Genomic DNA, 288358 nt, shown 5'->3' with positions numbered 1-288358 from the left:
CTGACGATCGCGGGCATCTCCGTGCTCTGGGGCTCTAGCACTTGTAAAGCTTGGGAAGCCGGTGTGGTTTTCTAGGAAATGCGTTGTGCCTCGCCACCCCCCCCCCCCAACTCTCACCCCCCACCCCCGCCGCAAAAGGATGAAAAGCAACAAAGAGACTTGAGCTGACATCATTCCTTTCCTGAGAGTGTGCTTATTTTCGCTGTTCCTCTAAAGGTTAGACTTGGCTGTTGGGCATGGCAGAAAATAAAGCCATGGTATTCTGAGGATCTGGAACACATCAGAACTGAAATCAGCCAGGGAGATGGCTGGCTTTGATAACGGGAGCTGCGGCTCTGGCCTCACGCTTTCTGTTTTGGCTATTCTGGGTTCATATCTGATGTTCCTTCCTAAATAAATATGAGGATGAAAAAGGACCCAAGCCCCACCGGAAGTTTCCCCCACCGCTTGAAGCAGATCTGAGGAAGACACAAGCATCAAGATATTGCCATCAAGAATGGCATTTCACTGGGTTTCATTTTAAGGCAGGAAAAATAACAACAATAAAAATTGAGATTCAAAATGAAAGAAGAGAAGATATTCCGGGTAGGTAATGAAACGGGTTTTCTGTCTCAGTGCTGGGTCAATGATGGTGCCATCAGTTTGTAGCAGTGGCCTCCCCAGGTGCTCTTTGGGGACTCAAAAGAGAACAAGGGACCCATCTGCACCCGGGACCTGTCAGCTCTGCTCCTGGCCTTGCAGGAGGAAAGGGAGGCGGTAAGAAGGGAAGAATCACTGGGCTAGGACCTGGGAGAGGACAGGGGTCCAGGGACATCGGCTGGCATTTAGCATTGATTTCCCCTAGAAGTACTTGCCCATTTTTCCAGCCATTGCTGAAACTGAGTCCTGCTTTTGACCGAGAAAAAGGGCTAGAATCTAGGCTCCAACAATGGAGACTTCCTGATGGATGCCCTTTCTTGGTGAGGGCTTTAGAGTTCCATCCTAGGAGTCGGATAAGCTGGAGATACAGGAGGCCCTTGGAGGGCTCTGAATGGTATCAGTCTCTGAGATCAAATCAAGGAAATCTCAGATGGTTCGTGCCCTCCACCCTACTAAGATACAACCAATCTCTCTTGAGCTCGTAAATATGTCTGCAAACGATTTCGCAAATTCACAATAAAAAATAACCAGCACATGAACTGATAAGGCAACATGAATAAAAATGAAAATAAAAATAAAAATAAAAACAAGAGAAGCAGACCTATAGGATTCTAGAAATTATAGTTAACCAGACACAGACGTTGTAATTACAGTTTTCAAGGAGATAAACAAGACTGAGAATATCAACAGAGAATATGAACTATTTGAAAGAAAATTAAAATTACAGAATTAAAAACTGCAATAACTGAATTAAAAACTCAAAGAATGGGATTAACGTCAGATTAGATAAGTGGAGGAAGAATTAACAAATAACATGTTGCTAACAATAATAGATCCAGAATGAACCCACTGAGACAGAAGGATTTAAAAATACAGAAAAAAAGGGTAGGAAACATATAGGGTGATGGGTGAAGGTTTGGCAGTGTAACTGGAGTCTCAGAATGAGATTAGAAAAAAACTGGAGAGAAGAAATATTTGGATAAAACTGTCTAAAACTAAGAAAAGATATGAAGCCAAAAATTGAAGCCCTACCAATTCCAAATGAGAGGAAGGAAGGAAGGGAGGGAAGGACGAAAGAAGAAAAAGGAAAAAAAAATGCTTATTTGGATACATATTAGTAAAACTACTTTTAAAAAATACATAAAAATTAAAATCTTAAAATCAGTCTGAAAAGAAAGACAAATTATCTTTAAAGGAGCAACACTTAGACCGGTATGAAAAAGAAAAGGAAGACAGAAACAAAGGAAGGGAAGAAATGTCAACTATACCCATTGGAAGGATCCTTCAAGAAGGTGAGATAAAGGGGCACCTGGATGGATAAGTAGGTTAAGCCTCTGCCTTCAGCTCAGGTCATGATCTCAGGGTCCTGGAATCAAGCCCCACATCGGGCTCTCTGCTCCAGGGAGCCTGCTTCCCCCCCACACGCCCTCCCTCCTCCGCCTGCCTCTCTGCCTACTTGTGATCTCTGTCTGGCAAATAAATAAATAAAATCTTTAAAAAAAAAAAAAAGAAGAAGAAGAAGGGGAGATAAAGACATTTTCGTGCAAACAGAAGCAGAGAACCAATCACACACACTATGAGAAATACTAAGCAAGTCCTCCAGGCAGAAGAAAATGATCCCAGATAAAGTTCACCTTTGCAGGAAGAAAGGAAGCACACTGAAAAGGGTAAATCTGTGGGTAAATATGAGTAACTTTTGACTATTTATGAACCCAAAAAAGTTTTGTGGGGTAGAAAATAGAAAATTAAAATAGACAGCAATGATCACCTGTGAGTTGGAAAGTGTTACAAGGACCTTTTCTTGGCGTGCCTGGGTGGCTTAGTTGGTTAAACAGCGGCCTTTGGGGACGCCTGGGTGGCTCAGTTGGTTAGGCAGCTGCCTTCAGCTCAGGTCATGATCCCATCGTCGTGGGATCGAGTCCCACATCGGGCTCCTTGTTCTGTGGGGAGCCTGCTTCTCCCTCTGCCTCTGCCTGCCACTCTGTCTGCCTGTGCTCGCTCGCTCTCTCTCTCTCTGACAAATAAATAAATAAAATCTAAAAAAAAAAAAAAAAACAAAAAACAGCGGCCTTTGGCTCAGGTCATGATCCCAGAGTCCTGGGATCGAGTCCTACATCGGGCTCACTGCTCAGTGGGGAGCATGCTTCTCCCCTGCCTGCCACTCCCACTGCTTGTGCTTGCTCTCTCCTCTCATGTCAAATAAATAAATAAAATCTTAAAAAAAAAAAAAAAGGACCTTGTCTTATCCAAAGAGCACTAAAAGCACCAAATATTAATTAGGCTTTGAGAAGTCAAGGATTATGCTGTAAAACCTAAGAGAACCACCAAAATGATAATAAAAAGGATGAAACAAAGAATGTCACTGTCTGCACTTTAATAACAGCAGGATGTCTTCCGAGCATCTTCCCTAAGGAATTTTTCCGAAACCCTAGCAAAGGTCAATGTACAACTTGCTCACTGAAGTGATTATGATAAATGTTGGAATCAAACGTTCAGTGATCAAAGAATCTCTGTGACAGACAACAATACAGCCATTTAATGTGGTACCCTCAAATAATATTTAATGGCATTGAAGAGATGCTGTGTTCATAAGAAGTGGAAAGAGAAGAAATAAACATTGTCAGTAGAGCATGACTAAATTTAGTTTTTAAAGTACATATATAGGCAGAGAAGTTACCAACAAACAAACAAAAATATAGAGCATCCCTGGTGGTGAAATTACAACGGATTTTTACTTTCTTCTTCTTTTTAAAAAAAAATTGTATTTATTTATTTTATTTGAGAGAGAGAGAGAGCAAGCAGAGGGAGAATCTCAAGCAGACTCCAGGTGGAGCACGAGCCTGATGCAGGGCTCGATCTCACAACCACGAGGTCATGACCTGAGCCAAAATCAAGAATCAATCACTTAACCAACTGAGCCACTCAGACGCCCCTACTTTCTTCTTATTTTTCTTTTCTTTTTTGCTGATTTTCTATCATAAGTGTATGTTACTTTTATAATCATTTAGAAGTTCTTAACAAGCAATAAACTTATTGTTTTCTTTAAAAAATAAAAGATGTGGGGCACCTGGATGGCTGAATCAGTTAAGCATCTGCCTTCAGCGGGGTTCATGGTCTTAGGGTCCTGGGATCAAGCCCCACAAGGGCTCCCTCCTCTGCGGAGAGCCTGCCTCCCTGTCCCTCTGCCTGCTGCTGCCCCTGCTTGTGCTCTCTCTTTCCCTCTGTGTCAAATAAATAAAATCTTTTTAAAGAATTTTTAAAAAGGCATTAGGACATCTCTTCCTCTTAGACAAAAGGGAACTTGATCAGGATGTATGAAAATATAGCTCATTTCATTTTTTTAATCCTTTTGAATAAATTAGGAATATCTAGTATCAACTACAGCTTTTACCCAAGTAGGTCCATTTACATGTATATTTAATCAATTTAGTACATTCATTCAAAGCCTCAATCACCCTTTATACTATTTTTTTTTTGTTGCTTCTTATACTATAGGTGAACAGAGAAAAAATAAAATCATTATTTATTGGTATATTGGGATTCTGAGTGCTTATTTTTTCAAATCTCTGTTACTGCTATTAAAACATGGCTCATGAGATTTTTTTTTTTTTAATCTCAGCTGAGTTGAGCTCGGTCCACGGTAACCTCTGGAAAGGTGAAGTGCAGTCTTCCCTAAGCTCCCATCAATCATGCTCACAGGGAAAGATCTTGGAACTGTGAGCATGACTCACTGGGACCAGCCATCTGTGACCTGGACTGGTGTCCTTCATGGCTCGTGAAAACCAACAGTATGACATGAAGTCATTCTGGAAGAAGAAAGACAGCGTGTGCTGAAATCCTGGAATGGGGCCCAAACTGTAGAAGGGAACAGGCATCAGTCTGCTTTGGTGTTAATGTGTTCTCTTTTTTCCATCTCTGCTTCAAGTTCATGTCCAGGGCAGGTCACTGATGATTATAAGAGAGACGCCCTGGCAGGGCTTAGAATTTTTTTGAACTTCCTGGATTTTTTTTCCCCCTCAATTTCCCTATGCATAATTTTAAAAAAAGAAGAGGAAGGGGCGCCTGGGTGGCTCAGTGGGTTAAAGCCCCTGCCTTCGGCTCAGGTCATGATCCCAGAGTCCTGGGATCGAGCCCCGAGTCGGGCTCTCCGCTCAGCAGGGAGCCTGCTTCCTCCTCTCTCTCTCTCTCTCTTTCTGCCTGCCTCTCTGCCTACTTGTGATCTCTGTCAAATAAATAAATAAAATCTTTAAAAAAAAAAGAAGAGGAAGAAGAAGAACATTATCTGAAGTTAGATATGCAAATAAAATTGATTTAAAAGCAGTAAAAATCAGAACAGGCCAAGTAAGCATTCTTCTGTCCTCACATTTCCACATAGAGCCTGTGATTACTCACAGTGGCTTTCCTAGGTCACAGCACTCCTACCAGAATCAACTGGAGATCAAAGAGAGTGGGTGTTGTCAGCTACCTATTGGACAGACGGAGCAACACAACACAGCCAGGGTCAAGATCTCACACAAATGATCAAGTACACCCTGGGAGCCAGCTAAGAGACAAGCTCTGAAACCCCCAATTTTCACGGGCTCATTTCTCTACCTTCCAAGAAGGAATTCATAGGTAACCATGAAAACCTTTGCAAAAGAACTACAGATATTTCATTAAAAAGAAAATGCCCTACAGGTCCCAGCTTAAGCTTCAGCCGGGACTCGTGTGTCTTGAACTTGGATGCACGGTGCAAGCATTACAGATTATGGGCACCTGTGCCTACACACGCGCACACACAACATAGAGTAACAAAGAGAGAGGTTTTGGTTTTACCCTGTCTTGCCCCAGACCATCACACAGCTCTGGCACCAGGAGGGTCCCAGGAATTAAGGCCAGCGCCCAGAAAAAGACGTGGTGGTAACAGAGGAAGACCATAAAGCCCAGCAAAAATAGTATGACATCAGATGTGCCCAAGGGGCCACCACGTGCCGAGAACGGGGACAGTATCCAACCAGCAGCCTTACCCAAGGGCAAGTGAGGCATGCCCCAGAGAGAGCCTGAGATGCGAGGGGAGAACCTCGCACTGAAATGGAGGTCAGTCGGGGAGCAGAGGGGCAAGGGGGCACTGGTAGGAGACAATAAAAATTTGTGTTATGGCTCATAATGTGACCCCATTAGACACACAGGCTGGTGAAGCCCAGGGAAACGCGGTTGCCAAGACTGTATCTGAGGCTGTAATTATCAGCCCATTTATTTTCACCGGTGACAGGAGCAGAAGCACAGTAATTGGAGGAGAGTCGTGCAAAGACTCAGACAAATTGTGTCTCACTCTCCTCCATATTTTATAGGGAACGCTTACAACCAGATGAACTCTGGAACGGACTACGGCTCGTTACTTCTGACGGGTTGTGCCAGAAAACATGTATCGCCAAGTGATTCATCACCATTTAAACCCAGATCATAAATCTTTATTTTCCAAAAGCTGTGGGCTTTGGATTTGGGACGGGCCATAGTGTTTATTCTTTTTTTGTTGGCAGTCAGAAGAACAGCTTCTTGACTTCCTTCCCTATGGATTTTATGATTTCTCCAGGAACCACTTTGTACAGTTTCTTGGGACTTGTTTTCCACCCAACTTAAAAAAAAAAAATACAGTTGCTATAATCATGGAAAGATTTTTCACAAGTTGATTTTCAAAAACCTTTGGGGTGACTGTGTTGGCTTGACCCCTGCTATATAATACTGCATTGGTTCATCTATTATACAGAGTCAAAACCTGTGTCTAAGCCTGAAATAAACTTTCTGAAATTGGTAGGGAAGTGGAATTACTATTTTTAAACTCTTATTTTTTAAAGAAATTATTTTAGGACCATAAGTTATCCTAAGACCATAAAGGGAAAGAAATGAACTCTGACTTATCACTTACCAGCTTCCAGGCCCTTCATAGAAATGAAAGAAGCCTCATTTAATTCTCATGAAAACCTTGCCAAGTGGTCATTGTTACAGAAGCAGAGTTCTTTTCTCCATAGCTGGAGACTTATGGGGTTCTAGCATAATTTAAAGATTGAAACCAATCCAGTCCCAACTATTCCATGGAGACTTTGTTGATATGATGTCAGCTGGCCATCACAGAGATCGCACCATGGGTATCTACATCCATGTGGATGTCTGACCAAGACCTGTCCGTGAAAAAGCATTCTAGAACCATGCCCCCCTCCGCACACACACACCCCACCACCTCCACTACTCACTTCCAAACCAGTGGCAAAGCCCTATCAATTTTAATTCTAAAATATTCCTCAAATCTCTCCCTTCCCCCTGTTGCCATGACCAGACTCATGATTACCTGGATGTTCTCAAGAATGTATCCTACCTTCAGCTCTGTGTGGTGGGCCCATCTTCTCTCCTGTGGGAGCCAGCCTTCAAGATGGCATGCCAGTGATCCAGACCTCCGAGGATTCACACGCTTGTCAGACTCTTCCCCTGGGGAACTGGAACTGGTCCTGTGTGATCCATCGAATAAAGGAGGACTAACAATAACCTCTAAGACTGAGGTGTAAAATGCCTCATAACTTCTTCTACCTCATTTTCTTGATTTAAGTAAGAAGTTGGCCACTCTGAAGGAGCCGGTGATGGAGAGGGCACTTAGGGAGAGAGCCAATGAAGAGAGAAATGTCTGGATGATCACAGGTGCTCCAGTCATCCCTACTGATGCCCCAGATATTGTGGAGCACAAATGAGTTGTCTCGGCTGACCTGTGTCCAAATGGTAGATACCTGAGTGTCCCCCCAAATTCACAGGTTGAATCTCAAAATCCTGGTACCTCGGAATGTGCCCATATTTGGAGATAGGGCCTTTAAAGAGGTAAGGAAGCTAACAGGAGGACATTAGGGTGGGCCCTAATCCAATCTTACTGGTAATAAAAAGAGGAGATTATTTAATAAGAAGAGGAGATTAGGACACAGATGAGAAGGGGAAAGACCACAGGAGGACACAAGGACAGAGAGGACAGCGGGAGAAGGTGGCCATTGAAGAGCCATGGAGAGGAGCCTCAGGAATAACCAACCCTGCCTACACCTTGATCTTTGAGCCTCGAAAAAAGAAATTTCTTTGTTTAAGCCACCGGTCTGTGGTGCTTCCTTATGGTCACTTAGCACACCATTATGGTGGCAATAAATGGCTTAAGCTACTTAAGTTTTTGGTGTAATTTGCAACACAGCAATTATAACCAGAATACCCCAATCTCTCAGACACACTTATTTTTAAATCACTGGCCAAGGAGAGCCGCTACATCTCCCAAAGAAACGCATTCCATATAGAAAGAGATTGTAATGTTTTGAAACTGACGCTCTTCTTACTGAAGTTTAATTGTGGTTCTGCTGTAATCCCACAGAGGGGAGAGTACGGGGGTGCTTTTCCAGCACCTGCCAAACCCACAAACAGCACAGCCCAGAAGCAAGGGAAGCTGTGAGGGAGAATCCTGCCTTGGGATTCCAGCCTTCCAGGCTCCAGTAATATGGAGAAGTTAATTGCCAGGCTATAAAAGTGCAATGACTATTAGGTCCCTCAATGCGCTATCATCGATTAGCATCACGACAACGGCAGAATAGGGGAAACAAATGTGCTGTATAGCCGCCCAGCTGAAACTCTGCAAAAGGTTAAATGGATTCCATTTCAGAATCTGTGCACCTCATAGGAGGTTGGATGTGTTCACAAGATGCTGGGAAAATGCAGCTCGCTCTGGATCCAAGGTTGCGCACTGCCTCTCCCTCAATTAATCAGAAGGCAACTGTCAGGTTTTGAGCTTTCTTTCCCCAAAGTTTCAAGCCATTAGTGATTCACAGGTGTTCCTGCTCACTGATTTGGAAATCGAGGAGGCCCCTGAGTTGTGTTTCTGTGGGGACAATGAAAGCAGTAAGGAGTCAGCAAAAGAATTTCCTGAGTTCTTCCACTCCTGGAGGAGGGCCCAGAGTTGCCAATAACATGCGAAACACATTAACTTCCTCCCAGTTGTGGCCAGGTCACAGCCAGCTAAGAGGCTCTGCCAAAGCCCCAAGCAGAATTCCAGGGTGGCAAACTAACAGGTCTATTAATCGGACACATGGCTTTTGCAAGTGAGGTGTCGAAAATGTCTGTGGCCTCACCCTACCCCCATCCTTTGTAAATTCCTGGCAAAAGGGGGTTTGGCCTTATGGTTCTAAATTCCTCAGCTTTCTCTGGGTGTAGCCCATTCTGAAAGCAGTCAATAATTACTTTGGAACAGGTTAGACCTGGGGACGTACAGGCACATACTGGAGATACCACGGGTTCGGTTCCAGATTCCCTGCAATAAACCAAGTATCACAATAAAAGGAGTTCAGTGGAGTTTTTGTTTCTCACTGCATACAGTAGTTATGTTGATACTATCCTGTAGTTATGTGCATTAGTGTTGTATCTAACATGTGTATTATGTGCAATAGTGTTGTATCTAAAAGAACAGCATATGTACCTTAATTTAAAAAATATTGTTAAAAAATGTTAACCATCATCAAAGCTTCCAGCGAGTGGTCAGTAATCACTAATCATAGACCACCAGAACAAATGTAATAGTGAAAAGGTTGAAACACTGAGAATTATTAAAATGTGACTTACAGACACAAACTGAGCAAATGCTGGAAAATGACACCAATAAACTTGCTCAATGTAGGGCTGCCATGAACCTTCAACTTGTTAAAAAAAAACCAAAAACCCAAAAAACCGTATCTATGTTGGGGAGAAAGAATTCCTATCCCCTTCGTGGTCCTTCTAGCTGAACTAAGAATCAAACTGACATGAGATAGATTAGAAGGAGAAAATCAAAATCAAATTTAGTAACATACATACAAGGGAATCCACACAGATATGGAAATTCCAAAGACAATTAGGCAAAATAAAGTGTATGTGTCATCCTGAAGTAAAGGGAAGAGGGTGGGGGTCTGGGACTTCAGAGGAAGGAAATACAATTCATGGAAAGATGAAAAAGAGTAAATGTTTGGTAACGAAATGCTTGCTGGGCCACTCAGAAATCATGGGACAAAGAGAGGATTTTGACAATGCAGGTTCCTCTCTGGAACCTTAGGTTCACCATACTTGGTTCATATCATAATGTAGTGATCTGGGTGATAGCCCTCTTCCTGGAGGGGGTCCTCTAAATTGTTTTTAGGCAGTTACAGGGGAGGCAAAGAGCTTTCCCTGAATCTGTTCGATTTTGACTGCTTTGTAACTCAAAATAATGTTCCTGCCAAGGTGGCCCATCTTCTGGTGGCCTGCCCTTGCCCCTACCTCCATCTGCAGAGTGTAAAAAAATGAGTTATGCCTGGATGTAGAATTGCATAGATAAGCTGTATCATTTTCTACCACTTCCAACTCCATCTCAACTCTTCATCAGAAGAAAGATTGCTTTGACCAAGTATTTGCTGGTTGAAATTTCCTTTGCTATATACATTTTGTGCCAAGTCCAAAGCCACAGGATTTGGTAAAAGTCTTTAAGGACTTAGCCACTGGATATGGTTAGGTTAGTCACGGGATATTGTCTGGTCCTGAGTTGGGAAGGTGTCAGCTCAGGCAGCATTGAACATAGAACCAGAAAACAAAGGAACCAAGAATGGAGAACTTGGGATCACCCTTATGTCTGGTCAACCAGGGTCTCAGCCCTGGGTCTTGAGCTGGTCATTCTCTAGCTAGAGGCAGGAGTTCACAAGGCTGAGAGGATATCTGCCACCCTCAATAAGCAGAACTTACCCCCACCCTTCTTGACCCTAGAACTCCATGATCAGATTGCCCAGAGCCTCTGTCCAGGGCTGCTACTAACTTCTTCCCCAGTTCTGTGCTCTGTGGCCCATGCTGCCTGCATGCATCACTGGGGACACAAAGTGCCAAGGGGCAGGTGCTTACAGGGGAAGGGATGGAAGCTCCTCGTGATACAGATGGAGAAGGGGGCCTGCAGTGTTACAGTTGGGAGATTATACAAAATTAATCCTGATAAAGCTATATTGGCTTTACCAACAAGGAGGTTACAGAAAACCCTCTACCTTTCACTTCCTCTTCTTCACAACTCCGTCAGCACTGTGACAAAAAGCTGAAACTTAATTATCGTATTTCTTGAAAGTCGTCTTTCTATTATTTAGTAGCATAAGTTAAACTTAGTAACACAAGTTAAAATTTGTCTCTCATTTCAAAGCAGTGTTTACCCTTTCCATGTACTCCTCTACTGATTTCTTGTTATGAGTTATTGATCCTCAGTGGAAAGAAAAACGTGCCCACCTAGAGTCTCCCTGCAACACTTCTGGCTGCTTGTGAATAATGAAGGTTCTCCATGGCTGAGAGGAGCCTCGACCCTTGAGGTGTGAAGCCAGCCCTAGAAGAGGCACAGTCTGAGCTGTGAGACTGTGGTACTTGAGTTCATTCCCATATCCTTCATGAGTAAGAATCCTAACTTGGATATCGGGACCCACAAAAAGGAGCTCTCCCCACTCCCCCCACCAATGGCCTGGCCCATGTCACAAGCCTAAATCTAAATCAACCTGTTCTTATGGGAAACACCTGTCAAGGAAGCCTAACCCCAATCACAATCCTCTGACTCAGCTTTAGCTAGCTCACCTAACTATAGAAGTTAGGACTGGCTAGCCAGTCATGCCCTGTTTCCATGCTGCCTCCTCTAACCCTTTGTAAAACTTGTTCTTGCCCAGAATCCCTCAAGAAGCATGTTCCACTGTTTATGAGACACTGTACTCCCCCATCCATGGATTGTTTTCCCTTGAATAAAGGATATCAAATTCATTACTAATTGTTTTACTTTTATCATTGGACAGTTTTGGTGGCAAGATGGGACCCAGAAACACCTGTCAAAGGTCTGGAGGACCTCTCCTAGAACCAGGTGAAGGTATCTACAAAGCCCTTGTGATTCCCTGCCCTGCTCTCCAGGATCTCCCAAAGCTTCTCTCAGATCAAACTCTGTTTATTTTGTATTCTGAGCCCCTTGAGCTCGTCTTTATCCTTCCAGCTTCAGATTTTCCAGGTAAGACTTTGTGAACCACAACATTTGGGTTTGTGTCGAAGTTTATCTATAAGGTAAGTGCCTTCAGGGGTCCTGACAGATCTCAGAAACTGTGCACAGGCAGCCAAAAACTGTAACTCTAGTTAAAAGAGGGAGGATTATATCAACAAGGAAAATGATGGGTACCCTTCAGTCTAAGAAAACAAGATGGCAGCCAGCAGAAGACTCACTGGGCCTTGAGGTAAGTCCAGTCTAAATTCTACATAAATACAGAAGATAAATTTGGACTTTTTTTGATCACATCAAAAACTAAGCAGGCCTAAATCAGGACTATTAATACCCATTAGGAAATCTACCACTATAAAGAAATCCCGTGAAAGACATAATAGATCTGTTGCTCATGGGAGTCTGAGAGCTAAAGCTGCAAAGTTGGTGGGCACGGGTCAACCATTTAAAAGCTGTCAGAGTGCTCACCACCCAACTCTAAGGCTCCCATGCTCATGAAATGGATTAGATTGACAGTAGGTCACCCATTAATCTCAAGAAGATCTCTGTGCAACAAGATACACTGTAAAACATCACAAAATCTCTAACTCAAGGGCACATCTCATTACATATTAATTTGGCTCCAAGAAACGCAAAGCTTGGCTAAAGAAATGGGGATTCCTGGGTTTCAAAGAATTAAACTGTCCCTTTTGCACGCAACTGCTTATTTTGTGTCTAAGAGCTACAGTCCTGGAAGCTATAGATGTCTCCAAAAATGGCAAAATCTTACTAAGACAACCTAAAATTACAATGGCTACTACTGGGAATATTCCAATTAGACAAGATCATTCATTTAAGAAGTGCACTTGAAACCTATTGAATGGGAGAAAATATTTGCAAATCACATATCTGACAATAGTTAATATTCAAATATATAAAGAATTCATACCACTCAATATAAAAAACCCCAAATAATCCCATTAAAAATAGGAAGAGCATCTGAATAGAAGTTATTCCGAAAAAGGCATACGGATGGGCAGCAGGCACTTGAAAGGCTGCTCAACATCACTCATCATCAAGGAAATGCAAATCAAAGCCACAATGAGATATCACTTCACACTTATTAGTGGATATTATCAAAAAGACAAGAAAGAATGTTGGCAGGGATATAGAGAAAAGGAAACCCTTGTGCACTGTTGGTGGGAATGTAAATTGGTGCAGCCACATGGAAAACAGTATGGAGGTTCCTCAACAAATTAAAAATAGAATTACCATATGATCCATATGATGAGCAATTTCACGTCTGGGTATTTATCCAAAGAAAACAAAAACACTAAGTCAAAAAGATATATGTGCTCCCATAATCATTGCGGCGTTATTTATGATAGCTAAGACATGGAAATAACTTAGGTGTCCATCAATGGATAAGTGGGTAAAGAAAATGTGGCATATATGCACACTATTTTGAATATTATGTAATATATAAATAATATATCATCCAATATATATTGAATATTATTTAGCCATAAAAAGAGAATGAAATTTTGCCATTTGTGACAACGTGAATGGAAATTGAAGGCATTATGCTAAGTGACATAAGTCAGACAAAGACAAACCCCATATGATCTCACTTATATGTAAAATCTTTAAAAAAAGGAAACACAGCTCATAAATACAGAGAATGAACCAGTGGTTGCTAGACCAGGATCAGGGGTGAAACGGGAGGAGGGCGTCAAAAATTACAAACTTCCCACTTATAAAATAAGTGAGTGATGGGATGTAACTATAGTTAACTATATATAGTAACTATAGTTAATAATACTTCACTGCATATTTGAAAACTCCTAAGAGAGCACATCTTAAAAGTTCTCATTACAAAAGCAAAACGCTATAACTATGTGTGGCGACAGATGATAACTAGACTTACTGTGCTGATCAGTTTGCAGTATATACAAATATTGAATCACTAGGTTGTAAACCTAAAATTAATACAATATTATATGTCAGTTATACCCCAATTTAAAAAAGGGGCGGTGGTGATACTCAGACACCAGCTGTCTTGTGACAACTGCTGTTCTGAGTGGGTTGCAGTCAAAATACTGCTCATTTGTTTGTTTGTTTCCTACTTTATAGATTGACTCATTTCATGATAGTTTCTTACAATTTTCCTCCTGCTATTTTTCAAACAAAGATGAGAGATAAAATATTCTGTGAGACTTCTATTCTGCCTTTTCTGGCCTCTCTTCTCTTTACATTTGCTGAGTGAATTTGCATATTTGTCTTCTGTTTTGACACTGACATTATCCAGGTCCTCACCATTTTACATATTCACTTTCTTCACTAAAAGCTTTTTCTGCCTTTTTTTTTTCTTCAATAACACATTTAAATTACCCTAACTTGTTCTCTTAAATAATCCTGCTTAGTTTAAGGATGCTTTAAAATTAAGATAAAAAGTTTCTTTATAGTGGACTGAGAGAGAGAGAGAGAATGAATTAGAAAGTGGCCAGTGACTTAAAAAATGTATCCATCTTTTGCTGAAAGTAATAGAAATATAATAAAGCAGAAAGAGCCTTGGTTCCACAATGACTCTACAAGCCAACCCACACAAATAGCTCTCAAGTTATCTTTGCTTGGCGTAGAGCAATTTCCTAAGGGTCAGGAGACCCAGTTCTTAAATCTAACCTCATTGCTAACCTTTTAAGCCTTCTAACCTAGTTGACTGTATGGACTTAGGGAATCCATTGAACTGTCCTGGGCCTCGATTTCTCTATCTTTAAAAGGAGATGTTGGATAGAGACTAAAATCCTTCTCAGCTGCAAAATGCTAAATTAGGTCTTTACATTATTTTTGATGACCTGAAACATGACCTTGATAACATTTTTAATTTGATGGAAGAGTGTAAAATTTTTGGTGTTACTACTTTTGTACAGGGGGAGGGAGGAAGGGAATGGCTCCTTAAGTATTGTGAAAAAGTAAAAAAGTAATTGTTCCCAAATCAACAAACAGAATGGGGTACCTATTTTAATTGGCATGCAGAAGCCTCCAAAAGGCTTCAAAATTCCAAAATAGCATCATTGAAATACTCATTGCAAAAAGCTAACGAAAAATCAAAGACACAAAATGTACCTAAAACAAAAGACCATAAGGCTAACCTGACTCCCACTACTCACTCCCTTTTACCTACCTGAGTACTCAGGGACTACAAATCCTCTAACTGAACTGGGTCTTTCTACTCTGAAGAGATTGCGTGACTATTAACAAAAGTCTGCCAAGTTAGTGGTCTTACAGAAACCCCATATCTACCCTCAGTGGAGGGCCCCCATATGGGCCCCTCCCATACTGACCAGACTCCAAAGGATTCTCCTATAACTGCTACCATCTATTCCCTTCAACAGCCAAGGGGAAACTAAAATTAAAATTAATGGAAAACCTTGCCAAATTCTGGTAGACACAAGGGCTACACTCTCTGCTTTAAACCCCCCTCGCTTTGGACTCTGTAGGTGAGCAGACAAAGCGGGAGAATCACCAGACTCAGCTCTCCCACCAGGGACAACTCTTTCCTTCTTCTAAAAAAAAGTTTTCTTCATTTATTCATTCATTTGAGAGACAGAGAGAGAACACAAGGAGTGGGGGAGGCAGAGGCAGAAGCAGACTCCCCACTGAGCCGAGAGCCCAGATGTGGGACTTGATTCTAGGACCTGGAGATCCCCACCTGAGCTGAAGGCAGATGCCCAACCATCTGAGCCACCCAGATGACCCACAACTGTTGCCTTCTTATTTGTCTCAAGTGGTGTCCTGAGAACTTGGCTTGCAAACATCACACTGGGGGCTCTAAAAATATGGCCAGACAGAAATGTGGGTTGCACTCCAATTGTGGCTGGGGTCCTGTCCGTTTTTGCCGGTCCTCAGGGAAACTGTCTCAGTCTCACTTGTTTCAGGTGATCTTTGGCAGCGGCTCTGGATCTCGAGAGTGTACTATGTATTGCACCTTCTGTGGGAATAACAGGGAATAACAGCATCCAGGGGCTGTTCAATTCATTTTGTTGTTGTTGTTTTTGTTTTAAGATTTTATTTATTTATTTGATAGGGATCACAAGCAGGCAGAGAGGCAGGCAGAGAGAGAGGGAGGGAAGCAGGCTCCCTGCTGAGACTGATGCGGGGCTCGATCCCAGGACCCCAAGATCATGACCCAAGCTGAAGGCAGAGGCTTAACCCACTGAGCCACCCAGGTGCCCCGGGCTGTTCAATTCTGCCAGGAAAAGTGACTGCTTGTCTTGGGTGAAACCTGACAAGGTATTTGAAGGGATTTTTTAAAGCAGCTCTGTGGTCAGAAATTGGCGAAATTGAAAGCTGATAATCAGAGCCTGATAGGAACTTTTTTTTTTTTTATGTCTTCCTCCCTTAAGCCAAATGAAACTATGTACTCAGAAGGAAAAAAAAAAAAACATTCCAAAGACAAAGGCTCTAAATCTAGAACATAAGAATGTTTTGATTTCCATCTTACTTGAAGATCTTCTCCCTGAATAAAGATAAAAGAAGCAAACTGGAAAGAAAAAAAAAAGAAGAAGCAAACTGAAGATAACGTAGTTGGATGGGCGGCCAGTCTGTGAGGTCACTCAGGTTACAACCCAATTCTGAGAAATTAAAAAACAATCGACCTTATCTTATAAATTGAGCCTTTACAAGAACAGAAATTCAGCTCAAAAAGCAATTCAAAGCCCACTTATCCTTTTTGTCAATCCTAAAACCTCCCCAATTCATCTATAAAGGCTTGGAGGTATTATAAAATTCTGAATTTAAGAAATAAAATCCTTGTCCAAGGGACTTGCATTCTTTCCCTTTGAGATGTAAATGCTCTACCTAGTCTTCTCTCAGAATTGAAGGCCATCTCTTTGAAATGCAAACTTCAAGGAGGTAATTCTTATGAGAAGGAAAAAAGAGAGAAAAAAAGAAAAGGCAACTAGACAAATGAAAAATCTTCACAAAGATGAAGTCATCTGAGCAGGTGAGCTTAATTTATTTCATCTGCAAGAAACACAATTTGAATCCAACTGTTCTTTTATAAATTAGTGAGTTTTGTATTATTGTATTTGTCTAATGGCTAAATTTTTAAAAGAAAAGCTATCAGATCTGTATTTTATTTGTCTGTATGCTATATGTACGTGTGTGTGTTATAAATATGTGATTTTTCGGGGCACCTGAGTGGCTCAGTGGGTTAAAGCCTCTGCCTTCAGCTCAGGTCATGATCTCAGGGTCCCGGGTTTGAGCCCCATACCCCACATAGAGCTCTCTGCTCAGCAGGGAGCCTGCTTCCCTCTCTCTCTCTCTCTGCCTGCCTCTCTGCCAACTTGTGACCTCTCTCTTTGTCAAATAAATAAATAAAATCTTCCCCCCAAAATGTGATTTTTCTTCTACTTTAGTACCATCAAAATTATTTTGTAAATAATTCTATTCGATTAGCTTAAAGGAAATTAAGCATTTATATAAATCAAGTTTATATTCTCAGAAATTTAGAAACTAACAAAAATGTTGTTTAAGTTTTCATGATCTGGGGTACTCTTCAGTAAATAAAAGCTAGTTTGTTTGTTAATTTAATTAAAGCAGGCATGTCTTGGGGCACCTGGGTAGCTAAGTCAGGTAAGCCTCTGACTCTTTTTTTTTTTTTTTAAGATTTTATTTATTTATTTGACAGAGAAATAGCACAAGAAAGTAGAGCGGCAGGCAGAGGGAGAGAGAGAAGAGGCTCTCTGCTGAGCAGGGAGTCTGATGTGGGACTCGATACCAGGATCCTGAGATCATGACCTGAGCCAAAGGCAGCAGCTTAACCAACTGAGCCATCCAGGTGCTCCAAGCCTCTGACTCTTGATCTTAGCTCAGGTGTTGATCTCAGGGTTGTGAGTTCAAGCCTTGTATTGGGCTCCATGATGGGTGTGGAGCCTATTTTAAAAGAAACAAAAACAAAAACTCTTGATAGTGTTGGGTCCCCCAATAATGGGTCCGTGATTAAAGGAGCGAGACTGATATAAAGTGAAGATCAAGCAAAGCTTTATTTAGAGCCAAGCATCGAGAATCAACCTGACTGGCCAGGGCCGTCTCTTGCAAAGAGGCGACCTCTCTCTGTCTTACAGACTAGCTTTTAAGGGCAAAGGCCATGTGGTTGGGCCTGGCCACGCACAGGTGGACAATGAGATTGTAACACAGAGAAAGCTGCACAGTCCTGCTATGTCACACATAAGTGACCGATTGAATTACAATTTACCCTATAGTAGATATTTGAACCAGCCTATCACCTTGGTCAGAATTGGCGCCCAAAGGGCACCCAAAGGGCGGGGCCCATACTCCTTGGTAGCTAGGAAGACAGTATGAGCCCCCACTGATTGAATATCTCCACCTGGCCTGACCCACCCTTGTATTTGGGCTTTGTTACCTGGGACTGGTTTCCCGGACTTGTTTTTAAATAAGTTCCCTGAGTGGGAGGGGCAGGGTCAGTTTAAGTTTTACTGTATAAACAACAAAGTGGCTATTCAACCGAGGTGGGCCCGCTCTGGCTAAATTGGCCCTTACAATAGCTCTTTAGAGTTACCATTCTTAGATTTAATACTACAAAAAACTTTCATTCTACTTAGGTTTACTAACAGTCAAATAAGCTCATGTTACTTCTGTTACAAAATTTGTTGGCAAGAAAGATGACTTAAAATGTTTAGCTGTTTAAGGTCTCATGAGTAATCTAAACATAATTACTAAGAATAAGTAAATTAAATAGATGTAAATAAGATACAAGATTTATAAACTTTTCAAAAATAATTACACTCATGGCACGTCTACTTAAAAAATATGGTAAATTGAAACCTTAAAGTTATACTGAAATAAGTCAAATGAATACTCACTGAATATCTAGATCATTTTCAAATAAGAAAAAATACTGAAACACTAATTACTGAAATAGATTTGTTCACTTTTGGCTTCGTTTGACAGAGGAACTAAGGATATCTGAGTCTATTCATAAACATGTTTTATGCCACATTGAAAAATTCACTACAAGGAAGAATATTCTTCTAGAAATTACTACCTATATCTATATCTATATATGCCAATCCACAGAATTGTAGTTTAACAGTCCACAAGTGCTTATTTCTTGATTTTCACTGGAAATTAATTATTCTAAGGGTTAAACATTCTAATCAATGTATGTAATTAAATCTACTAGAAATAATGCAGTTAACAACCTTGTGAAGGAAAGTAAATGTATTTTTGGTAAGAAAAAGTATGACGTATGGGTATGCATTATTTTGTTAAGGAATAAAAAGGCCAATTTGTGCTAAAGTAAAATTATTGATCCAGAATGAGAAGGAGGGGATAAGACAAATTTGAATGGGTATAAAAAATATAATGAAGTATTTATGAGAAAAAAATCTTGGGAAATGAATTCTTTGTGTGGTTAAACTGGCTAAGATTAGAATGGATTTATTTAAGTGTTTTTTTTTAAATGAGTTTTTTTTTTTTTAAGATTTTATTTATTTATTTGACAGACAAGAGATCACAAGTAAGCAGAGAGGCAGGCAGAGGGAGAGGAGAAAGCAGGCTCCCCTCTGATCAGAGAGCCCGATGTGGGGCTTGATCCCAGGACCCTGGGATCATGACCGGAGCTGAAGGCAGAGGCTTTAACCCACTGAGCCACCCAGGCACCCGTTAGGTGAGTTTTAATATAAAAAGTACACTGGAACAAAATTAGGATTTGGTTTTCTCTCTGTTAAAAGGACAAAGTTTTCTTGGACTATTGGTCTGTTCTTCATAAGAAATTGTAAAAGTTTTTTTTTTTCTTTAAACTTTTGAGTAATCTACTTGGACAGCAAAGATTTTGTGTCTTACCAAAATAATTTGCTGTGCTTCCTGTTGTCTTTATCAAGTACGATTACTTAAGAAAACCTAGTCTTCTTCATATTAAAGGAGCTAAGTTTTGTTCATCACTATGTTACCTTCTGTATTTGCCTTTAACATCCCACATTGTCCCTTTGGTGAAATAGATAATTAAGTATTATTTCCTAATTATCTGTGATTTTACTTAGTCAAATGTTCAAACCTTTTGCCATTTTGACAAGTTCCCTAAACCAAACTCTAAATGGAGTCTTTTGATCTCAAAGTAACTTTGAGGTTTCCCAGAGAATCCCTGGAAAATCTCAAAGGATTTATCTCTCACCTTGTAAAGAAAAATGTTAAACTAATTTAACTAATAAGTAATTAGTTAAACTAATTTAACTAATTTAGCATATTTGGTATGCTGAATTATGTGGGTAGCATTGTCAAGTGAGAAATGATGATAAACCTTAGGTTACATGTGTTTGGATATATGTTACTAATATAGGTATTCCAAAAATTGGTTAAAGTCTAGAAATTTGTCAATACTCTTACTGTCCAACTATTTCCTGAAATTTTTATATGCCACAGAAATAACAACATTTCCTTAGCAAATGAACTGCGCAGATGTTTAACCTTGGGCATTTTTAAGTCTTTTGTCATTAATAGATAGTATTTTACTGTGGTACTTTTGCAAAAGTGAGAGTCACGGAAATCACCAAGAATTCCTGAGTGCAGACACCACTGCCAAATTACAAGACGGTGAAACTTAGATGCAGATTTCACAACAGAAGAAGGCTCCACATAACCTCCTGTTCAAACACTGGAGACCTCAAAATCAAGCTACTGGCACAGAAATCCACTGAAATCACAAACTAGACTGCTTCCACCCAAGACATTAGAACAAGAATCCTGGTCCCTTCCCTTCTCATCACAAAACCCCTTCTCCCCTTGGTATCTGCTTGGCCGTTCTTTCTCTTTCTACCACTTGAAAAAATTATGCTATCATCCACATTTCTGGAGTTCATGGAAATGGAGAAACCTATCTGATTGATGAGTTTCCCACCAGACAACCCGGTCAGTCCACAAGGTTGGGGACACTGTAGTTCTCCCAGTTACAAACTTTTCTCAGCTTTCCACTGCTTGATTGCCTTGTTCACATTAAGCCTTCTCCGTCTAGAATCAGACTCCCTAACCCTCAGCCTGCAAGTCAATGACCCTGCCTCTAGTTAAGAAACTCCAAACTTGAGTAACTTCCCAACCTTCCTCTGCAACAGAAAGAGAAATTGGTATAATATTCTCTTGTGGTTTCTAGACTCTTCAATCTGACTTGCCTCCAGGGCTATCATCTTTCCGGTTCAGAGCACTGGCTGGTCGCCATGCACTCCCCTGTTTCAACAGCCTCCACATGGGACATCACTTTTAGCAATGCCACGGTGCTCCTCCTAGGCTTTTCTTTACCCGTGGAGGACTAGCACCCCCTCACTGATGGGCAGTTCGATGTTCAAATAGATGAGAAATGGGTGGGAGCATCCCAGGCTCAAATGGGAATTGTCAGGAGGCATTCAGGATTCAAAATTCACTTGCTTTGGCAGATCCCTACCACCCTGGCTCGGAATAAGCATTCATTAGGCTATGATGAGGAACCTCTCCTTAACTCTTGAAAGTGTCACGGAATCTCCTGCTGCAGCCACTGGTGTCCAACAAAAATCATTACTTTCTCTGGCCAGGGTTGCTCATGGTAAGAGGAGAGCCTTTGACTCTCTTGTAGCTGGGCAAAGAGGTGTCTGTGCTGTGGCCAACATGACTTGCTGCGTTTAGATGAACGCTTCTGGGAAAGCTGAGAGCCTGCTAAATGAGATCACTGGACAGGCCACTTGGCTTACAAAAAGGGACTCCTTCAACGGGGCCTTTCTTTGATCTATTTGATTGAAGTTAGTTTGGGTCATGGGGATCGTGGCTCCCGACCATCCTCCAAACGTTGGATACTGTCCTGCTTATAGTCCATCTAATAGCCTTCCGGGAACTCTGTGTTCTCTCAAAAGGTTTAAATGCGTGTGTGCAGCTGCTGGTGACCAAACAAATGACCTCCCTTCACTCAGAATGCCAAAAACAAGATTAAAAAAAAAAAAAGGCCAACTAAGGGACCAAGACCCCGATATCCTAACCTAGGATCTCCAGTTGGAGATCCAATCTGACTCTAACATCAACAAAAAGCGAGAGTTCAGAATGGCAGAAATTTTGAATAATACTCTCAAAGGGGGGTGAGAGATAAAGTTAATTCGTATATTGGAACCCACAAAATGGAGGCTGCGCTGGTGGCCTGCCCCACATCACAAATCTAAACCCATGTCAGCCTGACTTTCAGGCAACAGCAGTCAAGGAAAGCTAACATACGCCGGTCACTGTCCTCCCTCAGAGCTCTAGCTCGCTCCCCCTACCCTAGAAAGCAGGACCTGCCAGCCCTAAAAGGAAATCCCTGACCCGTTTCCACGTTGCCTCTGCTAACATTATAAAACTTGTTCTTGCCCAGAATCCCATGGGAAGAGCGCACTCCTGCTTATGAGGTAAGCACCCCCACCCCTACCCCCATCCATGTGCTCCTTTGAGGAAAGACCTCCACGTCCTTGCTGAACTGTCCTAGCTTTGCCATTGCCATGCCGCTAGGAGGGACAGGGGAACACCATTCCTTGCTGATATTCCAGTATATACTAAGAATTCAGTATAAAACCAGCAACCAAACCCAGATTGCCTCCCAGATGGGGATGAGCTAAAAAGAGCTGAATAAAGTCCCATGGCTAATTCAAGAGCCAGATATAAATAGAATAAAATTAAACCGGGGCTAGAATTTGGGGGCAGAAAATAGTACTTTTCCTGTGGTTCTGCCAGAGCCTCGGCGATGCCGGCCTGATGTATAAGATCTAATTTGCGATGCCACAGAGAACTCGCAGGTTCAAATTTCCTTTGCTCCTCACTTTTTGTTCCAAACCAGAAGCCACCTAAACGGGCGACTGGCCTGCCAAGGGCCACTGGATGATATGGAGAGAGGGACCTCTAGTGTTAAGCTACTTTTCTGCCACCCAGCAGCAAGCACTCTTCTGTACTTATATATTTATCTCTTTATCTATGATTATCACAATACTGCTTCTCTGAGAAAGCCTGGATTTAAAGTTTAAAGTTAGTGTTTGTCTTCCGTTTCTGGAATAACTTTGAAAAATTTAATAATGACAGAATATAAGTGGTGAACACATAATATTAAGGAAAGCCTTGAGTAACCAAACAATAGGAAATCTATTTTACAGGTCTAGTAAATCTTCAGGCCCACAGCAGGTACTGAAAATAATTTTGAGAAGTCTGAGATACAAAAAGGCAACTAAAATTCCAGGAGTGAATAAGTACCAAATGAATAATGAAACATGAAGTGTATATCTTTCATTTATATACACACACGCACACACAAAATGTGTGGAATAAATTTTGGAATAAATCCCATGTTCCAGGCACTCAACGAGGCTCCAAACCACAGGGACGAAAGATGAAGTGTCTATCCTCAGGAGTCCACAGATAATCAGGGGAAGCAGACACATTACTACTAGAACTGAACAGTATTCAAAAATGCAGCACTTCTACCCAGGACTTCAAGATGGATAGGAGTTGGACGGGCCAGGGAAAGGGGGAAGGATACTCTGGCCCCGGGGGAGTGAAAGTCCTGAGCAGGCTGGATGGCGAAGGCATGGCTGTGCTCAGGTCTCCCTGACATCAGCCTTCCTGCAGAGCACGGTGGGAAGGAAGGTTGGCACCCAGAGGGCATCCCGCATCTCTGATGTGATACTGATTGTCATTCGTTGATTCATTCGACTACCTTGCTGAGAACCTTCTGCGATCAGGCACTGGGGCCTGCCCAGAGGTCTCCCAGATGAGCATGACATGGCCTGAACCCCTCAGAAACTCACAATCTAGTGGGAGAAGGGGACAGGAAAGCCACCACCCACTATTCCATGAAATGAATGCAACCAGACCAGAGATCGGGCACAACAGGAGCAGTGACTGGCTGGGTCTAAGCCAAGGATTCTGAGGAGGTCGCAATTGGGTTGCGCCTTAAAGATGAATGGCAGTGCCCGAAATGGACAAAGGCAGGGAGGGAGGTGGAGGGGGCCACTCTGGGGATGCCTGGTGTCTGCAAACACCATAGGGAAGCTTCCATCTGATCAGAGCCCCACTTAGGAGCCGGGGATCTCTCCTGAAGGCCAGTGAGAACTACGAATTTACAGGGGTACCAAGACAGAGGTCCCCATGGGGACATCTAGAGACCTTTCTTTCAGAACACTGGAGGACGGGGCAGGAAGTAACATGGTAAGATTTTCACTGTTTAAAAGCTGGAGATTGAATGACAGATGGATTGGAGGGACACATAACAGTCCAGTTTGTTTTGATCCCAATTACATTCTGTTGAGGGATTCTTGAACTCGATTTTGGGGAATTTGACTGGCAAGAGAAGCTCTCCAGTCAGTTTGGTTTGGGCTAAAATTTCTTCCCATTCTTCTCTGGAATTAATGACAATAGCAGTAATCACACCACTGCAATGATTTATTGCACATTTAGAATATGCAAGGCCTGGCGTTAAGAACCTTACCTGAGAACCCACAATACAGAGATTCCCCATTTCATAGGTCAAGAAACTGAGGTTTCCTGAAGCCAGGTAATCATAACACTAACAAGTAGGAGACCTTGAATGTTTTCGGACTCCCAAGCCCACATTTTTTTTTTTTTTTAAGATTTTATTTATTTATTTGACAGAGATCACAAGTAGACGGAGAGGCAGGCAGAGAGAAAGAGAGAGGGAAGCAGGCTTCTTGCTGAGCAGAGAGCCCGATGTGGGACTCGATCCCAGGACCCTGAGATCATGACCTGAGCCGAAGGCAGCGGCTTAACCCACTGAGCCACCCAGGCGCCCCCCAAGCCCACATTTGTAACCATACACAGTCTTCCCTTTTTTTTTCTTTAACCATTATTCAAGGTCCCTTGTAGCTGATGTACCCCTTTTGCTATAAAATTTATGCAGTTGTGTTATTTGCCTCAGATATTACTACTGGACACGGCGGGGGAGGATTCCAGCAGTATCTTTGTTGACAACATGTTGAATGTGGGTCTGGAAAGCTTGGAGTGCTAATGGTAGAGTGTTACCTGTCTGAAAACGCTGAGCGCAAACCAGAAGAACATTAGATGACAACTTTAAGGCTGAATGGGAGGCAAATCTGTATTGTGGGATTCCTTTCATTATCCTGGATTATATCCCTCCAGTTTAACATCACATCTGGTCTTGGTGCCAACCAGGGGCACTCAACCAAGAGGGAATTACAGAATGTTCCAATGAGAGATAGGATTCTCCTTTAACAGGGCTTTCATCAAAATGTACCCTTTGAGTTAGTCTTATTCTAGAGCTATATTGGGCTCCCACATGGCAGCTGGCATCAGAGATCGATAACATAGGCCGAAAGTCATTCTGGGAAGCAGGGCAGACTCTGGCTTCTCAACTTTAACCCAAGACTCTGAATGAACTAAAGGAAAAAGGAAGAATTCTGGGAACAGTCCTTAGCATCTTTATTACTTCTGTCCATCAGTACCAGCTTCACTTCACAATCAGAAGCCTTTCAATGGCTGCTCTGTGTCCTGAAATGCTGCCAGAGCTGAAGATGTCCAGGGCAATTCTGACAACATCCAAGTACTTTCATTGACTTCTGGAGGTAATGCAGAAGTCAATGGAAAAGTGGGAACTGGCTCTTGCCCTCCTTAGTAAGTGTTCCAGACAGAAGATCTTACAATGAGGTCAGAAAACAAAATTCTATTATCATGATATTCTACTACTTCCCGACAAAACCAATTTCTTCTTTATTCCTCCTCTGCCTCCTCGGCTCCCCCTTCCTTCCTCATAACAACTATTGTTCCTGGCTTATGTCTCTGTCCTGGAGGACTCTGCTACCTCCAGATTGCTAACGAGGTGGCTGATACCTGCTACGGCCTGACCTCAGTTCTGGAAAGCCAGCCGACCATGCGCACGATGCTCTGTCCTCCTCAGAACCTTCCTTCCTATGTTAACACTACTTGGTGCTTAAATTCTACATCTAGCAATTACTTTCCTCCTCGAGCAGTTGGTTTCCACTTGAACAGGCAGCTGGAGGTAGTCAAAGCATGACTTAAGTGATCGTTTACTATTGTAAAGCTCCCTTCATCCATAGGCTTACCATTAATCACACAGGAAAACAATAGAATGGTAAAGAGTGATTGCTGGTATTAATAAAATCATGTCAGCCAAGGACGGAACCAACCAAACAGAGCCACTGGGAACTGCTATACTGCCTTATTATCTCTGAGTGATTGTCCAGCTGGAAGAGCTGAGCCACGTGCTCACAAACAAAAGGTTACACTCCGAGGGACACCACGGACACCGAGCAGACCGGCAGCCGGGGTTAGACTTCTGACACGGTGACATCTCCAGGCTCTGTAACTCAACGTCACAGAGGGCTGTTTTGTTAACCTGAATGCCGATGTATTACTATGCAATGAAATGCAAGATAATTTTTTTTGAATCCAGAAATGAAAAACGACTGAAACTATAAGGCAAGCTGTTGTGTGAATCTGACATTACAGAAAGGGAAGTGAGGATTGGGGTTCAGCCAACCCAGCTGGACCGGTCGCCCTTCTCCACGATCACAGATCCTTATATTCACAAACACCGGCAGAGTATGTCTACGTGCCAGGCACGGTTCTAGCTGCTAAGGAGAGACGTGGGCAAAGTCCCTGTCCTTTTGGAGTTTCTACCTATTGAGTGGAAAGGCAAAAAGCAAACAGATGGATACATAATACGATATCTAGGATTGACAAGTGCTGAGAAATGAAGCAAAGAAGGAGAGAGAAGGTGAGGGTACTCAGGTACTGTCCCTCTGAGGAGGGGACATCTGCGTAGAGAACGGAGGGAAGAGGATGAAGGCTCTGTGAGCATCTGGGGGAAAGGCCAGCCCAGCAGTGGGAAGAGTCAGACAAAGGCCCTGGGGAAGCACATTTGGTGTGCTCAAAAGAATGGTTTTCCTTCTTAATAAACATCCTAACTGATTTGGTACCCCCAAGTGAGTGTTCTGACCCTCAAAGTAAGTAGAACACGCTTGTTATTACAAGGGTGCCATTTTGTAACAGCGACCTGCATCTTCAGGTTGCCATTCAGATGCCTTCCTCTCAAACTTCCACCGAAATCACCAAAGAATATAAAAATGCGCAAGGAAAAGACTGTTGGGAAATAGCAAAGAGGACCCTCAGCAGGCCCCTGAAAACCTTGGGAGCGCGGTGGACGGTGTGCAGTAGCTGGGGCGGGGTTGATGGAAAAACGGCCCGGGGAGAAGGGGAAGCACTTTCCCCCACGGCCCTGCAAAGCCCTCGAGCTCAGAGCTGCCTGGAGACAAGACTGTGCCAAAGGGACATTGAGAGGAGGAGAAACAGAAACAACCACTGCGACTGCACGGGGGCCGCATGTCCAGGGTCCTGCAAGGTGCAGAGCACAGTAAGGGGTTGGGAGACCGACTGCCTGACAGTCTCCCAATATCCGGGGGGGACCAGCGAGCCAGACAGTGTGATCCTCAAGGAGCCATGTGCCCCGAAGCTTGCAGAAGAGGGAAAGGTGACCAATAAAGCCTTTGCTTCTATGTTAACGCCTTCCCAATTTCCCACCAAGGGACCCCCCCCCCCCCCAACGCCCACCCCCGCCAAGCTGACGGGTGGCTGGGAAGGAATAAACCAAGTTTTGCAAACTCCCTTCCTTGGCTGTCCGTGAGCTTCCTCTGATAAAGGGGACTGTCCCCCAGAGCATCACCCGCCAGCCACCCACCCCACTCCAGGAGGCCCTAAAGTACGTCCCCTGTGGCACCTCCTCCCTCCCTCAGCACACTCAGAACGAGTCAGCCCCTGATCAGGGGAATGCGCCTTTGTTCTGCTAAGTGTCATGCTATTGCCAGCTCCGTTTATGTTTTATTTTTTAAAGATTTTCTAATTATCTGAGAGCGCGCACGCGAGAGGGCTCATAATGGGGGGGGAGGGGCAGAGGGAGAGGGAGAAGCAAGCCCCCCCAACTGAGCAAGGACCCTGATGCGGGGGCTCAATCCCAGGACCCTGCGATCATGACCTGAGCCAAAGACAGACGCTTAACTGACTGAGCCACCCGGGCGCCCCCATCTATGTTTTCTATTTACATTGCCCAGTGTTTTTCTTTTCCTTTCCTAACATATACTGGATTCATTAGGTTTTGTTTTGTTTTTTTTTACTTTGCTCTTTTCTGTACTCTTTTTGAAGTTCTACATTCTATTTCTATTCTACTGGTTTTACTTCAATTTTTAACTAACTCAGTGAAGCTACATTTTCCTAGCAACTTCAATAATTAAATAGTATTTATAACTTCTCCGAGTCAAACCAGAGGAGATGGTCACAACTTCTCATAACACCTCCTCTTCTTAATGGTCCCTGGCCCTTAGGGTTTGTTGGAATAATGTAGATTTTTAGTTTGAGGATTATAATTATTATTGGTAGGGCCTTTTTCATACTTCTTTTATCTTTTATTTCTAATAGACTTTCTTCTTTAGAGAAGTTTTAAGTTCACAGCAAAATTGAGGGTTAAGTACAGAGCTTTCCCATCTACCTCCTGACCCCCCACATGCCTCCCCTACTACCAACCCTCACCCCCCCCGAGTGGGACGTTTGTTACAACTGATGGACCCACACCGACACATCATTTGTTTACCTCAAGGTCACTCTTGGTGTTTTATACTCTGTGGATTTGGACAAATGCCTAACAACGTGGATCCACCATTGAGTGTCCTACAGAGTAATTTCACTGCTTTAAAAATCCTCTGTGCTCGGCCTGTTCATCCCTCCTGAACCCCTGCCAACCTCTGGCTGCAGCTACTGATCCTCTACTGTCTCCACAGTTTGCCTTTTCCAGAATGTGCTATGGTTGCAATGATCGAGTAGGTTGCCTTTTCAGATGGCTTCATAGCTCATTTCCTTTCAGCATTGCTTAATATTCCTCTGTGGGGATGCATCACAGATTACGGATCCATCCATTGGCCTCCTCAAGTCCTAGATGAGGATGCCAGCATGGCCAGGTGAGGGCGCTCTTCCGGGACGCAGACTTCTTGTTCTTTTCCCACGGCAGAAGAACATAGCGAGCTCCTGGGGTTCCTTCCTAAGCGCACTAGTCCCACCCACCAGTACTCCCAATGGCCCCACCTGCTCATCCCACTACGCTGGGCATTAGGATTCCACTGTATGAATCTGGGGGGATACAAATATTCAGACCACAACAGTCTTAAACCTCCCAACCACATTGAGAGCAATCCATTTAAATGTAACTTCAACTTTAATAGTTTCACTGCTCACTGTAGTATTTCTTTCCCTTTATTGAGTTTATTTACTTAATTCACAAATACCGAGCTAGTGCCAGGTACCTGGACTGCATGAAGATCTAGCGGTAACAAGGGGACAAAGTCTCCGTCTTCGGTGAAGCTTCCATCCCAATGACGGCTTTAAATTATCTTGAGGTTGGCTGCAGGATAGCCTTAAGTAAATCTGCATTTTCAGCTGCTCTTCCCAGATTGGTCCTCCGAGGCAAGGAAGCAAGGCTGTCTTGCACTCCTCCATGTCTGGGCTCCAGTGCCACGTTCTCAGGGAACACACACACCCACACCACTGAAAACGGCACCCCCTACCGACCTCACCCCTGTTGTACTCTCCTGCACAAGACATCTGACACTCAAAATATCTGATTTCCGCTAAGACAGCATGAATTTTAAGCCACGCCATGATGTCGACTTTCCAGCAAGTCACAGCCTTCCTGTGAGGGCAAACCTCTCAGGTTTCCTTCAGCAAGTCAGGGGTTTTAAGAGACTTTTTCTGCCTTCTGTTGAATTCCTTGGTATGTGATAGTTGATCCTTCTGCAAATAGAGCTCACTAGTTAAGACATGACACTGCTTCTCCTCCTCAGTTGGGGGTACCCCCCTCCTCTCCTGTGGTGTCAAAACTCTGCTGGTTGTTTATGAGGAAATATGGCATTGTGGTCCTTCCAGGAATGAATATTCGCTCCTTGGTTTCCACGTGTTTCTGGGGACACGATAACTTCTTATTTTAATGCTGTGTCATCATGGAATCTTTTTGGAAGACGTGCTGAACGGTCTACACGTACCCTCACCGTGTGTGACCGAACTGAAGTCGCAACAATACTAACAGCTCTCCTCAGGCTTGCAGACTCGTAGGCAACGACAAAAGAGTTAGCGGCCGCTGCCTAGGTGACAGATGTTCGAGCACGCCAGGGATCGCGGAAGGCTTCTCCACTTCAGAGTGGCTAAAGTGAAACATGGTCAGAGAAATGCCAAGCAGGAGAAGGACACAGTGTTGGTCTTGCTGGCCAAAGAGAGGGCTCCAGGTCCTATGAGTGGGTCCCCACCACACCACTGACGGCAAACAGGAAACGGGACCTCAGTGTTACAATCACAGGGAACTGACTCCTGCCAACATGAGCTTGGAAGACAAGAGCCCAGCCCAGCTGGCACCTTGACTTTGGCCTTGGGAGAGCTTTAAGCAGAGAACCCAGTCCAGCCCATCAGACTTCTGACCTAGAGAGCTGTGAGCTACGATGTGTGTGCTGTATGTGCGGTGGTTTTTGTTACACAGCACTAGAAAATGAATCCATCATCCATAGCAGGGAAGTGCTGAGGTCCTAGAATGTGAGCACATGCTCGGCGGTTACCAAGTAATACTGGCTGCTTTCCAAAATGTTGCAGCAATATCCACTCTCCAGGGTACAGCAGTTCTAGTTGCTCCATATTCCTGCCAAACATGGTATTGTCAGTCCTTTAAAACTCCAAATCTAGTGTGCATGTAATGGCATCACATTATGGTTTTAATTTGCATTTGACAATCACTAATGAGGCTGGCTGTCCTTCAGATGCTTTCTGGCCATGATCCTTCTTTTATGCTCTATTTGTTCACACTTTAATGCAATTCTCTGTTCAGTTCTTTGTCTTATCTTATTAATTGATAAAATTTCCTTATTGATTCTGGATGGGAGCCCTTTGTCAGTTATTATTTTGCTAATACCTTCCTTACAATTTTTGTCTTAAGAAATGCATCACTATTCCAAAGCCCTGAAAATACTACTTTCTAAATGCTTTCAACTTTTGCTTTCATGTTTAGGTTCTTTAATCCACCTGGAATTGATTTTTGTGAATGGAATGATGTAGAATCCAATTTCATTTTCCCACCTGGATAAATGATTGTTTCAGCAACATTTATTAAAATGTCAATCCTTCTTCCTCCAGATTTGTAATATCAGCTATGTTGTATAACCAATGACAATATCTGTGCAGATCTGGTTTTTGAATCCTATTGTGTTCTCTTGTTCTATTTTTTTTATTTCTACATCCATACCACACAATCTTAATTATTGCATTTGACTTTTGAACAATGCAGGGATTAGAGGCATGGTTGAAAATCCACGTATAACTCTTTCCCCGCCGAAACATCACTATTATAGCCTACTGTTGGCTGGAAGCCTTGATCAGTCAATCACATGATTAGTCAATTAACCCATATTTTGCAAGATATGTATTGTGTACTGTGTACTTTAATAAAGTCAACTAGAGAAAAAAATGCTATTAAGAAAATATTAGGTAGAGAAAATACATTTACAGTTCTGTACTGTATTTATTGAAAAAAATCCACATAGAAGTGAACCTGCACAGTTCAAACCTGTGTTGTTCAAGGGGTAGTTGTCTAGTTTATACTGTCTTGATATTTGGTAGGTCTAGCCTTCTTAGGCTGGTCTCTTCCCCTTGGTTATACTTGGTCCTTTATAATTCCATATAAATTTGGAATCTGCGTATTGAATTATACAAACACACACATGTTCTTGCACACACACACACACACACACACACACAAAACTACTGAGATTGCCTTGAGAATATAAATCAGTTTGGAAAGAGTACCTTCTAATACATGAGCATAGTATATTTCTCCATTGATGCAACTTCTTCCGTATTTTTCAATAAATACTTAGAATTTTTAAAATGTTTCTGCTATTCTAGGGGTGCCTGACTTTTGATCTCAGGGTTGTGAGTTCGTCCCCAGGTTGGGTGTTCAGATTACCATATATGTGTATATATATATATATATGTCAATCCTATTATATATATATATATGAATATATATTAATAAATATATTTATATATTTATGTATATGAACATATATAAATATATATTATATATTGCTATTCTAGATAGCAACTTTTTAGATGTATAAAATATCTATGTATTGCTATATATGTAGCGACATACATAATGCTATTTTAAATAGAAACATATATATATTATATTATATATATAGTGCTATTCTAAACAGAAACTTTTAAAAATTAACAAATTTTTTTTAGAGCAGTCTCAGGTTCACAGCAAAAATAAATAACATCTCTTTCATTTCATTTTCTAATTTTTTTTTGCCCGAATATAAAAATATAATGTTTTTGTATATTAATATTACATCTACAATTTTGACAACTTTTTATTAAATCTAGTAAACTTTTCATAGACTCTTTCAGATCCCCCCATACATACAATTCATAATTTCTGCAAATAATTATTTCATTTCTTCCTTTATTATCCTTATACTTCTATTTATTTTTCTTGCCTTACTGTACTTCCTAAGACCTCCACTACAAAGATGACTAAAGATTTTGACAGGCCTTTGATCATTACTTATCTCAAAAGAGATATTTTCATATTTTCACCATTAATAATGATTTCTGTGGCCAGATTTTTGTTCAGTTTGGTTTGGGGTTTTCTAATATATATTTTATCATGTTAAGAAAATTCTCTAAGGATGCAAAGGATTTTTTAAGATCATGAACAATGTTGAATTTTATTAAATATTTTCTCTACCCATTGAAATAATCATGATTTCTCTCCCTTGAGGTGATAATTTGGTAAATTACATTACCTAATATAAAAGTTTAACCAGTCTTGCATCTCCCCAAGGAAGAAACTTGGTTCTGACATCTTACCCTTTTGAATATTGCTGGAGTTAGTCTGCCAACACATTGTTAGAATTTTTGCATCCATGATCACAAGTATTACTGACCAGTAATTTTCCTACTAGCCCCTGTGCTGGTATCAACATTTTGGAGTCTTGTTAATTGAGTTGGAGAGTGTTTCCTCCTTTGTTGTGCTGAGGCATAGTTTCTGTAAAATTGGAATTATTTTTTTTAACTATCTGGTGAAACCTGCCATTAAAGCTATCTAGGTACTTTTACGATTCTTCGATCACTGTTCAGTGTTTTTAAAGTGTATAGTATTACTTAATAGTATTTTGGTCTTTTAATGTAATATTTTCCCCCACTTGCAAATTATTTCATATAAAGCAATTTTTATTAGCATCCAAAAGCAGAGTCAGAAGAAGGCCTTGAGCTTGATCATCTTTAAGTCAGGAATGGTTTGCACAGGAAGAGCAGAGGAGTCTCCCAGGTGAAAACAGAGGGAGGAATACAATCTTTCTTAGAGAACAAGAGACTTAGTTTCCCATGTTGCAGACTATGTTTATCTGTTTATCACTCCAAAGAAAAAAGATTTCAGGTTTCATTTACGTAATTCATCTTCCAAAAGGAGAAAACAGGCCACTGTAAGGAGCCATTTCTTTTGACTTATCTCTGGCAACGCCGTGCTCCTCCATTCTTCCCTGCATTTATAAGATTTTAAATTGCACGAGCAATTCACATTCATATTCTCTGCCTGCCCGCAATGTTCCAATGAGTTAGACCAGCTCTAATTTATAGGCAAGGAAACTGATCTCCCAAATCAATTAAGAAACTCTCAGTAATGAGCTGCAGAGCCAAGATCTGAAATCTAAAACTTGAGGACTGGAAGGGACTTCAGAAATAATTATGAGACTCCTTAGTTCTGCTGAGAAGGTTAATGAAATTCTGCCTTAGTGAGAGGCAGAGCCCCAGACAGAACCAAGTACCTGAAAACAAGATCAGGTCCCTTCTATTTCCTGCCAAGGTTCTCCCCAGTCGGAGTCACTATCACTGAAGTCACTTTCTTGAAGCTCTGCAGGGAAGGTCAGGCTCGCTTTTTTTTTTTTTTAAGATTTTATTTATTTATTTTATTTGAGAACGAGTGTATGGGGGAGGGGCAGAGAAAGAGAGAAAGAGAGAGAGAGAATCTGCAGCCAACTCTCTGCTGAATGCAGAGCCCAACATGGGGGCTCCATCTCAGGATCCTGAAATCAAGACCTGAGCTGAAACCAAGAGTCAGACACTTAACCGACTGAGCCCCCCAGCCTTGCTTGCTTTTGTGTCAAGTCTGTATAGGGACCATTTCAAATCTCTTTCTCAGGAAGTAATGGGACTATTTCCCCAAGTAGTAACCCCTGGTTAAAGGGTAGAAGTAATCCCTTGTTGGTATAGAAAGTGGGCTAAAATAAAAAAGACCATGCTCAGAAACAAATGAATATTATATATTCTAAATCCATTGGTATTTTATAAAGATATTTTCAGATCATCAGCAGACTCACGTTTCTGTGGCATTTCCCAGTTTATAGAACACATCCTCCTGTGCTGGTTCACCTTACTCCCATGCAGCAAAACTTCCTTGAGTTGGATTGCTGACGCTGTCTTCGAGATGCTCGCACTGGACAAGGGAAGCAAAACACAGGTACAACCTTTATGGTGCCAGAGCAGGAGCAGAGTGTGGCTGTTAGAGAGCCCAGTCATGGAGCAGTCAGCTGTCGTTTCATTAGGTGGCAGAAGGAAGGCATGTGCTTCACGTGTTGAGGGAGAGGACCGGCAGAGGCACAGAAACCGGAAGGAACAAGTTGGTGTGACACCGGCCTGGGCTCTATGGCAGGAGGAATTGGCTTTCACTCCCAGGGCTGCTGTTTAGTGGCTGTGGGACCTTAGGCATGTGCATTCCCTGCTCTCTGACTCAGTTTCCCTACAGGCGGAACAGGAGGTAATAATAAGGTTGCTGTGAAAGTTAGTGGATAAAAAAACTTAGCAGAACATGGGGTATGTGGTAAAGATCAGCTGCTGATATTCAGAAAGCCATCAACAGCCTATTGAAGCAGCCAGGTTGACTGGAGTCCAGCCTCCGTGATGGGCACATGGCACCTGATGATACAGTAGGCCCCTGATGGTTTCGCTTTCTGCAGCCTCTTCCGTACCTCAGGTCAAGGTGGCCAAAAGCAAATCCCCCCTTCTGACAATGCATCAGGCAATGTTTCAGCGCCTAGGACACTCACCTCATTCATGCCATCACAACTGGCCCTTTGGTCATCACACATACCACAAGAAGAAGGGTCAGCAGGCACAAGAGGATATTTTGAGAGAGACCCCATTCATATAACTTTGTTACAGTATATTGTTATAATTGTTGTATTTTGTTACTGGCTATTGTTGTTAACCGCTTACTGTGCCTGATTTGTGAATTAAACTTTATCACAGGTAGGTATGAGTTGGAAAAAACTGTGTGTACACACGCACGCACGCACGCACACACGCACGCACTCACGCCGGGCTCCCTGACTGCAGCGCCCCCACTTCCTCACTCACCTGGGGATCCAGAGCTGGAAGGCAGCCGCCCGCTCGGTGATTGGTGGCTGCATGAATGACTGGGTGGAGCTGTGACCCTCACAACTCAGGCAAGGGACGGTTTGCCCAGTTCCCGGATGAGGAAACCTGATCGTCAGGCGGCTCCGTGACCTGCCCACCGCCCCACAGGAAGAGGCAGCCCTGGAGTCAGAGAACCTGGCATAGCAAATGGGGGCAAGGGAGGTTTGGTTTACACTAGTTCACCTGGGACCAAGAACGAAAGATTAGGGTTCTGAGAAAAAAAATTCTAAATCCAACAGAGGAAACGATGATGATAATGACAATGTAATTAATGAATTACAATTCTAATTAAAAGTTTGAAAGTCCCCGCTAATGCCACTAGGTGGCAGCATCTCGCATCATTTCCAGGACGGTAATAGCAACAACTGCAGGCTCCCTGGAGGAGCTAAAGATTAAAATATCCTGACAGGGGCGCCTGGGTGGCTCAGTGGGTTAAAGCCTCTGCCTTGGGCTTGGGTCATGATCTCAGGGTCCTGGGATTGAGCCCCGCGTCGGGCTCTCTGTTTGGTTCCCCTCTCCCTCTGCCTGCCTCTCTGCCTACTTGTGATCTCTCTCCCCGTCAATTAAATAAATAAAATCTTTAAAAATAAAAAAATAATAATAAAATATCCTGACAAAAAGGAGCTAATCCCAGTTGCAGAAGCCTAATGTCACCAATATCCCTATTGCCAACCCCAGGCATGGAAAGGGGTTTCATTTGGCACACACCTGTGTGCGCATACACACACACACACACACACACACACACACACACACAGAGGACTTGGCTGCTGCCTTTTTGGTTCAGGGCATTTTGCTTTTATATAAACGTTCAGCTGCCTGGGTATCTCAGTCGGTTAAGCCTCTGCCTTTGGCTCAGGTCATGATCCCAGTGTCCTGAGATGGAGCCCCAGGTTGGGCTCCTTGCTCAGCGGGGTGTCAGCCTCTCCCTCTGCCCCTCCCCCTTCTTTGGAGCTCTCTCCTGTGCTCACAAGTAAATAAATAGTCTTTTAAAAAAAAGTGTGTAGTGAGCCTATAATTGTGTTCATGATGGTGACACAGACAAGACCATGCTGCTTCCTCGTGACACCTGAATTTGCAACTTGCTTCATACATAGAAAGTATGTATGTACTTTCATGGCCTCCTACACTTTCCACATCCACCTTGTCAAGGTCAACATGTGGGAGGCTCCTTGAGTGTGGGGGATGCTTGTTTACTGGCAGAGTCTTCCAAAGAGTATAAGCTCAAGAATGGGGACCCTGTTCTAGTCCCCTTTTATCTTCATGCTGACTGGCACACACAGTGGGTGCTCACCACGTTAGTCGACTCAAAAAAAAAGTGTGAGCACACAGTAGGGAGAGGACAGAGTGGGCTCAGGAAAGAATGAGTCTTCTTTGGATTCCCATCAATTTCACTGCCTGGGCTGACCACCCCTTCAACCCCACCATTCCCTCGCCCGGCATCTCCAGGGCTCTCTGGGAGAGCCTCTCACTGCTCAGGCACAGAATAGGGGGTGGGAGAGTTGTAAGCACCAGAGCGCAGGCGCAAAGCCACGGTGTCTGAAGAGAGATAGACGAAAATTAAACAGCACCACAGAAACAGCCAGCACAGCTTGGATAATAAATATGACACTGAAAGAAGCTCCAGATCTTGTGCAGGAAATAGAAACCATTATAGAAAATTAGGTAAGAAATATTGATTCATTAGAGGCTTGAGGTTCCAAGTTTGCAAAAAAAAAAAAAAAAAAAAAAAAAGTACTCGCCTGGCTACATAATGTGTGATCAGCAGTTACGATACCTCTTTGGTCTTGCTATGTAAGAACGAAGGACAGATTGAAGGGAGAGTCAGGAAAGAGAGTGGGAAGGACAATGAGTTGTATAGAGAAAGAAGGGAGGAGATTGATTTGTGAAGACTCAGAGCTTATCAATAAGGGTAAAACCATTAGCTTCCATTTGAGTTTATCCAAGTCTTGATTATAGATTCCATCCCCTTGTCTGAAAAATAGAATGTAGAAGAGCAAGGGAGACCACTGCAGTCCATCTGGAACCAGTCAGACCGCTGGTGGCCTTCCTGACGGCCCCATGTCTCCAGCAGGCTCTGTTGGCATGATGCACCCTGTGGATTCACTTGCACTTTCTGGGCTCCTGCTTCTCTGGGGGTGCTGCAGAGCACTCACCATGGCTGTCATTTCTATCCATTTGCGTGATTCTTTGAGAAACACTTAACCTCCTCACTAGATTTTAAGCTCCAAAAAGGCAGGGACCAAACATGATTTTGCTCAGCATTGTATCCCCAGCACTGAGCACTGTGATAAAAAGTGGACCAACAGCTCAGAGAGGAAATGCCCACTTGGCCAGAGCCCCATTCATGCCTGTGTACCCGCCCACTTCAGGAAGGAGGGGGGGGGGGACAAGCAAACCCCAACTCACCCACAGCCTAACCTGATGCACCCAGGAAGGTCTATGGAAATCAATAAGGACAGATGTTTCCTGACAACACTATGGTCATGGGGGTGGGGGGGTACCATGGGCTGATCACCATCTCCCCCACCCCACCCTGGCCACTCCCCCTCCAACACACAACGTCTCTCCCATTGCTGATCTCACAAAAAACAGGGGTTTCAAACTGTCCAGTCTTAGTTTTGGAAGAAAGAGTCTGTGAAGCAGAGAGGAAGATCAAGGATAAATAAGATCCACATTTAATTCCAAACATTATCCGAACTGTTAATTTCCACAGCCTCCCTCAGAGAACATTTATGAAACCATCTAACACAGCCCTGAAACCATTTGACTTAGTGTGTTTATTTTCTTTTCTTAATTTGCTCCTGTGGTTCGCATCTTGTAGGTGTCGATGTGGCATTTTGTTTAGTGCTTGTTATTATTTATTACGTCTTATGCGATGCCTTATCTCTGATTACAAACACCTCCAGGGCTGGAACCAGCTTCTCTCGAGGTAGCTGGTAAGCAGTTTTGGTAAGTAATTTTAGTTGATTGATCTGGCTGCTTTCTTTGGGAAACATGGAGATCGTTCGGGAAAGAAAGGGGGAATGAAAGAAAGAGACCCACAGAACAGCCCTCTCCAGATAACAAAGGCACCGAGTCATCAAATTGAAGCCCATTTATAGTAGCCAGAAAATCACCTTCACCTCATTTGAGTTTACGTGAATGTCCTTTTTAAGGCCATGGGATGGCTGTTACCTCCAGAGGAGTCTCCCTCTGAAGCTGATACTGGCTCGCAGTTCCTCGTGTGAGATTCTGGTTCTGTCGGTTAGCAGCACATGTTTTACTCATGCTACTTTCCTCCCCTGTTGGCACTCGGCTAACATACGGGGCAGGTATTTCCTGGAATCTCTCGAATGAATAGCCATCGGCAGATGACCAGAGAAGTACCCAGGGGAGAGCACCCTCAAGCCTCAAGGTGATTGTCCAGAGCGGGGAATGCTGTCACTTATGTTCTCCTGTGCTGGGGGCCCATTCTCACTCAGCCCCCCCTCTCTGCCAGCTCTATTAGGCCTCCATCAAAGGCCAAGAGTCATCATTCCTCGGTGCTTGGCTAGCTCCTTTTCCAAGCTAAATCTTAAGCATCATCCAGGAGCAGGGAGAAATGAAATATTCTTTAGCAATATGATGAAGGCCCCATCTGGAAGCAAGGAAGAAGGTGAACACAATTTTCGCCATCATCCGAGAGAGAACGTGTGCCAGGAAGACCATGACTGGTTCACCAGGATTTCCCCCAAGGTCCCGTGTGCACAGGGTGCCAAAAGTTCACCACTTAACTGCATTTCCTCACACTGCCAGGTACCTTGGCCTCGGCCAATAAAAATAATAGGAGGGGAAAATGTAGTTAGTCCTGTAACCACTTCACCTTAAATTCTGGCAGCAAGGCATAAATTTAAAGGGTGGGAGCCCAGGTCTAGGTCTCTGTGCCACCATTAACGCAGCCAACAGAGCGCTAAAATCTTCCTCACTGCCATTCTGGAGCCCAAGCTTCCCTTTATTCCTTCCCTGGACCCTTTTTCCTTTGACTGGGCATCAACTAGAAGTCTGTGTGCTTAAAATAATTGGATTCTTGACCGTTTCTTACAATGGACTCTCTTTTCCTCTGCTAGTTTGGAACCCTGAAATCATTCTGTTGTGATTTCTCACCATACCTGCACTCTACATGCAAATAATCATGAAATGAAAAGCGTTTAAATTCTGAGATAATTCTGTATGAAGCAGACATATTTTCCAACTTGTTTCTTTGCTTCTTATGTCCTTTTATTTTTTTAAAGATTTATTTATTTATCTCAGAGAGAGAGAGAGAGAGCGAGCACGAGCAGTAGGGGCAGAGGGAGAGGGAGACAGAATCTCAAGCAGACTCTGCACTGAGCTTGGAGCCCAGAGAAGGCTCAATCTCATAGCCCTGCGGTCACGGGCAATGTGACCTGAAACCAAAAGTTGGACACTTAACAGATTGCACCACCCAGGCGCCTCTGCTTCTTATGCCCTTTTATACTCTAGTGATTCATGAACACGTTCTTATTGTACAAAATTTTTAAATATAAAAATATACAGATAAAACATGGCAGCCCTCTTTTATTTCTGACCCCAATTCCCTTCCTTTCTCACTTTGACATGATCAATAAACTTCCAGTCCTATTTGTAAGCATTTATATAGCTATATGGCTATATATATATATATATTTTATTCTTTTCATGTCAATGAGATTATGCTATGTATTGTTCTGTAAGCTTGCTTCTTATATAACAGGTAATATAATAGTATATAATAGCAAATAGGGATGTGTTCTACTTAACTGAGGAAGCTACTATTACATAGTTGGGTTCTCCTGAGAAACGCTGAAGCTGTATCTTTGACCTATGACCTTTGTGCACATGGATATTCCCGAAGGCCAATTTCCTAGACATGTAATGGTGTGTTGCAGGATATGTGTGTGTTAAAAAGTTTTACTGATGTATTACTCACAAACCATAGAAGTTTTAGGTAGGTAGGTATTAGTATACTTTTATTAATATGATTATTAGTATAAAGAAATATGCCACCATCACCATGATTTTAAATAATTTCCATCACCCCCCAAAAGACACCTTATGCCCATTTGCAGTTGCTCCCCATTCCCATCCTAGCAGCCCCCTGCCCTAGGCAGCCACTACAGTACTTCACTTGTCTATTCTGGACATTGCATAAAAAATGCAACCATACACCTTGTCATCCTTGGTGTTTGCCTTTTTTCACTTAGCACAATGTTTCTAAGGTTTATCCATGTATCAGTACTGTGTTCCTTTTTCTTGCTCAATAGTATTCCACTGTAGGGCTACATCAACCAGTTGCTTATCCACCAACTGACTGATTAACATTTGGATCATTTCCACATTTTGGCCACTGTAAATAATGCTGCTGTGAACAGCTGTGTGCAAGACTTTGTTTTTTGGGGTATATACTTAGAAGTGGAACTGCTGAGTCATGATAGATCTATGTTTGAAATCCTAGGAAATTCCTAGACTTTTCCAAAGTGGCTGCACCATGTTATATTCTCACCAGTATCCTAGTCAACACCTATGTTTTTGATTATCTTCATTTCAGAGGGTGTGAAGGTATGTGTGTCTTAAAGTCGGCTTACCAATTTACACTCCCACCAAAGGTGTCTACTTAATGGTACCTATTTTCCACATCCTCACCAATAATAGCTATTATCATTCTATTTAAGTTGTGTTCTGTGACTATTTGTGATAAAATGTCTCATTTTAATTGCCTTTTGCTGACACTAGTGACACTGAGCATCTCTCCATACGTTAATGAGCCATTCATATTTCTTCTGTCAACTGCCTGTTACATAGTTGTTCATTTTTTTATTGGATTGACATTTGCAGACATTCTGTATGTAGACACGTAATAGACACGTATGTAATGTGTTATTCATTTGCTGCTGTACATGTAGTATATCTTAGTTACTTGCCTTTTGACCCTTAAAATTTTTTTTGTACAAAAATGTTTCATTTTCACTAGCTGTATTTGCCAGTCTTTTGATTATAGATTTTGGGTTAAATGTCTTGCTTAGGAAAGCCCCTCCTATTCCCAGAATTATAGTTTTATTTTTAAGTGAACACTTTAATAATTGGCAGTCAGTCTTAGAAAGACCTAGAAAGAAAGAAAAGACTTAGAAAAGTCTTTCTAAGACTTAGTCTTAGAAAGATATGGTGTTAGAAAGAGGAATACATATTTGTTTGGTTCTAATGGCCCCAAAACTTTTCACTGGATTGTTTATCTTTTCCTAACTGATTTGAAATAAGATTCTGCCTCAATCAAAAAGTAAATTTCAATATGTAAATAAGTCTCCTTCTGGGCTTTCTATTCTGTTCTATTGATCTATTTGTCTACTGTGGGCCAGTATCCACCCAGTTAAATTACTGTTGCTTAAAAGTGTGTTTTGATATATAGGCAGGCAAGTCCTTCCCTTTCATAATTCTTTTTTTAGAAAAGAGTTTTCTTTTTTTTTTTTTTTTTAGGTTTATTTATTTGAGAGAGAAAGAGAGAGAGAGAGAGAGCACATGAGCAGGTGGGGGGAAGGGGCAGAGGGCAGATGGAGAAGCTGACTCCCTCTGCACAGAGGGAGCACAGAGCCAGACTCAAGGCTCCATCTCAGGACCCTAGGATCATGACCTAAGACCAAGGCAGATGCTTAACCGACTTAGCCACCCAGGTGCCCCTCAACCCCCTGCTTCATAATTCTTAAAGGAAAATATGTCTGTAAATCTAAGTGTAATGGAAAGGTTTCCAGTTCAGTAAGACTCACCTAAAGGGTTAAAATGGAAAATCCAGGGTGACTTCATGTCCCCTAGATCTATCACTACTAAAAGTGCAGGAGCACTTTGTCCACTAACAACTCTCCTGTGCACCCCTCATGGCAAACAGTGGTCCCCATTTCTATTCTGCATCAAGAGGAACCAGGACTCCTTGAAAGGCAAGTATATGACTTATGTCAGGAAAAAAAAAATTAGGTTGATCTGAAACATCCTACTGTTTTAACAGAGTAAGGATACTTTCCTGTTAGAAGCAATATTTTTATAAAACTCAGAAGACATAGGAATAACCTTGAGGGGTTGCCACTCGCCAAGTTCTAAAATTCTGAGCATCCAAAAAAAAAGGAGATAAAAATTCTAAGAAGCTAAATCTACAAAAGGCCAGATTCATGATACCCAAAAGAGAAAAATGAATTTTAATACAAACTAAGGATGGATATGCTTAAAGAATTGTTTCTATATGAGAGTATTTTTGTTCTAAGAATACATAGTTTCATAAAGCATGGGCATGTGCTTATTTCTAGCTATCCATGCAGGAAGGAATAAATGAAGGAAACTCAAAAAAGTAGTACAAATAGAAAGAAGACTAATCGTCATTAGTGGTCATATGTCACATACAATAACCAAGTAGAAAAGGAGTCACTGATGAGACACAGTAACAAATTTAAATGGATAGAACAGTATGCCCAAGATAATAGCCAGATGTCTCAAAGAATTCGCCACACAGACTTGATGATTCTTTATAGACAAAAATCTCAACATGATCCTACCAATTAACCTCAGTATAATCCTACTGATCCTATAGGATATCGATAAGACATTTCTAATTTTCAATAATGCTAATAGACAAGATCAATGTATCATAAAGTTAGGACGAGTAAGGCAATCCTGGCCACGCAAAATTAAATACTTCATTTCTGGGAAAGACACCAAGTTCCAAAAAATTCCAGATATTAAAAATCCTATGACAAAGCAAGTATGAATTAATTATAAAATGACTTGAACCAAGGCCTGTGTGGCTCATGGTTGAATTGGCTTTACACTGTGTGGCCAGGCTCCTTGTCCTTAGCTGGTGCTCTCAGTTAGTCTGGAGAATTCCTTTTCTTTTTAAAGATTTTATTTTATTTTATTTGACAGAAAGACAGATCACAAGTAGGCAGAGAGGCAGGCAGAGAGAGAGAGGCGGAAGCAGGCTCCCTGCTGAGCAGAGAGCCCGATGCGATGCGGGGCTCGATCCCAGGACCCTGAGATCATGACCTGAGCCAAAGGCAGAGGCTTAACCCACTGAGCCACCCAGGCGCCCCTGGAGAATTCCTTTTCTTTTAGGCTTAATAAATACAGCCATAATAGTAGGAAAGTATTTTTAAAGTAAAAAATTTTAGGGCATTAAGCTCATAAGTTGACTTGTAAATAGGTTTATGTACATTATTTTTAATACTGTGTTAACAGTATTCAAGTATGGTGGCTAATTTTGTGTCAACCTGCCTGGGCCTCAGGGTACCCAGATTAAACATTATTTCTGGGTGTGTCCCTGAGAGTGTTTCCAGAGGAGACTGATGTTTGGATCAGAGGGGCCCAGTAGGCAGCCCGCCCCCCAACCAACCCATGGAGGGCCTGTGAGAACAGAACAAGAGGGGATGCAAAGAGGTTTCACTCCCTTTCTCTCCCTTTGCCTGACTTCCGAGCTGCAACAGGGTCACCTGCTCTCAGACTGTGCGTTACACCTTCAGATTCAAGCTTAATCACACCACTGGCTGGCTCTCCTGGTCTCCAGGATGCAAACAGCAGATGGTGGTATTCTCAGCCTCCATAATTGCGTGAGCCATTCCTCACGAGTCTAATCTACCTACCTACCAATCAATCATATCTTTCACTAACTCTTATTTCTTCTTGGCTCTGTTTCTTTTAGGGAACCCAAATTGACACATCCAGCATGGTTCGCATATTGTTTGAGTTTTGAAAGGTATAAAATAGGCATACTAAATCTGCAGTTCAAGAGATTTGAGGTTTAAATTCACAATCAATGCTTAAAATGTCCAAGAAAAACCTGTTTGCTTCTTTCCTTCCTTGATAATTCAGCCACAAAGCCTATAGGCAGGGCCAGAGTGGGGACGGTGCTGAGTGAAGGAACGAGTTAGATTAGGTATAGATTAGATATGGGGTGGGGTGGGGTGTGTGAATATGAGTAAGTACATGGAGGAGGTGTTCACTGCTAGAGAAAGAAGCTACACATATGGACAAGAGGAAAGCTAGAAGGTAGTACTAGGTTAGATTTGAGAGCATTAATATGAACTCATGATTTCCAATAACTGGAAACTTAAAATAAATATCAGTGCAGATGTGTAAATATATATTCACACTGACACACACAAATAGATCCTGGGGCCTGGGAGCAACAGCACCCAAGCAGCAATCATCACACTCTCAATAAATAACCAAGTGTCCTTTGTACTGGACTCTGGTTGGCAATTACCATCTTGCAGGATATCTAGAAACAAGTGGGAAGATGTTGAAAACATCCCTAGTTGATAGACTGCATCTTCTTAAGAGGAAACAAAAAGGAAGAAATTGTAATTGTGAGGCTACCTCATAAAGATTTTATTTACCCTAAGATCTTAGAAAGAAAACACTCCATTTCTCATTCTACTAGTAAATGTAAGCCTGCCAGTTTTATTCTAATACTTTTTGGCTGCCCTTGGCATTTCAAATGTTATCAAACACTTTAACTGCCCTTTTTTCAAATCTGTAACTCTTACTCTGAGAAACAAGAAAGCATAGAGTGGCTCTGGGAAATGGAGTAACAGCCTCAGAACTGGCCCCCTGGGAAACCGGCTGCTTGCACTCCAAGAATGAAGCTACGGCACAAATCGCTTTGGAGCCCATCTAGTGCACTGGTCTTTAGAGCCCACAGTATACCCTTAGAGGTGGGACAGCTACACTGCCCTGAGTAGATCTGATTTTCAAAATAGAGTCCAAAGACACTAGCAGTTAGGTCATCAAGGTGAGTAATTGATTGGGGCTGGAAAATAAAGGCACAAAGAGACCAGAATCTCCTACTATTTTAAATAGTAACAAAGTCATCAGTGTAGAGTTTCCCAAAGTAACTTTTTGAGGATAATGTAAATTAGCTGAAAAGCAGAATAATTTCCATGGTCCACATGTCAAATATGTCATATGTATGAGTTCACAGCATTAAGAAATAGCCCTTACCAACATATACCTCCACGGTCCTGCCAAGCCACCTAAAATTCAGAATACTTCGATCTGAAGGGCTGACCGCAGCTACTAATATACCACATTTTATACAAAAAGTAGCATGATCCCTTAGCATGAATTTGTTTGACACAGTGAACTGTCAGCCTGACTGACAAAAGGCTCCAGAGGACATAACTGATTTGGGGCAGGAGGGAGAGCGCTGTCAAGAGGACAGTCATCAAAGAGAGACCTAAAACCCCTTAAGCTGAACGCAGCACCCCCACCCTCAGTGCCAGACATCCATCTCCAACAGAAGAGACAAACACAGCTTCATGGTCCAAGCATGTGGTGATTTTTATTAAGAATAACTTTGGTTCTAAGAATTCCACCCTCAATTCTGTAATACTTTCCATTAAAAACAATTGTACAAGAGCAAATACAAAAAATATTAAATTATGAAAACAAATCCATTAAGGCTCCCTTTATATATATTATATACACTCAAACAAGTCAAGATTTTTCAGAGTAGAAGAATAAAGTCAACTGTTTGTTGTAGCTTAGAAAGCAACACTACTTTACTACCAGGAGACTATAAAACACTGAACTAGTTTAAGAAAACCATAAGAGTGGAAAAATGGAGCCACTTTGGTCAAAAAGTGGCTCAAAGCACAAAACTGCTTGTATGTTCACGAGTCCTAGGAGTTTGGACTGTCCAGTATGAATGTGTGGAGGAGACACGGGCACCCTCTGAAACTCAAGCTTGTGAGCCTAGCTGATCTGACAAATTCAGAGAGCTTCTCACCTGTACATACCACAGTTTGGTCATAAGACATCACTTCACACTATTTACAAGTCTTTTGGCCAGACTTTGTACTACTCACCACACATCACTGTGCAGACTGGTGAGTGAGACTGGGAGGGACATGTTTTTGTAATTCTTCTTCCCAGGGAGGAATGAATTCTGGGTAAGTTCTAGGAAGAGAATCGGTCCTGCTAAAGGGGCCTCTCAGGGCCCTTGAAGAATTTTATCAAGTGGCAGAATTGCTTCAAGGGCATAGGACTTAAGATCCAACATCCAGTTAGGTGAAAAGCTATGAGCCACTCCTGAATCTTCATTTTGCAAATCTCATCATCAGCCCAAATACACAAAGAAAGCACTCCAATCAACGTGTGATCAGAAAGGTACTTTGAAGATGATCATTTAGCATACTTTCTTCTCTCAAAGCTTAGAAGGATGGAAAAAAAAACAGTTACCACTCCATCCTCTGAAAGCAAACTATTAGAGAGCAACATTTTATCTTAAGCATCTCACGTTTTTCATTAATACTTACTGACGAGAAATCACCCACTTCAGGTGTAACCAACATGTCCTCTGACTAGCAGTATATTGTCATCGTGGTTACCTTTATCTTGTTCACAAGAGGGTTGAATATGAACCTGTCAGCTATGAAAACTAAAGCATTCCCACAGAAAAGCTAATTTCTACTATGCTTATTAGGATTAAAAGCTCGGGATCCAGTTTTAAAAGAAGTTTAAGATGACTCTTCACTGTAGAAATGATTGGCTGGATCATCTCAATGGATGTTACTGAATCCACATAAATTCCTCCAGATCACCCCAAGTAGAATATACCCCTGCCCATACCAGCAGTAATAAAATGCATTTTGCGTCAGGATTTTGCTGCTCGCCTGGGACTTCACTTGGAGTAGCAAGCTGGCTAGCATCCGGAAGCTGGGCAGCCTCTCCCCTCACCTCAGTGCTTCCTGAGAGGCATGATAGTAGTCATCACCGCCAACAGGGCAGTGGAACAATCTTTCTTCACAAGAAAAAAAAAAAAAAAAAAGGCAAAGCAATATGTAATCTTTAATCTGAAATTTTCAAAACTTGGATTTAATGATACTCAAAATGTACAAATGCTACCAACCTTCCACCTAGGCCTCCTGGAGACCAACCTACATTTGTTTCACATTAAAATACCCAAAGAACTCCTCCTCGCCCAGCTCCCAATGGGAGTGCCCCTCACACTGCTCTCAAAGATTTGCACCCTCTACTTTTGACACTGAAGTTGGGCAATATGGACTAGTTTTTCTTCTCCAACGAATTGGGAGACTGTTTCATATACAAGGACTAGCTCAGCAAGAAATTCAAAAGCGAAACAAAACAAAACGAAACAAAATTCTAACAGTTATCAAAGCAACAAGTGGATTTATATGATGTTCCTTCTCCGAACTGGAATGTCATCATGGAACATTCTAGTATCAGAGAATGCAAAGTAATTAAAATAAGATCAAGATGAACATTTATGTGTTTTTCTGTATCTTTTACATGTATTTGTTTCCATATTTTTATGAATTTTTTTCCATATTTTTAACCTTCTCACCCTATTTCTGAATCTGAATGTCAACAAGGGTAAAAACTGTGCTCAATATTAACACTCTCGGGTCTCAATATAACACAGGTCCAAGTGTAACGAAATGAGACAGCTCTGGAGTCTCAAAAGGGACTTTACACATGTTGGGTGTGACAGGTCAAATACCGTCCTATCTGATCTAAATTATCTAACAGAAAACTAAAGGAAAAAACAAAACATATTTTCTTTAGGTTTTAGAAGAAAAAAGGCTCTATGCCCCCATTAAACTTGGATTAGAAGGAAAAACCAAGTAGTGCAACTTTCTAGAATTTATTCCAGTGTCCTCTTTCTTTTTTGCCATTGTGGGGTTTTTGTTTTTGTTTAAGTCTTTGAACACAGGTTCACTCATCCCAACTTAAGTGCTGGTCAACATCCTTCGTTTGGTGAATAGGAATCGCGACGGTCACAGATCATTTATCCATCCAGATTGTAGGAAAACCAAAATCAAATCCTTCTTAAAATAACTGTTCTCTGCTGGCTGGGGTTCTTGCCAGGGGCTTCGGCCCTGAGATTAAGCGTTGAGGAGGCGCGTGCTCACCGCTTCCCCGCGTGATGGCCCAGGCGCGCCGTCTCCGTCGCCGGGGCCTACGACTCCTGCGCTTGGGCCACTTCTTGGCCTGTTCTCCTGAGATTGCCCTTAACCTTCACAAACTCTGGGGCATTTTCTTGTTCTTCTTGCAATTTCTGCTTCTCAAGTTCAAGCTAAATGAAATTCAGAAACAGGAGAATTATTTACATACTGAGAGCCTTTCCAAAATATTCCTTCACTTTCCAAAGTCCCTAACACCTTCTGTTTCCCAGTGGAAGACATTCTCTCCTGGTCTCCATCTTACGTGGATATACGCTCGTCTGCATACGGGCTCTGGGCTCATCCTGTGCAGGAGCAGCAACCCCCTGGTTGGTACTACCAGCAATACCAGAGACGACAAGAACCCGAAATCAAAGCTAAGCAAACAAGCTCCTGAGACCAGGGCACAGTCGGCTCTGTGCGCAGTTTCGGTGGAGTTGAATTTCACTCAATTGCTTGCACTCCCGACACTCTGCTGTGAGTTCAGGGATATTCCCCAGTTTGGGCTTTGCCTCCTGAATCTCTTCTAAGTCCTCAGTAGAATCCTTGTCTTTACTTTGAATGTATGTTAGCCCATTTGCTGACATTCTGTCTCATATTTTCCTTTTGTGCAATAAACATTTACATCTAATAGGTCTGGCAAATTCTGCTTGTTCCAACAGCCTTATTTCTCAGAACAGAAAAGATAACTTTTGAGATGAGTCAAACAGAGAAAGACAAATACTGCATGATCTCTCTCATATGTGGAATCTAAAAAAACCCCAAAATTATAAAAGCAGAGAGTAAAACGGTGGCTCCCATGGGCTGGGGAGATGGGAGAGATGCTATTTAAGGGTATGTACTTGCAGCCAGTAGATGCAGAAGTCCTGGAGACCCAACACACAGAACAGTGATTACAGTCAACAAAACTACTATGGACATCCAACTTGCTGAGCAACTAGATCTTCACTGTTCCCAGCACCAGGAGAAATGCAGCTCTGTGATATAACAGAAGTGCTAGCTAAGCCTCAGGGCCAAACATACCTCAGTAAAAAGGTACCAAGTCAACACGCTGTGTGCTTTAAATTTACACAATACCGAATGTCAGATTTATCTCAATAAAGGAAAAAAACAACTTTCATCCCCATCACTCTTACCTGCTCCAGCTTCTGTTGCCGTTTTAATAGCTCTATTTCCAAGTCAGATTTCTTCTTTTGTGCTTCTTCTTCTTTCTGCTTTATTACTTGATCTCGTTTTCTCTTTTCCATTACTTTCTGCAATTCTGGCTTATTTTGAGGGGCAAGACCCCTGCAAAAAAAATAAAGAAAGAACAAAATTACAAAGTCTTAATCTAAAAAAAAAGAAAAGAGAAGAAAACAAAGTTTTAATCCAATGGACACACCCTTCATAAACAGAAATTTAGTTTAAGGTATCAGCCACAGAAAACGAGCCTACTGAATTAGCATTATTGTGATGCCTACCACCAGTTAGTCAACACTGGTGGTACCAGAAATTCATGAGCATGAAAGAAAGGGCAAGAACAACTTCCAAGAGTAAGCAAAATCCACTCATTCAGTAAAAATGTATTGAGCACCTACTGTGTGCCAGATACTAGCCTATGCAAAGGTTAGTGAGAATGGTTTGGGATGGCGAAGGTTGGAAGAGCATGCTCATTCAGTGGGTATTATGATCACTCATGATGATGACGGAGATGGAGAATAAGATGGCGGAGATGGAGATGATGGAGAAGATGGAGATGACAGAGATGGAGGAGATGGTGATCATGGAGATGCCCAGAATATGAAGTGCCTCCACATGAAGTTTTAGGGAAAGCTTCCCAAGATGGAGCCCCCGATCCCATGTACTGAAAGTAGCCAGAGACAGGCTAGCACAGAAATTTAAATAGCAAAATGGCCCTGGACTCCTCTTCCAAAATTCTCAGATTTGTCAGAGGGCTCTTGAATATGTGCAGGTACATCTGAGATGTCATCAGCTCTCGGGGGCACATGGGCACGGGGATCTTTGCTCCCAAGACTCCCAGTGCTCCTTGCAGTGGGACCACTCTGGATGTGTAGTTTACCACTGATGATGGATGGACATCAGGCTTTAGGGAAGGTCTACATTTCTAACAGAGAAATAAGGCTGCCATCTCTTCAGATGGGCAGAAACAAAACCAAAACTTAGACCATTCACTAGCAACCCTCCACCCAGAATCTCTGGGGTAATTCAAGGGCATCTCCTTAGATAGAATGTCTATGTTTAACTGTTAGGTAGGACACTCCTTGTCTCTAGTTTTCTAACATTTCCTCAAGACTTCTCTATCCAGGCTTTCAAGGTGCTGGCTTCACCAGCCTACCTTCTCCTATCTTTCCTTTCTCTGTAGCAAGTCTCCACTAGCTCTAAGTCATCTCAACTTGATATTAACATTTACTAAGAGCCTTTAAAATAAAAAGGAAACCACAAAATAGGAAGAACACTGTCAGTTTCCGACAACACAGGGCTTAAGTGACAGTGTGCGTAGTCACTCTCACACATCCACATACGTGCACACTTGACCCAACAGGGACTCAGGCTTTTCTGGGCAGCAAGAGGGGCCCTGATGAATCCACCATACTGAGATGGGTCCAGGCACTTCCCCATGCACCTTCTGGTCCTGCTGATGGTGACTGCTAGTCTGTAAATCAGCAATGTCTACCTGAATGGTTGTTCTCTAAACTATGTCAATCAACCAATGTGTCTCAGCATCTAGGAGTCATCTGAGTAACCGTTAAATCTAACAACAATTTCCGAAGTGTATGCTCTCAGCAACACACTCATCTCACTGTTCTTTCAAGCTCACACTATCACATCTGTGAATGAATTCTCAATTTCACACTTCTTCATTTATCTAACTATAATTTTTAGAAATTTGGCATCTCTTCTATCTAAATCACCAATTTTTCAGAGTTGTGGTTTACAGACTAAAGATCAGTATATTCCATCACTACAGATAAAGGATAGTCAAAATAACATACACGTCTCCACTTTCCCAATTTTATACAAAAGCAGAACTTTTGATAAAAAAGGAGAAAAATACTAAAATTCATTCTAATAAAGAAGGCAAAAGACGTGCAACTTTTATAATTTATTTACAGTTTGTTTTGCAGTTACTAAGTTCTTATGATGTCGACAGAAGTATGGACAGACAATTCTGGAAATTAAATATTACGTGCAATAAAAACTGCTTATGGTACTTTGCTCACAACAAATGTAGGAAAATTTGTTTGTAAATAATCTGAGTGAAGACCTGCTTAGTTTCATGGTTATTAAAATGCCTCAGTATGATACAACAGACAGAATTAAGGGATTTAAATTTGAGGATTAAGAATTTAGCTATCTGCATCATTTAAATTTCAAACATTTTCCTTTCCCTTTATTTCACTGACAAAATTAACCTCAACGGTTATTAAATTCTCCTGGATTATGCAAAGGCTGCTGAACAAACTTTGATGTATGAACACTAAGCTGACGTTCTGTTGCAGCCTATGAATGGGTTTAAGTAATATCCAGTATTCATTTTCTAGTCAAAGATTTCACACAATGGTGGCAGTAAGATAAAATACTTAGTCACAGAAGGCTCAGGAAAATGGTGCTTATCTGATAAATGCTCTGCACTTACAGCAGTCAAAAAGTCATACAAATTTTGTTAATATTTTATCACAGCAGATCACTTCACTTTCTGTGCTGAATGGAAAAAGTCAAGCACTGCCCATTTGATTCTGAGTCAAAAACTGGACCAGATTACAGAGAGAGTGTCCAAAGACAGAAACGAGCCTCTCCAAATCTCCTAAAGACTACAGTGTCATTCTGTGCATGGTTAATAGTTGATTTGCTTTAATCAATTGTGACATATATAATTAACAAGTACTTGCAATTCCTTTATGACTGATAGGTGCTCAAGTCCTGGTGGCTTTGAACTGCTCAGCACCAACAGTTATTTCTGAGTCTGCTTCCTGTGGCTGTGACGTGACAGAAGGCCAAGACAATTTTTTAGAATACATGTCCTAGGGGCACCTGAGTGGTGCAGTAGGTCAAGCATCCGACTCTCAGTTTTGGCTCAGATTGTGATCTCAGGGTCGTGGGATCGAGTCCTGTGTCAGGATCCCCACTCAGCATGGAGTCCATTTAAGTTTCTCTTTCCTTCTCCCTTGCCCCTCCCCCATCTCTAAAATAAATTAATTTAAAAAATATGTGTTCTTTACAAAATAATGGGTTAGGTAACATATACATATGTAAAATAAAAAGTAAAAGCACACCCAAACTCCTCCTGTTAAACAAATCTTGGGAGCACCACTTACCTTGTATTCTGTGTGGTCAGAATTGTACAAGGTAGAGGCCCTGGCTCCATGATGCTTCCCATTCCCACACCCAGAGATAACTAAGAGTCTGGTCTGCGCTCTTCCATACTTTGTACAGCCTTGCAGAGCATGTCCTCATTCTTCCCAACATCTGCCCAAGACCTCAGAGTACAGAGGTCCCAAAATTTTCCCACTCCCCTGACAGACATTTAGGTTGTTTCCCATTGTTCCCTGTTAAAAGCAATGAGGCAATGAACTTCTGTATACATGTACACTTACACTCTTAGGTAAATATTTCTGTTGGCTACATTCACAGACGTAGAACCACTGGCTAAGCTTCTACACATTTTATATTTTGATGGGTATTGCCACACTACCCTCTAAAAAAGGCTGCAACAATTTATATTTCCACCATCGGCGACGAAATGTACAGACAACTTTTAAAGTTGTATTTTAGATTTCATATAAACCACTGAGTACATCCAGGGGCAGACTGGAAGGGTCTACACTCACTCCACCTCTACCCCAGATGCATAAAGCCCCTAAAGGGGAAATTCCCTCCTCACCTGGGAGCATGTGGAGCCAGAGGCAAGGGCTGGCTCAGACCCTAACAGAACAGCTCCCCTACCCACACAGCCAAACATCTCCTGGCCCAATTTTTTATTTAGGATGGAGGGGGAGGGTTGCATTTGGATTTCAAGCCCTTCACCTTTAATCTTGGAATCCTCTGCTGTGGCCTGTCTTATCTACATTTTCGCCTTGAGCCATTTCTACCTGCAGGGATACTAGATGCAAAGACTTCTAACTCAGTTTCCCATGTTTTTTCCCACCTGAAACAGCAGCAAGTATCTACTGAGGAACTCTATGTTTAGCAAAGCACATAAGATGAAGATCGACTAAAAACACAGGGAAGTAGAAACCACTGACTGGAGGATACAAGCCAAAGAACCAATTTTAGGGATGTGTTTAAGTGACTGGGTATTCTCTAGGTGTGGCCAAAAGTACTAATTATAGAGAAGACAGAATCCCTGTAAGTTATATAGGAATACCCCTATATTTTTTAAGACTTCCTGAATGCTCATCTTTCAACTACAAAAAATAATGCCTCTTGAAATAATGTCACTGGGAACACCTACAGAACCGAAGAACCTGACCGAGGGTCCTCATAATCAGACCTAATGGCAGACTGCAACCAGCTCAAAATGTAAAGACTTTTAATCTGAAACTAACCAGTGACTCTGCTTTTATCTTATGATCTCTAAAATAGCACAGGGAGGGAAAACTGAATGGGAAGAAATCAGAGAGGGAGACAAATCATGAGAGACTCTGGAGTCCGGAACCAAACTGAGGGTTACAGAAGGATGGGGGGTCCGGGGAGGGAGTAACAGGGGGTGGAGGAAGGGCACATGTGGTGATGAGCGCTGGGTGTTATATGCAATTAATGAATCATTAAACACTACATCAAAAACTAATGATGTATTATATGTTGGCTAATTGAACATAATAAAAAAATAATAAAATAAAATGTAACCTGAAAAGTTCTGTGAAACAACTGCTCCAGGGCTTTGAGCCAAATTTGTCTCTCTGTAGAGCAAAGGTACAGGGCTCCACAGAACACTCGCGTCCTGTGGATCTCACTGCTGTCTCCCTCGCTTTTCTCTGCTTTTTTCTGACCGATATTATTACTCTACTTGACTTATCTGTATGAACTACCTTTAATTTTATGTTTACTCTCTGAGTTTTCTCTTATTTACATGTCAAATAAGGGTGACCCCAAGATAACACATACTGGGTTACTGGAAAGATCACTGGATAAGATAAAATACGAGAAGGCCCTTTACGAATTGTAGAAAAGCAAGCAGACTTTTGTTACGATACAAACCAGTAATCAAGTACAATTATCCTTTAACCAAACATATTATCCATGTGAAACTTCCTGTCATTTGGCACAAAAATTTAGAAATAAAAACCCCACAGTCCCTAGCAAGTATATACAATGGAAGACGAATAAAAGAAAAAAACTGTTGGAAAGGTTTCACTTCATAAACCGGGTGTATTTCTAACGACAGGACTGTACCAAATTAAGACCTTATTTGAAAGACCCAAAAACATAGGGTGAGATATATTCATTTGATTTTTGAAACCTTCCTTCTTCCTGCCTTTTCTCTCTTTTGCCCTTTAGGGAAAAAGAGGGAAAAGCAATGGGGATTTCCTGACCATGCTCCATGGGAAGTGGAACATGGATGGAACTAATAAGCATTTATTATACAGCAGTCATTTTAGTAAGTATTCATATATGTTATTATTTAAGTTTTAGAAGAAGGATATCTTTATCTCCCACTTTATAGATGAAGACACAAATCTCAGGAAGGGGAAACTTTTCCAAGATCAGAAAGGTAGGTCAAATTAAAAGGCAAATGTGGATTTAAATGATTTAAATGATTTCCTCTAACCTCAAAGGACATCCTCTCTACACTATAGTACTCAAGGGAACAGAGCATTCTCCAAAATTACTTGAGCTGGGCCTAACTAAAGAGTCAACTGTGTAATAAATAAAGAAAAGAAATCATGGGCCAGAGAAAATCAGACAGAAGGGGGTCCATTTTCACAGAGAGTGCCTATTCTAGAAAATCTGGCAACAGATTCAATTATACAAACCTGTATGTTTTAGAGAGATATAACCCGGGGTGCTAAATATATTTTTGTAGCCTGTAATTCAGAGAACAGTTGTTCTGCCAATTTTGGTTTTTACCTTCGCTTCTATTCTGACTTGGAGCCTTTTCATAGATGTAATAGGAAAACAAACAACAAAACCCAGTTTGAGCTAGAATGTCCCTCAGAGATGTCCCCTACTCCCATTTTACAGATAAGGGAACAGAGGTCCATGAATGAAAAGACAATCAGGAAACTAGTTAGTGGTGACTGCTACTCTTTTGGAGTGCATCAAACATCCTTTTTTTTTTTTTTTTTAAAGATCTTATTTATCTGTCAGAGTGAGAGAGAATGAGCACACAAGCAGGGGGAGTGGCAGGCAGAGGGAGAAGCAGGCTCCCTGCTGAGGAAAGAGCCTGATGTGGGACTCGATCCCAGGACCCTAGGATCACACCTGAGCCAAAGGCAGATACTTAACTGACTGAGCCACCTGGGCATCCCTATATCAAACTTTTGATCTTCCTAACAAAATGCAGGCATCATTTCCCAGCCAAGACTACCTCCAAATTCTGTGGCCCTGTTAAGGAATGTTTAGGAATGTACATGTTCCTGTTTTGCTTTGGTCACAATGATACCAAATCTATATATATCTTTTATGTGACAAAGACAGTTAGAAGCTAAGCACTTATCCAGAAGGGATCAAACTTGCATTCAACTTAAGCAGCATGAATCCAAGGGTACACTAGTGCATGCTGGTAACAAAAAGGGAGGAAGGCACATTCCTAGCCTGGAGGAAGGGTGGAGTCACACTGAATTCCTCAACAGGAGTTATGAGTTCTGGCAGGGGTGCACTGGGGTAGAAGGACTACCTCCTCATCACCTCTAAAATTAGGCCTTCCCTCGAAAAAATGAGCCTACTGTTTAACTTGGTCTATATACCCTTCAGTGTAATGAGAGCTAACAAAGTCTTAGTAAGGAGTTGGGTGATGACCAACCTGTGGTCCCACAATTCAGATCAACAGTTTCATTCTGCAGAACTGGGGATAGTTCTAAGGGAAGCTTACTAGGTCTTTAAAAAATATAAGTAACTTTGTGTCCTAATGAATAAAAGTAACTTTGTATCCTCAGCTTTCCTAGTCACCTGGCTCTGCCCAAAATCACTTAAAAAGCAGACTACATCAACTCAACATCCAAAAATTTTTATGGTACATATGGAGCTAACAAATAGTTTACAAAGAAGATAAAAAGGTAGGGTGCCTGGGGGGCTTAGTCACTAAGCATCTGCCTTTGGCTTGGGTCATGATCCTAGGGTCCTGGGATCGAGCCCCGCATCAGGCTCCCTGCTCCACAGGGAACCTCCTTCTCCCTCTCCCACTCCTTCTGCTGTGTTGCTTCTCTTGCTGTGTGTCTGTCTCTCCCTGTCAAATAAATAAATCCAATCTTTAAAAAAAAAAAAAAAAAGAAGAAGATAAAAAAGGTAAATGTTTTCTCCCCTCAGAAAAAATAATAAAAATGATCATAGTAATAATTTTAAATGTTACTTTAAAAAAAAAAGAGGGTTTTCGTCTATTATTAAGTTGTGGTAGTTCTAGAGACTTCTTCCTCCCACTCACAAATGCAGGCTGTATTTACCTTGGATTCCCACAATTCCCCAAATGTAAGAGGAAAATTCAAAATTTTTACAAATTCAAGAAAGAATGTATTTCTTTTCAACTTGGGATACTCTCTTTCATCCTTAATCGACGCCCTTCCAACCAAATTCCATAATCCATGTCCACTTGAGAAGGGGACACGCTCTATTGCCCACGGCGTAAAAGCGGTGGTGGCGGCTGTGCCTGCATGACCTGACTTCATGGAGGGATGCCTGGCTCATACTAGAAGGAATAAGGCAGCCTTAAATACAGTCAAGAAAAGAAAAAAATCTCTTAAATCAAAGTCCCCAAAGGAAAACTTTGCTCAAGAAACCACTGTACCTTTTTTGATTCATGAGTAGTTCTCTGTGAAGATCCTGATGGTTGCGAGATGTTTTGACAGGATTGACCAGTTTCTGAGGCCTAATTAGTTCGGGATTGTCATCTTCTATGTAGTCTGGCTCAGCCATGATGTTTCTTGGAATGAGATATGCGTCCTTAAGTTCAGTATCCTCAGATGGGCCGTCTGAAATGGAAAGATGAAAACATCTATAGGCTTTTCTGTGGAGACGTCTCGCACAGTACGGCGCGCAACGACATGGGATCCTCCTGGGCCCACTTCACTACTTCACTGAAAAGCTTTGTGGGGAGAGTCTGAGAGAGAGAAGAATGGCCTTGTTGTTCTGGGCGGCCCATAACTAAAGCAAAGGGATCCCGTAACCGGACTCTGGTCACTACTCCTCACACCTTGAGTTTTAGGTCACACATGGTGCAGCCCACCAACATGTCTAAAGACCAACTTAAGCCCATTACAAGCATCTCAGGCACCAGACCGAGGTCCTTCACTGCTTCTTCCAGCCCCCCCCCCCCCCCCCCCCCCCCCGCAAATGAATACACACTGGCAGCATCGGGAGGCTTCTGGAGCACACAGCACTGTTCCTCACGCAGCCTCTGGCTGGGGTCTCCCTCCCCTTATGTGAGCACCCGGCTCACATCTCCCCGGCTCCCTCTTCAAACGCCAGCTCCTCAGAGAGGTCTGACCTCTCACCACCTTGCTTACACCTGCAATGCCACCCCCAGCCCTTCCCTGCTTTATCTCGACTGCTGATGTTGCTTATTTGCTACTGGCTCCCTAAAGCACATGCTCCTGAGGGCAAGACTTTCGTCCTATCCCTTCTCCAGCTGCCCGGAACAGTGTCAGGAAGGAAGGAAGTTCCAGGGAGGGAAGAAAGAGGGAGGAGGGTGGGGGAATACCTTGTAACAAGAGCCTAACCGCACAAGGATTTTAGCAGGGAGGACAGGCAGTCCCTGGAGCACAGCAGAAGAAAACCTGATGAAGTGCCTGAGCAGAGTCCCATAGCCTTTCTGGGCCCAGACTCCAGATCAGTAAAGTGAAACAAACAGATGACAATCTCTATGGTCCCCTCCCCCATATTCAATTCTAGTTGTTGATTATATAATTCAAGTGTAGGTGTCCTCCCACCAAGAGATGCACCTGGACAGCAGCGCATCACCCCTGTAACTATCAGGGGGCAGTATGCAGCACAGTGGGCACATCGTGAATATACGTAATATTTAATCAGAAAGAACACACTCAGTGAGGGCCAGAGCTGGGAGGAAGCAGGCTGACTAAGCATTGTGCTGGAAACCGCCCGCAGGTCCATCTGGCTGGCACCCAACTGCCGTAGACCCCCTAGGCTCTTCTCTTGCAGATGACCTTCATCCTGTTCCCCTGCCCCCAAAACCAATCTGACCAATATTTCAAGATAATTAACATGCCATTTTATGCTTCCCTATCCCTGTATGATGACTTTGTTTCCCAAAGCAAAAATGAGATGCAGAGCCTGACTATGGCAGAGTATCTGACACTGAGATTTCCTCTCAAAGTGCAGAGAACACGCTTACTAATTCTCTGGCCAGTTTTATGGCCCTAAATGGAACAGTGATCACAGAACAGGGCAAGGTAGGGAGGGAGACCCACATGTGAGTGGGCTTACACCCAGCACTGTCCTCAAGGACATCAAGATAATAATCACCGCCGTGCCCTCATAGCCCAGCAGTGGCGTACACGTATTCCTGTCGTGAAACACATCCTAACACGGAATAACCATAGCTTTCTGTCTATTCTCTCCAAGAGCTAGACCCACTACTTTACAGTTTCAAATCCCCAAGTCCAGCAAAGTGATCGGCACATGGTAGAAGCTGAATAAATGTTGAAATCAATCAAATCTGGTCTAAATTGAAAATGTGGAGATGTCCTCCAGAAATAAGCTCAGTGGAAGACAAGTTCCATCTTTATTTCTGCCCCTGACATCAACGCACCGAGCAAACATTTAAGTAAATGTGTGCATATTTACACGTGGGGGCTGGACAGAGGGAGGAGAGAACACACAGTGTGTTTCCATCGACTCTGGGCATGGGGGTGCAGGGTGAACAGTGGAAAGAATAGAGATGTGTTTTCAACTAAAATTTTTAAAACAGAAACAAAAAATGGGTCCAGTGGCAGTCAGCTACAAGCAGTTTTGCTTTCAAAGCCATTAAAGATGTTTTCCTGAGCCATAAACGATCCCAAAACACTGGTGTACTCTTCTGTGTCCAACGGGAAATGACATTCAAAGTGGCAGCCAGCAACTACCCAGAGCCAGTATACATGACCACATCTCATTCTAGCAACAACCTGATTGCAGAAGAACTAGGATTTTCACTTTGCAGACAATAAAATGGAGAACCAAACATTAAACAACTTCTCCGTTCTAATAATCACCAGTAAGGTAAACCTCAAACTAAAATGAATGTCGTCCTCTTGTCTCAAAACCCATGTTCTGTCTACCAAGTCTGTTATTTTTATAGCAAAGTCTTTTGAAGATTAATGTAAAAATAAAGAGGTTAAAAACCCAAAGAATAAATAAATCAGCTAAAATAGAAAAACTATAGATGCATTCTTCCTCTATATATTTTAGGTTAAATGGCATAATTGAAGCTCAAAATTACAGAACTTTAAGACATGTATAACAAATACCACCAAATATTCCTTGAACACAACTTGCACTGATCTTTTAAATAAGAATGCTTACAACCGTCACTGAATGGAGAATGACAAACCTTGCACATGGCGAATCAGTGAACCCATTACAGCCAGCCTGACCTTCATGTGCTGCCCCACACAAAAATGTGCTTCTTGGTGGAAATGTGAAATGCGCCACACACACCTCTGTGCAGTCCCAGTTGTCTTTAAAAGCCAACAGCAGTTTCATTCTCGTTAATCAGTAGACAAGAAGGCCTATAGGATTCCATAAAAGGATCTATTTCTCTGCTCTAAACCATGGATAATCTCCATGACACCAAATCAAAACAGATTACAGCCTCCTAAGGTCAATATTACATAGGGGAGAGTAAGTCCTGCGGATACGTGGAAGAAGAGCACTCCAGATGGAGGGAAGAGTTCGTGCAAAGGCCACAAGGCAGGAGCGTGCCTGATGGCTATGAGAAGTAGCAAAGAAACCAGTGTGGCAAGGATCGGTGAAGACAGAGGGGTAACAGCTGAGCAAGCCCGGATACTGTGGCCACAGTGTGGGGGCCATTGTAAGGACCTTGGCCTTGACTCTGGAGACAGTAGAAAAGCCATTCATGGTTTGAAGCAGAGAAGTGACAAGATCTGACTCCTATTTTTGGAAGACCACTCTTAGTTACTCAGTTTAGAATAGCAGCAGCAGGCAGGGAAAGAACTGGGCAGGGAGCTACTGCTGTGATGCGGGTGACAGATGGTTTAGACCAGGATAGTTGCAGCGCAGGTGGTGGGACAGACGGATCAGGATAGATTTTGACTGGAAAGCCTCTGGGATTTCCTGAAAAACTGGGTATGAGGTGTGAAAGGCACGGGAGAACCAAGGCTGACTCCAAGGTTCCTGGCCCGAGCAATGAGAAGGTTAGCACTGTCAGGCAGGCACAGAGGCTATGAGGTGAGCTGCCTGGACAGGAGATGAGACCAGGAGTTCTGCTTGGGACACACAGAGTTTGAGGTACTTGCCAGACAGATATCTAAGTGGTGACAATAAGAAGGTGAAGGCAGTTAGTGCTCAAACCCTGGGTGACTCTTTCCTTTGTCTCACTGATTGACCTCCACGGTCTCTCACTTCAGCCACTCCCCTCCACGCCGCCACCCCCTCATCCTCTTCTTTCCTGATTTCTCTTCAGATTTAGTATCTGGGAAGTGCATCTTCTCCCAGACGACCAGCGCGGTCAGGTGGTAGTGTGTCTCCTGCTGGACTGAGGCAGACACCGGAGCAGGAGGGTGGGGGCAGGAGGAGTTGTGCTGCAGAGGAAGGTGCAAACACTTCCCTTCAATTCTTTCTCACTGGTTTGCCCTTCTTCACAACTGGGGCTGGGAGAAGGGGCATGGAAGGCCCTCGGCCTGAGTCAAGGGGAACTCTGACGCTTGCCTGTGAACCAGACTAAATGAGTCTATGTAGCTCCTCATGAAGTAGACCATGCCGGAACCTGGGAAAACATCGCTTAGGAAGAAGGGGGTGAACTGGCAGGGAGCAATCTCTGTGAATCTCCAGTACTTATGGCAGTGGCTGCTGAAGGATCTGGAATCTGTATTCTGGCCACTTCTCAGTGACTTTCCACCCTGGAGCCATGACCAACAACACAAGGAATCTAAATGACCTTCTTATTCAACTTCATTCCCTCTGCCAACCATCTTCCTCATCATTACCAAGGCTGGAAAATGCCATCCTGATCCCAAGGGAACTTTTCCATTTCACAGATCCTATCCTCCAATTACATTGAAATGAATACTCACTGCTTCCCCCAATTTTCACATTTCCCTGCCTTCCTTGCCAGCATGCCTTTGCCAACACCATTCCCTCTAGCCAAGATGCTTATCCTCTTCGTACCATATCCCTGGATTGCCACAAAGCCAGATTTCACTCATCCTTTCAGATCCAGAGAAATGTCAAATCTTCCACGCCACCTTTCCTAATTTCCCAGTTGTGACTGAACACTCTGACTTCTCAATAACAGAAGAATTTTCTCTGTTCCCTTTTCCTAGTACTCACCTAACCCCACCTTCTATTCCAGCAATATGTATATAAATCGTCATATCTTCACTGCAAAGAACTTATCTGTTCTATATTCTCATTCTTCAGACTCCCTGGACTGGGTCAATAATTAGTACTCAAATTAAGAAAGAGAGTCCTGGGTTAGCTACCACTAGAGGGAGCCCTTGAGCTGTCTGAAGTCCTAGCAAGGAGGTGTGTGTACCAAGCTGAAAGTGGGAGTTGGGAGGTGAGGGTTTCCTCTCTGGGCATCAGGTAATCCAGAAGCCTGACAGAACAGACGAGACAGACTGTCTGGAAGGAAAAGTACTTAGCATGTGGGTATTATTACTATATAAAACATTCTTCCAGAAATAAACATGAAGACATTTGTGTCATATTCATTCCCCCGATTAAATAAACTAGTAATTTTTTTTTAAGTTTCACGTCGATAAAGGAGAAATAACTGGCTTGACATCTTGGATAAAGCTTAAGTTCCCTAACCCCCCATTCTCCCCTCTGTTAAACTGAGTGTTAAAAAACTGGTTGAAATGTAGATTTCAGTACTCTGTACTATTTCTGGCATGTCTATGGGAACTCAATAAATCAAAGCTATTATTAGATAAACTATGTGACCAACACCATTAGAGTTTATTTAGAGGTCTGAGAAACCTGACATACAGAAAGTTCGCCTCTCTAAACCTCGATTTCTTCAAAAACAGGAGTACAACTAAATGAACCACAGCCCTTCTCACTCATAACATTCAATGGTTCTAAGACCCATTCACACTGCAATTATTAAGAACCTTTTGAAAAGTGTAAAAAGGTCTATCACACCTTTAAGGTGCTACATGGAGTTGTGAATGGCTTAGTCAGAGTGTAGGGGATAGCAAGAAACAGCCAGACAGCAAGGGGACTTTTTTGCTGCTCTGAGGAAAGAACGCATTGAAATAGTTTAAGAATTTGAATAATAACACGGAATTGCATCTTAGACAGATACTAATACTAAATACATCTTAGTAAAAACTCGGTCTTGGGCCAGGAGCAGACAGTGACACCATCTGGTACCAAAGCATTAGATAAGAGCCTGAAGAACCTTTGAGGCCACAAGCCCAAACAGCATGCACTGAAAAACATCACCTGATGAGAATTCTGCCTTTAATGTCTGCAAATCAACAGAAGTCATCATTAAACTCCACTACCCCAGAGGACAAGAAATTCTAACATCATGGATTTGGAGTCCTTGCTTTTCACTGTTTTCCCTATCAAAGATAGATTCTGGGTCTACTCCATGCCTATTCCAGGCAACCTGTGTTGATTGCTTTCCAGAGGTAAAGAACTATTCCCACAGAAACATCTCACAACAAGACTAATAAAACAAATATTTCTTGCATCATATTGCAGTTTCCTCGTCATACTGTTTTGGGCACCAATATTTCATGTACACGTTACTACATCAGAAAGATAAAATTTAAAACCTAATCCTATGAGATTTAAAAATCAAATTTAGAGATTATGCTAAGTTTAATGTTTGCCTAAAATCCAATTCCACCTAGAAGCACTAATAATTGAAGCTGTTTAAACAATACCTCAAACATGGCAATGTATACATGTGTCCTATAGGTTATGGGTGTACTATAATCAAAGTGAAACAATTAAACTTCTGAAGTGCTACAAATACTTCTGGCAAGTTAAAAGTAATTTCAAAGCATTCTTTTTTTTTTAAAGATTTTATTTATTTATTTGACAGACAGAGATCACAAGTAGGCAGAGAGGCAGGCAGAGAGAGAGAGAGGAAGCAGGCTCCCTGCTGAGCAGAGAGCCCGATGCGGGGCTCAATCCCAGCACCCCGGGATCATGACCTGAGCCAAACGCATAGGCTAAACCCACTGAGCCACCCAGGCGCCCCTCCAAAGCATTCTTTAGGAGCGGTTTTTCCCAGGGTGGCTCCAAGAGATTCTAGCTACCCTCTGACAATACTCTGCAAGAGCCCAATCACTTGAGATTGCCTGCAGGCCAACTCTAGGCCTGGGTCAGGCCTGCCCTCGGCAGCCACCATTCCCAGATGGGCAGCAAGCTGTGAGGAGAAAGCTGAAAGAGTAGAGTGTGAGTTAAGACCAGAATTGTTCCCCAACAGCCACGGATTTCACTGACAAACCCCTGAACTGCCTAGCCCTGAGGTGAACCTACAGATTCATTAGGGACAGTGACGCCATCCAGTACCCAAAGGCGTTAGAGGAGAGCCCAGAGGAGCTTTGTGGCCACAAAGCTAAACTAAGGCTTAGAAATGGCGGCCCCCAGAGCCATCTGCACAAGCACAGAAGCACTGCTTTTCCCGCTCTGCCCGCTCCGCTACAGCCGCCGCTTCAGGCTCTCAATAAACCGGCTGCAAACATGCTGCTGTACAAGCGCCAAACGGTGACGCCCTTGGGAAAATACCAAACTCATTTTCTCATCGGTTTCTTCATTCCCTAAAAATGTATTTTTATATAAAAAAGGCACATATTTTATATTTAGAACATGGGAAAGGAGGCAAGAAACATCAGGAAGACAGCACAGACTGTTATCAAAGCTAAGCTGGCCTGGCTGAGGCGAGACCAACCAGAAGGTGGCGACAGCCCCACAAACAACTAGGTGCCCATTTTCACAACCACCACAAGAGCAGGGTTGCCTCACCCTGGCCCTCAGCACTGTTAGCAGAAGTACACACTGAAAGCACAGATATGCCACGAAAGAAATCTGTTTTGGAGTCCCTATGTATCTGCCGTAGAAGGTGTACCTAAGCTTCTCCCCATCATTTAAACCTCGATGAGGCCCTAGGAGGTGGGCGGTTATTTTTCCCTGTGGCCTACAAAGGAGGCTCAGACAGCTTCAAGAACATGGATTCCAGATCACATAGACTGGGTCTAAATTCTGTAAGTCTGTCTTTGAGCAAGTTAACACACTAGTTTAAAAAAAAAAAAAAAAAAAAGAATGGCAGATTATCTCTTAGGTGGTTAGGAAGAGTAAATGTGAAATGTATACCAAAGGCAATGACTAGAAATCATGAACTTTTGGTAGTCATCTGTTATTTGCACTGTCACTGGCAATAAATAACAATTAGTAACAATAACACTGTTATTGCTGTACTGGGTCACACAGCTACTAAAGAACAGGACTAGAATTTGAACTTGGGTCTGATTCCAAAGGGATGCTCTTTGAGCACTCCATTCTTCTGGACTGGGATAAGTGGGGGAAGAACTGCGTTTCACTTTAACAGGGTGATTTTCTCTGTCTTGAAAAGATTTTAGAAGCTTTCTAACATCAAAGCTTTAGAACACCAAACTAAAAACATCTTGGAGAAGATCACATTAAAGCGAGGATAGAAGGCAGGACAGACACATTTTCCTGAAAACACATAAAGATTTTTATAAGTTTGTTCACAGCAGTGCTATTCTTAATAGCTCCGTGTTGGAAGTGACCCAAATGTCCATTATCAGAAGGCTGGATAAATACATTGTGGTACACTGACACCGGAATACTGTGCAGAAATGGGAATGAATGGACAGCAACTGCAAGGCTGAATCTCACAAATACAGTATTGAGCAAAAGAAGCCAGACACAAAAAAGTCCATACTGGATAATTCCACATATACAATGTTCAAAAACAGGTGAAACCAATTTTTGTGTTAGAAGTCAGGATAAAGGCATCTTGGGAGTGGGCTGGGAGTGGAAGGGGATAAAGGAGACTTTTCAGGTGCTGATAATATTCTGTTTCCTGATATAGGTTCTGGTTATACAGACTTGTTCACTGAAAGTTCACCAATCGGTATAGCTTTTTGGCTTAATACCCTTCCTTGTATGTATGGTATACTGGGTTAAATATGGTACAGATTAAATAGCTATTAAAATTACTATCTAGAGATCATTTGGTTGCTGCTACATTATTAGACTTCTGTTATTTTATCCACTTTAAGTCTTGTTCATTCAGTCCATGAGAAGTAATACAGTATAATGGAAAAGAAGACCAGACTTGAAGACCACCTGTCCTGGATTAGAATCCTGGTTATGTCATTCAGCGGTTATGTGATTTTGTATTAGTTATTTAATCTGGGTCTTAATGTCCTCAGTTGTGAATCAGAGTTCACATATCTACATTTGCAGAGTGGTTGGAAGCATAAAAGAAAACGTAGGGAAAACATCCACCATACACTGTACCTGCCCCTGCAGCACTCAATAAATTAGACAGTTAAATAGTTCTAACAAATGAGTTCATTAATCTACCTCTCCATTAACTAACGTCCTCTCAAAGTGAAAATGGATGGCCATGCGCTGCAAGTATACTAGTTTAGACGAAGTTTAATGGATAAACCCAGTCATGGTCTCTACTCTGCTCCACTTTACAAATTTGGACTTAGGTGACAGAGAGGGACATGGGAGGGGGGGGAGGATGGAGGGGAGTGATGAAAATCCCTGATAGACAAGGCCAAAGCACAGAGTGGAGCTTGCAGCATGATAATTTCCCAATCTCTATGCCTCAGTCTTCTTATCTGTAGAATTGGGTGGCCATTTCTCCCTAATTTCTCAGAAATCTGTTGCAAATACCTATTCTGAGCACAGAGCAATTATATAAAAATAAGGGATTTATGAAAACATATCTCCTAATTGGCCAATATAAAGAGTTAAACTCTTCAAACATCAAGATAACCTTAGAGACGTTCGCAATTTGCTTAACCTCCAATAGCCCTTTAGGTAGGACCTGAATTCTGCACATTCCCTCCCTGTACCTCCACGGCAGATTCTAGAATTCCCTGGTGGCCTACAGTACTCCCTACTTCTGTGAGCAGCGAATGTTTGGGGGTGGGGAGGGGAATGCTGCTCAGCCCTGGCCAAGAGCAGCATGCACCTGAAAGAAAGGAAAGGGACAACCAAATGATTGGCGTCACCGCCAAGGGTAGTGACACATAGCACATACCACAGAGCAGGTCAGAGCCTGCTATGTTTCTGGGCTCTGCATGTCCCAGTAACTTAGTCCTACCTGAAGCACAAAAGCACAGAGTGCTTTCTCAACCAAGCAAGTACAAGAAAATGGTTGGGCTCAAGTTCTAATCCAGAGATATTTCAACCTGAGAAGTTCGCCTCCTTATCAGCTGCTATCCACTGGGCTGACTGTGCCACGGGGCCAATCAGATGTTCTTTCAGGTAAGAGGTCCTGTGCTCTGGCCCTGAGGTCTGTTCACGAGGACGGTGATCTGTGAGGCAGCCAAGGACAAAAAGCCACCACTCACTAACAGATCACAGAAAACAAATTCTGTGCAGTGATCATCTACTGTCTGTGCAGTAGACGGCTTCTTCTCCTTGGCCTCTCCCTGGAATTCAAAGCCTTTGCCCATCTTCTCCTCAGTGTAAGAGCCAGCCCCTTGGACAATGCTCTCCTGGTTCTCCCTTACTTGTCTGCCCAGGCATCTTCTTCCCTCCCACTCTCTCTCCCTGTTCTCCAGAAATGGGTCCCTAGCCCTATCCTCTTGCCTTTGGTGACCACCACATGCCCTTTGGCTTTTCTGCTTTATGAGCCATTTCTTTCTTTTTTTTTTTTTTTTAAAGATTTTATTTATTTATTTGACAGAGAGAAATCACAAGTAAGCAGAGAGGCAGGCAGAGAGAGAGGAGGAAGCAGGCTCCCAGCTGAGCAGAAAGCCCGATGTGGGGCTCGAACCCAGGACCTGGGATCATGACCTGAGCCAAAGGCAGCGGCTTAACCCACTGAGCCACCCAGGCGCCCCGTTTATGAGCCATTTCTAAGGCGTACATGAAGATTGTTCCTTTCTTCCCAAGCTCCAGGTCAAAAACTCCAAGTGCCAACTGAAGCAACATGTTTAAAGTTGAGCTCAACCTCACTGGTTTGTTCACTGAATGCCCCCTATGGGCCAGATAAGGACAGAACACTAAAAAGGAGAGAGCAGACCCTTTATATTCTAGTGGAAATCACCGCAGGCAAATTTAAGTTGAAATCATTGTTTTTCAATACCAACAGAGAGGACACCACACACTCCATTCTTCCACTGTAGAAATAATCCTGTCGCCTTCCCTTAACCTCCTTATTTGCCATCGGCCAGGCAGCTTTCAAACTAATACGATCTCTGCAATGTCCCAGGCCTCAGCCTTGATGCGTAATTGAACAGTCAGCCCTTCTTTCTCATGATAAATGTCCTTGAGACCATCACCCACTGCCACTGCTATAATCCTAGTCCACACTTTCATCCTTCAGACTCAGGACTGAGCAGCTGTCTCTTCACTGTCCTCTACTCCTCCCCCTCACTCTTCTCTCTAATCTAGCTGCACCCCAGCCAAATCCCATGCTCAGTCATTAAGCGTCTGCCTTCAGCTCAGGTCATGATCCCAGGGTCCTGGGTTCAAGCCCTGCATTGGGCTCCCTGCTTGGCGGGGAGCCTGCTTTTTCCTCTCTCACTCCCCTTGCTTGTGTTCCCTCTCTTGCTGTGTCCCTCTCTGTCATATAAATAAAATATTTAAAAACAAACAAGCAAACCCATATTTGAAGTTTTCTTATTAATCACATTAAGCTCACAAAGGAAAAGCCTGACTCTTACTTATTTCTCATCCCCAGAAACATCTCCATGTGCTTTCCACATATTGTTTAACTAAAACTAGCCATGTGATACACAGGTCAAGTGAAGTATAGAGCTCAGATTTACAAAAGGGGGCAAACAGGGGAGGTGCAGGTGGGGAGGTCAACCTTTGCTTTGAACACATTCTCCACCCTCATTTGATTTTGAAGGAGCCCAGAATGAGTTCTAAGCAAGTCTCTTCTCTTGATACAGATCAGTACAGGGAACCAAATGTCCATTTTTCTAAACCAGCAGATTATGCTCCTTCTTGAACAACATGACCCAATAAAACATTCACGTAACGTCCCTAACGTTAAATGTTATGTGTAAGCAATGAGTCTTTTGCCACAAAAAGATAACTCAAAATGCTGTCTGGTGAGAAATAAATATTAGTACGTTGGCTTACATTAAAATTCCCATAAAGTAATTAACATTTTATTAATATGCAGCCGATTAATTAGCATAAACCTCTAAGCAACTGAAATGCTGTCAATTAACAGATTTCTTTAATAATTGATTACTTTAAAGTCAACGGCCTTAAAATCGCCTTAGACAGATAAATTACACTCATCAAATAACATTTGATATAGGACCATTAAGTGACTCTGAGCTTCTCTCTCCTACATAAAGTACCCTGATGAGATCTGAAGCTCAAGGACCCTTGCTTTTCCCAAAGAAGACTGTTCTGTGGTCTAACAGTGTCACCCAGTGGTAGTAGGCATGGTTTGTGTTCAGAGCAGCTGTTGTTTTTAAAAAGAAGCACTTGTCACATGTGTTTACTAAAAGGGAAGAAAAAAACCCGCTTTTCTGAATTGCACAAAGAAAACCAGTACGTGTCAATTCTGGACTACACGGGGCTGGTACTAGAAGAGAGCTACCCTATAGCCATGGTTACTATGAAGCCCTTGGGGACCATACAAGAGTGTACAGATCTGAAGAGAGGCACAAGTGATGCTCCTGTGACTTAGGGGTAGTGCAGGTTTGACTTTCAATCAGTTCAGTGTCCCATGACTGAGCCACAGGACCAAAGTCACCCCTGTCATTGGCTTTATTGTCTATCATTTGGTGGCTTCAGTTCTCAAAAGCTTACATCTTCCAGAACAAGGAAAGAATAACCAGCCAATTCTGTTCCAGGGTTGACTATCCGATTTTAAAAACTTATGAGGTGAAGTTTAATTGAAAATAATAAATTATTTAACTTCCTTATCTGTAAAAAGAGAAGGCTGGACCAGATGACCCTTGAGATCCCTTACTAGTTCTAACATTCTGATAATACAGAAGAGTCCAGCTTATCTGTTGCTCCCAACCACAGGGGCTTAGAGCCAAGGGCTGCAGAGCTTGGCTCCATCATTAGAGCCAGATGGACTGGGGAAGGTGTTCCTCTGATATTCCCCACATACCCCCCACCTTGGCCTCCATTCCAACTCACCCGTTCCCAAGAACCATGGGCTTCTCCAAATGAAATCTATAGTGAGTAGGTTTTCTGGTAGTGATACTGTATACCTCCAGATGCAGCCACCTTCACTCCAAGTCCCCCTAAAAGAATCTCAACTGCTTGGCCCACAGCTAGAGACATGTACCTAGGAATGGAGCATGGACCAGACTTTATTAAACCAAAACTCCAAATCCAGGGAGGGGCTTCTAGATATCATAGTGAAGAAACACACATGTACCATATAGGGTAAATAAAAAACTATTTATTCCTCCTTGCATAAAGTCTCCTATATCAAGTATATATCGCACATTAATTGAATAAATTCATCTGAATCCTATAAACCTAAAAACTACCTTAGAATCATGGCACAGTTCACCCTCTTACTCCCCACCTAGTTTCTCTTTATACATCTTTGTCTTCTTTATAAATCCATAGATATTCTTCTTGCTTATTCCCACCAAATCTCAAATACCTAAGAGTTTTATGACGTTAATGACAGTTTTTTCTCCTCATTCCCTTTTATTTAGAAAATCAGTATCTTCTCTCATGGGCCACTTGTCAGAAGATAAATTTTCGCTGCATTCTTTCTGAAGAATTTGCTAGCAGTCTGTGGCAAAACATAATAAATTCAGTTCTAGGAATTTACTCCAAGATGATAATCAGAGATGCAGACAAGAATATATTGTATAAGAACATTTATCTACAACCTATGATGGTGAAAAAAAATGGAAACCACTTAAATATCTAATACTGGGCTACAATGTGGCTTAAACATTATTTTTTAAATATAAAGGGAAATACTCATCATGCACCAAATAGGAGAAAAATACCAGTATCCTATCAAAACAGTATGCCCCCTATGTTCTAGTACGGGTGTCTGCATGTACAAATGCTATTCAAAATGCTGTGCAAGGCCCAGCTCCATTAAAATGCTGTGCAAGGCCCAGCTCCATCAGTACCACCATGGAACTTGCTAAATGCAAATGCCCAGCCTGAGAGCTCCTGAATCAGAACGGCTGAGGGTCAGGCCCAGCAGCCTGTTTTCATGCTCACTATATGCCTCACAGCCTCTGAGGTAAGATATTGAAATTCACCCCATTGGAGGGCCAGAGACACTGAGGCCCAGAGAAGGTAGGTAATTCACCTAGGGTTAAAAGGCTAATAAGTGGGCAGCATCACCCAGGAAGCTCAAGTTCACACTCTTAACCACTTTGCTCTAGAGCCTCTCCAGATGAACTCATGTTTAGAAGTATGCTCCGTGCTCTTTTCCCTAAATGAACAGCGTGATGCATCCAACCTACTGGTTTGTCTTCTTCATTTGGTTTCAGCACTTCTGTTACAAAGCTACCAACTGGGACGGGGTGTTTGGGAACTATCACTGGCACTACCATTGACAAACTTCTTGGTGAGCACCTGCCTGACATCTTTGAAGGCTATAGAAAGACCTTTCGATTTAAGTGCACATTAAACACCAGTCCACATTGGCAGAAACTTCAATGCCCACCAGGGACAGACACCATGACCACGACAACTAAACACAAAAGGTCTGTCTTCTGGCAGCTAAAATGCAGCTGTCACGTGGCAGGCCCAGACACACACTTTACAAACCACTGTACATTTACAATGGCTTACCATTTTTGAAATTATGCAACTCTTGATCAATTTCTTTTACTCTTCCAGTTTCTACATTCTACATTTCTACTTCAAAATCTGCATGTAACACATTTTTATATTACACCATTTCATATTCACAAAATTCAAGTTCAAAAAAGAATGCTACCAGCTTTTATTCCCAAACTGCAAGTTCCCAAGTAGAGAGGCCTCCTTCAGCATTTTTTTAAAAAAACATTTTATTTATTTATTTGACAGACAGAGAGATCACAAGTAGACAAAGAGGGAGGCAGAGAGAGAGAGGGAAGCAGGCTCCCTGCTGAGCAGAGAACCCTATACGGGGCTCGATCCTAGGACCCTGAGATCACGACCTGAGCTAAAGGCAGAGGCTTTAACCCACTGAGCCACCCAGGCGCCCCTCCTTCAGCATTTTTATTGTATGTTATTTTCTAGGAAGAAACACCTCATTCATATAAGGAAGCTACAAAGGGGATGCACTGCAAAGATGGCTGAGTTAGGCCTCATCAATCCTCAGAGGAAGGAAACTACACTACAAAAAACATCCAGCTGGAGTAGCTGTCAAAATCCTCAAAAATTCCGGGGCGCCTGGGTGGCTCAGTGGGTTAAGCCGCTGCCTTCGGCTCAGGTCATGATCCCAGGTCCTGGGTTCGAGCCCCGCATCGGGCTTTCTGCTCGGCGGGGAGCCTGCTTCCTCCTCTCTCTCTGCCTGCCTCTCTGCCTACTTGTGATTTCTCTCTGTCAAATAAATAAATAAAATCTTTAAAAAAAAATCCTCAAAAATTCCTGTCTTCAGGAGCTGAATAGTAATTTCATAAAATTTATGACTTACTAGCCAACCAAGTATTTTCAAAAAAGAAAACTATTCTTAAAAGGACTTAGGGACAGAAACTTTAAAGGCACACAGAGGCCATTTGTTCAACCTCCTCGTTATTTCAGATGGGAAAACTAAAGCCCAGGAAAATGAAACAGCTTAGCTAAGTTCACAGAGAAAGGGACGATGCCTGGACTAGAACCAATACCTGACTGGTCCCCACTGTGGTGTTCCACACTGACTCACTTCTGAGGACTATACTGAATCTTCTCAGTTGATTTTCTACATTTCCTATGCATTTGGCAAAATCTCTAGCACCACCATTAATGTTACCACTTGACCAATAACTGGATAGCATCTTTAAAGATGCTAATACGTTTAAATTTTCAGTATACTTTAATAACAGCACCGAAAAGCCTCTCGAGGTAGGATAAAACTATTGATTTGAACTTAAAAAAAAAAGGGGGGGGGGAGTTTTAGTTATTTAAGTAATATCTACACCCAACATGGGGTTCAAACTCACAACCCTGAGATCAAGAGTTGCACGCTCTTCTGACTGAGCCAGCCAGGCACCTCTGCCCGTTTTTTAAACCTGATATATCAACACTGAACAACCAGAATATTAAAAAACAAACAAACAAAAAAGCCCACCAAAACCAAGGAATGCACAGACACAGTAACATCAGACATCCCCTTTTAGACTCCCCATTTATCATCTCATCTCTGTTAAACCCTACCCCTCCTCAAGCATCAGGATGCAGGATAAAATTAAATTTAAAAAAACTACTGGAAAAGTGAAAATCAGTCCTACTGGCAACTAGAGAAGTAAAGACTAACTTTCCTAGCCGTCCCCAATACTGCCACCAGAACATAAAGAATGCTCAGAATGGACACAGACGAGCCCACAATGCCACCAAGAAAATGACAAGACATCTCTCTGATCTCACTAAAAGGTGTGACTGCTAACTTTTTACTAAGTGACAGATCTAACCCCACATTCATCTCTTGCCTCCTAGATAAATATTGTTAGTATACCCCATCACTGAACTGTGCCTGCTTCCTGACCACATCCAACCCAGGTCCCCACTCCTCCAATCCCACCTTTGGAACACCCGACCCATCCTGACTCTGCTTTCCAACAGAATCTCAACGTTCTTCTGAGCTATGTTTGCCTATGACAGCAAACCAAATGAACCACACTTGGGTATGACTCCACCTGCTCCTGGTTGTTGCTGGCTGATGGGATTCAACACACTTTTGTCTTAATAAGTTACCAGTAACATCTTGTAGAGTAGCAAGAACCTCAAATAAAAAGCCCACACACTAACATCACTTTCCTTGGTCTGCTTCCTTACTGATAAAATGACAGCCAGTAATCTTATCATTTTCCTCGCAAATCTGCTCAATTTCAGCCATATTGTGTGTAAAACAGATTTGTTTCTATGAAAGAACGTGCTCTGGCTTCCACTCACTCAACTTACCCTTTCACGGATACAGTTTGTCCGGAAAATTTCATTTTTCACTCTCAGAAAAAAAAAAAAAAAAAGGAAGGAGAACTTCATGCCAAAAACAATGGTTACAATTATGTGTATTTTCTAAATGGCTAAAATGCTTCATAATTATAAGAATATAAGTTGACTTTGATTTTTGCTTCCATGATAAAAATGGCGCTATGTCTCCGTCAGGTTCTTCAGAGGACTGTCTGGCTCTAACTAAACCCCAGAGAGCTGCTATTTACACAGCCCAGGTACTTTTTTAATTAAAGTCTGTTTTCTGCACTCACTTTTCAGGTTACCTCATGGGCTTTCGGGGAACAACAGCATTAAGCGGGTCTTGTTTTGGAAGAGACCAAAACCAAGACGGGAATATTAAGCCCACTGCAGCCAGCAAGACCACAGCCAGGCGTTTTCCCCCGTGGACTTCAACAGTGGCCATGTCCCTCCCTCAGCTTAGGCCCAAAAGATCCAGAGAGGAGTGGGGAAGTCCTGGACGCCCGAGCTCACAGCTGGCGGGGGACACAAGTACACACAGTAAATACAATGTGGCATCACGTCTTGAGGGTGAGAAGCACAGGCAAGTCTCAGAGCTGGGTTCCTCTCAAGACCGCCTCCCTCCAACTCCGGGTTCTCCGTGTCGACTCCACACATCAGTGAGGACGCTCTGGGACACATATGATGGCACCTGACTAGACGCAGCTGAAACCGCCGGCGCTCGTTTTTAACTCACACAAGAACCTGGGGTCAGATGTTCCCGGGCTGCTTCAGAGCTCCACGGTGTTACCAGGGGCCTTGGCTCTTGCTGTCGTGCCCTGCCTCAGCAGCCCCATACAGCAGCTCCCAGAGGCAAGTCAGCTGGACAGGTCGCCCCCAACTAAGCAGTCTCTCCCTCTGTCTGGGAGAAGTCACTCCCAGAAGCCCCGGGTGATGGGGGAGCTGCTTGCATCTGATTGGCCAGAACCGTGTCATGTGATCGCCAGAGACACAAAGGAAGCTGGGAAAATGGGAACAGGCACTCGAGCAACGAGGAGCTGAGAGTAGGGCCTATCGAGGAGACACTCAATTCTGTCAATTTTGTCACACACAGACTGTTATGGGCTGACTCTCCCCCCCCCATTCATAATGGTAAAGTCCTATCTCCCAGTGTAATGGCACCTTTGTGAGGTGATTACATGAGGTCATAAGGCTGAGACCCCATGATGAGATTAGTGTCCTTGAAAGACCAAGAGATAACAGAGATCTCCTTTCCCCACCATGTGAGGGCAGTAAGAAGGCAGCAAGGCAGGAAGATAGTCCTCACCAGGAACCAAATCAGCCAACATCCTGATGTTGGACTGTCAGTTATAAGAGAAAAATGTCTACTGTTTAATAGCCACACAATGCCCCCACCCCCCGACTATGGGGGCTCCTGGGTGGCTCAGTTGGTTGGGCATCAGATTCTTGATTTTCAAGAATTGATCTCAGGGTTGTGGGATTGAGCCCAATGCGGAGCTTGCTTGGAGCTCTCTCCCTCCTCTCTTTCTGTCCCTCCCTGTGCTCACTGTGCTCTGTCTCAAAAATGCACCAACTATTCCGTTATGTTTTTAGTATTTCATTATGGCAGCCCGAGTTAAGACATATCTTCAATGCAACTGTCTTCAAAGGTACTCCAAACTCCTGACAAGAGGACCCCTCTGGGTGAGGTCATTTAGCTACTTTCGGACCTTGGCTCCAAAGCTGAAAGGGAAACCCCAGCAACAATCACTTCTTGGAAGTGTGTAGCCCTCACAGCATAGGCAGTAAGAGCCGCAACAACCAAAGATAGGAGACTTTTTAATGGAAATGCTTTTATACTTAGTTTTCCCATCTACACATAACCTCGCTTTTCAAACGGTGGGTGGGGGGTGAGGGGGCCAGTTTGGCAGTTCAAATGTAAACATGTCTGTAGTGGGTGTGGACCCTGGAACAAGGGAGCCAACTACTCTGATTGGTACATTTCTCTGCTTGGACTCTGCACATTAAAGCAGATCCCTCCAGATACCTGTCATTCTAAGACACCAGACCTTGCTATTTCCACAGCTGCGGTGTGCGGAGTCACAGGCAAACAAAACATGGTGTCCCCAGCTTCAGGAAGCATCTTACTTCCCACAAGACATTACTTCAGTCACCCATCTCACAGGCACACTCAGCCTCCCGCAGGGCTACACTAAAGCTTTGTCTATCTCTATGTACAATAACAGGCCGAGGGAAACTTTCAAAATGAGAATGGGAAAAAACAACAGCAACCCATTTGGCAAACCAGCAACACAGAAAAATGCAAGCTTAAAAACAAGTGGCCCACATTTAAAGGAGCAGACCTCAGGTGCCACAACGTCTAAACAGTGTAAATGCCTTCATTCTTACTGGGATAGGAAGAATACTCACTGTTTTAGAAAATATTCAAGATTTGGGGCACCTGGGTGGCTCAGTGGGTTAAGCCTCTGCCTTCGGCTCAGGTCATGATCTCAGGGTCCTGGGATCAAGCCCTGCATCGGACTCTCTGCTCAGCGGTGAGCCTGCTTCCCTGCCTCTCTGCCTACTTGTGATCTCTCTCTCTCTCTGTCAAATGAATAAAAATTAAAAAAAAAAATTCAAGATTTCAAAAATACATATATTTCTGGAATAGAGATCTTAGAGAGATAAGCACTTAAATTTTAGTAGTGAGGAATAGATAGGCAATTCATAATCCAGATCCTATAGAAGTTGAGAGATTTCATTCATTCTCATTTCAAACAGGATGCTCTCAAGAGCAATTTGTAACTACTCCAATAGTCTCCTATTTAATTTGTAGCTTTCACCCTCAGATAAGTTCTCTCTCAAAGTAAATCACTCCTTCTTCCCCCTATGCAAGAATGCAAACCACCTACCACTTTGTCTATAACCCTTATGGCCTCAGCCACCAGGGGTGAGGACTTGTGCCCCAAGTGCCAACATACCCTCCCTCAGGCTAGTCATTCTGGCATTTCAATCCAATCTATTACTACCCAATAATACTACAGTCAGATGAAGGTTTCCCCAATCTTGCCACACCATCAGGCCACTTAAATCCTATAGCAGCAAAAGTGATTAAGTAAAAGGACAGGGCAGGTGGGTAACAGTAAACGCTCAGTCCAACACTAGTTCCATATAAAATGGGAGAACTCTGCTTCTCTCTCCCTGCAGTTACTCAAGTTTTAGATGTTTTCATTTCTCTTGTTGCAAAAGGGTTCATTACTCAAGAACTCAGCATCCAGAAACTTCCCATCAGCTTTGACTTCTCTCACAGCTCCTGTCAAAAAGTTCAGAACTTTAACAATATCTGTTTTAAAATCCACACAAATAGCAGCTATTGTATTTAATTAAATGAAAAGGGCAAGGACAAATGACATGTTAACACATTCATAATGAAAAGTTGTCTTTTACTTACAGCTGGTTATAAAGGAAATATTAATTGCTTCCAGAAAAATAATCATAAAATCATTCCCTAACAAGAAACTACAGATGTACCATGACAGCTAACTACTTCCTTTATGCCTTTAAAAAAAGCTAATCTGAAAAAGCTTAATAAGTATAGGACAGTTTTACCTACTTAGATTAAATATTCAAAGTTAAATGTGGCCAAAGGGCTATGAAAAATGAGATGATTCTTTAAAAAATTTTTTTCAAGGCAATTCAGGGCTCAAAGAAAATCTAGAAATAAATACTCTTTAGTTTATAATCTTACAAATGTCAAATTGAACAAGATGCCAAGTATTTGAGAGTGAAATTTATCTCAGATTTAAAAATTCAGTTTATAGTACAAAATCTACACACACACAATGGTGCATGTGACACAGTAATTAGGAAGGACACTAACAACTTTATTTTCCTAATTTCATCCATGAATCTTCAGAATTAAAGTTCTAAACCTTCTTTCCACTTTATTCAATAAAATAGTTCTAGAAAAGATCTGTTACCATTCTTAAATTTCCTTATATCCAGTAATATACAAAAATCAATGTTAAAGATAATTATAAACACTTTCCTTCTATGCACCCTCAGACTTGCTCTAAAGTTGATAAACTTTCTAAAATACCTCGGATCAATGGCTTTCAAACTTCTGTCTGTAATCCTCTTTACACTCAGTGACCCAATAAACACCTGCACTAAAATTAGCTAAAGCAGAAGTTTCCAGAAGAAGCCATCTTTACTATATACTGTACACTGTGATATTTGCTTTGTTTCATTTTTTTTGTAATGCTGGCTGTGACCCACTGAATTGATTTCATGAGCCACGAATGGATGCAGCCTGAGAAATCCTGCTCTGATTCATTTATTTAAACTTGCCACAATAACTTAGCAGCACTCTGAAGATGGGAAAGCCCCTGAAAATTTGCAACAGAAATGTAAATTGGATGAGCTGCTGTATGCCAACTGTCATCATCCCTTCCAAATAGAAAACACTTAAAACCCATTACCTTTCAAAAAGTGTTATTTGGGCTAGTATTGCTGATACTAAAGTCATCACCTCTCTTCCACCTAATCTTTAAACTATCTTTACTCCAGTCACTGAAGAATAACCTCAAATCCTTCTAGCTGTGTGTGAATGAGTAAAGGAATACAAATTAAAGATTACCTAGAGAATTCTGTTGCTAGGTCTTTTTCCATACTTATGACAGAATGTGGGGAAAGAGGTGACCTAGGAAGTACTGTATTTTCTCCCTTCTTAAAATATTTTTATAGACTTCATTATTTTTTAAAGATTTTATTTGAGAGAGGGAGTGCATGAATGGGGGGAGAGAGAGAGAGAGAAAGGGAAGCAGGCTCTGTTGAGCACACAACCAAACCTGGGGCTCAATCCCAGGACCCTGAGATCATGACCTAAGCCAAAGGCAGATGCTTAACCAACTGAGCCAACCAGGCACCCCTCCTCTTCTTAAAGTATTTTTAAAAAGCAGTTTCTGTAATTTCTCTATCCACAAAATTATAGATATAAAACATCAATATTTAAAACTAACTTGAATGGCATTTGCCTATTTTTTTTAAAGAAATGACAGTGTAACTCAGATAATGTTTCTTAACACCAAAATAATCATTCTATTTGCATAATCTTTTAAGAAGCAGAACAGAAATTCCACCCAGGGAGTTAAAGTCAACAATGAATAAGAGGAAGGGCTCTAGTCCCAGGTATCTGGAACCAGACAAAGGCCATTTAGCCCCACCACACAGAAAACTGGGCAGAAAAATGTATGGGAGAAATTAAAATTGATCTATTTTTCTTCCTGGTCAACAGAGAGAGGGTAACATAAGGGCAGTATGGAACAGTAGCGGGGCTTAAGCTTTATCGTCTGAGAAACTGAAACCCAGCTCCACCACACATTAGCCATCTGACCTTAGTTCAACAATAACAGCACTTAAAATAATCATTCAATAAATATTAGCTGTGGGCAGGGCACAGTCCTAAATGTGCACACCCACCAACTCATTGAATTTTCACAACACTCTGAGGTAGGTTCTGAGGGCCAGAGAGAGACTAGGAGGCTTGACCAATTTCACACAATTAGTCATAGGAAGGCCAGAATTCAAACTCTGCCCAAGAAATCCCAAAACCTTTGCAGGGGTTGCCTTCTGAGCCCTGGTTTCCTTGTCCTTCCCTATAAGGGCTGCTATGTGGATTAACACCTCTGGCCTGTAAGATAGGGACTCATCACCTCCCAGATCCAGTGACATAGCTGCCACCCCCACAGGGCACAGAGTCTCAGGTAAGCCAACTTCACCTGTTCAGAGTCACAAACTTTATCTTTTTTTCTTCTACCCTCTCTCTGCCCCACCCCTTGGACACACCTCCCACACACATACCTTTCACTGACCTATGGAAATATGTACTGAAGAAGGGGAGAGTAATAGAAGCCATATCATGAGTATATTTACTGAAGGAAGGAAGGGAGGTAGCTCATGTTTGTAAGAGAGGGAGAAGTTGTCAGGCTTAATTCAAAGCCAAGACCATGACAGTCAGAGAGCCACAGAGGCTGGAACTCAGCGCAGCAGAAGCGTGCTGGAATGATCATGGGGGTTATGCAAGGAAGATCTCTACCAGCAACAGAATGAAGGCAGGAGGTAGCCTCGGCGGGCAGTGCTAGAGTGGGACGGACTGGGCCAGTTGTGGCTCGGGGATCTGGCAGAAATTAGAGGGCAGGGCCTCAAATATGCCAGGAATTCTGCTGAGGGCAATAAACCACCTCACAATGCAAAGCTGGATTGCATTAACATCAGTTTTGGAAACAGGAAGTACCAGTGCCAAGTAGCTAATAAGTGTTGACAGAATTTTTCAAAATAGGGTTACATTCTCCCTTTCTTTCCTGTTCACATTAGTTGGCAAATGCCATGCCCTCCATTTCCTCACAAACAAAAAGTGGGTAAACAGAGGCACTCCCAGGCTGTTTAACGGACCTAACCAAAATACACCAATCAAGTTAACTGAACCAAGTTGTTGAAAGACATGCCAATAATACACCAGCACCCAATTACTGAATCAGGCCTTTTTTTTTTTTTTTTTACAACCAAGAGTAACAATGTGAGTATATGCTTCTATGGTAGAACAAGTTAGCTACCAGTGTCAGACTCAACCGTTAGTTGTTGTAGCAACAGCAGACAACAAGACTTGCTCAGATTGGTGGTTAGCAATTTACCTCTGTTTCCCATTATACATCTATCACTACTTATTACAAAAACCACCTTCCAAGTATTAAGATATCATTAGCTTGCCAAACCAAGGGAGAATACAACCAGTAAGTCTGACTTGGAAAAAAAAGCACCGAGAAGCATGAATACCATAAATTGAACTTATGAATATTCAGAAAACAAGACATTGTTACTACAAGCTATTTAATAATCTCCAGAGATACAATGTTTATTTTTAGACTGGAAAAAAATTAACTATGGGACTAACTGCCAGATTAAATAATATTATCTAATAAAAGTAGTTTACAAATACATCTACTATTTTAATCAAATGAAGTACCGAATGACACTGTCACCTCAGAATCATTAATGTCATTCCTACTGGTTATAATTTAATGCCTGATTATAAAAAAAACACACACACAAAGTATCCTAGACTTTGTCTTTAATCTAGTTTTTATTTTGCCTTTCATGCTTGTTTTAAAATAAATTTTATTTCCACCTCACTAGTAAGAAACAAATTTTGTTTTCTCTTAAAATGGTTCACTGAAGAGATAGAGAGATTCGACTCTGTGACTTGGGATTACTGGACATTATTTCCTCATTGCATCTGTTACTGACCCTTTCCTTTACAATTAACTCAACATGCTTTGTCAGAGGGCACAGGCCCAAGCCTAAGAAATGCCAGGTCCTATTCCCAAATCTGTCACCTCACAGGCTCTGTGCATTCAGAAAATGACCATGCCTCTTGGGATGAGTGTTTCCTCACCTGTGAGCCCCAACCAGGAGATCAGAGGTTCTCACTAGTCAGGACAGTCTGAACCAAACCTGAGACTCCCTTGCACACACACACACTGCACTGGGTAACACAGTCAGGCTCCATGACACAGGTCTTTCAAAGCCACACACACTCGCCCATCCCCCCAAAAATGGGAAACAAGAGAAATCGGCTCTTTACCCATCTGCAGCTATAATACAACTAGTAGGGTTGAGCCCTATTAGAGATATTTTAATATCTCTGACCCATAGGAATGGTTATTAAAGCTTGAGTATGAAATGCAGCCCTTCGTTGCCACCTTGGGGCTTTCAACAGTCAGAGGTGATTAGGCAGCAAGAGAAAGCAAACTGAGGTAACAGACCATTACATGCGTTTCTCAATACTCAGTGTAAACAAACAACAAAAACACTATTTGATTAATAACAATGACTTAAAATGGCCTTCCTGAGAGTCCTTGTGTGTCATCAAAACTGACTGATTCGAAAGTGGGTAATTTGATATCAGAGATCTACAATCAAGGAGTCCCTGATTACTCCTTTCCAAGCACAGATCTCCAAGTGCTGATCTCAGAGTTTCTGCATTGTTCTTGGCTCAACCAGCAACGCTGGGACTGAAGAAGGAAATACACCAGTCAGCGCTCAGCATGCCAGATACCAGCCGGGTCACAACATTCTCCTCTGTCACAACCCTGACTCGAAGAGCTCTGCTCTTGACACAACAAAACCATACAGAACCCCCAGCTTAATTAGCAACCTACCGTGGGTCCTTCTCCAAGGGACTCTGTAGGCTGTGTCTGGGCCACAGCCACTGGCCTGGCTGGCCCTGCCACTTCACAGACATACTCACATACCAACAGTTCCATGGCTAAAAAAGGCAGTACCAGCATTTTTTTTTATTAAGAAGACAAACATCAAAGCAGGACACCTGCACTGAGAATGGACTTTCTTCCCGGGCAATTATCCTAAAATGTAAATTGGGTCAGGTCCCTGGCACAATAGCTTCTCTGAAACCCTGGCAGCGGCCCTCACTCCCTACCTTAACTGGACCCCGGCCAACTCCTCACACACCAGTCTCTCCCCTGCCCTTGCTCCCCACACTCCAGCCACACTGGCCATCCTGCATATCTCACCTGGCTGGTCTTCACACCCCAGAGCACTCCCTCCCAACCCATCCCCAGCCTCTGGCTACACTGGCTCATCCTCGCCCTTTTCATCTCTACCCAGACATCACCTTTCAGAGCACCCCATTGAACCGGGGTCCCTCCACTCTCGGTCTCTGTCCTGAGCTTGCGTCCCACTCTCACAGTCTGGAACTCGTCATTTATTGCTAGATACATGTTATTCGATGATGATCCCTTCTAGATCCGGAGCTACCTGAGGGCCTGGGCCATTTCTCCTGTTTATCACTCTGACTCCAGGGCTTAGAATATACTGAATGCTCAATTATCATTTGTTAAAGTGATTCAATATCTCAATAAATTTTGCATGGAGAAGAGATGGAGCCTATAAACATTTTTATTTGTCCTAAATTGGTCATGGTGCAAAAATAAAATAAAATAAAATAATTCACTGGGCTAAATTAATTTCTCCCTACTAAATACCCACCCTTGGTTGGGTCTGTGCTCTACTGCAATCTCCCGATTTAAATGGGATTAAAAAAATCATTTGAAATCTGTAACAGAAATGGTATTATCAGTGATGGTTGAATCTCAGGTAATCCATAGAAATACTCCTCCTCCTATGAGCTACTGAATAAAGGTTCCAGGCACCAGTGAAACACTGTATTTCATCTCATGTAACCTCCATGGCAGTTCCATGAGAGAGGTCTTCTCATGCCTCCTGACAGAGCAGGAGCTGATGCACAACTAGCTCAAGGTCATATAACAAGAAAAGGTGGGTCAGCTGGGTGGAGTGCTGCCAGAACTTGGCCTCCTCACTACTGCTCCATCTTCTGTCCCTCCTAGAGCAGTCCACCCCCATGGGAAAGGGAGACAAGGTAGAGCTGTCTCTTCTCGTTTTGGAACCAGGCCATTATTTCTTTATTAAGTTTTTAAGGGAAAAAAAGACAATTCATCTTTTGACCCACCCGGCCTCAGTCCAGCTAATTCTATCCTAATTCCTCCAGCTTGCCTTCTCCGTTGCCAGCGCCTCCCACTTCCCTGAACCTCCACATTATGCATCTCTGTGCTTTGGAATTCATCACACAGTCCATAACTCCTTTCTGCCCCAGCCTGTGCACACATATGAGTGTTGAGCACACAATCACATGCAAACATGCAAATCCCTTTCCAAACTCCAGTTTGCTCTCTCTAGCTTTTTCAAGTCAAACAGTAAATAAGTCACCTAAACTATTTCATCCTGAGGTGTAAGAAGAGACAAATAACTCCCTTGACCTTCCTAGAGATGGTCAAATGCATAGCATAAAAGGTTACTTGCTCACAAAGTACAGTTTGAATTATTACACAGCTTGAAAATGACCAAAATTAGATGAAAATGTCGACAAGTGTCCAGGATGATAATGAAATCAAGCCGGCCAACCAGCAACCACTCACCTGATGGCAGTTTTCCTATCTATCGTCCTCCGTTTCTGAACTCAGAGTCCAAGCTGCTCACAGCTGTACTTCTGGGGCGAGCACAGGGAGAACTGGAAAACTGGGCTACGGGAGGGGCACTGAGCAGGGAGATGCTAAATCCAGTGTTTGCAGCTAGAGGCCACCTACACGTTGGTGCTGAATTTTTAAAAACACTTCAACACCTTAATAATATGTTCTGCCAGGTATAATAAAAGTGTGCCCAAGGAGCTTGAATTCTTAAGCTGCTAGGAACTAAATGTGAAAGGAAGCCCAAAGCAGCAGAGGAAGATGGGGGGGGGGGGGGGAGGAAATCCCTTCAACTACTGAGTTGTATGGCTCCAAGAAAAGAACAGCAAAAGAACACATCCCCCAACAGGCCACGCTGATGCTGGTTATTTACATGAGGACCACATGGGCTGCATGAACCTCCGTCTTCCTTCACACGCTCCACAGCTGTGGTTTATGCCCCTGGCTTGCACATCCGAACCACCTGTGGAACTTCAAAACACAACACCAGGGGCGCCTGGGTGGCTCCGTGGGTTTAAGCCTCTGTCTTCGGCTCAGGTCATGATCTCAGGGTCCTGGGACGGAGGTTTAAGCCTCTGTCTTCGGCTCAGGTCATGATCTCAGGGTCCTGGGACGGAGCCCCGAATCGGGTTCTCTGCTTGGTGGGGAGCCTGCTTCTGCCTCTCTCTCTGCCTGCCTCTCTGCCTACTTGTGATCTCTCTCTCTGTGTCAAATAAATAAAATAAAAAATCTTTAAAAAACAAAACAAAACACCAGCATCTAGCTCCAGTAGAGTACTGAAAGGGGAACCCACCATGATCAGCAACACCTACAATAGGGTCTGGGCCACAACATAACCACGTAAAGAGGAAATGCTGGTCAGGAGTGCAAGAACCAGTGAGCCCACACGTCTCCTCTCCCTCCCATCTCCAAGAGCAACCACCTGGACCGACCATCCATCTATCTCGTCTTCTCTGACCACCTCTGGTCCCAGCCCTGAGTGCCAGAGACATAGGGCAGACCGCATGGCAGACCGGCCCTCAAGGAGCTTCCATTCTGGTAAAGTCACATGGAGAAGATTTAAGTTACCGTATTAAAAGGGGGGGGGGGCAGCTAAAAAAGATTCCCCCAAGCAATTTCCATCAGTCTTCCTGACCTCAAGTCCTTTGAGCCCTCAGCTCCTTGTTCCGTCCTCGGATACGTGTCCGTCGCGTCGTGCTGCCCTTCAACGGCAGGCCAGGCCCCACCCCCCACGTGGCTCTGTTCAAAGCCTGGATCCAGACAATCAAACCCAATTTCCTCTGTGCCCTGATGTGCCCCCACATCCTCAGACAGGGTGACCGGAATGGTCCAAAGTCAAGCTTCTCCCATCAACATCCTAGGTCTCATATTTTCTCTTTTTTTCATTGCCTATCCTACACTTGGGGGATATAAAAGATTGACAGGAGTCCCCTTACAAGTGTTTCGTCTTTTTTGTAAAAAATTAGCAAGATACAGAACATATTAATATCACACACTGATTCGGAGCTAAACTGTACAGAAGGAAGGGACAGAGATTAGTCAGAGTGTGAGCACCTCAGAAGCAAGCCCTGAGCAAAGGGTTTGGCCAGGCAGAGTCAGCAATGACCAAGCAGGATGTTTGAAGGAGCACCAAGGGCCCAGACAGGGGAGAAATAATGGAGACACCAGCCTGACTGAAACTAGGAGGACTCATCAGGCAAGTGGCAGGAAAGAAGGCAGAAGGAACAGCTCAACACGGTGCTCTGCTACCAGGTGTGGTTCACCCAGGACACTGGAAGACAGGTGTGGCATGACTCTGAGAAGGAGTAAGGCACAGATGCAAGCTCTTTCAGGCACGCAGAGGAAACCACTGTCATTAACTCTGATTCAGTCTGTAATAAATATCTGACACACAGTTATTTTCAACAAGAACCTCATCAAAGTGGTTCCTAATCCTCCCATTCCGACCTTTAAAAAATCAAGTCGAGGGGCGCCTGGGTGGCTCAGTGGGTTAAGCCGCTGCCTTCGGCTCAGGTCATGATCTCAGGGTCCTGGGATCGAGCCCCGAATCCGGCTCTCTGCTCAGCAGGGAGCCTGCTTCCTCCTCTCTCTCTACCTGCCTCTCTGCCTGCTTGTGATCTCTCTCTCTGTCAAATAAATAAATAAAATCTTAAAAAAAAAAAAATCAAGTCGAAGTATGCCAGAGTGCAAATATTTACCAATTCGAAAATCAAAAATGCCTCCCACCAACCTCCTGGGCTTTCTCAAGCTCCATCTTCACCGTCTGCCAAGCACACTGGTGTGCTGGGAGCCACAGACAGGCATGAGCATAAACAAACAACTAACTGACCGTCCACGTGTCCTTTTGTTTCATAACACGTGACTGTTAACTGTTTATCAGGCACGGTGTTTGGCAGTTTGAATCAAGGTATAACACAGCAAGCCTTTCGTTCCCTGTCTTTCAAAGGAGCTATTATGACACCTGGAAAGCAAATACAATCTGTTCATAGCAGCCCCCAACAGAGAAGCTGGTGAGTTCATTCCTCCATTAATTCATCAAGTATTTATTTCACGTCTATTAAGCGCAAGACACTATCCCAAACGATGTGGAAGGAGCAGCAAAGGAAACAAAGCCCCTGCCCTGATGAAGCCTACATGGGGGGTGGGGGGGCAGGCAAACAGTGGGCAAGCAAACAGGAAGGTATGGATTTATCAGACAGGAAGGAAGTACCATGGTAAACACACACAGGTAAGGAAACAGGCGGTGCCATTTTCAGTGTTTGGGGAAGACTGCAGACTGAGAGCAGACACCTGGATGGTATTTGAGCAAAGAGCTGAATGAAGTGAGGGAGCCAGCCAGGCTGCTATGTGGGGAAGGGTTCCACTCCAGGTAAAGGCACAGGCAGGGGCAGAAGCTGAGACCAGACAGCCAGGAAGCCTGGGGAGCAACAGCGCTGGGGAGCGGGAGCGGGTGCCAGGTGAGATGGGAAAGCAGTCAGGAACAAGAGTATGGGACATACCACAGGTAAGCGGGGGTGGGGGGGTGGGGGGTGGTAAAGCGCCCCTGCAGGTTACAAAGCTGATGGTTTTGGTAATACAGTGATAATAACAGTCCTCCTTTCTTATTTGGAATCTGTAGATCCTTCCAAGTCTGGTCTATTACACAAAAGATGAGGTCAGATCTGAAAAATAAATTCAGTGGAAAGAGAGGTTTTGATATTGAGGTGAAGAAAGCACCCTATATATTTGGAGAGCATTCCCTGCCCTCCAAAATGTTCAACTCCAAAAATCTGATGGAAATCAGAGTATTTCCAAACTTAATGATGGCTTTAACCATTAGGGATGCCCCCAAGTAGAATATTCTCAACCATTTTAGGCAGAGGATAGGATGATCTTTTAATGTAAAACAGTATTAGAATATGCAATTAAGTAGTTTCCCATCACAGTTTACACTTCAAAGCGAGCTGTGCCTTAGTAAATAGTCTTGGGAGAGAGTGCAAACACTGCACGTCACAAACATATTAACTAAAGCCACAGAACTGTATGCTCAGCTGGAAATATCAAAGGGGTGTTCTCATATTTAAGATGATAAGTGGAGAATGCAAAACTGCTAATTTCCTGCTTTATAGATGTACTGTAGCTTCTGGAGACTTCTTAATAATCACTTAATTATATCATAAGGAACATTAAACAAAAAAATGCCAACAAGATGAGGTCCTCCATTTTCAGAAAAACAGACCGTCAGCAGATCTGGATTGCTGTCCACAGACTGAGGACAAAAAGCCTTAAAGCAGCAATATTTTAGGACAATACAGTGTCAGGGACATAATAGTGAGCAAAGATCCTTTCTAAATCCAGGGGCAAGCAGGGAACTAATCCCCAGAGGTGGGCTTCCCTCTATTTCTCTGAAGCCGCTTCAACTTCTAGCCATAAAACCATAAAGACAAAAATGTGACAAACACCAATACTGACAAACTACTCCAAGGCAGTAAATGAGAGGTTAATTACATGCTGATTTCCAGGATATTTCTAAACTGTGAGAGTAGCTCAATCACCTAGGACAAGATCCTTTTGCCATTCTACAAGATAAGAAATAGTGTTCGCCTGAAGTGTAACAGAAATGAGAAAAGGCAAATTATGTCTCTGCTATATAGTTCAACAACCAATACTTTTCTTGAATAATTCCTGACTAAAGTTTCTCTAATAAACCAATTAACTGCCACTGAAATAAAAAGGCAAAGTTCTGAGGCTTAAAACAGCCAAAGAAAGGTTACTTTAGTCTGTTAAATTAACAAAAATTTAAGGGGGAAGAAATGGATCTTGCTACCACTCCAACTGGAAATATTGGGGTTCTTCTTGTAAAAGTTGGCTTTGGGATAAGGGAAATAGTTTAACAGATATATTTATTCTCTCTTAAAAACAACAGCAACAACAAGTTATTTTTATTTTTCCTTCCAACAACTTATTTTTATTTTTATTTATTTTTTTTAAAGATTTTATTTATTTATTTGACAGAGAGAGATCACAAGTAGATGGAGAGGCAGGCAGAGAGAGAGAGAGAGGGAAGCAGGATCTCCGCTGAGCAGAGAACCTGATGTGGGACTCGATCCCAGGACCCTGAGATCATGACCTGAGCCGAAGGCAGCGGCTTAACCCACTGAGCCACCCAGGCGCCCCCAACAACTTATTTTTAGAAGCAATGTGCAGATTGTAGAAAACTTGGAAAATATATAAATGTATAAAGAAAATGAAATGTCATCCGTGAATGCAACACTAAACATACCTATATTTTGCTATATTTTCCTTTCAATTAATACACACACCTCTTCATTCTTTAGCAAAATTAAGATCAAGATCATGAGACAATTTATTACAATGGTAAGCACTTCATCTGTGACAAAACACTGTTGCATAATATTCCATTGCACAGATGTCTGGTAACTGACTTAACCATCTCTCTTCTGTCCTATTCACAATGCAAGATACATTAATGAATTTTAAAGTAACAGACTCCGTTGAGACCTATGTTATGGCTGCAGAATCTACATTGTGCATAACCTCTAAAAAACTACCACTAGTCATGTTTTAATGTAGTATCAAAGAAGAATACCCATAATTATCCGAAAAGGTTATTTCAATGCTCCTCCCTTTCACAATGGCACATCTGTGCAAGACTAGAGTTTGCACACTTCCACCCAACCTGTCAACACACTGCAGGGCGAAGCAGACAAGAGAACCCAGCTACTTTCTATTAAAGCTGGTTATGAAACAGATTGCAGACAATGGGAAACGGTACCACTCTTTTCATTAAATGTTTCTGGGGAGGGGGAGGTGTTGGAAAATAGTTATTTTTCATTAAAAATAATCATTAAAGAGACTTACACAAATGTCAAACAATGTCATTCATGTCACTCCTTTTTGTTTCAGAAGTTATTTTCATTACAAATGGTTTTGTTTAATGTAATGGGTGTATTGTTCTTTGTCATTTTTAAGTACTTTTCATTTTTTTAAGTTTTAAGTTCTAACACAGTAAATATCAAGATACATTACAACAGAAGAAGTTATTTGGGGGGTCCTCAAACACCTTTTAACAGAGTAAAAGGGTCCTGAGATCAAAAAGTTGAAGAATTCTGAGCTGTAGAATGAAGGATCTCTTTAACAAATAAGCCCATGTATTATTGTTCGCTTGTGACTGATTTCTGCCTTAAATGAGATTGCTCCAAGACTTCTGAGATTCATTGTGTCTGCATTAGGTGGAATCCTTCCTCTTCTGGCCCACACTGAGTCTTTAAATAACTAGGCTCTCAAATACCTAATCTATTTCAGCATTTTATTGCCAAACACTTTCTTAAAGCAGATAGTACAAAGAAAACAGGACCTCAGAAAGCAAAGATGTAGATCTCTAAAGACAATTACCTTCTACTTACTGGTTAAACACAAGTAAAACAAAACAAAAAAATTATCAAAATACATCTGGGGTAAGAACAGAGTGATTCAGATGATGGTACCTGATAACACACTGTTATCATCTGTTTTCACTTCCTCTTACTAAAATTACAAAGGCAATTCTGTGAATCCTACAGACCAAATTATACACACATACACCCTTCTAACCAAAAGTGCCCAGAACTCCACGGAAATCAGAAAACATCCACTTAGTTCCTGTTACAATGTTACTTTCTAATCAACAACAATCCAAAGCCCCAAAACTATTACAGCATTACAGACATTCCTAGTACCTCGAGAACGGTAATACTCAATGCCATTGTCCCGATCTTCATAGTTTCTACAAAGAAACAAAACAGTAACACTTTAAAAAACTGGGTTGAATATAAAAAGTCTTTCATTAGACTATATATTTATCAAGGCTGTAGAAGATGCCCATCACACCTCAACACCCAGGATAAAGTGGACAAAACGAAGCTCCTGCTGTCATGAGGTTAATACGCCAACTAACGAAGCAGCAGCAGTGCAGTCCATTGGGTTTTAAAAGAAGCAGGCCGGGAACCCCCAAGACCAGGTTGCAGACATCCATCGGGACGGTCTTTGGGATGAAACACAGGCCAAGCAACCAGCCCTTGGTGGACATGTGCCAGTACAGATCTTGAGCAGAAGTTTCAGATTAATCAGAAAAAGAAAGAAGGGGGTCGAGAGCAGGGTTGTACTGAAATCAAAACTTTCCTGAGCAGTGAGACATGAACTATATGGTGGACAGACAAACCTCATCTCCCACCTCTCATCCCTTCTAATAATACCCTGTCTCTGAGTGGGGACAGGACCTGGGACTCACCTCTAACCAACAGAACAGGGCAAAGGTGATGGGGTATCATCTCTATGATTACAACTTCCTGGAGTCTCTCTCTTGCCAGCTGTGAGGGGCTGCCATGAAGTCAGTGGAACCTCATGTAACATGCAAGGGCAAAAGACCTCGGAACAAAGGGCGACTTAAGTCCCACAACTGCAAGGAAATGAATTCTGCCAAGAACCTCAGTGAGCTTAGAAGCAATCCCTCTCCACCTGAGCCTCTGATGAGACCACAGCCCTGTGCACACATGGACCACAGCCTGGGAGAGCCTGAAGCACAGAACCCAGATAAGCTGTGCCTGGATTCCTGACCCACAGAAATGGTGAGATAAGAAATGCATGTCATTTTAAGCCACTAAAGTTTATGATAATTTGTTAGGCAACAGTAGATAACTAGTACAAACCAGAAAGGTGAATATCCTCTCAAGAAGTTTCATCAAAGGGAAGGAGAGATAAAGAAGTAGTCAAAAGAGGAGGGCACCAGGGAAGGCATGGGTTTCATGGTGTTTGTTCTTTCTGGTTTTGTTTTTTTTTGTTTGTTTGTTTTTGTCTTTAAAAAGACATCTATTTATTTATTTATTTGACAGAGAGAGAGAGAGATCACAAGTAGGCAGAGAGGCAGGCGGAGAGAGAGAAGGAAGCAGGCTTCCCGCCGAGCAGAGAGCCCGATGCGGGGCTCGATCCCAGGACCCTGAGACCATGACCTGAGCCGAAGGCAGAGGCCTTAACCCACTGAGCCACCCAGGTGCCCCACTGGTTTTGTTTTGTTTTGAGATTCTAGTTATTTATTTGAGAGAGACAGCTCAAGCGAAGGTAGAGGCAGAGGGAGTGGGGAAGCAGACTCCCCAAGGATCAGAGACCATGACATGGGGTCCAACCCCAGGATTCTGGGATCATAACCTGAGGCGAAGGCAGGCACTTAACTGACTGAACCACTCAGGTGCCCCTCTGTTTTGCTTTTAAGATGGAAGAGACTTGAGTATTCACAAATCTTTTTGAGAAAGAAACACCAGGAGGGAGGTTGAAACAAAAGGTGGGAGAGAGTGGTGGTAGAGAAACTGATTTCCAGAAAGTCAGGGGGATATTTCATGCATTATGAACAGGAAAAAAAAAAAAAAAAAAAAGGATACAGGAACAAGCAGCTGTGCAGAGGGGCAGAAGGAAGAAGAGAACACGGCCTTCAGATGACTATTTTCTCAGTGGTGGGAAGATGATCTGCTGAAAGTGAAGGACAAGTAGGAGAGATGTGGCTGACTTTAAAGCTGGAGATTTACATGTTGAGAAGGTTGGATATAGTCACTGTGGAGAGTGAGAGCTTAACTTCCTGGCAGTGCTGAGTCTCTGCTGAAGGTGGGGACCAGCATCTTACAGTGGCATCTGTGACCTGTTCTGAAGAATCTGGCAGTCCAGACCCAGTCCAGCAGGCTGCCTGATCCACCAGGGTTGGGATGTGCCAACACAACAGGCAGAAGGGAATCTGGCGTACTGAGAAGTGCGCAGTGAAATACTGGCCACGGAATCAAACAACAGAGACGCTGCGACAGACTCTCAAGACGTAAACGGGGGCGAGGAGCTGGAAATAGACCTGGAAGGTGAATCTCTGATGTTACCTGGGGCAGTCTGTCAGATGAACTGGATAGGAAGTCCTGGCCAGGAAATGGAACCTACAAGTTCCAGAGCAGAAGCAGCTCTCAGTATTATCAAGATCTAGGACAGTGACTCTTCGAGGGTGACCCACTTGTTCCAGTTTGAGCACTGAAAGTCCTGCATCTGGAGAAACCAGGATGGTTCTAAAACTGATGATTCTAAAACTGATGGTTCTAAAACTGCAGGAGAAAGGCCCAGGCCCAGGCCCAGGCAAAGCAGGCCTGCTGCTCCCCCACCTTGGCTGCCACTGGGATCACCTGGTGAGCTCTAAGAACTCCTGAAGCCTAGAGCGAAGACTGCCACCCAGGTGCCAAAATTTTCCGTGGATGAGGAGCTGTAACTAGCAAATGATAGCACAGACAGCAGGAGACCATGACTGTCAGGAGCCTAAAAGGACAAGGAGTCAAAGAGCAAGGATAGGGCGGGGAGCCACGAGGAGCAGAGGCCCCATCCTGGGGTGTGCAAGAAGGTGCCATCTCCCATGAGGCAGCAGCAAGCTCAAAGAGCTGAGTTCACCAAGGACCAGGAGGTAAAGACTTCTGGAGGAGAAACTGGCTGATCAAAAGCACAGCATGTGGAAAGTGTAGAATTTAGGTCAGAAGGGGGAGCACAAAGCATTCGTCTGAGGCAATTCGCTGGAGGCCCAGGGCTGCACAGCCCACAGAGCTAACTGCAGGGAGAAAGGGAATGGGGTGGGAGGTGACCCCATGTGGGCTGTGGGCTGGCTGGTGGCATAGTGAATGGCACCCCCAAGGCCCCGGCGTCCCAAGCAGAGGTATACTTTAACACAAGGAGGCTGCTATGTTTTGTAAAGATACATATTTATCCTGAAGAAAAGAGGTCAGGAATTTTCGAAGCTTCAGAATGGGTTCCTCTGGTCCTTGTCTGAAAGTTCTTTCCGCTTGGGACTCAATTCTCTGATGTCTGTTTCACAAATAATCATCTTTGTTCTGATATTCAAACCTTCACCCAACCCTGAGATTCTCCTTACATCTCTCACACTTCACTAAAAACTTCTGTGTTTTACCCGAATCCAGAAAATCGTCATGGATTTAACAGCCATAGCTGCCAATAATTCACACAGAAATAGAGTGAAGGATACATTTCTTGACAATCAAGTGCCAAAGTTCTCACCATGGAATGAAGGAGAGGGTATGTGCTGCACTGTGTTGTGTTGTGTCATGGGGAGTTGTGTTTTTCAGTGAGTGTGAGTGTGTGTCTGTCTGTGTGTGTGTGTGTGTGCGCGCGCACGACAGCCATGCACACGTCCGTGTTAAGAGTATACCACCTGGAGATCTAAGTCCTACGGAAGTTTAGAAAGACTCAACAATAAAACATTTCAGCGAATTTCAGCGAAAAGGTTTTAGCATTATTTATAAAAATATATATGCAGGAAAATGTCCTCAACTCAGGAACAGCGCAAGTACTTCTGTTCAGTCTAAGCTTGCTCTCAAGTTCTGGGCAAGACAGTTCCATCCAGGCCTTGGGGGAGGTACTAATCAAACAAAAAAGTTCAGTGAGCTCACAGGTGCCAGGAGATATGATGGTTACTCAATAGGTAGGGCTGGGAAGGAAACCAAGGATCCTTTGCCTCCTCCCTCACACAGCCCACAAACAAGCTCGCTCTCTCTGTTGACTGAAGGCCAGGCTTCAGGAAGGAAAGCGGAACTCTACTCTCTTGCCTCACGAGGGTACTTCTAGGGTTTCCCAAGACAGCCTCAGCCCAAGCCAAAGCACAAGCCAGAGCTCATCAAAAACCAAGGCACAGACAATGGAGCAAAAACCCCCCAACCAACAAGGTCCATTGCCTACAAATGCAATTACCAGTAAATAAATACTTATAAATCATTTTGTTTAGCTACAGAATGAGGATTCTTTTATAAATTAAAGCTTTCAAAAGTTAAGTCAGTATTGCTTAGGCTGGAATTTGTCTCTGCTTTCAAAATTTAACTTATATATAAATAAATATGAATGTGCCCAGGGCAGATGACAGTCCTATGTTAATTAGGGTAGCCCCTATGTTTTCTCAAATGAAAAGACACTGCAAATGCTCCTACCCAAGACAGACAAAAACAAACAGAAAAAACGTGTGTGTGTGTATGTGTGTGTGTGTGTGTGTGTGTGTGTCAGAGAGAGAGAGAGAGAGATCCGTGGATCTATACCAACATTACATTGTCACCAAATGTTTGTGCACACCTATACCAGACACGAGTGTGGCAAAGTAGCAGGTAGCAAGGCAAGTCAAAGCCACTGTGAAAATTACACCACAATGAAGGAGAGCATTTACATCCTTTTTCTTATAATACAGTTTCGTAATGGACAACCAAGAAACCATCGTTCCTGATCCCAACCAGGGAATAAGAAGCAAATCAAACTCAGAGCATATCAGCATGTTTTGTTTTCGCACACTTGTGTTTTTTTATATCCACAACTACTAGGGAGAAGGTGAAGGCAATGAGCGAAACAATTTCAAATCAAGTACTATTTTGCTCAAATGAAATACTTCAAAATGCTTATCAGTTCTGTAATTTTCAATGGATGATCACATTTTTACTAGAAGCGTGTATCTTCAAAGAAACTGCATGGTTTAATCATCAGGATCCCAAATGTAGAAGAGAGGATGGATAAATACATGAAGATAAAACTTACTGGATAGGGACGCCTGGGTGGCTCAGCTGGTTAAGCAGCTGCCTTCGGCTCAGGTCATGATCCCAGCGACCTGGGATCGAGTCCCACATCGGGCTCCTTGCTCATCTGGGAGCCTGCTTCTCCCTCTGCCTCTGCCTGCCATTCTGTCTGCCTGTGCTCACTCTCTCTCCCTCTCTCTCTCTCTGCCAAATAAATAAATAAAATCTTAAAAAAAAAAAAAAACTTACTGGATACAAAAAAGGTATTCTGAAAAGGTAAGCAAAGTACAACTCAACCAGAGTTGAGACAGATGGACATCTGAAGAAATCTTAGGGGGAAAAGTTTATGACTATAAGAGAGACAGCCTCTTACAGAGCTCTCCCCCTGGCAAAGACATGTCCAAAACTATAACAAGATGTGATTTTTTTATTTAACCTTGTATCATACAGGTCTGCTGTTCTGTTAAACCCACAAGTTCAAGTTCATATAGTTGAAGGACTTAGATTGTTGAATGGTCCACGGGGAGATCTCAAGGTTTATTATTACCTCAGATATACATTTTCTTGTTTATGCTTTCCTCATGATCATTCAAAGCTTTGAAAAATCAACCTCTAGTAAGACAAAGTTTGCCCAGGAAATTGCCCCACACTTGTCACCTGATTCAAGGCATAAGCAACAAAAGGTTATTGAGAATGAATGCTAACTCTGGATATTTGCAGGCTCCTCACTCAAGGCAACAACAACAAAAAAATCTCAGTAAGAAGGCACCTCCCCACAGCAGTAGTGCCTTGGAGAAGGGAAGAAAAGCCTCCCAAACAAGACTTTACCACTACCACCCACTCCCCCACCAAGAAGCTCTCTTTCTGGAACTCAAAAAAGACAAAGTTCAACTTCAAAGAGAGATGCTGTAGTAAATCCAGAAAGCAGGAAAAGTTGGCATATCCATCTCTGTGTGCAAATGAATGACCTCATGAGACAGAGAAACAAGGGCAAACAATGCAAAACAAACTGTTCCAACTCTGGTACCAGTTACTGACCTTCCAGACCAATGGAACATGCTGTCTCTGGCAGCACAAGCAGAATGTGCATAAAACAACAGCTCCTCTGCTTGAAGGCAAATACCCTCTATTCCAGTTCACTGAAATCGATAACAAAAGCAAACACTTCCACCTACAAATCAGTGTCCTCTCTCAGTGCTGTGACAATACACATATATAAACAAAGTCCGTGCCGTGCACCATCCCCAGCACTCACACACCTGAATCATGCTCAAGTCACTTTTCCAAAGGCTTATAAATACCCTCTCCAACTATAAGAGCTTGGGCTCTAATATCAGTAAGATGTCATTGCCATACTTACAGCATAGACGCTTTAGGACAACTAAAACTTGCAACCCTAAAGATCATAATTCAGGACATTATGGTCCACTTATAAAATATGCTGGGAACTTTCTATTTGGGAGGTGTGGGAGGAAGTGTTTCATATAATGGGAAAACCACAACCAGGCGAAGAAGGGTCTTGAGCTCTGGTCCCAATTCTGTCCATCTACCTGCAAAAAACTCTGGTCCCAGACCAGAATGGCTCACCTCTCTAAATCAAAGAAGTTTCCTTTTAGGTCTAGATTGTTATTAATTTGTTAGAAAATACCAAATCTAGACACAGCCTGTGCAACTACAATTGCAGAGGCACACGCAGGACTTATGTAGCGAGCTAACGTCAGCGCTGGCCCACAGTGCACTTGCTCCCTCACCAAGCTCAACACACAACAGTCAAACAAAAAGAACCTGAGAGGCAGTCCAGAGACAGGCTCCATGGACAACCCTGAAAACTGTTTACAAACCATGCTGCTTGGCTCAGATCTGATTCACTAGAATTCCTTCCAAGTGTATCATTGTGGACCTCATGAGTCAGTTTGCTCTTCCTGCTCCTTCTTTCTATCTGCCCTGCTCATAACACGGGAAACACTGCACACCCCTCCGCCCAAGTGAAAAGTGCAGTAAGACCTGGTAGATACTTAAAAGTTCAGCTCCAGTCCACCTGTGAAAACATGGAACTCCAACAAGGTGTAGTATAACACACACACACACACACATTTCACAGAATGGTAATGATACCTAATATGGCACACATTTTCTATTGTGTTTTATGTTATAAAAGTACTAACTATGACCCACAGTATAAAACAGAGTTAGATCCATCAAAGGATGGATGTGTATGCAAAATGTGGCATAAACATACAGTGGAATATTATTCAGCCTTTAAAAGGAAGGAAACCCCGACACCTGCTACAACATGGATGAACCCTGATGACGTCACGCTGAGTGCAATCAGCCAGACACAGAAAGACGAATGCCATATCATTCCACTTACATGATGCACCTACAGTACTTGAATTTAGAGAAACAGAGGGTAGAATGGGGGCTGCCAGGGCTGGGGGGTAGGAAAGAATGGGGAATTAAGTATTTTGTGAGGATAGCATTTCCATCTGGGAAGATGAGAAAGTTCTGGAGATGAACGGTGGTGATGGTGGCATGACATTGTGATGTGTTTGATGCCACTGACCTATGCTTAAAAAATGGTTAAAACTGTTGTGTGTCAAGTATACTCGCAATGAAAAAACAATTTTAAAAATGACAAATTTTGTTATGTACATTTTACCACCAAAAAAAAACAAAACATAAAAAAACACTGGGTTAGGAGGAAGTCCAACTGAGAAACTCCCCTAAAGAATGAAAGCCTTCTATGCTACGTGGTATTAATGAAAATGGCACAACTGGGAAATCATACTTCCAGTAGTATTCAGGAGAATTTCGTGTGAGATAATAAAATACAGGTCTCTGCCTCTGGCTCCTGACCCAGTGTTCCTAAAAAGGAACCCTAGGAGCATCTCTCATTCTCATAGTTGGTCTTTGACCCCATCCTGAACAGGGCTCCTGAAACCCTTGTAAATTCCTAAAGTGGTTAGAGCATTTGGCTTTCATTCTAATGAGGTGACTCTGGGGTGGGCTCCTGGATGAGGGATGGTTGCCAGAAAGACCAAGCCATGATTAGAAGCCTGGCAATTTTCAGCCCCACCCCTCACTTCTTAGAAAGTTAATAATTGATCATGCCTCTATGAGGAAGCCTCCATAAAAATCCCCAGCACACAGGGTTCAGAGAGTTTCTGAGCTGGTGAACACATCAATATACTGGGGGGCGGGGGGGCAGTGCACCCTAATCCACGGAGACAGAAGCTCCTGCACTCAGGACCCTCCCAGACCTTGCCCTATGTATTTCTTCATCTGGGTTGCATCTGCATTCCTTCACCATATCCTTCAATCAACTGGCAAAAACTGTTTCCCCAAGTTCTGTAAGTCATTCTAACAAGTGATCAAATCCAAGGATGAGAGGAGGTCAAGGGTACCTCTAGGACAGAAGTTGGGGGCAACTTGAGAACCTGCTGGTGTCTAAAGTGGGGAGCTGGCAGTCCCGTGAGACTACATCCATGTAGAGAGTGTCAGAATTGAGTTAAATTACAGGGCACCCAGCTGGTGTCACCGAGAAATGCTTGGTAGGGACAAACACCATAGGCCTGGTATCAAAGGTTTTGAGCACCAATAGGGCGTCAGAAGAAAGGAGAACCAAAGGAGGAGAGGCTGGGCTCTTTTTCTAAAACAGCTAGAATCCTAACACTTTATTCCACTTACACTATTAAGCCTGAGTTTCTTCTAACTATAAAAGAGGAATAAGGATGTTTACTACTAAATTAAAGAGTCACGATGCTTTAAAAAAAAAAAAGTGTGTTATGAAAAGTTGAGAACACTAAGAACACTATGAAAATTTAGTTAAGAATAGAGATTATAATATCACTGAATAGAGAAAGGGTACTTTATTAGACCAAATCTTCCCAAAGTATTTTGAGATTAATAGTATGTCACTTCTATTAAAAAGCAGGAAAAAGAATAAACACCGATTTCAAGTTCAAAAGGAGTATAATCATTGCAAGGCTTTTTTTGATCAAAAGATTGTTTCTTTTTAAAAGCTCCTTTTATTTCAAAGACACACTGATTACACCATCACAGTGTTTACCCTTGCTTTTTAAGTTGAGAGCGGAGGATTTCAGTTCTCAAAAATGGTAGGAGGCACACTGTTCTCTTACCCTAATTTCACATCCAGTGTCCTCAAATGCCACGCCCTTTATACTCAGATCTATAAAACGACATTTATAATACAACAACACATGTCCACAGAGGGAACTCTGGATAAGTAGGCCCCCTGTTTTCTCCACAAATGTAAATAAACATATGTACTTATAATCCACAGTTTTCTATTCACATATGACTCCAAGATTAAAGACTTTTTTTTCCCTCCAAATAAGCATTTTTGGGTGACTAATATTTTGATAGATGCATTGGGCCATGAGATACAATGGATTAAACAAGTTTTTTAAAGGTACTATCATTAATACTCAAGAATGGTGGCTCCTTTCATGAGTTCTTCTCAAGTGAACTCAGTCCTGTTTTTATGTTTAAATAAGGCTTCATAGGGCTCTCCATCTTTAGGCCAAGGGCATGTACATACAAAGCCCTCTTCTGATCAGGAAAGTTCAATAAGAAAAATGGTACCAAGTTCACTTCCAGCAGAAGGAGCAACTACTTTGTATAACATATTTGTTTGTTAACCTTGAGTACAGGCCCTAACTAGATATAAACTCCCCACAGGTAAATATCCTGTGTACTTATCTGTGCCCAGGATACTGGGTCTTCCATTAGAAGTTTAATAAACTAAGTTAAATTAACACACTCCACAAACAATCCATTTTTACTCATCTCTTCCTATTTTGCCAAATCTAAGTGATTTTTCTCAAGGTTAGACATATACAGAAGAAAAATCTAGAATAAACAAGTTCCTTCACTAAGATGACTACACATTTCCTTTGAAGATTCTGAACAAATACCACCAGTTTATAAATATGACTGGTCTTTACTTGCAGGAAAAAGAATCCACCTCAAACACGACAAGAGAGGGGATCTTGCCAAAATGTTCACTTTTTGGTCCATGCTATAAATAACAGGATTCTTCATTTCGGATCTATATCCCATTGTCAGGAAGCAATGAAGGGCCATCGATACGGCAAGAAAACACAAATTGCACCTCAGTCACCAGAACCAAGTACTGGGAATTCCCATTGAGCACAAGACAAACATGACCATCTTAGAAGAGGTTCGAATGAGGGAGGGGCAAATTGCCAAATCAGTGAGGATAACTCACATTGACAGAATCACACGACAACTCCAAGAATACAGGAATTTAATTCACCTGTGATTTATCACCATCCTAGGTGCCTTTCCCAGTCACGCGCTCCACAAAGGTGAAGGTATTTTTCTTCAGATGGTGTTAAAAAGGATAGCCTCATTCACAAATTTTTTTTTTAAAGATTTTATTTATTTTTTTGACAGAGATTACAAGTAGGCAGAAAGACAGGCAGAGAGAGAGGAAGGGAAGCAGGCTCCCCGCTGAGCAGAGAGCCCGATGCGGGGCTCGATCCCAGGACCCTGGGACCATGACCTGAGCCGAAGGCAGAGGTTTTAACCCACTGAGCCACCCAGGTGCCCCTCGTTCACAAATTTTAAGACTTTACCAAAATTATAACAAAGCAAACACAACCATACAAAAAACAAATTCACTTTCTATTCATTTCTATAGGCGTCTCAGAAAAACACTCGTACCAAACACCAGGCAAAAACTCACTCTTTATATTATGCATAAAGCTCAAGTCAGTAAACAAATTGATTTTCTAAGAGAGAAGATATTTCCTTAACTGCTTATGAAATAGTTACCAATTTGATACACCAATTCTGAAAACTAATTTATTAGGATGTACGCTTCTCAAAAGTGGGTTCTGCTATTAAGCATCACTTGTAAACAACCACCAGGACTAGTGTAAATCTTTGAACACACAAGACACAAAGTTACTGAATAAAAGGACTCAAGTCCTTTGGAAACAGCAATGCTTAAGAAATCATATTTTAACAATCAGAAGCCAATTATCTGTTTTCCCTATCACAGTGCATATTCCTTCCTAACTGCAAAGTAGCCAGAATCTTGCAACTGGAATAAACCAGATAAAACCAGGGAGAAATTCACCTCAAAACCCTACTCTGATTATTTACAAGTTCCTACCTCCCTACCCAGCTGGCCACGGCCCTAAAATTGCTTCCCTGAGCTTATCAGCCAAAGAAATGGAAACCACCTAAGCAAGCACAGAAATTTCAGAATAAATTCAGAATAAAAACACAGAGGCAAATGAAAATCAGACCCAAGTTGGCTACTCAGTACCTCTCAATAGGAGATAAGTCATGGATAAAATTGTTTTGGCATCCCCTAGTTCCTTCCAGAAACATGGGGGTACCTCAAAATAAGTCCTCCATGCAACTAAATCCATAGAATTTAAAAGTTAAGGCCATATTACAGAAGAAACAGTAAAGGATGAACCATGAACAGCAGGGTCAACAATATCCCTCATTCATTTACCCACAAAAAAAAAAAAAAAAAAAAAGCAACTGAAACACATGGCTATTTTCTATTTAAAAAAAACAAAAACAAAAACAAGCTGTTAAAGGCCAAAGGCATAGGATTATGCCTGGCCTTTAATTCACTTTAATTTACCGAGAGGAAATGCTAACGTGATCCTCATACTTGGCCTCCCATGATCCTGACTTCATACCAAGATGGAACTTAAAGTAATGTATTCTGCAGAATTCTCCTCCCAAATATTTCCTTCCTTGCTGAGAAGACAAATGACTTAGTTATACTCAGTGATTAAAACCTGAGGACCTCTTATCGTGTATTGCTTGGACAGTGTGAGAAGGCCTCGAAGGCCTTGCATCCAGTGGAAGGACACCTGGGGTTACAGCAAACCGAGAACAAAGCAGAGTCTCTGTTGCTGGAAACACTCAAGGTTCACAGACTTTAAGTTCTACTGGTAGTGCAAGGGGAGGGGGAAGACAGGCAAGAAAAAAACGAGCCTACAAGGTATCTGCCAGGTCTGGTGGTGTTAGAAAGATAAATAAAGCAGGGTAAGAGGGTGCAGAAGGTCAGGGAGCTGATTTTAAAAGGGGTGACAGAGAGGCCTGTGAATATATGAGATGAACTTTCCGGAGAGCAGATCTGGAGAGCCCCACAGACCCTGGCCAAGCTTGTGCTTGGCTTGTTGAGGAAAAACAGAAAAGAGGCCAGTGTGGCTGCAGCAAGGGAAAGACGAAAGTGGCTGGAAACTAGGTCAGGGAGGTGGCAGGAGCCAGACCAGCTTCGGATTGCACTTGAAGAAATGGCTGATTCAGGCATCAGGGTCCTACGCCACCGAATGCGGTGGAAATCAACTGGGGGAAGCTTAAAGCGATGCCCTGCCCCAGCCTTATAAGGACATCGGGAGAGTTCCAGGGACCGTCCCACTGTGGCTTCACCTGTGGGTGTCCACACCAGCGGGAGCCCAGTTCCCAGGAGCAGACACAGAGTAGGGCACTCAGGATTAATGCTAGAGACCGTATATAGGCTCCTGGCCTGGGTGGAGGGTTTCAGAGCGAGCATCCTCTCTACACGCTCTACGGGACAGCAGCCAAAACCCCGGCTTACAGGGCATTAGAATAAAACTCAGTCTTCGGTCATAAAGTACATCATCGTCTTCCCACCTGCCTCCCAGAGCTGCGATTTTCTGGGATACTCTCAACCTCAAACACTCTTCCCCGTCGTCCCCAGAAAGGCATGCCTTGTCTCAAGACCATCTACTCTGGTCGTGATGATAGAACAGGCAGTGGCCCTACCTGAAGAACACCAGAATGTTGAGGTGTGCATTATTAACATATCCATGTCTTCTCACATTTGCCTGAGTGCTTACTACACGTAGGCACACGGCTCATGCACTGGTTTTATTTCTGTGCAAATCTGTCAAGTGTATAATATTATTATCCCTACTTTACGATAAAGCTAACAAACTAAAGACGCAGAGGGTGGGCCCAAGCAGTCTGATCCCAGAGGGGGGGCAAATCTTACACTGCTTCTCTCGAAGAAACTGTATCACGAAAAATTACTCATTGGGCGAAAGCTACCCAGGGAGAGAGGGGAGGACGTATCCTTTTCCATTCAGCTAAAAAAGACAGTCCCTATCTTATTTAAGATCCAGAGTCAGGACTCTTTAGGGAGATCTATGCAACCCACAGCTAAACAAACTACAGAGAAACAATCTACTGCTCACTAATGACAAGTAACACGAAATGCAGAACCACAGTACGGACCACAGGCCTCTGAGAACAGGAAGCACACTCACCTTCCTGGGCACGCGGCCGCCCAACCCAAGCTTGTTGTGTAGCTCTCCTCTTATTTCTTTTCACAAGGGGTCCCGGAAGTTGGGGCCTGACATATCACCCCACCCCGAATCACAAAGCTAGGGTAAGTGGGGGATGGACGAAGAAGGAAACGCTCGGCCCGGCCAACCGGCACACTCAGTTGCCAACACCAGCTGCCATGAAGGAGGGGGAAGAATTCATAATGGGAGCAAGCAACCGAAGCAGAGGGAAGGCAAACACACAGATACCAATCGTCCCCTCATTCGGAGGGTCATCCACCTGTGTTTCCACGTGGTGGGGACCCTCCAGGGTATCCCAAGGCCACTTCTTGAGATCCGGGGCCTGGGTACACAGCCTAAAGTAGGGACAGTGCTTTCCCCTAAAAGGATCTATAGAGGTGTTGGTGGTGGTGTTGGGGTTGTTGGGGTGGGTTTTAAGGCAAGTCCCCAGAAGAGAGGGTTTTAAGCTCAGGAAATAGGGGACTAAAATGACACAAAACTGAATGTAAACAGACGCCTTTGAAAAGGAACTCCTAGCCCTCATGCTGACACACAGTGAGTCTGAAACAGGCTGAACAATGAGGCCGCTCCCTCTCTGTGGGCTTTATGAACGGCAGGACTGAAGCCAGCCCAGCCTCCACACAGTCTGAACCCCGTCCACTGGACGACCCGGAGCGGCAGCAGAACGCAGGAAGAACCGCTCTGGAGGCCAAGACCTCCATCCTCAGAGTTTCAGATCAGAGACGGAAAAATGTAACCCGAGATCGAGAGGCCACAGAGAACCCAAAGGAGGAGAAGCACTTCCCTGCGGGGGAGGACGTGCAGGTGAGTGAGTTCTGCTGTCTCATCCCAGGGCGCCCAAGGGCACAGAGCCTTTCGCTCCACTTCATCATAAACACAGCCGTCTCCGGACAGGACAGTCTGCAATGTGAGGCGGGCGTCCCCATCTCCTGGTGATCGTGGGACTTCAAAGAAGAACATCAGCTCTTCTTCTGGGGAATGAAGCTCGCACCAGAAGGGAAGCTCCCCACGCCAAGGGGAACAGGCACACACATAGGGTGCATTACCAACAGCACCAACAAGATGGCCCTGAGTCCCGCTTCCCCCACCCACCCCAACGCTGCCTCACACCCCAATTGCCAGGCATTCAAGGCTTCCCAAAGCCCTTCTCATCAGGCTGACTAGTAAAAGGAGGCCAAGGGTCCCCTCACTCCTCCTCCTTTCCACCTCTCAGTAGTCCTGCCACTTGGCCTTAGGTGGAGCTTATGCCCTGCAGGGAGCCCCAGGGAAAGCACCGCCCCTGAGGAGGTCTGGGGGGGGGGTGCAATTAGGGGATTGCCAGGTGTGACGGTATTATAGGGTGCAGCACTGGGGGATCATGGCCAAAACTGAGAGTCTCTGAAAACATACACCCAGAGAAAAAAGAACGCTGAAAAACACAATGCAGAATGTTCTTCAGAATCCAGATAATAAGCAGGCAAAGAGATGGTAGCCAAGCTCCCCTCATTCAGGCAGGAAGCCTGGGGCTTCCCAGAGAACCTCATGTCAGTCAAACCTTTGATCAAGGATCTTTATTCAAATGCATAAGAAACGGGTATCTCCAACCAGGGGTATGTACCTAGGAAAGCTAAATTATTTGTCAGTGATACCAGGTCCCTGTGGAGTCTAGATGAAGGCTCTACTAATAATCACACATGACATAAAATACACAAACCAAGCTTATCCCAGACTAAACAGAAGGTATATTATCCCTGTGTAGGAGGTCTCTGGTGGGCTGCTCTCTTGCCATTAACCACAGACCCTGGGCAACTCACCTGGACGACTCAGTCCATCCCCGCATTTACAGGAGCCCATGACCCACAAATGAATCGGGTAAGAACCCTTACTTACTTGCTATCACTGCAACTCCCGGTTACTGGTGACCTACTGACCTGATTTTCTCCTCTGGCTGAGATTCCTGACTCACTCATCATATCCTCCTTACTTCTACTTCTAGGCTGGACCACTGAAATCCGACCTTCTCTGTAGAACATGTCTCTGTTTCTAAGAACCTTCCCTGTCCACATATTTTAAACCTCTGTTCACACTGGCCATTGGTATGGGCTGCCTGTTTACATCTCCCCAGCATTCTTATGTTGAAGCCTTAAAGCCCAATGTGATGGGAAGTGGGGCCTCTGGGAGGTGACTAGGTCACAAGGGTAGAGCCCTCATGAATGGGATTAGTGCCCTTAGAAGAACTGACATAAGAGAGATGACCTCTCTCTCCACCATGTGAGGATACAGCAAGACCACCATCTACAAACCACGAAGAGGGCCCCCACCAGACACCAACTCTGTCAACACCTTGATCTTAGACTTCCAGCCTCTAGAACTGTGAGAAATAAATGTCCACTGTATATGCCACCCAGCCTATGGTATTTGTGGTAGCCCCTGGACTAAGATGTCCATATCCATACCGTGGGGTCCAGTGCCCTCTCTTCCACTCTCCCACTGGGCCCCAGAGCCCCAGCTTTGGCCCCTCACCCAGAGCTTCCTAACCCATCCCTCTCTTCTACCATTTGTAAAACTGGCTCAGCACTTTAGGTACAGAAGGACCACAGGACAAGACACGTGAAGTGGGCACTCATCCCAAACCTTAGGCAGACTCTAACTGCATCCAGTGAAGGTGAACAGTTTTATTCCACTGGGTGAGTGAAAACAATCACATACAATGTCAGATCCAGACACCAAAGTGGGAGGGGGCATACAAAGGAACAACACTAACATTTGTTAACACCTACACGCCAGGCATGGTGTCCAGGGCTTTACCGGCATTACCGGACTAATATTCACATCGCGGAGATGAGAAAACTGGAGCTCACAGAGGTAAAAGAACTTTCTACCCACCACGAGGGCTACCTAAAATAAGTGCACGTTCTTTCAAGTGTGCCAGCATTGGAATAAGTGATAGCCAATGCTTTAAAAGCCTTGCAGGGAATGGTAATGTGGAGAGCATCCTTCCACAATCATGGAAAAAATTCACACACTTGTTCTTAGAGAACTATGTGCTCATATATTTGTTTACAAAAATACATTCTTATGTATGTATTTATTTGGAAAGAAATCACATATGCATTCTTCGTAGGAAGCTGCTTGCACTAAAGTCAGTGTGAACAGAAGACAGCAAAGATAGTTCTCACACATTCAAATGAACCCCTAGGCTTTCGTTGGTGTTATAAGTCACCTACTTTTAAGGTTTTAAAGACTTTATATTAGTATGAACAAGAACCAAGAATGTACACATGCAAAAAAAAAAAAAAAAAGGCAGTTTTTAGGATGACAGAATGGTGTGAATTGGTTTTTCTCTAACGTTATTCTTTTTCTGCAGTGAAACTGTCACCATCATCCCTGTAACTCGGAAGTTTTGATTTTGGTGTTTGTTTATATGTCGCTGTGGCAGCCACCGCTAGGACACAGAGAAGGCAGGGTGAGGGCAAAGGAACCCGTACTGAATTAGGGATGGAGGGAAGAAAATTCTAGTCCTACACATGCACCAAGGAGCTGGGAGACGCTGGTCTAGTCAGCACTCCTGAGCACCGGGCTTCCCTGTGAGAGCTCCACACTGGAGGCCTCACCCCCACCCCCGTCACTCGTGTGACAGCACAGGCTCGTGACTGTAGCAACACTCTCCGGAGAAACAGAGGGTGTGTATTTAAAGGAGATTATCAAGTGACTCATCCGTGAGTAAAAACTCATTTATTTCCATTTAAAGAGTTGTGTTCATTGACATGAGGTTTGTAGAGAGAACATCTAACGTTTTACACTTACTCTAAAGAGGCTATAAATAGGAGTGTATGAAGCTCATCAGCTATGTGCTGGGGCTCACGGAGACGCACATGGATGCAGCATGTTCCAGACTCTCTTTATGAGCTGTTTTGTTTCTACCGCAAATGGAAAAAGGGAAAAAAAAAAATCAAAAACCAGTCTTGGTAGATCTAATCACTACAGATTTCAGCTATACAAATCAAACAGGAAGCTCATGAAAAATGCAGTTTAGAAGCATTTAAATCAAACAAAACTAAACAAAAAAAAAAAAAAGACCTAGTTTGGGCATCTATATAGACAACTGCAAAGCTGACTATGTTTTTGTTTTACCACAAATTGTTTAAAGTCCCCAACAGAGCAGAATACAAGAGACATCCAAGTGGACACTTCCTGGACATTCCCAGGGTCTCCACATTTCCCCTCCCTGTGTACTCCCTTGACACAGACCAACTGGCCTAATAAATGCCTCCGTGGCACCCAAACCACACTCTGGGGACAGCATGGACAGAGAAAAAGGGAAGTCTTCCAGTCCTAAGAACAAAGAAGCTAACGCTCAGAAAACCAGTATCTCCCACTTCCAGAGGGCTGACGACTCACCACACTGCCCTCCACCCGCCACCCCTTGCCCCCTGGCTCCCATAAGACTGGCCCTTGATGACATCTGTGCTATAGGACTCCCAAGGTGTGACTAAAGGAGAAGAGAAACAGACAGGAGGAGCAGAAGAGGACGAGGTGCTCATCCCAGAAACTTCTGCTTCACAGACCCCACCACCAGACAGTGCTTCGGGCATGTTTCCCAGTAATTAAAGGATGAGGGGCAATTTGTTTTAAGTAATGATCAAAGGAATTATGTCTTTCAAGCTTTGGCTGGGCACAGGGTATTTAGCAAAAGAAAAAGACCATCCGTTCAAACTTACCTAGATGTCTCTCTTTTAAGAGTCCTGAACCATCTATCATCTAAGAGCTCAACATGCTAAGAAGCCAAGTAGAACTACTTGTTAAATAAGCAAATTAATTATTTAAATACTTCTTATGGTGAGTGCTTCATTTTCCATTTCCAAATTTATTGTAATTTACAATAAATAAATGTACAATAAATTTGCAATAAATAAAAAACAGATTTTTAATATAGATTTTTAGAGTATATGGAAGGTCCTAGAATGGCCATGTTCATGGGCCATAAGGAACAGGGCATCCCTTTAGTAAAGAATAACAAAGTTTAAAAAATAACAAAATGGAAGGAAGGAGGAAAAGAAAGAAGGGGTGAAGAGAAAGGCAGCGCTCCAAGGTGGACAAGCACATGTTCTCTGTAGCAAACGTGAATTCTGTATGACCTTGGATTAGTTATTGGAGGTCTCTATATACCAGTGTCCTCTTTGGTAAAATATAGTCATGTGATCATCTGAGGATCAAAAAAATAACACACATAAAGCATTTAGCCGTGCACAAGAAAAACAGTAACTATTTGTGACCCGCATTCTGGACCAAGTTCAGTTCCAACTCCACCAGTGATTAACATGTGGTCTGAGCCCAGCTAGCTGCCAGGTCTGAGTGTCAGATTATTCACTAAAAAATAAGGAGTCTGGGTTAGCTGACCTCTGGATCTCTATGGCTTCTCCAAGCTCAGACCCTCTCTGACAATGTGATATGGTTTACAATTTCAAACACCTTAAGGCTTCTAGTACCCACACCTTTCTTCTAGGATTTACTGGTCAGAGCCATGATTTGATACCAAGTGTGTGCTCCCAAACACAACCGCTCATTGTAAAACTGTGCTTAAGGGAATCCTAGAACCTGCTTTGTGATGACCCCTCTCACAGGTGGTTTCCAGGAACACACGGCGGCAAAAGAAAGGCCTGCCTGTGAGAAGAGGAATCCATATATTTCCATTGCAGTGGCTTTCAAAGGTTGAGGCTGTCCCTAAATCAGGATGCTGGTGTAGTATGTCCTCATGCGGTTTGGCAGGGAAGGAGCATATGGAAATTAAATTCACTTACTGTAACCCCCCTTCTTTATAAAAGGAGCTCTCAACTACTTCCTGCTGGAAACACTGTAAGAATCTATCTTTTCTGAGCTGCACAATCAAGTCAAAAAGCTGCCACTAAAGGTCCCTTGCTCCTAGACCCCGGCAGAACAGAAACTATTTCAGATTGATCATTCTCCTCCCATTGTTTTAAACTCATCAGTGACACCTTTTCTAAGGAAAGACGGAGCTTTAATGTCCTTACTTACGTGTCAGATTTAAAATGATTATTGACAGAGATCATCTGTCCTGGTGCACCCCATCACACCTGACTCCAGCTCATAAACCCATGTCATAATCTCTTAATTTAGGTGGTGGCCAGGCACCCAAGTTATGTAAACAACAGGAGAGAATTTAATGCTGCTGCTAAGCCAGACTTACAATAAAATTAATCCAGCGCAGTATCAGTCATAAAAGATTGTGCAAATGGTAATTAGCTCTAATGACAGGAAGCGTTTGAACACCTGGAGAAAGCTAGACCAAACTTGACTTCTCTACTAACACTCTAGATGTCCCTAAGCTGCATCAGCGTCGCTGGTTTTCCCGGACCCCTGGCCAGTTTAAACTTCACCTCACTCTCACTAACCATGTTCATGAAGAAAGAAGAATCAACAACCTCTCATGAGACCTTCAGTCTGGGTAATAGTCCTCAGGAGACGCCAACAGACATTAGGGGAAGGAGGGTGAGGAAATTCACAATGAAAGGCTCAAACGGCCGCGCCGTGAACTTGGAGGAGAGGTGCCTCTATATTACCGCAAGGGAGACACCCAGACCTTTGCCTCAGATGATGCAAGGTGAAGTACACACCACCACCAACAGAATGATCTCACCCAAACAGCTGGACGTGGAGCTAATCGAGAGTTAGGGCTAACTTCCAGTTTACAGACTTACAGAGACTAGTGGAACAGGTTTAAACTATCTGCCAAGTCCAGAAGGTGGGCCACTCTCCAAGACAACTGACCTGATTTTTCCACAAATTAACAGCTCTGGAAAAAGGATGGGGAAGAAGAGCTAATCCAGAGTTAAAAGGGTTCAGGAAGCGTAACAATCAGACGGTAAGTGTGGGCTCTGTTCCGAAGCCAGTCTGAAGAAACCAATATGGGAGTGAAGTCAACGGTGGGGAGACGGGAGTCCTACAGATCCCTGCCCTCCCCCAGACCTTGCCGGCCGATGTTCTGGAACCTCACCTTCAGCCACCCCACAACGAAAGGGCAGGGCCCATCAGCAGAAACTGGGGTCCAGATGGCTGGGCCCCACCCAGCCCCACCCGGAAAGGGGAAACTCTCAGGTAAGAAGATTCAGAAGATTCACAGCTGGTGTAAGAAAGAGGCAGGTAGCTCCTGGGGAGACCTAGAGAGGAAATCTACAGGTTTCTCTGTTAACAATTTTTGCCAACAGGTTTCCAGCAGCCCCCAGCTTCATCTGAAACCCATTCATGCAAAAAGCATAAAATCGCTGCTCCAAGCAGGAAAATCAGCATCCAAAGCAAGCAAGTTACGTGTGCAACAGGGGAAAAGATTCGAGCAACACCCAAGTGGCAACTTCGCTTTGGCCTTCTTGAGCGACGCTCCACCTCCCGCCTTTATTCCCTGGAGAATTTGGTTGCATTTCCTTTTGTTTCCTGTCTTTCTTTTTTTAAATATATCTAATGGAGGTAATAACGTACACAAGGTAAAGGGCACACAACTCACACGTACAGCGTCCATCACTTTTCACTCCCTGCCATTTTAATTTGATTTGATTTGTCTTTCCAATCTGACAGTCCCACTTCTCAAGGCGAGTGGGGCCAGTCAGAAGCATGCCTGGAATGGAAAAAGGAACAGGTCGGGGCATGTTTGCAATGTCCACGCTCCACATACTGGTGGCTTCTGCAGCTGAAACATGCTGTCCAAACCGTGTGCAAACAGTTAACGTGAACAGAGGGTGATGGCGATTGAAGATATGGTTCTTATACTGCACCTTGTGGGTCTCTCACTCTATCCCCAAATCGGACTTTCGCACAGCTTCTAGCTCAAGTCATGGGGCTTTTCACCTGCTGCTCCACAAACTGTCGCAATGGCTGTGGAAGAGTGTTTGACCCCTTCCACCAGTTTCGAAGACCTGCCATTTCACTGGTTAATCTTTTAAAATATGGCAGACTCCCCTGCGGTTCTAACCATATAGAGACTTTTAAAGATCTGAAGGAGACCTTTTTAGATCATAACACAAAATTGTTCATTTTTTCACTCTTCAAACCAGGTATTCTAAAATAAAGAGTGGCTTTTTTTGTTTGCTTTCTTGAAGTAGTAAACTGGGACCATAATTAAAGTCCCTAAAAAATGAAAGATGTACCACACTTACAGAGTTAGTTTAATGATGCCATAATTCTGTTTTAGAAAGACAGGAAGTTGCAACGCCAGTAAAGTGTCTCATGAGAAACCAAGGGCAGAATCTTGGTGATCTGTTAGTCAGGAGATTCCAAAGAGGCTATCACTCATGATGGCTGAAATTACACAACCAGCTCTTACCAAGCTACTTGATAATCTTTAAAAAAAAAAAAAAAAAGGTGAATAGACACAAAGGAGGTGTTTAAATTTTCAGAACATCGGGAGACACAAAGAATTCCTCTTCAATAGGGAATATGAAATTTTCCAATACGGATTTTATGTGAATAGGAAAAAAGTACTGTTTGAATACAGAATTGTTACAAAGAGGGGAAAAAATGTATTACTGTATAATTATATAAACATCTTGAAAAATGCATCATGCCTAATTAAATTCCATCCATTAATAAGGCAGTAGCCTGGGGCTAGTTTGTACAAAAATGGCATTTCTGGTAAACACAATATTTAAAACACTACTCAAATACACAAGCTCGGTCTCATGACATAATTACGTGTTTTTAATTTGGCGCTATCCTTATATGATGCCAAAAAGAAAGCTACAAATGAATCATTTTAAGACACTATAATTTCCATACAGTAATGCCAAAAATAGAAACGCAGTACAAATATTTTCCTTAAAACTGTAATTTTGGATTTACCTGGCAATTGCATTACTCTCACCAGGATCCCAAACCCCTTCTGAAGTTAGGAAGTCAAACGCATTATCAACACAGGGAACACAGACATGGTTCTGAGAGAGAAGGGCAAGAGTGATCCTGGCTTTCTCATAACCTTGGGCAAGCTTTTTAATCTCTCTGTGCTTTAGTGTCTCATTTGTCAAACACTAATAATGCTACCTGCCTCAAAGAATCACTCGGAAGATGAGAGAAGACCGCGAACACCACCACACCTGGCATCATAGTAAATGCTCAGTAAACGCCAGCTAATACTATCGACCCACCTGGTGGAAATCATTGTCATCAACACAGAGCACCTCGGTCTGACAAAAGGAAAAACACATTCCTCAAAAGCAGACGCATGGTGTGAGAGGAGGTGAGCTGCAAACACGTTCTGTGAAACAAACAAAGCCGGACACCAGAGGCCACATCTTGTAGGATTCTCAGTGGATGAAAATTTCTAGAAAAAGATGCTTCTTCTAGAGACAGAAGAAAGGTAAGTGGTTGCCCAAGACTGGGGATGGGAACAGGAATCAGCCCCAAAATCCCCAACAGGACTGGGGTAACGGTCGTTCAACTCCACGAACCTACTGAAGACTACAGAGCCGCATGCTAAACGGGAGAGTTGTAGGGATGTAAATTATACCTCAATAAAGCCACCCTGACATAAACAAGAGATGTGTTTCCGAAGTGTTCGCACAGGCATTTTCATCCCACTCCATGATAATAGCAAATTCGGATATTTTATAGAGTACAGCAGAAATGGTAGAGGATGCAAGCAGGGGCAAGGATCAGACCCGGATCCCAATCCTGACCCAGCTTCCTTCATTTCAAGGCAACTCTTCACTCCTCTCAGCGTCAGTTGCCCTATCTGTGAAAGGGGAATCATAACACTATTACTTTCAGAGGCTATTGCGAGAGTTACGTCATCCCCCCTTGGCCCCTCTGGGTTCCCCACATCAATAAATGGCGCCACCTCCTTCATGCAGTTGCTGAGGCCAAAAGTATGGATGTCATCCATGGCTCCTCTACCTCTTGAATATTGGCTCCAATCCATTAGCAAGTCCTGATGGCTCCACCTTCAGACCGTATCAGGTACCCAACCACTTCTCACCAGTCCCATCCCAGTTACTACAACATCCCTGGGGAATCACAAAAGCCTCCCCGTCTGGAATCTCTGGACTTCCATTCTGGTCCCTCTGGAATTACCACTGCACTCCAGGCCAAAGGGGTATGTAGAAAACACAAGGCCAGAGCCTTGTTCAGAGCCCTCCCATGACTGTCTGGACCATGGCCTATGGGCCCCCCATGAGCCTGCCTGGACCTCACCTCAGATCCTGCCCCACCCCCACAACCAACTCCATCCACCTGGGGCCTTCTTGCCCTTCCCCAAGAGCAGAGTCCTCTTGCTTCTAGGCTATTATTTGCACCTGCCCCTGTACAGATGGATGGGGGTGAGGCTCATCCCTTTCTTCCTTGAGATCTCAAATTCTCCCCCCAAGATGGGCCTCATCTTTGAAAAACACCACTTCGTCCCCCCCACCAGATTCCAGCCCTTTCGCCTGACTGGTTTCTTTATAGCTCTGACACTCCCTGGAATCACATACTGTCTGTCTTGCCACCAGAATGAAAACTCCAAGCAGGCAGGGATTTCATCAGTCCTGCCCACTGTCCCTGCCACGTACCCCAGGGTCTGGCCCAGAGCCTCGAACAGAGGAAAATTCCTTAAATACCTGCTGAATGAAGGAATCTCATAAATCACTTAGCCTAATGCCTGCCACGTAAGAAGTCCTCAAGAACTGTACGTTGGTAATAATAAAAATAATATTATTACACTTACTGTTATTATATTTCACAGATAAGAATATGGAAGCCCTCCTAGGTCAACAGGCTAACCCAGGTGGAACTCTAAGTGTGACCCTTTAGTACTTCAAGATGCCTCCTTGCCACGAGCACATAGTAACATGTTTCTCACTCCAGCAGGAGCCTAAAGGATCGTGCAGCTGATTTTCTCTGTCTGTTCTCTGCTTCCTCTGCCCTCAAAGATCCACCCCTATCCTAAAAGAGTGGCCCCGGGTGCCACAGAACCACAGGGAAGTCCCTTGGATGACAACTTCTAGTCAGGGGGCACTCCATCAGCTATAAAGTGTGCAAGCTTCACTTCACCCTCATGACAGCTCTAAGAGGCTGATTACCCCAGTTTACAGATGAGGAAGGAGAGAAAAACAGACATAATGACCTGCTCAAAAATCATACTTATTAATGGGGAGCTTGCATTGAAGATTCTGAAAATCTTAAAAATCTAGATCTCTCTCCCACACACACTACACTACTCTGTGCACCCATTAAAAACAGCAAGAAAAATAAGAACCCTGACCACAGCTTTAGCTTTTAAATGATATTAAGTTATAAGGGAAAAGGATGTTATGAAGAAAGTCTTTCTACAAACACATATCCACAATGACATTCTTAACTTCCTCTGGGACATGGAAATTTGAATTCATCCACATTAGACACTCAGAGACAACCTCTGACTATTCATACTGCAGGAGTTTATAAGGTGACTGTAGAGTTTCATAAGCTCATTAGCATGCAACAGGCCCAGATGCCTGAAAAACCCAGATACAATGTGAGTTTCAACCTTAACTCTCATGGAGTGTGCTGAGTTTTAAATGTTAGTAATGACACAGAAAAGTTTACCTCAGAGTCACAGCCCTCTCTCCTATACACTTTATTATGACAAACCTTGTGTCCAAGAATATAACAGAACGTGTCATTTCTGCTATTAAAGCCAGGTTATCTTTACAACACTCCTGAGATATGATGGTGTCCTGAGGAGCCAGGGGAAAAGAGAAGGGTGGGGGAGGAGTCCCTTACCCTTCCCTACATGTCTCTTGTCAGCATCTTGGCACCACTGCCATTGAGTTACTAGAAATTGGAGCTATAAGATTGTGGGCAATGATACAACAGCCTAATGCCCATGTCTTGGGAAACGTGTGTTTGGGGCTTCGTGACCTTGCATTTGCCCTTGCCGTGCTGGGAGGTACATCTTACTAAGTTCACCTCCCACATGAGAAAACCGTAGCTCCCAGGGGTTCTGTGACTTGCTGCAGGTCACAGAGCTGGGGCCTGGATTCTGATTCACAGGGGCCTGGCTTTCCCTGTACCACATTAAGAAACACATCCCAGTTTCCGAGAGGAAACACACTTGCATTGACGTGCCTGAGTGGCTCAGTGGGTTAAGCCTCTGCCTTTGGCTCAGGTCATGATCTCAGGGTACTGGGCTCAAGCCCCGCATCGGGCTCTACGCTCAGCGGGGAGCCTGCTTCCCCCGTCCCATCCCCCACCCCCACCTACCTGTGATCTCTCTGTCAAATAAATAAATAAAATCTTAAAAGAAAAGAAAGAAATGCATCCCATTCCCCAATCACACCCTCTAGCCCAGGACAGGTACTGAGCAGGGAGGTACCCCATAGACACTCCAGGACAACACAAGTTAGCGTGGACAACAAGGATGATCAAGAACCCTCCAAACCACATCTACCTACAACCAGCCAGGAAGCAGATAGCTGGACCCTAACCCACATTTTCTCAATCCTGTTTTTGGAGGAGACTTCACAACACAGACTGGACCCAGAAGGTTGCGTAGGTTGGGCATCGCCCCCCCCCACCCCCATTTAAGACTTCTGGGTCTAACGACTGAATTTATGATTCAGCAGCATAAGCCGGAAAAGCACTGTGGACACCCCAGAGGCCCTTGATGTTTCATGGCCTCTAAAGGGCAGGAGAATTCTTTTTTTTAATGGGCGTTTTCTTCATACGGCAGAACCCCAAGACTTCGCTGTGTGTGGGGAACATGACTGTCACCGAACCATGCCTCCCTCCCACTTCCCCATGCACATAGCACCACAGAGCGCAGACTGTGGCTACTGCTTTATAAGGCTTGGAGCCCACTGCTTCCCCTCCAGTGAAATCTTCGGCAGAAGGACTAAAGCATCCACCTTGTGTTAAAGCAACATTCCTCCCTTTTTTCTGAAACTCTCCCCTCTGTTTTCCTTCTTACAGTTCACCGGAGTTTGAAAAACATCAAGTAAGTCTTTCTACAAGTTCCCCACAAAAACTGTCTTATCTTCTCATTTGTAACAGAACTTCCGGTGGGCACAGTTGAGGTCAGTTACCCGTCCCCTCCGCGTGACACCAGCCCTCAGCTCCTGGGAGGCCTTCAGGACAGCTCAGAACCCCATGTCCCCACCACAACTGACTTCCAAGGGCCCCTACCCTTGAAGTTTACCTCAGCATGAGAACAATACCATAGTTTCCCTGTGTCTCCCGGACTCCATGCTATAGAAAGTGCCCCAACCCCTCAGCCACACTCTAGACAAAAATGAACAGTCCTGGGGCACCTGAGTGGCTCAGTGTGTTGGGCCTCTACCTTTGGCTCAGGTCGTGGTCTCGGGGTCCTGGGATCGAGCCCCACATCAGGCTCTCTGCTCGGCGGGGGGCCTGCTCCCCCTCACACACCCCACCGCCTGCCTCTCTGCCTACTTGTGATCTCTGTCTGTCAAATAAATGGATAAAATCTTAAAAAAAAAAAAAAAAAGAACAGTCCTCTCCCTGTGTTCAGCCACACCCCTACCACCAGGCTCTCAAACTGATCAGCCCTGAGCAAGAAATGCACATTTCCCTCCCAAGCCTCTTCCCAGCCTTTAGTTTCAGTCAGAAACCCAACCCCTCAGCTTTAGCTGTGATTTCTGTCATTCTTTCAGAGATACCTTAATTCACAGCTCTTAACGGGACTGTCCTTAACTTTTTAAAAAATGTTTTTGAAAGATTTTATTTATTTATTTGAGATAAAGAGAGAGAGAAGGCACAGGCAGGTTGCGGGGGGGGGCAGAGGGAGAGGGAGAAGCAGACTCCCCAGGGCATCTGAGGCGGGGCTCAATTCCAGGACCCTGAGATCATAACCTGAGCCAAAGGCATATGCTTGAGCGACTGAGCCACCCAGGTCCCCCAGTCATTTAATAACTTTGTGAAATTTTGAGAAGTTCTTTAAATATCATCCTTGCCTGCCCTGCCCTAAGGACAGTGTCCCACCCCATCAGTCTTGTCAACTGCAATACACCCCATGTTAGGCCACTGCTGGCACGGAAGGGGCTCTAAGTGAATGTCTGTTAAATGAAGAAGTGAATGAAAAGCCAAAGTTTCCCCTACCAGTCTTGGAGATAGCCCCTATTTACCATGGCTAAGTGGCAACTTCTACCAGCTTACCAAATTATTTATTTTACTGATGCGAAATGAAATCAATAATACCAGATGGGTAAAAGCCTCAGTTCCTTTTCAGCTGAGCTCCCTAAGTATTGAGCCTAAGGAATAGTTCAAATGGATCAGGCCCAGCACTTTCTGCACTAGCAACGAAAGGGGGGAGAAAAATGACTTGCTTTCACAAAGGAAAAGCAAAAAATAGGCCAAGACAAGGAATTATACAAGAAAATGAAGCCTCATTGGGTCAACCCAGCACTACATGGCCTGGGCTGTGCACAGACTTCTGGTTGACACCGTTGACACCCGTGCTTTCCCCACACATATGCCCAAAGTAAGTTGCAAAATGGGCCAGCATCCACAGCTACTTTCTCGAGACTTAAAGAGTAACATATCTGTCGAAGTCCCCAACATTATCTGGGCACTTCTACCAATGCCTGAAATCTAGATCTTACTGAATCAATATTCCTGACCCATTTTAAAACACATTCTGCACACAGAATCCTGGAGAGAAGAAGGTACAGACAAGTGTTATCATGAATAACACTAAAGCCACATTACTAATATACTAGGGTCCCTTTTTTCAGAGAAAAGTCTTCTACCCCCCAACCACTCCCAAAGAAAATCAGTATAAACCTTTTCCCCCTATCTTCTGACATTTTAAACAATTAAGAGAACAAAGAGGGTGCCTGGGTAGCTCAATGGGTTAAACCTCTGCCTTTGGCTCAGGTCATGATCTTAGGGTCCCGGGATCAAGCATCAGGCTCTCTGCTCAGGGGGGAGCCTGCTTCCCCCTCTCTCTATGCCTGCCTCTCTGCCTACTTGTGACCTCTCTCTCTCTCTGTCAAATAAATAAATAAAATCTTTAAAAAAAAAGAAAAGAAAAAAAAATGAATTAATAAATGCACCCACCCTACCATAGCCCTTCTCTAAAACACAAACCAAGTCTCCTTTGAAATACCCCAAGAATGGATCCCGCAGTCCACGGGGGCAAGAGGCTGTCTGCACAAACAGCCGTAGCAAGTCCACGACACGAGACCAACCCCAAAGTTTCCTCTCCCCCCCACAAAGCAACATTATAGAAAAAAGGCAAAGCTACTCAACTCTGACCTCTATTCCAGAGGGGCATACATTTTGCTTCCAGTGTTTCCGGTGTCCAAGGCCATAAGAGGGTTGAAGGACAATATCCAAAAATTCTGATATTTCCTATTTGAGTTTCTTTTGACTTTATGTGCCAGGGTCCTCTTATTTCTGAAGGAACACTGATCATTATAGCAGACGAGACTCTTTGCACCATATACTTCACACATAGACTAACAAGTCACCACTGTATCGCAAAAGCTCCCTGGGACGCCTGGGTGGCTCAGTTGGTTGGACAACTGCCTTTGGCTCAGGTCATGATCCCAGGGTCCCGGAATCGAGTCCCACATCGGGCTCCCAGCTCCACAGGGAGTCTGCTTCTCCCTCTAACCTTCTCCTCGCTCATGCTCTCTCTCACTGTCTCTCTGTCAAATAAATAAATAAAATCTTTAAAAAAAAAAAAAAAAGCTCCCTATATGCCTGTATGCAGATTAAGGAGCCCCAAATTAGGAACAGGAACAAAGATTGCACCTGATAGTACAAAGCCACAACTTCCTTCTTGTAAATTCTTCTGACTTCCAAAAGTATTGCATCATCCTCATGCTCCATCCACTTCTACACAGTTGTCTCCAACATCTCTTTTTATTTTGCATGGAATAATGAAGATGTCCAAAATTTTTACAAGTGGAAATTGGAGAAATGAAACGTCCAAAAACTTTACAAGTGGAAAGTAAGTGTATGCAATAACAAAAGGATTCAGGGCCAAATCTACGGTTGAACAATGTGTTGTTTTTTGGCTTTTTTTACAGAACACACGCACTCCAAACCACTCACTACTCACGGGGAAAAACTTTTTTTTACTTTCAGAAGTAAACATCTAGCTATAAAACCTCCGTCATTCCTTGTTCTACAAAAAGAGTGTCTTTGCATCACATACGTCTACTCAATCGCAGAATTTTGCTTTTTAAATATTTTAAAAGCTGAAGTATTTATTTTTTTTTAATAGTCAATCCAAAACTACTCTTGAAATCTACTCTTGAAATGTGTGAAAACACAATCCCTAAAACTTTTCTGTCGGTTCATTCTTCCAAATTATGTGGAAGGTACCTAGTTTTTCCTATTTCTTCCCTTCCCCCTTTTGTATAAGTAGTTATTTTAAGGCTATAAGAAAATACACTTCAGGCAACTTGTTGGTATTAATCCTGTGTGAAAGTGGCACCACTACTGTAGACTATGGTTATTCAATATATTTTAGTCTGATGTGACTGGTAAAGATCAAGAATCAGTAACTCCTTCCTTTATTCACACACACACACATTCTCTCGAACAATCCCACTATGCTGCCAAGCCATACATTAAGCTAAGATGCCTTCATCCTTAGGGTATGTTTGGGTGGTAGGCGTTAAGTGACCTTCTTTTCTATATTTTTTTCAATTTTATAATAAACATACATCATTCTATACTAAAAAGTTTTCAACTTGAAACTACAAATCCTAAGAATCTCCAGACAGGCACCTCAGGTACTATTTCAACTTGAAGGAACTCCAAAGTAATGGCCAGGCAAACAGAGGCAAAAACTAACATACCTGTTAGCAAGAAACCCTCAAGTTAGAGAATGGAAAGCCTAACAAGCCTCATCTCGTTTTTTGTATTTCTCTTTAATACCATACACATTCTAATCAAGTAACTTAGCTCTACTATTGTTGACTGAAGTGTGTTTTGATGGTTTTTGGTTTTGTTTTTTTGTGTTTTTTTGAGGAAGGAAGAGTATCGTATCTTGATGCAGAGATTAAGATTTGCAATTTACCGTCTCAACAGGATTTCTCTCCACATTTCAGAAGGGTCTGTTACCATCCCCTATGCAGCACGTCAAAACTTGCCATACATAGCTGTGCCATCCCCAAGGGACCCGAAGATGCTTGGAGAGAAATTATGGGAACCCAATTTTTAGAACTTCTCGGGTTGCAGACGCCACCCAACATGCTGGGTTTACTGGAAGAGTGGGTACGTAAAGGAATATAAAATGGAAAAGTTTACTTGCAGACTGTTTGGAAACACTGCGACGGTCACCTTTAAACCAGCAGGACAAGCCCCCCGCGGCCCCTCCTTTGTCTGCCCAGGCACAGGCTCGCTCCGGCCCCGGAGCCAGCTCCGACCACCCCGAGAGCGGCCGCGCAGCGAGGGGCGAACCGGGCGCCTAGGGCTCGGCAGCTGGCCGCGCGCGGCGCTCCCGGTGGGCAGCGCATCCAGCTCCAGACAGGGTCTCTCCATTTTCAGGGCCGAGGAAGCAACAATAAGCCGAAGCGGAGCGGCCTCCTGGGGCTCCCCCTTCCTCGCGGTGACCACCCGCCTCCCCAGAGCCCCTCGGGCTGGGGGCCACCGCGCCGGGCCCCACCACGCCCCGCACCCCAGACCCTCCCCAGGCACGGCGCGTGGTGGCCGGGGCTCCCGCACGCCCACCGCCCTGCGCGTCTCTCCTCTAGCGCACGTAGGGACCCCCGGCCCCACCGCCCGCGCCGCGCTGACGGCCGGCCGGGGGGGAGAGGTGAAGCCGGCGGCCCTTTCCGCCCTGGGGTCCCTCGGGCCGGGGGTCGGGGCTGAGCGGGCGGCCGCGCAGTCTCCCCGGCGGGTACCGCCTACCCCCGAGCTCCCAGTCTTTGTGTGCAAAGTAAGTGCGGGAGACGAACCTACCTCGGCGCGCTCACAAAGGCGCGCGGCTCCCCTCCCCGGCGCTCGCTCCGGGCGGCCGCGGCGGCGCCCAGATGCCCGGCTGCTCGGGCGGCCCCCGAGGCGGCGCGGGCGGCGGCTCTGACGGCAGCGGCGGCGGGTCCAGCACAGGGCGGCTCTTTCACACCCCGCGGCCCCGCGCATCCGAATTAAGCGGCGGGGCAGGGCTGGGGGCGGGGTGCGACTGCGGAAGCCCCGCCCAAGCCCCGCCCCGCCGCGCTGGCTGCGGGCTCTGCGCTGGGGACCGCGGCGGCCCGAAGGGAATGCGCCAGGCCAGGCAGCAGCTCGGACAAAGTCTGAGGTTTTGGTTCCGGGAGGTTTTCCTTCTGTTGTTTGAGTTTGGTTGGCTTCAGAAACTTGGAAAGAAGAGAGAGAAGGTTGGAAGAAAAATGTCACCAGATGAGAGAGAGAAATGGGGAATCGAAGGTGGCAGGAGTAGGATCACGAGGGCCACAATTAAAGATCTTTCTCTCCCTCCCTCTCCGCATCTGTCTCTGTCTCCCTCAGGTACTCGCTGGTGGGCGTCTGGCCTCCAACTCCACTCCATGCTTGTGAGCCTTAGCGAGACTGTCCCCCTTGAAATCCTGCAAATACGTCACAGAAGAAAACTCAAAAGGAATCAGGGAGGAAAAGGAAACAGGTTTGTTGGAACTGTATAAATTTACTGTCAAACCAGGACTTGAAACCCAGTGACCTGGAAATTTACTCATATTCCTTCCCTGTCCCCATTCATCAAACAGTAACTGGAGATTTAATTTGTGCGCAAGGAGGAAAGGTTTCACCTCCTTTTTTCCCCTTCTCTGATTTTCATTCTTTACAGCTGTCTTAGAGCAAATTGCTTCTTGCCCAGCCCTACGACTCAGTTTACCACGTACCTGAATCACGACATCGAACAAAAATGAGAAATATCTAATTCAGAGTAGCAAAGGAGGACAGCAGTTTGGTGGATTTTAGATCAAAAGCTTCTTAATTTTCTTGGCAAGAGATGAATAAGGGTTTATTTGCCGGGAAGTTTTTCTGACTAAAACAGTTTGGGTCATGATCACACGCAACAGTCATCAATTATGATTTTTGTTAACAAATGACTTACTCCAAAGATGGTCTAAAGCCACAGCCCTTCAAGGGCCTGACCATCTCCAGGTCCGTGAAGCCCACTGAGGGGAGAAATCACTTGCCACAAGATTTAGAGAGAAAGAAGCTCCTTTTCAGCCCAAGAAACTGACCTCTGAGAACTTTATCCATAGTGTTTCCTACACATCTTTCTTCTCTCCCTGTCCTTGCACAGTGTTTTTTCTCTAATTAACTGAGGGTCTGCCAGTCCCCAGACCAGAACCTGGGATCCAGCCTAGATTTTACCTTCACTCCCCACATGGAGCCAATCCTAAGTCCTAGAAATCCTACAGAAGACCCGGATATCCACCTCCCCATTCCACCAACATTGCCACGGTTGGCCTTTGGTGTCTGTCATCACACTGTGGTCTCCCAACTGTCCCCAGCTTCTAATCACATACTGTTTTCCTCCAAACTTCTCAGGGAACTTTCCAAGTACAAATCTGCTCAAGTTAAACACCTTTAGCAAGTGCCCAATTCCTACTACATGATCAAGTCCAAGCTCCTTACTATAGTACACTTTTTGCTATCACCTTGACCTCTTCCCTGTATTCTTCTAACATCCCCAGACACCCAGAGCTTCACTCAGCTGGAGTGCTGTATTTGCTGAATGGGCCTGCTCTGTGAATACAAAGACTGGAGGAAAAAATCTGTCACTTGTTTGCTCTTCTACATGTCTCCCCTCTGCCTAGCATTACCTTCACTCCACTCTACCCCCCATAAGGGTTCCTCTCCTCTCTGAGACCCCTTCCTCTGAGAAGATTCTCTGACTTGCTCAGACTGGTATGACATTTTCTGTCCCTCTTATGCCTAGGGTAGCCTGGTAATTATTGCACTGTATTGTAAATATATGTCCTCCTTGAACAGAGTTTACACTTGATATGTTTATCTTTATGTAAAGATATACACTCTCATGCTTAACATAGTATCTGCCATATAAAAAGTGTTGGGAACTGAATTGCGTCCTTCCCCCAAGTTCATATGTTGAACCCCTAACCCTCAATGTGACTGTATTTGGAGATAGGGCCTTTAGGGAAGTAATTAAGGTTAAATGAAGTCATAAAGGTGGGGACATAATCTGGTAAGACTGGTGACCTTATAAGAAGAGGAAGAGACACCAGAGAGTTCTCTCTCTTGCTCTCTCTCTCTCTAAGACACTCAGAGAAGAGGTCATGTGAGGACATAGCCAAAAAGCAGCCATATGCAAGCCAGGAAGAGGTCTCACCAGAAACCAACCCTACCAGCATCTTAAACTTGGACTTCTAGCCTTCAGAACTGTGAAAATATAAATGTCTGTTGCTTAAGCCACCGTTATGGCAACCTGAGCAAACTAATACAAGAAGTATGCATTAAATTCTAGATTCTAAACTTGGAAAAACCACTAACCCACCAGGGAGCCTGTAATGTCCCCTTAATACAACCTGTGACAAACTTCTGTGATGCCAGGACAGTGGGCAGAGTGTCTGAATGTGATAAGTGACCACACAGCATTTCCCCTGCCTTCTGAGAGGAATGGAAATATGTATCTCATCCCATAGCCTGGGGTATGTCCACAGTTCCATTGTCATTACCCTGCCCTGGTATCAGGAAACATAATTTAAACAAAACCAGTAAGAGGAGATCAAATCTTTTCTTTGAAGTTCTTGAGTCAAAGCCTTCTTGAAAGAAAAGACACCCACACCCATTTACTAAGTCCACTATTTGGGGCTGAGTATTTCACATTCTGGGAATCTTAGGGGGAGTTTTGATTCAGGTAGGATTAAGTATCTTGTTTGGTTTGGGGCTCCTGGAATTCCTGTGGGTAGAGCCAAGAAGAACTTTAAGGTTATAGACAAGAGTAGTATTTATATTTGTACCCATATCATCTACAAACAGTGCCTGGAATATAGTAGGTGCATGGTAGATGTTTTGTAGAATGAACAGGGCTTAGATTTTCAGGGCATGAGTAGACTTCCCAGGGTTAGGTCCAGTAACAGCAAACTCTCTGCCCGAGTCTGCTGTCCTGTCGATTCCACGTTCTGGATGTGAACAGGACTCCAGGAAAGGTCAGTGGCATAGACACCTCCTGTGCTCTGGTTTGGTTTCTGTTCCTGGGCCTACATGGCTTATCCAGTGGCATCAGGGTCCTTTCCTCACTGGCTTTCTCCAAATACAATACAAAGAAAATACTCCTCTGAAAGATTTTGAGTCACTTAATCTATTGGTGATAGAATCCCTCATTTGACATTCCTGGAAAACATGATTGATAATTTCCTATCCTTTCACACTCACCTACAACGTCACTGGTACGCTCAACTTTAATCTCATTGTTGCTCTGACCTCTTGAGGCCTTTTAAAGTTACTCCGAAGGAAAACTGAAGAAAGTAGAGAGGTACATCTGGGGACATAAAGTAGAGCAAAGCAAATCAACGTGGAATGAGATATGCTGTTATCTCCTTCGTCGGTCACTTTTCTCCGTGCATAATCTTAAAATTGTTACCTTATGCCCTGTTATCCTTCCTGAAGGGCTCCAAAGAGATGAGAAAGGTTTCACGGCACCCTGGAGGTAGGAAATTCATTTTTATGTGTATACTCTCTTGTATCCTAAATTTTGTGCTGTGTACATGGACATCAGAATGGATAATCCATTCAAAAAGAAATAAAATTTTAGGGGCGCCTCGGTGGCTCAGTCAGTGAAGCATTTGACTCTTTGATTTCAGCTCAGGTCATGATCTCCCCATCGGGTGATAGAGTCCTCATCAGACTCCCTGCTCAGTGGGGAGTCTGCTTCTCCCTCTGCCTCTCTCTCTCCCTCTCTCTCTCTGAAATAAACAGATCTTTAAAAAAATTTTTTTTTAATTTTAAAATAGCATTTAAAAGTCCTGTTCTCTAATATCTGTATCAGTTAACTATCACTATCTGATAAATACCTCAAAACTTAGTAGCTTAACCTAAGAATGAGTGATTTGCTCACAGTGCTATGGCTGGCAATGGGGGCCACGCTCAGCTGAGATGAGCTCCGTTTGACCTTAGCGAGGCTCTGTCATGTGTTTGCCCTCAGCTGGGAGGTCTTCCAGGGACTAGCTTGCTCTGGGTGACCTCAAAGTCCAGATACTGACAGGAGCTGTCTGCTTGGGTGCCTCAGATGTCCTCCACATAGCCCCTCAGCACGATCGCTGGGACTTCCTCACGGGGCAGCTGTGTCCAAGGGGGTGAAAGAGGAAGCTGTAAGGCCCCAGGAGGTCTACGTTCCAGGTCATTCTGTGACATTCTATCATTCAAAAATAGCAAGAGCCAGCCCTAATCCGAGGTTCAGGGAAACAGCCTCCACCCCTTGATGGTAAAAGCAGTGGTCACATTACAAAGGGACCTGAGCCGGGATCCTAGGATAGGAGGAGTCCTGGCAGTCATCACTGAAATAATCTTCCCCTGAATTGGAGTTGAGGAACTACACAGTGAAGGGTAACTGTGACAGTTGAGAACAATAGTCTCAAGGGAAATCATTCTGATTTATAAACAAGCAAAAGCCACCTGCAGGGGAACATAAAGCTCATGACAAAAGATTCCCTAAATTGGTACTGGCCTCATGTCCTGAATTGATAGATCAAAGTAAAGACATGATTTCTGCTTATTCATTTGTGTTTTCAAATAAGAAGGACACTGGAGGGAAAAATGGCTTTAGTTCTCTTAAGAAGCTAAGCTTGACCAAATTCCAAAGCAGTGTATTTATTAATTGTCTATTGCCGCATAAGCAATTATTACAGACTTAACAACTTCAGGCAATACCCATATATCAGCTCATCTTTGCTTTACTCAGGCCTGGCCTGACTGTGTTCTGTGCTCAAGGTCCCCCACAGCCAAAATCTAGAGCTTGGCATAGCCCATGGCTCATCTCATCTGGAGCACGAAGGTCCCGTTGGTAGAATGCAGTTCCTTGTTGGTCCAGTTTGTCCAGTCTTTAAGATTAAGGTTAAGGTCCCCGTTTCCTTGTTGGCTGTCAAGTAGGAGCTTCTCACAGATTCTAAAAGCTGCACCCATGCCTTCCCATGTGGCTCTTTCCATTATCAAGTCAGCAAAGGCACATCAAATCCTTCTCCTGCTTCCTATCTCTGCCTCCCTCCCCTTCTATCTCCCTCTATCTCTGCCTCTAGACTCATTTACAGTGCTAGTGTCATTAGGCCAGGCCTGACCCAGATCACCTCACTATCTTAAGGTCAACTGATTTGACCTCTGCAAAACCTCTTCCTTACGTCTGCAAAATCTCTTCTCAGCATGCCTAGATGTATGCATCTTTTAAAATTAGTAGTATTGGGATGCCTGGGTGGCTCAGTGGGCTAAGCATCTGCCTTCTGGCTCAGGTCATGATCCCAGGGTCTTGGGATGGAATCCCCCCTCTTGGGCTCCTTGCTCAGTGGGGAGCCTGCTTCTCCCTCTGCCAGCCACACCACCTGCTTGTGCTCTCTCTCTCTCTCTCTCTCAGACAAATAAATAAATATTTAAAAAATAATAATTAAAATAAAATAAAATTAGTAGTATCTAGAAAGGATGGGAAGATAAACCCAAATCAAAAAGAATGTGCTAAAAGCAACATCATGAGCTCTTATATTAAAATAGTCCCTTTGCATAAGCATTTGCAAGGAAAAGAGTGGAACCACTTCATTAAATATGCTAATAGCACAATAATAAAAATGAGTTTTCTCCCCTTTAGTACTTAATCTGCTACAAAGCTTTTTGCAAACTCTACAACAGAGCTATAATTCATAATGTGACTGAACCCTCTGCCATTTCTAGGGAGTTTAAAGTTTAAGAGATTTAATTGCAAAATTTCTAATAAACATGTTGCCTAAAATGCTTAATTTTGTTTTTGTAAAACACTTGCTATTTGTTATTAATAATTTTAAAGTCAAAGGGTCTCTATAAAATAGTGATTAAAATCTAGCTAAATATCACCTAAGAATCAAGAGAAACAGCTGTTAGCCACATAAACAACTCCTGAATGATGTGAAGATCTGAGTTTTATGTCTTTTTTTTTTTCACATGAATCCAGCACCAGAAAAGAGGATTTCCTGCGAGTCTTCCTGTATACTAAAACAAAAATCTCTAAAAGGCAAAGAGAGGGAGAAAACCCCTCAAACTCTAATCCTGTCAAAAATATTAAAATATCTTAATAGCAGATATTACTGAGTAAACAAACCATCTCATATTTAAGCACAATTCCTATATGTTTCCTAATTCAAATAACTAACGTGTAAAACAAATGGCCAATTCACTGAGAACATTCTACATTTCACTTCAACTTTATTTTCTTCTTTCTGATATGCATTCCAGATACAGATATCTGTTAGCAGAAAGTATGCCTTAAAACTCTTGCATTGGTAATAACCAGTTGAATGCCCCTTATATATTCTCATCTACCTTTTAAGCGATGCAGTAATCTAAGCTCATAGAGTAATAGAATAAAGACTAGGCTAGGACAGAGATTTCAATCATGGCTCTGCTACCAACTAGCTTTGTGACTTTGGACAAGATATTCAAATCACTGCAGGCTGTCTCCTCTGGATTTAAGGCTTAGTGATTTTATAGCAATCTATATCCATATCTATATCTATCTATATCTTCTGTAACTTGATGGTTACCAGAGGGGAGGTGGGCAGGGGGATGGGTTAGATAATTGATGAGGATTAAGGAGTACCCTTATTGTGATGGGCACCAGGTGTTAAATATAAGTGTTGAATCACTAAATTTGACACCTGAAAATAATATTACACTAAATATTAACCAACTAGAATTTAAATAAATATTTAAATAAATTTAAATAAAAACTGTAGTGTAAATAATATTATACTAAACATTAACCAACTAGAATTTAAATAAATATTTAAATAAATTTAAATAAAAACTTGGGAAAAAATTATGGCGCATATATATATATATATATATATATATATATATATATATATAGGTGCATGGTTCTTCTACATGGAAATTACAGCATTAATGGTATCTCTGTTGCTGTCTAGGCTTGACTAAATAGGAGGACTACTCCATCCACTCTGAACTTACAGCTAAAGTCCAAACTGCAGCTAATGTTAAATCTTGCCAGAGAAAGTTTGCTTATTAACTCTGCTTAGAGAATTGTATCACCCACACGTTAGAAATGCTAAGGATTACTGGGCTTGAAAAAACACTCTTTGAGTGATAACATTCTTTTAGTCATGTCACCACAATTTAACATGAACTGAAATTCTAACTAATGTTAGCTTTTGCTGGATAATGTTGATAAAGAGCTAAACTTTATAAGGAAAAAAGAAGAATGAATAACAGGACAGAGTCCTTCTCAGGCAACTGAAAGCAATTTCTGGAAGTATTTTGTAATTCTGCCTGTTCACTTCTTAGACAGCCACCCTCATTGCTCAGGACAACCTGCCCTGTCCTGGTTCCAGCTTTGCCCTAATGACCACCCTTTTGCAAGTCAACAGCTGAGACACATGGCAGGAAACAGTACTTTGACATGCACTTGCTTTCTCCAGGTCATTTCTCTCTACAACAACTGCTCTGTGCCATCTGCTATCATCCACATCAGAGCATAAACATCTACTTAAGAGGAAGAAAGAAAGGAAGAAAGAAAGAAAGAAAGAAAGAAAGAAAGAAAGAAAGAAAGAATGAATTGCAAAAATGTAAGAAACTGTCTCTCTCTTTAAAAGACCAATACAGGGGTGCCTGGGTGGCTCAGTGGGTTAAAGCCTCTGCCTTCGGCTCAGGTCATGATCTCAGGGTCCTGGGATCAAGCCCCTCATTGGGCTCTCTGCTCAGCAGGGAGCCTGCTTCCTCCTCTCTCTCTGCCTGCTTCTCTGCCTACTTGTGATCTGTCAAATAAATAAATAAAATCTTTAAAAAAATATTTAAAAGACCAATACAATTGACAAATATCTGTCCAAAATGATGAGAGACAGAGAAAAACACCCAGAAAACAAGTAAAAAATACATTAGGAATGAAAATGGACACATAACTATCGATAATCAAAGGCTAAAAAGTGAATACAGAAACACTATGAGATTAAATGGAAATCTTCCTACAAAAATACAACCAACCAAAGATTAAATAGGAAACATGGAGAGTCCCATAAACTTGTAATGAATTGAATCAGCAATTAGAATTTTCTCACAGAATGGGAGGAATCTAGGACTATGGTAATTAATTTTAAGAATTATTTACATGGGTTTCTGGGTGGCTCAGTTGGTTGGGGAACTGCCTTCAGCTTGGGTCATGCTCCTGGGGTCCCGGGATCGACTCCCATATTGGGCTCCTGGCTCCACAGGGAGTCTGCTTCTCCCTCTGACCTTCTCCTCTCTCAGGCTCTTTTTCATTCTCTCTCTCTCTCTCAAATGAATAAATAAAATCTTTTTTGAAAAGAAGAATTATTTGCTAATGGCAATTCTTAGCTTGGTTAGAGATCTTATTAATTTCTTTGAGAGACAGTTTATCAGTGGAACTAATGAGAAGCAGAACTTCTCTTCTCACTCCTAACTTCCCAATTTACCATTTGCCTGCCCCCTTACCAAAAGGACCCTTGATGGTCTTGGACCCACAGACTTCAGGATAATCTTCATTTCTTCTCTCAGGCCCCACATTCATTTAGGTCACAAAACAAAGCCATTGCTTTCTTTAGGATTTCTTTCAAATCCCCATTTTCCTTTTCATTTCTATCAAATTCTGCCCAGGCCATAGATACTTAATACTCACTGAATGGACACCCCTAATAGTGTTCTCCTTCCATTTTCCCCACACAGTAAACACTACTGCCCAAGCCATAGCTCCAGCCAGCCACATCCACCAGGTGAATCCAGTGTAACAAATTATACAACACTTCCACCCTCCGATCCAGGCCATTGGCTTTTCTTTTATTAAAATTCAGCTACTTCTTTCTTTAAGATATGGTTTTCTTTAAAAATAGAACTACCATATGATCCAGCAATCCCTCTTCTGGGTATATCTGCAAAGGAAATGAAATGAGTACCTTGAAGAGATATATGTTTTCCGCATTCACTGCAGCATTACTCATGATATTTCTTCTGTCATGAAGTTTTTCTGATCTATTGTACCACTTTGGATGATAAATTTAATATAATTCCTGATTCTTCCTATCTTATGAGAATAGAACTAAATCACAAAACAAAACTTTTAGTTATCTATCATCATGCAGATTTGGAACTCATATTTTCTTTTGTTGTCCTTATTTACTTTTGAGCAAGCTCTAACTTCCAACAATGGGAAAAAATGAAATTCTTCATTGTGATAGAGAAGTCATCAAATAAGATAATACAAAATGCTTTGGCGAAGAGTGCTATGGTTTGTAGAAGATAAAGAGGCTTGCTTCACCTAAAGAGAACCAAATATTACAGTGATTAGGTCCATCACATCCAATAGATGTGATTATGTGTCTTATATCCCCTGCTCACCAGCTGAGTGACTTTGGCTAAATTACTCACTTTTCTAAGACTCCATTTTCTCATTAGTAAAGTGAAGTTTATTAATTTATCCAATATTTCTCAAGCACATTCTTTGTGCCAGACACTGTTCTCCTCCCTGAGAATACGATAGCGAGAGAAACAGAAAAAATCCCTGCCATTATGGGATGTATATTCTAGAAGAAGGAATCAAACAAGAAAGGTAGAAAGGAAGGAAGGAAAAAGAAGAGTAGAAAATCATATAGTAAGTCATTATTGCTATGTCATTATTGCTATACTATAAAATTGCTATGTCATTATTGCTATACTATAAAATTGCTATGTCATTATTGCTATGCTATAGAAAAACATAATAAAGCTGAGAAGAGGGTAGAAAGAAGCAGTAGTGGGAATGTGTAATGTTAAACAGGAGAGCAAGTTTCTCTGAGATGCTGACATTTAAGCAAATACCTGAAGGACATGAGGGAGTTCCTTGTGCAGGCATCTGGAGAACCAGCTCTCTGGGTAACTAAATAGTGGGTACAGAGGTCTTGAGGCTGGAGCACACAAGGCAAATTCCAGGCACAGCAGGAAGCCAGTGTGGCTAGAGAGCTGAGCAAGGAGGGATGATGGAGGATGAGGTCAGAGAGGTAAGGGGAGGTGGGAGGGCGGGAGGGACAGTTGACATAAGGCCCCATAGGCTAGCACAGGAAGAGCCTGGCCTTCTCTCTGAGTAAGCTGGAAAGCCACTGGAAGGTTCGGAGCAGAGGAGAGACCTGACCTGATGCACATTTTAAAGGGGTCACCAGGCTGCTGGGTTGAAAACAGAATGCAGAAGACCAAAGGTAGAAGAGTGCTTAGAAGGCTTTGGGAGCACCTAGGTGGTTCAGTCAGTTGGATGTCCGGCTCTTGGTTTTGGCTCAGGTCGTGATCTCATGGGTCCTGGGATGGAGTCCTGCGTGCATCTGGCTCTGCCATCAGCAGGGAGACCACTTGGGGGTTCTGTCCCTCTGCCCCTCCCACCATGTGAGCCACAGGCATGTGCTCTCTCTCTCTCTGTCAAATAAATAAATAAATCTTTTTTTTTTCTTTTTGAGAAGTCTTTTGTATATTAATCCAGGAGAGAGACAGTGGTACTTTGGATGAGAAATGGCCCCGTTATGAATATTTTGAAGGCAGAGTCAACAGGATTTGCTAATTGACTAGATGTGGAAGTGGGAGTGGGGGGCACAGTCAAGGGTGATGCCCAAGGTTTTGGCCTGATGCTATGAAAGGATGGAATTCCCTTTCTCTGAGAAGAGAAGTCTATTGAGGGGAACCACTTTGGGAGAGAGTATCAGGAGTTCAGTTTGGGATACACCCTTAGTGATCCAAAGATACCAACAAGTAGTTGGATATGAGTTTACAGCTAAGAGGGAAAGGCCAGGCCAGAGCTATAAATTTAAAAGTCATCAGTTGGCATCTGATACTGGACACGAGACTGCATATATCATCTAGGAAATGACTGAGGTGTGGGCTCTGGGCTGCCCTCACATTTCAGGCTCAGGGGGATGCATGGACACTAGCACAAGAGACTGAGAAGGAATGGCCAATGAATGAATGAAAACCAGGACAGTATGGGTCCTGGCAGACCAGGGAGGCCAGTGGTTTGAGGAGGAGAGAGTGGTCACCTGTCTCAAACATGGTTGGCAGGTCCATGTCCAGAGGGGTGGGGGCTGGGACCTGACAGGTGGATTTACCAACCCAGAGATCACTGATGGAGCTGTGGGCATGGGAGCCTTAGTGGGGTGACTTCAAGAGAGACTCAAGGAGAGGAATTAGAGGCAGCTAGTACAGGCAACTTCTTTTAGAGAAGGAAATATAGAGTCAAGAAAGGTTCTGTTCGGTTTTGGTTTTAAAATGGAAGAAGTGAGTGGCATATTGAGGCCTGTGTGTAATTCTTGGTATGCTCTTCCTAAGCTGATGGGAATGATCCTGTGTCGAGAGCATTAGTGATTATCTTTATTGGCCTTCTAAACATTAAACCCTGAGGGAATGCTCTGCTGCAGCCATTTTCCTCACACCTGCTCCGCACACTTGCTCCCACCTCTGAATCTCATTCATGCTCTTTTTCCCTGGCAGGAATGGTCTGTCTTTCCCTTTGAACAGATCCAAATTCTACCCACATTGTAAGTTTCAGCACAAGTCCTACTTCCATGAGACCTTCCCTAACTTTTGTAATCTGCATGAATTGCTTGCATTATTTCTTTTTTATAACACTTAGTTTTTTTAATACACTAAGAATCTCTGTATGTAAAGGACTGAGCTAGATTTGAGAGGAGAATAAGTTAAATGAAAGGCACAGTATCTACACTCAAGAAGATAATAAACTTGTTATTTGTTGTACGTTATGATTTCTCGTGCATCTCTTTTCTCCCTAATTCCTTTGTAAATCATGAGGGCAGGGGTTCATTCCCTCGGGGCTTAGCTACTATGTATTTAGTATATATACATGTATACATATGTATACATGTATATGTATATAGTATATATACTATATACTTTGTATATGAGGAGCTATAGATATTTGTTGAATTATATTAAAAATCACGATGATAAAATTACTTAAAGTATTATTATATCACTTCCCAATTATGTGATATAATCACAAAAAATACTAAGCTTAACAGCTTATTTCTTCAAATATTTTAATTTTCTTAATTTTTATTTTTTTAGAGAGAGAGAGAGAGAGAGCAAGGGGGATGGTGCGGAGAGGAGGGGCAGAGGGAGAGGGAGAAAATCTTAAGCAGACTCTGGCTGAGTGTGGAGCCCAGCAGGGCATTCGATCTCACCACTCTGAGATCATGACCTTAGCCAAAATCAAGAGTCAGACACTTGACCGACTGAGCCATCTAGGCGAACCCCCAAACATTTTTATAGTCATTATTTTTAAATCTTTCTAAAAGAGGTTAGGTATTTCCCTGCTGTGTTATGCAAAGGTCCTTAGAGACATTATTTTTTAAAAAATGACTTTAATCTGCTTGTGGAATGCAGAACTGAGTGTCTTTACTGGGAATTTTGATAAAGCTGAACTTAGGGCACATTCCACATTTGCTGGAATAACCGTTCTTAAAACTTATCTTTATATATAGAAAAAGAATCTGATTAGCCATTCTATGAAGCAACTGGAAACTTGTGTTTCAAAAAATATCAAGGACAATGAAACGACAAGGGGCATGGTCTTAATTGAGATTTCCACAATTCTCAGTGCTCTCCTGATGACACAGAGTAAGCCCAGGGGACTACTAATGAGGTAGGAAATATGAATATGCATGAGCTGGAACCACACCAAGAACCAAATATAGGGTATTGTTCCTCGCCTACGTCTGCCTGGCATAAAAAAGTGGAAGGCCCCTGTGAGTATACTGTAGGCAAGTTTGTGGAGGTTTTTGGCTAGGCTTATCAGAGAACACCAAACTTTATTAAATAAGAACAGCTTTAATGAAAAACACACTTGAGTCCCTCATCACAGTCTCACAGCAAAGAGAGCAGGGAAAATACAAAATATAAAGTAGATACAAGATGGTCAGGTGGGCAGAGGGGAGCAGGGGGAGGAAGAGAAGTGAGGGGAGAGGGAAGGCTAGAGAAAAGGGAGCAAAAAGAGGGAAGAGCTGACCAGCATATGAGTGGGGTGGGAGGGAAGAAGAGGAAATGGAGAGGCGGGGAGGAAAAGGAAATTGGCAGTGAGAAAAACATGGGATATTTTAAGATTTTTTTTTTGAAGGTCAATCCTTGGTTTTCACTGTGAATTAAAACCTCAGGAAACAAACCTTCCTGTTGAGGCATATGTGTGATTCTTGTTATGTTCCTTTTTTTTTTTTTTAAGATTTATTTGAGAGAGACAGCACATGTGAGAAAGGGGTGAGAGAGAGGCAGAGGAAGAGAGAGTCCTAAGCAGACTCCCCACTTAGCATGGAGCCTGACCCAAGGCTCAATCCCACCACCCCAAGATCATGACATGAGCTGAAACCAAGAGTCAGATGTTTAGCTGACTTTGCCACCCAGGCTTCCCTTGTTATGTTCCTTTTAAGCAGTTGTTGTGTGTTGAGAAGTGTATCTGTAAAGAGAAGGGGGTTGCACCTGAAGGTAGGGCCCCCTCTGGTTATGACCCCTGGAGAAGACACAGGACTCTTAACCTTGAAACACAAAGTGAGAGAGAGCCCCAGACTTGTTCAGAAAGGAGTCATGCTCTGCAGGAGACACAGCCTTTAAAAAAATAATAGTATACATCAAATCTGATTTAACATAAAATTGTACATTATATTGTGTGAAGCTTAACATATCATAATTTCGCAATTGATAGGAAACATGAAAGTCATTTATCCATATTTGAATGCAGACAAAAGCAGAATGATGAGCCCAGAGCAAGACAGATGAAAACTAGGAATAGGTTGTCGTGTTACGGAAGGCAGAACACAGCCACGTACCAAGAAGTGCTGTCAGGAGAGGTAAGTAGGGAACATTCAGGTAAATGCCAAGGAAAGAGCCAGTGGTGCACACAGGAGCTCGGGCTGGGGGCCTCGCTGCTGCTCCCCATGACAGCTTTCTGACTCTGATTGTCTTAGGGGCTGTTCTCCGTAATGATCTGAGGGCCATTCCTCCAAAGAACAGACTCTGGCTCTCTGGAGATATCCTTTCTTGATCTCCAGCCATGGGAAGCAATACTGATGTTTGCTAATGTCAGTTAACCCTAATATGTGTAGCAATCTTTGTTAGAAACCTTAAATCCTCAAGTTAGAAAAGTTTGTATACAGATCACCTACAGTGAGATCTCTGGGTTCTGGGTTTTTTTTTTTTTAAGTACTTTTAATTTTCCAATGCAGTACCCAAGACTCTTTGTGAAAGTCAGTTTTATCGAGGTGTAATTTACATACAGTAAAAATCACTCTTTTGACAAATGTATACGCTTATATAACCATCACCACAATTATGATGGAGAATAGTTTTATCACCTGAAAAAGTCCCCTCTTGCAAGTCTGGGATCATGACGCTTTTCTCATGTCTGTTTGCTCTGTGTTTTGACCCACAGTTCTGCCTTTTCCAGATTGTTGGGTAAATGGTAGTTTCCAGTCTCTTCTGTGCAGCTTCTTTCATTTAACATCATGTTTTGAGATCCACCCATGCTCTCGGATGTATCAGGAGTTTGACCGTTTTATTGCCAAGTGGCATTCTACTATATGGATGTACATTTACTCATTCACAGTTGACGAATGTTTGGGTTGTTTCCTATTTTGGATGACCATAAATACAGCTGCTATAAACCCCTCATACAGGTCCTCGTGAGGACACAGTTTTCGTTTATCTTGAGTGAATACCGAAGGATGGAGGGGCACCTGGGCGGCATAGTTGGTTAAGCGGTTGACTCTTGATTTCAGCTCAGGTCATAGTCGCAGGGTCCTGGGATCGAGTCCCACATTGGGCTCCACGCTCAGCGGGGAGTTTGCTTCAGGATTCTCTCTCTCCCTCTTCCCCTCTCCCCTGCTTGCTCGTGCAAGCTCTCTAAAATAAATAAATAAATCTTTAAAACAAACAAACAAAAAAAAAACCTAAGGATGGGATTGTCGAGTCGAATGGTATTATGAGTTGAATTATGTCTCCCGCTCCTATTGGATCTGGATATGACTCGTGTCCTTATAAGAGAAGAGGAGACGCAAAAACAGGCACACGGAGGAAATAGGGGAATGGAAGCAGATACCGGAGTGACGCGTCTGTAGGCCAAAGAACGCTAAGGATCACCAGCAAGCACCCATTGCTAGAAGATACAAGGAAGAGTGGTCCTCTCTATATTTCAGAGGGAGCTTGACTCTGCTGACCTCCTGATTTTACCCTTCCAGCTGCAAGAAGCGTGAGACAATAAGACAATTAATTTCCGTTGTTTTAAACCACTCGGTTGGTGATACAGTATTACAGCAGTTCTAGGAAATCAATACAGGTGGTGAGTGTATATTTCGCTTGCTAGGAGTGCCAGCTGTTCCCCAAAGTCCTGTGTTTACATTCCCACCAGCAACGCATGGGAATTTTGGTTGTTCTACACTGTGTCGGCACTTGGTCTTGTCAGTGTTTTTTATTTTAACCATTCTAATAGGTGTGCAGTGATAGCTCACTGTGGTTTTAATTTTTATATCCCTAATGGCTTATGATGTCAAACCTCTTTTCATGTGCTTGTTTGCCATCTACATATTTACTTTAGTGGAGCATCTGTTCAAATCTTCTGTCCAGTTTTTATTGGTTGTGTGTTTCCTTAGTGATGAAGATGTAAGAATTTTTTTATCCTTTATTAAGTGTATGTCTAGCGAATATTTTCTCCCTGTCTGTAACCTCTCTTTATTTTCTAAAGAGGGTCTTCCAGAGAAGTAAATCTTTAAGTTGATGTCATATTCGTTCTTTTCTTTTCTTTTGGAGTTTGTGTTTTTGTGTCCTAGCTAAAAAAGCCTTTGCCCAAGCCAAAGTCCCAAATACTTTCTCTTATGTTTTCTTCTAAATGATTTTTTTTTTTAGTTTTTGCTTCTACATTTAGGTCTAGGATCTATTTTTGCATGTGGTGCTAGGTAAGGGTGAGCTTCTTGTTATTTTTGTTGTTATTGTTGCTTTGGCTTTTGCAGTTTTTTTGGCACAAGGATGTTCAATTGTTTCAGTTTAATTTGTTGAAAAGACAATTTTTTATACATTGAATTACCTGGGTAGCTTTGTGGAAAATCAATTGACTATATAATTGTGGTCTATTTCTGGACTTTCTATTATGTACCATGTGTCTATATAGCTATCTTTTCATTAATACCATCATATTTTATTTGTCTTGCCTTTATAGTAAGTCTTAAAGTCACTCAGTGGGAGTCATCCAACTTTGTTCTTCCTCAAAATTATTTTGGTTACCTGGGGATAATAATATATTATATGTTTAAAAAAATAATAAAATTTAAATAAAAAAATTATTTTGGTTATACTAAGTCCTTTGCTTTTCCATATACATTTTAGAATCAACATGTTGATTTTTTTAATTCAAGAGACTTGCTGACATTTTAACTGAGATTCTCTTAAATCTACAAATCAATTTGGGGAGAACAGACATCATCACAATATTTAGTCTTATAAACCATAAACATGGTATATCTTTCCATTTATTTAGGTCTTTTCAGATTTCACTCCTCAGTGTTTTATATTCTTTGGCACTTAAAACTTACACGTATTTTGTTAAAGTTATCCCTAAATATTTCACGGTTTTGATGCTATTGTAAATTTTATTTACAGTTTCAATTGTCCACTATTTGTTGCCAGTGCATAGAAACACAATTGATTTCCTTGTATCCTATGAATGTGATAAACTTCCATTATAAGTTCCCATAGCTGTTTCTGAGAATGCTTTGGGATTTGTAATGTAGATAATCATGTCATTTGCAATAAAGAGAGTTTTATTTCTTAGGGTCTCTGTTTTTCCATTTGCAATTGCTTTCAGCGGACTGTAAGGGAAAGGATATGCCTGTGGCAAATGAGAAGAATGAAATCCATTCCACTTCGTTATGCTTGGAAAGGACACATTAAACTGTTGCTTATATCACATAGATTCATTTTATAATTTTTCTGTTAAACTGTGCCTATGGCATTTGTGTTGTGGCTGACTCCTTCTGCAGACTCTTTGGTTCCAAGCTCTTAAGAGTTCAAACTGTAATGCTCACTTTGGATGAAATATTTCCTCTTGTGGGCCACTTTTCAAAATGTATACAGAAAGGAACACTTGTGGCTAGACATAAGCCCAAAACCACAGGGCCAGGGGAAATTAAAGCAGGACATTTGATTAAAGAGTTAAGACCAAGGAATTAAATAATGTAAAGGACAAAAAGGAACTAATGCTTAGTTTAATTAAGTTATAAGTCTATTAAAGGAAACAGATACATGGGCTTGAGAACTCCCTTAGATTCCCAGACTAGAAGCATAGGTTGATTTGAAGTTGGGGAAGAGAGAAGGAAAATAAACAATATTTGAAATGGAAGGATTCAGATTCTTTGAGGTTTTCGCAGCTGATGTGAGGTGGCATCAGTCCTGTTTCACAAATTGCTTGTTAGCTGCTGGAAAGAATATAGCACACGGGAGAGCAAAAAGAGGAAGAAAAATCCTGCAGGGTGAAAAATATATACAAAAATATCTTGCAGTTTGGAGAAGATGTGGTAAGACAATACACATTAACAATAAAATACATTCAAGTTACTCTGTGGCCTGCAGGTAGTTTCTTTTCATACTCATTATGTAACACATCTTAAATACTAGAGAAACAGTCCCCTTCTACCCACAAAATTTTTTCATAAAGTAATACTTGGTTTTTAATCTTGGTTATTTCATGAATACCTGTAATGAAGTCTACATTTCAACATTCACTCAATGGACATGTGTGCATCCACATGGAGGTCATGCAATGTTTCAGAAGAATATTAAAATGAGAGTATTTTAATAATATTTAATAAAAATATGGAGAATATTATAAATGAGTTCATAGCCCACAGCAAACTCACAGTTCAGTGGAAGAGATAGGCAATTAAGCAAACTGGTTATGAAGTAATAAAATGCTATGATGGACAAACAGCTGGGAGCTAGGACAAGGGATTTTTAATCCAGACTGGAAAGGAGAGTCAAAGGAAGCTTCTAGAAAGATACTGCATATAAGAAGTATGTTAAAAGATTTATATATTAGGAAGCCTCTTATTGGCTGTTGGTTCAGGTAGATGGTCAGCGAATCAGTGCAGGAAATCATATAAAAATAATCTTTACCTTACACACTTATTTTAATTATTTAAACACATATTGGGTATTTGTTTACTCGTTGACTTGATTGTAGGGTCAAGTTTTCCTCTAAACATAAGCTTTCCAGTTGGGGTTCCCTTGTCCCACCACCTCCCCACATACAAATTATGCCTACAATGCATTAACAACACAATTTCCAATTTGTTTCTTCAAATGGGAGCAAGAATGTGAAGACAATTGCAAAGCAATCTGAATAAGGAAGCCTTCTCAATTTTTACTACGTTGTTTGTCTTATATGATTCTCTTGCCCACAATTAAGTTGACATCTATTTGTCTTAAGCCACTCATCATCGTTCTTTTCCAAGCATTTGATTTGATTTTCATAATAATAACCCTCTATCTTTTGGCACTCATGTTTTTTGACTTATTTCATGTTTAATTATATTACAGTATTATAATAAGTATGTCAGGCGTAAACAAGTTTGCAGCAAACACATCTTATTCTCAGTAAGCAAATAACTCAATTAGTAGAAGCAGAAGTGTGGGAAACAGCCTATCAGCTGCAAGAGTCTAGCATGGGACTGACCCTGTATATTTCACAGGAAGAATTTAGTGACAGTTCGTTCACAAGGTGCTAAGTAGAGATTCATTGAAAGGATATCTACTACAGAAAAGGCACAGACATCCCAAGGAGAGTGAGCAGCCCAGAGATAGGGAGAGGGACACAAAAGCAACACAAAGACACGTGAAAGATGATGATAGGTTCAGACTTCAAACTAAATATCTCACGACTGGGCTTTGCATTTTAGAGGCATACAAACAGTCCATTGTCATTCATACTTCTATTGTTTAACAAAAATGTCAAACTCACCTTTCTCAGTATTAACACTCAACAGTGACTGCTGAGGACACTGCGTTTTTAATGAACTTGCCAACATCAGTTACAAAGCATTCTTCTGAGTAATGGAGTATTTTCAGTTGCCTGTGTCATCAACTACTGTGGTCCTTAGTCCCAAATGGTTCCAAGCAAACATAAAACAATGTAGAGGCTGGTGAAGCCAGTACCCAATTCAGAAAACATATGGAGGATCATTAAAAAACCAGTGGACATGCTGAAAGAGACCTACCAACAAGGCCAACAATCTAGTGGTCATAAGAATAATAAATACAGGGGCACCTGGGTGGCTCAGTGGTTAAAGCCTCTGCCTTCGGCTCAGGTCATGATCCCAGGGTCCTGGGATCGAGCCCCGCATCGGGCTCTCTCCTCAGCGGGAAGCCTGCTTCTCCCTCTCTCCCTCTGCCTGCCTCTCTGCCTACTTGTGATTTCTGTCTGTCAAATAAATAAATAAAATCTTTAAAAAAAAAAGAATAATAAATACAACCATGAAACCATCAGAAGATGTGAGAAGTATAGAAGAATTCCAACATGGTATTTTGAAGACTGGAGAAGAAATGGTGGAGCCAGCTCCTGCTGGGCCAAGGACTTGTTTAGCCCACTTAATCTCAAAGTTTAAAAAAAATATATATATATATATGTCAATTCCCAAGGAACTCGAGGGTCCCTGAGTAGTTTTCCATAACTGGGACAAGCTGCACATATGACAAATGTAGTAAAGTAACTCAAGCAGCCGACGATGTGGGCAGAAGAGCACAGGGTGGTGGAACTATTAAATCAGTAACACACAGCTTTTATAATCCAAAAGCACACACATAAAACATAAACACTTTCCTTAAACTTGATCAGTAAGTATTCAAGAGTAAGAAACATTCATTCCTGGTGGCCCATTGCCCTTGATGCATGACAATAATTCTGTTGATCAGAATGTCATTTCCGTGTGTGTGTGTGTGTGTGTGTGTGTGTGTGTGTGTGTGTGTGTGAGAATCTCTTCTAGCCTTGCCAATTTTCCAGCTTGGCACTAAATCTCTTCCCTGCTTCAGGGTCATCCTTCATTCCTTCTTTGACCCTCTTACAAAGCCTCCTGGAGAGCCATACACCTCCTCAGGACACTGAGCAAAACTTGGCCCCTGTTCTGGAAAAAAAAAAAAGGACTTTGTAACCACTCCAGCCAGGGCCTGACAGTCATAAATATGACTGTTCTGGCAGCCCTGCAGGGAGCTCATCAGAACAGGCAAACAGGAGGGACCAGCCCTGCTTTGCAGCTGTGACATGTTGGGCCAAAATAGGCATTAATGTCGCGTGGAAGAGAAGCAGGCATAAGGGACAGAAAGGATTTGTTTCATATGAGCACGGAGCTGTGGGTTACAATCCAGATCAAATTTCCTGGTCATTTTTATGGTGAAATTCTAGTTTCAGGATCCAGTACTATTGCTTATAATAATAAAAAAAAAAAAAGTCGGCACAGAGGAATAATTGAATTAAATAAATATTCAGGAATGCTTTAGCCCAGACCCACTCTGTTTGACACTACAAGCAAAATCGTCCAACCCTGCATGCAGCTGCTCATGGATAAATGAACAGCTAATTTCAACAGGGCTGCTGAATAATCAAGGCTTAAAAGGAGAAGTCCTAATGGAATCTGATCTCTTGCCTACCTCATTAGAAAACCTACAGCTGTACATCAAAGCAAAGGACATCCTCCTCTCTCATTAGGGCCAAGGAGAGGCTGGGGACACAGGGTCCCCAAAAGTACACTTGGGACTCTTTTAAGATAGCAGTTGTTTTGAAGCTGACAAAGAAGAAGAGAAGAGAAAAGCAATCTCCTGTTATGGTGATGATTTTATTTAGTGTTCTGAGGGCTGGTCACTGCTGGCCACTGCTGGCCACTGCCAGTCTCTGGGTGGCCTTGGATTTATACAAAACTCTTCTTGTAGCATGAATTAACCAAGATCCCCCTCCCCTCTCCTCTGTCTTCAATATACAATTCATTAGGGGAACAATAAAAACAATGCTATTTTAGATTTGAATGGCAACTTGGAGTTTTCAGTTGTATTGTATTATCCAAGAGCTGGTCATCTTGAAATTTTGATACAAAAGTGTATCTTCTCCTCCAACACTTCTGTTATTTGGTTTCTCATTTGGGGTCACAGCTATCATTGGACCTGGCTTTCATGGAAACAGATGGTGGCATTTGGGATGGATCCCTCTATAGCTTTAGGTGTCTTGTCAGTCTTTGTGTATCTCGACAGAGCTCTCTGGGATGTGCATAAAAATCACCACGGAGTCCATGATCATTGGCCTCTGAATTCATTTTTGCTCTGCTCCCAGATCAAATTTCAACTTGTTTGTACCACACTCCATCTCTCCGTATCACATTTTAAATCCTCACTTACGGATTTTCTTCTCTACCAATTGCCTATGCTCCCTGTTCTCATCAGCATCTCTCTTCCACAAGACACTCCTAATGAGATATGACCATGGCCTGAAGGTGAGCTTCAGCAAGGAAATTTACCAAGAAGTCTCCAATTATGACCCAGGCAATTTATATAAATTGTTACTGCTCAAACACTGTAGCCTAAATTGTGGTCATATGATTCAAAAGGAAAATTTCCTAAATGAATGACAATTAATATGTAAAGTATGGCAATATGATTCTACCAAAAATATTTTTATCACAGTCCAAATTTTCCTACCTCCCAATATATTTAATACTATATTTAGAATATTATAATTAGAATGACTTTAGAAATTGATCTTATAGCCAAACAGACAGCAGATACATGCAGAATCTAAAGGATGTCATCCAAATATCTGCCTAACGTAGCAGCTCTGCCAGATAGAAAGAATGCGCAAAGAATTCAGAATATAAAACTACATTAAACAGATCAGTTGAATCCAAATAGGTTGTGAAGCAAAGAGGGGGAATAGAATTGGAGTTTGGAGGAAATTTCACATGATATCATTGGACTTAAACAGAGGACACAATTGAGAGTAATTAGAAAAGAATGAGCGTGATTTCAGGGGACCTAGAGCATATGTAGGACATCAACTTGGAGTCTGTGGTGGCAGAAGCTATCAACAAAAAAGTTTCAAATGTTATTAGTCATTTGAATTGCAAACCAAAACCACAGTAAGATACCACATCTCACCTACTAGGATGGCTTATATATATATTTAAAATGGAAATTAGCAAGTGCTTATGAAAATATGGAGAAATCAGGACATTTGTATGTTACCAGTGGGGGTGAAACATGGTTCAGCTGCCACGGGAAACAGTCTGGTGGTTCTTCAAAAATCTAAACATGGAATTACCACATGACCCAGCAATTCCGCTCCTCAGTATATACCCCAAGGAACTGAAAACAGGTATCCACACAGATGCACATTCAGGCACATTCATAGCAGCATTACTTTCAATAGTCAAAAGGCAGAAACAACACAAGTGGCTATCAGGGGAGGAATTAATACACAAATTGTGGTATATCCACACAATAGGATATTATTCAACCATTGAAAGAAAAAAGGACTGGCACATACTACAACATGGATGAGCTTTAAAAACATTATGTTAAGTGAAAAAAAAAACAGACAAAAAATTCCCATATTGTATGATTCCATTTATATGAAATATCCAGAAGAGGTAAATGCATAAAAATAAAGAGCAGATGGTGGTTACTTGGATAGTGAGTAATGGGGAGTAACTGTGAATACAGGGCTTTATTTTTTGTGATGGAAATGTTTTAGAACTAAACAAAAGACATGGATGTACAAGAGTGTAAGTGTAAAAGAATAAGTACATCAAGTAAAGTAAGTACAAGTGTGTAAATGTACTAAATCCTGCATATTTTTAATTTTAAAATGATAAATTTTATGTGAAGAGAATTTCACCTTTTTTTTTAAGGTTCAATATAGAAAAATTATGCTGAATGTCTGTAATTTTTCACTTCAACACCCAAGCCAGTCTCTCTAGTTTATGTATGGTCAGCTTCTGAGAAGTTCACCCCAATGCACCTGGAGTGGAAATTTCACTTCCTTGGAACAACATTCCCCAAAATACTTTGAAAAAAACACTTGGAAAGAAAAATGACATCAATGTGGGATACTGTAATGGGTTCCTAGGTCGGTATATTTATTTTAACCCCAGGACCGCTTAGAACTAAGTCTAATGATAATTATGTAAGTTTAACTCATAGTATTTATAATTTTTTTGTTAAATTTTGTTTACCTTGTATTTGAAATGTTTGTATTGTTTATAAGAATAATTAGCAGGGATAATTGATTTAGACTTATGATTCTTTTTTTTTAAAGATTTTATTTATTTATTTGACAGACAGAGATCACAAGTAGGCAGAGAGGCAGGCAGAGAGAGAGGAGGAAGCAGGCTCCCTGCTGAGCAGAGAGCCCGATGTGGGGCTCGATCCCAAGACCCTGAGATCATGACCTGAGCTGAAGGCAGAGGGTTAACCCTCTGAGCCACACAGGCGCTCCCTAGACTTATGATTCTTAAGTTGACAAGCTAAAACCCTGTTTGTAAACAGCATAAAAAATTCAGAAGAATTTAAAATTATTTGTGTCATTTATATACTATCATGTTATATGTATTAGATTTACATCAGGTAAGTAAGTTTTGGGAAGATTTTGGTGTTACAGAGACAAGGGAAAGACTGAGAAATAAAGCTAAATACATAAACAGTGTAATTTTAAGTGTAATTTAAAATATTAAGTGTAATTTAAAAGGTTTAAATGAGACCAAAGATTAACTGGAGAGCCTTTAAAGTCATCTTTAGAAACGTATCGGCATTATATATTGCAAAATAAGATTTATAAACTCAAGGAAAAATCATTACTTCTAAATTCACTCTTTTAAATTGAGTATTAATATTAAAGAGCACATAAATTATAAAAGCACAAATGATCTTTTTACCCAAGATACATGAAAACACATAAGATACATTCTTTGAGGTTTCACTCTAAATGAACAATATGCCTGATGGTGAAACTCTTTGATGGAGCTTTATCTCCTTCCGCAGGATGCTGCCTATAGATAGGGGTTTCCTTGGCTGCAGAATTTCCTGTTCTCCTACCTCAAGCTCAGGGCAATGATCAAGACTTAAGAAAACATGCAAAACGCACTGCTCCTGCTCACATCAGCAGTTTGTATTAAATTTAACACTTTACGCCCCAGATGCGAAGTTCAATACAACATCATTTCTCCCTCAGTGTTAAAAGACTCAGTGGAAAAAAAAAAAAAAAACTTGCAGAAAAATATCTGAATTGCAAGACTGACCATAGTAATCAGCAAAATATAAGATTGCCTACAAATGCCCATTGCCCCCAAAGAATCCCAATAAAGAAACAATAAAACAATGCACCCAAGCAGAGCTAAATTTTCCATATGTATATTTTACTCAGTTCCCATTTTCAAAAGTGTGTTTTGAAATAACTCTCTTCAAGAGTGGTACTTTCTGTGGATAAATAAAATGAAAAAGAAAAGAAAGAAAACAAGGAACTTCAGCAAATGGCCTTTGAATGTTCTGGTTTTTGAAATTCCCTGAAATTTAATGGAGTCTAGTCTGTCTGAAATGGTTTATCTGATGGATATTTTATCATTATTTAACATTTTTTGAGAACCAACAAAACAACTGAACAAAAGGACACCGGAAGATATGAATTTGCAATCTCAACTCTGCCTCTCATCCTATTTGTCATAGAGATCATTACAAAGACCTTTCTACTTAGATGGACACAGACAAAAAAATTTTTTTCTGGGACAGTTTGCAGTGATCTCATATGTATTCGTTTGTTTCCTTTCCCCATATAAATCTCAATGTCTTTCCTTGTGTTCCATCTGCCCCCCATCCTAACACCTCTTCAGCAGGTCCACATATGATCCCCTCCCCAGGTAACTCTCCCCGGATTTGCTTCCTGAACCACCACAACATCTCTTTATAGTCAGCATCCATAAAAAAGTACCTTACTGCCACCTCTAATTTCTTCAGGACAACTCTTCACTCATGGGAAAAACTGGGATAAACTTGGGGTTCCTGGGATAAACTTGTGTGTCTTTTACATTAAGTTACCTCTTTAGATGAAAGAGATGAGCCTGTGTGTGAATTCTATGGCAGGGCTTTTAGAATCAATCCATTTTTTAAAGGTAAAAATATTTTCTAGAATTTGGCAGGGATTACTCAAAAGTAGATCAGAATAGACTATGATCTTGTGAACAGTTCCTGACTGATTTACAAGAGGGCTACCACCATGCCCTCCAACTCCATCCTAGAGAGTTAAGGTGATTCCCAGGGCAAGGAGAACACTACTGACAGAAGATCCCATTTTTCCTCCTTCCACAACGTCCTGCTTCCCTACCTACTGACATCCTAAACACCCCTGATTGTCCCTTTTCCCTCCCCAGTGAATCACACAACTCCTGACCCACTGAGCTCCTCCTCTAATGCAGGACTGGCTACATACATTGTGGAGGCCAGTGCAAAATGAAAATACATGGTCCCTTGTTAAAAAAAAAAAGAAGAAGAAGAAGAAGAAGTATTTCAAGAGGGCCACAGCACTGCATGAAGCCCCGTGCAGGGCCCTTCTAAGTTCAGGTCCCTATCCGAGACAGCAGGGATCAACAAAGAATCCGCAGAGGGATGGAGAGCCTAGCCAACCGAAGATAGAGACAAGGGAGTGCAGCACGGGAAGGGCCAGAGAGGGGAGGGGTTCAGAGAAGAGCTGGAAGCCCATGTTTAGGAATAAACAACCAATGTAAAATCATATCGTCAAAAGCACCTGAGTGAATGAAGGCTCTCTTCAAGAGATTACGGGTAATTTAGATAGATCTTTAATTGTGACACTGACCAACAGATGAAAGAGGCTTTACTTTATACTGTCAGAGAATCTACATGCATACTACAGGTGGACTCCTGGTTCTCAAACATTAATTCAGGAAGGTATAATGATGCTAAACCTAGCCCAAGCAAAACAATCAGCTTGATATTTCAGAAGGCCCAACGCGATCTTGCAGTGCCTTGGAATAGGAATTCATTAGGAGCTCATTGATGAATTACGTTTTTTTCACTGATGGATTTTTAAATTTTTGGATTAATTTATTGATAAATGAAAATGTGAACTGATCAGCTAATCCCTAATCCACTAATTACTAAATTAGTTTCCACTAAGCAAATGCAATTAAATAATATATAAAAAGGCTCTAGCAAATATTTGTTGAGCAAATGAATAAATAGGTAAATGTAGACAAAACTCCCATGAGCCCCTAAATCTCGGAATTCTAATTTTCCAGTCTGAAACCTGACAATGTTTTTTCACAAGGTGGCCAGAGAAAATATTGATTCAAAAGACAATTGATTTGCAGTATGAACCTAGTATTTCTTCTACTTCCAACACAGCAAGAAACTTTCTGGACCAATCATTGTGCCACTCTGTGGAACAAAAATAAAAGGGAAGAGATGACATGAGTTCAAAGATTTGAAGCCTCTGCTCACATGCCTGGAAGTAAGGAAACATTTCTGTAATTGAATTACACTTTTAAGCATTGTTATTGATTTTTCAAATCATACAAAATAGCTATTAAGACTTCAAAATATATGCTCAGTGTCCAAAGTTTGGATGCTAGGCAGACAAGCCAGGATGATTCACAAAGCAGTAGAGGCTTTTCAAGAGGATGAGAGTGGATGGTGAGCGGTGATAAGGCTCTGCTTCTGGGAAAGGGGGAGTCACATCTCCCAGTGAAAACAACAATAAACTTCAAAGAAAATTCAAAAACAACAACTACCCGAAGGCTTGGTGAACCACCAAAAAGCAGGCAGAAAATGGAGAAGGGTCTCTGTTTGGGAAAGAAAAAGCATTAACTGAGTTTCCTCCTTTTCCAGCATTTAGCCTGAAGTCAGATGGTGCCTTTAGGGTGATGGGGAGGGGAAAGTCAGCTAAAGCTTGAACAGATACCCACAGTCTTTCTGGCCTGAAGAACCAGAGAACAGAGCCAGCCGGGGGAGCCAGGGCAGTTGGAAAGTGAGGGTGAGAAATCTGAGAAAGGAAAGCAGGAGAGAGAATTTCTCTGCATAAATTCTGCCCTTAACCTTTGAGCTGATGTCTGAGATATGCCTGCAAGATTAAACTTGAAGCAGCCCCACTAAAGCTAAAAGAACTAAACAGAGATTTTAAGCTGTTGTTTAATGCTTTTGAAAACAAAATATCAATATTCTCAGCTAGTGGTTCTCCAGGGAGTGGGCTGGGGTGTGGCTGGGATATTATCTCCTACCTTGTAAGAGAAAGCCCCACAGGGCAAAGTGTAATGTTTCTTTCTAAATGTCAGGTACCACTTCACACCCAAAGGATGGCGATCATCAGAAACACTGACAATAACAAGTGTCGGTGAGGATGTGCAGAAATTGGAGCCCTTGTGCCTTGCTGGAGGGAATGTGAAATGGTGCAGCTGCTGCAAAAAACAGTACAGTGGAAACAACCCAAGTGTCTATTTATGGATGAATAGATAAACAAAATGTGATCTATACAGACAATAGAATATTCTTCAGCCTTTAAAAGTCATGAAACTCTGGCACCTGCTACAACATGGATAAACCTTGATGATATCATGCTGAGTGAAATCAACCAGACACAAAAGGACAAAAACTGTATGATACCATTTACATAAGGCATCTACACTGGTCAAATTTAGAGAGACAAGAAGTGGAATGGTGGGTTTGGGGAGCTGGGAGGAGGTGGTAATGGGATGTTAGTGTTTAGTGGGTACAAGGTTTCAGCTCTGGAAAATGTCTGGAGATGGGTGGTGTGACGATTGCACAGCAATATGAATGTACTTACTGTCACTGAACTGTACATGTAATAGTGGTTAAAATAGTAAATTTTATGTAATGTGTATTTTAACACACAACCATCAGTGGCGCCCCGTTAAGTGCTACTCTAAGATTCAGAGAAACTTCGGACCTCCCTACTTAGAACTTATCATTTTCCTAGTGAAACATTGTTATGAATGATAGTTAATTCTGATGTAGGTGCAAGATGAGTTAGTCTTTAAACCAGGACTAGAAATAATACCATTACTTATAATATCACTTCCATGTAAAAACTTTTAAAAAAATGTTCTATTTCACACAACTTGCTTTGACACATCTTGCAATAGACCCATTAGATGCTGTTTCGGCTTAGCTAGCTACCTTCTCAGTTCACCTGGCCCTTCCCTCTGGGATTCCGAACACTCAAGAGCACCATCTCATGCCCAGTCAGGATAGAGTAGCTATGCTGTCAGGATTTTGCCACACTGTTATTCTCTGAAAAAGAAAACAGTCCCAGCACATATTTCAGATGGAGAGATAGAGGAGAGAAATGTACTATTAGATGACCACAGAACTAAACTTATAATACATTCTGCCTTTCCTCTACATGTCTCCAGCCCTTGTGGAGGAAAAGTATGTGAACTATTTAATAACTCAAAGTAATCATGTCCTGTCTTAAAAATAAGAATCATAGAAAAGCAAAGCATTGAATACTCCACAAAATCAAGTTCTCAGCTTAACTCAATCACCTCTCCCAACTCATCGGTTTCACTTTAAATAGTCAAGTGTTATTTAAATTTACCCTCATGTTTACCAATTTCCTTGTTCTTCTTATTCATTTTTTAAGGATTTTATTTATTTGTTTGTTTGTTTATAGCGGTGGGGGGGAGGGGCAGAGACTCCACACTGAGCACAGGCACGGGGGGGGGGGGGGGGGGGGGGGGGGGGGGGGGCTTGATCCCAAGACCCTGAGATCATGACCTAAGCTGAAATCAAGAGTCGGGCGCCTAACTGAGTGAGACACCCAGGCACCCCTGTTCCTTTTATTCTTACATCTCCAATCTTCCTTCCAGTTTAATTTCCTCTTCCCTGGAACTCCTCCAGTTCCTCTTTCAGTGCTGGTTTGTTAGCAGTAAACTGTCATTGTTTGCCTAAAAATGTCTATATTTTCTCTTCATTTTACCCTCACACTTGAATAATAGTGTAGTGAGATTCAAATTCCAGATTGACAGTCGCTTTCTCTTATTCTCTGAGCACTCTGTTCTGCATTTGTACTAGTATATGCCTAGGTGTGGGCTTACTTCTAGTTACCTCACTTAGGACTTCTTTTGACTCCTGCGTCTGAGGATCCATGTCTTTAAGTGATTCTAGAAGATTCTCCACCCTAACTCCCCTGTGCTCCACTGCCAGGCACAGAATGCCTGTGAGACGCATCTTCTACCTTCTCAGGCTCTGTTCACTTGCTCTTAACCCTTCTTTATGTTTCACATCCCTGCACCCCTCAGTGCTCTATGATGTCTAGGTAATTTCTTCAGATTTATCTTACTATTCAGTAGTTCCTTAATAACAAAATCTGTTTTTTTAACTCATCCATTGCAACAATATGTTTCATTTCTAGAAATGCTATTTGGCTCCTCAATAAACGTGTCTATTCCTTTTCTCCCTGCTCTAATTCTTATGTTTTTATTCCTTTATTTATGCTCTTAATCATTTTTAACATTCTTCTTTTTTAGCCTTTTCCATATTGAATTAGTTTTCTAGGGCTGCCGTAATAAAATGCCACAGACTGGGTGGTGTAAACAACAGAAATTCATTTTCTCATTGTTCTGGAGGCCAGAAGGCGAGGTGCTGACAGGGAGGGGGTGGGGGGGACGGTTCCTCTGAAGCCTCTCTCCTTGGCTCACAGATGCCTGTCTTCTCCCTGTGTCTTCACATGGTCTTTCCTTTCCATGTGTCTGCGTCTTAATTTTGTCTTCTTTTAAGGACGCATTCAGATTGGATTAGGATCCACTCTAGGGGCCTCATTCTGAACGAATCACCCCTATAATGGCCCTATGTCCAAATACAGTCACATTTCTGTGGTACTAGGGGTTAGAGCTTCAATATAGGGATTTGGGAGCTTGGGAACACTTAAGCCCACAATGTATATCATTCTCTATTTAGTTCTTAGAAGCCTAGCCCTGCAGCTTGAGATGGCTACCTCTAGCTCATAATGAATTAGCTTCTCTTAAGTTTTATGATTTGAAATTGTGATCTTTATCTTCAGTGAAGCTTTACCTGTGGGTATCCTTCAAAGAGGATTTGCATTTGTTTTTGCCAGGTATCCTGGGTATTTATTGATCCAGGACATTTTGTATGTTCATTTTTCAATTTGGAGAGTCACAGGACTTGCATCTCAAACCCATGCATCCTGTAGCCTGCAATCACGAATTCTCCAGGGGAAGATTTTCCCCCCCATCACAGTCTGTGTCAGAACAGACAAATTTCCTTGACGTCTCTCTTTGAATGAGGATGTGGTTTCTCAAGGTCCTGGTTTAATGAGGGGTCTCATTTCCAACACCATGCCTCTCACAGGGTCAGGTCTAGCCCTGTGGCAGTCCATTCTTGAGGGAGTCCCCCATGATCTGTGCCTCTGAGGGTTCACACCCTTGTATGCTGTCTTTCCCCTTGAGTATGGCAGGACCTGTGCCTGATGCTGGCCAACAGAATACAGCAAGGTGATGGTGAGAGTCTTGGTTAGACGTGAGTTATAGGCAAAGGTGGTGATAAGTAGCTGACACATTAGAAGCCTGGAGATGAGACATCCTGCCCTTGTGGGTTCCAAGACCCTGAAGCTAACAGACCAAGAGCTACAGTTGCAGAACATGTGCTCTCCTCTTCCCCTTTTGCCCCAAGGTAATTTCTAGACTCATTATAAAGCCTTTGCATTGTGGTTTTGGTCCCCTCCCACAATGGGGGAAGGCCACCATGATGGTTCTGGTACAAACCAGGGTCTTTTGCAGAGTCAAAAAGTCCCCCTTCTAACCTGGGGGAGGAATCCCCCAAATGATTGGAAACAGCTGCCATTATAGACCACCCCATTGTAAATCAGAGGGGGAGAGGAAGCATGAGAGACTGTGGACTCTGAGAAACAAACTGAGGGTTTTGGAGGGGAGTGGGGTGGAGGGTTAGGTGAGCCTGGTGGTGGGTATTAAGGAGGACACGTATTGCATGGGACACTGGGTGTGGTGCATAAACAATGAATTTTGGAACACTGAAAAAATAAAATCAAATTAAGATGTTAAAAAATATAAAAGCTAAAAGTGACTTCAGGTCATAGAGTAGGTAGTCAATAAATATCTGGTATTGAATTAAAAAAAAAAAAAAGACCACTTTATCCATGACCCAAGACCTGGTAGCCTCAGGGCAGTTTTCACCTCTGGGCCTGCCTACTCTCCCATCTTGAGAGCTACTGTCCTTGATAAACTGCTTTGTGTTGGGTGTTGTATGCAACTGATGAAGCCCTAAATTCTACCTTTGAAACTAATAATAGTATATGTTAATAAAAAAATAAAAATTAAAAATACATAAATAAACTGCTTGCGTTTGTTACTTTCCCTCTGGCTGTCTTTATCCAAGTTCAGATCCTCACATCAGCCTTACGCAAGGAATCCCAGAAACGAGACCTCCATTCACATGCAGCAGAATCTCCCACTGGTAACAATGGTATACATACAAGATTAAATGTATGTGATTAGACATACATGATTACACGTGCAAGATTCTAGTACCCATCCTGCTGGAGTCTCACACTCTTTTCCTTTGAGTAAGTAAGCTGTGTATATTAGGAAGGCTACATGGCAGATGAAGGCAGCCTCTGGCTGACAATCAGGAAAAACCTGAAGCTTTGCCGTTGTACAACCGCAAGAATTTAATTCTGTCAAGTGTGGCTTGGCCGTGAAGACCCCTGGGGAGACCTCAGCCCAGCTGACACCTGGCGTGCAGCCATTGAAGACCCTGTGCAGAGGACCAGCTCAGACTCTTTAAAAAAAAAAAAAAAAAAAAAAAGATTTATTTATTTATTTATTTATTTGAGAGAGAGAAAGAGCAAGGAGGGGAAGAGGGATAGAGAGAGAAAAATCTCCAGCAGACTCTGCACTGAGCATGGAGCCTGATACAGGGCTTGAGCTCGCAACCCTGAGATCATGACCTGAGCTGAAACCAAGAGTCAGGTGCTTAACTCACTGAGCCACCCAGGTGCCCTGACCAGCTTAGGATCTTGACCCACAGACCCTGTGGGGTAACGAATGTGTGTTGTTTTTAGCCAAGTCTGTGTAATTTGTTACCCAGCAAGTGACAGGCCGCAAACCCTCTGCCCCCAGGGCAGCCACACCAATTTACAAGATGGCGGTGATTTCCAGTTGCCTCTTTGCTCTGGGCTCCTAGGACTCTCTAACAATTAGCTGTCCATTCACAAAATAAAATCTTTGTTATCTTTGATGCAGCATATTTGGGTTGTTTTTAAAATTGTGTTTGTTTTCAAGCAAGAAGGCTCGAGGTTATAGTCCTCCTTGGTTTAGAAATGGAAAGACTCATTAAAGGTTTCCAGTCAAACTGGAAGCATTATGTTCTTTTCTCTTTATAGTCTTTCCACAGAAAATGCATCGACTTCCAAAGTTCAAATATGACCCCTCTGGGAAAGATGCTCAAACTTTTATCTCAAATGCTAACCTTTTCCTCAGAATCCCAATCTATATTTTCCTCTGCCTTTTAGAAATAGCTTTCCCTTGAGTGTCTTATCTTGACATTAAGGCAATTTACTTCCCTTTTTTTCCCACTAGTCTTTCAGATCGATTATTTCTTAATCAGCTCCCAATATGCCCTTTCACTCACCCCTTTACCCAGCTGGTGGCCAAGAGCTCTTTATTTATCCTTACAACACTTCCCACATCCGCTTCTTCCTTTCATGGCTATCGCCAGCCCCTTACTGGAGGCTCCCATGATCGCATGTCTAGACGACGGCAGTATTTTCTTTGCTTTCTCATTTCCTCACCTTGGCTCATGTTGCTACTTTCATCCAGTCTGCCCAGACTGTCAGTATCTTACTTCTTTAAACAACCAGTCCAAAGAGAGCTTCCTCCAGGAAGCCTTCTGGGACTAACCTGAGCCCAAGATCTCCTCCTCCTCTGCATTCAAACAGTATCTGAAACCTTAGGGTTGGGAACTGCCATGCTTTACTTCTGTGGGTCTTTGCCTGGCAAAGTGCCTTCCAGAGAGTAAGAGTTCAATACACTTTAAAAGACTGTGACTCAGATTTGAAAGTCTACCTGATCCCTGGCTCAGAAGAAGTAGGAAGGGAGTCAGGAAATCCAGCAGTAGAAAGACACATGGAGCCGGGATTCACAAAAGATGCAAAAAGCAACAAGATTTCTTATGGCCACAAGCCTGACTCAAAGATCCACCAGACTCTGGATCCAAGCCCAATCCCATTCCTGACTTACTTCTCTTTCCGATTCCGGCCTTGCTCCCAGAATGGCTCCAAAGGAGAAGACTCACTGAATATAGCTTAAAAGGGTGGCACAGAGTACCCCCCTATAATAGAGTCCTCCATAAGGTCACCAACGCTTACCTCTTCACCTCGCATGAACTTTCTCCTTTCTCCTTTCTCCTAAACTCCAGCCATTCCCTTTCTCCTAAACTCATAGCCATTCGAATATGAGGAGGATTTGTGCCTTCCTGCTTTAGCTGACACTTCTTTGACTGCCTGGAATGACCTGTCTCCTTTGTTTAAGAAAGGTGTATCTCTCTGCAGCACCTGGGTGGCTCAGTGGATTAAGCCTCTGCCTTCGGCTCAGGTCATGATCTCGGGGTCTGGGATTGAGCCCCACGTTGGGCTCTCTGCTCAGCAGGGAGCCTGCTTCCTCCTCTCTCTGCCTGCCTCTCTGCCCACTTGTGATCTCTGTCTGTCAAATAAATAAATAAAATCTTTAAAAAAGAAAGAAAGAAACAAAGAAACAAAGAAAGAAACAAAGAAAAGAGAAAGGGAAGAAAGAAAGAAAAAGAAAGGAAAAGAAAAGAAAAGAAAAGGCTTATCTCAACATGGAGACTCAGCTGGAATGACTTCCTCCATGAAATCTGCCCTGACTGACACCCCTTTCCTCCCTCACCTCTCTATTATTACTCTCGTCCATCTGCTCTATGCGCCCATTCGTATCTAGCATAAATCTTGGGCATGATAACATAGAGCACTGACTGAAGGATTTCTATATGTCAGGCACTATTATGAATAGTTTACCTGTGTCAACTCATTTATCTCTGACATCAAGCTCCTGAGATGTCAACTGCTGATGAAGAAACAGAGAAATTAGTAGTTTGCTGGAGGCCATGGGGCACAGAATTGGTGGAATCAGGGCATCTCACTGCAGACCCTGAACCATTAACCATATACAATACTGCCCCTCAGTGAGTGTTGGCTAAACCAATGTGTGCACAAGTGAATGGTTTCTCTAGGATGATAGGAGGTAATCAACTATCCTTTCTTGTTTGTCTTCATTGCTCATGTTAATAGATTCTACATGAATTCTTCCTGGATCCACATCTCTCGGGGCAGGTTCTCATTTGTTTTAGTTCCAACCAAAGCAGAAGACTGACCAACTTCAGGCTATTAGAGCTCTCGGATGAGCCTTCTATGACCTGGCTGGGTGGCAGACATGGGATAATAAAGAAGTGCATTCCTTTGAGTGAAATAAAACTCGAGAGTTTGCTTTTTGCTTGCTGGATTTCTTAGAATCACGCCTTGCATAATTCCTAGCTAGCATTATGGAATTTAAGAGGTGGAAGGGCCTTATAGATCATGCATCCCAATCCCTCAACTTAATGACAAGGATATCAAGGCTTAGATCAGCACAGTCATCAAACTTCCCATGGTCACACAGCTAGTTAGTGATTCCCAGGCCAAAGGCCAGAGGAGACAAAATACTCCAAAATCTACTGGTGTATGCTTTTTCTCCAAGGAAAATGCCCACTTGTGACATTATTTCTCCAACCTTTTTTGTTTGTTTGTTTGTTTGTTTAAATAGAAAACTCTCTTTAAAGGAGTTGTAATCTAATTGCAACTAGGTCAATCTAATTTACCTAGCATAATTTGCTCCCACGTCCAAGTGGGCTTGGATCCAAAAGATTTATGGTGGTTCTGTAATATCCTATTAGATGAATGTCCTTTTGGTTCACAAATGAAGAGACTACTACGCTTTTCTTACAGCAGCTCTAGCAGAAGGGCAAATGTGCTTTAAACAAATGTGCTTCCTTAAATAATATAATTGATCATCAATCAAGTTCTACCACACTCTGTAGTTTCTTCTTAGGTAGAATTAACAACCAAGTTGTTAGAAAGTGTCAACTTGGTTATTTACCTATGTAAGAAGAAATACATATGAGATATATATATATATATGTATATATATATATATATACAGTATATTACTGCATATGTAGTAATTACATATTATTCAATATAATCATTATATTATTCTATATAATCATATTATTATATATAGTGATTGTGTATTATATATAATAACTACCATTAATATAATATTAATTTTGATAAGTAAACCAATAAAACACGTTTTTGGAATTTGTGGTCTTCTACTGCATGAGATTCCTGGGTAGTCGATGCCAACATTGTCAGCTGCTACTCTGAGCAGTACACGTGGGTTAGACAAACAGATGCAAAGCCAAGTTAGGCCAGTTTCAGATGACTGACCCTCGAGTACAGGACATCAGCAGACATCGCAGGCAGCCAAGAAACCATTTCAGAGGGCAGTTAAAAGTCATTTTGGGCAAAGACATAAGAAAACAGCAGTCCAATGTAAGATTTTTTTGACTGTTGTCATATTCCTTATTTGGAAATTACCAATAACAAGGAGAGATTAAGAGAGATGCTGCCAATAACAAGGAGAGATCAAGTATAAGGAGGAAGAATATTTCCTCCTCTACTTTGTCTCCTTATTCTCTCTCCCTCTGTCTACCTAATCCTGTTACTGCAACAAGGCAGAGCCATGAAGGGAGTGGCCAACATAGATTGGAAATCTATGATGATACAATAGTAATAATGACAGCTAACATTTATTATGTGCTTACTATATTTTCATTTAATTCTCTATTAAATCCTTCACTGTATACCTGGCATTGTGCATTTCATGTATTACCTTGTGTTATCCTCATACATAGCCAATGAGATAGTCCTAGTTCTCCTATTTTACACCTTGGGAAGTTTTCTGAAGTCAAACCACAAACCAGAGGTTGAGCCATATCCAGCTTGTCTGATCTGGGAGCTCATGACTGGTTCTACTTACTCTGCCTGCCGCTGCGAAGGCCCATCAGCACCATATACATTAACAGACATAAATACTGCATATATGGCTGATGTTTTCCTCTATGCTAGAAGCCAGAAAATGTGAGGGTCACATCTTGGTTTTAAGTTTGCCAAGCCACCTTAAGCAAGTCATTTACTTTCTCTGTGACTGAATTTCTTTACCTGCACAATGACTATTCTATCTGTCCCACTCTGTCAAGGTATTTTAATGACAGATCCAATAAAATAATTGTGAAAGCATTATGAAGAATGTTGTACATATGTAGGCATTATGTTTTCACTACAAAATACGAAAACAGGGGCACCTGGGTGGCTCAGTGGGTTAAGCCTCCACCTTCGGCTCAGGTCATGATCTCAGGCCTGGGATCAAGCCCCACATCGGGCTCTCTGCTCAGCGGGGAGCCTGCTTCCCCCCTCTCTCTCTGCCTGCCTCTCTGCCTACTTGTGATCTCTCTCTCTGTCAAATAAATAAATAAAATCTTAAAAAAAAATACGAAAACAAAATACAAAAACCTATCTCTCTCTTTGACAGTCAGGAGAGGTCTTTCTTATGTACTTCTTCTCTCCCTTCATTTTCATGACCAGCTATACAAAGCTGGCAATAAACTCTCCCTTACTTAAAAGAAGGAATAAATGTAGAGCATCTGGTCTGGAAGGAGCTCAATAATTACTAATTTCCTTACTTTGAATGAGCATAGGAGGCAAAGTTTGTGCAATGATTAATTATGTGTCAACTTGACTGGACCACAGGGTGTCCAGATATTTGGTCAAACGCGATTTTTTTTTTTTAAGATTTTATTTATTTATTTGTCAAAGAGAGAGAGAGAGAGAGAGAGAGAGAGAGCACAGGCAGACAGAGTGGCAGGCAGAGGCAGAGGGAGAAGCAGGCTCCCTGCCGAGCAAGGAACCCGATGTGGGACTCGATCCCAGGACGCTGGGATCATGACCTGAGCCGAAGGCAGCTGCTTAACCAACTGAGCCACCCAGGTGTCCCTGGTCAAACGCTATTCTGGGTGTTTCTGTGAGAGTAGGTTTTTCTTTTTTTTCCCCAGTATTTTATTTTACTTAAAATTCCATTATAGTTAACCTACAATGTTATATTAGTTTCAGGTGAGTGGTATTCAACAATCTATGAGGGTTTTTTTTTAGATGAGATTAACATTTTTTTTAAAGATTTTATTTATTTATTTGACAGAGAGAGAGAGATCACAAGTAGGCAGAGAGGCAGGCAGAGAGAGGAGGAAGCAGGCTCATTGCTGAGCAGAGAGCCCAATGCGGGGCTCGATCCCAGGACCCTGAGATCATGACCTGAGCTGAAGGCAGAGGCTTAACCCACTGAGCCACCCAGACGCCCCGATGAGATTAACATTTAGATCAGTAGACAGAACAAAGCAGGTTGCCCTATTTAATGTGGGTGGGCCTCATCTAATCAGTTGAAGGCATGACTGCCCCCCCCCGCCCCCACTCCCAAATCTGACCCTTCCCTGAATAAGAGAGAATTTTTTCTTCCTACCTCTGGACTCAAACAGAAAAGTCAACTCTTCCTTGGTCTCCTGCCTGCTGGCCTTTGGACTGGCTATTCTGGCCTCTGGTTTGCTGTCTTATCCTGTAGATCTTCCAATCTTGGGTCTTACTCACCTCCAAAATTGCGTGAGCCAACTCCTTATACTAAATCTGTCTCTTCCCTTTCTCTCTGTCTCTCAATATAGGTACAGGCATAGACACAGACACAGACGTGTATATAGCCTATCAATTCTGTTTCTCAGAGGACTGTAACTAATGGAGCCTGATCCACACTAAGCACTATGGGAAAAATCTCTTTGCAACATCCTAAAACGAATAATCAGCCACGATCTTCCTGTAAGCAGTTAGGTTCAAAACAGAAAAGCCTGGGGGCACCTGGGTGGCTCAGTGGGTTAAAGCCTCTGCCTTCGGCTCAGGTCATGATCCCAGAGTCCTGGGATCGAGCCCTGCATCGGGCTCTCTGCTCCATGGGGAGCCTGCTTCCCCCTTCTCTCTCTGCCTGCCTCTCTGCCTACTTGTGATCTCTGTCTGTCAAATGAATAAAAAAAACAAAACAAAACAAAACAAAACAAAAAAACAGAAAAGCCTGAGTGCGGTGCAGAGGGAGAGCTATGCCCTAGGAGTCACTTAGCTACATCAGACCTCTAACTTCATGATTCAGGACACGTCCTTGGGGAACCCACTTCTTGTCACAGCTGGCACCTCACTGTCCTTCCTATTCTAGGGTGCAAATCACTTATTTGGCTACAAAAGTCTCTTTTATTGCCTGTCTCACATTCCGCACTCCATAAATCTTCAGTAGGTGTCAACGCCTCAGAAGGCAGTGGCTTGATTCAGTAAGTTTAAATTGGTCCCCAAAGGCTTGTCACCTGGATATATTAGGAATGGCTTTTAGATTTCCGCCCTCCTTTAGTCTAAGGCAGTCTGAGAAAGAACACAACACCGCTGTGTGACTTGGGGGCTTTCTTCCCCTCCCCCACATCTCCAGCGATTTAAAACTCATTTTTTCTGGTTAACCGTGACCATGGCCATGACCGTGCTTACTATCTTGGATGGACTCCTCAGCTTGTTGGGGGGATATGGCTATTAATGAGAGAGCCTGGCTCCCAGAGGGTTTGGCTACCAAGATGCATTTTTCTTCCTTTCTCAATTACTAGTGGAAAATAATGCCTGGGAGGAAAAGAAGATAAACAGTGGCAATTCAAATTTCCCCTAAGCTAGGGTTTATTTTTTATTTTTCCCAGATCTCAGATAAATTCTCTTCCTGGTTTCTGTTTTATGTCACTTTGGCTGACATATGTCAAGCTCTTAACATTGATTAAAAATAGACCATTTGGATGGAAACAGACTATCACAACATGAGAGGAATTTGCTGTTTCATTTTGTTGTTTTAATAAGCATAAGGGTAATAAAAGACCTAAATGAATAGACTTGGAGACCAAGTCCTCTGTTTATCTACTGAACAGATGTACCTTCTCATCTCCCCTTCCTTATACTCTACTTGATTACTCAGAAAGGTGGTTTCACCCTACCTCCACCTCTGACCTCTCCTAAAAAGAGCCGATTCAAGAGAATGTCTAGAATTGCATGGATTATCTTTGTTTAGGCTACAATCATGCTTGATAGTTGCGTGGGTACATATCTTAACTTCCTCTGTTAGACTGAGACCTCTGTTAGCTTACAGACAGCATCCTTCATGTCCCTCAGACAAGACACAGCATAGTCTCTTAACTCACATAGGAGACACTTGGTTACAAATATTTTTGATTAGACAAATGAGTGAATGAAAATATTTTAGTAGGTGCAGAAGACAAGCCTTCCAGGAGCTGTTAGGCTCAATTATAATTGGGCATATGTGGTCCTGCATCATCAGCAGTCTTGGCCGGATATTCCATGGTGCTAATCGATACCAGCCAATTGGTAGGTAAGGCTGTATAACCACCTCTTACAAAATCACTGCTCTCATCCAGATTGCTGTTTGAAGATGAAACAAGGCTTCCCCCACTGTAATTCTGACTCCACACTAGTGCTATGTGGTATGGACTGTGTGGATTTGCTTTCTCAAATACGGCCCTGGGGCTGGAAAGAAGAACCAGGATTAGTGCCCCCAGTAAGGATATCTGTTTCTAGAACCTAGTATTTTGCTAGACTGAGGCAATGTCGTAAGAAGATACTTTATTATTGCCTCGATCATCTCGCATACTGAACTACAACACCGAGACACTGACATATATAAGGAATGAAGAATTTGTTTGGCTTCTGTGGAAAAACAAAGAAAGGGGCAAGCATACGGTCTTTAGCAAGAAAAAGTCCACTAAACTTTTCTTAAGAGATCTTAGCACATTTGAAAAAGAATACAAAAAGTAGTATTTCCCCTCCCCCCCCGCCTCCCAAAAAAAACCTCAGTTACCCTTTTCTACAGAAACCTCAGTATTTTCCATTTCTGGTCAAGATCTGAACAGCAAAAAAGGAAGTATGATCTGAAGTAAGTAGGGTCTGACCAGGAGCAAAAGAGGCCCCAGACCTCACCAGGAAGCTTGACCAAAAGAGGAACAGAGCCCTTGACTTAGAAAACCGGACTGCTGGAGTTTAACTGACTGGCCCTAATTCAGAGCAGGTGCAATCACTCTAGCCTTTTGCTGACAGGCAACATGGAGGAGAGAAAACAAAAAGCAGGGAGAAGCACTGAGTGCTCGGAGGCTTTCAGAGGCTCCCGTTGCTAGGGAACCACTTCCTCTGTGCTCATACACAGCTAACTCAAGCTATTCAGATATCACCGAATAATCTTTCTTAGGCTTAGGAAGAAAGGAAGGGGCTCAGACGTCATGGTAACACCAGGCAAGGCCTGGCTTTTCCAGAGACACTGAAGAGCCAAGGATGCCGGGAGAGGACGAGAACTGAATGGGCATCTTGTTTTTATTCAGTCAGGGGGCTGACCCCCTTTCTCTCCTCTGTCTCTACCCAGGTGTGTCAGTGGCAAACAGCGACAACACGCACACACAGGATCGCACACAGCAACTTTATTATCCGTTCCTTAAGGGCAGAGACAAGGTTTTATTCATTTTCAGATGCCGCCATCACTCAACACAGCGCCTGACACTCGGTCCTCCGTGTGTGTTAAATTCGACTCCTCTTTTCACAAAGATTTAATGAGGACGTGGTTCTGTATGCGCTGTGTGGAGTGCCCTGAGGCAGACAAAAATGAACACATATATTCCTCCCCTCAAGAAGCTTCCTGGTCTTGTAAGAGAAACACGAGCAAGGATGAGGGTTGGCTACAAATGACAGCAACACAATTAACAGCAGTGTAAATAAGGTAGAAAGTTTTGTTTTTTTGTTCTTACATGTAAAAGAAGCCTGCAGGGAGGCAGTCTAGGTTGGTATGGAGCCCCATGGTCACCAGAGACCAAAGTTTCTGTGTTTTGCCCCCACTATCCTTAGATAATGGTTTCATCTTCAAAGTCACCCTGTGATCCAAGATGGACACCACGGTCTCCTCCCATTGTTCAGAAGGAAGGAGGGGAAGAGTGTGCTCTCTTGAGGAAGGTTTCCAGAAGCCCCATAGTAGTAGATACAGCATTTGATGTCTTTCTATGAAAAATGTAAACCCCCCCCTCCTAGGTTATTGTTTGAGGGGTGTGAAATCAGTCTTATTTTTATCTAGTTACTTTTTTTCATTATGAAAATTATGGCATCTTATTACAGCAATTTTGGGAAAATGGATTAATTTGTCCCTAATACCAATATTTATTGAAGAACAACAAATATTTATTGCATGCTATTGCACTAGAAGCTAGGACTGTGAGAGTGAATAACTATTAGAAGCATTCAGGATTTTTTTTTTCTCCATTTTGTAAAGCTATGCATCAACTCTTATGTTCTGTAGTTGTCAGTACAGTAAATAATTGGATATCCTACTTCTTTCACTTGATGTTAAATCTTTAGCTTTTTCCCACTTTGTTACATGACTAAATTTTTAATAAGTATGCTCATAGTAAAAATTAAATGTTATTAAAAAAAAAAACCCAGCCATAAAATGAGATACCACTATACACCTAAGAGTAACCAAAATTCAGAACACAGACACCACATGCTAGTGAGGTTGTGGACCAACAAAAACTCTCATTCATTATTGGTTAGAATGCAAAGTGGTTCAGCCACTATGGAAGTGTGTCCACCACTGCACTCCTTGGTATTTACCCAAAGGAGCTGACACCTTATCCACCAACTTTATTCACATAAAAATCTGCACACAGATGTTTATTGCAGTTTGCTCATAACTGTTATAATTTGGAAACAATTAAGATATCCTTCAGAATAAACTGCGATCCATACAATGAAATATTATTCAGCTCTAAAAAGAAATGAGCTATCAAGCCATGGAAAGACAGGGAGGAATCTTAAATGCATATTACTAAGGGAAAGAAGCCAGTCTGAAAAGGCTACCTACTGTATGATTCCAACTATATGATGTTCTGGAAAAGTCAAAACTGTGGAGTGAGAATACTCTATATGATGGGTTCATGTCATTATACATTTGTGCAAACCATAGAATGCCCAACACCAAGAATGGACCCTGATATAAACCATGGAGTTTGGGTGATGATGATAGGTCTGTGTGGGCCCATCAGTTGTGACAGATGTTCCCCTCTGGTGGGGAATGTTGATAATGGGGAAGGCTATTCATGTGTGAGGTGGGAGCATATAGGAAATCTTTACTTTTTGCTTAATTTTGTCATGAATCTGAAACTACTCTTAAAAAATAAAGTCTATTAAAAATAAAACCCAGCCACATTCCCTTGCTCTTACCATCTTACACATTGTCCCAACTTGAAACTGCCAGCTCCTGAGGTACATTCCATGGTTCCCTGATAGGATGAAATTCCAGTCACCAAAAGTGATTATTTTCTTAATAACCAACCTTTGACTGACTGCCTGCTTTATGCTATTTCACTTGCCCTCCTCACTACCTGTGCTTCCTGGGGTCTCCTCCAAACAAGCGGTGCTAGAATACTTGTCCCAGGATCTGCCTCTGAGGAAACCAAATTAAGCGATCCCCTGACAACTTAGCTTATATACCATTGGCCAGCCTTATCTGTAAGGGAAGCTGGGAAATGTTGTTTTATAGTGGGGCCTAAACTGTACCCAACAAAATCAGGATCCTGTGGCTAAAGAAGAGAAATATTGGATAAACAATTGGCAGAGATAAGACATGTCCACACATAACTGTAAATTATGGGCCATAAGAAAGGTATTAGAGAGATTACTTCTCCATATGTACTCTACAAGTTTATCAAGAGTACAGAATTTGACTTGGACCTTCAAGCCTACGTACGATTTTAACAGACAAATAGGTACTCTAATGGGGGTGTGTAAGATAGATAAGAGCAGGTAAGGTCTAGATGCAGAAAGACCAGTTAGGAAACTATTAAATTAGTTTGGGCAGGGGGAGAATAATGACCTAAGCTGGAGTGTGCCAGTAGGACTGGAAAAATTGGAATAGATACAAGAAATACTGCAGAGAAACTCAATATAGGGGTTAAGTGGTAAGTTGAACTCCAACATGACCTTGAAGCTGAAGGCCAGGATGAAGGGTGACACCATAAACAGAAATCATACAGTTGGAAAAAAGAGACAAGTTTGGAAGGCATTTGTTACTGTCTTTGATTCTACCAGATTTCAATATAATATCCTAATAGAGTAAAGCAGATTAAAAACTAAAGATACTAAATTTCACCAAATCTTGGGTGGGGGAGTAAAGACTCATTTTTTTATTTCATCTCAATCATCTCAATGCGTTTATATGCCCAGGACAAATTCCAAGAACTTGCCCCACCCCATGTGCCCTCCTTACAGGAAACCAGGACGGTTAGCCTTTCTAAAGGGCACCAGATCTTAGATCCCTGCTGATACATGTGCAAAAAATCAGAGGCAAATATATTCTACCTTCTCCATATGGGACCGCTCAGAAATTCTCAGCTCTGTCCGGAAGACATACTGATATTTGCAGCATTGCTGGAATGGTTGAGTATAGGGCATTGGACTCAACTGGGCCCATGTTTGGATGAATTAACTTTTTAAGGTTGAGTTTCTTTATTTGCTAAGTGGGGATGATACAGACCCCACAGGGCTGTAAGAGGATTAACTAAGAAATTCGCAGTAAGAAAACACTTACTGTAGCACCTAATGCACTGCAAGGACTTACTAAATGTTAGCTAGCGTTATTGTTAGAGTATCCAGCAAGTATGCTCACCAAACATTTTGTGTTCAGTTGTTAGAAAAGAACAATAAAGATAACGTGATCCTAAACATGCTCAAATCAAAAATGGCAGCTGGATCAGATGAACTCAGGATCCAGTCAGTGGGTGCTAAGTGGTAAGGAGCAGAGAAAGTTGTCACCTGACGGAAGTAAAACAACAATCCATTTTCGTTAAGACTTTTCAAATGGCTCGAGAGAACTATATACAGCAAACCCACTTAAAGTAAGACAGGCATGAAAAGAATGCGGGCACAGAAAAAATGCCTGATCCTGAACTTCTGGAAACATGGCTATTAGGGTTGAGGGCATAAAACCAACAAGGCAAGACTTGCGGCCCTATCTCAGCGCCCAGAAGAGACGGCAGGCTCCACACATGCTTGTCAAAAACAGGACAAGTTAACCATGTAGCCAGATGAACTGATCTGATGCCACAGTGTATTCACCATGACGGCCGGACTGGCGTGGGGCTTCTGCCAAATGCTCCCTGACTTTCCGAGTCCTTGATCTGCTTCTGCTTCTACGGCTTGGAAAAAGCCAAGGGCAATTTGTCCCTTTCGTCAGTTTCTCCTTGGATAGGAAAGCTGAAATTTTCCATGATTACTATACACACTGGAGTCATGCTTGATCAAAATCCATCTAAAAGGTGCCAGGCACACAGCCAGAAGGGCAAATGCTCACTAAGGAAATTTTACAACAGTCTTGCTGAGCGAGAGCAGAGACAGAAGTCCGTCCCTGCAGCCCTCTCAGTGAGAACACAGGGACCCCTTAGTTCTTGCGAAAGGGAAAGGCCTAGAGAAGCAGCTGTGGTCCCATTGCTGCTCCTAGTCCTCCAACATCCTGTGTCATTAAGGTGTGAGCTGGAGTGACACTTCTCACTGTTCAGTCACACCCTGCCATTAAGTGGTTCCCGTTCCTGGTGGTACCCCTCCGAGTTGTAAAATGTGTGTAGTCCTCCATTACTGAAATCATGAGAAGCCTCCGAAGAGTGCAGCATTAGCCTCTGACACAGAAGAAAATGTAACTGCAGGGAGCTTCAGAGAACGGGGTAAAGATCACTGGCTGAGGGCAGGGCTCACCAGCTTGATGCGAGCTAGTGTTTCCTCCCGTTTCCACAGCAACGCACCCCCCAACCCCCAATCTCACCAGGTCCTCAGACACAGGCAGGATGGGGAGGTAACCTCTCAGGGATGTGACGCCAACTGATTTTTATTTATTTATTTATTTTTTATTACTTAGTAACGTAGCCCTGGCTGGCCAGTTTTTACAATTCCTCAAGAGAAATCGGAACCTAGATTTTTTACAGGAAGTTCTCCAGATTTTAAACATGGGCAACCAATTTTGTAAAATTTTGAAGACGGCAGGCCAAATCAAATGCGTCAGAGTTTGCCCTGTTGGTAACATCACTGTGAAAATATTAAAAATCACTTTTCAAGTTTTCAGAATTAGCCATTGTTTTTGAAAATCTGTGTGGAACACAGACCATGTATCAATCCTCGGCCATAATACATTAGAGAAAATTCATTAAGATTTTACTATCATATTCTTTTGTTCTCTTTATCTCATCATCTCTCTGTGATGAAGGATAAGGACTCCAGAGGCGTTCTTTTCTAAGCTGTTTTTAAAAACAGGCTTGAAATAGACTAAGTGACTATTCAAATTCACCCAGATCCAATCAGTAACTAAGCTGAACATTAGGGCTCATGTTTGGGGCTCAAACATAAGTGATTGTATGACTCAAATTCATCCTCGATTCATATGAAGCAAGTTCAAAATGAGTCACAGTATGGCGGTCTCTAAGCAAATAAGTTTTGTGATAGTCAATGTCAAGATGGAAAAGTCTCGTTCCTTCATAGTAATCATTTAACATCCCCCAATTAACAGGTGAGGCGAGAATGCTGTCCAGAATTAAGAAGCTTAGGAAAGGCACCATTTTGACAAGTTAATAAGGTAGTGATCGGAGTAGCTGTTTTGCATTTACGTTTTTTAAAATTTTTTTCAAAGGGTTTTTTGTTTTTTGTTTTGTGAGGGTTTTTTTTTTTTTAAGATCCCAATCAGGCTCATTGATTCTTTTGAATATATTATGGCGTGTTGAATGCAGTGATGGTGCCAGGGGATCCTCTCTGATTATTGGGTTCCTCCAGATGCAGTTTATGTAGGAGGAGAGGGGAAGAGCAAGGGGGCAGTGGGGTGTTAAGCCAGGAGGGAGAGCAGCCAGCTACTTCTGTGGCTTAAACCTTGTGGCTTAAACCTCTGGGCACCAGCACAGAACACATGCCCCACAGCTGACCCCCCCAAGGGGCCAATGAGCAGAGGTATTTATTCACCAGGTCCCAGCAGTACTAGCTTGAGGGCTACTCCTGAGAGGGTTCAGAGCAGGTTCTGGAAGAGAAAGCTTGAGGCAGACACCTGCAGGCATAGGAAGTGGGGCCAGGGTCCAAGGAAGCGGAAGCTGGTGGGTATGGCGGCTGCCACACCCACCAGCTTCATCGGTCCTACCTCCCATAATCTGGACAATGACATTTTCTCAATGAAGTCCTGTCTGAAAACAACTTGAGGACAAGTCCCGGACTGTCTTTTCAACCATATAGCTTCAGCTAGGATCTTCCTTTCTACAAATTCTAGAGCAGGGACTGACCCACTGGGAACCACCTAACTACCCACCTAAGTGGGTAGTAGGCTATGACTGCCATGAAGCCAAGTTGAACTGAGGTGTGGGGATGAGGGGAATAAAGATACTGACTTCAGGGGAACCCTAGGACCAAAAATCCACTTCATTTAAATGTTTGCAGGGAAACATGGGTACATAGCAACAAGAGCAACACCACCACCTATCTCTGAGATTCAGAAACTTCCCATTTTCCCTCCCACCTAAGGGCCTTTGGGACCATGACCAGCTGGAACCTCTACATGACGATATCCACTGTCTGTGTCCCGAGAACAGGAGGAAGGGCGCCCTCCAGGGAGAAAGTGGCCCAGGCGTCCCAATACACAGCACACAGCACAAGCTCCAGCCTTCTACCCACGTAGGTTAAAGGAAGTGAGAAGTGGAAGTGGGTAGAGAGATTCCTCCAGGATGGAGACACTCGAAGAACATCAGTTTAGGGTTTCACTTATTTAACCTAAGTGTTGCTTCATCATTGTTTCTTTTGTATATTAGTGTTGCCTTCTCTTCTAAGAGATTCTTACAAAGGCTGGAGAATAAATTTTAAACAAACGAGGAAATGACGGAAGAAAATAAAATAGCATAGAAACATCACACACACACACACACACACACACACACACACACTATACAATTCTGCTCCAATTATTGCCACACTGAAAATTTCATTCCTAGCAACTGATTCATTTTATGACCTGGATAAACTTCTGGGAAGCCCTGTGCCTCCAAGGGTCTAAGGGGACTTAGGATTGGATGAAGAGTAGTACTGGATAGGTTACCAAGGTGTTGCATGTGGCACATGGGCATAATATCTAAACCAAACATTTGCTGTGCATTTCTACCCCCTTCAAGAAACAGGTGCCTGGTCAGTCAACAGCACATCAGGTGTACCTTGAACACAGAGGACTAAATCAAACTCTCATTTTTATTTATTTGTGTTTTCTCATTTACGAACAATAAGCGATCTATTGAATTTCCTGAATAAAAAAATCTGGAAGTGATTAGCTCTCTGCCCCTGGAGAGAGGAGAAAAAACAGCTTTCTGGGTGACCCTGAGGAGGATGGAGGCTGTGATTTCAGAGCTGTGGGTGGTAATATTACTTAATAGATGTTGCCGAGGACAGCGCTGAGAACTTGGCAACCGGATTTCATTATTCTGACACCTTTTCAATGCAAAATAATATTGAGCTAAGAGCAGATTTGTACATCTTCAGCGGGCAGGCCAGGAAGTCTCCCTTCCTGAATGAGAGAACACTCTTGTTGCCTTGTCCTGCCAAAGATCATTACTCCCTCTCCCATCCTAAGCATCTCCTTGGATTTGAGGGCAAGGCCAACTGATTTAACAGTGAAGAAAATCTAGTTGTGCTCTCCCCCAGCCCATGACTTTCTCCTACTTACACTCATAATGCAGGATCTATGAGTAAGTTCTAGAAACATCTTCCTCTTTATGAATACCTGTTAGAGCCCTTGCATGGCCTCCCATCCAGTGGTGTTTTCATTCTTGGAATGGGGAATATATCATTTTCACAGGTGTATTCCTCTGGTAGACCTTCACTTCTTGGGATGAATTTTCATGATAGTGAATATCCAATCAACTATTCTTTGAAGTGGAGACAAAATGGCGAGACTAATAAAATCATGGTTGCTAAGTCCCATACAGGACTGTGGGGATCAAGACGTTGCTGGAAGTCATCTGCCACCTCAGCAGCATTTTCTCTAATAAAAGCCCCCCTCCAAGAACCCACAGACTATCCTATAGTCAAGGGAATGGGAAGGTGGTAAACTCAGGTAAAGGAAGTACATTTAGCTCCTTGAAGGCAAGCCCCTTGTCTCCCTCATCTTTGACCTTCCTGGGAATTAGCGTGGTTCTCTTCATGTCTGTTAAAGTTCCAACTGAACAACAGTTTTTATGTCACAAGTTGTACCGTAGACCAGACTCGGTCATTCATACACGCGTTTATATTTCAGTCAACCGACCATTTATTTTGAGCTCTCCCATATTCCAGTCATTGGGCTGGGATCTGGGGAAAAACCCAAATAGAAATTTAAGAATCAGGTCCTTGCTGGAAGACATCTACAGCCCCCAGCGGCGTTTTCTGTAATAAGAGGCCTCCAAGGACTTCAGATGGTCTGTTAAGGGGTTGGAAAGAAAGGAAACTCAGGATAAAGGAAGTCCACCATCTTCTGTTTTCCAACTTCCTTACCTGAACAGTTTTCTATTCATTCTTTGGCCAGGACCTTGGAAAAATTGGTAAGGAAGATAAATCACTTTTTTTGCACAAATATGACCAAAATGCAGTTGGCTGGGGTAGACATCTCATTTTGACTGTTCTACTATGACATGAAAGTAAAAGCAAACACTCTACTTGTCTGAATTACCAGAGAATAGGTCATTTTCTCACCCCTCAAGGCTCCTGGCCAGAAGTGTTTCCTTCCCACAGGGGGCCAGCCTCACACACACACACACACACACACACACACACACACACACACACATACAGTGACATCATGTTGCTTAAGAAGCAGCTCAATGAAACCCTGGTCTCACTTCCTCACAAAGGTTACAAAAATACATATATTTTATCCTGATTGCTTTCATTTTTAGTTGGAGAATTTTAACCGTTTGGGGTTTACTTCACACGTAAGAAACGCACAAACCACAGGAAATGAAAACTTGACTGAATGCAGATGACACAGACAGCCAACTCTGAAAGCATGCTGGGCCTCACTCAGCCTTAGGTGACCTTTAGCAAAAAGAGAGTGTTCCAGTGAAACATTGTGACTGTCATAAAACAGCGTCGACTTAGAAGATTCTCCCATTACGATCAGAGTGTGGCAATCATGGGGCCCCAACAGCACAGGCTAAGCTCAAGCAAAAAGATAAAAATGATTCTGCAAAGTGTTCCTGAATTTTAAATGCATTTGAAAGTTGTTTCAGCATTCAAAAATACTTGGCGTGTGTCTAAAGCAAAGCATGGGCAAGAAAAATGGCATGATTGAGCCAACATTTTAAAAACACATTTTATTTTCCTTTTGAAACATAGCCACCAGAAAGGGTGCAATTCATTAAAAAAAAATATTCTCTCAATAAAGTATAACTGGCTCATCCATTCGTCTGTCTCCCTGTTCACAAAGGAATGAATGAATGAAGACATGATGTGCTAACTTCCTTCTCTCTCTCTCACTCCAAACTGGTACTCCATAATTTCTATTCATTTAGCTAGAGATAAGATTAGTTTGGGCAACTTATAAACCTGAGTCTCTGTACTAACAAGGTACTGCTCAGTTTTAACCTTGTTCAATATTGATGCCTTTTACAAGCTGTTGTGAGTATGTGTAGTGCTTGGCTTATTCCAAGAGCCCTTTAGTGGAGAAAGAGTGAGATTAAATGAAGTCTCAGCACAAAACAAGTCAGGGCAACCACAAAAGGCTAGAGGAAAGGAACACATTCCATGGCAATGCAGAAAGGAAAGAAAATTCACGGAAAGAAAGATCTGGGAGCAGGTAGCCACATGAGCCATACGGACCAAAATGCCTACCAACTTTGCTATAGCAGTTGCTGAGAAATGAGGCATAAACCCAGGTGAGAACATGTAAACTGTTCCTTTGTCCTCAGCTACTTCCAATAACTGGCTTATCTTCAGAGGGTCATATTGTCGGGCTTTTAATTATGCCTTCCTGCTGACCTATAGCTGCTATGGCCTCCTTGTTACTATTAGTAAAGTATCACTGTTTTTTCTTTGTTTCTCAGACAACATCACGACCACCTCAAAACTCTTATGTCTGGAAATCTTTCCTTCACAATACCTCCACTCCTATTACCATATTTCATGGGTCTATTATCTCATTCTTCCTTTACCCTGTGCAGTTATAAACATAATGTTATAGGAGAAGGATGCAAGAGGTCTTCAAAATGGCAACTTTTGACAAAAGGTCTAACCTTACTTGTAAACAGACATAACCCCTGTTTTTAGGGAACACACAGCCTGATGGAATCTTCGTTGAGTGTCCCCATGATTTTGGCCTTATTCAGGTCAAAAAAGTGGCTAACCATACGTTGTGACTGTAGCCAGAAACGCTCCCTCTTCTTTACCTGCTTGCTAATGTTTAAAATCCCTTTAACAGCTGCTGACTTTTTTTCATTCTGTAGGTGGATTTGCAGCTTAAAATACCAATCAGCTGGAGAACAGGCATAACATAATGATGCAAATTAATTATGTACCAAGGTATACATGCCTGAGTGCATGGTTTTTTGATGGTAGCAAAGCTGGAGACCGATGGTAGTGAGGAGGGAACCCCCATGAGGAGGTACAGGGCACAAAAAGGGCAGGCTGGAGGCAAGGATAAACTTAATCTGATGATGAACAGGCCTAGCACTGGTCATGCTGAAATGAAGCACTAGCTGACAGTAATTCACAGTGTATCTCATTAAGAGGGACTTATTATAAATGGGCTACCCTATCCACTCAGCTAATCTATCCATGAAGTCAAGGGGGAAGTGCCACCTGATTCTGAGTACTAGGGTTTTGTCTATTACAGGCAGGTCACTTACTAAAAAAAAAAAAAAAAAAAAAAAAAAACCAAAAACAAAAAAAAGCCCCCTCAAATGTACAGACACTGAATTATTAGGTAGCAAAGAAATGAGGTAATGATGGTGGCAAAGTTTAAACACACTTCCAATAACCTGTCATAGCACCTGGGTGGATCCTCCAAGTAGAAATTACAGGCCTCAGGATGAAGTAAGAGGTGCTTAAAGATTCAATCATCAGCCAAAAAGGGACCAGATATCAAATAGGTATCACTTCAGATTCAACTTATAGTATTTGGTTTTCACTTTATAAATATCCTGGCTAATGTGTCTTTTTTCACATGAAATGATGAAAATGATTTCCTTTCTATCCTTCGAGACCCAGCTCATAGGGCACAAACCCTTGGATAACTTCCTGGATCCCCCAAATTGAGTTTCTCTTGCCTCTTTGGTTCCTCATCCTCCCACTCCTGCCTGTGTTTCAGCATGTACATATCCTACTTGTTGTCTTAGTTCTCTGTGTCTATGTTTTAGAGACACTATTTAACTATAAGCTCTAAAGGCAACACTTCCACAGAGCCATGCTTCCTCTATAACTTATATTTTACTTATCTAAGGCTATACTTTCTCTATAACTTACATTTTCCTTTTATTTGTTTAATGGCTGCATTTCTCATTTCCCCCATAAGCTCGATGATACATGGAGTCACATCTGTCCTAGTTACCATTCTAAATATAGCATAATTCCTAGCACAATGGCTAGCACATAGTAGGCTTTCAATAAACATTTCTTAGTTAATGTATTATATGTTCATACTTTTCAAATAACTTGGCAGACACAATTAAATACATAATTGGATTTCAAAGAATGGTTAGTAAACACAGTAGATCTGAATTAGACGGACCAAAACAAGACACACAAGTACAATAATGCCACAGTATAGAGACACGTTTGGAGTAAATCCTGAATATAGAAGAGGGAATTTGCAGTAAGTCCCGAAGTTAGTACACCCAAACACCTTTTAGAAATAGTGAGAAAAATTTTGCATTTTCTGTTTAAGATTTATATAGAGTGGGGTTATTAGGTGTTTTCGAAATAAAAATAGCTAAATAAGTCATTTATTCATAATCCAAAATCTAAAGCCATATAATTAGATCACAAAGAAATTGGGCAGGGAGGAGCAAGATGGCGGAAGAGTAGGAGACCAAAATATCATCAGGTCTCAAGAGTTCAGCTAGACAGTTATCAAACCATTCTGAACACCTAAAAACTCAACAGGAGATAGAAGAGAGGAAGAGCAGCAATTCTAGGAACAGAAAATTGACCACTTTCCAAAAGGTAGGACGTGGGGAGATGTGAATCCAAAGCAATGGGAAGATAGACTGCAGTAGGGAAGGGATGGCTCCCAGCAAGTGAGAGAGCAGCAGAGCACAAAATCAGAGCTTTTAGAAGTCTGCTCCACTGAGGGACCTTGCTCCAGAGGCTACATGGGGGGTGGAGCCCTCACAGGGACAGTGTGGTCTCAGGACCTGCAGGGACACAAAAAGACCAGGGATGCCTGAGTGTGGCAGAGCTCCCAGGTATCAGAGTGGGGAAGCCTGCTACAGAGGCAGAGCTGAGGAGTGAGCTCTCAGCTCAGGATTAACTTAAACCACGATCTGAGGCACAGCTGGGCCACTGCTCTTCAAGCAGGGATTCCACAGTGGCAGATCCAGAGAGACCCCCTCCTTCCTCCTCTGGGAGGAGTGATGCAGGAGCATGATGCGGGAATCTGCTGGCTTTGGAGACTCCAAACAGAACCGTGCAGCAGAGGTAGAAACACTGGGTCACAGGCCGGGTGAACCCGGAGTGTGGCCGGAGACCAGGGAGAGAGGAGGGATTGACTGCTTTTCTCTGACGGTGCACTGAAGAGTGGGGCCCTGAGCTCTCGGCTCCTCCAGGCCAGAGATTGGGAGGCCACCATCTTCATTGCCATCCTCCAGAGCTCTATGGAAAGCGTTCAGGGAACAAAAACTCCCGAGAGCAAACCCGAGCAGATTGTTTAGCCTGGCCCCTGGCAAAGGCAGTGCAATTCCGCCTGGGGCAAAGACATTTGAGAATCATGGCAACAGGCCCCTCCCCCAGAAGATCAGCAAGAACATCCTGTCAAGACCAAGTTCATTGATCAATGAGAACTGTGGAACTCCAGAGCTAGGGGAAAGCAACACATAGAACACATGGCTTTTTTCCCCATGATCCTTTAGTCTTTCAAAGTTAAATTTTTTAAATTTGATTTTTTTCTTATTCTATTTTTTAATTTTTCCTCTTTCCTATTTTAAACATTTTTAACTATTTTATCTTATCAATACCTTTTTAAAAATCTTTTTAAATTTTTATTGTTATACTCTTATTTTAGCCCTTCATTGTATTTAATCTTATTTTTTGTATACTATAGTTTTTTTTTTCCTTTAAAATTTTGGGATACAATTTCTTCTAATAGATCAAAATATACCCTAAATCTAGCCGAAGGCTTTGTTCTAGTCTCCAGCCTGATGACATTCTTTCCTCTTTTTTTTTTCTTTTTTCAATGAACTTCTTACCTTATCAATTCCTTTTTTAGAATCTTTTTAAATTTTCATCTTTACAGTCATATTCCATTCCTTCATCATGTTTACCCTTATTTTTGTATATATATAAGTTTTGCTTTCTTTAAAATTTTGGGAGGTAGTTTTTTCTAACAGACCAAAATACACCCAAAATCAAATGTGTGGCTCTGTTCTATTCACCAGTCATATATATATATATATATATATATATATATATATATATATATTTTTTTTTTTTTTTTTTTTCTTTCCCTCCTCCTCCCTTCTCCCCCTGGTTTTGAGTCTCTTCTGATTTGGAGTATATATTTCTGGGATTGTTGCTACCCTTTTGGTATTTTGCTCTCCTGTTAATCTATTCTTATCTGCATAAAATGACAAGGTAGAAAAACTCACCACACACACAAAAAAAGAACAAGAGGCAGGACTGATGGCTAGAGACCTAATCAATATGGACATGAATAATATATCAGAAGTAGAGTTCAGAATGACGATTATCAAGGTGCTATCTGGGCTTAAAAAAACCATGGAAGATATTAGAGAATCCCTTTCTGGAGAAATAAAAGAACTAAAATCTAACCAAGTTGAAATTTAAAAAGCTATTAATGAGGTGCAATAAAATGGAAGTTCTTACGGCTAGGATAAATGAGGCAGAAGAAAGAATTAGTGATATAGAAGACCAAATGATAAAGAATAAAGAAGCCAAGCAAGAGAGAGACAAACAACTACTGGACCATGAAGGGAGAATTAAAGAGATAAGTGATACCATAAGACAAAACAATATTAGAATAATTGGGATCCCAGAAGAAGAAGAAAGGGAGAGAGGGGCAGAAGGTATATTGGAGCAAATTATAGTTGAGAATTTCCTTAATATGGCAAAGGGAATAAGCATCAAAATCCAGGAGGCACAGAGAACCCCCCTCAAAGTCAATAAAAAAGGTCCATACCCCGTCATCTAATAGTAAAACTTACAAATCTTAGTGACAAAGAGAAAATCTTGAAAGCAGCTCAGGACAAGAGGTCTATAACATACAATAGTAGAAATATTAGATTGGCAGCAGAGCTATGAACAGAGACCTGGCAGCCCAGAAAGGACAGTCATGATATATCCAGAGCACTAAATGAGAAAAATATGCAGCCAAGAATACTATATCCAGCTATGCTGTCACTGAAAATAGAAGGAGAGATAAAAAGCTCCCAGGACAAACAAAAATTAAAAGAATTTGCAAACACCAAACCAGTCTGATGGGAAATATTGAAAGGGGTCCTCTAAGCAAAGAGAGAACCTAAAAGTAACAGGCCAGAAAGGAAAAGAGACAATATACAGTAACATTCACCTTACAGGCAATACAATGGCAGTAAATTCATATCTTTCAATAGTTACCCTGAATGTAAATGGGCTAAATGTCCCAATCAAAAGACACAGGATATCAGAATGGGTTAAAAAAAAAAATAAGATCCATCGGTATGCTGTCTACAAGAAACTCATTTTAGACCCAAAGGCAGATTTAAAGTGATGGGGTGCAAAACAATTTACCATGCTAATGGATGTCAAAAGAAAGCTCGGGTGGCAATCCTTATATCAGATAAATTAGATTTTAAGCTAAAGACTCGAATAAGAGAGGAGGAAGGACACTATATCATGCTTAAGGGGTCTGTCCAAGAAGAAGACCTAACAATTTTAAATATCTATGCCCTAACATGGGAGCAGCCAATTATATAAACCAATTAATAACAAAATCAAAGAAACACATCAACAATAATACAATAACAGTAGGGGACTTAAACACCCCCCCCCCTTACTGAAATGGACAGATCATCTAAGCTAAAGATCAACAGGGAAATAAAGTCTTTAAACGACACAGGACCAGGTGGACATCACAGATATATTTAGAACATTCCATCCCAAAACAACAGAATACATATTCTTCTCTAGTGTACATGGAACATTCTCCAGAATAGATCACATCCTGGATCACAAATCAGTTCTCAACCAGTGCCAAAAGATTGGGATCATTCCCTGCATATTTTCAGACCATAATGCTCTGAAACTAGAATTCAATCACAAGAGGAAAGTTGGAAAGAACTCAAAATACATGGAGGCTAAAGAGCATCCTACTAAAGAATGAATGGGTCAACCAGGAAATGAAAGAAGAATTTTAAAAATTCATAGAAGCAAATGAAAATGAAAACACAACTGTTCAAAATCTTTGGGACACAGCAAAGGCAGTCCTGAGAGGAAAGTATATAGCAACACAAAGAAATTAAGATTATAGATTTCTAACTAAATGGTGCCACTCTTTCTGTGGAATTATTTTCATTTGGATCTCTGACTCCAAATGTATTGTGGAGGTAATTTTTTACCACTACACTACATTTCTAGTCACACACTCCTAAGGCTTAAAGATCTAGGATGCTAGAAGACTGAGAATTGGATCCTTGTTTTCTCACTCAGAGATGTCACAGTAGGACCTGTTGGAGCCAACTCGTGTCTTAGAAAAGCCTTGGTGAGTAGCAGTATCTTCACAACATGTGGGATAATCAAGGCTTTTGGATGGCTTCAAATCTAGTGCACACTCTGCCAAGAGAGCAAATGATACTACTTATAACGGCAACTGGGAAACTCAAAATTGCTTGGCCAAATTTGCATTGACCCAGCAATAGCCATTAGTCTAGACTTCTCTAGCTGAGAAACTGAAAATCAAGAGTAAGTGTGCAAAAGTGACACGCAGAACAATTTTAAGGGGTATAATATGCAAGCTCCAACTCTGCCTTCTTATGCCCCTACTTTCAAACTCCAAAACTCCTAGAGCACCTGGGTGGCTCAGTTGGTTGAGCATCTGACTCTTGGTTTTGGCTCAGGTCATGATCTCAGGGTTGTGATATCGAGCCCTGCATCAGGTTCCATGCTCAGTCTGCTAGTGCCTCTTCCTCTGCTCTCTCTCTCTCTCCCACCACCCCCATCTCAAATAAGTAAAATCTTAAAACAAAATAAAACCAAAAAACTCCAAATCTCCTTATGAGCAACATCAACTCAAGGAAACTTCTTAGATTCTACTTCCTCATTGCTCCCAGGGGTATTTGGGTTATGTCAATCTTTTCATTTGTTCCAAACACATCTACACCTTAGACATTTATTTTCTTGAAGGCAAGGAACATGTCTTATTCTCTTTTTAGGCCAGAAATCTAAAATAGTCATAGAGTTGGCCACATCGAATCCACCCTACCTGCATCTCTATTACACAGAGAAAGAAAATGCCTTGCATATAGTGGACACAAAGGACTCAGTAAGAATTTACTGAATGACTCCTAGGTGCCAGCCACTGTCCAAGGTGTTAAGATACCATTAAACAAGATAGGCAAGCTTTCTGCTCTCTGGGGGACAATAACTAACCAAACCAATCCATGGAAGGATGGTTTTAGATCGTAATAATTGTTATGAAACAAATAAAATGAGCAATGAGATGAAGAGTGATTTAAAAGAATGACAAATCAGTCTCTGAGACTGGACATTTCAGCTGATACTTGATTGATGAGAAGGAGCCAAGCCACGCTAGGATCTACAAGGGGAGAGCGTCCTAGGGAGAGACACCAAAGTAAAGCAATGTGTGTTATTGTTGATGGTACACACTTGGGAGGGTTATAGAGGGAGACAGTGGAGCTGTTTAATTGCTAATTCTTTCTCCATCCATATCAAAGCAGGGTGCCACCTTTCCCCCCACTTGGCATCTTTTTTCATTACTATCTCCATTTTCTCAATTCTGCTCCCTGATTTCTATTAAATTACAAGAACACAAGCCTCTGCCAGCAGCAAACACATCTGGAGGCCTCTTCTAACTCCTTAACACCTAAAACCAAACTAAAAGCCATTTGAATATAGAAGCAGAGAGTATTAAGATCTCGCTTTCATTATTATTGGGTCCATTCAACTAATGTTTATTTTTATGGCCATTACATGTCATTATCATTACTGAGCATAGTCAGAAACTAAGTTACAGATTCACTCCACTGTTTCTTTCCATGTTTTCTCACAGGAAGTCCTATTAAATAACATTTTCCAAGGTAATCATAAATATTTCAGTAAACAACTACACTTCTTATTTTAGTATTACTGAATTTGAAATTTCTTCATCATTATCATCATTTACTTCATTGAAAGTATTTGTTCATCAAGAATTGTAATCAATAAAAGAAAGAAGAGAAGCAGCTAGTTTCTGCATCATAGCCAGGTTGCCTAGATGTCGTGCCTGGAATCCATTACCAGTGACATTTCTCATCATGTTTCCAATCATTTGGAACACACAGACTTTCTTGTGCAATATGCAAAGATTTTGGATGCTGTAAGCCCTGCTGTTAGCAACAGCAGCCCAGAAAAGGATGCATCGCACTGAATGTACTCTACCTGGTGCCATCTTCTGTCCGAACTCAAGGCATTTAGGTTCTTCCTGGGATTCCTCTTCTTCCTGAGTTCCATTCCACAAACCAGAAAAATAGGGAGAAAGTAAAAATATGCATTAATTTACAGAAACACTTTCTGCAAACCTACTGAATTAATATGAGGTCAAGATCTGAAAATACTAGACCAAGCCCTTATAAACTGAGCCTTTGGACAAGCAACAAATTCAACAGAAGAGGTTGAGTAGAATAACTATAGCAGGGCTATATTACAGACTCCAGGGTGTCATTCACAGGGAAGTGTCTATGGGTGTTGTCCCTGAACCAGTACAATCCAGAGGTCCTCTGTAACTGAATGTTTGGGAACATCAATTACTTAGACATAGTGGTGGTGGGTTCCTCCATATGACAGAAATTCTGCCAGCATGGTATAACAGAGATAATTATGCTTTACTTTTCATGATTCAAAGAACTGATTCACTGTATTTTTGAAAATTCTATCACAATTCACAGTTATTTTGATCTCTGGAAAGTTGAGTGAACAATTCTTCTCTGAGCTCTGGTATGATATTCTTTAACCACAATCGTGACTCCTGTAGTATTCATAAAGTAGATGCAGCTAGAAGTGAGGAAAGTAAATTCAGAGGAATGTCTACACAGTGCCTTTCTAAATTTGTCTGCAAGATGACTTTATGCTGATTCTTTCATTTATGTCTTTCCTTCACTGAACAAGTATTTGTTGAGTGCCTCAGAGGGGCTATTTCTGTGGGACCTTAATTTTTATGCAAGATCCCTTCAATTACACTGCAAGCAGATGCTTACTCAGCTTCCTTCTCAGACTGGCACACTTTCTGCACATACTTTGTTCCTCAAAAGAATTTAGCCCAATGGAAGACGTTTTGGACCACGATAAAGCATGTGTGTGCGGAGTACCCTCATTGGTAAATGAGGCTACTCTCTAAACAAAGTGGAACAAATGAACTAAAAAATTGATATTATCCATTGTAGAAGCACTCCCCAATTTGTTTTAAGTTTGCACCTCCTTAAGTATTATCTCATCCAGATGAGAATCCACCAGACTCTTCAAGCTTGGATAGTAAGATAAAGAAGTGTTCTTTTTAATTCAAAAAGAATAGTTTCTTTTAAATTGCGATCAGTATCAACTTATAAGGGAGTTGCTTTCACCTGTGTTGAGAACAAATGTTTTTCCAGAGATCAAAAATCCTCTTCAGGGGCGCCTGGGTGGCTCAGTGGATTAAGCCGCTGCCTTCGGCTCGGGTCATGATCTCAGGGTCCTGGGATCGAGGCCCGCATCGGGCTCTCTGCTCGGCAGGGTGCCTGCTTCCCTCTCTCTCTCTCTCTGCCTGCCTCTCCATCTACTTGTGATCTCTCTCTGTCAAATAAATAAATAAAATCTTTAAAAAAAAAATCCTCTTCAAATGTTCATCAGGGACCAGTTCCAAAAATGTGTCCTACTTCTAAAACCCATTACAGTATTGGCATGGGCAAGTTGGGTAAACAAGCACTCAGTTCAATTATCTCAAATTTATATGTTGTAAGAAATTTTTAATGAAAATTGCTTCCAAAATTACATTTCTAAAAAGGATGTGAATTAATATGATACCAAAGGACATGTAAATGATAGAAAGCCCCATTATACAGAAAAGAAATGCAGCAAATAATTTCTTGTTCCACAAGCCCCAACAGGACAGTACATAATAAAAACATAAGGAGTTATTTTATAATACAGCCACAGGGGAAATCTCTTGAGATGCCCAAATAACCAAATAAAGTTGTTTCATAGATGAAAGCATTCTCCTTTGAGCCAATAAGACTGTTTACTTTTTATTGCTCTGAATTCCAGAATTGTGAAATAATGTAGCTCTTTAACTCTCCCCCAGACATATTTATTACTTTATTTTAAATTGCCCCTCCCCCAATTTTCTCATTTAAATAGAAAAAATTGCAAAGCCCCGGAATGATCTGCAGATGGAAGGATACTTGGAATCCTCTTGGCTGGAGAGCTCTCAGCACAGAATAAACAAGCATCTGTCTTTGATCGCATAAACTATGTTCTATTTAGAGAATAAAGACCGAACTCCTTAGATTCTTCTCTTTAGTGCAAGTCTGTGATTTGCTGAGTTTGTTCTTACTGGCTTTTTCCCAGCAAAGCTAGAATAAAATGACAACAGTCCAACTGTAGTAGACATCTGTTGATTTCGCTACCTGGCACTCACTCACTCTATCTAGTAAATGTGTCCTGATTTCCTCTTTAAAGTCACCCTTCCGACTCTTAACCAACTGTGGTTCCAATGATACCAGCCCAGTGCTCCAGGCCATCTCACTCCCCACTGCCACGGGTGGTCATGTGACCCAGGGCTAGGCCCATCCTCCACTACATTTCCCTGTTATTGGTTCAGAGTAGTCACGTGACCCAATCAGGGTTAATGAGAGATTTTCTCCGGATGTCTGGGAATTTGACTCCTATGCTTACCCACTGAAACCTGAAACAGCTCTGAGAGTTGGAGCTGCCACTGTCACTCGCAGCTGAGACAGCCATCCACACAAAGGAAAAGAGAGCCAAGAGATGAACTGATACTGAGTCCTAGTGATATCATTGGAGCCCCAAATCGAGGCATGCTTGAAGCAAGCTTAACCTTGGCTTTTTCAGCCCATAAGCTATTATAGCCATACATTTAACAAATATATATATATTGATTTTAAAAATAACCCATTTGGGGATGCCTGGGTGGCTTAGTTGATTAAGTGGTGGTCTCCTGGTTTTGGCTCAGGTCATGATCTCAGGGTAATGAGATAGAGCCCTGCATTGGGCTCTGTACTCAGTGTGGAGGTGCTTAGGAGTCTCTTTCTCCCTCTCTCTCTGCCCGTCCCTCTAGCGCCCTCTCTCTCTCTCTCTCAAATAAATAAATCTTAAAACAAAACCAAAAAACCCCAACATTTCTATTATGTTTTCTGTCACTTCTAATACAATCAGCTGATGCACCTCAGCTCTGGGAAGCCAGAGTGGGGTGCCTTGATCATTCGCTTCATTGCTTGAGCAATCATAGTTGAAAAACAAAACAAAACAAGCAATAAAAAATTAATTAGCAATATAATTAATATATATTATATTAACAATATAACCTCATTGACATACTTCAAGGCATTTTAACTTGGCCTCATAGTTTTGCAACATTAGCAGCGGGCATTTCACTCTAGGAAAGTGTGTTTAGAAACACAATGATAGTTTGAGAGAAAAATAGAATTCTTGACCAAAATTAAGGAGATCCAGTCCCATTTGTCTCCACCTGTTGCACCAATTACATGACTGACTCTTGGTTTCAACTTCATTTGGGAAATGGATCCCAAATATAACTGTTCTTTCCCAAGGAAGTTGAATTCTAATTTTAAATAACTGTTTCTGTGTCACCAAACATTTGAGGAATCTTCAAGTTTTCTCTATTATGGGCTACACTATAAAGAACATCTTTCAATGTAAGGATTTTAATTATTTCAAATTATCCTGGATTAAAGTTTCAAGGGTAGGATTCTGGATCAAAGGTCATGAAAGTTTTTGAGGCTCTTGGTACAGATTATAAAAATCCCCCAAAATATTTTGACAAATTAATATGTTAATGACCATGATCTCAGGGTTAATGACCATTTTGTTACAACCTCTCTTAGCAATATCTATGTCTACATTTTGATGGATATGAAGAGTCTCCTATAGGAGGTAATTTTAGAAACTGATATCCAACACTCACCATATTCTAGTGCCAAGAGTCTTCTTACAGCATTACATTGCTACTAATAAATATATGTTTAATTTCCCATGGAATCCAGTATCTAAGCCTTGTCTATCCCACTACATTATAGGATCTTCCAGGACAAAAAGTATGCTTCTTAAAATTTCATTCAGACTCTACCCTCTTTGTCAACAGGTGCTTGTAAAACAATTGTTGAATGGATTCAATTGTTCACCTGCTTAACATTTTTTTTTAATGTCTAACCTAGTAACACATCTCACAATAAAAAGTCAAGTGTTAAGAACTAAAATCTAACCAAGTTGAAATCAAAAAAGCTATTAATGAGGTGCAATCAAAAATGGAGGCTCTCACTGCTAGGATAAATGAGGTAGAAGAAAGAATTAGCGATATAGAAGACCAAATGACAGAGAATAAAGAAGCTGAGCAAAAGAGGGACAAACAGCTACTGGACCACGAGGGGAGAATTCGAGAGATAAGTGACACCATGAGACGAAACAACATTAGAATAATTGGGATTCCAGAAGAAGAGGAAACAGAGAGGGGAGCAGAAGGTATGTTGGAGAGAATTATTGGAGAGAATTTCCCCAATATGGCAAAGGGAACAAGCATCAAAATCCAGGAGGTTCAGAGAACCCCCCTCAAAATCAATAAGAATAGGTCCACACCCCATCACCTAATAGTAAAATTGACAAGTCTTAGTGACAAAGAGAAGATCCTGAAAGCAGCCCGGGAAAAGAAGTCTGTAACGTAAAATGGTAAAAATATTAGATTGGCAGCAGACTTATCCACAGAGACCTGGCAGGCCAGAAAGAGCTGGCATGATATATTCAGAGTACTAAATGAGAAAAACATGCAGCCAAGAATACTATGTCCATGGGGCGCCTGGGTGGCTCAGTGGGTTAAGCTGCTGCCTTTGGCTCAGGTCATGATCTCAGGGTCCTGGGATCGAGTCCCACATCAGGCTCTCTGCTCAGCAAGAAGCCTGCTTCCCTCTCTCTCTCTCTCTGCCTTCCTCTCCGTCTACTTGTGATCTCTCTCTGTCAAATAAATAAATAAATAAAATCTTTAAAAAAAAAAAAAAAAGAATACTATGTCCAGCTAGGCTATCATTGAAATAGAAGGAGAGATTAAAAGCTTCCAGGACAAACAAAAACTGAAAGAATTTGCAAATACCAAACCAGCTCTACAGGAAATATTGAAAGGGGTCCTCTAAGCAAAGAGAGACGCTAAAAGTAGTAAATCAGAAAGAAACAGAGACAATATACAATAACAGTCACCTTACAGGCAATACAATGGCACTAAATTCATATCTCTCAATACTTACCCTGAATGTTAATGGGCTAAATGCCCCAATCAAAAGACACAGGGTATCAGAATGGATAAAAAAACAAAACCCATCTATATGTTGCCTACAAGAAACTCATCTTAAACCCGAAGGCACCTCCAGGTTTAAAGTGAGGGGGTGGAAAAGAATTTACCATGCTAATGGACATCAGAAGAAAGCAGGAGTGGCAATCCTTATATCAGATCAAATAGATTTTAAGCCAAAGACTATAATAAGAGATGAGGAAGGACACTATATCATACTCAAAGGAACTGTCCAACAAGAAGATCTAACAATTTTAAATATCTATGCCCCTAACGTGGGAGCAGCCAACTATATAAACCAATTAATAACAAAATCAAAGAAACACATCGACAATAATACAATAATAGTAGGGGATTTTAACACTCCCCTCACTGAAATGGACAGATCATCCAAGCAAAAGATCAACAAGGAAATAAAGGCCTTAAATGACACACTGGACCAGATGGACATCACAGATATATTCAGAACATTTCATCCCAAAGCAACAGAATACACATTCCTCTCTAGTGCACATGGAACAATCTCCAGAATAGATCACATTCTCGGTCCTAAATCAGGTCTCAACCGTTATCAAAAGATTGGAATCATTCCCTGCATATTTTCAGACCACAATGCTCTGAAGCTAGAACTCAATCACAAGAGGAAATTTGGAAAGAACCCAAATACATGGAGACTAAACAGCATCCTTCTAAAGAATGAATGGGTCAACCAGGAAATTAGAGAAGAATTGAAAAAATTCATGGAAACAAATGATAATGAAAACACAATGGTTCAAAATCTGTGGGACACAACAAAGGCAGTCCTGAGAGGAAAATATATAGCGGTACAAGCCTTTCTCAAGAAACAAGAAAGGTCTCAGGTACACAACCTAACCCTACACCTAAAGGAGCTGGAGAAAGAACAAGAAAGAAACCCTAAACCCAGCAGGAGAAGAGAAATCATAAAGATCAGAGCAGAAATCAGTGAAATAGAAACCAAAAAAACAATAGAATAAATCAATGAAACTAGGAGCTGGTTCTTTGAAAGAATTAATAAGATTGATAAACCCCTGGCCAGACTTCTCAAAAAGAAAAGAGAGAGGACCCAAATAAATAAAATCATGAATGAAAGAGGAGAGATCACAACGAACACCAAAGAAATACAGACAATTATAAGAACATACTATGAGCAACTCTACGCCAACAAATTTGACAATCTGGAAGAAATGGATGCATTCCTAGAGACATATAAACTACCACAACTGAACCAGGAAGAAATAGAAAGCCTGAACAGACCCATAACCAGTAAGGAGATTGAAACAGTCATCAAAAATCTCCAAACAAACAAAAGCCCAGGGCCAGATGGCTTCCCGGGGGAATTCTACCAAACATTTAAAGAAGAACTAATTCCTATTCTCCTGAAACTGTTCCAAAAAAATAGAAATAGAAGGAAAACTTCCAAACTCATTTTATGAGGCCATCATCACCTTGATCCCAAAACCAGACAAGGATCCCATCAAAAAAGAGAACTACAGACCAATATCCTTGATGAACACAGATGCAAAAATTCTCGCCAAAATACTAGCCAATAGGATTCAACAGTACATTAAAAGGATTATTCACCACGACCAAGTGGGATTTATTCCAGGGCTGCAAGGTTGGTTCAACATCCGCAAATCAATCAATGTGATACAACACATTACTAAAAGAAAGAACAAGAACCATATGATACTCTCCATAGATGCTGAAAAAGCATTTGACAAAGTACAGCGTCCCTTCCTGATCAAAACTCTTCAAAGTGTAGGGATAGAGGGCACATACCTCAATATTATCAAAGCCATCTATGAAAAACCCACTGCAAATATCATTCTCAATGGAGAAAAACTGAACGCTTTTCTGCTAAGATCAGGAACACGACAGGGATGTCCGTTATCACCACTGCTATTCAACATAGTACTAGAAGTCCTAGCCTCAGAAATCAGACAACAAAAGGAAATTAAAGGCATCCAAATTGGTAAAGAAGAAGTCAAACTATCACTCTTTGCAGATGATATGATACTCTATGTGGAAAACCCAAAAGACTCCACTCCAAAACTGCTAGAACTTGTACAGGAATTCAGTAAAGTGTCAGGATATAAAATCAATGCACAGAAATCAGTTGCATTTCTCTACACCAACAACAAGACAGAAGAAAGAGAAATTAAGGAGTCCATCCCATTTACAATTGCACCCAAAACTATAAGATACCTAGGAATAAACCTAACCAAAGAGACTAAGAATCTATACACAGAAAACTATAAAGTACTCATGAAAGAATTTGAGGAAGATCAGAGAAATGGAAAAATGTTCCATGCTCCTGGATTGGAAGAATAAATATTGTGAAAATGTCTATGCTACCTAAAGCAATCTACACATTTAATGCAATTCCTATCAAAGTACCATCCATTTTTTTCAAAGAAATGGAACAAATAATCCTAAAATTTATATGGAACCAGAAAAGACCTCGAATAGCCAAAGCAATATTGAAAAAGAAAGCCAAAGTTGGTGGCATCACAATTCCGGACTTCAAGCTCTATTACAAAGCTGTCATCATCAAGACAGCATGGTACTGGCACAAAAATAGACACATAGATCAATGGAACAGAATAGATATAGACCAGACAGAAATAGACCCTCAACTCTATGGTCAACTCATCTTCGACAAAGCAGGAAAGAATGTCCAATGGAAAAAAGACAGCCTCTTCAATAAATGGTGTTGGGACATTTGGACAGTCACATGCAGAAAAATGAAATTGGATCATTTCCTTACACCACACACGAAAATAGACTCAAAATGGATGAAGGATCTCAATGTGAGAAAGGAATCCATCAAAATCCTTGAGGAGAACACAGGCAGCAACCTCTTCGACCTCAGCCGCAACAACATCTTCCTAGGAACATCGCCAAAAGCAAGGGAAACAAGGGCAAAAATGAACTATTGGGATTTTATCAAGATCAAAAGCTTTTGCACAGCAAAGGAAACAGTTAACAAAACCAAAAGACAACTGACAGAATGGGAGAAGATATTTGCAAATGACATATCAGATAAAGGGCTAGTGTCCAAAATCTATAAAGAACTTAGCAAACTCAACACCCAATGAACAAATAATCCAATCAAGAAATGGGCAGAGGACATGAACAGACATTTCTGCAAAGAAGACATCCAGATGGCCAACAGACACATGAAAAAGTGCTCCACATCACTCGGCATCAGGGAAATACAAATCAAAACCACCATGAGATATCACCTCACACCAGTCAGAATGGCTAAAATTAACAAGTCAGGAAATGACAGATGCTGGCGAGGATGCGGAGAAAGGGGAACCCTCCTACACTGTTGGTGGGAATGCAAGCTGGTGCAACCACTCTGGAAAACAGCATGGAGGTTCCTCAAAATGTTGAAAATAGAACTACCCTATGACCCAGCAATTGCACTACTGGGTATTTACCCTAAAGATACAAATGTAGTGATCCGAAGGGGCACGTGCACCCGAATGTTTAAGCAGCAATGTCTACAGTAGCCAAACTATGGAAAGAACCTAGATGTCCATCTACAGACGAATGGATAAAGAAGATGTGGTATATATACACAATGGAATACTATGCAGCCATCAAAAGAAATGAAATCTTGCCACTTGCGACGACGTGGATGGAACTAGAGGGTATCATGCTTAGCGAAATAAGTCAATCGGAGAAAGACAACTATCATATGATCTCCCTGATAAGAGGGAGAGGGGGTTAAGGGGGTAGGAGAAGAGTAAATGAAACAAGATGGGATTGGGAGGGAGACAAACCATAAGTGGCTCTTAATCTCACAAAACAAACTGAGGGTTGATGGGGGGAGGGGGGTTGAGAGAGGCGGGGTGGGGTTATGGATATTGGGGAGGGTATGTGCTATGGTGAGTGCTGTGAAGTGTGTAAACCTGGCGATTTGCAGACCTGTACCCCTGGGGATAAAAATAAATGTTTATAAAAAATAAAATTAAAAAAAAAAAAAAAGAAAAAAAAAGTCAAGTGTTGTCCCTCATGATAACAAAGGTCAGGGGGCAGTTTCTCCAAGAGGGCCTTCCTGAAGCAGCCTCCTGTCTTCATCCCTAACTCTACCTCATTCTAACTTTAAGATGTACAGTCCATGATATTTCTTGAGTGCTTGCAATGTGTCAAACTGTGTTGTATGTGTAGAACTCCTTAGTCCCCAACAACTTCTGGAGATAGATGACATTATTGTCATCAGTCCTGGTTTATGGATGGAGAAACAGAGACTCAGTGGGGCTCATTCACCCTGTAGTGGATACTGTACTGTGATGTGCTACTTGGAGGCCCCTTCAGGACTGAAAGATTTATTGTCACAGCTACAGGAAATGTGGTTAATAGATAGCACTCAGCTGTCAGCATCCTGGGAGAGAGCTGCCAGCACTGGTGGCACTTGGACTTGTTGATTTGAGGGCAGAGAGGCCCACCCAACCCATTCACCCCATCTCCAGACAACTCTGAAGGGCCCTCCTTGCTCCAGAGCCACATGAAGTTGGTGAGCCTTTCATCAAGAAACTTCACTGTAGTCCCTTATCCCCCTCTGCCTAATCCTGCTTTCTTCTCTTCTCTTCCGCAAGAGTTGACCCCCAAAACACTCCCTAAATAAATCTCTGCATTTCAAACTCAGCTTCCCAGGAACCCACAAACACAACCAAAGTATCAATTTCCTTGAAATGTCAAAAGGGGATTCAGACCCAGGTCTACCTGGGTCCAAACCCCATGATGTAAACCACTATACAAAGCTCCCTCCTTAATATTAATGCTTCTCCTTTGTTAAAACTATGCATGTTCCAGTCCAGATGCTGATTTGCTAAGTATGAGGTTTGGGATGACCAACCATCCTGATTTGCTTGGGACTAAGGGTTCTACAGGATGCAGGATTTCTGGTACTAAAACTAAGGCAGTCTTGGCATACTGAGATGAGTTGGTCACCCTAATTGGAGTGTGGCCCTGCTATCTGCTATTTAAATAACATCTGGATGTTTCTGATGCATTGGAAATGCTTTAGAAATATGGTATAATGATAAAAGGAAATCTTAATTATGGGTGAGTGTTTTTAAAGATTTTATTTATTTATTTGAGAGAGAGAGAGAGTGAGCAAAAGAGCACAAGCTGGGGGAGAGGAAGAGGGAGAGGCAGGCTCTGCACTGAGCAGGGATCCTGATGCAGGGTTCAATCCCAGGACCCTGGCTGGGATCACAACCTGAGCCACCCAGATTCCTGTATGGGTGAGTGTTTTTAAGCCAACATTTTGAACTCTCTATGTTGGGCACTGCCTCTAAGAGCTTTACAATCTGTTTAACTAATATTATTGTCCTCATTTTACAGATGAGAAAACTTCAAGAGGTCAGAGAAATCAAGGAATTTTCTTGATTATAGAGCTAATAACTGAGCCTGAAGACAAACCCAGTTGAGGGGTGCCTGGGTGGCTCAGTCAACTGACTAAGGGTCTGCTTTTGGCTCAGGTCATGATGTCCTTTCCTCTCTGGCTTGTCCTCTCCCTCTTTCTCTCTCTCTCTCAAATAAATAAATAAAATATTTTTTAAAAACCCAGTTGAACCTTGAGTCTATGCTCATAACCACCTCTCCATATTGCACCCCTAATGACTTGTTCTCTCTAAAGTTCTTCATCTGGAGATGGAGATAATAATATCTATGTCCATGGGTTGTTATGAGAATAAAATTAAATACGTAAAGCATTTATTCAATGCCTGCAGCAGAGGAATTATATGTTGTGCACCTTTTCCTTTTCCCCCAGTGTAAACAAATAATTGGTTTGTATGTCCTTTTTTTTTTTTGCCCACTGGAACACTAAGAAGAGGATCAGAGGTCACTCACCAAAACTCTTTCCTGACTCTATATAGAACCTTGCAAAATTCACTTTAAATCAATATACATTTGCTGAAGAACTTCCATGTTCATGGCATTCTGCTAGAAAATGTGCGGAATACGATAGTGAATAGGACATAATCTTGGACCTCCAGGAACTCATAACCACAGGAGAGGCAGATGACATTGATTTTAATTTTCTTAGGTAAAAAATAATCTTAACTCAAATAAATAACTTTCTCTCCCCTCCCCTCCTCTTTAGGTGGTATAGTGTTTAGATCATGTAGTTCTAAATTTTGTTGTCTTTAAATGTTTGTTTACCTAAGCTAGACAACTTGAGGTAAACTTCAGAAAAGTTGCACAAGAAAAGAAAAGAAAGGGAGAAGTATTAGATCTCATGCTTGTAAAACTGTAATTCTCAGACTCAGGTGTATACCCAAATTACTTGGAGGTCATGGCAAAAATACAGAGGAGGATCTAGCTCTTATCCACTTAGATAAGACTGGGCCTCTGGATTCCATTTTTTTTTTTTTAGTGCTTTATTTACAGTGTTTTCTCACAGTAGAGAACCACATACATCAGAGTTAGATGAATGAGATACAAATTCCAGCTCTCCCACTTACCAGCCAGGGATATTAGTAAGTTCCTAAAGTCTCCTGTGCCTGCATTTACTTGTGGGAGCAGGGAGCTCAAGTTAGCTTACACGGGCGCTTCCCTCAGAGGGCTGTAGTGTGGTGAATTTGCTAGCCAGTGACAAGTGGAGAAAGGCCCAGAGTATGTTTGCTGCTGATGGCTTCTTTTTTTAGGGAAGTGACTTCTTGCAAAGGCACCAACTACATAAGGACAGTTTTGTGTCAGGTCTTCTATCCATTCATTGTTTCCATCAATAGGACCATAGTCAACTGCTTAGTTGTGTTTAGACAAATACTGACAAATGCTTTTATTTTATTTATTTATTTATTTATTTAAGTAGCTCCATGGAGCCCAACACGGGGCTTAAACTCACACTAAACTCACAACCTTGAGATCAAGACCTGAGCTGAGATCAAGAGTCAGAATGCTTAACCCACTGAGATAGCCAGGGGCCCCTGACAAATGCTTTTAAAAATCTGTTTTGTCTCCTTTTGTGGTCCTTAAAGAGATCCCTGAAAGATGACAGCACAGATGGAAAGATGTCAGGAGTCATTTCACATGCCCAAGTGAATCCATTTCCTTGAGTATTTGCCAGTTTCTAAAATGTCATATACAAAGGACTTTCATTAATTTACTTTAGGTACATGGTTACAGCTGGGTTCATTTCACTGGAAAGTTCCTTAACAATCAGACTAAAATTTCTCATGTTAATGACTCACTATTTTGTTCCTTTTAACACATCCTAAAATTTTATTGTTTTAAATTTTAGTTCCATTGTAGTTAACATACAGTGTTATATTAATTTCAAGTGTACCATATAGTGATTCAACATTTCTATGCTTTATTCATTGCTCATCATGGCCAGTGCACTTTTTTTTTTAAGATTTTTTATTTATTTATTTGACAGATCACAAGTAGGCAGAGAGGCAGGCAGAAAGATAGAAGAGGAAGCAGGCTCCCTGCCGAGCAGAGAGCCCAATGCGGGGCTCGATCCCAGGACCTGAGCCAAAGGCAGAGGCTTTAACCCACTGAGCCACCCAGGCACCCCGACAAGTGCACTCTTAATTCCCTTCACCTATTTCCCCCATCCCCCCAGCCTCCTCCCCTCTGGCAAGCATCTGGTCTCTACAGTTCAAAGTCTGTTTCTTTGTCTCTTTCTCTCTCTTTTTTTTCTTTTGCTCATTTGTTTTCTTAAATTTCACATATGAGTGAAATCATATGGTATCTCTCTCTGAATGACTTATTTTGCTTAGCATTATACTCTCTAGCTCCATCCATGTTGTTGCAAATGGCAAGATGTTATTCTTTTTATAGCTGAGTAATATTCCATTCCTACATATATTCCATATGTAACACACACACATATATCACATCTTCTTTACTCATTCATCTATCAGTAGGCACTTGCGCTGCTTCCATCATTTGGCTATTATAAATAATTCTGCAATAAATATAGGGATGCATGTATCCCTTTGAATTCATATTTTTATATTTTTTTAGGTAAAACTCAGTCATGTGATTCCTGGATTACAGGGTAGTTCTACTTTTAACTTTTTGATGAACCTCCATACTTTTCTCTAGACTAGTTTGCACTAGTTTGCATTCCCACCAACAGTGTAAGAGAGTTCCCCTTTCTCCACATCCTCACCACCACCTGTTGTTTCCCGTGTTGTTAATTTTAGCCGTTCTGACACGTGTGAAGTGGTATCTCATTGTAGTTTTGATTTGCATTTCCCTGATGATGAGTGATGTTGACTATCTTTTCATGTGCTGTTGTTCATCTGGATGTCTTCTTTGGAGGAATGTCTATGCGTGTCTTCTGCCATTTTTTAATTGGGTCATTTGTATTTTGGGTGTTGAGTTATAGCAGGTCTTCATACATTCTGGCTACTAACCCTCTATCAGATAGGTCATTTGCAACTATCTTCTCCCATTCCCTGGGTTGTATTTTTTTATCATTTCATTTTTCACCATAATAAGTGGATTTATTAGCTTTCCTGGTGATGCTGATATGTACCCAAATGTGAATCCCCGTTGTAAAGGATGGAACTGTGGACTGGTGTTCAGATAATATCACAGTAGTGCTCTCTTTTAATGTCTCTCCACTTGTCCGTTTCTGTCCATGTGTCACTTCTCAGGCTACTTCATTGCACAGCCAAGACCACCAGAAGCCCTGGGGCCACATCGCTTCAGCTCCTTTTCAAAGGGGGGCAAGGAGTATCTTAGTCACCACATTCACATTCAGAATTCTAGGGGAAGACCCTAATTGGTTCATCTTGGTTCACACACTATGGGGGACTATGGGGACTATGATTTTCCAGACCCATATTATTGCCTATCCCAAAAGCTGCTGGAAGGTGGGTTAATGTGATTGGAAACCTCACCAGAACCTCAGAAAACAGAAAGACACAGCTCCCTAAAGGAAGGAAGACTGTATCTTGAAGTGGGGGAGGAAGGGATACTGACCACAATGCTGTTGAAAATATATACTCCCAGGCTGAATTCTCCAAAGCCACAGGACTAAAAATACCTACTGCTTTCTTAGTGCCTAGCATGCGCCAGGAGCTTCATGTATATTACGTGTAATATGAGACGATATTCAAAATATTGAACCGCATGGATTAGCTACAAGCTAATCAGAATGGCAAGGGTTCTGGAGAACAGGCCTTAACCCTTTAGTTCCTGGACTCTGTAGAGTTCAGGGGTTGAGGAAAGAGGTGGATGTGGGACATGGAGGCCACTTAGGGGTTGGAGAGCAGTTATATGCCAGTCAATACAAAGGTGTTTTAATATCTGAATAGCCAACATATTCTTACTGATGTATAACAGCTGAATATTTCAGCCCTCATATCATCTTATAAACCACACTTCTAAACTACATCCTGGAAGTATGCTGTAATGTGTTAGAGGTATGCAAGCCTCTTTTCACCATCATTTTACTCAAACATTTGGGAAGGAGAAAACATTATTTATATATTAAACCACATCTGACTACCTTGCAGAAGGGTGTGTAGAACAGCCATAAACATTTAGTGTGAGTATGGAATGTCAAAAGAGTTTGGACATGGGGCGCCTGACATGGGGATATTCCTGGAGGCAAGACTGGAAGGCATTGTCAGGGATACTACAATGTTGATATTTGTGTCCCCATTATACAGAAGAAGCCCTCGAAGGTTGAAGACTTTTTCTAAGGATGGATGGGGTTTGTTTTTGTTTTTGTTTTTTTAAGGATGCATGTTTCAAATGGGGGCAAGAATTCACACTGCCTGCGTCAGAGCTCCTGAAGTCTCAGCAATACCACACGTTTGCTTCTTGATGCTGTTATTTTTAGAAATTTTAACCTTAAATAGAAAGGACAGCAAGTTATTGAATAGCTATGCTTGGTGGAAGGACTAACTGAAGAGAACTTTGGCTAAGGAAGAACTTAAGAGAGAACATTGCAGAGCAACGAGCAACTGTTCCCCATGGTTAAGGAAGGCCCTTTCGAAGCTGCGCCATGGTATGTTTCAAGGTTTAGAGAGCTCCAGGCCAAGAAAACCACAGAACAAAACAACATTTGTCACATGATGGAAACTTCAGAACTGGGAGCGTAAGAAAATTTGACACAATCTTTACGGCTGTAATTCAGTACACGTGTCCAAAATTTAAAGTTGCATAATGACTGCAAAAAGAGCTGAAATGAAATAGACTGTCCGACTCCTGAGGGAATGGAAGGCATAGAACTGGTGGTCTGCACATGTTGGTATAGGACTGAATGTCTGTGCCCCCTTCAAATCCATATGTTGAAATCCTCACCCCCAAGATGATGCTATTTGGAGGTGAGGCCTTTGGGGGTGATAAGGTCATGAAGGTGGAACCTTTATAAGAGACTAGTGTCCTTATGAAAGGGACCCCCAGAAGCCCCCTCGCTTTTCCCACCTGTGAGGACATAGTGAGAAGAAGGCTGTCTATGCCCCCAGGAGGCAGGCTGTCACTAGACCCCAAATCTGCTGGTGACTTGATCTTGGACTTACAGTCTCCGACCTGAAAAATACATGGTTATTGTTTAAGCCATGCAGTCCATGGTAGCTTGTGAGAGCTGCTTGAACAGAATGAGACCCTGATTAGCTGAGGATTACTCTACGTCCTGCATAGAGATTTGTATTACAGAGCTTGAATGAGTGACACGAGAACCCTAACTCTTCAGCTACTCACAACATCTAATTCTACTCCATGGGTACACTATATAAACACTTGTTGAACAAATGAGTAAATAAATGAATAATTTTTTTAAGAAAAAGTTTTCCCAAAATATCTTTTTCTTCCCTCTGTAATAATCATGCTCCAGGAAGCTATCTGTGGATAGCATGCGGTTTCAAGCCCTGGAAGGCACACTGCTAAATAAAAGAGGATACAAGTTTGAGAGAGAATGTACCAAAAGGATTTCATACATATACTGTGAATGACAGAAGGAGAGTTTCTTTTGGGAATTGGAGTACCAGTTTTTATTTTGTCTCCATATTGGTTCACAAAATTAGTAATATCTCATAACCACCTGGTACCTCTCAATTTATAGAGTTGTCCAGTAATGGTTTATTTGACTCCTTCAGTAATTTCATGTGGTGGGAAGAGCATTATCATCCTGTCTAGGGAAAATGCCCTGTTTCCTCTGATCACAGTTACAACATTTATGACCCATTACTGAGTGTGGGAGGGACCCAGATGTGTGGGTTCTCTTCCACACTCAGTAGTTCTCTGACACCAGCTCAGTGTTCACAAATCACTTCCAACCCTAACCAGGGTTAGCACAGACCTCCCAGGCTAAGGACTCAGACCCCCAAGACTGGCCCCACTAGTAGGTCTCCAGGTTACCCACAACTTCCATCCAATTTGGTGACAGATTGGAGGTTGCCACCATGCCCTCCTTGGAACTGATTATTTGCTGGAGATCCCAGAACACAGGAAACCGGTGTACTACTAGTGGAAATTTATTACAAAGGATATCTTAAAAGATACACATGAATAAGCAGATGAAGACGTACATAGGGCAAGGTCTGGAAGGGTCCTGAGTACAAGAACTTCTGTCTCAATGGAGCTGAGGTGTACCATCCTCCTGAAAGGTAGATGTATTCACCAACCCAGAAGCTTTCCAAAATCTCTACTTGGGAGGTTTTTATGAGGGTTTCATTATATAGGATTGACCAATTATTAACTCAGTTTCCAGCCCCTCTCCTCTTTCTGGAGAATTGGTGGTGGTTGTGGGGAGCTGAAATTTCCAAGCTTCTAATCATGGTCTTGCTGATGACCAGTCACCATCTAGGACCTCAGTTAGTGTTGCCTCATTAGAACAAAAGGTGCTCCTATCAGCCAGGAAATTCCAAGGGATTTAGGAGCTCTGTGCCAGATGTTCCGACCACTTAGGAAAGTAGAAGAACGTAAGAATTCTGTGTCAAGAACTCAGGTCAAAGACCAAATACTAGAATGAAAATTCTTCTAGCACCCCTATCTACAAGGGTTTTAGGAGCTCTAGGTCAGGAAACTGATGAGGGGGAAGAGACCAATATTATCTATATCTTTCTTACTATTTCAACACCCCCATTTTCCACAGGGGAATTTGGTCCCCACAGCCACACAACTATAAAGAAAGGTAAGTTCAGACACTTTGCTCACTTGTCACTAAAGGAACCCTTTCCAGTGCTCTTGTCTATCCCTCAGAGTTTAGGAAGAGAGATCAGAATATAGGAGATCTCCCGGTAGGAACAAAAAAGCAGAGAAGAAGAAGCAATGCTGCCAGAGAACCATGCTGCCCTGGCATGAACACGTTCTTAGTTAGAGTTGTCCTGAGAATTCTGGAGTGACTTCTGAGCCCTGAGTCCATGTCCTCATCAGCCTCACTTTCAGAACTTATTCTAAGCTGAGACATTTGTAGAAGCTGGAATTATGTCTGTGAGCAGAGGTGACACCCTAGGCAGTGACACCCAGCAACTCATTCAATTTCCTGTAGAACCTTCCAGAATAAGTAGAAATGTGATGGCAGACTTTTTTTTTTTGGCAAACCTAAATTTTTCTAGTTTTAGCTGAAACTGAAGCTGTGGTAAGGAAATTTAGACTCAACATTCGGCACCCAACCTCTTTTCCCAAAGTTTGAATTGACATAGAATACGATCTATAAATTGCACAAATGAACTTAAAATATCATCTAGATTCATCCTGGGTGGGGGGAAATGCTAAAGTGGGGCTGCATGATGCCAACGAAAGAGTGGAAGAGAGAGAGGGAGGGACAAAGCCAGTGACCTGCTGTCCTGCTGTCTCCTGGCAGGTCCTGACGAAGCATACCTCTTAAAACAACTTTTTTTTTTTTTTAAGATTTTTATTTATTTATTTGACAGACAGAGATCACAAGCAGGCAGAGAGGCAGGCAGAGAGAGAGAGAGGAGGAAGCAGGCTCCCTGCGGAGCAGAGAGCCCGATGTGGGGCTCGATCCCAGGACCCTGGGATCATGACCTGAGCTGAAGGCAGAGGCTTTAACCCACTGAGCCACCCAGGCACCCCTTAAAACAACTTTTAAAGCAACATCATTTTTAAAATATAGTTGTGCCAGATCTTTTATTTTTTTAATTTTTAAAAAAGCTTTTATTTATTTATCTGAAAGAGAGAGAGAGAACATGCACATGTGTGTACTTGTATGCATGGGTGGGGAGGTGGCGAGGGGCAGAGGGAGAGGATCTCAAGCAGACTCTGTGCCGAGCTTAAAAACCAGTTGAGGCTGGATGCGTGGCTGGACATGAGGCTTGACACGGGGCTCGACCTGGCCCTCGATCCCACCACCCTGAGATCAGGACCTGAGCCGAAGTTAAGAGTTGGATGCCCAACCAATGGAACCACCCAGGTGCCCCACACCAGCTCTTTTCATTATAGTGGTGTCAGTGGAACTCATGGTTTTTCATTTTCCCTCACAGAAGCTTTATGCTCAAGAAGACGGACACTGGGGATGGTATGTATTGTAATGAGCCCTGGGTATTATATAAAACAGATGAATCACAGACCTGTATCCCTGAAACAAACAAACCATTATATGTCAATTAACTGAAATTAAATTTTTAATACATTTGAAAATAAAAGACCTTGCAGAGCCAGAGAGGATTAAGGATTTCCCTGGGTCAATATATACCTCTCATCTTTCCAGCTATGGTTCCCAACAAGAGAATTTTGGCAAAAAAAAAAAAAAAAAAAATCGTATTCTTCCACTAGTCCTCATGAACATCATTTTAGAAAGACAATGACATCTGATGGGAAATGAAAGTCAGAAGAGCCACCTGGCAGTTCCACATAATTGTGTGAAGCTGACCAAGTTCACGCCACCCTGGGCTTCATTTCCTTCTTAACAAAATGGGCAGAAATGCAGCCCTTCTCCAGGTCATGGCAATGCTTCCAGATCAAATAAGAGAGACAGCAGGAAAAGCCCCCCGAGCTCTCTCAAATAACAGAAGGCTCAACATTCTTGTTATTTGGAAAGAGAGAATTAAAAAGGTCAGTAGCTTTTTGCTTCATTAAAACCTGAGCATTTCTGTGTAAATACAAAATCAACACACATGGACAGAATTCTGTCACTTTGCACACAATGCTTACTCAGCAATTATTCATGGTTTGTGGGCTGACCTCACCATACAGACAACTGCATGTCTGCTTGGAATGCACAGAAAACGCAGCAAGAGAAGGAACAAGTAGTGGGGAGGGCAGGTTATAATAAAAAATGCTGCCCGAGTTCTGTTCTTCCATTTTCATATCCTTTGCCTGTAAATGCTTCTCTGCTCAATTCTTACTCGTAGATACAGCCTGATAGACACACTCCTAGACCCTAAAGTTCAAGGTTATTATACACTCATACATATGCACAAACACACACAGAGACAAACACACAAACACACACATAGATGAACACACATATACAAATACACTCCAGTGCACACATATGCACACAACTCAAACACACACATATACACATGCATACACACATACATACACTTACATACACATACAAATACACACATACACTAACATATACACAAATACACATACAAACACAGAAATATAAAAACACATCTACAAAACCACACAAACACAAATGCACACATACACACAAACACATATATACATAAACATATACACAAACACACATACATGTACTCCTCAAGCACACATATACACAAACACACAAGTATGAACACAAACATACATACATACACTTAAATACATATATAAAAACACACATAAACACAAATGCACACATACAAACATACACATACCACAAACATAAACATACACATACATATATGTGCACGAGCACACATATAAACATGCATATAACCCACACAGAGAGAACAGCATGACAAGGAATAAGGCTGGTAATGAGATGCTTCAGTAGCTCAGCCTCCCCACACCTCCTGACCCTGCCTTTGGCCTTCGTGTTAAAATCTATGCTGTCTGGTAGACCTCTATTGTCAGAGCTTCCAGAAAGAGAAGACAAGTTACTGGGAATTTGAGTGTTAACTTAAGCAAGGCCCAAAGTTCCTCTACAAGGAATTAATAGCCAGAGTTCCCTTCTTCCAGATGTTGCTCCGTAGTCCGAGCGCCCCTCCACCCACCTTCCTGCTGGCGGATGCTTCCCACAGCTGCTGCAGACGTGCTCCAGATGTATAGTTTCCCTCTGACCAGTTTCTGTGGGTCTTCACTTGCCTACTCCTCTACAGGAGAAGAGACATGCTTACTGGGGAAGGGTCAATACTGGGCTTTACTCTAGAAAACCAAGGGAAGAATTACTGTCGTCAAAAGGCAGGTGTTCTTTCATTGCCTTTCTTTCATTCATTCTTTCTTTCTTTCATGGGAAATTCAGTCATTCACCAAACAGTGACTGAACACCCGTTGTATGCTTGTTGTTGGGCTCGGTGTGGAAGAGACAAGGAGGACCAACACGTAGCCTTGGCCCTCAAGGACGCCCTAGAGGAGGAAACCAATCATTAGAACAGGAGAAGGGCTGGGGAGGGTAAAAAGGGACGGACTCAGGAGTCAGCAGGTGACAAGAGTGAATGAGCAGGAAGACTTCTCAGGGAAGACAGGACTATACCCCAGAGGAGGAGATGGTGGTTTTCCTAATAGGGAACTGCTTCAAGATAAAAAAAAAGCCCTCTGATGATGTTTTTTTTTTTTGTTTTTTTTTTTTAATTTATTTGTCAGAGAGAAGGAGAGAGAGAGAGAGAGAGAGAGCGACAAGTGGGCAGAGAGGCAGGCAGAGGCGGAGAGAGAAGCGGGCTCCCTGCCGAGCAAGGAGCCCATGCGGGACTCGATCCCAGGACCCTGGGATCATGATCCAAGCCAAAGGCAGTGGCTTAACCCAGTGAGCCACCCAGGCATCCCTGATGATGTTTTTTACTTTCAATCTCTTCTTAAAAATGTTTGGATATATGTATACCTTATCTTATCTTATCTTATATGAGATATATATATATATACATATATATATATATATCTCAGAGATAGCTCATTTGCCCCATCATCCTCTGTACACCTGCTGATAAATCAAGGGTTCCCTTGCCCTCTGGCCTCCCACAGGCCTCAGTCCATGGGAACGAGGTGCAGGAGGTCTGAGGGAGGGAGGAGAGTCAGGTCAAGTCTCTTATTCCACTCTCCCATCAAGGCAGTCTTCTCTAGGAAATGCTCTTTATTTAGGTTCCTGTTGTGGCTTCCTCTCTGCCCTCAACCTTTTGGGTTTACGAGTAGTAGCAGCTCCTGTACTGATACTAGTATCCCTTGTCGTTCCTCTACCTCCCACCCGCACTTCACAAAAGTTGCTTTCTTAAGTTGTCCTTGAATTATTCTAATTGGAGGGCCATCTGTTTCCTGTTGGGATCTCGATGGACAGAGCAAATAGCAAATATATCAGGGACAGCAGGATGTAAAAATTATCTAAACATGCGTGCACGTGTGTATGTGGGTGCACATGTGCTTGTGTGTGTGTGTACATATATGCCGGTGATGATAGTGATGGAGTCTGATTTCTTCATTTATTCCACAGACATTTATTGATGGCCAATTATATGAAAAAGACAATGGGTAAGGAAATCACACTTTCTGTATTTTATGAGACAGTGTCAGTTACAACATTTTTTGTTATGGTCAGACGATGTATTTTAATTTGGAGCTCATAAAATAGGATCTCAGTAGCTATAGGCAAGGGAAAGATGAGTACAATGCAATCTGTACTCTTTGAGTTTATACCCTAGTCTAGCTTAGTTCTCCAAAGTCCAAATCAATAAAAGAGAAAAGCGAGTGGAGAAAGTCCAAGGTATGATCACGTACTGGATCTACATTTTGCATGTTACGCTGTGGGTAACACTTCTTCGCCTGCTGAGAGGGGAGTCTGCTGCTTTGGGGTCAAAGGCCTCGATAGTGACAGTGAAGGTTCACCACGGGCCGAACAGCGGAAGCTTTGCGTACAATAGTGAGTCTATTCTTCACAGAAACCCTTATGAAACAGGCATGTTTTTTTTCTCATTTTGCAGAAAGTTGGGGCTGAAAACACTAAGCCGTTAGCAGTACCAGCTTGCATCTGGATTCAAACCCTAGTCTATACCCAAGGCCCGTTCCTCTTTATTACTCTGCTGCATCGTCTCTTCCAGGAATAGACCACTCACGGCCAAGACCAGAGGGTGTCTGGTGAATAAAAGACAATTACAGGTTTGAAAGCAAAGGGCTATCCTGCAATTTTGGCTTATCCTCTGTTATTATAACTGCACAGTGAGAAATGGGCTGGGGAACCAAGGTTACAGGAATCTCCTTCTGGATCTGCATGGTAGAATCAGACCTCAGCTAACAATTTGCTCTGGGATTAGAAAGAAGGTCAAGGGGCAAACTAAACAGGCTGTACCCAGGGGAACACCAAGATTTGCTTCTGTGGGGATGATGGCCTCCTTTGAACTATCTAATAATTACTAGTTTGTGGAGGTAGTAGAGATTTAGCATGTCAGTGGGAGGGGTGCTAAGGAACACATTTGAAATTTAAGGCTGGATACTACCTGTGATTAACTACACTGGGGCTGGGGGGAGCACCTTTGACCTACGCTTCCTTTGGGAACAGGGGCTGCCAACCTAACCATGAGTGGCGAGCCATACAAACACTTGTAAATTTAAAGTAACCCATAAATTTTGAAGAATTCAAATTTAAGACCTGTTGATGCCGTTATAAAAACCTATCTTATCTTCCCCCATACCTTAAGTAACTATATACTATGATTTATGCCTGTTGTCCCAGAACGATTATTAATAGTGTCTCCTTTCACTCTCAAAAGTGTTGTTTTAGTTGATAAATTATCACTCTACCTTTGCTGTATTTAACTGATCAATAAAAGAAAGTGAGTCAGTGGGACCCTGAGCTTCAAATACCCCATGTCTGGTTTCAGAATGAGTGTTATCTTGTTGCATGGGCCTAAATTACTCAATTAACCTCTCTGATCCTTTCTGTGCCAAGTGAGAATAAAACATGGGGCCAGTGACTTTTATGACCAATAACAAGTCGAAATAGTTCATAAAGTTATAGATCTTGGAGCCAGAAACAATCTGGAGAGATCAGTTAGCACACAGGGCCTATGAAGAGCCATAAGAAAGTCACAAAGAAGCAGTTAATCATCCCCATGGATTCTCTGTTGTTTTGGAGAAATCTAGCAACTCAGTCCAACAGAGACGGGGCGGAAGGAGAGAATCTCTGTCTCCGAGGCAGAGCTGATGATGGCTTGGAGATTAAAGCCTTTTATCAAGTAGAATTCTAACTACTGATCAGTCAGTAGTCTGCTTGCCTGCATTTACCATAACAAGATACCCAGTGGTCCCAGCGCCCTGTTAACAAACCTCAGAAAGCTGTCCATCCTGGATTCAGCAGTTAGTTCTGAAAGGGGATTGCAACTCATCAGTAGACTTCACAGAAAAGGGTGGGATGGGGCAGGGGGCAACACCAAAGGCCTGTCGGCTGTAACCAGGGACACCATGACTGGATCCAGGGATTTGTTTCTTTAGTGTCTGTGACAGTCTGCTCCTCTGTTGTTTACCCTTACCTCAAGTCAACTGTGTCTCTGATGTCTACTCCTCAACCCAGCCCAACAATTTTATTCAGATAATGTCTGACAATTATCACTCTAGAGGGAGAAAGGCATGGCGAGGTACAGAAAGAAAAAATAAGTCACCAGAGTCATATTATTTGGCCCAAAGCGTAGAAAGTGAGCTAATCCTATTCTTAGGCCTCTACTGAGACTAGACAGAAAGGATATAATACCTCAGCCACTTAATGGACAAACTGGAAAAACCTGCCTCCATCCCTCTGCTTGTGACCTCTCCCTTCGTCCTCTGTTTCCCATCCTATACCCCCCAACCCTGCCTCCTCCAAGCTGAACTGAGTCCCAGAAATCAGGGTGGGGAGTTCCATCAGATTTGCTGTGGGTGGAATCTGGAATCATTTCCAGAGCAAGAACCATAGGGTTGTTTTTGTTTTTGTTTTTTGTTTTTATTTTTGTTTTTTTAATAATGTAGGGTTCTGTGCTCATGGAACTGGAAAGTCTGCCATGCCTGCCCAATAATTATTCATAGGCCAAATTCAAATTTGGGGGCCAAAAAATTTTATAAAGTTCTGTGCTCCAGAATCTGTTTTTCTCCCTCTTACAATAGCTTTTAGAGGAACTGAGGAGAAACAAACAAAAATAGCCACTTTCCAATGTGTTCACTTCTAGGGGAAAACTTAAGGGTGTCCTTGAAAGCTGTTGCATCCCTCTGCAAAAAGAACTGCCCATAGGCTTCAGTGTGAGCAATGACTGTTTGTACATAGAGTTTGTGACATTCATCTCAATGTACTTTCATCTAGACTGTTTCTACAATTTTGCACCTTTATTGCTATGGGGCCATTTGCCACCCATTGGCCCGGCCCCCGTTCAAATTTTGCTCTTGAAACACAAATACGAAGATTAAAAATAATGTCCATAATGGTTTTAAAAAATCCATGAAAACAAGTCATTCCTGTGATAGTACTCTTAAGCCAAGTTAAATTGTGGTGGATTTGCTAGGAGAGAGGCAGAAACCTATTGTGGGCTGTTCCTTGTGTCTTTTTTTTTTTTTTTTAAAGATTTTATTTATTTATTTGACAGAGAGTGAGATCACAAGTAGGCAGAGAGGCAGGCAGAGAGAGAGAGGGAGAAGCAGGCTCCCCGCTGAGCAGAGAGCCTGACGTGGGGCTCGATCCCAGGACCCTGGGATCACGACCTGAGCCGAAGGCAGAGGCTCTAACCCACTGAGCCACCCAGGCTCCCCTCCTTGTCTTTTTAATTTAGCAATTGAAGGTCCAATCCAAAGTTATGTGAGTAAAAGGAGAAAGAAGTGATAATGTTAGGTGTAGGTGATGCTAATGCAATCCCTGGAGGGTTATTAGAATACCTGCCTTGCAGAATTTTGGAAACAATCTGTCAACTTCCAAATTTAATTCATTAAATAGTTACTGTTTACACTTACATGTGTATCATACTTTACAATTATAAAAGATAGTTCACGCATATCATCATCTCACATGGCCTATGTTAACAGCCCTTCAAGAAAAATACTATCATACCCATTTTATACTTGGGCACACTGGGGCTCAAAACATTATTATGGGACATGACCAAGATTATAGAGTTAATACTCAACCCCAGATTTGTCTGTTTTTCAGTGTGGGTTTATTTCATCTCTCCCTGCTGACTTGGTTCTGCATACTGTTAACACAAACTTGTAGTCAGCTTTCAGGGGATTACAGATTAGAAAGCATTGCTCTATCCTCTTTGAGGCTAAAACATAAACGCAAATAACTGTAATACAAAGCAGATGTGATCACTCTTAGAGTGGCATGAGTACATGCTGTGAAGGTTTTGAAAAGGATATAACCATACCTTTTGGGGGGGATCAGGAAAATCTTGATGACATAAATAGGTTTGCATTGGAACATGGAAACTGGGCACATGGTGAGCAGGTACAGTGTATTCATTAATACATTGCAAACAAACATGGAAACTGGGCACATGGTGAGCAGGTGCAATGTATTCGTTAATACATTGCAAACTAAAGGGATACCATGAGGAAAAGCGGGGAAACTATGGCGTGTGATGAAAATAATAAGACACAGGTTCTGGTCATAGAGCATTTGTAGGGGAGACTGAACCATACGGTAGGGTGTTTGAGTACTTCCTAAGGCTTTTTATTTAATTCTCAAAGCTGTGGGAGGCCCACATTGGAGCAAAAACATAGCCCATCCAGATTAGTCTGGAAACACTATGCAGACTGGATTGGCACAGGGAGAGTCTGTAAGTGGGGAGGAGCAGTGAAGAGTCCATTAAAAAACAAAGACAGTAATGACAACTGTGATGCAGGGAGAAGTGCAGACTAAAAGAGGTCAAGCAAAATCTAGGAGAAAATCAACCAAGAGTCCAGAGATAATCCCCAGTGGAAAAGACTATTCTTTGAAGGCGAGCCATTTCTTTGAGCAATTTATGAAGCTGGAGGGAAGCACCATCACAATGAATGGCCATTAAGCCTGGCGTCCCCTAGGGCACCTTGGAAGATAAAGGAGCTGCCTGGCTCCCTGACTTGCAACTTTCAGAACTCCAGAAAAATGGAGTGGATGGCTTTCTTCCATATGGAAGCCTTGGGGGCGTTTCAGTATCTGCAGAGAATTTAATGTAGGGAGAGTAATTAGTGCTGACATCAGATGAGATCCAATAAAAAGATGAATGTCCCGATTCAGAAATGACAATAAAAACGAAGATAAGAAAGGGGGTGGAAGTTAAAACAAAACAAAACAAAACAACCAACCAGCCTGAGTTTACCTCTGTATCCTGAGCTGGATCCATCATGCACAATCTGCCGCAGTTCCCAGGGCATCCATTTCCTGCCACAAACAACAATGACATTCTCCTTCCCAGATGTTGAAAATGGCTAAATAACCTTCACTTTCCACTGGCAGCTCTGACAGCCTAAGTTATCTGAAATAGCACCAGCGCTGGAAGAACTACAGGCCCAGCTGGTCACCTGGATGCCGCAAGGAGGAGGGAAACAAACCGCACTGGGAGCGGACACAGAAATTCAGCGGCGCTAATAATCTTCATCTGGATTACAGGATCGCGCTGGGGCTGAGATTGACACGTGGGACGCGCGCAGCCATGCCCGCACGCAGGCGCATGCATGCACTCAGGCACGCAGATTTACGCACGCACACACGCACGCATCCACCACGCACGTACTCCCATCCATATCCCACCTCGCTCCTGACGTGCTCTAAACCAGCAAGCGCTTCCTCTCGACGCCAGATGAGAACGGGGATTGGAACCCAGTTGTATTTTCCATGGAAAACTGCCCGCCGCTGTTCATTTCTTCTGGAAATAAGCACCGAGTTCCTTTCATTTGAAGCCGCTGCTATTAAAATAGTCTCTAATGTCTTAATCCTACCTCCCACTTCCTGACAGTGCGCTAATCCGGTAAAACTAACAAATTGGCTTCCAGAGAGCTTCGTGCCAAGCCAACCCCTCCATTTTAAGTGGTAACAACAGCCCTCTGGTATTTTCTGTCTCACGTAGAATCATCGAATGTGGGAACAGAGAAGAAGGCAGAGGCCTTCCAGTCCGTCAGCTCGGGTTACCTGTCAGGAAAGGGCAACCAGGACCAGACAGCGTGGCTGAACCCAGGCAAGGAATTTTTTATTATTATTTCTAACAAAATGTGTGAGGGAAGAGGGAATTGTGTGGTGCCATGGTGGTGACCTTCGGCGGCATTAGCCTATTACAGACTTGTCCCTCTGGTGGCCTTCTGAGACGCACAACGCAGCGGGTCCTTAAGGAGGGAAGGTTAATTAAAGGACTGTAAGGAGTAGGTAAGTACACTCAAATATACTTCTTAGCAAAGGAAACAATTAAAACAATTGTTATACCATCAGTAGCACTTTAAAGCAGGCTTTCAGAGGGGCGGGGTTCTTGCTGCTTACAAGAGCCGGCCACGGGAAAAATAATGTGACAGAAATAAAAACTCTTCTATAGCTTCTTTTCAAATGAAGAATAGGGGATACACGAATAAGTAAATGGAAGAATTACGACAGTTAGTCCTACAGAAAGCGCATCTAATAAAATATTCTTAAGGAACAAAGAAATACGTGGTTTATGTATGTATATAATATTATATGTACGTTTAAAGTATATAAGTATGTATATATCTAAAGACTGTCTCTTATGCTCAGCATGTGATCAAACTTCTGTTGTAGATCCTCAAAGAATTTTAAATGATTGAATGAAGACCATCTCCCTGGATCAGGACTTAAGACCTATTAAGGCTTAGAAGGAGAAATCTGATCACTTTATTTCCTCCAAATCTGTAAACATTATAAGAAACTAATAGTAAAGGTTTCAGTAAATTGCTGTGCAAAATAAGTGCAATAAATGAACCATTCAAACAAGATAACAGGTTTGAACTGACAGCTAAGGAGGTGTTGGAAGTCAGGGGAGAATCTGCTAACAAGTGGTTCTCTACTATTGTTCAGAAAATGTTGAGACATTATAGCCCATCCTCAAACTCTAGGTCTATGTAGAATCAGTTCCCTGATAAAATCAGGAAAAAATACAGGGGACACCTGGCCCAGCTGGGTGGTTAAAAATTAAACTGGACATATATGAAGTGAAATCAAAACAGTACAATCCAATAAATGGGAGAAAATATTCTCAAATCATGTATCTCATCAGACCTTAATATCCAGAACATATAAAGAACTTCTACAACCCAATGACAACAGCAAAACCAAAAACTAACAACCCAATTCAACAATGGACAAAGCCCTTCAATGGAAATTTCCCCCAAAAGATATACAAATGTCCAATAAACACATGGAAAGATGCTCAACTTCATAAATGGTTAGAGAAATGCAAATCAAACTATAATGAGGTACTGCTTCACACTCATTAGTCTGGCCATAAAAAAAAAAAAAAAAAAAACAAGTGTTGGTGTTGATATAAAGAAATTGAATGTTTGTACATTACTGGTGAGACTGTAAAATGGTGTAGTCACTGTAAAAAAACAATACAGTGAGTCCCTGAAAGCCAAATGTACAATGACTGTATTCCCCAGCAATTCCACTCCTAGGTGCAAGCAGAGACTCAAATGGATATTTGTACACCTTGTTCATAGCAACATTATCACAGTAGCCAAATGTCCATCAATGGATAAGTGAATAAACAAAAGGTGGTATATACATACAATGGAATATTATTCAACATTAAAAAGGAATGAAATTCTGAATATGCTACAGCATGGATGAACTTTGAAGACATTATGCTCAGTGAAATAAGCCAGACACAGAAGGACAAATACCTAGAATAGTTAAAATTAGAGAGCAGAATGGCAGTTGCTATGGACAGAGGAGGAAGGGGAAATAAGGAGTTAGTGTTTAATGGGTAATGAGTTTCAGTTTAAGGTGATGAAGTTCTGGAGGTGGATGATGGTTATGGTTGCAAGACAATGTGATTGCACTTAATGGCACTGAACTATACACATAAGAGTAGTTTAAATGGTAGATTTTAAGTTGGCTTTATTTTACTACAAAAAAAAGAGTTTAAGAAAATAATTTTAAATCATCTTGCTCTGATCCTGCCACAGCCACCTCTTAAGTGAGTTCATAAGCTGTCATAGCTACCATTCATCTGTGTCCCTTAATTGTTCCCACAGTGAGTTCCTCCTGAAGGATACAGAGAGACTGGACCTCTGGGTTAGATGCTCATCACATGGAGCAGCTCAGAGAGTTTGTGTTTCCAGGTTACTTACAGGAGATCTCTACTTGGAATCAGGATAAAAAGAACAGTGATCACCAGCAGAGTGTCCTTGAGATTGAAGAGAAGTGAACCCATTACTTCAGAGGAAAAGGCTCTGCTCTCAGGGCTGTGATCTCCATGGGTTGCTATTGCAACTTGGGGAACTCCAGTCTCCCAGGACAAATACCCCCCTCCTTCCTCTGGGCTGTGGCAGCTGGGATAGATTAAGGAGCTACATTACTGCTCTAAGTAAGAGGCCCACATATTTGTTTTACCTTTCTTTTTTCATTTTTCATTCGGTTAAAATCACTTTACTTTTTCCATCCTTAAGCATGGCTCCCTACCGTTACTTTACCATAATAATGAGATATTTTTTTGATTTTTAAAAAAATTTCACAAGTCTCTCAGTGAATCCCATCTTGTGGAGGAGACAGCAAACTTATGAGAAAAACAAAAACAAATTCAGACCAGGCTGTGGAAAGCAAAGCACATGTTAATGGCTATGAATGGCAGGATCTTCAGCTCCTGGTATTGCTGACAAACATTCCAGCTGAGGCCCACTCTGTCCTACTCTCCTTTCCATTTCCCATCTTGCTGTCACTTTTTATGACTGCCTAGTCTCTTCACATTAGGGAGTTTGAACCCAGGTCAGGGGTGACCATTTCCCTTTCTTATGACTTCATGGGCATTTTTTTCAGACAGACATATGCAGTAAGGATATAGTTAAGGTGATTCCCACCTATCTCATGATCTGTGGAGCTGAATTTCCCAGGGAAACAGCCTTTCAGATCAGAGATAAAGCCAAGAGGCCACGAGGCCATATTTAATCTTTCCTTTGGGCACTGGATCTCAGCCCTGGCAGTATATTTGAAAAAAAAAAAAAAAAAAATTGGGTAAGTTGGACTTTATTGAAATTTAAAATGTCTGCAAAAGACATGATTAAGAGAATGAAAAGACAAGCAATAGTCTGAGAGAAAATATTTGCAAAACACATATCTGCTAAAGCATACTGGTAACCAGAATACACAAAGTATTCTTAAAGTTCAACAATAAGAAAACAATACAACTTAAAAATAGGCAAAACATCTTAAGATCTGAATGGAAACCTTTCCAAAGAAAATATCCAAATGGCAAATAAGCACATGAAAAGATACTTTAGCATATTTTATCAGGGAATTGCAAATTAAAACAGTGGTTCAATACCAGTACAGACCTATTAGTATGGCCAAAATCCAAAATGCTGACAAAACCAAATGCTGGTAGGGATATGGAGCAACGGAAACTCTTATTCATTACCCGAGGGAATGTAAAATGTTACAGCCATTTTGGAAGACAATTTGGCAGTTTCTTACAAAACTAAACAAACTCTTACCCCATGATCCAGCAATTGCACTCCTTAACTTTTATACAAATAAGCTGGAAACTTATTTGAACATAGAAACCTGCACATGAATGTTTATCGTTGTTTTAATCATAATTGCTAAAATTTGGAAGCAACCAAGAGGTCTTTCAGTAGATGAATGGATAAACAAGTTGTGGCACATCCTGACAACAGAATGTTACTGAAGTATAAAAAGAAATGAACTACCAAGCCATGACATGGAGGAATCTTAAATGCATATTTCTAAGTGAAAGAAGCTAATCTGAAAAGATTATATATTGTATGTTTCACTACATGACATTTTGGAAAAGGCAAAACTCTGAAGATAGTAAAAAGACCACTGGTTGCCAGGGTTTTGAAAGAAGGAGGGAGAAATAGGTGAAGTACAAGGAATTTTTAGGACAAAGTTTCTGTATATTACAATAGTGGATACGTATCATGATAGATTTGTCAAAGCTCCTGAAATGTACAACAGAGAGTTAATATAAAACTGTGGACTTCAGTTAATATAATGTATCCATACTGGCTCATCAGTTTTTTAAAAAAGCACCATATTTATGCAAGATGTTAGTAAGAGGGCCTGGGGATTGGGCAGTGAGGGAAGTTATGGGAATGCTCTACTTTCCCCTCAGTTTTTCTATAAACCTAAAACTAATCCAAAAAAAGGCTATTGAATTAAAATATATATATATTGGGGAATGTTTAAAAATGCTGATTACTAGGCTCCAATCCAGAGATTCTGACTTAACACATGGGTTTCCCCAAAGTAGTCTTAGGCTTAAATCCAGTTTCCTGCCAAAGAGCAAGAAATTCCCCAAGTTACCAAGTCAGGAAGACATGATATTCCAGACTAGCCCATTAGCATCACCTAAGAAAAGTCCACATACTTACTGATACTTTAGAAAGTCACAGAAGTAAGGGGGACTGATTGGAAGTCAAGACCATTGGTACAGTGAGTGTGATGTTTAATGATTTCCAAATCATTGCTGGAAAAGATTTTAAGGAACAAAATGGTCAGAGATCTTTAGATGATAAGTGGCTTTTATACTAAATTTCTTTCCCTCAGAAGTTCCTAGGAAGGGCTTTGTTTTAGAACATGAGTCCAAAATTCATATTTGCTTTGGGCTACAGTTTCTAGAGATTTCCTTATTGGTGACTGAAACTAGAAGTGTACCTCCCATTCACTCTAGGGCTTCTTGTCTCCTTGGACTTCTCTTCCTAAACTCCAGGATTCTGGGGCATCCCTGGTCTTGGCTACTGAGCCTCAGGGTCCCTGCCCCTCAACTCAACCTTCCCCCAGAAGTGGACACCCTGCTGCTACTTGTTCTACAGACAGGTTTGGAATATCACTCAAATCCTTGGTCTCTTCTGGCTAATCAGATTAAGTTAACTGCATTTCATAATGGGGTATAATGGACTATTATGTTACTCCCTCTCCATAATTGACAGTATGTATCAAAAGCTTCTATATTGCTCCTGTCTCTTGGCCTTGCAGTTCTATAAATGTCAGCAAAGCTTTATCTATAAGCATGTTCTCTTTACAGCATGAATAGTGTTATACAGAAAACATTTTTGAGAATATTTTGTAGGGGACTACTGTGCAAGAAGTTTTCCTGTAACCATTCATCTTCATGGTCCTGAGGAGAGGAGGGAGGGAAGGCCAACTAGAGATGGAGGAATTTGTGACACAGGGAAAGTCTTTGAGCAGGAAGTATATAATAATGCAAATCATTTGCCATTTCTGGAGGAGAGGAAAAGAGAGTAGGGAACTCTGGAGGGGAGAGGGTTGGGGATAGGCAGATGTGGGTATTCTGTTTTCCCTATTCTGCACCAGAATTCTGATGCAGGGCTTATTAAATTGGTTGAACAGAAAGAACAGAACATCAGGGTTCATGGTTGTCTGGCTTAGGGGCTCCTGAGAGCATCTGGGAGAACGTTCTTATTCAGCCACATCCCACACAGGGCTGGAGTGTTGCCAGCTCAGCATTGGTGGTAGGAGGAGGCTGTTGGGATGCCCCAAAGACATGTTGCTGGACTCCCTTAGTCTCTGCTAGCCCAGGAATTTACAACTGTCTATGTGCCTTAATGTGAGCACAGAGGATTGGTGGGCTCGTGGCTTTGGCGCAGGACACAAAGTTGATAGTGTCCTGGGACTTCAAGATAAGATGCAAATGGCTGGTACCAGGAAATCCAGTCGTAGGAGCCCATAATGACCCAAAGGCCATAAGAGACTGTCACAGCTCAACAGATATCAGGGCCAGGACAAATCAAACCCTTCAATTTTCATTAGAGGGCAATGAGGGTGTATATAGTAACACATGCATCCAAAGGTTTAAACCAACCACTTCACCCTTCCTGCCAGGAGTTCAGACTCAGATCCAGGGAGGAAACCTGGAAACTGAACATTTATTCAAAGAAACTGACCTGAATAGGACTACTTAATCCAGAAAAAAACTGAGAGAATTTTCATTTTCTTCCTACAATAGTTTTGGAGGCCAGATTAGATCAATGATGGAAAATAAATGACATTTCTTGGCTCATCTGTGTAGTGCTGTGTTAAATTTTCAAACCACTGCATTTACCATATAGCCAAGTTACTCTCCAGGCAGTAAGTTGGAGGACACTTATTCAGAGACCTAAGCCAGAGAAAGGAACATCAGTTATTAATGCTGGGGTATTTAAAATCAATGCTGGTGGTCCACTCATTGTCCTGTAGTGAAGTCACTAATTGGCAAACTCCAGATCTCACAGAAAGAGTTTCTGATCTCCCTTTTACTGCTCTGTCTTGAATATGAATGGACAAGCAAGGCTCAGCAGACATTTGAGGAGAACTTACAAAATGAGAGACGAGAAAAAAGGGGAAAGGGTACTCAGAAGAATCAGAGATAAAACAAAGAATACAGGAGAAATAAACCATTAACCTCTTCAGAGAGAAGGGGAAAGATCTTTAAAACAACAACAGATGATATGCAGAAAGGGAACAATCAGAGCTCAAGAAAGAACCTTTCAAAATTACAAATATGACAGCTGAGATTAAAAGAGACCAGAAGATAAAATCAGGATATCTCACAGGAAATAAAACAGAAGGAGAAATTTCAGTAGGCTAGAAAAGCATAAGAAAAAGATCAATTTAGGGAGGCTGTTTTAGTTATCTATGGCTATGTCACAAATTACCCCCAAAATGTAGTGGCTTAAAACAATAATAAACATTTATTATTTCACATAGTGTTTGTAAGTCACCTAGAAATTAGCTGAGTGGTTCTGGCTTGGGGGTCTGTCTTGAGGTTGTAGTCAAGATGTTGGCTAGGACTGGGGTCACCTAAGGGCTTGACTGGGCTGCAGGGCCACGCCCAAGATGGCTCCCTCACAGGGGCAGTTTTTTGCCGGCTCTTGGCAGGGAGTCCGGTCCCTTGTCATGTGGACTTCTCATAGAGCTACTTTGTCCTCATGACATGGCAGCTGGCTTCCCTTGGAGCATATAATCCAAAGGAGAGAGCAAATAGAAGTTGCAGTGTCTTTCAGAAATAATATACTGATCATTCCATCACATTCTGCTTGCTAGAAATAAGTCACTAATTCTGACCCAGGAAGAGAAAGCTAGAAAGGCTTAATGGTAATGAGAGGATTCACAGTTTTGCTAGGCAGTGGTGTGGTGTGAAAGAACCTAAGTTCCATTGTCAGATGGTCCTAGTCTTGAATCTTGGCTCCTCCTCAAGCAAATTAATATCTCCTTAGTTCCCTCCTCTCTAAAATGGGTATGATATTGCCATCTAGTTTTAATGAGTTGAGACTAAAACACTTAAAGTGATTTGCACATAGTAGATGCCCAATTATTAATATTGTGATGCCTTTGACAAAAATAGAAAGGATATGGTTTATTCTGAAGTCATGACTAAACCCAAACCAGAACTCAGAAAAACAGCAAAATCCACTCTGGACAACTTCACTAATTGACAGCTAAATAATTAGAATGCCCTGCTCTATCATTTCTGAATAATGATGAGAATTCTGCCTAGAGCCCATAAGAAGAATCTTCTGGTATATGGGTGTATGGATTTGGATGAAAATTTTTAGCTAGTGAAGGTCATGTTTTGGTTGTTAGTTATTGAGGGGTCTTTTGCCAAAAAATGTTTGAATCTTCAACCTCAAAACAGAGTCAATAACAACATGATTTAGAGTGGCAAGAAGTCATCAATCATCTTTAAGTCAAAACTTCTCCAGTCAGACTAGCATCCACTGACAAATATAGGCCTAATTGGTTCTCCATCCACCCTTCAGTAAATGAAGCGCATCTCTCTCTATAATCTACGTACCTTTTATGAAATCAGTGATGTGGGATACAGTAAAACAGTACAGCTTTTTGTGATGATGTTGGTTTGGGTTATTGGGGTGAATGAATTACATTAGTCATAATGCCAACTTTGGTTTGTATATGTCTCCCCTACTTGATGCAACCGTTACTGTTTTTGAACAGCAACCGTCAAGTGGGAAGAATTGAAACTAACTTTCCAAGTTCTACAGATGAGGAAACTGAAACCCATCCAAAATAAAGTGACATTCCTGAAATCACACTTGTTTGTGCAGAATTAAGACCAGAGTTCAGTTCTTCTCAGGGTCCAGTGCAGCACTCATCATCTCCCATCCCATGGCACTTAGTGATAGGTGGGGACAAGCCTTCACAATCAGCTGTTGGCATCAGAACAGGGTCCCTGGCCTTTTGATTTGATGTTCACTGGACAAAGCCTGCCCCAATGACATATGCTCAGGCATGGGCCTTAGGCCTCAGTTTAGCTAGGGATACATTTCTCTCTTGGACATAGTTTCTCGCCTCTAAAGTAAGAAGCCCGACCTATTTTGTTAGACTGTCTTCAAGGAAGAAATAAGTATTTTTTAATTAAATTAGAAATGTGTTTATAAATGTCCTAATATGACATAATAATACTTTGCTTTCAATGAAGCATTTGTTCCTCTTGAGAACCTAAAAGAAATTAATATTATTTCCATTAACATAAATATTTTGTAGAGGATGAAAGATACAAAAATACTAGTAATTTCTTTTGGAGAACCACACAAGTCATTGCCCACTTTCAGATTCACTCTCTGCTCCTGCCCTACCTGCATTTTTTGGGTTCTCTTGCTCCCTGGGTGGAGTGGGCTAATGGACATGGTTTGCCTTCCACCTTGAAAGCACAGGCCAGTGCATAGTCTGGGCACCCTAACCATCCTGCCATCTCAGCAAGCCCTGGGGCCTTAGCTCACACCAGCACCAATTGTCCCACCAAGATGGCCACAGGCCTACATACACTGGGACACCCCTGGTTAGCCCTCACTACAGCCCAAGCTTTTGCACCAAGGTGACATAGGCACAAAACACCCAAGAATACTCCAGACCATTATCACTTTGGCTTCAGACAGCTTGCTAGGGTTCTCTCAGTGCAAAGAACCCCACAACAACTTAACTGGCATCTCCTTCAGATCCAGCCACCCTGCTAGGTTTCTCTCTGTGAGAAGTGCCCCAGGAACCCCAGGCCTGTGCCTCCATAGGCTTCAGCCACCCCACTAGAGCACCCCCTGCAGAGAGTGCCCCAGAATACTTCCCATGTTGGTCTCATCTTCAACCACCTGGCTACCTGTTATGCTGAACACCTTGGGATACTCCAGCCTACACCCAAGTCAGCTTCATCTGTCCTGCCAGGTAACCTTCAGTGTGGAGAACCCTGGGACATACTGGTGTGCTCCTAATTCAGCTTCAACAGTCCTATCAGGGTACATTTTGCACAGAGAGCCCAGGAACCACATTGGCCCATGACCATTTAAGCTTTAGTTGTCCTGCCAGGACATTCCTGTGCAGATTGTCCTAGGACATCCTGGCTTGAACCCCACAACAGCTTTAGCAGTCCCTTCAGGGCACCCTCAGTGTGGAGAGTTTAGGAACACCCTCATTTATATCCACTTCTGCTTTGACTGTCCTGCCAGGTGCACTCTATATGTACAGCCCTGGATCTCACTGGCTTGCATCCACTTTAGTTTCACCTATCTTGCTAGCACACTCTCTGTGCAGAGAGCTCAGGAACTTCCTGGCCTAAATACCACATATACTCCAGCCACCCCATCAAGTGAGTCCCTGCACAGAGCACCCTGGAACATCCTGGCTGGCTCCGATTTCAGCTTCAGCTGCCCTGCTAGGGTGCCCTCAGTGCATAGAACCCCAGGATACCTTGGCCTGCACCCAGTTCAGTTTTAGGACATGCACTATGTGGAAAGCCCAGAATTCCCAGCTCATGATAGTCACAGCTTCAGCCAGCCAGCAAAAGTCACCAAGTACACACAGTTTATATAGGGCCCAACCAAACACAAGATCATTCTTTCAAGCTTAGGAGAAACAGCTCTTCTGCTTAATCCATAGAACCAAGCAAGCATAGAAGGTCAAGCAAAATAGGGAGACTGAGGAATATGCTCCAAAGGAAAGAACAAGAAAAAAACTTAAGAAAAAGAACTAACTGAAATAGAGAAAAGCAATATGTCTGATAAAGAATTTAAAGTAATGATCTTAAAGATACTCACCAGGTTGGAAAGAAGTGTGGAAGAAATCAGTGATACCTTCAATCAGGGATAGGAAATGTAAAAAAGAACCAATCAACATTGAAGAATACAAAACTGAAATAAAAAACACCTTGATGGAATCAACAGCAGAAGAACATATCAGTGACCTAGAAGATAGGGTAATGGGAAGCACCCAAGGTGAACAGCAAAAAGAGAAAAGAATTTTTTAAAATGAGGATAGGTTAAGGGATCTCTTGGGCAATATCAGGCAAAAAAAAAAAAAAAAAAAAAATCATATTATAGGGGACCCAGAAGAAGAAGAAGAAGAAGAAAGAGAGAAATGGGTAGAAAACTTATTGAAAATGTAATAGCAAAAACCTCCCTAACCTCAGGAAGGAAATACACATCCAAGTCCAAGAAGCACTGAGTTCCAGATCCAATCAACCAAGGAAGTCCATACCATGATACATAATAATTAAAATTTCAAAGAGTAAAGACAGAATCTTAAAAGCAGAAAGAAAGAAACAAGAATGGGACAACATATAAAATGTGGAGGAGGGAGTAAAGAGGAAAAGAAGAGGAAAAAGGAAAAGAAAAAAATTCTTGAAGAAATGGAAAAAAATGAACATCAAATTAATACAGACTTTGTTTATTTAAGATGGTTATTCATGGTAACCACAAACCCAAAACCTATGACAGATACACAAAAAAATAAATAAAGAAAGAAAGCCAAACATAAGACTATAGAAACTCATCAGTCACAAAGAAAGAGGGCAAGAGAAGGAACAAAGAAGAACACAAAAACAACCATAAAACAAGTAACAAAATGACAATAAGTACACACCTATCAATAATTAAATGTAAATGGCCTAAATGCTCCAATCAAAAGACACAGGGTAGCAACTGATAAAAAGCAAGACCTGTCTATCTGCTGTCTATAAGAGACTCACCTCAGACCTAACAACATACACAGACTGAAAGTGAAGGGATGAAAAAAACATTTATCATACAAATGGAAGCGGAACAAAGCCAGGGTATCAATACTTATATCAGACAAAAAAAGACTTCCTTTTTTTAAAGATTTTACTTCCTTATGAGAGAAAGAGTGAGAGAGTGCACAAGTGGGCAGGGAGGGGCAGAGGAGGAGGAGAAAGAATCTGAGGCTAACTCTGCACAGAGCCCAGTGTGGGCCTCAGTCCCACAACCACAAGATCATGACCTGAGCTGAAACCAAGAGTCAGACACTTAATCAACTGAGCCACCCAGGTGCCCTGACAAATAGACTTAAAACAAAGACTGTAATAAGAGACAAAGAAGGGCATTATATAATGATAAAGGGATCAGTCCAACAAGAGAATATAACATTGTAAATATCTATGACCCAACACTACAGCACCTAAATGCATAAAAAATTTTAATGGACAGAAAAAGAGAAATTGATGGTAACACAATAATAGTAGGGGCCTCTAACATCTCACTTATATTAATGGATAGATTATGCAGGTGGAAAATAAACAAGGAAACAATGTTTTTGAATGACACACTGGACTAGGTATACATAACAGATATGTGCAAAACATTCCAACCAAAACCAACAGAATATACATTCTTTTCAAATGTACATGGAATATTCTCCAGATTACATACTAGGCCACAAAACAAGCCTCAATACATTTTAAAAAATTGGAATCATGTATCTTTTCTGATCACAAGGGTATAAAACTAGAAATAAATCACAAGAAAAAAACTGGAAAAAAGCACATACATGGGAATTAAACAACATGATACTAAACCGGTGGGTTAAGAAAACACTCAAATTTAAAAAAAAAAAAATACTTGTAAACAAATAGAAATGAAAACACAATCGTCCAAAAATTTAGGGACATAGCAAAAGCAATTCTAAGAGGGAAATATATAGCAATATAGGTCTAACTCAAGAAAAAGGAAAAGTTCGAATAAACAATCTAACCTTACACCTAAAGGAACTAGGAAAAGAAGAACAAGGCTCAAGGTGAGTAGAAGAAAAGAAATAATAAAGAGCAGAGCAGACTTAAATAACACAGAGACAAAGAAAGAGAGAGGGAAAGAAAGAAATGAAAAGAAAAAAGAGATAAGTGAAACTAAGAGCCAGTTCTTTGAAAAGATAAAATTGATAACCATACTCATCAAGAAAAAAGAGAAAGGACCTAAGTAAATAAAATCAGAAAAAAGAGAGGAGAAATAACTAACACCACAGAAATGCAGAAAATTTTGAGAGAGTACTATGAGAAATTATATGTCAACAAATTGGACAACCTAGAAGGAATGGATACATTCCTAGAAACATACAATTCTTCCAAAACTGAACAAGGAAGAAATAGAAAATCTGAATAGACTGATTATAAGTAACAAAATTGAATTAGTAATCAAAAAACTACCAAAAAATAAATGTCCAGGACCAGGTGGATTGACTGGTGAATTCTACCAAACATTTAAAGAAGAGGTAATACTTATTCTTCTCAAACTAGTCCAAAAAAATAGAAGAGGAAGCAAAGCTTCAAAATACATTGATGAAGTCGGTATTACCATGATACAAAAACTAAGAAAGACACCACAAATAAAGAAAGTGACAGGCCAATATCCCTAATGAACAGAGATGCAAAATTTCTCAACAAAATATTAGCAATCCAAATTCAACAATACATTAAAAAGATCAATTACCATGATCAAGTGGGATTTATTCTGGGGATGCAGGATGGGTCAATATTTGCAAATCAATCAATGTGATACACCACATCAACAAAACAAAGGATAAAAATCATGATCATCTCAATAGATGCAGAAAAAGCATTTGACAAAATTCAACAACCATTCATGATAAAACCTTTAACAAAGTGGGGTCAGAGGGAACATACTTCAACACAATAAAGGCCATATATGAAGAACCCACAGCTAACATCATACTCAATGGGGGGAAAACTGAAAGTTTTTCCTCTAAGATGAGGAATAAGACAAAGATGTCCACTCTTACTGCTTTTATTCAACATAATACTGGAAATTCTAGCCACAGCAGACAAAAAGAAAGAGGCATCCATATTACTAAAGAAGAAATGAAAATGTCACTATTTGCAGATGACATGATACTCTATGTAGAAAATCCTAAAGACCACCAAAGGAAAAAGAAAAAGCTTCTAGAAGTAATAAGTGAATTCAGTAAAGTTGCAGAATAAAAAATTAATACCCAGAAATTGATAGTATTTCTATACACCAATAATAACAAAGGAGCAGAAAGAGAAATTGAGACAACACCATTTATAATTGCACCAAAAAGAAATACCTGGAAATTAATTTAACTGAAGAGTGAAAGTTCTGTACTTCAAAAAGTATAAAACAATGATGAAAGAAATTGAAGATAACACAAATGGAAAGATATTCCATGCTCATGAATTAGAATAATTAATATTGTTAAAATACACGTATTACCCAAAACAATCTACAAGTTCAGTGCAATTCCTATAAAAATACTAACAGCATTTTTCACAAAACTGGAAAAAATAATCCTAAAATTTATATGGAACCATGAAAGACCCTGAATAAGCCAAAGGAATCTTGAGAAAGAATGAAGTTTCAGGCATCACAATTCCAGTTTTGAAATATACTACAAAGCTGTAGTAAGCAAAACAGTTTGGTACTGGCACACAAATAGTCACAAAGATCAATGGAACAGAATAGAGAACCCAGAAAAAAACCCACACTATTCTATAGTCAATTAATTATGAATATAAAATGCGGAAAGACAATCCCTTCAATAAATGGTACAGGGAAAATATGACAGCTGTTTGTAAAAGAATGAAACTGGACCAACTTTTAACATCATACACAAAAATAAACAAAATGGATGAAAGACCTAAATGGGAGACATGAAGTTATAAAGGTCCTACAAGAGAACATAGGCAGTGATTTCTGTGACATTGGCTATAGCAGCATTTTTCAGATATTTCTCCTAAGGCAAGGGAAACAAAAGCAAAAATAAACTGTTGAGACCTTATCTCAATAAAAAGCTTTGCACAGCAAAGAAAACCATCAATAAAACAAAAGGACAACATACTGACTGGGAGAAGATACTTGGAAATGATATCTCCAATAACAGGTTAATATCCAAAATATATCAAGAACTTATACAACTCAACACTGAAAAAAACAATCTGATTTAAAAATGGCCAGAGAGCCTGAATAGGCATTTTTCTAAAGAAGACATGCAGACGGTCAACTGACACATGTAGAGATGTTCAACTTCACTAATTACCAGGGAAATGCGAATCTCAACCACAATGAGGTATTACCATACACCTGGCAGAATGGCTAGAATCAAAAAGACAAGAAACAGTAAGTGTTGGAGAAGATTTGGAGTAAAAGGAATCCTTGTACACTGTCAGTGGGAATGCAAATTGGTGCAGCCACTGTGGAATAGTTTGGAGGCTCCTCAAAAAATTAAAAATAGAATTATCGTATGATCAAATAATTCCACTATTGGGTATTTACCCAAAGAAAATGAAAACACTAATTTGAAAAGATACATGAACCCCTATGTTTATTGTAGCATTATTTATAATAGCCAAAATATGAAAACAACCTAAGTGTCCACAAATAGATGAGTGAATAAGGAATGTGGCATGTATATATATACATATATGTATATACATACATATACATACAATGGAATATTATGTAGCCATAAAAAGGATGAGATTGTGCCATTTGAGACAACATGGATGGACCTAGAAGGTATTACGCTAAATGAAATAAGTCACGATGAGAAAGACAAACACCATATGATTTCACTCATAAGTGGAATCTAGAAAAAAACAATAGCAACAGCAAATGTATAAACAAACAAAAAGCAGAATCAGAGCTATAAATACAGAGAAAAAAACTGATGGTTTTAAGAGGAGCGGGGGAGGAGGTTGAGCAAAACGGGTGAAAGGGAAAGGAAAATACAGGCTCCCAGTTAAGTCACGCGAATAAAAGGCACAGCATAAGGAATATAGTCAATAATATTGTAATAGTGATGTATCAGGAGAGATGGTAGATATACTTGTGATGGGGCGCCTGGGTGGCTCAGTGGGTTAAAGCCTCTGCCTTTAGCTCAGGTCATGATCCCAGGGTCCTGGGATCGAGCCCCACATCGGACTCTCTGCTCAGTGCCAAGCCTGCTTCCCTTCCTCTCTCTCTGCCTGCCTCTCTGCTTACTTGTGATCTCTGTCTGTCAAATAAATAATAAATAAAAAATCTTTTAAAAAAAAGATATACTTGTGATGAACATAGCATGTATAAATATACATTCAAGTGTATAAATCTGTTGAATCACTATGTTATACACTTGAAACTAATGTGACATTGTGTGTCAGCTATACTCAAAAAAAAAAAAATGGGAGTGTGAGCCCTCCAGCTATATTCTTTTTTATAAAAAGATTATAGCCACTGTGGAAAACAGTATAAAACTTCCTCAAAAATTAAAAAATAATTATCCAGTGACCCACCAATTATACTGAGGTATTTACCCAAAAATACTTAATTCAAAGGGGTACATGCACCCTGATGTTACAGCAGCATTATTAACAATACTCAAATAGTCAAATTATTGAAAGCCCAAATGTTCATTGACTGATGAATGGATAAAAAAGATGAGGTGTGTGTATTATATATCATATATATATTACTCAGCCATCAAGAAGAAAGAAATCTTGCCATTTGCAATGGCATGGATGGAACTAGAATATATCATGGTAAGTGAAATAACTCAGTCAGGAAAAGACAAATACCATATGATTTCACTCATATGTGGAATTTAAGAGACAAATCAGATGAGGGTTCCCTAGGTGGCTCAGTCAGGTAAGCTTTTACCTTCTGCTCAGGTTGTGATCTTGGTCCCCTGGGATTGACCCCCACTTTGGACTACCTGCTCAGTGGGGAGCCTGCTTCTCCCTCTCTCTCTGCCCCCCCATTCTCTCACTCACTCTCTCTCAAATAAATACATGAAATCTTTTTTTAAAAAGAAACAAAACAGATGAACATAGGGGAAAAACAGAGAGGGAGGCAAACCATTAAACTCTTAATGATAGAGAACAAACTTAGGGTTGATAGAGGGGAGGTGTGTTTTAAGGAAGGCACTTGTGTTGAGAACTGGGTGTTGTGTGTAAGGGATGAATCATTAAAATTCTACTCCAGAAACAAATATTACACCGTATGTTAACTAGAATTTAAATAAAAATTTGAAACAAAACAAAAACAAAATTATATTGAAGGCCATTTTCAGCACAAAGAATAAATCAAAGTTATAAGGAATGGGGAAAAAAAGATTGTTTCTGGTTATTGTAGGTCCCTTGCATTATTATATAAATTTTAAGACCAGTTGGTCAATTTCTGCAAAAAAGGTGGCTGGAATTTTGAATTGTGTTGGTTCCATAAACCTTTGTGGGAAGTATTTCCATCTTAATAAGTCTCCCAATCCATGAATATGGATGTCTTTTCATTTATTTAGGTGTTCTTTAATTTTTTTCAATGATATTTTGTAGTTTCCAGGGTACACATGTGCCTCTCTTGTTTAATTTATTACTAAGTATTTTTTAATGCACTTATAAATGGAATCATTTTCTTAGTTTCATTTTTGGAGTGTTGATTGCTAGCGTATAGAAAAACTTTATTTTTATATATTTATCTTGTAACCTGCAACCTTGTCAAGCTTGTTCATTAAGTTCAATAGTTGTTTAGTGGATTAATTATATTTTTCTATGTACAATATCATGTCACATGCAAATAGAGATCATTTTAGTATACGTGCTGCCGAAGCGAGCACACAAATAGAGTTCATTTTACTTCTTTCCAGTATGGATGCTTTTTAATTTCTTTTTCTGGCCTAATTGCCTCAATTAGAACAACCAGTACTATGTTTAATAGAAGTGGAAAGAGTAAACATCTTGGTCTTTTTCCTGATAGTGGAACAAAAGCTTTCAGTCATTCCCCATTAAGTATGATGTTAGCTGTGAATTTTTCACATTTTTTTTTATCAAGTTGATAAAGTTCCCTCTTATTCCTAAATTTTTTTAATGTTTTGTTAAAGGAATACACTTTTGTGCCCTGCCCTAACCCATAGATCTTTTAGCCTCTACTATTCTAAATGAATTTATTTTAGTTCCATGACTATGACAGCAAATAGCTACCACATTTGATCTCTGCCCACTAACTAGCTTATTCCCTCAGATTGAACAAAGCAGTTTAAGTTACTTCGAAAAGTGTTTAAGAAGTTCCATAATGTATAAATCATTAAGCTTTAAGCTTTAAAGCTTTAAAACGTAAGCAAAGAAAAAAATACTGCAGTAAAACAAAATCTGTATTTATTATTAATGGCATAGTCTATTGTTGTTTGGGTCTTTTCTTCCTGTTACGCCACAGCAATTGGCATTAATTTGGCTTCCTCAATCATTTGTGGGAAGTGGGTAGGGATTGGAGTCATGCTTTCTTAGCTGTATAAACTGGAGCAAATTATTTAATCTCTCTGTGCCTTAATTTCCCCATCTGTAAAATGATCCTGAATAACTAAGTTATGAAGAGACATATATCTATGTGAGGTACTTAGTTTAGTTCCTGACACTTGGCAGATACACAATAAAAGTTAGCTCCTATCATCATCATCATTGTTATTATTATTAAACCTAACAAAGTTAGCCATATATGAGCTCCGTGTCTGTATTTCACATTCCACAGGTTATTTAACATTTGTTTATGAGGAATAAGTCATTGAGGAAGCAGAAAGGAAGTCTTGATAGTCTAATAACCATCACAACAGCCACCACTTCCAGTTACCACATATTATTGAATATTCAGCTAGATCAGAGTTTATGGGTTTGGAGATCATGGACACAGAAAGAATCGTTGAAAGTCATTTTGAAAATTCAGGCCTATAGCATTTTTACTTTATTCTTAGCATTCTCGTTTACTTAAAAATAAAAACATTTTCTAGAAACAAAAAGAAAATAATGTGTTATAGAGATTGCTTCTCAATATTATTAAATAGCAGAAACATTAAGCATGAGCCACTTTGCATGTCCCAGAGGGAACAGTTCTGTCCACAAACATACACTCCCCATCATCTCAAAGATGGACCCCTGTGCTTCCTATTGCCACAGCGTGTGCAAGTCTAGGAGCGCTGGGAAGGGGAGAGTGGGGATTGTCCCTGGGGACAATCCATTTCCAAGCCCTTGTCTCTTAGATTTTCTTAACTCTGAAAGTGGGTACTTACCTTATTATCCTTTTTGGGAATTTGGGCTGAACTCTTCTTGGCTTTTCTTGCAGAGACAGATAGTTGTCCCTCAAAACACATGCTCCCTGTCCCAAGGTAGACTTATCACTGGAAAGTAGTTACTCACCCAGGTACCACATTTTGTGCAGCCGGTGCCACCATGCAACTGAGTTCGCTAATGGTGTGTCCACAGAAGTGATGCCACTTCATGGGCTGCTCATAAAACTCTGTAGGGTTCTCCATACTCTTATTTCTTTTTGGCTGGAATATAGATAACCTCTAGAGAGTTAAAGATGGCAAAGCCTCCATCACCCTTTATCCCTGTGGGCAACTGTGGGCAGGAAACTGTTCTGCTGACCTCTTCTATCGGTACTGTTATGAGTGACAAATAAAACTCTATTGTGTTAAACTTCTGAAACTTCAGTGTTTGTTTCAGAGGCTAGCATTACCCTAATTTACTTTTATAAACACTGGATATTTATATAATCAGGGCTGTTTTACAGTGAGCATTTGTCTTAGTTCATTTGGACTGCTGTAACAAAATACCACAAACTGAGCAGCTTATAAACAACAGAAATTTACTTCTGGAGGCTGGAAGTCTAAGAGCAGGGTGCCAGGTTGGGTGAGGGCCCTCTTCTTAGTCAAAGACTCCTTGCTTTGTCCTTATATGGTAGAAGAATCTAGCTACTTCTTTGGGGTGTCTTTTATAAGGGCACTAATCCTATTCAGGAGGGTTCTACCTGCATGACCTAATCTCTTCCCAAAGCCCTTGGGCATTAAGTTGTCAATATATGAATTTGGTAAGGCATAAGTATTCAGAACTTAGTAGCATTTATACGAGGAGAAAGTCTTTTTTCCTAAATGGATGGATGGATGGATGGATGGATAGAAAGAAGGAAGGAAGGGAGGAAGGAAGGAAAAGGGAAGGAAAGAAGGAGAGAAAAGAGAAGAGAAAAGAAAAAAGAAAAAAAAGGAAAAAAAGGAGGAGACAGGAAAAGAAGGAGGGGGTAAAGGGAGAGGGAGGGAGGGAAGGAGGGAAGGAAACTTGATTTATTTTATAACCTGGGCTTATTGGAACGTGTTGCAAGATCAACATGCATAAGCACATGCATGAATATGTATTTATAGTCATATATGTTTATATGGATTTCTCTTACCTTCTGAGTAGTCATCAGTTCTTTCTTTAAACATCAAATGCCTACAATATGCCAGACAGTATCAGGACATGGTAGAACATAAAGGTTAGTAAGATATGGTGCTTAGCCTCCAGGGGTTCAGAGACCTAGTTTCAGTTTCTAGAGATCTAGAGCCTAGTTTTGCAGGCATCCCATATAGTCAGATAGTTCATCTCCTAGGGTGACACAGAATGCCAACTCCACTGGATATTTTGGATCAACTCTAGAAATTGCTTGGAGCATGGGCTCACATTTCATTTTCAGTAGGAGAGTATTTTCTAGAATGGGAAGCTTAGACCAGAACCTCCCAGAAGGAAAAATCAGCCCTCAACATGGTCTTTACATAAATTCTCAGGAGCCCAGCATTAGTGAAGACAGGGAAAAGACTAAAGGAGGAGACAAGATGACAGAAACTCATCCACATCTGAAGAGTAGAGAAGTCCTTGAACCTCAAACACATAGACTCCAGTCTCTTCCATTTCAGGTTCATCTTGCTTGAAAAAATGAAGCATGGACATTTTTAAACGTAGTTTGAGAAAGAAATCACAAAAATAAATGTTTGTGGAATCCATGAATGGGGCTCTGATAACTTCAAAGGGTTGTAAGGAAACAACATCACTATGAATCTGGTGTAAGTAAAACAAACATATGATTTAGATTTCCATGAAAAATAAACCCAGCTCCACAGAGGGAATAAAAATAGCACCTGAAGGCCATATGCCTTTGTGTGGGCCTTTGTGTTTTTAAACCCATAAGCCTTGCAGAAGGGGTTGAGATTCTCAGGCCCTGAGCAGCATCCTAGCTCCTGCAGAGCCAAGCTCACTGGTCTGGGTAATGAAGCTTGGTTGGGTTTTCTAGAGGCTAGAATTTTCACTTGAAATTAGAGATACTTAGGGGGGTCTCTTAAAGAAGATAGGTGGGAGAGGTGGAGAAGGAGAGATTGAGATTTATTCCTTAAGAAGCAAGGTTTATGAACCACAGAATATCTTTTACTCTGGATTTTATATTCAGTCATGCTCTTGTCTTTATCAGTTTGGGATACCATAACAAATATACCACAGATGAGGTGGCTTAAACAACAAATCTTTTTTTCTCACAGTTCTGGAGACTGGGAAGTCAAAGATCAAGGTGCTCATAGATCCAGTGTCTGGTGAAGACATTCTTCCTGGTTTGTGGATGGCCATTTCCTCATTGTATTCTCACATGGCTGGGGTCTGGGTGGGAAGGGTAAGTGGGGATGGGAGAGCAGAGGCTCTCTCCTGTCTCTTTTTATAAAAGCACTAATCCCATTATGAGGGCTCTACTCTTATAAGCTAATTATCTCCAAAACTCACCTCCTAATACTATCATATTGGAAGTTAAGATTTCAACAAATGAATTTTGAGAGGACATAAACTTTTTGTCCATAATAGCCAAATCTGAAGGGAAAGTGAACACAGAAAAATGTTCAGTGGGAGGCATCTCCTGTTACAAACCAGGTACAATGGTTTTGTTTGCGTACTGCCTCAGAGCTGAGTAGGAAAATGTAGCAGGATTGGATTGGATATTTGCACCATGCTTAAAGGAAGAAAGGAATGAAACCACAGCATAGGATAACAGAACCAAACTGAAGAGACAGTTGTTTGTTAGAACTTTAGGAATATATTTTTGGGGTAATAGTCCACAATTAATGACAATAGTGTCATGCTTCCCCTAGAAACCCTGTCTACCTGCAAGGCAGCTAGAAATCTGTACAGCTTTTTGCAAATGACTTGACCTTACACAGGAGGTACTGCCCAAAAGGACCAGTGCAGCTCAAATGACTGTTCCAGGCATCCCAAATTATTAGCTGCAATCTTGTGCCTTTCTACATAAAAGAGTCCTTTAAACTCTGATCATTCTCTGATCTTCAAAAACAGATAAGTATTATTCTAGAGACATGCTTTGCGGCTTTGGTCACAGTGCCGGAGCCATGTCTCTTGAATCTTAACTATGATAGTTTGTTCCAGCCTGGACTTCCAACTGTCAGTAGCTGCATCTCTGTGCTGTGGGTCTTTTTCTAGAGTTAAACAACACTGTAGCCTGAGACTCAGCACACCATAGGTACCAGGCAGTTAACAACACTCATTAGCGGCTCTCAACTGATGACTCTTGGGCATTCGTATTGAATAAATACCCCAGTTCCATCAGTCCTCAGTGGGATCATGCTAAGGCATGTGTTTTACACACTTCCCAGACTCTCCATGGTATTAAACTCCAGTCGTCCACAGTGGTGGCTAATTTAGTGTTAGGCTTCCTTTCCATGAATTGCTCCCCCACTCTCCTCCTGAGGCTTCTGGAGAAAACCTACACTAAAATAGACACTAAAATGCTAAGCTAAATTTCCATGCTTTAGCAGCCCACCTCACTTCCTAATTTTAAGCAAGAGGCTTAGAAAGTGCTTACAGCGAGTTTTGGGTACATCTAAAAGCTCGAAGCAGGCATAAGAAGATGAAATACCCTCTAGCAAACTCTTAAATTCCAAAGTGAAGAGGGCTGGGCTAAGCATGGGCAACCTCTATCATCATTCCCTCTCTATGTCTGGGTCTTCTCCCACGGCTTGCTTCTTCACTCACCCTCCTATAGTTATGGAGCAAGGAAGCCTTACTGAATGACCCGAAAAGTAAAAGGAAATGTCCAGCCAACACAACACTTACAAGCTGCTGGGTGGTCTGAGATTTGAGTCCAAAGCCGTGGCCTGGGTTATTATTTAAATCTTTAAGATCAATTGCATTTGCACTGTTTTCTTGAGCAAAGCTTTTCCATTGATCAAAACTCACTTCAGTGTACCAACTTTCTTAAAGAATAATCAACAATTATCTTTCTCCCTTTTTGTTTTTATTTCTTTGATGGTGTAGTTTTTAGTGTGGGGAGGGGGGCGCGGTGGTTGTGCGCATATGCACATGCGAGATTCCTTTTTAACTGCCTGTGGTAGAAGTCATAACCTGAGAGTAAACCAATGAGAGATATAACAACAGAGCACACTAAATAGAGATGAAGAAGAAAGGAGAAGAGAACCACCCTCAGGGTATCAATTCCAAGTGGTGTGGAAGCCCAGCTGGGCCAGCAGGGGTAATTTATGTGGGCTATCTATCATTGAGGGCCTTAAGAAATATATTTCTTTGTCAGCAGCTTCACATCCTGATGTATCCTCATGGACTAGGATACAAGGATGTATCCATACTAGAGTCTATATGTATCCATATAGACTAGGTTGGGAGGTCATATTTTCCTTTCATTGCATGGTGATTTATTTGCAAAAATCTGAATCACAGACAAGCTTCCAAAGCCATCAGCTGAGGAAGATACAGATGCTTTTTAAAGTATCCAGTCATCATATAACACTACTTATATTCACCTGCAATTGTTTTTGTTTTTGTTTTTTAACATGCTCACTTTCAAGTACTCAAGAGAAAATCCAAACTGAGGATAATGGTACCCAAATACCAGTCAATTCATTTATTTATTGAGCACCTATAGACGGCACTAAAAAAACAAGGCAAGGATGCCTGTGCTTATGGAGCTCTCAGTCCAGTGGGACAGAGGAATTAAATTAATAATTTTACAAAAAAAATTATTTCTCAACTCATATACTCCTCTGTTTTCACCACATTGCTCCCCTGTAATGCTATTATACCTAAGATGACCAAACATCTGGCTTCCCTGGAACATTACCAATTTACTCCTGCTGTCCCAATGTAATTATTAATAATGACAACTTTCACTCTCAAAAGTGCCCCAGTTTCTATGGTAAATTATGTGAAGACCTAAGAATAACTACCCTGTCTATGCCACCTCAATCCCATTATTGATTTTCTGTGTTCGTTTTCTTACAACAGCTAGCTCTCCACACAGATCTCATCATTCAGCAGGTATTGACTACATTCTGAACACCCCATGAGCAAGAGCAAGGAAATGAGGAAAATCTATTTCTTCACTCTATAAACCAGTTTCTCCCAGAGATGGACAATTAATCAACTTGTCAGGCAGGCAGTACTGTGTAGTGGGAAAATATTGATTGGACCAGGAGTCCAAGTGCTGTTTTCAGTGACGGCTGTGCCATTTACAAATGTCATTAAACTTGCTGAATTCTTAATAAGTGGCCTTATCTTCAAAATGGGGATAATAATACCTGCCTGGACTATTTTAGAGGCTTGGTTTGAGAAGCAAATATACATGAAAATATCTCTAAACTTAAAGTGCTATATACACATGTAAAGTATTATAAATATGAAAGTAGAATACACATGATATTTTATATTGATATGGTTAATCCAAATTATGGTTCTTGCTGATAGAAATATACACTGTCTCTATGTAAACATACACATATTTTGATGGCATGTATAATAATAATATTAAAACAGTTAATATTTAATATAACATTTAATAATATTAGGAGCAAATGTGATATTTATTTATTTTGTTTTAGAGAGGGGGAGAGAGAGAAAGTGAGCATGCAGGGGGCAAGGGACAGGCAGAGGGAGAGGGGGAGAGAGAATCTTAAGCACGCTCCATGCCCAGTGTGGAGCCCCACAGGGGCTCAGTCTCATGACCCTGAGACCATGACCTGACCCAAAATCAAGAGTCCAATGTTTAACTGAATGAGCCACCCAAGTGCCCCAGTAAATCTGATATTTAATATATTTTGTATAATATATAATGTTAGGTACTCAGAAGTATAATAAATTTCTAACTTAACACAGCCTTTATGCCAAATTCTTTCACATTAAGGAATATAAGCTATAGTTCATGTAGTCAGACTCACCCAACTTTCTGAATTAAAATAGCCCCAGAGGCCATCTAATGTATCTATTTTGGTTTTGTCAGTGGACATCACATTTTCTTTCAACTTTGTCACCCCCATGCAGAGATCTCTGAGGTATTTTGTTAACAAAATGCCATCAAGTTTCATACAAACCTAACTAAAGTTAAGCAAAAATATACGTTGAGCAAAAGTGATATTTATCAAGATAGTATTGTTTTATACATGATGACAAGCTAGTTCCTAAATAAAGGGTATAGTGACAACAGTTTGCCTGTCGTGACCAGGAAATTATGCTAGCAAGTGATATATTATGAAATATTGAAATATTGCAGTGGGTACACATAACAGTGGAGAAAGTTCATTCATATGAGTGATAAGGCATACTGGTATATTCAGCTTCTACTAGCTCACTTATCTTACAACCTTGAGAGGTGGGTTTTATAATTCCCATTTAACTGTGAGAAAACTGCCACTTAGAGAGGCTATGCAGTTTACCCAACATCAAATAGCAAGTAGCCAAGGCAAGATTGAACTCTAAGTCTTTCTGACTCCAGAGTCATGGTCTTTCCAGAAAACCACAGTGCTTGTCAATAATTTCTTCTTCAGTAGATATTTAATTTAATTATATTAACTGCATAAACCATTTGGAATTAATTTTAGTCGATGTCCCTATATTAGGATTTTCTAGAGAAACAAAATCAGTAAGATATAAAAGGAAATTTATTTTGAAGAATTGATTCACACAATAATGTAGGCTGAGAAGTGCCACAATCTGTCATCTGCAAGCTGGAGACCCAGGAAAGCCAGTGGTGTAATCTGGTATGAGTCTGAAGGCCTGAGAACCAAGGTTGATTTAAATACTCACCCAACAGCAGGGGATGACATGAGATGTCCCAGATCATGCAATGAGGCAGAAAGAGGGGAAAATTCCTCCTTCCTCTAACTTTTTGTTCTGTTCAGGTCTTCAACAGATTGGATGATTCTCACCCATATTGGGGAGGGCAATAATCTAATTTATTAAATCCACTGAGTCAAATGATAATCTCATCTACAAACACCCTCACAGACATACTCAGAAATAATGTTTAACCAGATATTGGGACAATCTTCTGATTCAGTCAAGTTGGCACATAAAATTATCACAGTCCCTGAAAAGTTTCTGGTCACCTGGTGTTTATAGAGGACTTGGGCAGGTGCTAAACCAATGTTGTCATCACTTAAGCCATTGACTCAAATAAATGGACTGCTAGCCACACCCACATAAATTTGGGACTAGATTTATTCAGGCACACACACTTAAACTTATTTCAACAGAGTCCTCTTCACTGGAAACAACACTATTTAATTTGTAATGAGATTAAGATGTTGAGATAACAAGAAGAATAAATGTCCTGCCATACACAGTCAAAGATCCATTGTTTTATTGCTTATTAAACAGTGAGGGAACCCCGTGAATTGAAAGGCAAGATGAAGAGTCTCCAGAGCATTCACAGACACCAATGTTGTCAGATGCAAGTTATAGCCCAGTTACACTTTTCTTAACATTGGTCCTTCTGGACCAATAGGGAATTAGAAGCATCTACTAAATGATTGTAAGGTTGATTATTAAGAATTAGCAGGACTTGTTCTCCAAAGCTAAGGACACATCTTCATTGCTCAAGCTGAGTAACAATTTGAGTCTGAGATTCACCACTGCTCTTGGCAGTTCCTTACAGCTCTATGCTTTTAAATAGTTCATTTTCCTGTACCTTAGTAGTGAAATGCAGTGGGTACGGTTTTACAAATCCCTCAAAGAAAACAAATTAATATACATCATCTCCCCCTGTGGCACATGGAAGCCCATCTGTCCCAGCTTAACCTGCCAAGTCAGCTCTGTCCTGAGCCAGCCAGTATTGGCTGTCGTGCAGGCTAGTGTCCAGCAAGATGTCGCCCACCTGCTGTCTTGAGGCTTGTATTGCAGAATTGGGTTGTATTTCAGTGTTTGGTCATTCTAAAGTCTTATGTGTGCTGGTGGGAAAAATAATCGGAATTCATCCCCTCAAATCCAGTGGCATTCCATGTTGGGCTTGATACACATCTGTTGGAGCTATTTAGGGGTGGCCTTGACTAAAAGCAGGCGATGACTGGTTAAATGGCTCCTCAGGATGTCTGTCTGCCCAGTAAAGGGAAAAGAACTTGAATTCTAGCTCCATATAGGAGAAATAAACATTTAAAAATTAGTAAGAAAATCTGGGGCAAGAGACAGTGTGCTTTAGAATGACAGGAGTGGGGCGCATGGGTGGCTCAGTTGTTAAGCGTCATGACCCTGAGTCATGATCCCAGGGTCCTGGGATCAAGCGCCACATCGGGCTCCTGCTGGTCAGGAAGCTGCTTCTCCCTCTCCCACTCCCCCTGCTTGTGTTCCCTCTCTTACTGTGTCTCTCTTAATCAAATAAACAAATAAAACCTCAAAAAAAAAGAATGATGATAGGAGGAATTCCCTGGTTTCAAGGGTGTAAAACACTGTAGTGTGTTATTCAGGGAGAGGAGATTGGGAAGACTCCTTTACAAAGGGTTTAAAGCAAAAGGGTGTCTAATGACCTGCCAAGCTTCTCTGAACCAGGGCATAGACTGAAATGCCATTCATATTCAGCTTCCACAGATCTGTGAATACCTAGCTTAATAGTATTCTAGAATCCCTATTCTATTCTAGAATAGATCCCTATTCTACTACATCCCTTCGGAAATGTAGTAATGTTAACATCTAATATTTGCATTTTACTCTATAATTTCCCAAAGTACTATCATATATATTATCATATTTATTGTTACAGGAAAACTAGGAGGAAGGTATATATTTATTTCATTTATATTTATTTAGATTATAGTTTAAATGTAATAAAATACTACAAGAGGTTTTAGTTATACCCAGAGGGGGAGCAGTATGGAGAGGGACCAAAGAGCAAAGATGGCACTCCTTAAAAAAAATTCCTCTCTTGGCAAAGCATGTATGTGCATCTAGCATATATTATGATAGCCAGCCTTAAAATGGACAAGCTGAAAGAGACTTGAGAGGTCATCAAGTTTATTCTATCACTTTCAAGTAAATAAATGGGTCCATAAAAGGAAAGTGATCATACCAAGTTCACATGTCAAGAGAGAGGCATAACTGAACAAAAACGAAGGTTTCATAACTCCCAACCCTCTGCTCTTTCCACTTGTCCACAGTCTCCCTTATAATTCTCATGTCTTTCAGTTTCATACCTCATTCTTACCAGAAACCTGAATATAAAACTGATCGTAAGTGGTCAAGAAATAATTTTAACCTATTGCCTATATGAAAAATGCTATACATATAATTTTTAAAAAGATTATATTTATTTATTTGACAGACAGAGATCACAAGTAGGCAGAGAGGCAGGCAGAGAGAGGAGGAAGCAGTCTCCCTGCTGAGCAGAGAGCCCGATGCGGGGCTCAATCCCAGGACCCTGAGATCATGACCTGAGCCGAAGGCAGAGGATTTAACCCACTGAGCCATCCAGGCGCCCCTGTACATATATTTTAAGTGTAGTTTTAAAGGACAAGTAAGTAGGAAAAAATAGTTATCGATAGTGATAGTAAGATTAATAGTAAAATTTTTAAAAAGCCAAGAAAAATTTAAAATTAGAAGGCAAGTCATACATCCACATTCACTGTTTTTATTCAGTAATAAATGTATTCAGCTAGTCATTAAATATTTCTGAGTGCAAACCATTTGCTAGCAACCATGTTAAAAGTGTGAGGGATGGAAAAAGATGAGGATGAACAGGATAGGTCCCACCAGAGAAAGTATTTGTGCAAAACCACAGAAGCATAAAGGAGCAAAATACTCTTGGGTGTGGTTTAGTGTTACTGTACCTTAGAATGTTTATGTGAGTGTAACAGTAGATAGATCTGCAGATGTAAGTGTGACTAGATCATGGAAAACCTTACGTTGCCATACAAAGGAATTGATGTTGACTTTTAAGGATGTCAGATTTATATTTCACAGATGTCAGATTTATATTTCATAAGGAATAATACAGTGTTGTAGGAAGAATGCACTAAACGACTGGAGACCTTTTAGAAGGCTAAGGAAATTGTCCTCTAGATTCTTCAGCCATTCCTTTTCAGTGACTTTTGCAGTCTTCTCCACCTCACCTTTAACATGTTGGGGAATTGCTCTGTCCTTGTCACTACCCACTTCGTAGGTAATCTCATCCAGTTCTTTGATTTGTAATATTATAATATTATTTTTAATATTTAATGACATTTCTGTGCTCACGATCCTCAAATCTTTATTTCCTATGAAGACATGCTCAATACCATTGGGCACTGAGAAACTACAAATTTAAAAAAAAGTATAAATTAACACCACAATAAGATACCAGCTCACACCCACTAGGAAAGATGGTTATAATTAAAAATATGTACATTAACAAGTATTGGCAAGGATGTGGAGAAGTTGGAATGCTAATACATTGCTAATATGAAAAAAAATGGTGCAACCACTGAAAAATGATTTGACAGTTTCCTAAAATGTTAAAAGTAAGTTTATATGATCCAAAAATTCTCATAGGTATCAGCCCAAAAGAAATGAAAACATACATTCATACAAAGACTTGCATGTGAATGTTCATAGCAGCATTATTCATAATAGCCAAAAAGTAGAAACAAATGTCTATCAACTGGTGAATGGATAAACAGAATGTGGCATTACAATGCAATAGAATATTATCCAGCAATAAAAAAGAATGAAGTATTGACTTTTTTTTTTAGATTTTATTTATTCATTTGGCAGACAGAGATCACAAATAGGCAGAGAGACAGGCAGAGAGAGAGGAGGAAGCAGGCTCCCTGCTGAGCAGAGAGCCCGATATGGGGCTCGATCCCAGGACCCTGGGATCATGACCCGAGCCAAAGGCAGAGGCTTTAACCCTCTGAGCCACCCAGGCACCCCTGAAGTATTGATATTATTGTTATATGTTACAACATAAGTGAACTTCAAAAACATCATGCTAAGTGATGATGTGCTAAGTGCCAGACACAGAAAACCACATATTATATGGAAGTGTCTAGAAAAGACAAATCTATGAATAGAAAGATTAGTGGTTGCCTGAAGCTAACAGTGGGAACATAGGTTAATGTAAATGCACATGAGGGATCTTACAGTGGTGATGAAAGTGTTCTGAAATTGGATTGTGGTATGAAACTTGGGTAAACTTATTAAAAATCAGTAAATTATACACTTAAATGGTGACTCTTACCATATATAAATTATACCCCAGTAAGTTCACTTGAAAAAAAAACTCTTTATATCCAATCCTGACACCTTACTGGAATACAGTAATACATCCAGCCAATTGCTTGACATCTTTGGATGTCTAATAAGTATCTTAAACTTAACATGGACCCAAAAAAGTGTGTTTTAAAATGAGGTGAAATTTATATAGTTAATACAAATCAAGTGTGTAACTTGATGAATTATACCCTTACCACCACCTAGATTCAGATATTTCCATCAGACCAGAATATTCCTTCATGCTTCTCCTCAATCAGTACTTCTGCCGCTCCAGAAGTAATCACTTTTCTGATTTCTATCACTATTGATTAGTTTTTTCTGTTCTTGAACTTCTTACAAATTGGGTCTGGCTTCTTTCACTTAACATAATGTCTATGAAAGTCTTTCAGATTGTTGTATGTATCAGGTGTGTAATCTTTTTCATTGCTGCATGTATTATGTATTCAGTGTATGAATATATCACAGTGTGTTCATCCATATTCCTGTTGATGGGCATTTAGATTAACTACAGTTTAGATTATTATGAATAAAGCTGCTATGAACATTCTCAAACGTGTCTCTTGGTGCCTATAAGCACTCATTTCTATTGAATATTTTCTTACAAACGGAATTGTTATGCCATGGGAGATCCTTGATATTTTCCCTTAAACCTTATCTTTCTTGAATTTCCCCACATCATAAAAGCCACTGCTACCTACCTAATTGTAGGTAGATGTAACTCTTTTCTTACCTTCTACCCCATTACTTCTGTCCTTAATTCCATCTCTGCATAGCAGCCAAGGTTTTAAAAAAGTAAGTCAGGTCATATGATTCACTTGTTTAAAACCTTCCCCCCCCCCTCAAATTTCTGGTAAAATCTAAACTCCTTTCCCAACTTACACAATCCTGTTTTTTTTTTTTAAGATTTTATTTATTTATTTGACAGACAGAGATCACAAGCAGGCAGAGAAGCAGGCAGAGAGAGAGGAGGAAGCACGCTTCCCGGTGAGCAGAGAGCCCGATGTGGGGCCTGATCCCTGGACCCTGGGATCATGACCTGAGCCGAAGGCAGAGGCCTTAACCCACTGAGCCACCCAGGTGCCCCCACAATCCTGTTTTTTTTTAATCTGGCCACCACCTACCTCTGAATCTTTCTCTCTTGTGCATGGTGTTCCAGCTGCTTCTGGACTTCCTTTTTGAGTACACCAAGCTCATTCCCAGGGCATTGGTACCATTTCTATTCTTCAGCTGAGAATGCTAGTCTCCTGATCTTTGCATGACTAGCTCCTTCTGTTCATTTGGATCTCAACCAAAAAGTCACTACATCTGAGAGACCTTCTCTGAACACTGAACTTAGGATAACCATTTGGTCACTAGCTTTTACAACAATTGTAAATTGAAAATCCTCTGCAGGAAAATAATGGCTATTGTATTTTTATTAATTCCTTTCTTTAGTGTTTATCTCTGCACAAGAACTTGTGCTCCACAAGGACAGGGAATTCATCTGCCTTATTCATTGCGTGTTGGTGCTTAAACCATGCTTGGCAATATAGAATGAATGTATGGCTTCAGTGACAGCTATAATCCAGTTGTCACTTCCTTCAGCAGATCTCAGAAACTCACATGTAGAGCTAGAGAAAGTGGATGATTGGTTGGTATAATCCAAGTTGTGGGTCTGCCAGGGAATGCAGACTTTGGTCAGGAAATGGGGATGTTGAGGGTGTTGGCAGGAGAATGCCAGAAGTTATATACCTCAGAATCCAGGTTGGATAGTAAAGGGAAGAAGCTATGCGGAGAGAAAATAGGATTTGGAGGAGACTAGCATGGGGGGCAGGAAATTGACACAGCCAAAGAATATTTATATTTTTGTCTTTCTGACAACTGAGAAAGTGAGGCCAAAATAGCTGAAGAAGTATTGGGACTTACTTGCTCTGCCAGTGGTTCAATAGCATGATTGAATCTTCCTATATAACTTATTTTATGTGGTCAGTACTTGGCACTAGTCAATAAATATTTGTTGAATGGCTTGATAAATTAATGGAAGGACAAATAAGATAGCAAAGAGATAGTAAGAGTTAAATGAATGAATGATAGAATATAGAATTCATGTTCTACTGTTTATTCTGGACGTTAAAAGAAGTAATATCTTGCCATAAACTTGTGAACGTATTTTCAGGTCTCCGGTGATATGAGTAGTTCCCACTCCCCACTTCTACTCACTCTACAGGACAAGCCGAACTGTTTGGGATCACTTTCTTATAGACTCACGATTAAGATTATCAATTTGTATATTCTTCCTATTCCACCTAATTGAATAATATTTTATATAAGTACATAAGTCTGCTATAAAATGAAAAACCCAAACCCCATTATCACTCAATTCTCCTCCACTGGCTCTATAAATCAGTGTTATTTTCTAAGTCCAAGATACACTAAAGTCCAAGTACAAACACCATAAATCATTAACTGTTCATTTCTAAAAATTTATTTTAACTCCAGCCAGGGGTAACTATTACTGGGATTTATTTTCACTTGCAAGCATGCAATATTATTTTAGGATAGTCAATGCTGTACTGTTGAAAGTATCAACTAAAAATAGATTTTAAATGAATGTAATAGGAAATGTTGGCAGTAGAATACAGAGTGAATGTTGTGGCTTAAATCTGCAGAGGAATCCACTGGAGCCTTGATAATGTCATCCCCCAGCCCTCAAATAGGAAGGCAGCACCAGAAGGCTCTGTTGACAGCTGAGGAAAAACCTCACTGCCTGAGAAAGAGTGAGGAGCTTGAAGTTCTGTGAACTCACAGAAGGACAAAAGAATAGGGAAGAAGAAATAAAGGAGGGAATAAAATAAATGAGCCCGGAGGAATTCCCAGAGCACTATGGAGAGAAAGATTTTGTCAGAGCTCTGAGAAAAAGCAAAGAGACTCCATTCATCTCTGCTTTACAGTAGGCCCTTTTGTTTTGCTCATATGGTTTCTTTTTTATTCAGTATCACAGAGTTGGAGTCAGGATGATCTGAGGAAAACAGGGAAATAGGAGAAAAAGAGGAGAGAGGATAAGAATAAAGAGAAGCACTTCCTTTCATCAGAAAAAGCATTTTATTTCCACAGGGAAATGTTCTAAGATGAGTGTATCTTCCCCAACCAAGAGATTTCTCTGAAAATGCTCCCCAGGCCAATATGTCAATCCATCCCTGTGGAGTGCTGCTCTCTCTAACTAGCTCATTGCCTTTACTTAGACTAGGTACCAGTTCAGTGCCTCAGCTTATCTTTTTTCTCCATCTGAAAGTGTAACTTACACCACTGACTGATGGTGATGTGAAACTTGCTGAACGTTTTGGAATATAACTTGTTCATGGACAAAAGCTCTATCTCTGAGAACTTAATTCTCCTGACACTCAGCAACAGAGAGTGCTGCCACCATGGAACACTTACCACGTGCCAGTATCATGAGACAATTTACACACAAAACCTCACTGAAATTTAACAATATTTTTACATACAAATGTATAACAACCAGGAAAGATAATTTTCCCCATTCTGCAGCTAAAGGAGCTGAAACACAAGAATTATAATTAACTTATTACAAAGGTAATAAATGGCTGAAAATGGACCTGAATTTACATCTGACTCTAGAGCCCAGGTTTGTCTTAAGACAGTCTTAAATTAGATGAGATAAAGTGGTGAGAATAGTGAGTTTGTCGTGGGGGAGAGTTAGGGAAAAGACAAGGGTATTTCAAAACAATTATCCACACTACCACTGAGCACATGCATTTGTACAGAGAATTGATTGTTGACTAGAAAGTGATGTAAGTGATGGTTTTCATGGATTTCAGGCCAGGTTATTTCTCCTGACCACAGCCACACCCCTTAACCTCCTTAGTCTGCTCAGATCTTATCTGTAAAATGAGATGGTCTCTTAGGGCCCTTTCAGCTCCGAAACATTCCCTTAGGATTCCCAGTGGTAGCCTATTTCTGGGTAGCCTGAAGCATGTCACACACCATCTGAGAAAGGAGGTTAGATGCAAAAATACAAAATTAGGTCAACAGCACCTACAGGACTCACTGTAGGACTAGTGACTGAAGGATGTCCAAACATTAAAACTGCAAATGATTGGGGCTGAATGGGTTGTTGTGCTAAGTTTCAGTTCATTGTGTTGTTATATTAGTTGCTGTCTGTTCTGGATATTATTGCTGTGTAACAAGCAATCCCAAAACTAGTGGCTTAAAGCAACTATTTATTTTGCTCACAATTGTGGGGTCAGAAATTTGGAAAGGATTTAGAATAGGCAGTTTAACTCTGACCCACATGCATCAGCTGGGGTGGTTAGGGCTAGAGGATATCCTTCAAAGATGGCCTTCTTACCCACATGTCTGAAGTTTCTTTCCACCCAGGCCCCTTTCTGTGGCTTAGACTTCTTCCAGCATGGTGGTGTTGAGTTATTCATACTTCTAACATGGCAGGTAGTTTCCAAAAGACCAAGACAAACCTGCTAGTATTCTTAGAGGCCATGAGCTAAAGTAGAATAATGATACTATTATATCCTATAAATCAAAGTAATCACAGAGTAGCCCAGATTCACAGGGAGGGGAAACAGCTTCCACCTTTCAATGGCAAAAGTATCAATCTGCCATAGTGTCCTACTTCAAGATTTGGCCAGAAAGGAGCCATGTAACTACTGGATCAGGAGAAACTGGAATGATCTAGGACAAAGAACTACAACCACCCTCTGGGTGTGGCATGCTGAGCAGTTTTGCCTGCCTAGCATTCATGATCCAATCACTTTTCTTCTGGCAGTAGTGCCTTGGAGAACCTGACCTCCTCAACATTCAGTTCATGTGGTTTGGATAGAGTATCGATTTTTGCCCCTGAAAAATGTGACATGGATCTTTCGAACATCATCAGTGCCTGCAACAGTGTCTGGCACATATGAATGAAAAGAAGAAAAAAAAAAAGGTTGCTTTCCTAGGACCACAAGGATTATTTCAGGGATACATGATTCATTTTCTAGGACTTTTTCTAGAATGATTAGGAAAGAGGTATCCTCTTTATGCTGGACTTGGAATTTTAGGCATGTAATGCAAAGTTATTGAAACACCAAAAAGTAAATCCCTGCAAGAGAATGGAATTGACCCAGTGGAAAGGAAAGCTGAGAGATGAAAAGAGAAAGATAAAATCTTGATGACACTGTTTGACATCCAGCTGTGCCTAAAGTTAGTCTATCCCCTAGACTATTCAACTAACTAGCTAAAATCCAAAACACCAACACCACAAAATGCTGACAAGAGTGTGGAGCAACAAGAACTCATTCATTGCTGAGGATGCAAAATGGTACAGCTAGCTATCTCTCTTTCTGTCAAATAAATAAAATCTTTAAAAATAAAATAAAGTTCTGAGGGGCACTTGGGTGGCTCAGTCAATTAAGTTTCTAACTCTTGATTTTGGCTCAGGTCGTGATCTCATGGTTGTGAGATGGAGTGCCATGTTGGGCTCTGGGTCAGGCTCTGCACCGAGTGTGGAGCTGCTTAAGGTTCCCTCCCTTTTCCCCTCCCTGCCCGTGCTCACTCTCTCTCTCTCTAATAAAAAAAAAAAAGAAAGAAAGAAAGAAAAAGAAAAAGAAAAACGAAGTTCTAGCAGGTCTTGAGATGAAGGCCAGTTTAGTGGCTTGGAAATGACATGAGAAGACTATGACAAGACTCGATTGAGCCCCAACAGCAGTCAACATTGGATGTGAGGATTTCCTAACAACCAGGCAGCACTATAGTGGGGCTCCCCATGGTTTTGGTATCAGAGAAGTAGCAGAAAATATGCCAGCCAGAGTAAGGGTGCCCAATCAGGGGTAAGACTCTGGACTAGAGAATGAAGAATGGAAAGATCAAGGTAGGAGCCAAGGTATTAAAGAGACTGTCAAGACAATCAGGCCCAAAGCAAAAGCCGGATATCAGGAAATGGGAGAGGCTTAGAGTGTCAGAGTAGTGATGCCTCCAGCCAGGTCCTGTTCTGGGGATGGAAGGAGATTGAGCCTGCAAGAGGGGATTGTCTGCCCCACCCCAGGGGGAAGGAGGGAACAAAGGAGGAGAGGAGCTCTGTGTTTCAGGCCAGACAGCATCCAGTTTGATCACCACACTAGTCTACAAAAAAAGTCTGTTCAGGAAAGCAAACTGAGTGGAGAAAGATGTGAATCTCTGTATCTCCAGGAAAACCAGAGGGCACCCTTTCTCTGCCTCACCAAACACAGACTCCATGAGAAGAGTTCCCTTTAAATATAATTCCTGAAAAAACACTAGTTCCTTTAAAACTGGACCCCGGCGCTGTTAGTTCTTTTTTGATGTCATATGTGACAAGTTGATATTATCCTCCCTTCCTCTTTCCACACATAACTCCCCAACTTTCTGAATAAATTTTGTATGGCTTAACAAGTGCTATAGAATCATCTGTGAGCAATGTTTTAACTCTTCCTCCAAAGAAGCTCGGACAGTGAAAAGAACCTGGATCTCAGCACCAGATTCAATGTGTGTTTTGACAACAGGTGATGCTAATTCAGTGCATTATTGATCTTGGTTGTACTTAAGAACTCTCTCTGTAGGCAATCAAACTGATCTTTTTTGTTAATGACTTTGACTTAATAAACTGATGGTCATGTTTAGAGAGAGGTCAAAGAGCCCACCAACCACTCTTCCTTTCGTCCTCAAAAAGAACTGAGTCCATGAAATATAAAGACACATGTACCATACAGGATTCAGTAATGTGGGCAGGATGTCTCCACGTGAAGACGTAGCTTAACCAACAAGGGGAGGCTTGACCTGAAGAGAAGCTCTTCAAATTTTGAGACCTAGCATTGTGACACAGTTCCCCAGAGAGGCTGAGAGGGCAACAAAGGTAGCTTTGAATCTCAAGAGTGGCTCTGTTTTTATCTGTTTTATGTATTGGGGTTTCAAATAAAATTTTCCTTTGAAAAAGACATTTCACTAATTTTCCTTAAAAAAATTAAAAGACATGAAAATCACTGCCAAAGACAAATTATATGAATATAGACACATTGCTGTTGAGATTTAGGAACAGAAGGAGCACCTTTGTCAGTGGTGGTCTTCTTTGAGTCAGTAGAAGCACTGACACTGTGATCTTTCACCCATTCTTTGATTTCTGCTCCCTATTCAGTGACAGTTAAGAAATTTTCCTGGACTTGATTCATCTTCAGGATTTTGCTCAAATGTCACTTCTCAGTGAAGCCTACATTCACCAGACCATATAACATGTCACCCTTACCTGACTACTTTTTCTTTTATTCCCTAGCATTTTATCACTAATGTACTGTATTATTTTGCTTGCTTAAAGCACTCCCAGTAGGACTGCCTTGGCTTAATGAAACTAACAATTACTATATGTTTTGTTCATTGCTGAACCTAAAACAGTGCCTGGAATATGGTAGGTGTTCACTAAATATTTTTTAAATGGTGGATGAGTTGTTTCTCTTTTCACCCTTGGCTGAATCATGGGAGAAAAGGTAAGGAGGAACAGTACATTGCATGCATTCAGAGATCAGTATCTGGCCAGGTAGTAAAATGCTGGATTGGTAGTATGGCCAAATTTTAGCAGTTCCTCCCTGGATCCTGTATCACTACTTAGCTTCTGTGCTCTTTCTCTCTGTCTCTGTCTCTGTCTCTCTCTCTCTCCCCCGCCTTCTTTCATAATTGAACTTGCTGAAAAATAGTCTACATTTCTCATCTCCACTGTTTAACCTTCCTTTTCTCCTAGATTCACTGTAGTCCTCACAGCTACCACTCTATTGAAACAACTCTCTTAAAAGTCAATAAAGAGTTCTTTCTACCAAAGCCAAATGAACAGTTTTTAGACCTGCCTCTTGAGCTTTCTACTCCCTCCCTCTTAAAAGTATCTCTTCTTTGGCTCTCACACTCTGGGTTTTCTTTCTTCCTCTGTTAGTTTGACTCCTCTCATTTTCACAGCGTCTCTTTACTCTGTTCTTGAAGTGCTGGTAGTCCATGCCCGTGTGGTATCCATGGACCCCCTTTATCCATCTGCTTAGATTCTCCCTAACCGATCCAGCCACTCCATAACTTCAGCAATGACCAAGACAATAATGGTTTCCAAACTCTATCTCTGGCTTAGCCTACCCTTCTGAAGTTCATATCTACATGTTTCTCTGCCTCCCAGCCATGTCCACACTAGTGCCTCATTGGCACCTCAAACTCAATGTGTCCAAACTCAAACACATCCTCTCCCTCCCAAATCTATAACATCACTTTCCCCATAATTGCCCAACTCATTAAGCAACAAATCATCCATAACTTCTCCTTCTCTTATTAATGCCACATTTGATCATTTATCAAGTACTATCAATTCTATCTCCAAAGCATCTCCTTAATTACCTCATTCATTAATATATTATATTATTATTTATTCCCTAGGTTTCTATAGGAACTTCCCAAGCAGTCTCCTTACTTGACCAATTAATTTACCATGATGAAGGGATATTTTCCTATAATTCCCCAGTAATTCTCTGTGATCTTCAGATCCAAACTCCTCAGTAAGGCATGCAAAGCTTTTATGATCTGTTCTGTCACTCCACCTCTATTCCCCACCAGGTTCCTCCATGCAGCCATATGCAGCCATAGTGAAGTGTCTTTCTGGAACATTCTTACCCACCTTTGCTCTGGCAATTTCCACTTATTTTTCAAAATTTCATGTATGTGTCAGATCCTCTGATTAGGTATCCCAGTGCTTACTTATGTCAAACACCTACTGTTCTTTTCTTATTTTCTGTTTTGTCTACCTTCTCAACTAAATTGGGGGCTACTTGAGAAGACCATCATTTTCTTTTACCTATATATTCCTTCCTAAAAGTAGTCACAGTACCTGCCTCTTAACAAGGGCTTGATAAATGTGTGTTGAATGAATGAATGTCTTCAAGCCTGGGAATAAGTACATGGCGGTCAAGGCAAGATCTGACAAAGGATAGTGGATATCTGTTATTCTTTTTTGGCTGCTCAATATCTGAAACTTCCTTCCATGTCTAGAGAATTTCTCTGACTCTCAGTGGGAGGTAGACCTACCTCACACTATTGATGCTGAAGGTATCAGTAGCTCTCTCTCCATCTCTTGTAGCTGTGCCAAGGCTCTAGTCTGACTTCCTACAATCAAATGGGCCTTCTCCTCCAAGACTTTGAGATGGAAAACTAGCAGCTTCAGATAGATGGAACTGGAAAGAGTGGCCATTAGGCAAAATTTGCATTCCAGGGCCACAGTAGCAGTGGTGCAAGTTGGAGCATCTAGAGTCTGGAGCTGGCAGAATCAGGAGCAGCATCTATTTTAGCAGTAGCAGTAGATTTGTCTTCCCAAGACCAGTTTTGCAGCACTGTTTGCGATGTTGTTCCAGGCTGTGTAACTATACCATGGTCAGTTTTGTTCAAATCAACAAGAGATGTTTTCTGTTGCTTACAAGTACAAACACTGACTGGTACCCAGAGGTTTCAAAGGTACAGCATTTAACCAAGATGCAGTGCAAAAGAAAACCAAGTAAAATTCCAGGGGCACCAAAGTTTTAGCAGTACCAAATGGGACTACATAACCTGCTTGTTCAAGTGCCAACTGGCCTGGATTTTATCCCTGTCCTTCCTCAAAGCAAGGTTAAGAATAGATTTGATTATACCTTTGGGATCTAGAGCAACTTTTCTTTTAAAAAAGAAAAAAAATCTGAATGCTTGTTGTAGAGTCAAAGCCTGAGTGTTCCATGGCATGCCTGGAGCAGGACAAGATGAGACCTGTTAAAGGGCTATGAGAGAGTTGGAGTGTGGTTCCAGCCAGCCTTTCTGGGAATGATGAATCTCTGAGGTAGAATGACTGTGTCTGTAAGCCAAGGAACAAAGCCATTAAGAAGAAACAAAAGCCCAGACAGACCATGTGACCTGCCAGCCTCTTGGAAGTCAGCTCGTCTGAGGACTTGGAACATGAGTGGCACTCTGAAGTGGCTGGTGAGTGAAGTCTTTCCTTGCTTACATGATCTAATGCACTGTTTGCTCAGCACACTTCAATGAGATCCTTGCATTTTGACATTCCTCTGACAACCACCCCATTCCCCTCTCAATCAGTCTGGCTTCATTCCTTCTTCCTGGTTAAAATTTGTAGGTGAAAACTAGACTGAGAGTTAATCTGCTAAGTAAAAAAGATACTTCATCATATAATAATTTTCCCTGGGGCCAGCATCCTTACTCCCTGGCCAAATGAATAACGTAGTGGCCTTATTAGAACTGAGACATGACCAAAGTTCTCATCCCAGTTTTAGTGAGGTCTTTACAGAGATATGAAATGAGTCAGGAGGACAGTAGTTGCAATATATCAGTATTTTTCTGGATAATTTGTCATCATGGGCCTCTTTCATCCCAGGTAACAGAGGTACCAGGAGACCACCCTCTCGAATAATATGCTCTCTGCTAGTAAACACTGCAGTGCCTAAAATCAGCAGCAGTAAAGTCTTTGAGATAACCCATAGTTCCAAAACTGCTTATAACAATGCAAATGTGTTATGTGAGGAATCATTAACAGCCACTGACACATTCACAGTAGTAGACCTTGAGGGATTAATATCCAGGACAGTGAAGAGGACAACCTTAAAAAAAAAAAAGAAAGAAAGAAAGAAAAGAAAAGAAAAGTCTAATCCCGTCATGGAAGCCATTCATGATCCCATCATGGAAGCACCTCAGTGATCATCCTCAAGAGCCATAGTACTTGGGAACTCAGAAAGATGAAAGTCAACAGCTCAAATAAGGAGAACTATCTAGGACAAACCACATAGGGCCAGGAGAACAATTTGGAGGCAAGGCTAGTATGAAAATACATTGGTAGCATCTCCAAGGCCTTTTTTATGGATGTGAATGGGTCTCATTCACAAATGTCTTCTAAATGCATCCTCCTCTGAAAACCACTGATTGTGGCCTGAACCACATCTTGGGATATAGGATATCTGAGATGTTGGAGGAGATCATCAAGAGAACATGACCACCAGTTGACCCAAGAACTGGACCTGGGCAATCAGGCTACTCACTCCTTCCCTCTCTTTGGAATGTGCATTTTGCCCACTGTTACTACACTAGGAGTCACTTTAAGGATGCAACCTTGAGAGAGTAATGTGTTACTGAAACTATCTGGACTGTATATGTGACTGAACCCCCAGCATCTGAAGATGCTGGCTTATGGGTGGGGAAATCTATTCTTGCAGCCATCAAGACAACCCACATATGTACACTCCCTTGCTTATTAAAATGGCCAACTACCAATCTAGAGTGGCCTGCCTCTCTCTTCAGTCTCTCCTTGCTCTCCATGTATGGGGACCAGTTTTGGATTTCACTTGGGGAGCTCCAAAGGTTGTGAACCAACAGTGGAAATCAAGGGAACTGTGTCATAATGGAAAGACATAAAAATTTTTTTAATTAGAAAATAGAATTCCCTGGAAAAGCACCTTTATAGCTCTGTAAAGCTGCCAAAGATGACAACACTCAAGTTTATGGAATGCACAAACACAGCATATGACCTTTGCTGATATTGTCCCAGATTTATCATGAAACTGAATGTGTCATGGGAGGAATCATTGAATTCAGAGGACCCTGAATCTAGCCCCTGGACCCAGGCATCCAGGACCTCTGCCTGCAGCACTTTGCTTTAAAGAATTCTACTCAAGGAGTCCTGGGCCAGGAGATGTGCCTACTCAGCACCTCTCCCCTTCTAGATCATGGTGCAGGTTCTTGGAACCCAGGAATTCTCTGACTAGACCACCCTAGGTGGAACTGTTTTCCTCAAGTCTGTAGTACTGAAGGACCATATGGCAGTATATGCATCTCTAGTCGGGAGGAGGGTTCAGAGGGTGACTCTTTGGGGAAGAAGGATGGGACAGCATTAGGACCTACAGGCTGAGGAGTACAAACACTTGTGCTAGTGGTCCTTCAAGGTACAAGTTAGAATCAGGGGTGGCACAAAGAGGGAGCTTGGCCTCAGGCTCTTTGTTAGTCTTGCTCCGGTCCTAAAAATATTAGGAACAATAATGCCTAATGCATTATTTCTATGTCAGCACATCTGCTAAGGGATGGGCCCCATGCCATTGGACATCCGTTAGGTAATGAGAAAGAGGAAGAAGACCGGCCTCAGCTGGGCAGATGGGATGTGCACATCTGCTCCCTTCCTTCCTCATTATGATCTCTGGGGAAAGGTTGAATCTAAACCCAAAGACTTCCCCACCCCCAAGTTTTCCCAAGGGAATGTTCCAAAGCAAACCCATAAATGAGGATTTTTAAAGAAACTCTCTTTACAATTAAAACGAGAGGACATTTTGGGAAACAATTCAGTTTTTATATGATTTCTGATACATGACCCTTGTCCTGTAAGGGGCTGAGCATGCTATGATAGACAACTTGTCTTCTGCATCTCTTTTAGAGCTTACTAGTCAAGGCTGGGAAACCACCAGTGAAAAAGAAAGTCTGGACAAGTCTGGGATATTAAGCATTGAGCAGTTCTTAAGGGATCCAAGTCAAGTGGAGTGACTTGATATGCTAACCCTTTGAAAAACTGTGGAAAGTCCTAGAACATTAGTAGTTCTCTAGACCATCCCAGATAACCCCAAAGTTGTCCCTGGGTGTTTCTATGTCCTGGTCTGTGGCTCTGAGAGCTATAGAGACAAGAGGACAAGGAAGTGCCAGGTTCTTCAAAGAAGGTTATAACATACCTAGACTGAAGTGTACCTGCCCTATGTTCTTACCTCCACCTCCAAAGAAGGTAAAGACTTGTTAATAAGACCAGAAAACTTTTCCCCAGTGGCTGGGAAAATAAGAGGTTACAAAAACAGTGAAAGGAATTAGAAGAGAGATTTATTCACAGCATCTCTTGCTCTGAGTTCCAAATGTTTTTTTAAATACCCGCAGGTCTCCCTATTTTAATATTTACAGGGCCATGATGGATTTTTCCATTTCAGGCTGATGTCATTCCCAGGCTGCAGGTTTCCCAATATCCCATCTGCTAATGCAGTTGACTCCTGCAGACACAGACCCATTCACTCTGGTCTGAGAGGGCATCCTTCCTTCCTGTTTTTGCTGCAGCCTGGAAAGTGATGCCTGGAAAAAGGGACTGAACTTACCACCCATCCAGTCTCCATGACGTCACAGTTTCTTTCCTTTTACTCCTCACTCATCTCTTCAAAGGTGGCCCTCTAAACAATCCTGGCCCTGTACCCCTGGAAGGAACAGAGTGCCTGGAGTAGACCCAGCTTTGTACTCCAAGGTTTCCCTCTCCCATTCCATTTACAGAAATTTCAGACAAGAGTTTTACTTCTTCTCCAGGGATAAGTTCAGATACAAAGACATATAGCTTCTAGTAAACCTTGGGTGTTAATAATAAGAGTTTAGTATAGGAGACAAACATCCAACTCCAGTGGAACTGGATAACAGTGCCATGTTATATAACCTCATCATGTGTTGGGGGACCTCCTTGTGTGTGACAGTACCTGCTGACGATTCTAAGATGGGATGGATAAGGCTCATGCAAACTTAGCTGTTCAAACAATATTACATAAGAGAAAATTTTAAGAACAGGCCGTTTTTTCTAAGTCTAATAAAGTGTAAGTGCTCCCAAAGTTCAGAGCTGGCTCTAGTTCAGAAGCTACTTGTGATATTATCAAAAGGGTAGCAATGAAAAGAATGGCAATAGATGTCAGTGCATGCATGCACACAGACACACAAACACATGTTCACACTGACATACACATGTGAAGTTTTTATGATTATCCTTTTCCTAACAAATCAGGCTCCACTATTTGCTCCTAATGAGGATGGTGTCAGAAACCAGAAGTTGGGGATGGGATTTAAAAATCCCATTATGGTGAAAACATGGGATCCCACTATGAAGTAAGTTCTCCCTCCCGATGCCCACACCTTAATTGTGGGTAGGTCTTCCTCAGACTTGTTGATGCTTGGGCAAGATTCATAGCATATAGAAGGAACTTTTGCATTTACTATAGAGAGACATTGTAATTATTCAGTACTTACTAATGGTAAAATAGAATGCTTTTTCAGTTTTCCTCACATCCATGTTATATTTATTGTGTGGATGGATGAAAGGAAAATGAGAGGAAAGGAATGGAATGAGGGGATAAGGATAAATATTTAGATGACTGACTTTTTTAGTTTATTCCAATTTTTTACTTCACATATACTCTTAAATGATAAAGAGAAATTTTCTGCTTCTCACAGAAGAAAAATGTACATTCAGCTTTTCCATTTTGATAACCAAGACTTGTTTTCTGGTGAAAAAAAGATACTGTTCCTTCCCCCTATCTCTCTGTCTCCTCTAGCTAAATGAGGATGCGAAAGCCTGAAACCCTGGCAGTTATGTGGTGATTGGAGGAGCCAGCCTTTAAAACAAAATGACACTGTGAAAAGCAGAGAGGTGACATGCAAAGAGCTGGTCTTTGGTGCACCTTTGAGCTACTATATCAAGCTATTGCAAAGCTTGCCCTGACTCCAGACTTAAAAGCTGTACTTCCTTTAATCATTTGTGTTGGGGACTCTTCCACTAAGATGCAAGTGCACTATGCCAGATACAGCACTTCTAGGTGTCTGCAACCTTGTGGGTTATTTTATTTTCTTATAGAAATCCATTATATACTGAAAATCATGAACTTCTTTCCTTTGAAATTTACTCAAAGATGAAATGCAGATCTGAAAAAAAATGAAAATTATTTCTTAACACCAAAAGTTGGATTAATTCCTAATGGCACGATGTAGTGAGTAAACAGGCCTGAGGTCACCTCTGCTGTTTTATGACAGTTTAATTTATCTGCCAACATTTTCACTGTCAGGAGAAAGCATATTTTAGAGGAATAGAAACAGGAAAACTGACCATTTGAACAAAGTACGCAAATATATAGGTTTGGTGACTTGACATTTCTAAGGAGCACTTAACACCGACTTTGTTCTAAATTAAGTTTAAAATGATTTAGTGGTCCTAGAGAAATCTCTTTTGAGCAAGAACAGATGACACTAGGTAAAAGGCCATTGTTGAGTGTAGGAGAGTAAAGTTACCAGCAATGGAATAAAAGGAACTCAGAGATCCCCAAAGCAAGGCTCTGTAGTCTCAGTGCTACAGCGTCAACCTCAATGGAAACCTGTCCAATCAATTCCTGCTTTCTCCAGGAAGCATTCCAACAATTTCTTTTCCATCCATTCCATGATGTTTTCCTTTCTCTCTTTTTTAAAGATCTTATTTATTTGAGAGAGAGAGAGAAAGAGAGAGTAGGTTGGGGCTGCAGAGGAGAGGGACAGAGGGCAGAGGAAGAAGCAGACTCCTTGCTAAACAGGGAGTCCAACATGGGTCTTGATCCCAAAACCCCAGGATCAAGACCTGAGCCGAAAGCTGACCTTCACTGACTGAACCACCCAGGCACCCCCATGTTGTTTTCCTCTTCATCAAACTCTTTGTGATAGTCTTATGTGTCAACTTGGTCAAGATGGCCCCCAGCCCTTTAATCAAGCACTAATCCAGGTGTTTCTGCAGAGATATTTTGTAGATACACTTGACATCTACAATCAGCTGACAGTAAATAAAGGAGATTACCCTTGGTAGGGTGAGCAGGCGTCATCCAATCATTTAAAGACCTTAAGAGCAAAGACCAAGATTTCTTGAAGAAAAAGGCATTCTGCCTCAAGCCTGTGGCAAGTCTTGCCTAAGTTTCTACCCTACTGGCCTGTCCTGTGGATTTCAGACTTGTACATTCTTTGTGAGTTGATTCCTTAAAATTTCTCTCTATATAGATAGATGTTCAATGGTAATATGAGAGAGAGAGATGCATAAATAGATAACATACATAGGTACATAGATGAATAGATAGGTATTGAGGTAGATATATATAAATACAAAAGACATGCACTCGTGCACACGTGCACACATGCACACACACACACACCCGTCAGTTCTCTTTCTCTGGAGAACCCTGAATTCAACACTATAGAATAAGCCAGATAGGGCAAAACCAAAACTGCCCCGATGAAGATAAAAAAATTGAGAATCCTTGGGATGTAAGAAACTACTGTTCAGTGACCTCTATAGAGAGACAACGGTGTGTAAATAAGACCTCCAAAATTCTATGTCATGGAGTGAAAACCGCAAGGGAAAATCTCCATATCCATAAAAAAATTTTACCATTAAAGATTTCTTAAAGCAGGCATTTTTTCCTGATAACATCTATGGATAAAGGAAAAACAGCAAGCTTTCTAGTTGAAATAATTTCGTTGGAACTTGTTCCATGGAAGAAAGGATAAAGCTCACCTACTCTTCTTTGCCTTATTTTGTTCACAGAACCATTTGGTTCCTTCTTTGTTGTTGTTGTTGCTATAATTCTATTATTAATCACATAGAGCATGAATTTATGGCAGCCTCCCTTAAGAGGGAAAAAGACTGCACTGAGAGTTTTAAATTACTTATATTCCCATAAAATGATTAATGTGTCAGCAAGGTCCAAACTCGGTCATGTGTCAATCACTTTTTCTTGTCTATATTAAGCATTTGTTGTATACCCCATGCTGTGCCAGGCCACAGGAGCTATGGACTTACCTTCAAAGAGCTTATTTTCTAGTCAGGGACAAAGATGAACCTTGGAAAAGCAATAATGAATAACATGACCCAGTGTAGAACTGAATGCTATCAGGTATAGTGCAGATTCTGCCTACCATTGGGCTTTAATAAAGGAGATAATTATCAGGGGCCCGTATTCTCAGAGAAGATTTCATAAAGAAGACATGTACACACCACTAGTAAGTAAGTTAAGATTCCTTTGCATTAAAACAAAATTCTCTGTGATTTTAGCAGGTTATTTAACCCAGTTCAGCCACAGTAATATACCTGTAAAATGGAAACAATTTTGTCTTTCTGGATCAGATATGATGCTTTTAGCTGAAAATTACTCTAACTCAACTAACTGGCTTAAACAAAATGGAATATATCAGCTCCAAAGGTGCAATTGTCATAGGATGGTTCAGTAATATCTGGGGCCCCAGATTCCTTCTGCTTTTCTGCTCTGTCATCTCTGGCTCCTTCTTTCTTAGGCAAGCTGTGGAACTTGTAGGTAAGTGCTGAAAGATTTCCAGTTAGTTGCCCAATATATAACTGTGCTGTAGAGCCTAATATTTGAAGGATACCATTGATTCTATTTGCAGGGTAAGAGTGAAAAATAAGTCTACTTAAAGGGCAAAAAGGGCAATTTTTAAGTTTCAAAGGTGATTTGACAAGGCATGACTTACTGAGTGTGTAACAGTCATTTTAAAACACTTAACACGTCACAGAAACTTCCTTCCCTCTTCTTGCTTTGTTCTCTTCTGTCATTCACTTTACAGAGAATTACCAAGAATCCTTCAAACCTTGCATTGTCTACTTAAGGATCTTAGAACATGTTGAAAGTATAAGAATTTAAAGCTGTTGCATGTTGATTGTTTTTTTTTTTTTTCATTGCTTATTTCACAGAAATGCTATCAGCCAGTTCTTAGATTCTGGCTTTCACAAATTCTTCAGTCTCCATGAGGTATAGCAGTTGTTTTCAAACTCAGTTGCATATTAGAATTGCTGATGAGGGCTTTTTAAATACCGACACAATAGTCCCAACTCTGATCAACAAAATTCAAATTTCTCAGAGTATCAGTATTAGTATTTAGTAACTTTAAAATTCCCCAAATGATTCTAGATGCAAGCAGGGTTGATAACATATGGGACAGAAAAATGGATCAAACTATTCATCAGTTAAGCAAGAGCACGAACTGTAAGCAACAACCATAAAATGGGTATTGCCATAAACTGAATGTTTGTGTGCCCCCACCCCCAAAATGTGTATGTTGAGACCTAATCCCCAATGTGATGGTGTTTGGAGGTGGGGATTTTGGGAGGTGGATTAAGCCATGAGGGTGGAGCCCTTATGAGTAGGATTAATGCCCTTATTAAGAAGACTCCTGAGAGTTCCCTTGCCCCTCCCACCATATGAAGATAAAACAAGAAGCCTATGGGTGGGAAGGAGTCCTCACCAGGTCATATTGGCACCCTGAACTTCTAGCTTCCAGTACTGTGAGAAATACATCTTTGTTTTATAAGCTACCTAGTCTCTGGTCATTTTTTTATAGCAGCCTGAAAGGATTAAGAGAGCCATCAACCCAAAGTAAGAGATAATTTCTGACCACATTCTTCAAAATTTCTGCAGCCACTTACTCCAACACTTTATATTGTTTTCTTAACTTTTTAATTAATCTTATTTATTATCTACCTTCCTCTGTAGACTAGAAACTCTACAAAGGCTGTCTTCTTCACAACTGAATGGATATCCAGTTACTAGAATAGTGCTGATCACATTTTATGTGCTTAAATATTTGTTGGGAAAAGGCGTGAATGGATAGGAATTGTGTCTGTTTTGGGACAAGTCTATATAAAACAATTTCAAAACAGTGGTAACGGTGCTAATACTGTGCTCAGGAGAGCAGGTCAACCTTAATTTGGGAGTTGTCAATCATCCGTGTTCTGAAAGTGAGCCACACATTGGAAGATCTCTCAGAAATAAATAACCTAGTAGGTCATTCAACAAGGAGTCTCTAGAACTTGAGAAGAGGGGTTTCACTTTTGGCCTCTGGAGGAAATGAATATAATTCAGATCAAGCAAGAGAGATGGTACCACTCAAAAGCATGAAAGGTACAGAAACTCTTTCTAAAGTGAAGAACTGGACAGAACAATTAGCTAGTGAATTTCTCAAGCAAACATGGATTTTAAAACTAATCTGAGACAAGAATATTTTGTTTCAAAGGCCTGAAGTGAGCAGACATTTAGGAGATAGCTAGTGATGGTGCCTCTCTAAGAGTGTCTGCGAGGAGTAGGAGTGGAATGACACACAGCTTGCCCTAGATGCTGGGCTTGGGGTCTCCCTCTGTAGGACATGCTAGCAGGCGGGTCCCTGAGGAATTGTACAATACAAACACTTTCATCTAAAGTTAAAAGTCTGGGCTTGGATGCTGGAGCTGTTGACATGCATTCTCAGGTTAGCTAAAGAAAAACAAAAAATAGTCCCAGCAAATGGATTTTAAAAAGAAAAAAAATCTATGCTCTCTAAACATTCATTTCAATACTCTCTGTATTTGTCTCATTTCCCTTAACTTCTTTTTAACGTTTTAAAAAATTTTTTATTTTTTATTTAAATTCAATTTAGTTAATATATAGTGTATTATTAGTTTCAGGGGTAGAATTTAGTGACTCATCAGTTGCATATAACACCCAACGCTCATTACAAGTGCCTCCTTAATACCCATCACCCAGCTTCCCAATACCTCCACCCACCTCCCCTCTAGCAACCTGCAATTTGTTTCTTATAGTTAGGAGTCTCATATGGTTTGCCTGCCTCCCTGTTTTTATCTTATTTTTCTTTCCCTTCCCCTATGTTCATCTGTTTTGTTTCTAAAATTCCAGATATGAGTGAAATCATATGGTATTTGTCTTTCTCTGACTGATTTATTTCACTTAGCATAATACCCTCTAGTTCCATCCATGTTGTTGCAAATGGGAAGATTTCACTCTTTTTGAGATGTAGATAGCATATCTTTACCCCTTTGTCTGCTGATGGACATCTAGGCTCTTTCTGTATTTTGCTGTTGTGGACATTCAGGTGCATGTGCCCCTTCAAATCACTATTTTTGTATCCTTTAGGTAAATACCTGGTAGTGCAATTGCTGGGTCATAGGGTAATTCTGTTTTTAATTTTTGAGGAAACTCCATGCTGTTTTCCAGAGTTGACTGCACCAATTTCCTTTCCCACCAACAGCAAGAGGGTTCCTGTTTTTCCACATCCTTACCAATATCTGTTTCCTGAATTGTTAATTTCACAATTCTGACTGGTGTGAGGTCTTCGTGGTTTTGATTTATATTTCTCTGATCCTGAATGATGTTGAGCATTTTTTCATATGTCTGTTAGCCATTTATATGTCTTCTTTGGAGAAATGTCTTCTGCCCATTTCTTGACTGGATTTTTTGGTTTTTTGGGTGTTGAGTTTGATAAGTTCTTTATAGATTCTGGATACTAGCCCTTTATCTAATATGTCATTTGCAAATATCTCCTCCCATTCCATAGGTTGCTTTTTAGTTTTGTTAATTGTTTCCTTTGCTGTGTAAACGCTTTTTATCTTGATGAAGTCCCAATAGTTCATTTTTGCTTTTGTTTCCCTTGCCTCTGGAGGCACGTCTAGCAAGAAGTTGCTGTGGCTGAGGTCCAAGACGTTGCTGTCTGTGTTCTCCTCTAGGATTTTGATGGATTCCTGTCTCCTTTAACTTGTTAATAAAAGTTTCATTGAAAAAAAAATTTAACCGTCTATTTTGAGATAAGGTAATATGTCCAAGGTGCTAAATGGGCTGTGACAGTGAAAGAGGGTCTGCTTAAGAGCCTGCATGTGCCACCAGAGTACACTGTCTTTTCACAACTCTGTCCCTTCACTTCTTTCAGCAACTATGAAGGCAGCCAACCTCTGGACTTCTAGTTCTGTGAGTTAAGACATGTACTTCTGTCTGAGCCAACCAGAGTCAGGTTCTTGGTCACCTGCTGCTGAAAATGCCTCTGCCTTTTTACCTGGTGAACACTTTCTCAGCTTTGACTCTCTGCTTTTGTGTAGCATTGAGTCATTGCCTACTTTCTTAGTGCTCCAGATTTCTATAATGGCACCTTTGCTTTTAGGGGTTATTTCTATCTCTGTCAGCCAGATGGCAACCCCTTAAGAGAAGGAAGTAAGGGGTGCCTGGGTGGCTCAAATGGTTAAGCATTTGCCTTTGGCTCAGGTCATGATCTCTAGGTCCTGGGATCAAGCCCCACACAGGGCTCTTGGCTCACCAGGGAGTCTGCTTCTCCCTCTGACTCTCCTCCTGCTCATGCTCTCTCTTTGTATCTCAATTTAATAAATAAAATTTATTTTTATAAAATAAATGTCTCAAATTAATAAGTGTCTCAAATTAATCAACAAAATCTTAGAGAGAGAGAGAGAAGGAAATAAGTCTTACTTATTTTTTTCCCCAGAATTGAAGGAGTCCTTGGCAAAACAATGGTGAATGAATGAATGAATGAATGAATGAATGGGTGACCTTAGAGACAAAGATTCTCTGTCAGAAATGCTGAAACATAATTAGTAGTTAGGAAAGGGATGATAAAGGACAGTGTGGAAGAGGGAGTGAGGAGAGAGCAAAATGGGAAAAATATGAGCCTGTGATTATGAGAAACTGATACATGATCAAATTAAGGTTTATGGAAATTTCATTGGATGAGAAAGAAAAAAGTCTGTATAAATGTTTTCAATAATAAACCACAGAAATAACTATTAATGCCTTTTTGGCATTTATCACTTCATTCCGCAGCTGTGGATTTGCCTGACTCCTGTCTTAATGGCAAGCAGCTCAAAGGCAGGCTTAGGCCTTGGATCTACATGGCATGCCCAGCACCAAACACAGTGTGTGTTAGACCCTCATTAAGGTCTGTTGAATTGAAAACTGAATGAAGACTTTAAAGCTTCAAAGTTAGATTTCACACTGATTACTGAAAGCACAGAAGAAATAACCTGCTGAACATGTTATTTGAGATTATTTGTTCCTCATTAAATTGAATTACCTTTTTTTCCCTTTAACACTCCCTAACTCAACAATAACATGTAAATCATGAGCTTTTAGTTCAGATTCAGAAATTAATCCATTAAGCACAAAATAATGTGCTTGATACTTAAAACCAGATTAACTAAAAAAAGTCTTTAGATATTGGATTCTCTGCAAATCAGCAAAAAAAAAAAAAATTTTTTTTTCTTTTTAGCCAAAAGCATTGTAAAGCCACACCTAGGGCAAAAATATGTAGGCCATTCTTAGCAATGTCTTTATTACAGTTTGGTATCTTAAAATGTGAACAGTATTATCTATATACTTCTCCACATGCTATTAAAGTCACACAGAGTAGTGAGGTGAATTTATCCCTTTGTTCTCCTCTGCTACCATTTTAATGGTATCATTTTTTGTGTTGTTACTATCCTATATTTTCCAATCTACTACTAGAATCTTAAAAGCTCTCATTATCCTCATTGTGCAAGTAGGAAAACAGAAGCATAAAGTGGCTCATTCTTTGCCATGTGGGAAATTCACTGAGCGGTCCAAAAAATGGACTACGAGGACAGTTGAAAGGAAACTTCCCCTGGCCATATCCACCTCAAAAGAAATTTGTCTGGATCTTTTGTCTCAAACCTGAGTAATAAAGAGCTCATTCTTCAAGGGGAAACATTATCGTGGGCCCTACTCCCTGATGTAGTCTTAAATTATTTCTACCAGTTTCTAAAATGATAATTGGATCACAAATATGTTGGTAATACTAAACAAAGTTCTCATGATGAAGACATATGAAGAACTCATGTAACATAAACCTCTCTCCTAGTTTTGATTTTATTTATTCATCTTCTATGTACCAAGTGCTGTTCTAGGTGCTACCCATAATAGATAAAAAGAAAAGAAGATACAGCCCCTGCCCTCATGTCTTCACAGCCTAGTGGAGAGTCAGACACGTAAACATGGTGCAGTTTAAGAAGTGCTTTAATTGAGGTAAACACTGAGTGCCAGGCTAGCCCGGACAGGGTGCCAACCTGGAACAGGGTGTTGGGGATGGTGTCAGAGAAGAGGGACAGAGAAGGGGACAGAGCAGTAGGTGAATGAGCAGGAAATGTCCAAAGTGTGTGGAGGGTAATGGTGGGAGGGAGAAACCATATGACCCAGCTGCTACTGGTAGTCCTTTTATAACCACAAAAGAAATCACTTGTAGGGTGAAACCAATATTATGGATGGCTGAGCAGAGAGATGGAAGAATCTGGATGCTTGATGGCTTCATTGAACTGCTGAATCAATCAACCCTGAAGTCACCCTACCTTGGGGCTTGTTTTAAAGTGAAATAATACATTTCCATACTCTCTAAATTTAAGTAGGGTTTTCATCTCTTGCAGGTATAAGCATCCTAAGCAATATGTGGAGGAGGTTTAGGGGGAAAGATAGTTCATTTTTGCACAGATTGAATTTGAGAAGGCTGTCAATCCACCTGGAGATTTCCTGGGGATAGATAGGTCTGATCACCTTTGTTGAAACAGTTTGCTGTTATTTTAAAATAACCTCAGCATAAACACTTTGAGTATACCCTCACCGTAGTACCTACAGTTAGCTGCACTTGAAGTAACTCCATGGCATCCTCAAGAACCCAGATGCTTTCTTACCTTCCTGCTCTGCCATCTCTAGATTATTTGCTTTTATTTATAGGTTTGTCCTCCCCTGCTCCCAAGGTGGTTACAGCAGCACCAAGCATCACATCCACATCCAGCAATGTCCAAAGGCCAAATCTGGAATACTTTTCCTTGTTCTTTCTTGAGAGCAAACCAAGTTTTGGAGTTGATGCTTCGAGGTGGCTAGTATTTGAAGGACTCCAATCAGGAGTCTGTGTTCAGAGGCAGCTACACCAAATTTACTTCAAATGAGGTTAGCTAAATCTGAATAAGAGGACCCACTAAGTAAGATAAGAGATTTTGGAAATCATTTTTCACTTGAGAAATGAATGGTATTCAAGGTATGTAACTGGTCAGCATTTTTGCCTTTGCAAAATGAAATATAAGAATGTGGCAAAATCCAACTCCTTTATAATAGCATCCTGGGCCTTGAACTCCATTTGGTCCTGGACTCTCATTAGCAGAGTGCACCTTCATCCCATCTGAATAGAAGGTTTTTGGTTAGAATATTGTTGCATTCCTATACATTATTTTATTCATGCAAGGGGCCACTATGTCAAAGGACAGAAGCTGGGGAACTTCTTTCAGCATATAGGATCAGCGAATAAGCCCTCTTTTGGCCTGCTTGCTAACAAATATTTGTACCTGTGGCAGAATTCATGTGAGGCTTTCTTTGTTGGAACATATCACTGGGGAGCAAGTTGTGAGTGGGTACACATATAGCCCCTACCTGCCTCTTAAAGTTGGAGGATACCAATGTTTACTGGACAATTTTGAGTGGTAAAAACAGCCCAGGATAACTTGCAACATCACTATACCAAGTTACTTCTTCCTACAGGGACCCGGGTATTATGCATCCAGATCAGACGAGTCCTGGCAGAAAGTCAAACCCTGCAGACAGACCTTCTGATCCTAGGAAATGACCTGAGAATGAGAGGCTTCTGGAAGAACCACTGCCTCACTCTGTACCAGAGTCTAATCAAGTGGTCTTTTTCCTCTATCACTGTTTCCTGTGTGTGTCTCCTGAACACCCAGCTCAGTCAGAAAGGAAAACATTTCTCAGATAAGAAGAGGACTTCTTACTGGCTCAGGGTATATGTGTGGATGTCCCATTCAAGAGCTTCCTTAAATAGCATCCCACATGCCCTTTATTCAGCTTCTACGGCATGGTTTTCTCACACCCACTATTTACAATCAGCACCTCCTGATGGCCAGCAACTGCCCAGATCTAACACCTCCTTCCTTTCCCCTTGAATTATTATACCAGAAAGCAGATCAGTGAGAGTGATGTTTTCCAGCTATACTGAAGAATGATTGACAAATAAAAATTGTGCATCTTTCAGGTATAAAATGTGTTGTTTTGTTATATGTATATATTGTGAAATGATTACCTAATTAACATATCCTTTATCTCACATCATTACCTCTTTTTTTATGGTAAGAATATTTAAGATCTAGTCTCTTAGCGAAGTTCAGGTATACAATATGTTGTTATTAACTGTAGTCACCGTACTGTACATTAGATCTCCAGAATTATTCATTTTATAACTGAAAGTTTGCACCCTATGACCAATATCTACCTTTTCCCGCCATCCCCAACCCTTGACAACAACCACTCTGTTAGGATGAGGACAACTTTTTTAGCTTTCACATATAGTGAGATCATACAGTATTTGGTTTTCTGCATCTGGCTTATTTCACTTAATGTATGTCCTCCAGGTTTATCCATGTTATCACAAATGACAGGATTCCATTGTGTTATATTCCAGTGTGTGTATCTGTGTGTGCAATCACATTTTATTTATCCATTTATCCACTTAAAGACATATAGATTGTTTCCATGTCTTGTCTACTATGAATAAGGCCATAATGAACATTGGAGTGTGAATATCTCTTCAAGAAAGTAATTTTACTTCCTTTGGATATGTACCTAGAAGTAAGATTATATGGATTATATAATAGTTCTCTTTTAATTTTCTGAGGAACCACTATACTGCTTTCCCTAATGTGTACCAGTCGACATTCCCATCAACAGTGTGTAAGTTGTGTTACCTTTTCTCCACATCCCTTCCAACACTTATCTTCCAGCTTTTTGATAATAGCCATCCTAACAGATGTGAAGTGATATGTCATTGTAGTTTTGATTTGTATTTCCTTGATGACTAGTAATATTGAACATCTTTTCATATAACCATTGGCCATTTTTATATCTTCTTTGGAAAAATGTCTTTACAGGGTCTTTGCCCATCTTTTAATTGGGTCATTTAGTTTTTGCTATTGATTTGTCTGAGTTCCTTATGTATTTTGGATATTAGCCCCTTATCAGACATATGGTTTGCAAATATTTTCTCCCAGTGTGTAGGTTGCCTCTTAATCTCCTTGAGTGTTTCCTTTGCTATGCAGAAACTTTTTAGTTTTATGTACAGGCATACTTTGTCAGTTCCAGACTACTGCAATAGAGCAAATATCACAATAAAATGAATCAAGTGAATTTTTTCATTTTCCATTGCATATAAAAGTTATGTTTACACTACAGTATAGTCTATTTAAAGTGCCCAATGGCATTATGTCTAACAAAACCAATGTGAATACTTTCATTAAAAAATACCATATTACTAAAAAATGTTAACCATCATCTGAGCTTTCATCATGTTATAATCTTTTTGCTGATGGAGGGTCTTGCCTCGATCTTGATGGCACTAATCGGGGTGGGGTGCATGTGGCAATTTCTTAAAATAAGACAACAATGAAATCTATCACACTGATTGACATTGAATGAAATCACTTCATGAATGATTTCTCTGTATCATATGGTGCTGTTTGAGAGCATTTTACCCATTGTGTATTTCTTGCTGCCTTTGGTGAAGATTACTTGAACATATATGGATGATTTTTTTAGAAATGAGGTAACTTTGAATTAGCTCTAGTTACAATGTATGTATATCATATCTAAATTTTTATAAGACTATGCATTGTTTTATGGAAAAAACAAAATATTTAAAGTCAGCTTACACTTTGAAAATTGCAGTACATTAATTACCATTAGTAATAAATAGTGTATGGCCTATCATTTTGAGATTTGGTGTTTTGAGTTACAAAAACTGATTCTCCTCATGCAGGTGTCCTATTTGAGTTTCTCTTTTACTGTGGATAACCAAATTATGCCCATGTATTTAAGTTCTAACAGTTGCCTGAGTTGTCACTTTCTGTTTAACTGAGCACCAGATACCCACAAACCAGCTTCCCACAGCAAAATTATAGATAACTTCCTGTAGCAGTCCTGTGTCCTTTATGGAGACTCTGTCTCCCTCTAATTTCCCAAATTTCCAAACTGTCACCTCTCCTCGTACAGATTTACAAAACCAAGTGTGTCAGCCTTATATCAGAAGAAGTTCTGGGGTGCCAGGTGGCTCAGTTGTTAAGCATTTGTCTTCGGCTTGAGTCATGATCCCAGGGTCCTGGGTTCAAGGCCTGCATCGAGCTCCCTCTTCAGTAGGAAGCCCGCTTCTCCCTCTCCCATCACCCTGCTTGTGTTCCCTCTCTTGCTGTCTCTCTCTCGTCAAATAAATAAATAAAATCTTTTTTTTAGGATATCTTTCTAAAAAAATAAAATAAAGAAAAAGTGTTCATGAGCTCTGCTTTCTTTGGAAAGGAAGAACTGTGAGTGTTAAACTAAAGGCAATTCAAATCAGGTTAACATTTGCCCTTGGCTGAGGGAAAAAAAAAAACCAAACCTCTAACTTACCATGATTAATAAAGCATATTCATTCAACCAGCCCCTGTGTGTCCTAGAACATAAGAAGTTTGTTTCCAGCATATCCAGTGAATAGAATAGTGGAATTTTTTAACTGAAGTACAACTGCTTGTTATATAATGAACAGAATGGAAATTCCAACTCTACAGATGCAGGTATTTGGGGAAAATGGGTCTAGTCAGTGGCTTGTTATCTTCTTGGTGCTCTTTGGTTAGACACTCCAGGTCACTGACTATGAACAAAGTAAACCCTGCTCTTTTATTAACCACCTGTGAAAATGAGGGCAAAGGATCAACTAGGTCATGGGCAGATTGCCAGATTTTCTCTGATGAGCCAGAAATAGATGCTTTCAAAAATGGGCTGACCTCTTCCTTTTGTACTTCTCTCCTTCCAACATATCAACACCTACTTAGATAATATTTATTATTCTTATCTGAATTGTGAATGCCAGAGTAACCTCACTTGAAAAATGATGCTTTAAAATTTCATGAAATTATACACTCAACTTTTATTTCTTAGCTTGGAATATATATGCCAATTTTCTGAAAACTTTGCATTTTTCCTCCTCTGTAGTCTTTTATGGATAGTCTCCAATAGTCAAAGCTGTACAATGTAAATTTTCTTGGTTTTATGTGGATAATTTATTTTATTTCATTCTCAGAGAAGCCAGGAAGGTATCTCTTTTCCAGTTGGGATGCAACTGAATATCTGGACTGGAAAATTCCTAAGTACACTGGGTATATCATTCACTCTCATGCCACTATGTTTAACATCTTTTGAAAGTAGAAACCTAGCATAAGAAATTGTCAGGGCGTGGGCGCCTGGGTGGCTCAGTGGGTTAAGCCGCTGCCTTCGGCTCAGGTCATGATCTCAGGGTCCTGGGATCGAGCCCCGCATCGGGCTCTCTGCTCAGCAGGGAGCCTGCTTCCTCCTCTCTCTCTGCCTGCCTCTCTGCCTACTTGTGATTTCTCTCTGTCAAATAAATAAATAAAATCTTTAAAAAAAAAAAAAAAAGAAATTGTCAGGGCTTAAAAGAAATGGGATGGGATTCCCACCAGCTCATATCCCCCTTGTTGGGAGGTAGGGAGCATGAAGGGACTCTAAAGAAAACTAATATTTCCATGGATTTATAAGTTGTTTTATTTTTTTTTTTAAGATTTTATTTATTTATTTGTCAGAGAGAGAGAGAGAGAGAGAGCGAGCACAGGCAGACAGAGTGGCAGGCAGAGGCAGAGGGAGAAGCAGGCTCCCCACAGAACAAGGAGCCTGATGTGGGACTCGATCCCAGGACGCTGGGATCATGACCTGAGCTGAAGGCAGCTGCTTAACCAACTGAGCCACCCAGGCGTCCCTATAAGTTGTTTTCTATTTGAAAATTTTTATATCAAATCATCTGTCTAGCAGAAATCTTCCTTGACAGGTTTTTTTTTAAATAAGTAACCTAAAATTCTGTTCTCTTTTGTTTAGGCCCGTAAGCAAAGGAAGGAAATATTTAATTCTAAAGAAGTGCAGGAAAACTGGTTTGTAACAGAAAGTGGAATTCAACCTAGCAGAGCTGCTCTCTATAATGCTTATATAAGGGGGATGCAGAGTTCAGAGTGAGATGAAGGGTGATAGATGTTTATACACAAGTTTACAATATGCTTCTAAGTAGTACAGATGGTACTCTCAAGGCTCAACTTCAAGGCAACTTTAAGACATTGAAAATAAAAATAAATTTGTTGAATGAGATCAGTTGCCTATAGGGGCACATACCTCCAAGTGCTTTTCTATTAATAGGTATTCAGGAGTCTCTCCAACACCAAATTCCAATTAATATGGCTTTGATGTAGCTCCCACAGAACATGGCTGGAATATGATTCTAACCAAGGAACCCAGTTAATTTAACCATTCCAGGTCTTGACAAAGACTGTGCCAAAAAAAGAGGAAGGATGGGCATGGAGCCTAGACAAGGAGAGCAGAATAAGCAGGTATTTAGTTATTGGTAGCTGAGTTCTGCACTGCCCAAGGAAATCATATTTTGATTGGTTGAATTGAGCTACCTAGTCTGCTGAAAGGGTTACCTTAGAGTGGAAATATTCAGATGCTTCCCTCCACTGAGTCCCAGTTTCCCCATCAGTGTGAACCACAGGAGATAATTTCTGAGAGGTTATGGGGGATACTTTATATAGGGACATGCAGGCCCCTGTCAAGACATGACTTTTAATATTAGAGAACTGAGGAGCCATTGCAATGATTGAGATTATCAGGAACTAACAATGTAAAAGAATAGAAGGATCAAATTAGCTAATCCACATAAGGCACTTAGCATCAAGCCTAGTCCATAAATAGTGCTTAATAATGGGTAATCGTGATTATAAATACCATACTTCAGTGAAGCTATCAAAGTAGCTCTTCTTCACTAAGAGTAAATTATGAAGAAATAGAATATCTGAATAGACCAATAACTAGTAAGAAGATTAAATCAGTAACCAAAAATCTCCCAACAAAGAAAAGGCTTGGACAAGATAGTTTCACTGGTGAATTCTATCAAACGTGTAAAGAATTAATGCCAATCCTTCTCAAACTCTTCCAAAACTAATTGAAGAGGAGGGGTCACTTCCTAAATTATTCTGTGTGGCCACCATTACCCTGATACCAAGTTACATAAAGACATAACAAGAAAAGAAAACTAGAGACCGGGGGTGCCTGGGTGGCTCAGTCAGTTAAGCATCTGCCTTCAGCTCAGGTCATGATCCCAGGGTCCTGGGAACGAGCCCCGCATCGGGCTTCCTGCTCAGCAGAGAGCCTGCTTTTTTCTCTCCCTCTGCCTGCCACCTGTGCTCTTTCTCTCTCTGTCAAATAAATAAACAAAATCTTTAAAAAAAAAAAAAAAAAAGGAAAAGAAAAAAGAAAACTAGAGACCAACATCCCCGATGACTATTGATGCAAAACCCCTCAACAAAATCCTAGTGAGCAGAATTCTACTACATGTTAAGAAGATTACATGATGGGGCGCCTGGGTGGCTCAGTGGGTTAAGCCGCTGCCTTCGGCTCAGGTCATGATCCCAGGTCCTGGGTTCAAGCCCCGCATTGGGCTTTCTGCTCAGCGGGGAGCCTGCTTCCTCCTCTCTCTCTGCCTGCCTCTCTGCCTGCTTGTGATTTCTCTCTGTCAAATAAATAAATAAAATCTTAAAAAAAAAAAAAAAGAAGATTACATGATGACCAAGAGGGATTTATTCCTGGAGTGCAAGGATAGTTCAATATACAAAATATCAATCACTATCAGACAAAATTAACAGAATAAAGGCAAAACGGTCATATCAATTGATGCAGAAAAAGCACTGGCTAAATTTAACATTCTTTCATGATAAAAATACACAACAGTGTAGGAATAAAAAGAAAGTATTTCGGCACAATAAAGGCCATATATAAAAAGCCCACACTATTCAATCGTAGCATCATACCCAATGCTGAAAGACTAAAAGTTTATCCTCTAATATCAGGAACAAGACAAGGATGTTAATTTTTGCCCCTCTATCCAACTAAGTATTGTTGAATAACATTGGAAGTTCCAGCCAAAGCAATTAGAGAAGAAACAGAAATAAAAGGCATCCAAATTGGAAACAAAGAAGTAAAATTATCCCTTTTCACAGATGATATACTCTTATATGTAGAAACCATAAAGATTACACACACACAGGGGCACACACACACTATTATAAGTAATAAATGAATTCAGCAAAATTACAGGACACAAAACACATGGACAAAAATCAATTGCATTTCTATATACCAATAATGAGTAATCTGAAAAAGAAATTAAGAAACTTTATAATAGTATTAAAATTGGAGATAAATTTAGCTATAGCAAAGGACTTTTATACTGAAAACTACAAAACATTGCTGAAAGTAATTAAAGAAGACAAAAATAAGTGGAAAGATAAACTGTATTCATGGATTAGAAGACCCAATATTGTCAAGAGTACTACCCAAAGAAATCTAAAGATTCACTGAAATCCCTATCAAAATCCAAATGATGGGGTTGGGTTTTTTTTGCAAAAATAGGGAAAAAAATCCATTCTGAAATTCATATGGAATCTCAAGGAAACCCAAGTAGCCAAAACAATCTTGAAAAAGAAGTACAAAATTGGAGGTTTCAGGCTTACTGGCTTCAAAACTTACTACAAAGCTACAGTAATCAAAACAGTGTGTTACATAAAAACAAACAAACAAAACAATGAAATATAATAGAGAGTCCAGAAATGAACTCTGACATATATGGTGAAATGATTTTTCACAAGGGTGCCAATACCATTTAAAGGGGAAAGGACAGTCTTTTCAACAAATAGTGTTGGGAAAATTGAATATCCACATGCAAAAGAATGCTTTTGGACCCTTACTTTGCATCATATACAACAATTAACTCAGAATAGATCAAAGACCTTAACATATACTCTTAGAGGAATACATAGAGAAAAACTTAATAGTAATAGATTTGGCATGATTTTTTTAATGTGACACCAAAAGCACAGGCAACAAAAGAAAAAAAAATAGATAAGTTGGGTTTTGTCAAAATTGAAATATTTGTACATCAAAGGACACTAATTCAACAACAAAAAATAACCAAGTCAATTTAAAAAATAGGCAAAGCCTTGAATAGGCATTTCTCCAAAAATCACAAATAGCCAATAAGCACATGAAGAGAAGCTTAGTATCACTAATCATTAGAGAAATGAAAATCAAAACCATAATGAGATACCACTTCATTCTCATTATGATGACTATTATCAAAACAAATAAACAAAACTTTAAAAACAAATGGTGGAATGAATGTGGAGAAATTGGAGGCTTTGTGCACTGCTGGTGGGAGTATTTGGTACAACCACTATAGAAAACAGTATATCAGTCCCTAGAAAAATTAAAGATAGAATTGCCATATGATACAGCAATTCCACTTCTGGGTATATATTCAGAAGAATTGAAAACAGGGTCTTGAAGAGATATTTGTAAACCCATGTTCATAACAGCATTATTCTCAGTTGCCAAAAGGTGGAAATGATGTAAACATCCATTGACAGATAAATGTGTAAACAGAATATAGCATATACATATGATGGAATGGTATTCAGCTTTAACAAGGAAGGATGTGTTGACACGTTTCCACATGGATGAACCTTGAGGACATGCTTAGTGAAATAAGCTGTACACAAAAGTCTGATACCAATTATACAAGGTACTGAAAATAATTAAACTTATAGAGACAGAAAGTAGAATGGTGGTTGCCAGGAGATGAGAAGGGTGAATGGTGAATGCAGAGTCAGTGTTTTATGAATTATGAATATAGCGTCTGAGTTGCAGAAGATGAAGAGAGTTCTGGAGATGGATGGTAGTGATGGTTGCACATCGCTGTGGATAATACTTAATGCCACCGAACTGTATATTTTAAAATAATTAAAATTGTAAATTTTATGTTATATATATTTTACTATAATAAAAATATGTAGCCCCTCCTCCTCTAAATCTATACTCTCCAACAGATTTCTGGTTATCATTTCTCTTTATGGATAATTTTCCTGTGTAGAAAATACATGGCTTAGTAAGCCCTACCCTGACAAGTCCTCAAGGCCGACAACCAGCAGTCATTCTGATTTATACATCAGGCTCTTCGAAGTGTAGGTATCAAGGAACTAAGTCTTACAGAAGGATAACTGACAAAACTTCATTTCTAGATGATATTACCGTGACTCAGACTCTAAAAAGCAGTGACAGCCTAAGCTTGGGCTCTAGGGAAGTTTTGGTTACCTCTTCTCTGTCTATTAGCAAAACCCGGCCTATTATAAAAAGCAGTGCAATTGTCAACTCCAAGATAGGCCCTGTTTCCCCTTCCTTATTACAAAACTAACTTTAAGTTAAAAATACCCAAGAATGGGGCACCTGGGTGGCTCAGTCACTTGCATGACTGACTCTTGGTTTCAACTCGGGTCATGACCTCAGTGTCCTGAGATTGAGCCCTGTGTCAGGCTCCACCCTCAGCGGGAGTCTGCTTGAGATTCTCTCCCTTCTCCCCTGTCCCTCCCCAACTCGTACATTTGCGCACGCAGTCTCTCCCACTCTTTCTCTTGCTTTCTCTCAAATAAATAAATCTTAAAAAAAACCCAAAAAACCCAGGAATGATTTCCCAAACTACAATTACTTTCTCTTCTGGGTTGGAGCAAGAACTGGATGAAAACTTACTACTGCCGTAGAAAGTCTCTGAAACTACCAATCTATTCTAAAGTCTTCAGCTGCTTCATGTGGGAACATATGTGGAATGTGTCTTTTTTTTTTTTTAAGATTTTCTTTATTTATTAGAGAGAGAGAGCACAAGCAGGGGGAGAGGCAGGCTGAGGGAGAGGGGCAAGCAGATTCCCAGCTGAGCAGGGAGCCAGACATGGGACTCTATTCCAGGACCCTGGAATCATGACCTGAGCCGAAGGCAGACACTTAACTGACTGAGCCACCCAGGCACCCCCAACTGTGTCTTTCTTACACTGCCAACATTGTGAAGGGTGAGAGAGTGAGGAGAAAAATAGCACCGTTCAACTAGGAAGGCAATTTTTAAAGAATAGGGTAAAAACCCTTCTCCTCCTTATATTCCAGGCTCCCCTGTCTTCCCAAGGCTAAGATGGGAGCCTCTTCCATGTCCTCTTATAGGTGTCCATTGTTGGGACTGTAAGCCTTCTCATATTGCATTGACACCACCTGTTTACTCTATCTCCCATTGGAATGGAAGCTATTTCACAAACTGTGTCTTCAGTCTGTTACCTCAGGGCTAGGGCTGTCCTGGCACACAATAAGAACACAAAAATTCCTGACCAGAAAGATAAACAGCATACTGCTGTGTTTCATTAACTCCACAATCCCAACAATTATTAGACATTTCATTTGCAAGACCACTAAAAAAGAAAAAAAATTACAATCAGAAGATACCAGAAGTTGTAAAATGTTCCAGTGTTAGGGTTAATATCACCTTGATTTCAGGCCTGGAAGAGGGAAGAGATGGCCACAAAAAGATTGAAGACTAATTGGTATCACTTCATAAATACAGGTATGTGCATATACATTTATACAAACAAACACCTTTTTTAATTAGTTCACTTGGCCTATCTTGAGCTTTTCCTTTCAGACCAGATGTCGTTTCAGATTTTAAAGAATCACCCTCTTGTCTGAACACCAGGTAATTAAAAATAGAGGGACCTGTCCCCATTTCTTAGCTATGGTTATATTCTGAAGCTCTAGAAAAGAGTATTATTTGTTGTCTCTACCATGGCAGTTTAAATGATGAGAATCAGTGAATTAAAGGGGAAATACTTTTGCCTCCAGGCAAGATTATAATAAAAGAAGCCCATTCATCATCTGCTGAGGGAAACATGTCACTACAAAAATTACTAGGTAATGAAAAATCTGGGCAGTTCCATTGCACTTTTAATCAAAAGATCTCAAAACAGTCCCACCATGTCATCAACAAAGTCTTGTCATCAACAGGATACAAAGTAGAAAGTGTCCCTTTCCATAGTATTGTACATCATGAATCTAAGATTTTTAAAAGGTTAAGCCAATTAATAAAAAGCAAATAATAATTATAATCATTATATATACAGATACACTTATATATAAATGCATACACATACACACACAAAATTTTACTTTGGTGGCATATCAAGTGAGATTATGTGTGAATATTTGATTGTAAATCCCTAAACACCACCCAAGCAATAATAACGAGCTGAGTTTCAATCCTGGCTCTACCACTTCCTCCTGCTGTGACCTTAGGCAAGTGTGCTACCTTTTTTAAGTGTCAGAGAATTGTAACAATATGCACCTCACTACAACCAATGTCCCTATAAAGCACTTGGAAGAATGGCTGGCATATGGCAAGTGCTCTGTAAATATTAGCTCCCTGCATTTGAACTACAATAGACGCCCATTTACCACTCCCACAAGGCTCACTTCTCCCATGCAGCCTGGCCTTAGTTTCACAATGTTTTCATTTCATTATTCCCAGTTTGGTCTCACTTCCCTCACCACCCAGTCTAGGACCCATACAACTACTGCATTTGGTACCCCCTGGGGTTCGTTCTTCTTGGCCCTTCCACCTCAACTTCCTACCATTCCTTTTATGATATCCCCAGGTCGGGGTCTTTACAATGACCCCAGCTCTGTCTTCTCAACTCTAATCCATCCTACAAAGCTTTACCTGTTTTATGAAATCCTAAGCATGGCCTTTCTCTGCTCAAAATTCTCAAAGCTTCCCCACTTCCCCACTAAGTTCACTTCTGACCACAGCATTCAAGACATCCCATTTTTGGCTTTCATCTACCTTTCCAGGTATCTCTTCATCTTAGCCAATCTGATGTACTTACCCCTATGCCAAATTCCCCCACATCCATGGTTTTGTTCATACAATTTTCTTTTATTGCAAAGTCCTCCCCTTCATCTCTGCCTTTAAAAATCCTAACCTTCCTTCTAAACCAATCTCAAATTCCACCTCCACTGCAGTGTACCTTTCCAACCTCCTTTGAACTGTCTTTGGTGTGTCTTCTTTGGGATCCTTATATTTAATCTTGCATTGGGGTTTATCCCATCATAAGGCCTGCCTCACCTCTGTAGTCTATCTGTGACTTTGCTTATACAAGTGGACAATAAATATGGATGTTACCACTGTGTTTAACTGGTTATATATGAATATACATATTTACTTTGAGCCTCTGTGTCAAATATGCAACTAAAACAGGAAGATAAAATCAAATAAACCCTTGGTGTTTGCTGCCATATTTAGCAATATATGGTGGGGGTGCTGGGTTGTTGTTATCTCTACCCAACAGAATCTTCCAGATCATCAAACCAATAAATCATTGGTTCCTTTAACATGCAACAGATAAAAACTTGGCCATGATGTTCACTCAGTTAACTATAGTACTGCTAAAAATATCTTAATCTGGATGTGGATTTAAACTGAAAATTGAACAATACATGGTTTTACTTTTGTTTGTTTTAGGTTTTGATTTAGTGATGTTAAGGGGAAAAAACAAAACCATTACAGTTCTTGCTATAACAGAGGGTTTAGTGAAATCTTCTATCCAATCTTAGAACAGAAAGATGTAGACAATAGAGCTAAGATTCAGTAATTTAAGATAAGCCTATAGAATATCAAATGAAACTATTTTTTTAAAACGTATGTTAACCCTATATTCACTGTTTTATAGTTTTCAATGCCAATGAGGCCTCTTGGTGAGCAAGCCAAACAAAATATGATTTGTTAAACTATATGGAAAACAGTGATTTTTGAAAATCAGAGTATCTTGGTAATGGATCCCAAAGACTTCTCAGATTTTTCAGTCTGGTCCTAAGCTACTTGGCCAGGAATATGACTAAAAAAATGCTCTAAGGGCATCTCTGGAAAACTCAATTCAAGAAACCTTGCCTCTTGAGATTACCAAGAAGTTTGACATGGCTGTGTAGCCCAATCTAATCAGAATAGTCAACAATTAAAATTCAGTAATGCCTCCAACAAGAAGACATATTAAATAAATAACAGATTAAATAAATAAATAAGATGATGCCTTTGGAGAGCAGCAACACTTTTTTTTTTTCTTTAAATAACTTCCTTCTCCTACCTCTAAGTTGGGAAACTATCACAGGAACAGCCATATTATTAATAGTTTTACAGGTCAGTTCCTTTCTTTAGTGCTATGCATAAAATGATCATCATTTCCAAGTTTTCCCAAGCTACTTTTATTCCACATGATTCATTTTAAGTAGGGGCAGTCTCTTAATTCTATAATCTAATCTTTTATATTGTGGATTTTCATATAAATAAATTCATGTACAGTTTAAAAGAAAAAGCCTTCTCAGACAATCTTACCACTAATCTTTTATTTAGACACTGTTTACTCCTAAAACCATGGACAGTTAATGAAAGGCCAGTTTGGACCATTGCTAAGGCCCCAGTGCTTATTCTCATTGCCTCCCTCTCTATCCTTTGAGAACCTTATGAGAATGTAAAAGGCTTTACACACTGCCTCTTACTAGTTAGAGTTCCCCTCAAAGTCTTATTCTCTAAAAATATTGGGGCGCCTGGGTGGCTCAGTGGTTAAAGCCTCTGCCTTCAGCTCAGGTCATGATCCCAGGGTCCTGGGATCGAGCCCTGTATCGGGCTCTCTGCTCAGCAGGGAGCCTGCTTCCCTTCCTCTCTCTCTCAGCCTGCCTCTCTGCCTACTTGTGATTTCTGTCTGTCAAATAAATAAAATCTAAAAAAAAAAAAAAAAGAAACTTAAAAAAAAATTAAACAAGTTTGTTTCCTGAGGGCATCCACTGAATGATCAGAACTCTCCTCCGACCCCATTCCTTCTATAACAGCATTAGGAAAACTCACCGTTGGCATTTCAATAATTGATGGTCTGGGGATAAAAGTCTGGAAAGTAACTGCTTCACAGTCTGATTTACCTTCTAGTGACCCAGGTGAATCCTCAGCGGTCTCAGCAGGCTGATTGGAAATGTGGTTGCTTGAATTCAGATTTGCACTGCCATTTTTCTCTGAGCAGATACTGGAATCTCCCCTTTTCTCTGGAGTTCCTTCTTCCCCTTTCGAGTGACATGAGTGCCTCTCTGCTTTGGCCATGGGCTGAACATAGATGGTGGAATGAGTATCAGCTGCGCTGGGCTGATCAAAGGGTGCATTCTCCCTTGTATTCCCAAAACAAGCAAGCAGAGCTGAGCATGGAAAAGGATGCATCCTTCTAGATGGAGATTTCAGTCTTTTGGTGAGCCTTGCTTTCCATGTGGACATGACCTGCAGTGAAACATTGCCAAGTTCAAAGTGGGGGAAACTTTTCCAGGGGTTCGATCACCTCCAGTTTCCTTATAGTAACTATTTCCTTTCCTGAAAAGAAGGACTTTCTAGTGGTTACCCTTAAATAGAAGATTAGGAGATGGCAATGCCACCTTCTCTTGGAGACACTTAGCACCCAACTCCCCTCCGGGAAGCGTCTGTCCCAGGGCGATTTCACGCTCTTCGTTCCTCTATGCTGTCAGTGGCTAAAGAAAGCTGTCTGTGAGGCATGTGTTGGCTTGGGTTACAGTCCCCAGGCAGGGCAGACGCTTCAGTGTAAGGCAGTGCCAAGTCAAAAGACAGTTGCTTCAGGTTACCTTGAAGGCATAAAGATAATGTAGCCTGATAGCGTCCGCCATAATAGCGTCAGCCTGTGTATCAATAACATCATAACAGCAGCATAACCTTCTTTGGTTACCCCCTTCAAATATTTATTCTCCCAAACAAAACAAACACCACCCAGTTACCCATCATGATCGAGGACCTCTAGAGGGTCCTCGACCCTGGCAGCTGTTTCATTATTAAAATAGGAGGTAGATTTGAATCTTTTGTCTGGAGAGATCCATGTTTGGGTTTGATGTCACAGGGACTTTTCTGGATCTTTCTTGAATCTTCCTCAAAGAAGCTTCCTGGCTTCAGGATCCATATTCCTCCTTCTGGTAATTATAAATGAGTCTTTGTTAGTTTGCCTTTTCACTACTCATGTTAAGTCCATGATTAATTTTCAACAACACCAAAACAAAAAAAAATTAGCTAAAATAAGCAATTAATGCAAGTATGTATGTGTGAAAGTGTGTTCTATTCCTTTACTGTGTATATTACTTAATTTTGGAAAATAAACCCCTCTGAACATAAATCTTCTACTTTCAACACATCAATATGTGAATGGTGAAAAATAATCATTATAAGAATATGCTCAAAATTGAGATTTTTCCTTAGCCAAACAACTGCTAGAAATGTTGGAGAAAGATAATACTGTAATGGTTTTACCATTAATAGTGACTTTCAGGTCAAGGCTTCAGGGTATATTCCCCATTCTCATTTATTCATTTTCCCCTCTCTTTTAATTTAATGTCAAGATGTGCTCTTAAGACCAAACAGGTGGTAGATATCATAGCACTAATCCCCTATTTTACAGAGACAGAAAATGATTCTTTGAAATTTCAAGAGACTAACACAAGGTTATGCTGTTGAGAAGGGCTAGTGGAAAGTCCAAGATAACTGGTATTTTATCTGATCTCTGAGTCTCACTCAAACTGACAATCATCTTATTGATATGACAGCTGTACTGGGAACATTCCTTTGGGCAGTCATGGCCATCATACGCTAAGTCAGATACAGCTTGAGGAAGGTGGCTATAGCATCAAATGCAGATTTTATTTTAGTCTTGACTAAAATTTGGAAATAAAATATAAAAGTTGCGATTACTGAGAGGTTACCATGTAGTGAGCCCTGTGCTAACCCAGGTACACCAAACTTCCCAGTCTTGAGGGATCATTCTCCTTTAATACCTTAGTATAAGCAGTATAAATCCCCCTCCTCACAATAGCAGGAAGTCCAGGCTTTTAGCAGGCTCCCCAACCAGCCTAACAGGCTTCCTGAGGAGCCCTAGGAACCGTGTTTTTTCTCTTTTCTACCATGGTCACTATGGTCCCCTCAGGTAGGGTGATTCCAAGGTGCTTCCCTCACATGGCTCCTTCTTGGTCCTCTTACTACCGAGCATGTTTACGGTAAAGCAAAAATGGCTTGCAGATGACAGGATGGAATTAAACAGAAGTAAAAATAATTCTTAAACTTGGTTTCATTCACTCATTCATTTATTCACTCAACTATATGCCAAGCACTATCTACAACTAGAGAGACAGCAGTTAATGATGCACCTTTCAGGTGGCTACAGTTGGTAGACTCCTGGGCAAAAAAACCTCTGAGCCTTCCCCAGACCTGTTGTATCTCTCTTTTTTGTCCTGAGCTTACAGCCCTTCCATGGGGACCACCTCAGCTCCCTCAGGGTCACATCCAGGAATTCTGGCCAGAGTGTCCACTCCAGCCCATGCAGAATTGTGGCTTCTTTTTAGTTAATGGTAGCTAAGTCTTAGCTAAAATAACAACAGTAACAGATACTGGTTATTGAGTGCTTATTATCAGTCATGAGTCTCAACAAATTAACTCATTTAATCCTTACAACCTTAACAGAAAGGTGATATTATTAATTCTTATTTTTACCCATTAGAAAAACAAGACACAGAAACTTAAGTAACTTGCCCAAGGTCACAGCATTGCTAAGGAAGAGAGCCAAGATTATGAGTCCAGCAGCCTGGCCCCAGAGTTCATGCATTTAATCACTATACAATATCACTTTCCAAAAATACACACATGCTCCAAAGAGGAACTTTCCAACAGCCTTCAATTCAACACACTACCTCTAGAAATTTATTCTACAGATATACATATGCATAGAGATATGTCCAGAAATATTCATTGCAGAAGTGTTTGGAATCACAAAATTAATTGTTAATCAGTAGAAGATAGGTTAATATATATTTTTAAAATTCAGACAATTGAACACTATGCAGCTTTAAAAAGAAGGATGTAGAGACTTCAGGTTTAATATGGTATGCTAACTAAGCACATGTATTTATATCCTTGCCTTTCTAAGACATAATTAAGATAATAGTAATGGAATTTTTTTAAGGCTTAAATTCACAGTACTGAGGAGAACAGAAAGAAGGCTGTTAACATACAAGAAAACTCAATACATTCCTGTAAAACAAAAATCAGATGAAATACTAATTAATGAAAAAATACCAAAAACCAGAAAGCCAGCATGTTGAATACAACTGCATGGGCAACAGGTACAATAGAATTTAAGAAAAGTCCTGAAAATGTGGAATTAATTGAAGGTCTGACTTATGGAAGTCAAGTTTCCTATACCTTCCTATACCAGCCAACAGGATACAAAGTGAATGGGTGAATAAATAAAATGAATGAATGAATTAATTAAATAAGTAAACATGAATAAGTAAAATAAAAGTTAAAGTGTGGGGTCAGGGTCTTATTTAAATGTATCTTTAAAAACTATCTAATCTTGGGGCACCTGGGTGGTTCAGTGGGTTAAGCATCTGCCTTCAGCTCAGGTCATGATCTCAGGGTCCTGGGATTGAGCCTCACAATGGGATCCCTGCTCAGCAGGGAGTCTGCTTCTCTCTCTGCCCCTCTGCTCCTCTCCTGCTCATGCTCACACACACTCTCTCAAACACATTTTTAAAAACTGTCTAATCAGTTCTTACCTAAACTGTTTGATGAACTGTTAGTCTAAAGAACTAACAAGGGTAACTAGTGTGGATGTCAATATCCAAGAGTAAAGGCCATCTGCTTCTTTATTTCAGCCCCAACATAATAGCTAAGAGTTCTCTGCCTGTCCATTTAAAGTGAACCCATAATTTAATGAGTCCCAGCAACATTTACAGAGCTCCAAATCTTCAAATTCTTCCCTCATGTGAAAATACAAATAGATCGTAAGACATCACTAGACATTTGAGAACTGCCAAAATCAATGACAATAAGCAAAGGAAAAGGAAAGATCCAGGCAAGGAAGAATGGAAGAATGAGGGACTAACAATGGGGTAGGCAGCAATATCTGCCATTCAAAATACGGTAGAGTATGTAGTAAACTACAGCACAGCTGCATTCTGAGTGATGGAGGAGAGTAAGGGGGGAGAATCTTTGCAACTTGATACCAGGAACATTCTCTTTGGGTGCCACACAAGTCATGACAAGGGTCCTAGAGAATTTGAAAGTGTTAATTTGCTTTACTATAAAGACTGTTTACATAGCTATAATAATATAAACACTATTCCCATTTTTTCAGCTTTCAGAATGAATATATAGAACAAGAGTTGCATACTGGTGACTCTGAAGCAAAATTAGGCCTAAAGATGTGTTTTGTTTGGCTAATGACTTTCTAAAAAATTTAGTGCATCACTGTTAGATCGCAGAAACCACCACTCTCTGTATCTTTCACTGAATCAGTTTATAAGTTTATGTAAAGAGAACACTACAGACATTAGAGTTTGTGGTTTAGGGTGGGTATTTGTGATTGTTGATGCCCAGCATCCTTTCCTCCTTTCTTTTGGTAACAGCTCCCTGATTTCCTTTTGGAGTGCTCCTTCTGTCTTTTGGGTAGAACTTTTGGTCTGCTCCAAAGGTGGGTATTAGGTAATCAACATCCCCAGAACCCTTGATCACAGTGATGGGTTCAAGGATGTACCTGAGAACACATTGTTCCAATCAGAATAAATCCCAAATTTGGCTTGGAAGAAATTTTCTCTTCTTTCCACTGGGGAAACTCAATTCCAACTTGAGAAAGTATAAGGCTAGAGCAGCTGCCAACAAGTTGTATCCTTGAGGGGAGACCTTTCCCAGGATGCAACCAGCACAAGGCAGGATTTAAGAGGTGGAGAGAAAGAAACCAGGTATTGAAAATACTAAGCTTTGCATAAATTGTGTTTTCCCCTGGATATCCTTTCCTGTTTCCTTTGTGTGAATTGAGTTTTGTGTCACTTGCTACTAAAAGAGTTCCAATCAATATGTGACTCACAGGTACCAGGAGATCACAGAAGAGTTCATTATGGTTATAGAATAGGATGAAAACATTATCAATTTGACAATGGCAAAGTGAAGGGAGAGCTGAGAGATTCTGAAAAATGAACAAGTTGTGAGGCGGTGATATACGTGAAGAGAAGCATAGGTTTGCTAATATTCTTACATTTCAAAGTTAGAAGGACTCCCTATGGTAGATGCAAAGAGAAACGGTTATATGTGGTGTCTGAGACTACAGAGGTGACCAGACGGGGAATTGAAATAGAGATGGAGCTATATTGGGAAGATACAGGGCAGAGTAAGTAGCTAAATGCTCTTATTAGAAAACCTATCTTTTTAGAAAATTCATGGTAATGTCTAGAATTGATACAGACAAAATGATATTAGTAGGATATATGGTTATCCATCATAGCTGAATGTCAATAGATAATATTTCAACTCAATAAATTAAGAAACAGAAGCATAAACATGTTATTTATAATAATATGGTGCTACCTATCAGAATACTGAAGACTGAAACAGGAAGAGGTTGCCTTTAAGGGAACAGGGATCGAGGTGAGGATGTGAGGCAGACGATTCTCTTCCACTATAAATCTTTATAAACGGTTTAAACTTAAATCACATGTTAGTATTATTCTAATATGATTTTTAAAAGAGAGGAATGTGGTTGATTTAACATGGCAAATAATTTAACATGGAAAATCTCCAAGATATGTTTTAAATGACAAAAGGAAATTGAAAAACAAGTTATATGGTATGCTTTAAATTGTATTAAATATGTGTACACATCTATAAATATGCCTACATAAATATATACAAGTATGTGTTTATCCTTATATAGAAAATTTATGAAAATATGCCTAAGAAGTATCTGCCTCTGGAGAGGGGCACTAAACATCTGGACTGGGACACTTTTCATGGTGCGTCCTGTTGTGTGACTTTTTTTTAACCATAAACAAATATTAATTTTTCAATTTAAAAAAGCTACCATAGACATATTCCAAGGTAACATGGCACCAACATAATAATTTCTAAGCAGGGTCACAAATAAAAGTCAAAATTTTGGCTCAAATGATCTCTCCAAAGACTAACAAGGCCAATCTAAGACCTAAGAGTGAATGTAGTTGGGGCACCTGGGTGGCTCAGTGGGTTAAAGCCTCTGCCTTCAGCTCAAGTCATGATCTCAGGTCCTGGGATCAAGCCCCACATCGGACTCCCGGCTCAGCAGGGAGCCTGCTTCCTCCTCTCTCTCTCTGCCTGCCTCTCTGCCTACTTGTGATCTCTGTCAAATAAATAAATAAAATCTTAAAAAAAAAAAAAAAGAGTGAATGTAGTTATTTGGTGCCATGTCAGAATGCCTTAAGAATATTAGTGATTGGGGCGCCAGGGTGGCTCAGTGGGTTAAGGCTTCTACCTTCGGCTCAGGTCATGATCCCAGGGTCCTGGGATCGAGCTCCGCATCAGGCTCTCTGCTTAGCAGGGAGCCTGCTTCCTCTTCTCTCTCTCTCTGCCTGCCTCTCTGCCTACTTGTGATCTCTGTCTGTCAAATAAATAAATAGATCTTTTAAAGAAAAAAACAACTTTAAAAAAAAGAATATTGGTCATTTTCCATATAAAACTCATAGGTGAAACACTAACAGTGGAACTCATTTATTCAGATTATATTTATTGAGAACACATGACATAGCAGATTCTGAGTTAGGGGCTACTATGGGGATTTGAGCAAACAAGACATGATTCTTGCTTTCTTAGAGCTCAGAGGCCAGTGGGGTGTATGAGCAAGTATGCTAAGTATGATAAGGGCAACCTACTGGCCTCCAGAAATGAAATAATAATGTGTGGGGGAAGGATGGCTGCGGTCACAGCCCATGTCCTTATCTGCTGACATTTACTTTCTCCTTAGGGATTCCACTGGTCACCGTCCTGCCACGACAACCTTGGGAGGCTTTACACATCCTGCCCTCCACTTTACACATCCAGCCCAAGAGAGCCACACCCTGTCCCTTCTCCACTGTTTAGCTGATACTACTATGTCGTTGTGATGGTTGACTTTATGTATCAAGTTGACTGGGTGAAGGGATGCCCAGGTAGCTAGAATGTAGTATTTTTGGATGTGGCCATGAGGATGTCTCTAAACAGATTAGCATTTGAAGTGGAGGACTGAGTAAAGACCTTTCCCCAAATGGGTGATATCAGCCAATCCACTAAGAGCCAAAATAGTATAAACAGGCAGACAAAGGGCAAATTGCTCTCTCTCTCCTTGAGATGAGACATCCATCTTCACCTACCCTAGAGCTCCTGCCTCTTGATTTTGAGATTGAGTTAGGGATTTACACATCAGCTCCCAGATTTTCAAACTGTGGGACTAAGACTGAATCATACCACCAGCTTTCCCAGTTCCCTACCTTGCAAATAACAGATTATGGGACTTCTCAGCCTCCTTAACTGTGTGAGCCAGTTCCTACGGTAAGTCTCCCCTTACGTCTGTCTGTCTAGTAATGACCATTTTACCCCCTCATGCTCATCTAGACACCTTAGAGACCAGGTTCAAAAGGCAAGATCCTGAAAGAAAGAACGGAGCTCTCTCTCCTTCCTGAGAGCTTAGTCTAGACACTTCTGTCCCAGTGTGATTGACACTGGGATATAGCCTGCCCTGAGGGAAGACTTCCCTTGCCCCCAGGCGGTAACCCACACCCCAGCATATCAGTCCTTGAAAGTAGCAGGAGGGGCCAGCCTCCTTATAAGTGTTGAGAAAGAAAGGTGAGCTAACCAAGAGAGGAAAAGAGAGGAATGGCAAGAAGATGCAGGAAACAGGTCACTTTACAGTGGGTGTAAGACCCACTCACACAGCCGTGGTTCTAGATCAGGTTAATAACAGTGTAATTGTTTGATTTCACATCCTCCCCATTTCCTCATATTTATTTAAAACTCAAAATGAATTAAAATGGGGTTATACTTCCTTGTTGTTCTTGTAGTTATTGTTAAAATTTTTCTCAAACACTTCTGAGACTGTTGAAAATCAGCTCTAAATGTCGTGAAACTAGATTTGAGTGTCAGAGGATGTGCCTCAAACTGATTGTCCTATCCTCACATTTCCAAAATTCCCCTTTCCCCTCTTTCTAACCCTCACACAGAACTCCCACCTAATTACCAAATTAAATGTGGTCTTCCTTAGCATAAGCAAAAGCTTTTCTGCTTCCCACTCAAAAGCACAGAAGAAAAAGTGAATTGGGGGAAGTCGGAGGGGAAGATGAAGCATGAGAGACTGTGGACTCTGAGAAACAAACTGAGGTGTTTAGGTGAGCCTTGTGGTGGGTATTAAGGAGGGCACTGTATTGCATGGAGCACTGGGTGTGGTGCATAGAACAATGAATCTTGGAACACTGAAAAAACAAAACAAAATAAAATAAAGTACAGCTGATGGGGCGCCTGGGTGGCTTAGCCCGTGAAGCGTCAGCCTTCCTTTGGCTCAGGTCATGATCTCAGGGTCCTGGGATTGAGCCCGGCATCCGGGCTCTCTGCTCAGCCAAGAGCCTGCTTCTCCCTCTCGCAGCTGCTCATGTTCTATCTCTCACTATTTCTCTCTCTCTCTCTCCAATAAATAAATATTTTTTCAAAAAGCGCAGCTGAAATTCAAAGGGTTGTGTGTCAGGTAGACAAAAAAACAGACAATCTTTGTTCACTGCCTGGCAAATCTCTCAGCTTTAGGATTCTGTTTATACCTTGATAGCTTCCACCAGTACTTCTGAGGTAATACTTATTTATCAGGTTCTTAATTAGCTTTCTTCAATGGGCCCCTAATCTTTGGTTGGATTCAGAGATTCCCCACATGGGCCCCTTTCCCAGCCCAGTTCATTCATCCTGCTCCGCAGCCTGCCACTCAGGGGTGTTTATACCCCGCCACCTCCAGGGGCCCCCATAAGAACAAGCAGTGGGTATTGAGGACAGTGCTGGTGACTGAATAAAGGCAGATAGAATTATATTCTTATGACAGTGGCTAGTCACTAGAACGTCTTACCCATAGATAGCATCTAGATATCTATAAGGTTTTGCTCCAGCAGTTTCAGAGTAAAAAGGTATCTTACCTAAACCAAATGTGTTGCGTCCTTTCTCAGTAGCTGCACCTTGACAATGGTCTCATTATTGTTGATTTTGCCCTTACCTCTATGAGATAAGGGATGTGCTTCTTCCAACTCTACTTTAGCCCAATTCTTTCAGCCTTTTTAATTTTCTCATAAGAAAATTTAAAGACACAAATTTCCTTCTGACTCTTTGTGCTGTGCAATACGGTAGCCAGTTGCCACAAGTAACTATTTAACTTAACTTGAAGTTAATTAAAATTAAGTTTAGGGACACCTGGGTGGCTCAGTCAGTTAAGCATCCAACTCATGATTTCAGGTCAGGTCATGATCCCTGGGCCCTGGGATTGAGCCCCATGTGGGGCTCTTGGCTCAGCAGGGAGCCTGCTTCTCCCTCTCCCTCTGCCTGCCGGCTCCCCCTGCTTGTGCTCTCTTTGTCAAATAAATAAATAAATGAAATCTTTAAAAAGAAAAAAAAAATTCTGTCTCTCCCTCTGCCAGGCCCCCTCCATTCGCATGCTTTCTCTCTCAAAAAAAAAAATTAAATTTTGTTTAAAATTTCAGTTTCTTTGTCACACTAATCGCATTTCAAACACTAGAAAGTGACATGGAGTATGTGGCTGCCATATTGAACAAAGTACATATAGAACATTTCCATCATCACAAAAGTTCTATCAGATAGCACTATTCTAACTATTGTTTTATATGTGGCCCTAACATTTTTTGACTTATGGTATTGTCATTGTTTTTTTCAGTCCTAAGTATTTCATAATTTCCTAGACATGGAATGCTTGTTTTAAATATCTTGTTATTAATTTCCAACCATTTTTCATAATAATCAGAGCACAAGGTTTATATGTTACTGGTTCTTCAGAATCTATTGAGGTTTCTTTTTAGTCCTGGTATGTGTTCACTTTTGTATATACTCTGTGTGCTTGGAAAAGGTGTGTATTCTCTGCTTGGTGTCAAGTTTTAATTCTGTGTCTATGTTAGTTTGAATAACAGTGCACAAAGATTCTATCCCCAGAAGCTGTGAATATTACCTTATATGACAAGAGGGACTTTGCAGGTGTAATTAATTAAGGACCTTGATATGGGAGAGGGATGCCAGGGAAGGGTGAGGGCACGTGATGATGGAAGCAGGGGCTGGAGGACACAAAGGAACAATTCTCCCTCTCAAGAATCTAGAAGGAAGAGGGTTAAAGACATCTTGGATTCAACTTCCTAAACTCATTTTCAACTTGAACTTGGGGCCTCTAGAACTGTAAGAGAATGAGACTGTGTTGTTTTATACCACAAGGTTTGTAGTAATTTTAACACTACTTAATAGCTTAAGTTTCTTTTTTTTTTCTTTAAAGATTTTATTTATTTATTTGTCAGAGAGAGAGAGAGAGAGCGAGCACAGGCAGACAGAGTGGCAGGCAGAAGCAAAGGGAGAAGCAGGCTCCCCACAGAACAAGGAGCCCGATGTGGGACTTGATCCCAGGATGCCGGGACCATGACCTGAGCCGAAGGCAGCTGCTTAACCAACTGAGCCACCCAGGCGTCCCTAGCTTAAGTTTCTTAATTGCATTATTCTCATCTATATTTTTCCTTACTTTTAGACTGCTTGTTTTATCAGTTTCTAAGATAATTACATAAAACCTTCAATTACATGTGTTGATTTATATAAATTTCTCCCTTCTGTACTGTCAGTTGTTTTTTATACTTTTAGGGTATTTTTTTGGGTACATATGTATTCATGACAATTATATCTTCTTGCTCTACTTATTCCTTTTCCCAGGATATAACATCACCCCTTTGTTCCTTAATATATTTCTTGCTTGTAGTACTATCTTACAGACATTGAAATTGCTTCCCATGTTAAAAGTATGATGTCTTTTTCTACCTTCACTAGAATAAATTTGCGGATAGTATCTAATTCCTTACCCTAACTTCTTCCAATTCAAACTCAGTCTTCCATATATGTATTGAATACACACACAAATAGAAAAATAAATGTATATATGTGAGTTTATATTAACCCTATGTATATATAGTATACATGAGTATGAATACATACATGTCTCAGCTCTTCCATAGAGAGGATCTAGAAGTAGTGACACCTGGTGGCAATGAACACACCTAGTTCCAACATCCTGGTTTCTAAACACTAAATAATAATAACACTAAATAAATACTAAATACTGGTTTCTAAATAGTAAATAAATAAATTGTCCAATTATAGGAAACTGGGCTCTTAGAGTGATTAGGACTAACAAAGTATCTGATTAGTTTGGAGCATCTTATGAAAATACAGATGTACTAAAAAGAATGATGGCATCTTAAAAGGACACAAAATCTAACCTGAAAGAGCTTCCAGTGTCTAAAGCTGAAACAAAATAAGCAGCAAAATAAAAAACAGTAGTATTGGATTATAAGCCAAAAACCAAAATTAATATCCATGAGACCATATGATATAAATAAGCAATTGAATGAAAAAGTTAGGGAGAAGGGACAACTCTTCCTCTCAGAAAAACACAAATTAATAAAGATAGAAATGAGGGCAATAGAAAATCATTATTGAAATACACCTGGATTGAGATTTACTAGTCAGTCAAGGATCATAATTTGCCAAAGGAAAGGATTGTCCATGACAACATTTGCATTTCCCCAAGGCTATATATTTTGGTGATTATATCATTCAGAGTCTTAGTAGGCAACAGATGGAACACTTAAAGTCTTATTTTAAGGGAGCTTAAATGAGGGACTATGTAAAGGCATGTGAGCTGGTCTAAGGGAACCCATAAGGAAAGGCAAAAAGTATCCCAAGCCATGGATCTGGAAGGTCAAGGAGAAGGTACCACAGACCCACAGTGGAGGCCCTGGAAGCAAGGTTGCCTAACAGTATTTATAGTTATCAGAAAATTAACCCACTGCCAAAACTGCAGTAATACAAGCAGGAGGTGGGAAAAACTAATACCCAGCCTCTCCCTCTTCTGCCCTCTGATCTCCTCCAGTGCTTCCCACTGACCAAACCCAAAAGAAGCAAAATGCAGGCAGCTTACAGAGCTCAGCCTCCTGTATCCCATAATAGAGCAAGAAGCACAGAGAATTATTCTTGGAGGACAAGCAGAAAGTATGTTTACAGAGATCAGGGGAAAAATCATGAATTTTAATTTCCTTAATATGTTTTGTAGGTTGAATTGTGTCCCCAAAAAAGATATGTTGAAGTCCTAACCCCCAGTACTTCAGAATGCAACCTGATTTGGAAATGAAGCTGTTGCAGATGTAATTAGTTATGATGAGGTCATACTGCAACACAGTTGTCTCTTAATCCAATATGATTGGTGTCTCTAAAAAGGAAAAAGTGGGGCGCCTGAGTGGCTCAGTCATTAAGTGTCTGCCTTCAGCTCAGGTCATGATCTCAATGTCCTAGGATTGAAACCCACATCAGGCTCCCTGCTCTGAAGCTTGCTTTTCCCTCTCTCACTTCCCCTGCTTGTGTTCCTTCTCTTGCTGTGTCTCTCTCTGTCAAATAAATAAATAAAATCCTTAAAAAATTTTAAAAAATTAAAAAGGGAAAAAGAGAAGAGACACAGAAACAGACAGGGAAACTCATGTGACCACAGAGATCAAGTGATGTTGTCTTCAAACCAAGGAACATCAAGGATTGTCAGCAAATACCAGAAGCTAGGAGAGGCAAGAAAGGATTCTCTGCACAAGGTTTCAGAGGTAACATGGCCCTACCAACACCTTGATTTTGGACTTCAGCCTCCAGAAGTGAGACAACACATTTCTGTTTGTATTTAAACTACCAGCCTGAGAAACAGAGACAATATACAATAACAGTCACCTTACAGGCAATACAATGGCACTAAATTCATATCTCTCATTACTTACCCTGAATGTTAATGGGCTAAATGACCCAATCAAAAGACACAGGGTATCAGAATGGATAAAAAAACAAAACCCATCTATATGTTGCCTACAAGAAACTCATCTTAAACCTGAAGACACCTGTAGATTTAAAGTGAGGGGGTGGAAAAGAATTTACCATGCTAATGGACATCAGAAGAAAACAGGAGTGGCAATCTTTATATCAGATCAATTAGATTTTAAGCCAAAGACTATAATAAGAGATGAGGAAGGACACTATATCATACTCAAAAGAACTGTCCAACAAGAAGATCTAACAATTTTAAATATCTATGCCCCTAACGTGGGAGCAGCCAACTATATAAACCAATTAATAACAAAATCAAAGAAACACATCGACAATAATACAATAATAGTAGGGGACTTTAACACTCCCCTCACTGAAATGGACAGATCATCCAAGCAAAAGATCAACAAGGAAATAAAGGCCTTAAATGACACACTGGACCAGATGGACATCACAGATATATTCAGAACATTTCATCCCAAAGCAACAGAATACACATTCTTCTCTAGTGCACATGGAACAATCTCCAGAATAGATCACATTCTCGGTCCTAAATCAGGTCTCAACCGTTATCAAAAGATGGGAATCATTCCCTGCATATTTTCAGACCACAATGCTCTGAAGCTAGAACTCAATCACAAGAGGAAATTTGGAAAGAACCCAAATACATGGAGACTAAACAGCATCCTTCTAAAGAATGAATGGGTCAACCAGGAAATTAAAGAAGAATTGAAAAAATTCATGGAAACAAATGATAATGAAAACACAACGGTTCAGAATCTGTGGGACACAACAAAGGCAGTCCTGAGAGGAAAATATATAGCGGTACAAGCCTTTCTCAAGAAACAAGAAATGTCTCAGGTACACAACCTAACCCTACACCTAAAGGAGCTTGAGAAAGAACAAGAAAGAAACCCTAAACCCAGCAGGAGAAGAGAAATCATAAAGATCAGAGCAGAAATCAATGAAATAGAAACCAAAAAAACAATAGAACAAATCAACGAAACTAGGAGCTGGTTCTTTGAAAGAATTAATAAGATCGATAAACCCCTGGCCAGACTTATCAAAAAGAAAAGAGAGAGGACCCAAATAAATAAAATCATGAATGAAAGAGGAGAGATCACAACGAACACCAAAGAAATACAGACAATTATAAGAACATACTATGAGCAACTCTACTCCAACAAATTTGACAATCTGGAAGAAATGGATGCATTCCTAGAGACATATAAACTACCACAACTGAACCAGGAAGAAATAGAAAGCCTGAACAGACCCATAACCAGTAAGGAGATTGAAACAGTCATCAAAAATCTCCAAACAAACAAAAGCCCAGGGCCAGATGGCTTCCCGGGGGAATTCTACCAAACATTTAAAGAAGAACTAATTCCTATTCTCCTGAAACTGTTCCAAAAAATAGAAATAGAAGGAAAACTTCCAAACTCATTTTATGAGGCCAGCATCACCTTGATCCCAAAACCAGACAAGGATCCCAACAAAAAAGAGAAC

The 288358-nt window shown here is 41.3% G+C and overlaps 1 protein-coding gene across 6 annotated transcripts; it reads right to left on the bottom strand.

Annotated features, from left to right (window-relative positions):
- Positions 1-45480: 45480 nt before the first annotated feature.
- FAM107B (family with sequence similarity 107 member B) lies at positions 45481-274278 on the bottom strand. 6 transcript variants are annotated; one of them, XM_047741391.1, is made up of 5 exons: positions 273791-274278; positions 179426-179486; positions 57071-57254; positions 49266-49416; positions 45481-48263 (listed from the first exon to the last, which is right to left on the bottom strand). In XM_047741391.1, exons 1-5 carry the CDS (start codon positions 274202-274204, stop codon positions 48147-48149), a joined length of 927 nt encoding a protein of 308 aa, XP_047597347.1. In that variant the 5' UTR covers positions 274205-274278; the 3' UTR covers positions 45481-48146. The 6 variants fall into 6 exon arrangements, with proteins under 6 accessions (XP_047597347.1, XP_047597351.1, XP_047597350.1 ...); XM_047741395.1 differs by lacking the exons at positions 179426-179486; positions 273791-274278 and adding exons at positions 86780-86941; positions 121060-121221; XM_047741394.1 differs by lacking the exons at positions 179426-179486; positions 273791-274278 and adding exons at positions 86886-86941; positions 121060-121221.
- Between the last annotated feature and the right edge of the window lie 14080 nt (positions 274279-288358).

The sequence above is a fragment of the Lutra lutra genome, chromosome 8 (assembly GCF_902655055.1).
Source record: "Lutra lutra chromosome 8, mLutLut1.2, whole genome shotgun sequence".
NCBI lineage: Eukaryota > Metazoa > Chordata > Mammalia > Carnivora > Mustelidae > Lutra > Lutra lutra.
Note: the sequence above shows the minus strand (reverse complement) of the source record. Positions and strands in the feature narration are given on the sequence as shown.

What these genes read in the sequence shown, in the direction of transcription:
- FAM107B (XM_047741391.1), bottom strand. Translation starts at nt 274,204, where the DNA reads ATGTCCACATGGAAAGCAAGGCTCACCAAAAGACTGAAATCTCCATCT. An exon ending in CGGACAGAAGATGGCACCAG is followed by an intron (nt 57,255 to 179,425) that starts GTAGAGTACATT and finishes TTTCCATTTCAG; the next exon opens with ACGGCCCATCTGAGGATACT. An exon ending in GGCAACAGAAGCTGGAGCAG is followed by an intron (nt 48,264 to 49,265) that starts GTAAGAGTGATG and finishes AATTTCATTTAG; the next exon opens with CTTGAACTTGAGAAGCAGAA.